This window comes from Xenopus laevis, chromosome 4S, assembly GCF_017654675.1.
Source record: "Xenopus laevis strain J_2021 chromosome 4S, Xenopus_laevis_v10.1, whole genome shotgun sequence".
Lineage (NCBI taxonomy): Eukaryota > Metazoa > Chordata > Amphibia > Anura > Pipidae > Xenopus > Xenopus laevis.
In genome coordinates this window covers 91,287,091-91,548,225 of record NC_054378.1, presented here as the reverse complement: position 1 = coordinate 91,548,225, position 261,135 = coordinate 91,287,091, and the positions used below count along the sequence as shown (strand labels likewise).

At 38.0% G+C, this 261,135-nt stretch overlaps 5 protein-coding genes and 1 long non-coding RNA gene across 7 annotated transcripts; 3 read left to right on the top strand and 3 right to left on the bottom strand.

Annotated features, from left to right (window-relative positions):
* Positions 1–32,961: 32,961 nt before the first annotated feature.
* MGC68456 (uncharacterized protein) lies at positions 32,962–124,926 on the top strand (the record flags this gene model as incomplete). The annotated part of the gene is given in 18 exon segments (NM_001089673.1): positions 32,962–33,078; positions 43,131–43,313; positions 43,396–43,501; positions 46,777–46,853; positions 50,693–50,877; positions 57,068–57,238; positions 58,188–58,198; positions 58,200–58,204; positions 58,206–58,213; positions 60,408–60,410; positions 60,412–60,610; positions 75,750–75,932; positions 78,302–78,466; positions 85,021–85,170; positions 87,565–87,612; positions 91,106–91,288; positions 92,530–92,706; positions 124,622–124,926. Coding segments are annotated over 18 exon segments (1,938 nt in total), but the record flags the coding sequence as incomplete, so codon positions are not given.
* A 7,690-nt stretch (positions 124,927–132,616) lies between these two features.
* Positions 132,617–144,583, top strand: prpf38b.S (pre-mRNA processing factor 38B S homeolog). Of its 2 annotated transcripts, none has more exons than XM_018261107.2 (6): positions 132,617–133,231; positions 134,761–134,829; positions 136,406–136,557; positions 137,227–137,287; positions 141,738–141,958; positions 142,689–144,583. In XM_018261107.2, exons 1-6 carry the CDS (start codon positions 132,992–132,994, stop codon positions 143,455–143,457), a joined length of 1,512 nt encoding a protein of 503 aa, XP_018116596.1. In that variant the 5' UTR covers positions 132,617–132,991; the 3' UTR covers positions 143,458–144,583. The 2 variants fall into 2 exon arrangements, with proteins under 2 accessions (XP_018116596.1, XP_018116597.1); XM_018261108.2 differs by having other exon boundaries at positions 133,062–133,241.
* A 3,176-nt stretch (positions 144,584–147,759) lies between these two features.
* Positions 147,760–194,765, bottom strand: LOC108715706. Its single transcript, XM_041561572.1, has 42 exons — positions 194,498–194,765; positions 193,040–193,300; positions 192,272–192,532; positions 191,395–191,655; positions 190,914–191,174; positions 190,192–190,452; positions 189,723–189,983; positions 188,548–188,808; positions 187,555–187,815; positions 186,606–186,866; positions 186,228–186,488; positions 185,727–185,987; positions 184,653–184,913; positions 184,280–184,540; positions 183,739–183,999; positions 181,538–181,798; positions 181,156–181,416; positions 180,687–180,947; positions 179,511–179,771; positions 178,519–178,779; positions 177,549–177,809; positions 177,171–177,431; positions 176,670–176,930; positions 175,617–175,877; positions 175,244–175,504; positions 174,682–174,942; positions 172,771–173,031; positions 172,389–172,649; positions 171,960–172,220; positions 169,828–170,088; positions 167,619–167,879; positions 166,670–166,930; positions 165,456–165,716; positions 163,781–164,041; positions 163,271–163,531; positions 162,617–162,874; positions 160,550–160,804; positions 159,783–160,043; positions 159,119–159,379; positions 156,823–157,110; positions 152,747–152,971; positions 147,760–147,960 (listed from the first exon to the last, which is right to left on the bottom strand). Exons 1-42 carry the CDS (start codon positions 194,583–194,585, stop codon positions 147,935–147,937), a joined length of 10,536 nt encoding a protein of 3,511 aa, XP_041417506.1. The 5' UTR covers positions 194,586–194,765; the 3' UTR covers positions 147,760–147,934.
* Positions 194,766–196,078: 1,313 nt separating this feature from the next.
* On the bottom strand, positions 196,079–229,393 carry LOC121403697 (tenascin-N-like). The gene is made up of 25 exons (XM_041591501.1): positions 229,340–229,393; positions 227,321–227,339; positions 226,979–227,242; positions 226,112–226,369; positions 222,113–222,382; positions 220,463–220,723; positions 219,150–219,410; positions 218,565–218,825; positions 216,909–217,172; positions 216,030–216,290; positions 213,777–214,040; positions 212,105–212,356; positions 210,173–210,433; positions 209,279–209,536; positions 206,741–207,001; positions 205,843–206,103; positions 204,780–205,040; positions 203,398–203,658; positions 201,369–201,629; positions 199,352–199,612; positions 198,016–198,276; positions 197,407–197,667; positions 197,061–197,312; positions 196,233–196,493; positions 196,079–196,116 (listed from the first exon to the last, which is right to left on the bottom strand). The coding sequence occupies exons 1-25, from the start codon at positions 229,391–229,393 to the stop codon at positions 196,079–196,081; spliced, it is 5,847 nt and encodes a 1,948-aa protein (XP_041447435.1).
* Positions 229,394–234,319: 4,926 nt separating this feature from the next.
* LOC121393336 lies at positions 234,320–246,052 on the top strand. The gene is made up of 2 exons (XR_005960992.1): positions 234,320–235,392; positions 244,948–246,052. It is a non-coding gene; the product is annotated as an uncharacterized LOC121393336 (long non-coding RNA).
* LOC108715705 (fibronectin type III domain-containing protein 7) lies at positions 240,254–258,137 on the bottom strand. Its single transcript, XM_018261104.2, has 14 exons — positions 257,950–258,137; positions 253,469–253,484; positions 250,971–251,228; positions 250,237–250,491; positions 249,600–249,860; positions 249,120–249,377; positions 247,606–247,860; positions 244,778–245,035; positions 243,489–243,743; positions 242,984–243,238; positions 242,189–242,452; positions 241,774–241,803; positions 241,566–241,616; positions 240,254–240,623 (listed from the first exon to the last, which is right to left on the bottom strand). The coding sequence occupies exons 1-13, from the start codon at positions 258,010–258,012 to the stop codon at positions 241,585–241,587; spliced, it is 2,460 nt and encodes an 819-aa protein (XP_018116593.2). The 5' UTR covers positions 258,013–258,137; the 3' UTR covers positions 240,254–240,623; positions 241,566–241,584.
* Between the last annotated feature and the right edge of the window lie 2,998 nt (positions 258,138–261,135).

Here is a 261,135-nt window from a genome sequence, read left to right as displayed (position 1 = left end):
AGCCAGATCAGAGTATCTGGATGAATGACAATTATGAGCTCATCTTCATGTGGCAGGTATTGCGATTTAATTGTTCCTAAGGCATGCTTATACCTCTCTAACATCTTGTAGTAAACAACATGTCTCAAACCTGATTCACAAACAAAAAAACATATCTTTACTAGAGAGTACAAAAAATGGCAAATTAACTTCCATAAGGGCCTTCATCAGTAGTTTAAATTCAGGAAGAAAAAGGAAGACAACATATCTTGATCTTAATTCCAGAAGACATACAAATAAATTATAATCCCAAAGATAATAATTTCTGGTAAACACAGATCAAATAATGCACAGGTAAAGCAGGCCCATCCTTTGCTGCAATTACATGGCTACTTCTTAACCAATAATATCCGAGAATCTGTTTACCTGTAAACAATCTATAGTAAGGGACCACCTAATAGAACTTCACACCAAGTTAGGTGATAATTAAAAATGTTGTTAATATAACACTGTAATCTAAATTATTACAAGAAAAAGAACTATATACTACTACTATGGGACCGGTTATCCAGAATGCTCGGGACCTGGGGTTTTCCAGATGAGGGGACTGGACCCAGCAGAGCAAATAAAAATAAATATTAAAAGAAAATAGACATAATAAACAATAAAAGCTAGATAGGACCCTGATCACTCTGGGCCTCTAGGCTGAAGCCTATGTATTAGTACAAGGCACTGTTTTAATATTACAGAGAAAAAGCAAATACTTTTTAATATTTTTAATTATTTGAATAAAAGGGTCTGTAGGAGATGGTCTTCTAGCTTTCTAGATAATGGGTTTCTAGATAACAGATTCCATACCTGTAGTTCATGTGGTTTTGCAGATTAGCAACACATAACGCACTCTCCTCAGGACTACTAAGTAGAGTCCATCCGCAATCATATCCCTACCTCTTCTAATGCAAACCAGTTACTAATGCAAACCAGCTACTAATGCAAACCAGCTCCTCCTTCCTTAACCCCCTTCTGCATGTCTTAATTCCTTCCCTCCGTTAACAATGTCTGAAGTCTCCAAGCTTCTCTTGTCCTCCCCACTCACAACTTTCCCCCTTGACCCTATGCCTTCTTCTCTGCTCAAACACTGTGTTGCAGAGTTTACACCACCACTTGCTCACATCTTCAACTCTTCTCCAGCTTCTGGAACCTTCCCTTCTCCTTTCAAACAGGCCTGTGTAAAGCCTATTCTTAAAAAGGCCAAGCTTGACCCATCCTGTCTGTCAAATTACCGTCCTGTCTCACTTCTACCACTTGCCTCTAAACTCCTAGAAGGGTCTTCTAGGTGTGTTCGTAAAAACTAAAGGCAAGAGAACTCCCCAAGTAGTTTAAGTTATTTGGAACTCAAGAAATATTTTTGAATATTCTCACTACACCCTGGGCACAGAATGAGGTTTAAGGAAACCAATGTATTAAAGTACATAGACACTGAGGCAAAATGCTGTCTGATTGGTAAGTAGAGCATTTCTGTTTATACAAAAATAAATATTATTTTATCTAATCTATTCTTAAAACTACCAAATCAGCTTGATTTGGGAGAGATCATTGTTCAGGTTGTTAAAAAATGTTATGTTGCATAGTCTGAAGTGATTTCCCATTTTTACAGCCAATCATCAATGGAAATGGCTTTCCATAGATGTAACCGATAAAGTAATTACTCCATAATTAGATTATCAGAGGTATACCATAAAATTACATTGGCATACACAAAGGCAGTACCTTTCTTCACAGTTGAGATGCTTGATATTGAAAAAAAAAATCAATATTCTTATGCAGGTCTACATTTTGCTGTTCATCAATGTTTTTCAAGTATTTACACTGACATTTTATTGGCAAAAAAATCACAAGCTGAAACCTGCCGAGGAACATTAAAACCAATTGAAACATTAATGTGGCAAGTAGATGGTCAACAGGCAGGAGGTGGGGCAGGCAGAACTGGATCATGGTTAAAAATCAGGCAGGAAGTCAGGTCAACTGACAAACAAACAAAACAGGCAGGAGTCAAAACCAGAAAAATCACCAATAAATAGCCAGGATGCAAGAAGGGAACCAACATGATAACCAAGCAAAGAATGGAAGACCTGGAAAATTTTCAACAGGCCAACCTCCATGTGTGTGTCACAATGCACCACTATGCATGTCATAATGTGTCACAACGCATATGTTGCATGTAACTTCAGTTTGTGGCAGAAGGTTTTGTAAACATGCAACCAATGCCATGGAATGTACTGAAAGTGATACAATCTTCTTTCTGAAGATGCTAGCTACAACTTGAACCCGATTTGCAAATACTTAAACACTCATATGGGTTTGTTTTGATGAATCGGGTGCATCTGTGATGGGTGCACCACCCAATGTGGCCAGAATTACAGTGAAACTCTTGAAAGACACACTGCATTGTGGGTGTAAGAAACATGGAGATTTGCATCAAAAATTTCACTTTACACACAGCACCGCATTTGTAAATTATCTTTACTGCCTTTTCTGATGGCCTGAGGAAGAGTAAAGGAGATAAACTGCAGAGTTTCAAGTCTTATATATACAGGAATGGAGATATATCAATACACTTTACTTTACTTCTCTACCATCGCATTTAACCCCCATTGACAAACATTCGTTCACCGCGAGATTATGTCAGAATACAGTATAAAAATATTTTTGGCTCAGAGAAAGTACTCCTAGATATAAACATGATATTTATGTTTCTTACAGTATGGGCCTGTAACGTTGTTGGGCTAAATTAGACCAATAAAGGTTAATGTCCAGCAAATCAAAACAAGGGTTACACTTTACTCTAACATGCAAGGCAGGGCTTTTGTTATGGGAAAGATAGGAAGGAAAGGTGTAGTGGATCTACAACTCACTTAGACTACTGTGCTTTAAAAAATAATTAAGTATGTCAGGAGGTTCATGCAGTAAACAAACAGAACATGTTTTATTGTCCAAGACAATAGATCCAAGGGGTTATATACACAGTCCACATAGGCAAGGTATTAGCAGATGGCAATATGCCAAGACAATGTGGCACCATGTGGAAGCAGTAAGGGTAGTTGAAGGAATGCCCAGGCATAGTTTGGATCCCATACACCTTGTCAAACGAGTTACCATGGAGCTGTGTTTGGAAGCAACTGGCATCATGGCAGATGTTTTTTCTACACAGAACACTTATAGCATAGTGGAAAGGCATTTTTCTAATAATGCTGGGCAGTGCATAAACTGTTGCAGAGCTACAAATGCCTGAACCACATAGTCATTTCGCCTTTCCATTGAGGACACTGTATTTTGTGAATTTTTCAGTAAACATGCTAGTACCGAACAAGCATGCTACCCTTCATCACATCTGCTAACTCCTATCACCTCTCTTGCAAACCGCCCCCTGCCTCAAATAAGAGGATTTAAATTTCAAACTGCAGAACTACAAAACAAAAGTAATTTAATAAATACATAATTGAGACTAGTTGTAAACGGTCTTAGAACATAACTGCCTACAGCACACTAAAAGTTCATTTTATAGTGTTTATCCTCTTTACTGCCTAGAGAGACAGGATCCTGCTAACAAATGGAAGAGCTGAGGATGGGAAACCAGCAAGTGGCCTCTGGGGACAATGAGAAATATGTTGCCACACTCTGTGAACACAAATGCCATGCACATAATCTGTTCATTGCCAGACAGTTCTGATTATCTATACACTGTGATTGTCAAGCACATTTTTAAAATTTTGTGCTCTTTGACTTTTGTGGCATATATTTACCTACAAGAACTAACTTTTTTGGGGGGTTTTCACAACAATTCAAGGTTTCTAAATTTACCTGAATTGGTATAGTTTAAGCATACATGTATTTTCTCCAACATTGTCTTGGGGTAGTAAGATTAATTCTTCCATGCAATACATCAAAATATTACACAAATGATGTGGCATATACAGAATCAAAAATATGGTGCTCATTTATCAACACAAGTTTTGCACCTGGGCAGTAACCAATGGAAACCAATCCCATTTTTTGTTTTCGCTTTTCTGCCTGCACCTGGCTGGAATAAGCTATTTACTCATTAGTTACCATGGGTTACTGCCCAGGTGCAACTAACATTGATAAAGACCCTTGGCTGACACTTCACCTCCAGCTAGCAAAACACACACCAACACAACACACAATTACCATACCTTAAAAGACATGTAACCTCCCCCCTCACAAAAAAATGTAATTAGCTAATAGTCTCTTTATATAATCTTTAAATACCTGCCACTCAGGGTTGTTCAAAGGTTAATAGCAAGGCTACAGCAGCCATTTAATCACTCCTCCAACCCACTCCCCCCCCCCAGTCCATTTTCAATAAAAAAACATAAAAAAATCCTTGGGAATTTGGCTATTGCACATTCTCAGTTCTTCTCAACCCATTACTAAATACATGCCTATATAGGGCTGCATGTCATTTAGAGCACCAACATGGATTACTTCTACCTTAGTTATCATCAAGTACAATGTAATATTGAATATTTAAAAGAAAATGAAATTATAAAGTATAACTACTGGAAATTGCATTCCACTTTTTTTGGGAATATAATGCATAACAATATTCATGGTTGACACTGTAGCCTGTGCAAACAAAGCACACCTGGCAGGCCTCACTTACAAATAAGGCACATGGTGCACATGCTGCAAATGGCAATTTTTGGATACAAATCTCAAGTTTTTTACCTAAAATGCAGCAGTACTCCCAGAATTCCTAATTGCTTACAAGTTGAAGTGGATTCAGTTACTCATCTGTTTGTGTTAGAATGGTATAACTTTCAGAGCACAGAATTGTGTATTTTGGCATTAGCATTAGAATCAGTAGGTCAGTAATGGCTATTGAAGCAACTGGCTAGTGGCGCTCTAAAACGACTGTCTTGGCAAAGCTGTTTCGTTGCATTCTTGTGCTATAATTCAGCATATCTTTTATTATTGCCCGCAAACAAGCTTTTAAAGAAACGGCATTGAAATAGCTAAATAATAGCTATGTTAAAATGATGGTAGTTTCTGTAATAATTAGCGGAACTGCAAACCATTGGTATTATACCCAACCCCTTTTCTTTCTCTTTGTTTGAACATCTTCACCACCTGATGATTTCCCAATTCCACTGAGAGACGTTTAAATTATATTACAATTTCATAATTCACCTAGGTGAGCTAGGAAAGGCCATAATTACTATACCAACCCAATTACTGTTGCACTTGTAATGAAAGAAGGGGAATTGTGATGCCAAGTGACTACAAAACTGAATTGCAAAATGTAGCACTGAAGTAAGTGGGCCATTTCCAGGTAACATAAAATTACCCAAATAGCCTATTGTGTGCGCTATAAAAATATTATGTTAGTTTCTATTTTGGATACTGATAACACTTTGTGATCTTCCTCAACCTCTGCTTCTGTTTAAATTGAGCCTAATAGAAGATTCATTAGTGTATGACAGATCAATCACAAGTGTCATTTTCTTTTGGGGCCAATAAATTTCTTTTTCTGATAGTGACTGCAACTACATCACAGTCTGGCAAATTGTTCTGATCCTTGTTTCAGGTAGTATGATTATCTTGAAATTTGGAAATAGGCTATCATGGCTCTTGGCTTGTTTCAAGTACAATGGTAAATTGATGGAATCTAAAGGCCTTTCTCTGTGGTCTAATGGACATGCATTCATGTTCTTTTCTCTTTGCAGTTATTTCATTCATCTCTTAATAAGATCAGTTGTGTTTTCTGCACTAGCAATGTCCCCCCAGCCTTGACCCTCTCCAAAGCCAGTTTTCAATGTAGGAGCTACAATGCTAAATGTGTACCTTATTAACTTGTGCAAAAAACTTCTTTTGTTAGGTTTGTAAGGCTTGAGTGCTTGGACTGTGCAACAGAAATCATGGGAACTAATCAACTCAATGACCTAATACTTGTTCTTTATTCTGGATATTCTTATATTTAATCTTATGTTTCTGAAGCCCTTATCAGACTCTTTTTTTTATTACAGCTAGGGGCACAAAATGCTATTCACCTACCAGTTAGCTAAATAGGATCTTTGCTTCGGATGTGCTTATTGGGAGTCTGGCCAGCTTCTGATGAGCGCCATGGGAAGCAAGATCTGTTATTAATCAAATCATTATGAGTTATTGACTAAGCCTCTAAATGAGCTTAGTGTTTTAGAGCATATATAAACTGGGGGTCACTATTTGGCAAGTTGAGATGTCGCTTGTGGGGTTAACGCATGCCTCCACAGGAGCTTCTGTGCACCGTTTGAGGGACTCTATCTGTGGGCTGTTCCGGATCTCCCAGCCTTGGTTGCTTGATGTGACATGAGCACTAAAATTGTACACACCATTGATTGGTTTATGTTCCACCTGATGCAAGCCCCCCGTACCCTCCAATCAAACCCTGTTCCATGTGCATGTCCCTATGCCAAAAGTATTATGTATGATAAAAAGTAACATATCCCCTAATGATATATATATATATATATATATATATATATATATATATATATATATATATATATATATATATATATATACATATAAGAAGTAACCTTGTTGTGTTCCATGAATGACACACAGTTTTAGGTTCAAAGAACCATTCAGTAATTATATTAGGAAATAGGTGTATATTATTCCAACTTCCCCAAATAGAACCCAGAAATTAAATGTGAATTTAAATAAATAAGTAGAAAATATAATTCTAAGATACTTTTACATATAATTTTAATCTTATATTCAAAATCAGTACAGGTATTCTGTTTCTAAAATTAGCAGAAACTAAGTCTCCTCCATTCATATTTCTTACCAGGTTTGTCTGCTTGTTTCTACTACATTGCTTTAAGAATTGTTTTAGAATAACGTGTCTACTGTCAATTATCATTTTCTACTGTAACAGGAAATTTATTTAATCTTTTTTTATTTATTAAAGGGGCAGCATTTGGTTCCTGTTTTGGGCCCTTACCCATAAATAAAGAATTGTAGTAATCCTGGCAGAAAGTCTTTGGTCATCAAACATTGCACAATATATACAGTAAGCTCTACCTCTTTTGTTTTTATATTTGTCTTAAAGTGATAAAATGTATTCACAAATTGTATAAACTAGAATAAATTATTATTATTTCATTCCCAGAAAATGGCCCCTAAAACTTTATTTGCTCCCAATTACAAGAAAATGATCAGAGGCCAACTGTACAGTTGTCAGAACTGTTGTGTGAAATGTCTTCTATTTGAGAAATCAAAGAACTTTCTATTATATTGTAAAATCTATTATAAAAACATGCTCTTTTATAATAGTATAAAAGACAGATGAAGCATTGAAAATAATTTTGCTCTGAACTTTGCAAAAGTGTTTTCAAAGTTTGCCAGGGTTAGCCACTCAGTTATTCTCTTCCATGATAATGGAATGGAATGAACAAATGTAGGCACCCTTTGGGAATCAGTGTGCATAAATGAGGTTAGCAAAGCATCATGCCTCATATAGCAGAAGAATTGCCCTTTGCTTGTTTAAAATCACTTGTTAGTAGTAATAAATAATACAGATAAAAATAATTAATGGCTATAACTGGGGCAATAAACCTTATTACCTTACTTTTCATTATTATTTACCTAATATAAAATCTGATCATCCTCCTGTCAAGTATTGAAGATGTGGCCAAACAGCCGAAGACTTAAGATAAATCTGGCCATACTCTTAAAGATCTAAACGAAAGGTGGGCGTATCTGGGAAGTAGCTGTTCACTTTGCGACCTTGACAAATGATTTGCTCTTTCCCAGAAATGCATACTAGTGATGGGCGAATTTATTCGCCAGGCGCAAATTCGCAGCGAATTCCCACAATTCGCCGCCAGCATCCGCTTCACAAATTTTTCGCCGTTTCGCAAATTTTTCAGAGAAGCGAAATGCCCCAAATTCGCCCATCACTAATGCATTCCTTTAGGTGGGTGCTATCAGGCTGTTAACTTTTATTGACATTCATTGCGTATGGCCACCTTATTTAAGCTGAAAGAGTAAGCCATGCAGCAAAAGGAGCCACATCTGCATCTATACAGAGAATTAATTTAAGGGCACCTATAACATCTACATTTTTTCACCCACCTAAGTCTATATGGTTTCACCCACCTAAATTGTAGGCCCACACTCTGGTTTGGGGAAACAATAATATTTCTTCAGCACAAGAGTGCTATGCTCCTACATTGGTGGGTGCATGGGAGCTAGACGAGTCCCCCATTTCGCTCATTATGTGCATGCATTTGATGTAGAGACACATCGACTGATCATAAGCCACACGTATGCACTTAATGAGCAAACTAGGCCACTTACTTATTATGTAAGTACATGTGCTTCAACATGGCCACCTGCCCTGGAAGCAAACATTGTTGCTTCAATTACATACTTTTTTGACAAGACAGTCAAAGGACCATACTATTCTATATATATATATATACACACACACACACACACACACACACACATATATATGGGAAACTATTATCTATAATATATGTGACAGCACCAGGCATGAAGAGAACACTTTATTGGAGTGCACCACAGCTGGAACTATATTATATAATTACCATTTGTTTTAAAAAAAAAAAGAACAAAAGTACATTTAATAGGAAACTGCCCAATCAGTGGTCTTTGCTGCCTCATCTGAAATATCATGTTATATTTTATCAATGCGCATTGATAGCCTCACAGTGATTCCCAGAAGTTGGCAAGTTAACATCTTCCATCTTTAATTTCCCCCTTCTGACTTTGCTGAATGCATACTCACTTCTTTAATACTGACTATACCCAATGCATAATGAGCTCAGAAGGTGAAGGGAAATGACTTTACTCCGGTAATCTAATTATGTACCTCCTCTGCAAAATAGAAGCAAAACTTTCAGTATCCTATACGTGAGGCTTTGTAAAGGAGAACTAACCAGAAAATTGGCCTGCAGATTGAGCTATCAAAGAATCTTAGCAAATTGGCATTTAGTTATCAGTAAATATTATCCTTTTATACGTTTGATTTTGAGCCACCATTTTGTGCTGTTGTCTGTCACTCACTGATCACCTGACAGTAAACAAAGCAGGCTCTTACTGTAACAGGATGAAAAGTGATAGTAAAAGACAGCTCTGCCAATTGGCTGGCCAATGTAACCTAGCATGCCTGCACTTGGTTTGTGTGTGAGTACAGTGCCTGACATGAGTCAGAGGAATGGACTCTTATATTTCAAAAGACATTGTTTAAATATGGGATTATCCAGTGGTCCGTACTATTAGTATATTTGTCAATGAAAATTATTTATTTATATGTGTTTTACATACAGTATGGGAAGTTTATATGATGGATATTAAGATAAACCTGCAGAAACAATTGGATAGCTTCCAGAGCAATGGACTGCACACAACAAAATGTTTTTTTAGGATACTAAGGCCCTTTCTTGTGCAAAATACCAAAATAAATTCTTGTGGAGAATTCAGCAGACCCGTCTCTTGCAGTGCTCTCAGCAGGCTTTATGAATTTATAAGCCAAATTGTGGCTCAGCAGTAGGGTTACAACACATTTAGGGGCAGATTTATCAAGGGTCGAATTTTGATAGTTAAAAATACTTTGAAATTCGACCATCAAATTGAAATACTTCGACTTCGAATATCGAAGTCGAAGTTTTTTTCCATCGAATTTGGCATTCCTGGGGTCGACTAAAAATCATTCGAACAATTTTAGCGATCAAAAGAATTTTTATTCGATGTGTAAAGAAAAATGTTGTAGAAGGTCCCTATAGGCTAACATAGCACTTCGGCAGGTTTAATTAGGCGAAGTTTTGAAATCAAAGTTTTTTTTGGTCGAATATTCAAACGATTTTTACTTAGAATCGAAGTCGAAGTAAATTCAAAGTCGTAGTATCCTATTCGATGGTCGAAGTATGCAAAAAATTACTTTGAATTTGGAATTTTTTTTACTTCGAAAATTCCCTCGAATTCACTTCGACCCTTTGTAAATCTGCCCCTTAGATTTCTTAAATGCCAGTAATAGCCACAAGATGAATATGAATAAAGTTTCTTTAAGTTCTTTTCTTTTTTATTTTTGCATATAAATTGCAGCACTTGCTAATATTTTCCATCAATACTTTGTTTTCATCATATTTAAGGCATTTGTTTATTTTGTGACTAAGTCTTCATGTACAGTCCTACAGGCTGTCTGCTGTGATCTTCCTCATTTTTAATCTTAGATTTTTTTATTTTCAGTTTTGCCATCTGCGTTTCTTCGACTACTTCTAGCTCTAAGCTTTTTTTTAGTTTACAGTTTATTTAAACAAATTCTACAGTCTTTATGTAAAGAAAAAAGAAACCCCCTTTTAACTGGTATACCCTTGAATCACCTTGTAACTCCATGATGTGTAACTTCAGTATAAAGTAGTCCACGTCATAATTCATTGATGAGATAATTCATTAAAAGTTATCATTTCATCAGTTGTATTAAACACATCAAAAGTCACATTAGTTAAACAGTACCACCAAAACATTTTTATTTGCACTTAAAAATAATTTCCTGTCGTCCTGCACTGGAAAACTTGTGTGAAAACTTGTGTGTTTGCTTAAAAAACACTACTACGGTTCATATAAACAAGTTGCTGTGTGTGTCATGGGGGCAAGCCATTCAATTTGAATAGGGGAAAAAACTACAGATTTACACCAGATAACAGACCTTATTCACATTAAATAGGGCACTTGTTGCTAAGAAATGGTCTGAAGTTATAGATGGCTAGATAAACCATTAAATGTATATAAAAATATTACTTTATGATGTTACTGGTCTTTAAAAAAACACCATGGAAATTTGGTGGAAATCACAGATATTATGGGGCTTCGTGATTATATACAACCTGTTTTTAAATGCCAAGATTCCTGTGGAATGCCTAGTGGTACAGCACCTATATCTACTACTGTACCTCTTGGTCCCCCGGAACCAAAAAGCAGCCACGCCTGGAGACAACAGCCAAATGAGAGCTACTAACTTGCCAAAGAATGTACTAATAGACACATATTAACGAGTCCATATGAAAGATTTAGCCCAACTCATTTATTCACAAGCGAGTCCCATTTCTTAAATTTGGCACAGAATACAACTGTAGAAAGCATCCAAAAAAACCAAGTGTGCAAACCACGATAGATGTAAAAACCTCTATGTAATAAAGGCACTAAGCTTGTCCAGTAGTAGTAACCAATAAGATGTTTGCTTTTAAACAGGTGACCAGTAAATCCTGCTCGCTGATTTGTTGCTATTGGTTACTGCTCCTCGGCAAACTTAGCACCTTTTATTAAATAACCCCTTGTGTAAATTAAGCCTAAGGGTCAAGAAGTTATAATACATTGGCTTACTTGCGGAGGGACGGTTGTTTGGTATTTTGTTTTGTATTTTGTTGCTCTTGTTTTTGATATAACCCATGAGGGCCCATTTACTAAGGGTCAAAGTGAATTTTCAAATTTAAAAACTTCGAATTTCAAAGTAATTTTGGGTACTTCGACCATTGAATAGGCCAAAATTCGATTTGAAAAAACTTCACAAATTCAACCATTCGAAAATCGAAGTACTGTCTCTTTAAAAACCTTCGACTTCGACACTTTGCCACCTTAAACCTGCTGAATTGCTGTTTAGCCTATGGGGGATCTCTAGAACCTCTCTGAGTCTTTGGCTAAGTTTTTAGAAGTCTAAGTTTTTTTTGTACAATCCTTCAAATCGATTTTTACTTTGCTCGAAAACAGCCTATTTCGATCGAAAAAAAACTTTGACTATCGAAGTATCAAATTCGATGGTCGAATTTCGAAGTTTAACTTCAAAATTCGACCCTTAGTAAATGTGCCCCTAAGTGTCAATCACAAACAGTTTACTAACAGTTCATTTGTTTCACAATTTATAGTCCCACCCCTAGATTCATGTTTCATTTTGTATGCTTACAATTACTTCCTTTCTTTCTTTTGAAATTCTTTTTATTGAGTGTTAGAAACTGTTGTCTTTTTAAATAATTTGTATAAGTTCTATGGTCAACAAACACCACTCACCAAGGTGATATTTAAATATATTTAATGTGTAAAAAATGTGTTACAGAAAATACATACAAATTAACAGATACCTAGCCAGTCAAATGCTCTATTGACAGCCTACCAAAATAATATGTATGTATCAATATGTTGTATAAAAGTTTTGTGTATGTCTGTATTATGTGAGAGTCAGTGTGTGTCTGTGTGTGTGTCTGTGTCCAGTGTGAGAGCGAACTTCTCTTTGTTCAGGAATTTATTCAAAATCTGTGAGATACACCTCCCCCAGCCTACCCATAAGACATTCCATACGTTTCCTGTAACCTAATCCATTTGACTTAGGGAATAAATAGAGTATGGGAACCAGTGTGTGAAAGATGTGTGAATGACAAGTCATGAGTGCACAAATGAAACATATTCAAACTTAATCAATACTGGAATATAACCATTTTTCCAATACCCAATATTTAACAAATCCCCCTTTGCACATTTGACTTGCCAAGAACATATTATCCCATAGTCCTTGAAACTACATCCCAAAAGACATCCAGAAATGTTTTCATATTTCCAAAGTCTGATGCAAATAACATAACATAATTGATTTAATATCATGTAATGAGATGGTAAGTAGTGATAGTTCACCAGAATTAAAAATATCCTATCTATATTCTAAATTTGGTTCCATCTTCTAGTTATTCAATCATGTCCTCCTGATGTGGATTTAAAAATCTTTCATTACAGCCTTTACTCATAGCACTGTGTTTAGTTGCAGTTGACATTGAATTCTTTATCACACCTTTCACGATCTTGCAATAAAATGTATCCATAAACATCAAAAATGGAAAATTAAGAGCCAAGTACTCTGTTCTGGGAGTCACTTTCACAAAGTTACAGTCATTTCATTTCTTTTGCAACACAATATACGGCAAACATTCCTCCTGTGATTGATGCCAGATGTGTCTATGCAGAGGCTTCCTACGACCCTTTGGTCCAGTTGGGTCTGGCAGATGTAAGCCTTGACTTCCATAGTTGATCAATCATGAATCATCTGTATAGAATCAGGGAATTGCACCAGTACATGGATTATCAATGCCATTTTTTAAGGCCCCTGGTCACTTTGCAGTTACCCTGATACAGAACAATCATATTTTAGTCCATACAGTGTGAAACGAAGGTGTGACTTGAATAAGCAATAAACACCACAGTCGTTGGCAGGCTCTTGGAAAACTGCAGACTTTCAGTAATGGAACCAGACAAAAGCAAATTTAAAAAGATTGAGACACTTTGTAAAAAGTTCTTACAGTTCAGAATGAAAATAATTTTTCATGAAATTATTGATATCCTTCAGTTAAGTCATCCTGAACCACAGTTCGTATTACAAACAACTTTACTTCTGGAACTTGCATTTCTCCTTGAACGATGGTGCTCCTCTTCCATTGTCAATTGTCTCTTCCATAGTCTCACAGAATTTCATCCATCTCGATCTATAGCTAGTGCAAAAGCTGCACTTATTTATTTAATCTAAACTACTATCACTGTCTTACCATGCCATTCTCATGAATATGATATTATACTGTATATTAAATACATCTCACATTCAAACAATGTCCTCCACAGTGAAATCACTTAAACCTTTTGTGAATACCAAAAAAACAAAATATTAACAAACATAAACTATGTATTCACATTCCCAATGGATAAAATAAAACATTCATATGAGTCCATATAAAAAGTAGTTGTCCATTTTAACCTTTCCTTAAAAATGTTGTAAACAATATCTAAATCCTGGTTTCAGTATAATTACATGTGAAGGGAAACTTTATTAATATGTGTATTTAATTAATTCCTAGCTTTAATTTTACTTTGCACAGCAGATATATTAGACATGGAAACAAACAGTTCTCCTATTTTTGCAAATAGTGGTGAGAATATACATTGTCCTATAAATATCATGTTTGTAAGAAGCAAAGTTAATTGTTTTCTCTGATGAAAGAAAGCACTTTACGGTTATCTTGAGGTCTTCTTGTTTTCCTTAATGTTTATAAGAATGGAGTCAAAACTAATTCGGAACACGTATCATAAAAAAAAACATATGTCCCACAGTTCTCATGAGCTTTAATTACCAAAGGTCAACTATGTGACCTCATGTCATTTGATCCCAAAACCCATCTGTTCAAGACATTCTTAAAACCAAAGGTATCCAACCAATAAATCAGATATCGGTTATTAAAGCAAATAACTGTACATAGTCAAAATAAGTGTATTCCATTTTGTAGACCACCTTAAACATCAGTCACAGTTAAATGTACCCTCAAGAACACTAAAATGAAATCCATGTATGATATAGGAGTTGTATGTTCAAATAAAATGCTATTCCCAGCATTTGCCCCATGCTTTAATAAATTCTGTCTGCATAAAAGTTGACCGTTGTTCAAATAACACATCTTAGAAATATACCTCAAGGATGACATTTCTATAAAACTATCTTTCTAGATACATTTCGTACTTAAATGATCTAATCCCTTGCTGAACTACTCATCTCTGTAGGAAACCAGTTCAAGGTTTTGACTACAATGATATTGATACTATAGTAGTATGGTACTATAGGTTAGATTTATGACAATTTCAGAACAAAGGCTCATGGACATTACTTTTTCCCTGTTATGAATAAAAAACAATTCTGAGCTTGAATTCATATTGTATATCACAACAATAGGATTAACCAAACCTAAACTTATATATTTACAGTTGATAATCTTTCAAAGAAAAAGTTATTATTAATAATATAATGGATCCATATTCATCATTTCCATGGTTATTAAACATATACATCTTACAATATATCTTTGACAGTTTCAAATATTTTATCACATGACTGGCCAGGTCATATAATAATCCAAACTATCAAAGGTTTATAAGATGTATATAGAGTACTCTTTAAATTTCTTTTCCTTAACCTGATCATATCAATACGTACGTTATTATGTATGTTCAAAAAGGAAAAAAAAAATTGCCAATTCATTGACCTGCGCAGGATTTCCATATGTGCACCTAAAAAAATAAAAGTTATGCATAGTATAGTCAACTAAGAAAAATTAGTTGATATTAGAGTTTATTACATTACTACCATGCAAACATGCTCATGTTAGTCTTTACATTTTCCAATGTAAAAATAATTTTCACACAAATCTACATATCATGCATGCTTTCCCCCATTATGTACTACAAGAAAGCTTCTCCTTTATATCCTCTTTATCCATGATGCTTTAATGTGGAAAAGGAATCCATATCCTACAATAATCATAACAAGTTAGAGCACATTTCATTTAACAAACAAAAAGTTACTGGTCTCAAAATTCTTTAGTCCTTCATGAAATGTATCTTTCCAACATTTACATATCCTGTTACAAATCACTCAGGGTCTAAGCTTTAGCCTTTACTTTCTTGTGAATCCCACTATCAAATGCTTTTGTTCCAATGCTTCCTGTCTCACACTTAAATTTATCTTTTTCTGTTAAAACATGTGAACCCAAAAATTTGGGTTTTACTAATCTCATTATATACTAGGATGTATTTTATCTTTTAGCTCTGTACTTATTCAGCAAAGGTAAGTGAAATAATTGCATCATTGGCAAATATACCAAAAATTCACTGTAATTAGTGTCCCTAAATTTATTACCAATTTACATGGAAATATAACGCAGTATTTAGGAAATAAGATTTGTCTATCTGCCCCCCTTTTATACTGTAGACATATGTTCATTACATAAACACCATGTTCTGGTTGAACAGTTATGTAAATTACTCAGTGGTGTAACCTGAGTATTACTAGTATGCTCTTTAGAGCCAATTCTTACGAGTTAGGATATTCAATGTATAGATTTATAATTTGGGAAAAACCAAGTCAACATCTAAACATTTGTGAACCTGATTTGATTATGAAACATCAACATCAGTCCCACTTGAAGTTCTATGGATATTACTATTTAAGATATTTAGATCAGTGAAAGCAAAATATCCTCTTTGTTCTGGTTAAAAAAAAACCATTACATGACACCCAAGGATGGGGGTGGGTAGATTGGAATCCAGACATGAAAACAGTGCTGGTGTCAAGATGCACCAAATTGTTTTGAAACTTACAAAAAATCATTCTCAACTTACTCACTGGATTTCCTTTAAATCTTCCCAGTCTTTCTTATAACCAATACAACATTTGGTTATAAATTATAAAAAGTTACCTTCTAATGTTTAGGCTATATACAAAATATAGCTCTACAGAACCCATACTGCATATAGATACAGTTTAAGCTAGACAATAAATCATGATACAATATTGATATTTATAATTCCACTGACAAAATAGCTATTTAATAATCTTAAACTGGCATTTGTCTAAAGAGCGAGTAGAAGATATTCTACAGTATAAAACAGTTAATACATATTAAACTTCACTTTTCCTGCTATACAGTAAAAAACATTACGATCATTACTGCATATTTCCATGTAAATATTACTTTCTTAAAAATTGTATCCAATCATATTTATTTATCACACTTTTTCAAACCTTTAAAGAATAAGTACTAACATTTCTCTAGCCCTATTCAGTAATTATTCCTTGTTTTCATTAACAAGGAGTAACTCCTTTTGTCTTCAGCCCTAGGTCTTTTGCAAGGACAAACTGGTCTGTCTATGGGACATTGGGAGTGGCCATTCTGTGCATCTAGTTGCTTTGCCTGAACTTCCTCATTTATCAGCTTGGAATTTTTATCAGTATGATATATTTTCCGTTTTAAACGTTTCATTCTATAACATCGTTTTTCATAATGCCCAAGACGATGACAGAAATTACAAGTAGAATATTTATAATTCTGTGTTTTGGCTTTATGTAACTGGCATATTTCCCTGATCACATGCTTGTTTGAGGGGTCTGAGCTCTGCAGTACAAGATGTCTCCTATACTTATCAATGTAAGTGGCTGCCTCTGTAAGAGTGTTAAACATTGAAGCACGGACAACAGCTCCTGTATCTAAGTATTGAAACTTCTTTACAAAAACTCTCACCATTTCTTCAGGAACTTGATCTTCTTTAATACCCATAACCAGCCTGTACGCTTGCTCAAATATACCCATAAACACAAAGGGGTCATCGTCTATGGAGGTTTTCAGATCATTAAGCAGTGCAGTGTTAAAAAACTCTTTTCCATTAATTATATAATTGAGCTGCAAAAGCCTCTCCCTTCTAGAGCCATATATTAGATTCCCATCTATATCAATCTCCGGCTCAGTCACTGGTATTGATAACCTATTGGAAATCTGTATTGGCACCCAAAGTTTAAACACTTTGTTCTTTTGTTCCTCACTTAAATCATATTTCTCTATATGAGATTCAAATAGATCAGAAATCATGAGGACATTTAACTTGGGGTTGAAATGTGGAATCTCTTTCACAATTTTAAATAACTGTTTATTAATTTTTAATTGCAGTTTTGCCCTGTCATAGTCTAATTCTGGATTATTGAGATCCGGAACCAACATGGATCTCTGTTCCTTTGTAATAACCGAAACCTGGTTATTCCTTTGCAAAACTGACTCTATTTCTGACAGTCTAAGTTCATGCTTAGAAATTTCCTTAGCCAGACAGTCATTGCTAACTCTGTCACATTCTACTTCTCTCTTATCTGGAGCAGTAATGTTTTCTACATAATTTTCCTTCCTCTCTGAGCACATTAAAGTATTAAACGTTTTCACTAATAGCATTACATTCTGGATTTTATGTTTCAATCTGGAAAATGAAATATCTTTTCTCTCTACCAATACATTAGCATTCATACATTGAGTATACAGATCTGACCATATCTCTGCATCAGACATAACACTATGAGGGATATCAAACTTGAATTTGCTCTTATTAGCCAAATTATCAAGAAAATCCATACTCACCGGAAAGCAGAATCTTTCTCACTGCGTCCGCAATTATGTCAATGCCTGTAATACTTACACAAAATACTTCTAGGTTCTTTTACTCATATAGACATCTGGAAGCTTTAGTTCAGCTACACCCTCCTGTCCCCCTTTTGAAGCTGACAGAATGTGTATATGTCTAATGTCGAGGTCTATAATCTGACAAGGCTCGCCATCTGTTAGAAACTATTGTCTTTTTAAATAATTTGTATAAGTTCTATGGTCAACAAACACCACTCACCAAGGTGATATTTAAATATATTTAATGTGTAAAAAATGTGTTACAGAAAATACATACAAATTAACAGATACCTAGCCAGTCAAATGCTCTATTGACAGCCTACCAAAATAATATGTATGTATCAATATGTTGTATAAAAGTTTTGTGTATGTCTGTAATATGTGAGAGTCAGTGTGTGTCTGTGTGTGTGTCTGTGTCCAGTGTGAGAGCGAACTTCTCTTTGTTCAGGAATTTATTCAAAATCTGTGAGATACACCTCCCCCAGCCTACCCATAAGACATTCCATACGTTTCCTGTAACCTAATCCATTTGACTTAGGGAATAAATAGAGTATGGGAACCAGTGTGTGAAAGATGTGTGAATGACAAGTCATGAGTGCACAAATGAAACATATTCAAACTTAATCAATACTGGAATATAACCATTTTTCCAATACCCAATATTTAACATTGAGATTTTCAATAAAATACAAGTATATGACAATATGATAAACATACAGTGTTTCAATAAGGAGCAAAAGAAGTATTCATGAGCATTACAGTAAACATTTGACATGAAAGACAACAAAATAAATAAACAAACAAAGAAAAAGGGGAAATACAAATAACATAAAATAATGAAATATCAGAATAATAATAATAAAGTAAAATAAAATTAATTTAGATAATTTAGAAAAATAGACCTGGTATTCTCTCCTACCAATTAAAGTCTGACAATGCCAAAAAATATATGAAGAACCATTTTTGTGAATGAAGGCATTAAATATCTCTTTTAGCATTTTATTAGCATAGATCTTGTCCCATAAAACCAAGGATAAATGACCTCTTATCAGCCTCTAAAGATGAGATATAAAGAGACCATCTATTCCTTATTCTATTTCTCTGAAGAAGATCATCCATTCTAAATCTAATTACCTCTTGAATACATAAGTTAAATAGATAAGACAGCACGTCCTTCAAAGAAGGGGGGTTCTCTTTTATCCAGTACAAGAATATAGATTTCCGAGTAGCTGCCATAACTAACCAACAAAAAGATAATATTTCATCTGAGACATTAATAGAAGAGCCATTGCAAGATACCTGAAAAAAGTCCTTCACATCTACTAGAGCATATTGAGGATTTAAAGAGACATCTAAATTAGTCAATTTTTTAATAAAACCTTTTATTTTTTCCCATAGGTTTCTAATAATCGGACAATCCCAGATATAATGAAAGAAGTCAACATTCTTCTCTGTACATTTTGGACAAAAAGAAACCTTCTGAGAGCTATCACAGTTTTGGAACAATAAGCCATAACCTAAATGAATGAGCCGGAAATGTTGGTCTCTCCAGGACTCAGAACATATATTCTTTCTAAAATTTTGGAAAGAATGTAGAAGTTCCCTGGAAGAAACATCAGTTCCCAAAAATGAAGACCATTTTTTGCTTGAATTCTCTAGTGGATCTAAATCCTTGGAGACTGACTTTAAAAGATGTAATGAGATCCATGAAATATTATTTAGTTTAATATCATCAACCAACTGTAATAAATCTTTATAAAACTGATGATGACTTAATTGTGTTTTTGTTCTATTATCGATTAATTGAAAGCCTTGTCTAATCTGCAAATAGCTGAGCCTTTCCTTCTCAGAAAGACTATACTTTTCCTTAAACATTTTCCAAGGGAGTGGGTCTCCCAAAATTGGATCTAAAATGTGAGTAATTTGAGAAATACCGAATTTTCTCCATTTGTAAGAAAATTGAATTCTTTGCTTTATGGGAAACCCCTTCAGAAAGAAAGGAGATAAAAAAGGTGAGACATTGAAGTTTAGATTATTCTGTTTACATAGAATTTTCCAAGTACTGGTTGTATCCCTAAAAATTGGATTTCTCTTAATATCTATATGTTGCTCAGACCAGTTTTTATGTAAAGAAGATATAATATGTTCTTTTGAGTCCAAAAATAATTCCAGATTCAGATTAGTAAATTTCTCAGTACCCGACAGCCATTCCACGATATATCTAGTATTAGCAGCAATATTAAACTTTCTGAAATCTGGGACATTAAGTCCTCCTAAACCTTTAGGTTTTCTAAGTTTAGATAAAGAAATTTTAGGTTTTTTGTTATGCCAAATAAAATTTCTGAGTATTCGGTCTAACTTCTGCACATCAAGATGTTTTACCAATAGCGGAAGGTTCAGAATAGGAAACGCAATTTTTGGAAAAATTAGCATTTTGAATAATGCTATCCTTCCCATTAGGTTCAATGGACTATCCATCCATTTTTTGCAATGGGTTTGCATTATGTGACTTAATGGAGAAAAATTTAAAGGGTATAATTTAGAGAGATCAGAAGGGATCAAAATTCCCAAGTATTTCATTTTACCAGAAGGAGATTTAATTTGAAGATCAGCTAGCAATTGCCTCGGAATGTTAGAACAAATGTTCAGAATATCTGTTTTACTGGAATTAATGAAATATCCTGAAAAAGTCTTATAATAGTCAAAAAAATTAAAAATATTTTTAAGTGATAACTTTGGATTACTAACAATCAAGAGAAGGTCATCAGCATATGCTAATGATTTGTAATGTTTACCATCGATCATCAGACCTTGGAATATATTTGAAGAGTCCAGAAATCTAATTAAAGGCTCCATAGAGATATTAAACAAAAGTGGGGACAAAGGACACCCTTGACGAGTTCCTCTGAAGAGATCAAAAGTCTCTGATAATTCCCCAACTGCTGCGATTCTTGCTTTGGGATTAGAATAAATAGAGCTAAGTAATAACATAAACTGACCTTTAAGACCAAATCTGTCACAGCATTCTGAGAGATATTTCCAAGAGACATTGTCAAAGGCTTTCTCAGCATCTAAGCTCAATATTGAACATGGAATCATAGCCTTCTTGGCTTTGTAAATAATATTTATTAAAGTACGTATATTCTTAACCCCTGTTCTATTTTTTACAAAACCATTTTGCTGAGGAGAGATAATACTAGGAAGCAATAAAGAAAGCCTATCAGCTATTATTTTTGTTAAAATTTTAATGTCGAGATTTATTAAAGAAATTGGTCTAAAGGAAGCCGGTTGAGAAAGATCTTTGCCTTCCTTTGGAATTAATTTGATATGAGAAACCATACTAGAATTTAAGACTTTCCCATGACAATAAATTTCATTATATAGATTGGTCAAAAAAGGGGCTAGTTCCAATTTTAGTGTTTTATAAAAAGGAGAAATTAATCCATCCGGCCCACCAGCTTTGAAATCCTTTAAAGAATTTATGGTAGACAATACTTCCTGAATATTAATTGGTTGATTAAGCACCTCTAGTTGCTCTTCAGATAGTTTTGGGAAATTAACCTTCGAAAGAAAATTCAGACTTTCAGTTTCATCCAGCTGTGAAGGAGAATAAATAGATTCGAAATAACATTTAAAGATATTTACTATGTCTTTTGGGAGGTTAGTCATCTTACCCAAATGATTTCTAATCATCATTGGTTTATGAGACCATTTACTATGTTTAAACATATTGGCGAGAAATCTATTTGATTTATTATGTAAATTACCAAACCCAGCTTTACAGTAGGCGAAAGAAGATTGGTCCCTCAAATTAACCCAATGTTTAAGTTTATCTAATGCTTCTTTATATTTTTCACTGTGTTGTTTAGTAGGATGCATAACGAAATTCAAATATGCCTTTTTTTGAGCTTTAGAATGCAAAATAAATTCTTTATTAATTTTTCTCATATAATGTATTCTATATGAAGTAATTTCCCCACGGATTACCGCTTTCCACGCATCCCATAACAATGGCAAGTTGGGTTCATCCTCCTGAGTTGACATATTTTCTTTAAGAAACAATTTCCATCTCTCTCTCAGCTTTTTATTAAATTCCGGCTTATCTTTGAGGAAAATTGGGTAAGACCAAGGAATGTAAGATTTTGGTGAAGGACCTAGATCTACCTCAATTAAGACCGGGGCGTGATCTGATAAGTTGATACTACCAATATTTGCTGATCTAGTTTTATTAAGTACATCGATTGATGAAAATAAGAAATCAATACGAGTTCCTATTCCATGAGGATGAGAGAAGAAGGTAAAATCTCTATCTGTCGGATTCAACATTCTCCAAAGGTCCACCATCTTAGTTTGACTTTCAAAATTCGATAACAATTTTGATTTTTTAATAGACTGTTTTTGGACTGGGCCACTTTTATCTAAAGGCCATAAATAAGATTCATTAAAATCTCCGCCAATAACAAATTTATTTTGTGGATAAATCCCTATCTTCTGGATTATCTGAGAGTAGAACTGTTCTTTACCTGAATTAGGAGCATATAAGGAACTCATGAACCAAACCTTATTTTGTAAAAGCACCTCAGCTATCACGAATCTTCCATCATTGTCTCTTTCTGAGTTCAATAATTGGATATTTAAAGACTTATGAAATAAGATCGCTACTCCTCCTTTTTTTTTCACTGCAGGGGAATAGACTACATTTCCAACCCATCCCTTTTTTAATTTTTCAGATTCTACGTCAGAAAGATGAGTTTCCTGTAGCATAACTACTTCTGATTTCAATTTTTTTAACTCAGCTAACACTCTTTTTCTCTTTATAAATGAATTAAGCCCATTCACGTTCCAAGTAACAATATTAAGCATTAAAACCTATCATAAGATATAAAACATTGTTACAAGAATACCAAAAGTTTCTAAAAATACCAGGTCTAGTAAAATAAGAGGAGAATGTAATGTAAGCCAGGTCACTTAAGTGAATGAAAAAATAAAATAGAATCATCATAAAAAAAAATTGGACAAAACTCCAATAAAATACATAAAAAGACATCAGGGATGTAAACCATCTATTGATGAAATGAACATCTTTAAGTATATCAACCCAAAAAAACCAAAAGCTTCTTAACTTTAGTGCTTTGGTATCAAAAAATCTCAACCAACCAAAAAAGAAAAAAAAACAAAGCACCAGAAGAATAAACATTAGGTTCAGTGACTTCACTTTTTTCCTAAAGAGAGAGAAAGCTTAAACTCTCTTACAAAGATAAGTGGCAGGGAAAATTCCACATCATCTACCACTTACAAACTAAAAACCTTCAAATTTTAATTTTAATTGAAATATCAAGTTAAATTAGGTCATCATATTATCCAAATTAGATTGTTCCTGTGTAATAGGGGATCTGGATCTAGATCTTGGATTTGCTGTTGTATTCTTATCTTGAATCTTCTGTGTGGGACGAGAAAAAACGTTTGTTTCTTGCCTCCTTTCCTTAGCCGAAGCAGGAAAACCAAATCTTGCATCTTTAGGGTGATCCTTTATAGAGGATGAGGATTGTTTCTCAAGCCGGAATATGAAGTTTGAAGCATCTTTTGGGTTTTCAAAAATGTGGGTTTCAGTTGCCAGAAAAATCTTCAATTTAGCTGGGTACGTGAGTGCAAATTTAATGTTCATCTTAAATAAAGATTGGCAAATTGTAGTGAACTCCTTCCTTTTTTGAGAGAGCAAAATTGAATAGTCTTGGAATATGAGGATTCGGAAGCCATCAATATCCAATGTATGGTTTTTCTTATAGGCTTGAAGAAATAGAGCTTTTTCAGAATAGTCTAAGAACTTAGCAATAACTGCTCTTGGTTTGAGGGGAGCTTGTTCTCTCAAAGGTCCAATGCGATGGACTCTTTCCAGCTTAATGTTTGTCAAGTCTTGTGAAATCCCTAGTTTTTTAGGAATCGTTGAAGTAATCATAGTGATAATGTCACTCATCTTATAAGATTCCGGAATTCCTATAAATCCTATTTTCGAGATCATCAATTTTAGATTGCATATCCTTTGTCTTCTTTTCCAGATCATCCAATCTCGTAGAAGTGAAAATTGTGTCATCTTGAATATCAGAAACCAGAGATTGTAATTCCTGCATCTGGCGATTCTGTGAGGTAAGGTTTTCAGACAAACTTTTAATAGTGCCTTGTAGAAGTTCAAGTGCTTTTTCAATAGCTGATTGAATAGCCTTTTCAATCGTTGGGTTAAGTAGTTTTGCAACTTCGGCTGCTAGAAGAGAATTTTCAGTAGATTTTTGTTGTGAGCTTTTAATAGAGCCATTGTCATTTTCAGAATTTTTGGAATTCTTCAATTTACTTCTTTCATAGGTTTTCCCATTGCTTTTAGTAGAGAAAACTGAGGGGGCAGGAGAAGTATCCATATTTCAGCAGTAGATTTTCGTCAAAAAAAAAAAAAAATATATATATATATATATGTAATATATATATATCGAAATCCACTATAGTTGCAAGCAGTATCTCAAGAAACACTTAATCTACTTGAATGTAGACTGGTGTGTGTTTCAGACTTGGGTGGAATAAAATGTCCCAAATATATATTTTCTTCACAGTTTGCAATACTCTTTGCAGTCTGGAATGAAGATGCAGTAAATAGGTTCAGATAATTCACTTGTTTTTACCTCAGCTTCTGTTTATTTGCAATACAGGAGTCTTTATGCACAAATATTACTATTTGTGAAGAGAGTGTAACATGAGGCTATAGTTTAACCACCTTTTTTCCTCACACAGATGAGTCTCTCATTAGTCAAAGTTAGATATGACTGAAGATCTTATCATCTCCTTAGTAAAAACAATGAGACTCACTTTGTCTTTCCCTTCACACCGGTTAACTTTTCCTCCAGCTCAATACTTTTTGTGTAGAAGCATTAAGGCATAATATAAGGGTGCATCCTGAGGTAAAGAAAGAACCCCTTGTCGGCCATCTTGCTTCATAAACAAATGCGTCACACAGTAATAACTTTTGTTATACTTGGGGTTATTACTGCTCCTTTACAAAAACTTAGTCACTGACTTTTTCCTCAATAAATATTTCCCTTTCCCTCAGTTTGGTTTTCTGTATTTTGAAAACTGTTAGGCTTGGTAAAAGGAGTTATCATGAGGTGATACTTCTGTCAGCCATTTTGTCTCAAAAGTATATGACTCCCAAATCTTTTAGTTTTGCCAGGAACTATTTAAATCATTAATATATAAGTTATAGTTACTGAAATCCTCGAAATAATTCTCTTTCCTTTCCGGTTCACAGGTTAACAAGTCTCCGTTTCAGAGCCAAGGCCATGGGCACCCGCCAGCATCGAGTCAAAACTCTCCTCTGCTCTCCCCAGCCGCAACCGGATCACTTCGGAAGACTCGCAAAAGAGACCAGGAACTCAGAGGATCTTAAAGGTAAGTAAATGAAGTATCTTGCCGAATTTAAATAGCTGTTGTAAGTGGAAATGCGCGGAGCTTCACTCCTGCCCTCCCGCTCTCTCAGGCGCCATAACCGGAAGTCACAATTACTTCCTTAAATGCTTCCTATTACTAAGACCATCTCTCTTCCCTTTCTAGCAGAAAACCAAAGTCATTTTATGGCAATGATTCTACATATAAATGCAGGATATGAACATTTGTATCACAAAACACAATGCAGGATCAATCCACTTTTAAATGAAAGGTTGTTACAATTACAACACTGCTACCAGGCAAATAAAGATAGGGCAGATCGACCATGTGACTGCAAAGGAATAGGACAAGTTGTGAATAATTTCAATATAAATTATAGGGGCCCCTTGCTGCAAGTGCTGGAGTGCAAAAGGGGTGCAGGGGTGCAAAATCCTGTCACTTAGGGGCCGATTCACAAAGGGTCGAATATTGAGGGTTAATTAACCCTCGAACTAGGGGGTCGAAGTTTTTTCTTAAAGAGACAGTACTTCGACTATCGAATGGTCGAACGATTTTTAGTTTGAATAGTTCGATTCGAAGTCGTAGTCGAAGGTCATAGTAACCCATTCGATGGTCGAAGTAGCCCAAAAAACACTTTGAAATTCGAAGTTTTTTTACTTCGAATCCATCACTCGAAGTTAGTGAATCGGCCCCTTGGTGTTTACAGAGCACTTGTGATCATGGATTTGAGTGCAGACTGCTCCTTGTACCTCACACTGAATCCAGCAAAGTGCCCAGAGCTATGGACACAACAGAGCCTTGTACTTTTCCCCTGCCATGGACAGATAGTAAGGACATGGTTATGTGGCACTACTATGGCCCACTGGTACTCCCTAACTAAATGACATGCATCATCCTGCATACCCCTCATACAGGCTGAATACAAGAACAATCAATGAGAATTAATGAGATAGTGGTAGCTCTCCCTGGAGACATTTTGCCTAGAGTGTATAAAGTACAAATGAACATAACAGAATTTAAAAGGGGGTAACTGTATGATCACACCATCCCTTTAAATGTTTAAAGCTGAATTAATTTCAAATAATATAGTAATAATATTAACAAATGAAAAGGATACTTATACAACAACAGGCTAATATAGCTTGGAGGAAACAATAGTATTTTGTGAAGAATACCCCTCTTGGCAGCTCCTCTTTTATGTCTGCAGCAAGGTATACAATTGCAATTTGAGAATTTGACTGATTCCTGGTCTGGAAAGACATTATCCAGAAAGCTCTGAAATGTAGGAATGTTAACTTTCATACAGTCTTATTTAGGCAAATACTGTATTAATTTCTTCAGTTATTGTTTCCTTCTTTTCTGTAATAATAAAACAATACCACGTACAGGTACAGTATGGGAAATGTTATCCAGAATGCTAAGGACCTGGGGCTTTTCAGATAACGGATCTTTCTGTAATTTGGATCTTCATAACTTAAATCTACTAGAAAATTATGTAAACACTTAGGGGCACATTTACAAAGCTCGAGTGAAGGATTCGAATTAAAAAAACTTCGAATTTCGAAGTGTTTTTTGGGCTACTTCGACCATCGAATGGGCTGCTTCGACCTTCGACTACTACTTCGACTTCGAATCAAACGATTCGAACTAAAAATCGTTCGACTATTCGACCATTCGATAGTCGAAGTACTGTCTCTTTAAGAAAAACTCCGACCCCCTACTTCGGCAGCTAAAAGCTACCGAAGTCAATGTTAGCCTATGTGGAAGGTCCCCATAGGCTTGCCTGTGATTTTTTGATCGAAGGATATTCCTTCGATCGTTGTATTAAAATCCTTCGAATCGTTCGATTCGAAGGATTTAATCGTTCGATCGAACGAATAATCCTTCGATCGCAGGATTTGCGCTAAATCGTTCAACTTCGATATTCGAAGTCGAACGATTTTAGTTCCTAGTCGAATATCGAGGGTTAATTAACCCTCGATATTCGACCCTTAGTAAATCTGCCCCTTAGGGAGTTATTTATCACAATCTGAAAACTACTCTGACCAAATCCACACTGACTTTTTCCACCTATTTATCAATACTTTTTCACAAATTTTTCTTGTTTTGGAAAAAGTGACAATAAAATCGTAAAAAAAAAAAAAATCCAAATCGTGCAATTTTTTGGATGTAGCACTCGAAACCTACAATTTTTCCGGAAACCCAACACAACTCAGAAAATCTTCCAATTGTTAAATGACATCTAGCATTTACTTTTACATGTTCTAGGCAGGTCTGTGTTGGAGTACTTTTTTCATCTAACGTTTAACACGACTGGACTTAAATAAATCCTGAAAAAATAAATTTTTAAAAGTTTGACTAGAAAAAATCAGAGCTTAAAAAATAACCCCTTGAATAAACCCAATAGGCTGGTTTTGCTTAAGGATTAGGTTTAGAATAAGGATTAATTATATCTTAGTATGGATCATGTGCAAGGTACTGTTTTAGTCTTATAGAGGTATGGGATATAATTTTTTTTGAAATTTGGATTATTTCAGTAAAATGGAGTCTATGGGACATGGCCATAATTCGTATCTTATTGGATAACGGGTTTCTGGATAAGGTATTCCATACCTGAAGTTGTTTGTGACTAAGCTAGAATAAATAATCATCCAAGGGGCCTTTAGTTCACAACAGGTCCACTTAGTCATTAGTCTCTTAGCTGACCAGTGGCCACAACCAAAAATCTTTCTGTAGACAGATCTTTTTTTAATGTTTCTATAGTACTGTGGAGAACAAGTGCTGCTGTTCAAATAACATATGGTCTGTGAGCCCTATAATTCAGTCAGGGTGCATTGCTTCCCTGTTCCCCTAGTATCATGTAGTAGCTCAATGGCTCCTTTGTTCTGCTCTAAGATTTATTGGAGAATAAAAAAGAAGACTCCCTCAAGTGTGCTCTACAGCATCAACCCATACAATCAAAACTGATTCTAGTAAATGAGTGTAGATTCTCCTAAACAATTGGTTTAGCCCTTAATATTTCTTAATGCCTTTTCCCATAATGTCTACTGCCCATACAGGATAGGATAATTGCCAAAAACTCTCTGTTTCTCTTTTGCAAAATGTTTAATTTTAGCAATGAACACAAAAGCTTTCTCACAACACATCTTGCTGATCCTACCATAGTTCAAAGTTTGCTTTCTTATGGCAATAAACTTAAAGAAACAGTAACAACAAAAAAAGAAAGTATTTTAAAGTAATGAAAATATCATGTCCTGTTGCCTTGCACTGGTAAACTGCTGTGTAGCCATGGGGGCAGCCATTCAAAGCTGAAAAAAGAGGAAAAGCACAGGATACACAGCAGATAACAGATAAGCCCTGAAGTATATAACAGGATTCTTCAGCACTTATCTGCTATCTGCTATACTGTGTATCATGTGCTTAAATGGATGCCCCATGGCTACACAGCAGTTTGTTATGTAAGCTAAAGTTGTGTTTCTGAAGCAAACATACCAGTTTTATAAATGCAGGGCAACACTAAATTATATTGTCATATAAAACACTTTCATTGTTTGGAGTTACTGTTCCTTTCAAGGGTAGTTCTCCTGAAGTTAACTTTAAGTATATATAAAATGCAACTTTGAAACTGGTCTTCTTTATTTATTTCCAGCTTTCAGTTGGGGGTCAGCTTTCAGTTGGGGGTCACTGATCCAGCAGCAAAAAAAAATGATTACTTTTTATTCTTTATCTCCCATTCATATTTTAGTCTCTCATTCAAACCACTGCTTGGTTGCTAAGGTAAACAACTTAAACAAGAAATTAGCAAAGAAGTGGGAAGGAGCATTCTAAATGCAGGCTCTGCTGCAACAAACTTTTAGTCTCACAACACATGTTTTGGATCACATGGATCCTTTTTCAAGCGAGGAACAAGAAATTGGATAGCTGCTGAAATGCCAAACTGCAGAGCTGCTGAAAAAAAAAAAAATACAGAATATCAATGTCTATGCCAAACTAAAAGTTAATTTAAAGGAGGACAACCCCTTTCATAGTCACCCATCTTTTTTCCCATTACAAGGCTAAAAGTACACCAAGGATTAGTTCAGCCACTCTACGTCTTGAAGCAGAGAAGAGCCTGTCACTTCTGGGGTATTTTTATGTTTTTAACCAAAACCAACACACACGCATTATTCACTTTAATGGTAGGCAGCTTGAGCCATGACAGACTTTTCTCTGCTAGCTAAGCCATGGGCTTTAATTTGTTAATTTAATTTGTTAATTGTTACCATGCTCCCTTTATGTGCAGTGATGCAGAGTGTTTGTACTGTTTAAATGTAACATTCTTATTAGTTTTTATAACTATTATTAGTTTATTGCTAATAATAAACATGGTATTATACACATGGGCCTGCAAAGTGCAATATCATACTGACAATCCCACTAAGCCCTGACTATGACCACCCACCAAACATTTGTAATATTTAAGCACTTCAGTTTTAGGCATAGGAAAGGGCAAAGTTTTATTGCTTAAGTATTATTATTATTATAGTATAGACTTTAGGTATATATGTAGACTTGGTAAACTTTGGAGAAGCCGCACACCACACACTCCCAAAGGTTCTTATCCTGGTGCCCAGTGATAGAGGAATCGGCCGCCTCACAACAAGGGTAAGAAGAATTTCACAGGTGAAATTCTTCTTATATATGTAGACTTGGCATAACCCATTTAATTACATTTATGCAGCAAATTATTTCTTTCATAAAGCAGTGTACAATACTACTACAAAAAAGCATTGTCAAAATATGACTGAATTTGGATGTAAAGTACAGATATGACCTTGTTATGCAGAATGCTCAGGACCTGGGGTTTTCCGTATAAGTGGTCTTTCTGTAATTTAGATCCCCATACTTTAAGTAGCATACATAGTAACATAGTAAGTTAGGTTGAAAAAAGACACACATCCATAAAGTTCAACCTTTTAAATCCATATATGTCTAACTGCTAGTTGATTCAGAAGAAGGCAAAAACCCCATTTGAAGCCTCTACAATTTAGCTCAGTGGAAAAATTTCCTTCCTGACTCCAAGATGAGATGAGACTAGTCCCTGGATCAACTTGTACTGTGAGCTATTTTTCATAACCCTGTATTCCCTCACTTGCTAAAAAGCCATCCAACTCCTTCTTAAAGCTATCTAATGTATCAGCCTGTACAACTGATTCAGGGAGAGAATCATCTTTTATAAAAAAAAACCCTTCCGGATATTTAGACGGAGCCTCCTTTCTTCTAATCGGAGTGGGTGATCTTGGGTCAGCTGGAAAGACCTACTGGTAAATAAAGCATTAGAGAGAATATTATATGATCCCCTTATACAGTATATTTATACATAGTTATCATATCACCCCTTAAGCGCCTCTTCTCCAGCATGAACAACCCCGACTTGGCTAATCTTTCTTTATAGCTAATATGTTTCATAACTTTTTCCATCTTAGTTGCCCTTCTCTATACATTTTCAAATTCAATAATGTCCTATTTGATAGCTGTAGACCAAAACTGTATGGCATTTTCTAGATGGGGCATTACTAGTGAAAAATTACCCCCTGCTCCTGCAAATCTATGCCCCTTTTAATACAGCTTTTTATTTGCCCTTGATGAATTTACATTTATCAACATTGAATCTCATTTGCCACTTAGCTGCCCAGATTGCCAGAAAATATCCTGTTTCAAGGATACGTAATCCTGAAAGGAATTAATTGGGCAGCATAGTTTTGTGTCATCTGCAAACACTGATACATTACTTACAATACCCTCCCCTAAGTCATTAGTGAACAAGTTAAATAAAAGTGGACCCAATACTGAGCCCTGAGGGACCCCACTAAGAACTTTAATCCAAGTACAGAATGGATCATTAACAACCTCCCTCTGTACTCGATTCTGTAGCCAGTTTCCGAACCATGTGCAAATGACTTAAATAAGCCCAAAATACCTTAATTTAGAAAGCAGTTATTTATGGGGTATCATATCAAAATCCAAATAGATCACATCTACTGCTCCCCTACTGTCCAGCACCTTACTTACCCCATCATAAAAAACAATAACATTTGTCTAACATGACCTATCCTTCAAAAAGCCATGTTGATTGCTGTTTATATTGCCATTTTGAATGTGATCCCTTAACAATTTTCCTTTTGAATGTGATCCCTTAACAAGCCTTCAAATAATTTGCCAACCACAAACTTGCTGGCCTATAATTGCCAGGCTGTGATTGTAATCCCTTTTTAAATATTGGAATTTCCTCCAATCCATAGGTACCATACCAGATGAAAGTGAATCTGAGAAAATCAGAAACAGAAGCTGGACTAAAACTGAACTAAGCTCTTTTAGAACATGAGGGTGTATGCCATCTGGCCCTGACACCTTGTTTACATTAATTTTTATTAAAGCTTTATGAATCATATCAGTCACTGAATAGTTTGAGGTGAGCCAACAGTGCAGCAATGAAGTAAGCCTGAGAACTCTGACTCCTCTATTGCTTACTCTGAAGAAAAGAACTGATTTAGCACATTTGCCTTTTCTGTATCTGTACCATACTGGTACTATTATTTAAAGGAGCAACACCTGCATCTTTTTACTATTAATATACTAAAAAAAAAAAACTCTACTGAGAAAACCATTAAAACATTAAGCAAAACCCACAGGATTGTTTTGCCTACAACAAGGATTAATTAACAATCAAGCATTAATCCGTAATAATGTACAGATAAAAAAAGGAAAAATGTTTTAAAGTTTTGATTTATTTGAATTTAATTGAGTCTACGGAAGATGGTCTTCCCATAATTCGGAGCTTTCTAAATAATGGGTTATATTTATTAAAAACAAGTTAACCTGATGAATGTAATATAAGATGGAACTGCCGTTGGTTTAAATTGCAATTGTATTTTATAAAAGTTTTAAAAAATATTTGAGACTTAATGTATGTATTGCAAGGTTGTGATATTATGTTATTTTGGAGAAAAAGCAAATTTGGGAAGAAATAAAAAAATAATTTCTTATTTGATTAGGATTAATGACATGTGCCCATACCTGTAATATCTATTACAATACAATACAAAACTAATGTATGAATCAGGGATGTAGACAAGATCTAATGTGAGTCACAGACAGTTTGTGGAAGTTTTATAAGGAAAAGCTTGCATAACTATCATGCCGTTACTGCAGGGACAAACACAATGGGCAGCCAGAGCCAGGAGTTTATCAAAAGCAAAGTGTAATTTAAGCAACAGTCTATTTATTTTGTTGTCCAAACAAGAGAGATCGTATCACTCTCAGTGGGAGGTGTTTTGAATTTACCCACATTTCTGCGTTTCCATTTGGAATGGGGGAGAAAAGGCTCATTAAATTGAAAAAAAAAAAAAAAAAAAAAAGCCCTCTCTGGTTCCCTGCATTCCTTATCAGAGGTTATGAAATCTGGTGATTAAATAGTAAGGTCTGCCAGTGAGCTAACACATATTGCTCAGGGATAGACAGACTAAGCAACAACTGAGCACAGAAACTACATTTACCTTCATGTAAACCAAAATGCATTTAATTGGATATCTCCAAGTATATATCATTGCCCTATGCTGTATTGCCGTGGGAGCACAAGGTAAGACTTCATAAATACATATGTGCTTTGTGTAAAAGATTTCATAGCTCTACGTCAAAAGTTAATTTTCATCACAAATGTATGATTTTCAGTTAGTCCTTTGTTAGTCTTCAGAATGTTGCTTTGTATAATGTAATTTAATGTGTGTATGTATCAAGTCGTTAAGACTTAACAAGGAAATTTGTTTGGAAGAAGCTAGTAAGTTTAAAGTGTTAACTCATTTAACAGAATCTTAAAATTTCGGCAGTGCAATTCCTGATATCCTGCATATGACATATTTTTTTCAATTTCGGGGGGAAGCAGCCCCTAGAACTTCTAGGCCTTAGTGGCTCTGTTGTTAATATTTAGCAAAGGATGTTAGGTTGTTTTTCTCTTTGAATGCAATCAGGGTCAGGCATGCTAGGATTTCAGGGGGCTGCATCCCCTGAATATGGTGATTAGATAAATAACATTTGAGATCCCTTATACTAAACCCCTTTTTTCCCAGAAAGCTTCAAATTATGGGTCACCCAATGCAAATAATACAAATTTTTAAAAATGATTTTCTCTGTAGTAATAATAATAAATTATGGAAAGATCCCTTATACGGCAAACCCCAGTGTATATTATCTGGTGGTGCAGTTAAGCTGGGATTCTGTGAAGGACTGTCGTATTGTGGTTAAAAAAGCGCACTCATTGTTTGTTCTTCTTTAGTAAATAATCTTTAATTACTAGCTACTAACTAATTTAGACAGTGTCCATATAGAGTTAATCTATTTGTGTTGGGGGGGGAATAAACAGACCTACACTTTAGGTAGAACTCCACGGGCGATTTTGGCGAGATCCGACACGCTGCGCAAAAACGCAGGCGTGTGGGGAATGCACAGAAGGTGGGGAATGCATTCGGACGATTTCAGTGCGATCCGATCGGCAGTTGTCAAGTCGATGCGACGAAAATAAGGTAAGAGATAGATATGTGACAGTGTGCAGCGTCTGCATCCGACAGTCACGTCGTGTCAGACGAACATTGCAACACCATGCGACGTTCCTGTTGCTTACCTTATTTTCGTCACATCCGACTTGATGACTGCCGATCGGATCACGTCAAAATCAACCGAATGCATTCTGTGTTCATTCTAAAATACATTCAGGAGCCTGCATCTATATGTTGGTTGTGTAAGCGTGATTCTCCTAGATAAAATACATTTAGTTTCAGTACAGAGCTAATACACCCAGTTCTATATAGGTACTTTGAAGATTCATGTATGGAGACCCATTAAAGTTTAAGGGCTCTTACAGACGAGCGTTTTTACCTGCGCTCCCCTGCGTTCTGTTTTTCTGCGTTCAGCCGCAGGGGAGCGCAGGAATAGACGCATTACATTTTTTCCAATGGGGCTGTACTCACACAGGCGCGTGTGGTGCAGGTGCAGATCTGCTTAATCATTTCCTGCCATTTAAGCATCATTGAGGTTTCACTTTTGTGGTTTAAGACTATTAGTAGAGATCATGTTCCCTGTAAGTTGTGCACATAATACCACACCCGTGCACAAATTATGAAGAGCACAGAAGCACCGAAAGTTTTGCCTTAATCATTTGGAGTAAAACTAAAGTTCCATTGCTGTTTGTATATGACAGTCCTAATAGATACAAACTATATGATCATTTTGTTAGGCACCCTAAATGTGCTGGCAGATTCTGTTTGTTCTTTTTCAATGCTTTGGGAAACTTGCAAAATGGTCATTATATAAGCTTTAGTACCACTTTACATTTTAAATGGTTTCTAAGAATACATGAATCCCGACAAATGTACACGTTGCTTTACAAATTGCAAATGCAATGAGGTATACAGGTATTATAAGCTAAACAGTGAGGAAACATACTTTCTATATTCACTATACAATTAATGTAATTAGAAACAATATTAAAATAAAATCCTTCTCATGCATCAAGAACAAGCGGTTTCCAGCTAGCCTGTGAAAGCAGTGAAAATGTATAAGTTGGTGTCAGTCCCCCTCTAGTGGTCAATCAAGAAAACTAAAGTAAAAGGTGTTTTAAAGAAATGCAGGTCTCGGTCGTATAAAATGTTGCAGAACATAACATAATCTCTACTTAAAAAGATTGTTTACATAAAATCAATAAACATTTGATAAAATAATCTCTTAAGCGAACAAACTAAAATACCAATTTTTGTAGAATATTACATGAAAAAGGAAAGCCATGGAATTAGAAATGCAGGGGCTTACATGACAAGGGATCCGAATGGCCGGCAGCCAGATTACACTGGTTTATGTTTAAAGATTGGCAGAATCAGATGCAGCTGTGATTGGTTGAGAAAGAATGAGTTAAGGCAGGGGGAAGCTGGGCTGTGGATGGAGAAATAGAGGGATGTGGTGTCAGGGGAAGAAGCATTTCACTTACATCTTTTAAGCAGGTACAAACATCCCATCCACCTTTTGCATATTTTGTGAAATTAATTTTTATGCAGGAGAAAAGAAAGAAAGAATCCCCTTCTTTTTGATCAGGAAAAACACACAAAAAAGAAAAAAAATATTTTTAAAAAACTTTTTTTGTTATCATATAAGGGTGGTAAAGTGCCAACAGATTGTGCTCATTCACTTATAAATCAATTAAAGTGCAATTCTTAATATCTCTGATTCCAAGAAAAGGTAGGAAAAAGAAATTGGTAGAAGGGTGGAGAAGTCCCGTATTTTCTAGCTGATTATTTGAGTAACTGCGGGACCCCACAAAGAGAGAGAAGTCAGTGCTTCTGGAACTGTGGTCTCAATTCTATTTTAACTAACTGAATTGAAGAGCTGTCTTTTCTAAAAAACCACAAATTCCAGAGCACTTATAGTGAAAACAGTTAACAAGAATACAGATAGGAATCTCCTTAATCTGGGCTCATAGAAGCGCCCAGATCACTATAAAAAGTTTTAGTTTCTTAAAAGGAACCCTCCCAAAGGTTTTATCTAAAATGGTATAAACTGTTGAGAACTAGCAAGCTGACGTGCGTTTCGCAAATTGCTTTTTCAAGGCTGACAGCCTTTTTTTATGCTTCCTAACAGCTACTGCAGTTTTACCCTATACTTATGCAAAGGGTCCACTTACTGACATAGCAAGACACCCAAGGGGAGTCAGCACTGGACTTTATTTAACCTTCTTACCTGTAAAAATCCATGGTCAGAGTGTTATACTGATATATAAAGGTTTGTGCAGCAAGGGAGGACTGGTCCATGGGGATATTTTCACAAACAATGTTACACCATGCATCCAATACGAGGAATCTATAAGTTTTTCTATAAGCTCTATCTGTTCAGTTCATCACACATTTCCCGTGTTTTCAGTTAGCTCGCCGTTCTAATGTAGTGGTTCGGGTGCAATATGCCCCGAACCCTGCTCTTATTGGTGCCCCAAACAAAAGGGGAGAAAAAGACCTTATGTCCACAATATTTCTTGCATGTAAAGTTATACAGATAGGCTTACCCTTTTGGTAATGTGACCCGGGTGCTGCCGCCCCGAGTCCGTCGCTAAGGAAACAATCAGCCGTGTAGAATCCCAAAGTATGGGAGCGCACTTCCAGGGTCACAGATTGGTCGCTTCAATTTTTCAGTAAAAAATTACTTTTATTTAAACATTGGTTAAAAAAGAATTACATCAGTTTATGGTCTGTCGCGTTTCGTATAGACATACTTCATCGGAGACCTAAACAAACTTCCATCACTTCAACTATTTATACCCTCACACGTGACTTTCCCCCCGCAATGCAACACTTCAGCTACAGTGGTGTGAAAAACTATTTGCCCCTTCCTGATTTCTTATTCTTTTGCATGTTTGTCACACTTAAATGTTTCTGCTCATCAAAAACCGATAACATAATTGAACACAAAATGCAGTTTTTAAATGAAGGTTTACGTTATTCAGGGAGAAAAAAAACTCCAAATCTACATGGGCCTGTGTGAAAAAGTGATTGCCCCCCTTGTTAAAAAATAACTTAACTGTGGTTTATCACACCTGAGTTCAATTTCAAAGGTTATAAAGCCATTTCTAAAGCTTTGGGACTCCAGCGAACCACAGTGAGAGCCATTATCCACAAATGGCAAAAACATGGAACAGTGGTGAACCTTCCCAGGAGTGGCCGGCCGACCAAATTACCCCAAGAGCGCAGAGACAACTCATCCGAGAGGCCACAAAAGACCCCAGGACAACATCTAAAGAACTGCAGGCCTCACTTGCCTCAATTAAGGTCAGTGTTCACGACTCCACCATAAGAAAGAGACTGGGCAAAAACGGCCTGCATGGCAGATTTCCAAGGCGCAAACCACTTTTTAGCAAAAAGAACATTAAGGCTCGTCTTAATTTTGCTAAAAAACAACTCAATGATTGCCAAGACTTTTGGGAAAATACCTTGTGGACCGACGAGACAAAAGTTGAACTTTTTGGAAGGTGCGCGTCCCGTTACATCTGCCGTAAAAGTAACACAGCATTTCAGAAAAAGAACATCATACCAACAGTAAAATATGGTGGTGGTAGTGTGATGGTCTGGGGTTGTTTTGCTGCTTCAGGACCTGGAAGACTTGCTGTGATAGATGGAACCATGAATTCTACTGTCTACCAAAAAATCCTGAAGGAGAATGTCCGGCCATCTGTTCGTCAACTCAAGCTGAAGCGATCTTGGGTGCTGCAGCAGGACAATGACCCAAAACACACCAGCAAATCCACCTCTGAATGGCTGAAGAAAAACAAAATGAAGACTTTGGAGTGGCCTAGTCAAAGTCCTGACCTGAATCCTATTGAGATGTTGTGGCATGACCTTAAAAAGGCGGTTCATACTAGAAAACCCTCAAATAAAGCTGAATTACAACAATTCTGCAAAGATGAGTGGGCCAAAAATTCCTCCCAGAGCGCTGTAAAAGACTCGTTGCAAGTGATCGCAAACGCTTGATTGGCAGTTATTGCTGCTAAGGGTGGCCCCAACCAGTTATTAGGTTCAGGGGGCAATTACTTTTCACACAGGTTTGGATTTCTTTTCTCCCTAAATAATAAAAACCCTCATTTAAAAACTGCATTTTGTGTTTACTTGTGTTATCTTTGACTAATAGTTAAATGTGTTTGATGATCAGAAACATTTTGTGTGACAAACATGCAAAAGAATAAGAAATCAGGAATGGGGCAAATAGTTTTTCACACCACTGTAATTCATTGATTAGTATCACCTATACAAAAAGTACTTTGAATATTTAACAGATTAAACATATTAAACATGTTAAAAACATTGCTTCGCCCACTCTTGAGCTCAACTCTATTACTGATGTTTCATTCCTCATATAATTCTCTGTCTTTCACTATGAAATGTTACAATTTTCATTTAATGTTTCCACAAAACGTTCAAAATCTGCAATAAATCTGTATCTAAAAAATTGTTTATACCAGTTCATTTTTTGTTGCAATAACTATACTCATTCTTTGTTTCAAATTTATGCGATCAACATTGTTACAAAATAAATGATTATGGGAAAAATTCATTCTACTTTCCTTTATTAGCAACACTGCTGTTAAAAGATACAATTTCCACATTTTTTTATATTTTCAATCACGGTAGGTACAAAATCCATTTATGTTTGCCAAATTCTATTTACAAATTTAGTTACGTGTTTCATTAGTTTGTTCTAATTTCTGCGACCTAAAAGTATTTTCCCAAACTTTCCTATATATAACAGCTAACATCGAAAACCGAGTTTAATCCCTGCGGCTGTCTGGTATTCAATTTGTGTATCCATTTCACTTCTGCTCGCAGCAATTTAGCCCGCAGGTCACCACCTCTCACATCCAAGGTTACACGTTCTATTCCCTGTACTTTCAGCATTGCCACATTGCTATTACTACATATTTTAAAGTGTCTTGATACTACTGTGGCTTCACTGCCTGATCTTATAGTATTAATGTGTTCCCTTATTCTCTCTTTCATTGGTCTAACAGTACATCCTACATATTGTTTGTAACAGACTTTACACGTTAGTAGATATACTACTGACTTAGTATTACAATTTATAAACTCATTAATTTTATATTTTTCTTGTGTTAAGCTGCATTCAAAGTTATCCGCTACATGAACCACTGAACATGTCACACATCTAGTTGCATTACATTTAAACATGCCTACACTATGTAACCATGTTCTAGATTTAGAATCACGTGAATATAGACTAGGTGCCAAAATGGAACCAATTGTAGGAGCCCTCCTTGCTACAACTCTATACCCTGTACGTAAGATTTCCTTGAAGTCCTTATCAGCATGTAATATTGGTAAGTATTTACCCACTATACCTTTAATTCTATTGAACTGTCTACTGTACTTCGTACTCAAAGTCACTGGTTGAGTATACTGGGGCCTCCTTCCCGATTGTCTTATTCTCTTGTCCTTTCATAAACCACTCCTATTAACCAGCAAGGCTGACTTAAATGCTTCTTGCAATATGGCTAAGGTATAACCCTTAGCCAAGAACTTATCCCGCAATTTGCATGATTCCTTCAAAAAGTTGTCATCAGAACTACAATTTCTCCGCAATCTGAGAAATTGCCCCCTCGGTATCCCCTTGTTAAAGTGACTTGGATGACACGAGTCTGCTCGTAAAAGAGAGTTCCCTGCACTTGGTTTTGTGTGTACTGTTGTAGCTATTCCGTCTTTCTCAACATAGATGTGTAAATCCAAATACACTATTTTACTTCTATTGAAGCAACCCGTGAACGCAAGGTTAAGCTCAACGTTCCCCAGATCTTGTAAGAACATGTTAAAGTCTCCTTCACTTCCATTCCACACAAACAGCAGATCATCGATAAAACGACGATACAAAACTACATACTCCAAAAGTGGGGCATCAGCTCCATATATGTTGGTCTCCTCCCACCAGCCTAAATATAAATTCGGATACGTGGGCGCAAAACGCGCCCCCATGGCCGTTCCCCACTTTTGGAGATAAAATACCCCATTAAAGGAGAAGTAGTTGTGATTTAGCAAAAACCAAATTGCTTCTAAAACAAAATCCTTTACCTGTTCCGAATATTGGCTATAATTGTCCAGATGGTTTTTCACTGCTATCATGCCTTTGCCATGCGGTATGCTGGAATATAGGGATACTACATCTGCTGTCCCCCAACCGTAAGTTGTTTTCCATTCCAAACCATCCAGCACCCGTAAAACATCTCGTGTGTCCTTAGTATATGAGCCTAACCTTTTAACCAATGGTTGTAGCATAACATCAATCAATTCTGATAGACCTTCATTCAATGAACCTATTCCTGAGACGATCGGCCTACCCTTGGGTGGCCTCTCTCCTTTATGTACTTTAGGCAAATGATAGAATATGGGGGTTCGTGGGTGCTCTGGTACAATTGCCCCCCACATGCTATCAATGATAATGCCTGTTTGTTTACCAAATCGTGCTATGCTTTCCAGATCTTTTTTATATTTTTTCAATGGATCTCCCTGTAAAACTTTATAAGTTGCTGGATCCCCAGCTGTCTCAAAGCTTCCTGTTCATAATCTCTTGCATTCTGTACAACTAGGAGACCTCCCTTATCTGCTTGCTTAAACACTAGGGATTTATTTAGTTTTAATTGTACCAGAGCACCCACGAACCACCTGTTGTGGAAACATTAAGGGACCGATTCATCAAGGGTCGAATATCGAGGGTTAATTAACCCTCGATATTCGACTAGGAACTAAAATCGTTCGACTTCGAATATCGAAGTCGAACGATTTAGCGCAAATCCTGCGATCGAATGATCGAAGGATTATTCGTTCGATCGAACGATTAAATCCTTCGAATCGAACGATTCGAAGGATTTTAATACAACGATCGAAGGAATATCCTTCGATCAAAAAATCTCAGGCAAGCCTATGGGGACCTTCCCCATAGGCTAACATTGACTTCGGTAGCTTTTAGCTGCCGAAGTAGGGGGTCGAAGTTTTTCTTAAAGAGACAGTACTTCGACTATCGAATGGTCGAATAGTCGAATGATTTTTAGTTCGAATCGTTCGATTCGTAGTCGTAGTCGAAGGTCGAAGTAGCCCATTCAATGGTCGAAGTAGCCCAAAAAACACTTCGAAATTCGAAGTTTTTTTAATTCGAATCCTTCACTCGAGCTTTGTAAATGTGCCCCTAAATGAAAATTGTAACATTTCATAGTGAAAGACAGACAATTATATGAGGAATGAGACATCAGTAATAGAGTTGAGCTCAAGAGTGGGCGAAGCAATGTTTTTAACATGTTTAATATGTTTAATCTGTTAAATATTCAAAGTACTTTTTGTATAGGTGATACTAATCAATGAATTAGCTGAAGTGTTGCATTGTGGGGGGAAGGTCACGTGTGAGGGTATAAATAGTTGAAGTGATGGAAGTTTGTTTAGGTCTCTGATGAAGTATGTCTATACGAAATGCGTCAGACCATAAACTGATGTAATTCTTTTTTAACCAATGTTTAAATAAAAGTAATTTTTTACTGAAAAATTGAAGCGACAATCTGTGACCCTGGAAGTGCGCTCCCATACTTTGGGATTCTACATGGGGATATTTTGACAAGGGATGTGTAGGACAGAGGTTTCTGGTTTAAGAAAAAGATGAGGTTTTATAATAGAAGCATAGAGTTCTCTGATGGGAAAGGTAAATGCTTTCTGATGTAGCAGTACGATTACTAACATATGCACCACCTTGCTTGCATACCTCCCAACTGTCCCGTTTTTAGAGGGACAGTACCTCTCTTGACAGCTCAACCCGCAGTCCCTCGTTTGTACTGGAAAGTCCCGTTTTCTCTGCACTGAACATCCAGAAAAAGAAACAAAGTTTCAAAATTAATTGGCTTTTGGCAGAGAGCCCAGAACAGCAAGAACAGCAAGAACAGCTGATATGACAATTTTTGTAACAATTTCAAGATAAGCAAATAATAGGTCCCTTGGGAAAGTTAGACTCACAGCTTAAAGGGCAATTCACCGTCATTAGCAAAACTGTAATAACTAAAAAAAAACACAGAAATATGTCCAAACTTTTATAACCTGCCAAATTTTGTAAAATAAACATGGTACTCAGGGGGTGTGGTCACAAAAATGGGTGTGGTCAAAAAATGTCACTGCTCTATGTCCCTCTTTTTATTTCCAAAATATTGGGAGGTATGCGCTGGACCCGCAGCTCTCCGCAGCAGGGGGAGAGAAGCAGATCTGCTCTCATCCATAGCTCCATGTATCTGCACTGGCACTTCTGTATGATTGCAGGTGCATGGAGTGGAGATCGGCCCTAGAATGCATGCTTTCGTGTGTTTCAGCAAAAGCACTTCTTCACTCCATGTACCTGCACTCAGGGAGCGGATTCACTTCTCTGCACCTGCCTACAAACCACAGGAGGATAGCAGCAGAGCCAATTCTGTGTGTTCCCATAACTGCAGCTGTTCTTCCCCTGTACATTGTTTATAGCTACCTACATCTTTCATTTGACATTTTATATGCCAATAAATATGTCACATTTTACCCACGCTCCCTTTAAATGACCTTTACTTTTGGGATCATTCTTATTTAAGGTGTATTTACTTCTTTTTTTTTTTTTTACTTTTTAATATTACTTATAACCAGTGCTAGTCCCAGTTTATGCTTGTGTTTGTAGGGAACTGAAAAATAGTTTCCCCATTTATATTGCAACCCCCTGATGTTTGGCCACTGCAGGGTCCTTTAGGCTCCTCTTTCTGGGTCATATGACCACTAGAGTTCTATAGTTTGTACTATAGTGTATAGTATGGCGTCTACCACTGCTAAAGTATGCAGCAGTCTGATGTTGGAGAGGCTGTACTATGGCAAAAAAGATTATATTTCGTAGCTCTTCGGATGTTTGGTGGGGAGCGCATTGGCACATTATTAAAAACAAGTTAGTATTGTTTTAAATACATAAATGCTAATTCTACCCATAGCAGCCAGAGCAATTCTGACATTTTGTTTATTTTTTTTGTTAAAATTATTGATTGAGAAAATGAAGTGACTCTTATAATTTGAGATCATACTTGGGATCAATAATGTTATTTATTTCTAGATGCCTGTGGCAGACCAGACCGAACAGTTGAAGAGGAACTCCAAGGCACCTGGGACAAGGACTCATATGATCATGGAACAATAGCGTCATATATTTGCCGCCCGGGATACAGTAAATTTGGCGCTATTAAAAAACAATGCAGCAATGGAAACTGGATATATTTGGCAAGAGGGCAATGCAAAAGTACATCCAACTAAATATTTTTCCAATCTAAGATAAATATCATTCTGTTAACTTCAATTCAATACATATTTTTATTTTCTAGAAAAATCATGTGGTCATCCAGGAGATATCCCTAATGGTTCCTTTGAGCTTAACGGGGAGAACGAGTTTGTGTTTGGAGCTATTGCTGAATATTTCTGTGACAGCGGGTAAGTATTACCAAGTAGACTTTTGTTTTTAACGTGGAGCAATAGATACGCCACTGCTTCTATCCAGATTTTGTTTAAATAAAGGAAGTGATCAGATCAAGTCAATTTAAATCAAATGGCAAATTCACTGAATAGCTTGAAATGAGAATTGGGGACTGTAATGATACTATACAGGTTTTCAGTTTTTCTTGCTATTCATTTAAACTGATTATAGACCGCCCCCCCCAAAAAAACACTGGTGTAAATAGCGACTAAAAAAACCAAAAAATGTCCATAATGGTGAAATCCAGATTTATATAACTCATATCAACAATTCTCTCATTTGTATACTCATCAATACAGTCCATGGTTTTAAGTGCACTTTTAATTACTTTAGATTACCAGCGTGGTGATGGCTTTGCTTCTGGCATACTAATATTAGCAGCATTAATAATGACATTAGCTTGTAAATCAGATGGTGCAAATCAGGATCTTCCCTGTAATTTATACAGTCGTGTAACTATAGAGGAAGCAGACTGCTTCCTCTATAGCTAAAAAGGAACCATCCCCCCATTCCCCAGCCACTATCTTACCTGTGGCAGGGAAGCAGGGTGGAGAGTGGGTGGAGTTGGGCAGGGAGTGGGTGGAGTCTGGCTGGAGAGTGGGTTGAGTGTGGGCAGGAAGTGGGCGGGAGGATGAGGATCGGAGTGTGCTGGGCCCCTCTGAAGATTTTTTTTGCTGCAGGGGGGGGCAGGGCAACTGAATTCCTAGGTTCTCTTGTGCCAAAATGTTTACTTATACATAATTTAACAGAACAGGAAGAGTGGTTGCATTAGCTCTGTAGTAACCTGCTCGTATGGACATTTTGGTATGGGAGAAATCACAACATGGAGAAAGCCTTACAGACTATATTCTGGATTTAAAATGCCCCGTGTATTTGGTACAATCCTGGATCAGTCCTTGAGAGATAAGTTTGTATGTAGTCTGCATGATGAGTTCAAGTCTGCTTGTTACTTCGCAGTGGCTATAGAGATAACCAGATGTGACTCTCAGCAATTAAAAGAGCAAAATAATTGTTCATTTACAGATATTCCTAAAATAACTGCAATGTTTAAATCCATTGTGCCAAATGCCCCACAGCCACCTACAATGTCATTCACAGGTGAGCAAGCATTTAGACACAAAGGGTTAAAGCCTGCTACCGCTATGGGGGCCTGCATCAGCAACAAAACTACAGATATGAATCAGAATTCTGTAGAAATTGTGAAATGTTAGGTCACATTGCTCTTGTCTGCAGAAGCAAATCACACAAGTCCAGGGTGAAATTTGTGACTAGCTGTAACAGCCAGCTGAGTATCAGCTGAGTATGAAAAAGTATTTCAGGATGTAAAGCCAAGCCTAACCAACAGCTAGTGGCTAGTGATCCTAGTAAGCCATTAAGAATAGCATGTGGTGCCTCACCCTATAGAGTTGGAGCAGTTATATCGCATATACTACCTAATGGAAGTACAACAAGAACATATGGGTACAAGCAGCTTTTAAAGGGATCCTGTCATCAGAAAACATGTTTTTTTCAAAACGCATCAGTTAATAGTGCTACTCCAGCAGAATTCTGAGCTGAAATCCATTTCCCAGCATCTGGGAAATTGTCAAAATGTCTAGCCCCATGTCAAATTTCAAAATTGAATATAAAAAAATCTGTTTGCTCTTTTGAGAAAGCACTATTAACTGATTCATTTTGAAAAATGACAGTATCCCTTTAATGACATTCACATGACATGAATGATGTACATTCAGTTTTTTTGTCTAATTTACTGCTGTTCTTTATACCTTTAAATGTGAATCAGCCACTGGGTTCATTTAATTATATAGGGGTTATCTTCATCTGCATTTTATACATTTATTTGCATTTTATGTAGAGAGTATAGACAGACAACGGGGATGCTTACCACTGTAGATTTTAATTCACACCCAAATAATAAATAATCAGACATGCTTACAAATGCTGCGCATGCCATGAAATAATTAACAGTAGAACCCCCAATTTACATATCCTGATTTTAAGTTTGCCCTCATTTTACATTGTTTTGTGATCCCACATATTATATATTTGATATATATATATATATAAATATATATATATATATATATATATATATATATATATATATATATATAATACATTTCCCTGATTTTACATAATTTTTTTCTGGTCCCCTGAAAATGGGGGTTCTACTGTATGTACATTATTAATCATATTCATTCAAGGGGCAACTGTGACAAAGATACAAAGGAACAATATATGTTTTAAAGCAAACAGAGGCACACAATACCACCACCTTTTCATTTTGGAAACTGATACTCTTTGAGGGTTCAAGGGCAAAGAATGTTGCTTAAAGTTGCAGCCATAGAATGCTGATGTTTAGGGCACACTTGACAAGATGATAATAATGGATACATAATTTAAATAGTAAGAACTAGTGAATAAATGAGTGACAGACAAAATCAGGACAACAACAGACTTAGAGTCAGATACATAAATTGAGTTGAAAGTAAAACAGGCAAGAAAAAAAACAACGTTTTCAAAAACCGCCAACACATCCAGAAACTGATACGTGACAAAGGGAAAATGTTATTTTCTATTTGTAGCTAGATAGAAATAGAATACATTAGGGCTCAGTAAACTCAGAACAATGTGTAAAGTACAAAAGTATATTACTAACTGCCATGTTTCTTATCCACAATGCATAGGCTTTTCCTAGAATTCCAGAACAATAGCATTTACTACCAAAGTAGTGCTTGCTGACTTTGTATATCCTTCATTGTTAACAGTAGATCATACAGTAGAACCCCAATTTTATGTTCCTGGATATTACGTTCTCCCAGAATTTATGTTGTTTTTTCCTGGCTCCATGCAGGCAAGCAATGTACTTTTTTCACATCTTCTACACTTTCCCTGAACTTATGCTGCCCATTGGGAAATGTTATTTTCGGGGGTTCTACTGTATATTATTCCCTATAGTTCTGGTAGGCTGCCATGCTCTCTTTTGGACACATCACTGATATTTATTTACATTGTGTTGCCCTGTGCCAGGTTAGATTTTGATGTTGTATCCACTGAAATAAAAAACAAAAACAAAGTGTGATATTTTTGAGTCTTATATTTTTAACCAATAAGCTCTATAACCAAATTTACTGTATAATTATTGCAACTCAACTCAAGTTTTTTTTAACAAATAACTAATTCATCTAGGCATTTAAGGCTGTTCGCTAACTTTTTTTTATTTTTTTGATAGATATCAAATGGTTAGCAAACTAACTACCCGAACGTGTACTGCAAATGGATGGAGCAACTTTCTTCCTAACTGTGAAGGTAAATAAATTATATTTTCAAGTCAAACAAAGGCAAATATTTTGATGTACTCATTGCCCTTGCTTCAAATTTGCCTTTGTTGCTGCAAAAAAAATGTTTCTGCATTAGTAATATGTACAAGGCTGCTGCTGGTTGAAGTTGCTCCTGATTGAAAGAATATTAATCTGGTAACACCACATTTTGCCTCTTGCTACTATGTTGAGAGTATGGATTTCACATGGACAAGCCAATCTATGATCACCTTGTGCGATAGCATGAAACATGTATAAACTACAAGAAACTATTGTCTCACTGGTGAGGTTAAACCTCTCAGTAGACTTAAGACTTAGTTTAAAATCAGGGGGACACCCTCATTCCACACTGCAACTCAAAACTACATGGGTAAGTGCATTATGTTTGTAATAGCAGAGACCAACCACAGAATTAGCCATTCCAGATGGGCCCAATAAGTTTATCTCTGAAACAAAGCAGTGTTTATAGAATCACTCCCCATCAGTCTGTTACAGCAGTGGCATCTCATTATACTATAAGGTCTATTCTGCCAATATGTTTCTGTAACGTTCACAGCAGGAAGCTAATGTAACTGGAGTTAGTCTCACACTTTGAAGTGGTGGGAATAGAAATAAACAATTTGAGATGATATAGTAAATTGCAGGTTTAATGGCAGCAAAAGAAATCAGGAACAGGCCAAAAATCAAATACAAGGTCAAGACAAAGTCATTACCAGGAAATCAGGAGGGCAAGAAATGCTGGAACAAGAACACTGGGACAAGGATTTCAGGCATACAGGAACAAGGAACACAGGTCATCCAGCAACAAACAAAATACATTCAATGACTCAGCCCTTAGCAAGGCTCAAGGCTGGGTTTATAAAGGGAAGGTGATTGGGAATAGGAAACTCATGAGGGTAATGAGAAGGGAGGAGACCAGGGAGGAGACAAACTGGGAACAGGCAAATTCAGGAACATCAATGAAGAGTTCAGGATCAGCCCCAAGAGCCCCCAGTGGCTCACGAGGTAAATGCAGCAAGTGTCCAGAACAGTGTAAACCAGAGTTTGAGTCCCAGCTGATTCTGACAGTTTCTTAAACAGCCTACCCAGGAAACTGAATTCCTGAACTAATAACATGACTCAGCAGCACACTGGAGTATTGCTGAACAACAGGAGAGTGTATTTCACTAATATCTCAAACCTTAACTTATCATGTACAATCTACTTATATTTTCAACATAAGTCAGCACAGAAAAAAGAATCTGGTAACAGCAAATTTTCTACCAGCAGGCACTGAATCGCCTTACCCCAGGGGTGTCCTTACCCGCTTACTAAAGTACCCAGCGTTTACAGACCCCAATATGAAGTTACATCATCTACTGAATAATCAACACATTTACTGCATTTTTTCTGGGTAAAAACACATTGACAACTCCCCCCCCCCAAACCATATACTTTTGGAAAGAATATGCATCCAAGCGCATCCAAAATGGGTAACCATGTCTTTCTATTGCAAAATACCAAACTGCAAAGCTGTGCTGAACTTATATATATTATATTATATATATATTAATTTCTTATAATTGTCACAAAGCTTGCATTTTACCTCATTATATGCCCCACATTTTGTAACATACCAACAAAAAACATCCTAAATATGAATGCCAGTGGTCTACTGAATAGTTCAATGCCCAATATGCATAGATTTACCAAACTATGTGGAGTAAAGAGGTACCCAAATGGATATATAGAGTAGAAAATTTCTATGGGCAAAACAATTAACAAAGGACTGTACGGAATGCAATAAAAGCTTTTATTTTTAGGTACTATAGAGATAGTAGAGAACACTGCTTTTATCATTAACTATAAATACTTGCTTGCCACACAGGAAACACTGTGCACTGATTATTCAATATGTAGTGGATAAAATCTGTGTTGATCAAGTGCAAACTTAAATAAATCCTGCCTTACATCCAATTGTGGAAGTAATCAATCCCTGTTATTTTTCTAGGCACAGTGATTTTGCAGGCAATCATCTCATTTGCTAACATAATTTTCACCCCAGCAGATAAACACTTTGCTAAACTTGTACAGTACAAAGTATACTATGAGTAAGAAAAGTAACTTTTACTGTAACCACGTCCTAGTTTTCCTATAGAATACATTTGTCCTTCTAAATTATATTTATAAATCCTATAAAGTCAAGAAATTTGGCTAAAGTAGGAAAATTGCATGCATGTATACGAAAATGTAAAATTCAAATGACATATCTGAATTTGCTGAAGGTCATGGCTGGGGTAACCAAGTGAACCTCTTTAATGAATAAGCTTCTAGTTTCCAGCTTACTCTGTACTAATTGGCAAATATGTTCCATTTTGACTTGCAAGAAAATTTGCAAATGTCAAAAAGTTGCAAAACACGGGGGGGTGCTCATGAACAGCCAACCAAGATGGCCAAACATTGATGTAGCTGCCTACCTCTGAGCTACTGATCCCTGCACAGCACCTATCAGCAGCACACAACCATTTACATTTTTAGGGGGGGGGGTAACCACTGAGATCCCAAACATGCACTTCATAAAGCCGGAAGAGAGAAAAAAAAGAACCGCTAGCAGACTCGCAACGTACCACAGGCCAATGGCACTCAAGAAGATTCCTGGGTGGGCCCGGACTCACAACCAAACCCAACTGATACTCCAGAACACACACAAAGACACTGCTCTTCTGGACAAATACAAAATGCTGCTCCAACAAGAATTGGCAAGTACCGCAGCTTCCATAACCTCGGATATATCCAAACAAATACAGGAACTCAGCCAAAGAACAGATGTGCTGGAGCAAAAAGTGGACGATATAACCACAGAACACACGCAAGACATTGTAGACAATTACACGAAGTGCTGTATAAAATTGAAGACTCCGATAACCGTTCCATACGTAGGGACTTGCAAATAGGTGGAATACCAGAATCAGTAACGGACATACAGGCCAGGGTACAAGCAATTTTCGCAAACCTAGCACCTAACCTTTCAGCTGAAATACTTGAATGCGACCGCATACATCACACCCTTAGACCGGTAAGAGAAGGAGATCCACCATGTGACCTCTGACATCCACAAATCCTCTATGGAAGTGGAAATTACTGAAGTCGAAGTTAAATCTGCTATACAGCACCTCCAACGCTCAAAATCACCTGGATGAGATGGGTTTTCAACCCTATATATCAGAGCATGGGACAAAGAGATGGGAAGTACCATACCTGAGGAAGACTGGCTTAAAGTATAGGCCAACCTGTAACAGTTCAGTTAACACAGTGATTTGAGAGGTTGGATATTAAGTACTCCTCCGCTGGTACCTATTCCCAATTAGATTAGTACTATTTTCTTCCTCTCCTCACTCAACCTCTATTCTCCTAGCCTTTTTTCTTTACATACTATTCTCTATTTTCCATCTATTTAGCCTCTTTGTTCTCATAAAAATAGGAATGGCCATGAAATAGGCCAAATGTTTAGCAGCATGAGGGCCCACTGACACCTGGGCCCACCGGGACTTTTCCTGGTATCCCGATGGGCCAGTCCGACACTGCTTAGCAATGTTCAATTAAGATTGTAAAAAATTTTTGTGACAACTTTTTCAGCACACAGTGCATTGGCGTCTAAGGGCATTTTTTGCAGGAAAAACCTGGTGATAAATTTCACTCATCACTAGCATGAAAAGAGACAGAAAATATTGGTGTACCATATCTGCTTTTCTTGTATTTTTATATTTCACACTTCAGCTGTTCCAATTTTTTGTTTTGTCCATCCAATTTCATTTATATGTGAATTATATATCTCTGAATTTCTTCTAGAAAAAAATTGCCCTCCTGTGGAACCTAAAGAGGGTGTGGAAATAATGTCTTCTTATGATAACGAACACACTGTTGGAAAAGTAATACGTTTTCAGTGTAAGAATCAAAAATTCAAGCTAAATGGGAATTCTGAGATTTTCTGCACATCAGAGGGAGACTGGAATGCACCTCTTCCAGAATGTGAAGGTAAGAGATTGCGACATGTCGATTAGTTACCTAAAGGGCTTTCGTTTTTTTTTTTAATTTTTGCAAAGTGCCTTTTAATAATTAGATGTGCAGCCACCATGTTTATTCTGAGTGGTGGCACTGAACTACATACCTCCCAACATTTGAAAAATGGAAAGAGGGACAAAAAGATCTTCCGTTCTCACCAAGGTAAGCACGCCCATTATGTGGCCATATCCCCTAATTACATGGGCATTTTATAAAATGTGGTGGATTCTCAAGGTTTGAACAAATTTCTGGGAGTTTTAGTGCAATATTTTATGCGTTATAACAGTTTTACAATGAAGGTGAAATTGCCCTTAAAGTTGTAAGTTTCCCCAAGAGATTTGCTTATCTTAAATGGTTACAATTGTAAATAAGTGCAGCTGTTGAGTGTTCTGGGCTCTCTGCCAAAAATCCTTATTTTAATTATGTTTCAGAATTTTTGAATCTTTTTCTGCCATCTGTGCAGAAGATTAAAGAGAATCTCAGGACTTTTTTAATAAAAAGCCAGGACTGCAGGCTGAACTGTCGAAATCTGGACTGCCACACAGAAAAGGGACAGTTGGGAGGTCTCTTTATAAATGCAATTTCTATTCGAAACATGCAAGAGTAGAGGCAAATCATGACATTATATATATCCCCACTGCAAGCATTCTCCTGCTATATATTATACACCACAAGTATGATTCCCCAATGCAGACACACTTGTTGGCACACACAGATTTATTAGTAGGAATGCAATGACTTCTAGAGTGTTGATGTAGGTGGCATTAATAACTGCATTAACATATGATTAACTGGACAATTAGGTGTTTAGGTGCAACCAGCAAAGGTAACTCCAGAAGTAACACTTTCCAAAGTATTAATACCAGTGTTTCAATGCAAATGTGCATACTGTACTTTGTACCATGCATGAACCAGTGCCTTGACACTTGCAGCAATGTGCTAAGAAGAATGGTAAGAAAAAAGTACCTTTGTTAATAGAATTTACAAGTGAACATCTTTGTATTAATTTAAACAACAAATTTAATCGATAAAATCATCCTACTAAGTTTAGTAACTAGCACACAAAAGAAAAAGAATTGTGGATCAGTGCATACTGTGCCCTCTTGACTAGTGATGAGCAAAACTGTCTGGTTTCACTTTGTTTAAAATCTTTCACGGAATGGACATATTTTGTTGAGATGCTCTGCAATAGCATACACCAAGGTATGCTTGTTAGAGAAGTGTCTTTCCATTATGCTACAACTGTTATTCACCAGAAAAATTGGCTTCCATGTTGTCAATCTCTTTTCAACACAATGTCCAGACAGGAAGGAGGCTAGCTCTGATCCATTTGGTTGATGGGGAAGTTAAAGAGCACATAATAATGATGGCTGTTTTTTCTACACTGTTTTCAGTTTCAAAATACCCATTTTTAGTGAAACAGAACATACTAAAATTCTAGCAGGGATTTACAGAAGTCTTTGCAGTTGGTGAAGCTGCAAATTTTGCTGTCAAACTTTTCTGGGCAAAAAAAATGCTCATCCCTATGCTTGATCAGTAGGACTCTTATATAGTTACATAGTTACATAGTAAGTAAGGTTGAAAAGAGACACACGTTCATCAACCTTTTTTTTTTTTTTTTTTTATTATATCTGCCTAACTGGCAGTTGATCCAGAGGAAGGCAAAAAACCCATCTGAAGCCTCACCAATTTGCCTCAGAGGGGGAAAAAATTCCTTCCTGACTCCAAAATTGCAATCGGACTAGTCCCTGGATCAACTTGTACTATGAGCTATCTTCCATAACCCTGTATTCCCTCACTTGCTAAACACCATCCAACCCCTTCTTAAAGCTATCTAATGTATCAGCCTGTACAACTGATGCAGGGAGAGAATTCCACATCTTCAAGGCTCTGACTGTAAAAAAACCCTTCCGAATATTTAGGCGGAACCTCTTTTCTTTTAATCAGAATGGGTGACCTCGTGTCAGCTGGAAAGACCTACCGGTAAATAAAGCATTAGAGAGATTATTATATGATCCCCTTATATATTTATACATAGTTATCACATCACCCCTTAAGCACCTCTTCTCCAGTGTGAACATCTTGGCCAGTCTTTCCTCATAGCTAAGATTTTCCATACCTTTTACCAGCTTAGTTGCCCTTCTCTGTACCCTCTCTAATACAATAATGTCCTGTTTGAGTGATGGAGACCAAAACTGTACGGAATATTCTAGATGGGGCCTTACAAGTACTCTATACAGTGGAAGAATTACCCCCTCCTCCCGTGACTCTATGCCCCTTTTAATACAGCTCAAGACCTTATTTGCCCTTGATGCTGCCGACTGGCATTGCTTGCTACAGTCAAGTTTATCATCTCCAAGGTCCTTTTCCATATTGGATTTGCCTAGTGCAGTACCATTAAGGGTATAAGTGGCTTGGATGTTTTTACATCCCAGGTGCATGACTTTACATTTATCAACATTGAATCTCATTTGCCACTTAGCTGCCCAGATTGCCAGTTTGTCAAGATCGTGTTGCAAGGATGTCACATCCTGGATGGAATTAATTGGGCTGGATAGTTTTGTGTCATCTGCAAACACTGATACATTACTTACAACACCCTCCCCTAAGTCATTAATGAAGTTAAATAAAAGTGGACCTAATACCGAGCCCTGGGGGACCCCACTAAGATCCTTACTCCAAGTAGAGAATGTACCATTAACAACCACCCTCTGTACCCGATCCTGTAGCCAGTTTCCTATCCGTGTGCAAACGACTTCATTAAGCTCAACAGACCTTAGTTTAGAAAGCAGTCATTTGTGGGGCACAGTATCAAACACTTTGGCAAAATCCAAATAGATCACATCTGCTGCCCCCCCCACTGTCCAGCATCTTACTTACCTCATCATAAAAAGCAATCAAATTTGTCTGACATGACCTATCATTCATAAAGCCATGCTGATTGCTGCTCATATTGGCATTCACTAGGACCAAATTTTGAATGTGATCCCTTAACAAGCCTTCAAATAATTTGCCCACCACAGATGTCAAGCTTACTGGCCTATAATTGCCAGGCTGAGATCGTAATCCCTTTTTAAATATTGGAAAAACATCCGCTTTTCTCCAATCCTGTATATAGTGTTCTGTAGAACAGGAAAAGTTAATTTATTAAAAACCTGCAGGAAAAGTCATGATTAGACGCAACTAGTTCTGATTTCAATAAATATAAATCTTAGTTCAGTAGGATGGATGCTGTCGCACAATGACTACTCAAGATTTCTCCTCAGTTCTTTATAGAGCTTTAGGTAAGTCTAGGTCTGGCAACAATTTTTGTATGCGCAGTGCACAAATATAGCAATGAAACTCCCCTGCTGACACCAATTATTGTTCTATGTATTAAATATATGTTGTGTAAAATGCATGTAATGGTAGAGAATTAATTAAATAATTAATGACTGGATTGTAACCTTGATAATTGTTCTCCTTAATGAACCTTTATCTTTCCTGCCACCATGTTACAGACTTTTAGAACCTATTTACACCTGTAATTTATACTGTTTTCTCACAGAAATAAAATGCAGAGCACCTGACCTTGCTAATGGAAGAATAAATGCACAGAAAGAAACCTACTATTTCGATGATAAAATACTTTACGTTTGTAATGACAAATACAAGAAAGAAAGGAGCATAGATCCAGTATGTACTAAAAATGGATGGTTCCCGGAGCCAACTTGTAATGGTTAGTAATGGTTGGAAATTGCAATGTCCATTCTGGGTACACAATGCCAGATTTCGTGGGCGGGCGCCCCTAATCCATGCGGTCCTAGCGTCCGGCCACCAGTACTCCCCAGAGAGCGGCTAGGCAGCATGTCGCCTCTAATTTTTCCGCCTGTGGGTACATGCTGAAGAACATGGATGCCTTGTTTCAGTGAAGCATGCTGTAATTTACTTGTTCCCAGAATGCCCTTGTTATGCTGAACTTTACTCCTAGCACTGCCATCTAGTAACTGTATTATACAACATATTAACACAAGTATGGTTATGTTTTGGTAGCCGAGGATGAGTAGAGTAATACAGTGCTTTATTAGCTGGTTCATGCAGCCATTACACAACAGTAACCTCCAACTTTCCCAAACTCACAGGTAACAACCAGCTCTCTCAAAGCTGCTACAAATTGTTCTATGGATTCACCATTACGTTGTCCTCATTGGCGGAATTTATATCTTTCAGCAACCACATTTACTCTTGGCATGAATAATGCACAGTCACAGGCACAATACAATGCTAAGGAAAGGGATTCACTGCAAAACCATACAGCAAATACAAATAAAAATACTGCTTTCGCTGTGGTTCAACACAACACACTGCAAATTATGTTACATGTCCTGCAAAAGCTGTACAGTGCCGCAAATGCAAAAAAGGAGGACATTTTGCCAAGATCTGCTGTAGTTCTGCTAAAGATGTTCATGAAGACACTATTACAAATGTATTAAGTGTGGATAATGCTGATACATTTATTCCAGACAAGTTTATATGCACAGTATCAATACTTCTTCTGCTGACAAGGGGCCCTCCATTAACCTGATGCTTTATACAGGTTCAGCTGTTTCTCTACTACCAAAGGATGTTTTCTTGAAATACTTTGCAAAAGATCCCCTTGTTGCACCTGCCCTGAGACTGGACAGTTACTTAAAGGATCCAATCCCTGTGCTTGGTTGCTTGCCAGTGACTGTACAATTTGAATCAAATACTGCAAAATGTGACTTTTACATTGTAAATAAGGGTACTGCTATACTTGGGAGGATTCTCTTTGCTGCATTAAACCTACAATTAGTTAATTAGTTAAAATGGAGGCCGATGTGGTAACTGCGATTCATTCTTGTGTTACTTGTCAGAATTGTGACAAAACAGCTATCACACATATACCACCACTTCAGCCAGTACAATTTTCTGATTCAGCATGGGAAAAACTTGCTATTGATATTGTGGGTCCTTTTACAGATGCTCCTATAGACTGCAGAGTTGCTATAACCTTGATAGACTATTACAGTAAATGGACAGAAATTGCATTTCTTTCTTATATAACATCAGCGACAGCAATAACATTTCTGTCTACAGTCTTCAGGAGAAAAGGTAATCCAAAGGAGTAAATATCAGACAATGGCCCACAGTTTGTCTTATCTGAGTTTTAATCCTTTCTGAGAAAGAGGAATATTATGCATAAAAAATCGTCAGTCTATTACCCACAAGCAAATTATGAAATTGAGTGATTCAACAGAAGTCTGAAAGAAGCACTACAGACAGCAAATCTTACTGGGAAAGTATTTACAACAGAGTTCCTACATAACTACAGAGCAACACGCCATGCAACAACTCATCTCCAGCTGAATTATTACATGGCAGACAGATGCGCACTGTTATATGTAGCAGACATAAAACTTCCACAAAATACTGTGCCTACAAAATTGTCTACTGCTGACATTGTCAAATGTCAACAAGCCAAATGCAAGGCTTATACTGACAAAAAACATGGTTCAAGAGAAGTGCACTTTCAGCCTGGACTTTTAGTCAGAATTAAGAAACCAGGACTACTGAAACAAGGACAATCTAAATTTACTACACCACTTGAAGTGCGATGCCAGCGAGGATATGGAATGCAAGTCGTCTTGCTCCTGCTAGATATGACTTTGGAGAAGCTCCATTTGATTTTACTACTCCTGATGCCAACTGCAATAGGCCTGAAGAAAGTGAACCTATAAGGCGTACTGAGAGAACCAGAAAACTACCTGCATGAACCAAAGACTATGTGATGTGAAGAATGTATATTATTGCTTTAAGATACATTGTTGTTCTTTATTACATTTGCCCAAATGCGTTCCTACTATATGGGGAATATGTGGTGTTTATACAAATGGCCTGTTGGTGTTACTGTGCACATGAGTTGTGCTGTGCATGCACAGTATTTTCTGTAAAGCTTAAGAGTGATAGAGTTGGAAGTTACTGTTGTGTAATGGCTGCATGAACCTGCTAATAAAGCACTGTTATACTCTACTCATCCTCAGCTACCAAAACATAACAGTTTCCTGTTTTCAGTCATTATTAGAACAAATGAATATATTAAAATTGCGTTTAACGTAATTCTTATGGAATCTAATACGTCATGTTTTTTTTTCTGGCCAAGAAATAACTTGTGAGGCTGACAATGTGCCAAATGGTGTTATTAAGAATAAAAAGAATGCATACAGACTTGGAGAAACTATTGAATTGGAATGTAATTATGCGTACACGCTCTACAAACCAGAAGAACCTAGGAGATGTACTGTGAATGGCTGGTCTCTTCCACTGACATGTAACGGTAAGTATAGAAATGTGATATCATTTTTAGTAGTTTTAGTATTATTAAAGGAACAGTTCAGTATAAAAATAAAACCTGGGTAAATAGATAGGCTGTGCAAAATAAAAAAAATTGTTTCTAATATAGTTAGTTAGCCAAAAATGTAATGTATAAAGGCTGGAGTGACTGGATGTCTAACATAACAGAACAGAACACTACTGCTTTTCAGCTCTCTTGGTTTCCACTGACTGATTAATCTGGTTACCCTGGTGACCAAGCAGTAACCAATCAGTGACTTGAGGGGGGAATGGGTCATAACTGTTGCTTTTGAATCTGAGCTGCATGCTAAGGATCAATTGCAAACTCACTGAACAGGCCCCCTTCAAATCTCTGACTAACTCAAGAGCTAGAGAGCTGAAAAGCAGGATGTTGGATTCTGGCTATTATATTAGACATCTAGTCAGTCCATACTTTATAGATACATTTTTGGCTAACTAACTATATTAGAAACATTTTTTTATATTGCACAGCCTATCTATTTACCCAGTTTTTATTTTTACACTGAACTATTCCTTTTAGAAAACAATTGATCATGAATGATATGCATTGTGTGTGCATAAAATGAACCTACACTGTATATGACTATTAGATGCAGTGGAAAACCTGCACTATATGCCAAACAACGGAGCAATCTGAAGAACCCCTCTAAAATGGCATGCCCTCACTAGAAAAACACACAAGTATGAGTCCTTTAAGTACCAATACTTTATGTCTGAAAGACAGTGTTTGGAGCAAGAATTGTTTTCCACCTGGAGTTTATTGTATGGTAGTGCAGAGTCATTCTTTTTCTTTGATGTTCAAATATGTTTATTGAGTTTAGTAATAAAACAAGCAGGACTTTGTAATAGGTACCAAAAGCAAGATTAATGAACAAATCTTAAAGCTTAAAGGAACAGTTAAGGTGGCCATAGACGCATAGATAATATCGTACGAAACAAATTTTGGTGCGTGTATGGTGAGAAAAGAGCCGACCGATATCGGCAGAAAACTTGGATATCGGTCGGCTGGTCGATCGGACTGGACGGAAAATTTTGATTGGGTGCTGTTTTAATTGTGGTTCTATGAGTCTCTCGGAAGTAATTCAGACACCGGCTACATATAAGCAGAGGTTTTATTACATACATATTACATACAATAGATGAAGAAGATATACATTACCAAATGAGTATAAGACTCTCAACAAGCACATCCGAAGCAGAGATCTTATCTTAGCTAACTGGTAGCTGAATAGCATATTGTGCCCCTATCTATAATAAAGAAGAGTCTGATAAGGGCTTCAAAAATTATAAGCATATTAGATAATACATATGAAAGAACAAGTATTATGTCATCGAGTTGATTAGTTCCCATGATTTCTCTTGCACAAAGCTTCATTATGCAGAATTATAGATTATAAGGCCACCTTGTATACTATGATACAAAGCTTTGTTAAACACAATTATAAGTTATAAAGCTGTCTTTTTACAATATATTGGGTTTAATCAGAGTATTACCATGAGCCATTATTGAAAAAACTCCTTTTATTACAGGTGCCTTTTAAGGCACCCAAACATCACCCATTGTTAGTGCTGAATCGTCAGATACAGGTAGAATTCTATTGTTTCTACCAGTATCTACATGTATATCTGACGATTCAGCTCTACACATGTGTGCTGTAATGAACAATCTTTCTTGGAAAGATCTTATCCAAGAAAGATCGCAATTGTTACTTCTATGGTCACCTAAACACCAATAAAGGAAAGGGTTTTAAAGGAAAGACAATATAATGTACTGTTGCCTTGAACTGGTAAAATGGGTGTATTTGCTTCAGAAAGACTAGTTTATGTAAAACAACCTGTTATGTAGTCATGGGGGCAGCCATTCATTTATCATGGAATCAAAAGTTATTTGTAAGAAACAAGCAGATTTCAGATTTCATAAAGCATCTGGGAATAAGCGTTATATCCCTGGGTGCTGTTAACTTGAGATTGGGGTCCTCTAATTTCAGCAGTGTGTCTGGAGAAGCAGAACATTTATAGTATGAAGAGTTTGGGTCTTTAGCTGCTACATTAGTGCGTTGTACAGGGATTTGCTACATTGCTGCAGCACAAGTAAAATATGTAAAAGCTAACATCCAGACATGAGAACCTATTGGAAATAAATACTTCAACAGGGGACTACTTTAACAGAGAGGGTATTTTAAAGGTATAATTTCCTTTTAAAAGTAAAGGCACTATTTAATGAGGTTACTGGATCATTCGAAAAATGGACACTTGTAGAAAATATTTCTAGGAGGGATGCAATGACTGCATTTAATATTCTGTAAATGCAACTTGTGCAGTTCAGCAACATTGTTTTTTTTTGGTTTAAAATATTTTTTTTATTTGAGTCCAGCAACATATTTATTAGAACTGACCCTGTTGTTTTGTTTTTTTTAAATTATCTAATTACCTTATGGTACTAAAAAAAACGGATGCCTTATTCACCAGATGACTCAAGAAAGGCATACCTTGGAATTAGAAAGGAGGACATTTGACCATACAAGATGCATGCTGTTCTAGCAAAGAAAATAAGACCATTATTATAAGACAAGGTTACTGGTAATACAGAAGGGATTTTACCCCTAAAAGGTACCAAGTGATCCACTGAGGTTGATCAAAGACAATGACCATCACTCTGTATTGCAACATTCAATCCATAACCAATCAGAACAAAGAAATAGGAATTATCTCATTTGTAATGATTGTCTTCTGAGGCGGTACAATCTCCATGTAATCTTTGATAATGGAAGGATTTATTCTTCCTTGGAGGATAATAGAAGACAGCTTCAGAGGGTGTTTCTTGCCTTCCTCTTGATTAAATAGAAGTAAGGTGGGAATTACTTGAAAAAAATGTTATGGATGTGTATTATCTTCAACGTCAGCTATGTAAATAGCGTTTATTAAATAAAACTTCACTAAAAGCAATACATGTTTATTAAGACAGTGTTTTATTTTGCCCAGCTCCATAAACTTGAGGATAAAGCAGGGTCTGTGTCATTGTAACATGCCTTTTAAAAGGTGTATACATGTAATATACTTTATTAGCAAGATGTAAAAATGGCACATAACTTATATAATTCTGCTCTGTGATCTATATTTCTTTTGTCTTTGTAGATAAAACCTGTGACAGACGTCCTCTACATAATGGAAAGTATTATCGTGATTCACGTTTCCCTGGACGAAAGAATAGTATTCTTTGGTATACTTGCAATGATAATTTTGATCCAGTGCAAGGAGAATATTCCTATAGCACATACTATGGCAAATCTAAATGCACAGAAAATGGTTGGCATCCTTTGCCAGAATGTATAGGTGAGTGATATTTACTGGTTTGTATTTGATCATTTATGAACACCAGCTGTTTTGTGTGCTCTGTCACATAAAGCAGAGGTACCAAAACAGAGCTGATGTGTGTTCCTTCATAATCTCTTTATAAACTAAGTTTATGTAACAATATTTAATCAGTGGCAAATTGAGAACCAACAAAACAAAAATTTTAAAACCGGTGCCGAATTTACTTTCCCTTTCATTATTTATTCAAGGATTGTCCCTTCAGCATTCTCCTTTTATCTTCCTTCTCATTGCTCTGGGCAAAATTATTGTTATGTTATGAGACCTGATTGGTGTGATGGGCTCTCACAATATGATTTCCATTCTCATGTAGAAATGGCATCCAGAAATTAAAAAATAGATGTTGTGGCTATTAATGAAATTCAACAAGAATCAAAGTTGAGATTGAGTATGCAATGTGAAAGGGACTGCCATGGCACTGGACCTAAAAACAGCCTGCCTCTAGTAGTATGTTTTTTGGTGGTAAATGGATGGCATATTGAAACTCAACAACTTTGAAAAGTCCCATGTCTGTGCATTGGTTTGCACCCCCATGGAATGGTAAAATCAGATTAATTGATATGTGGAAAAACAAAACAGACAGGGCTCCAAAATATGCAGGGCCATTTGAGACACAGGCTAGAGTCCTGCAGCAGGTCGGGTACCCGTGGGTTACCTTCGGTACCTTGCGGGTTGAGGGGAGAAGTTCTGGGTGCGGGTGAAGACGCGGGTCGACAGTTCTGAGCAGGGCCGGACTGGGAGCAAAAAGCAGCCCGGGCAAAAAAACTCAAAGCAGCCCACTTGTAAACACTCTTGTACTCATCCACTTATATATTAGGGTAAAACTGCAAAAAAGTATGTGCATAAAGAGCTGCCTTTCTCATTTAAAGTGATACTGACATTAAAAAAAAATATTAATCTACAATAAAAATTACATATAGGTCAAGTTGATCGTTTTTTGCTGATAGTTCTTCTTTTGTAATTAATTATTACTTGAAGTTCCTAAACCTGACTGTTTTGCCAATCTGACTGTCCCATCTCCCAGCCTGTCAGTTAGACTCTCTAATGCTAACAGACTCCTGCTGCACAAATATAGCAGCCCCCTCATAGAGGAACATGGGGCAAGAAAAGTAATACTAATTTGGCATAGTAGTACTTTTATGCCAAATTATAAATACCATTCAAAAATAATGTTATGATGGATATTAAACAAGGTTATGTAATGTAAAATAAGTTAAAGATTCTGCAGCCTTGTGCCTTTATATGGCCACGGAACCCCTCAGTGACTTCAAATATCCTTATCATTTACAGTAGGGGTACATTAACCCTTATAATACATGAGTGATACTCAGAGTTCCCTGTATAACTCAGCCTGCAGCCTTGTGCCTTTATATGGTCACAGAACAACCCCTCAGTGACTTCTAATATCCTTATCATTTACAGTAGGGGGTACATTATCCCTTATAATACATGAGTGATACTCAGAGTTCCCTGTATAACTCATCCTGCAGCCTTGTGCCTTTATATGGTCACAGAACCCCCTCAGTGACTTCTAATATCCTTATCATTTACAGTAGGGGGGTACATTATCCCTTATAATACATGAGTGATACTCAGAGTTCCCTGTATAACTCAGCCTGCAGCCTTGTGCCTTTATATGGTCACAGAACAACCCCTCAGTGACTTCTAATATCCTTATCATTTACAGTAGGGGTACATTATCCCTTATAATACATGAGTGATACTCAGAGTTCCCTGTATAACTCAGCCTGCAGCCTGCAGCCTGCAGCCTTGTGCCTTTATATGGTCACAGAACAACCCCTCACTGACTCCTAATATCCTTATCATTTATTAAAGTAGGGGGTACATTATCCCTTATAATACATGAGTGTACTGGCCTTCATATATTTTTATGCATTTTCCCTATTATTTACATTGACATGTAACAGACTGAAAAGTAAATGGAGGAGGTTAGATGATCTACTCATCAGCTAAATACTTTGCATGGTCAGTAAAAACAGTCTGACAGGCTTCAGTGCAGCCAGCTCCAACACTGGCTGCACTGGGGGGGTTTAGGGCCCACCAGGGCTGCCACATTAGGCCCCCAAGGGCCCCCTCTGTAATCCCCCCTCCATTGCAGGGCCCCCTCTGTAATCCTCCCCCACCTCTCCTCAGTCGCAGGGCCCCCTCTGTAATCCTCCCCCACCCCTGCTGCTCGCACATACTGTACTTACTTCGCACAATCTTCTTCATGCGATCGTGCAGGGGAGGGGAGGTGAGGAGCGTCTGTTCTGTGCAGTGGGTCTGAGCCGGCACGGCCCACCCATGCTCCTGCACATCCTCTAGATGTCGCTACCAACACCGCTTTCCAGCCGTTACTATGGCTCCCTGTTCATTTCCTCGGCAGCTGGGAATATTGATGTTGCTGCTGAAAGGCAAGCAGAAGGGGCGTGTCGCATGGCTCCGGAAACAGCCGGAGACGCTGCAGCACAGTTTCTTATTAGGATTAGGAGTGAGAGAGCGGGCGGCCCATCGGGCAATTGCCCGAATCCACAGATTGTCAGTCCGGGCCTGGTTCTGAGGGTTTGCAGGTCAGGCCGCGGGTCTTCTCAATTGTGATATTTATTCCTTTTTTCTGGTCACGGCTACTTCCAATGATGTCACTTCTGGTTGACACAGCGGTTCCAAGCGGGTAAGAATGCGGGTTGTGGTCCGGGTTGCGGATTGCGGGTACGGGTCCAAAAAAATGTACCCGTGCAGGACTCTAACAAAGGCCCATAGAAACAACAGCTTATCACTGTGCCATTGTGAAGTGCTGTATTTTTCTGAAAGCACAGCATCAGGCACAATGATGGCTGCCTACACACCAATATTACAGTTAAAAAAAAAAGGGGGTCAGGAACACAGAAGTCGGATTAGTCAGGCAGGCAGGGGTCAAAATAGGAATCAGATACAAGATACAAACAGGAATAGCACCCAGGAACTCTCAGAGATGAACCTAACAACGGGCAATGAACACAGTAAAAAAGTCCCTTTAAATACATTTGAATTTGGCGCCAGTGGGGGCTGATGTAATCATGCCAGTGCGCCTATAAATAAAGAAGATGCGCGTGCACCTTAATGAACCGGCATTACACAATGGAGGAGCAACATGGCGGGAGTCCTCGCCAATGAGACCACCAGGGTGAGTTGTTATTACAGTGGGGTTTTCCCTCTGCATCGGCAGCTTTTATTGCCTCTGCAGAGGGTTACAAGTGTTTGTAATGTTTAGAAGTGTTTACAGCCCCCTAGGCAACAATCCATATTTTTCACATTTGACGCCTGAAAATTATTGCCCAAAAACCACAAAATATTCGTTTTATTGTGCAGAACCCAGCACAGATCATGATATCTTCAAATTGTAAATGGGACATCTGCCATTGATTTCTACATGACCTCGGCAGGTTTGAGATGGAGTACTTTTTCATTCGGACTTTTAGCAGCCTCTGGGTTTAATAAATCACAACAAATGTGGATTTTGTTTTCCTATGAAAACAATTGTATTTTCCCCTTAAAAACTCAGACCAGAAAAATAACCCCCTTAGATTATGCACTTCTGATAGCAGATGAGGTATTTTTCACTTTAAAACGTTGAGCGCAAAAATAAGCCCCTTAGAGTCTGCACGTCTGATAGCAGATGAGGAATCATCTGTGACTGGTTATGTAGTCCAGCTTTTAAAGCGGATGATACACTAAGTACAGATTGGGGACCATAAGCCCTGTTACACTAGGGTAATATCCTCAGAAACTGTAAGCACCTTGTTCACCTGCATGCTATACTGGCTGAAAATTGAGGTTTTTACCATTACTGCCATGCAATGTACTGCCCGCTGTAAAGCAAGAACCACCTGCATCTGAGACTGGTGAAGCTAAGGATGCCAGTATTCCAGAGCATTCCTTGAATGACGCAATAATCAAATGACAGAGGCATTAGCTCAAGGTCTGCAGCTGCCATAAAAAGCTAATGGCATTTTCAGGCATAGGGATGGGCGAATTTGACCCGTTTCGTTTCGCCAAAAATTCGCCGCCTGTGAAATGTCGCCGACGCCCATTAAAGTCTATGGGCGTCAAAAAAATTTGGACACGCGGCAAAAAATTTTTTATTTTGATGCGCAATGACATACAAGTCTATGGGCGTCATTTTTTTTGGCAAAACAAGGCGAAAAAATTCACCCATCCCTACATAGAACCAATTCCTACAAGGGAAGAGGGATTTGAGACCTGGAAGGAGACCAATTTACAAGCGTTAGACGAGTGGACTTGTTCATAAGAAACAGCAGATTATGGAGCATGTACATCCACCTGAAGCTAATATTGTGTTAATTTGTAAAGCCAGCCACAAAGAGTATACTGCTATCGACATAATTGATATCCTCACTTACTGTATATGGAAAGCATGAGGACCCAGATCAGTTTCAGATTGGCTGACTTTAAACAGATGAAGCAGAAGTCTACAGTGGATGTGTCTCTATTTACATTCTGGCTAGAGAGTATGCTGCAGAAACTCTTGTCTAAGAAAGTCATTGCAGCAGATGTAAACAAATTACGCATTAAACAAGTCTTATAGGGGATATCACCCTTCTTCCCAATGTATTTTACTTTGCAAATACTCATGAGGGTTAACACAATTACAGGCTTTATTGACCTTATGAAAATAATTAAGCAAGAGGAAGTAACTCTATGCTTTGTCGATACCCCACCTGTACCAAAGCAGAGCTCTGGTTAACCTATTAAGAAGAATAGAAATGTCAATAGAGGTGAAGTACCACATATAAACAAGACCCAAAAAATCATCCCAGTCAGAGAGGCACAATGGGAACCTACCACCAACCCTACCAGTTGTTTTGGTTTTATGGTAAGGATGGACATTTTGTTAAATACTATCCTGAGATATATTCCCCCAAAGCATTGCAGACAATGTCATGTGCCCAAGGCAGTTTATAAAATCATTTGCGAAAAGGCATTGAGGTGTGTTGGGCCCTAAGTCCTTGGTGGAAATTCTGTTTGATGGGCATCCAGTACTAGCCCTGTCTTATACTGCATCACAGGCCATAGTCATCAACTATAGTTACTACCTGCAACATCTAGCCCACTAGAGGTTTATAATTGTGGGGCTGAACCAACAGGTCTACCCCGTACATGGGTTGCTACAGGTGACTATATCTACATAGAGACCCCCTGGAAAGCATTCTCAGTCTCAAGAAGTTGAAGCTGTTCCCATAATTCTGGGAACAAATGTTAGTGAAGACCGGGCTACCCTAAACCATTCAGTGATTGGGACATGAGCCATTATGTTTGCTGATAACAATTTAAAGGTTGTAGGCAACACCTTTACAGCTGTTACACAATGTTGCTGGCCAAACCGTTGAGCTTCCTCTGGGGTTCATTAGAACTGTGAGAGTGCTAACAGATGTAAAAAAAGAGATGATGTAAGACTACAGATGCATGCAGGTTGAACACCCCTTGTTCTGGAGAGAAAAGTAAGGGGAAAGAAAATACCCCTAGTTGTCCAAGTGACTGACCAAATCTTCATATTCTGACTAAACAGGAGATGGGGAATTCCCTGTTCCTAAAGGAGTGGAAGCATAGACTACCTAAAGGTCTACAGGCATATAGAAAAGTCAACTGACAAAGTGGATATAGGGTGTGCTAAGAGTACACACCATCTGCTTATCTAACCCCACTCCATTTAGGGAATAGCTGAGGAGAGTTCCTCCTAAGGACCAAGAGGATCTCCGGCGCACTTTGCAAGAGATGAAATGGCAAGGAGTTATGTTAACAGTCAGAGCACATATGTCTCCCCCTATAGTCATTGTGAGGAAGGAGGATGGCTCCATCCACATAGTTAGTTAGTTACATAGTTAAATTGGGTTGAAAATAGACAAAGTCCATCAAGTTCAACTCCTCCAAATGAAAACCCTGCATCCATACACACACCCCTCCCTACTTTCACATAAAATATATATACCCATACCTATACTAACTATAGAGTTTAGTATCACAATAGCCTTTGATATTATGTCTGTACAAAAATTCATCCAAGCCATTCTTAAGCATTAACTGAATCAGCCATCACAACATCACCTGGCAGTGCATTCCACAACCTCAATGTACTGACTGTGAAGAACCCCCTTCGTTGCTTCAAATGAAAGTTCTTTTCTTCTAGTCTAAAGGGATGGCCTCTGGTACGGTGATCCACTTTATGGGTAAAAAGGTCCCCTGCTAATTGTCTATAATGTCCTCTAATGTACTTGTAAAGTGTAATCATGACCCCTCGCAAGCGCCTTTTTTCCAGAGAAAACAACCCCAACCTTGACAGTCTACCCTCATTATTTAAGTCTTCCATCCCTCTAACCAATTTAGTTGCACATCTCTGCACTCTCTCCAGCTCATTTATATCCCTCTTAAGGACTGGAGTCCAAAACTGCACTGCATACTCCAGATGAGGCCTTAGCAGGGACCTATAAAGAGGCATAATTATGTTTTCATTCCTTTGAGTTAATGTCCTTTTTTATGCAAGACAGAACTTTATTTGCTTCAGAATGACACTGCCCAGAATTAGACAACTTGTTATCTACAAAAACCCCTAGATCCTTTTCATTTAAGGAAACTCTCAACACACTGCCATTTAGTGTATTTACATTATTTTTGCCAAAGTGCATAACCTTGCATTTATCAACATTGAACCTCATTTTCCAGTTTGCTGCCCAGTTTCCCAACTTAGACAGATCACTCTGCAAAGTGGCAACATCCTGCATGGAACCTATAGTTCTGCACAATTTAGTATCATCTGCAAAAATAGAAAAAGGAATTTCAATGCCCACCTCCAGGTCATTAATAAACAAGTTGAAAAGCAAGGGACCTAGTTCAAAGCCCTGCGGTACTCCACTAACAACACTGGTCCAATTAGAAAATGTTCCATTTACCACCACTCTTTGTAGTCTATCTTTTAGCCAGTTCGCTATCCAGGTACAAATACTATGTTCCAGGCCAACATTCCTTAATTTAACCAGTATCCTTTTGTGTGGCACTGTATTAAATGCTTTAGCAAAGTCTAAGTAAATCACATCCACTGCCATCCCAGAATTGAGGTCCCTGCTTACCTTCTCATAAAAAGAATTAAAGTTAGTCTGGCAAAATCTATTACGCATAAAACCATGCTGGCACAAACTCATAGTATTATGATTTGCTCTAAAGTCCAGTATCTTATCCTTTATTAACCCTTCGAAAAGCTTTCCTATAACGCATATCAGACAGTAACTAATAGACCATATTTTTTAATTAATTTATTAGCACGTGTCACTTTAATAAGCAATGAACTGTTTTATAATGAATTGAAAGGGGAATTGAAGCAATACAGCTGATCGTCAAAGCACTTGCACTATATAAACAGTCACCTAAATTTTTTTTAATTTTATTCTATTGCTTCATTGTACAACTACGACATACAGAGTTAATAACGTGCTAATTTATTTGATATATATATATATATAATTAATTGAATCAGTATATACAATTAAATTAATTGATTTAAAGCACTTGCACTTTCACTAATTTATTGGAATCACAGAAATTAATTTATATATACAGAATTAATGGTGTGTTCTCTGATCAGATATAGAAAATCATTGAAATAAATAAGAAGTAGCAAATTAATATTAGAAAATGAAACAATTGGTCGCAAAGAGATTTTCCTTCTCCAAGTAATATTGACAGTTGCTATTGAATGGGTGGTGGCAAATAAGTCTAACTAAACATTGTAAACAAGGTTTCTTTCTCTTTCTCTCCTTTTTATAAACTTGTATAAATAATTCTTGTATGATTTAAGAATCTGGGAATTCTATTTTAAGAGGAAACTGTGCTATCCATATCAATTGAATTTAAAGAAAAGGCTGGCAGAGGCACCTGTATTGGCTTCTGTTGATTCCTACAGGCATTATATCCTCCATGTTGATGCCAGTTATGAAGTACTGGGAGATGTTCTTCACCAAAAATACCCAGAAGGCTTGCAGCACTAATCTTAATACTTGCACCAGTAGTTAAGTAGTAAACTTAAAGGAATGAAGATGCATATCTAATCTAAACCTTTAGTGGGAAATGTAATAAAATCTGGAAAGAGTAAAAATTTGATCTTAAATGAGAATAAAAAATTGCATGTCGAAATGTAATATTCTTCATTAGGCTTTTATTGCATTACGAGTCTAAATTGCACATTGCAAACCTTTAAACCCTGCTTGAAGGTATTTTGGAGCAAACGCAACTTTTTCATTATGAAGTTTTATTACATATACTCCTGTGGCAAATTGTAAAATTCACAATCTCTATCCTACTGTAGTGTAAGGGGCAGAGGGTTTGCAAAACAAAATTGTTCACTTTGCGAACATTTATTCACATAGCAAATTTTTGCATATTACATTCCCCAATTTGAATTTTTTTGCAAAACGTTTTGTGAATGTACAGTACCTTTAACTCTTGAAATGATACTGAACATAGAATCTACGTTGTGTGGGAAAGTATTTTGAAATGCCACAGAACATAGATTCTACATTCTGCAGCATTAAAGGGTTTGGGAACGAAGGAGTCGCTTTTAAAGCTGCCCACTCTGTTCTACCTCATTCCCTGGCCCCTAGGCAACGAGCGGAGTGGGGCCCCAAGGCAGCAGCATGTTCTACATGTTCTGCTGCTGCCTGCTCTTCCTGGACCTCACACAACACACAATTTGCCAATTGTACACACACATATACACTTACGCTTTTGTGTCTTTTTTTTTTTTTTTCTTATTGCATTGTCTGTTTTATTGCCATTGCGAATAGCGTTTTTGCTAATTGCACTGGGCTATACATTTTGTATGTTATTTGGGTGATTATATTGCAACTTTGGTGCATTTTTAGCCATGTTATTGCATTTGCGTAGGTGTTGTTTGCTTATTTCTGTCCGTTAAACCTTTATGGCCATGAAATATTCAAACTGTGATTCTGACTGTTTGCAGTAGGTGAGAAAAAAAAGCATTGATTTTTGTGGTTTTGTTGGATTTTAGTGATTTTATTGTATTTCGCTCTGTTCTTTGCCCATGGAAATTTTGTCTGCTATATATATCCATCTGCTATATATATCCATTTGTTGTTGTCTTTGTGCGTGACATAGTTTGCTTTATCTATGCATATCCGGCATCAAGCTGTACAGTAGACCCCTGGCATTCATATTTAGGATGCCTTTTGCTGGTACGTTACAAATGTGGGGTATAAAATGGGGTAAAATGCAAGTTTTGTGACGATTTTCAGAAATTTCATAAAAAGCATTATGTTTTGCATAGCTTTGCAGAATTTATGATTTTCTAGGATCTCCATACTGTTAGGGGGTCTCATGGCACATAATACACATACAGGGTGCTTACATTGTAGAAGCCAAAGGGGCAAATTCACTAAAGCGCGAAGGGCCGAACGCTAGCGTTAATTCGCTAGCATTGGCCATTTTCGCTACTGCGCAAATTCACTAACGAATGCTGGCGTAGTTTCGCCAGTGTTACTTCGCAACCTTACGCCAGGCAAATCTTCACTAGCGACGAAACTACGCAAATTCACTAACTTGCGCAGTGTAGCGAACGCTACCTTTTACGCTAGACTTCCTTCGCCACCTCAGACCTGGCGAAGCGCAGTAGAGTAGATAGGGATTGTTTCAAAAAAAGTCAAAATTTTTTCTAAGTCCCAAAAAACGCTGGCGTGTTTTCTACATGACGGGTGATAGGCTGAAAAAGATCGAAAATTTTTTGGGGCTCCCCTTCCTCCCCCCTACATTTCCTGACTCATGGCAACTTACCTAGACAGTGGGCACATGTGTAGGGCAAAATAAAATTTTTATTGGCTGATTTGAAGGTTTTCTAGGCATTTGTAGTGCAGATACGTGTTCCTCCATTGAAATTTGAATTTCGCGCCGCATGCAAATTAGCCTTCGCTAGCGCAACTTCGCTTTATATAGCGAAACAACGCTAGCGCAACTCCGCAACCTTTCGCTACCCCTGTGCGCAACTTTGCATTTTAGTGAATTTGCGTAGCGCTGGCGAAAATTCGCCTGGCAAAGTGCGGCGAAGAGCGGCGAAGAGCGGCGAAGTTGCGCCTGGCGCAACTTCGATTCTTAGTGAATTTGCCCCAAAGTGTCATACGTGAGAATTCATATGCACTATTTGGATTTGGGGTCTCTTTATGCCACATAGTTTTGTAAATCTATGCATATTGTGCATCAAACTGTTAAGTAGACCCCTAACATTCATATTTAGGATGCCATTTGCTAGTACGTTACGAAATGTGGGGTATATCATGGGGTAAAATGCAAGCTTTGTGAAAATTTTCAGAAAGTTCATAAAAAGTGTTATGTTTAGCATAACTTTGCAGTTTGGTAGTTTGGAGTTGAAAGACATATTTACTCATTTTAGATTCGTCGGAAAGTGTACTTTCAGAAAATATATGGTTTTCTAGGGTCTCCATACTGTTAGGGGGTCTTGTGGCACATAAAACACATACCAGTTCAGAATCAGACTTTTGGAGCTACAAATCTGCCCTGCGCTCCTTTAACACCAGCCTCTTCCAAGCCAAACAAACATACTTTACTTCACTCATTAACTCCCTTTCTAAAAAACCAGCACAACTTTTCTCCACCTTTAACACTCTCCTTTCCCCTTCTCCACCCCCTCCATGCACATCTGTCTCTGTTTAAGATATTGCTGAGCACTTCAAAAACAAAATTGACACTATCAGAAGGGACATTACACTACTTAACCCCCCTAGACTACCACTACCCTCCCTCCACACTCCCCAGTCTCTCCTGTGCTCCTTCACCCCTGTCACCGATGAGGAAGTCTCAAAGCTTTTGGCCTCTTCTCACCTTACCACCTGCCCGCTTGATCCAATTCCCTCAAAACTTCTCCGCAATACCAATCCTTGTCTAATCAAAGCCTTAACTCACTTATTTAATCTTTCACTCTCAACTGGACTGTTTCCTTCTCAACTAAAACATTCTCTTGTCACCCCCATTCTGAAAAAACCCTCTCTTGATCCCTCCAATCTTGACAACCTCCGACCTATCTCTCTGCTACCTTTCATCTCTAAACTACTTGAGCGCCTAGTCTACAACCGACTGACCTCATTCCTCTCTGACAATAACCTGCTGGACCCCCTACAATCTGGTTTTAAGCCACAACACTCCACGGAAACTGCCCTGACTCGACTAACTAATGACCTTTTAACTGCTAAAGCCAACAATCATTTCTCACTACTAATACTGCTTGATCTCTCAGCCGCATTTGACACTGTAGATCACCCTCTCCTCCTCCAGTCCCTCCAGTCGCTTGGCCTTTGTGGCACAGCCCTGTCCTGGTTCTCTTCTTACATCACCAATCGTTCCTTCAGTGTCTCCTACAATGGAGTATCATCTTCTCCCCTACCTCTTTCTGTTGGAGTTCCTCAAGGCTCTGTCCTGAGACCATTACTATTCTCCCTCTATACTTCCTCCCTCGGCAAATTAATAAATTCGTATGGTTTCCACTACCACCTCTATGCTGACGATACTCAGATCTATCTCTCATCTCATGATCTCAACCTAGAACTCCTAACTCGCGTCTCCTCCTGCCTGTCTGCTATCTCTACCTGGATGTCGCAACGCTACCTTAAATTAAACCTCTCTAAAACTGAAATGGTTCTCTTTCCTCCAAATAACACCAGTAACATCCCGGAAGTATCCATCATAGTTAACAATTCCACTATCACCCCCTCTCCCCAGGCCCGGTGCCTTGGGGTTATCCTAGATTCTGCCCTGTCATTCACTCCTCATATCCAGTCACTTATTAAATCATGTCACTTTCACCTAAGGAACATATCCAAAATACCATCATTTATCACCCAAGACGCTGCCAAAATTCTTATTCACTCTCTCATCATATCGCGTCTAGACTACTGTAACTCTCTTTTAATCGGCCTCCCCCTCCAGAGACTGTCACCTCTCCAGTCCATAATGAACACTGCTGCGAGGCTCATACACCTCAGCAACCGCTCCTCCTCTGCCTCGCCATTCTGTCAATCCCTGCACTGGCTTCCGTTACCTTTCAGAATCAAATTCAAATTAATGACACTGACTTTCAAAGCACTTCATAACTCTGCCCCACCCTACATCTCTGAACTCATCTCTATATACTCACCCAATCGCTTACTACGCTCCTCTACTGACCTGCTTCTCAACTCTTCTCTCATTACCTCCTCACATGCTCGCATTCAAGACTTTGCAAGGGCTGCACCCCTCCTCTGGAACTCTCTCCCACGGTCTGTCCGACTTTCTCCCAACCTTTCTGCTTTCAAAAAATCTCTGAAAACGCACTTCTTTCGAGAAGCCTACCCTCATTTTGCTTAACTACCAAACGCAACACCACATACAATACCACATTTCTCACCCACTTAATTTGATCTTGCCCACTCCCACACCTTGTGTACTACTCCCTTCCTTTTAGGCTGTATGCCTATGCATAGGGCCTTCCTCACCTTTTTGTACCTGTATTAACTGTGATGTTTGTTACTCCATATGTTCTATGTATGTAATTCATTGATGTAGTTGTATAATCACATTTACTTTACAGTGCTACGCAATATGTTGGCGCTATATAAATACATGTTAATAATAATAATAAAATACCAGGTGATTAAATTTTAATAGCTAGAGTGTCATACATGAGAATTCATATGCACTATTAGGATTTGATGGCCTCTGTATGCCACATAGTTAGGTAAATCGATGCATATTGGGCATCAAACTTTTTAGTAGATCCCTGGCGTTCATATTTAGGATGCTTTATGTTGGTAATGATACATGGATGATACGATGCTGGAAAGTTGAAGCTTTGAGGCAATTTTCAGGTATTTCACCAAAATCACCAAAAAATGCAATAAATGTGTTGATTTTTCAGTAGCTGAGGTAAAGTCCTGTACAATGTGGATGTGCTAACTTCATTCTGGGGTCTTTAAATGGCAGATACTTTGGAAAATCTATGCACAATGGGCATCAAACTGTTTAGTGGACCCCTAGCAATCATATTCAGGGTGCTTTTTTGGTACCTAATACAGTGTGGGATATGCAGAGCAGCAAAATAAAAACATTGAAGTGATTTTTCAGAATTTTAATACATTTTTATAAAAAAACACTACGGTCATACAAGCTTTGATGTTTTGTAGTTAGGAGTAGAGAGACATAGTTATCCATTTTGGCATCAACAGAATGTGTACTTTTAAAAAATATGTGGTTTTCTGGGGGTAAACCTACTGTTTTAGGATTTTTTGGCCTTGGAATCTAAAGTATGCCATTTTCTGCCTTAGTGTTTTCAAAATTTGGTAATACACTGCTGGGAGTTGTTGCTGTACAGAAGTCCTAAATCTCCCTAAAACTATACATATCTGGTATTGGCACGTTCAAGAAACATAAGGATTTCCAAATTAGTTGGATTGTCATGCGTAAAATGAAATATTTTTCTGGTATAAATTCATATATCATGAAAAATAGGATTTTTTCCTTTTTTTGGTATTTAGCATTATAAATCTTTTTGCAGAGTTGAAAATACATGAAAACTCATGGAATTTTAGTTTTCCTACGTAAACTAAAAGTTTCCCCTCAGAAAATGCCCCTAAAGTGAGAGAGCACAAAATGTTTCAAAAACGTCTGGCATTTCTTGTAAACGAATTGTGAAATTCTGCTGGCACTTAAAGGGTTAATAAGGAAATATACTTCAGTTCTGTTTGTATTTTCAAAATCACTCTAGTTTGTATGAAGTGAAAACATAATGTGCAGACTTATGTACCCTTGCATTTAAATACTGAACTTGATGTTTCTTGTTATTTTCAACCCTTTTGAAATAAAAAATAACAAAAGTGGTATAAAGTTGATACCTTTATTGGCTAACTAATATAATCATAGCAAGCTTTCAGAACATTTTAGTTCCTTTTTTAATTGTAATCAGCTTGAAAAGGGAACTAAAATGTTCTGAAAGCTTGCTATGATTATGTTAGTTAGCCAATAAAGGTATCAACTTTATACCACTTTTGTTATTTTTTATTTCAAAAGGGTTGCCCGATAACATTTTTACTGGCTAATATGGTACAGCAACTTTACTTGTTATTTTCAGTAATGTTTGTGCCAAATAAGATGTTGTTTTAAAATCCAGGATCCGGTTTATCTTCTATATGTTTGTCTTAACAAAAAATGTTACAAATAAAAAGCCCAACACCTTTTCTTCTTCCTTAATTTAGTACCACCTTTGAAATGTACCACCCAATTATACAGGGGTTATTTATCAAATTCGATTATTTCTGATTTTTTTAAATCAAAAGGTCTGACCAAACAAGAATCCACAATGTGACCTTATTTATTATTTAAAAAGCATGATTTAATTGGATCCAGGGAAAGCGAAAACCTGAATTGCATGATATTTTCAGAGTTTTTTTCCAGAATCGTGATTTTTCCGATTTTTCCCCAAAAAAGATGGATTTTCAGGGTAATTCCACATATTTTGATCGAGTATGTGTTTCCATTACATGCTCTGCATTTTTGTCATTTCTTCATTTTAGGGAACACCACACTTGTTATTTATTTTAGAGACATCTTTATCAAAGGCAGAAAGTGAGAGTTCACACTTTGATAAATATCCCTAACGCCACAATGTATTTGCCCTGATGTTCTATTTTTTTAATTTAGAATTCCACTCATATATTTTATTCAAATTTTATTTATCCTACTACTCTCCTACAAAAAATACCCCTGAGAAATAAAAAGCCAAAGAGACCGGATAACAAAGCTAACTAGATTAAAGGGGCCCAAGGAAGGAGAAAAGAAGGAACATAAGTACATGAGAGCCTCTTATGTATCTACAAATTGAACCAGTACAGGTATGGGACCCGTTATCTGAATTACAGAAAGCTCCCACAGATTCCATTTTATCGAAATAATCCAAATTTAAAATTTTTATTCTGTAATAATAAAACATTACTTTGTATTCAGTGCATCCCTAGTAGAATCGAAACAAAGTAAACATTTCATTTAATTTTTCTCACAGTATTATGTCCGAGGTCTGCTGCACAAGTGGAATCTGCTGAAATTTATCTTAGACAACAAAAGTATAGGGCAGGAGACAAAGTTCAATTCCGATGTTATGGAGAAAGCCGAACTGAAGATGGGAACATTTATGGGGAAATTGAATGTCTACCCAACCACAAATTTTCAGAAGCCAGATGCCTTAGTAAGTATTTTACTACATTTTTTCACAGAAACGTCAACCTGTGCAAAAGGTAATAAATAACAATGCTTCTAAAACGATGTTTGACATTTAATTTAGTATTAGATGCATACCCATTTCCTTATTTTATTTTTACTTTGTCTAATGGAAATATTTTAAATAAATGCTTCTGGACAATTTCTAATTCCCCTAAAAGAGTTTTGTTTTGTTAATTTGTATGTATATTTCTCAGAATCAGTCAAAACCCTCCATTAAGGTAAAAAAAAATACTGGATTTATAAAAAATCGAATTTGTGAGTTCCCATTAATAGGAACATATTGCAAACAGAACCCCATTAATACCCCATTTATACATATTTACAGTAAATATAGAAAGGGATCAGGAAATAAACCCTTGTTTGCATTATTCAGCAGCTGATCCTTCTAACAGAAACCAGGGTATCTGCTAGAATTATTAGAAACGAGGTTCCATCTTAAGAAGTAAAAATGCTTTTCTACAGTGACAGCAAAGGAGAATAGAAAGGTCCAATTTCCCTCTCTATGAGACAGGAAGAATCAACCCCCCCCCCCAAGTAAGTTGGAGAGGCTTCCGATGGCATATTTTTTTACCTCTCTGGATCAACTAGCAGATAATCAAATTTATGTTAGACACAAAAACAGAACTTATTGGATGTCTTTTTTTTCACCAAAATGATTACATTAATGTATTTCATCATCTCTTTTTACCATATATATTATTTATTGGTTTGAAATTCCATGAAATATAACAATGACAGGATATTAATGCGCAGATAGCATTAGGTAATCACTAAGGTTGTATGTTCAATTAATAGTAAATGCTGTCTGGCTAAATACATTAAGGGGCCGATTCATCAAGCTCGAGTGAAGGATTCGAAGTAAAAAAAATTCGAATTTCAAAGTGTTTTTTGGGCTACTTCGACCATCGAATGGGCTACTTCGACCTTCAACTACGACTACGAATCGAACGATTCGAACTAAAAATCGTTCGACTATTCGACCATTCGATAGTCGAAGTACTGCCTCTTTAAAAAAAACTTCGACCCCCTACTTCGGCAGCTAAAAGCTACCGAAGTCAATGTTAACCTATGGGGAAGGTCCCCATAGGCTTGCCTAAGTTTTTTTGATCGAAGGATATTCCTTCGATCTTTGGATTAAAATCCTTCGAATTGTTCGATTCAAAGGATTTAATCCAACGATCGAAGGAATAATCCTTCGATCGTTCGATCGCAGCATTTGCGCTAAATCCGTCGACTTCGATATTCGAAGTCGAAGGATTTTAGTTCCTAGTCGAATATCGAGGGTTAATTAACCCTCGATATTCGACCCTTAATACATCTGCCCCTCAGTAATAATTGTATTGATTGGTCAAAGATGTATCCCATTATTCACTTCTTTGTAGAAATAGGTAGATACTAGAACAACACATTTCTGAACATTGTTCTCGATAGTTATTATAAATACTAGGTTTCCCAATTAGTTCACATTTTGTTAAACACTTCCAGTTTCCACTTTGATTTGTAATAAATTAGCTCTTTGCTGGTAAAACCTGTCCTTTACTTCATAGAAGGTGAGGTGGTGTTTCCAGTTTTTAGCTAAGATTATTCTTCTAGATACCAGAAAATGTGATACCATTACTTCTTATGGTGTTGCGGGAGGATCATCAGCACATTTTGATTAATTTACCTTATACTGTCAAATTTCTGAAGAAATGTTCAGAACCTGTTTAATTTTGGGGTATGCACTTTGGTAGAAATAATATAAACGCAAGCTCTACACTAAATTGGGAATTTTTGTAGATAAATATAAGTTAATGGAGGGCACTCCCAGTATTAGAAAGGAGGAAAAAATTGCTCTTTTTTAAGAAATATGAGGTGCAAATAACCCCAGGATAACGCCACAGTCAGTTACCCAAAACCATATACAGAAATAGAGAGGGGATGCACACTAATGAAGAAAATAATACTTGGTAAACAAAGGTGGTATTTAAAAATTTTCTTTTATATAACATATAGCAGAAAAATATACATCAGACAAACTGGTATATTATACACAACAGTATTAGCACAAATATATTCATACCACCAAGTTACAAGATCAAGGCAAAAAGGGACAAACCACAGGGAACAGATACACTTGCCAATGATGAGAACACCCCAATGTTTCGGCACTATAGCCTTTGTCAAGGGGAATTCTGATGTGTCACCAAGCTATCTATAATGGGGTATAAATACCCCATTCAATTAGACTCGAAAATCACTTGGGTGACCAGACCCCTTAAAAAATGTTTAAAAATAATCATGCTTGGTATTTGCACATAGAGATTAAATGCATTTGTATTTGTTTCCCACCAGGATCTTGCATTATTGAATCAATAAGTCATGGAAACTATATTCCAAAGAAAAGTAATTTTGAGTATGGAGAATCCTTAGTCTTTGAATGTGATGAAGGATATAAAAATCTAAAAAATACAAGGTTTGATTCTGCTACTTGTCCTTGGACTCTTCCCCGGTGTGTCGGTATGTTTATTTCATATTTTATACATTTGGATCCATGGCTATTCTGCCTGTGCTAAGCTGATATGATTTAAGGGGACATATACCATAAACTTATTAATACAATTAATAATTAATAAAAACATGTAAACTAATGTTAAATTGAAGGATCAGTTTGTATTTCATTACAAAGTTGCATTCCACCCAACCTTTCTGTATACTTTCGACTCCAGAATCTGATAAACATCCCCCAGCACTTTCAAACTAAAAAAAGTATGGCTTTTAGAAAAGGAAGACTGGGTGGGCGACCATGGGAGGGGCTTGAGGAGAAGCTGATGATGTCATTATTAGGCCTTTTCTGCGGCTCACTGCTCCACCCTGCCAACTGCAAGATTCCCTCCAATATGCCTGCCATGCCAACCTTCCAACCTGCCCACACTGATTGTCTCATATATTGTAGCCCTACCTTTTAATTTAAGTAATTTTACAAAATAGTATAAAATAAATATATTAATAGTAATCTGTAAGTGGATGGCTTCCATTTTCATATTCTGCACAAAGCAATTATATTGTTTACAAATAGCAATCAACATTTTGGATGTTTTTGTTAACAGAGTACTGGTCTGAATAGCATGTTCAGTATGGACAGTACTTGGGTTGCTTTATAGAACTCAGCATAAAAACTTCAACATGTCTACAATAGAAACTGTTATAAAGAGAACACAAAGGAAGAGGAGGAAGAGAAGCCACAGGGTTACAGAGCAATCATGATATTACATTGTTGTATTTTAATGCCCCTTCTCAACAGCATGGAGATTATACCACAAGATTCATTCTTTCTATCAGTTCCTCAAAATGATCCTTTGGTAATAGTTTGGTTAATGCGTCTGCAACCATAGTCCCCATAGGACCATACTGCAATTCAATGATTCCCTGACCCTGATAGTCCCTCAAACGATGATATTTCACATCAATTTATTGAGTGCACTGGTTAACTGTTTCTGTCTGTGACAACATAATACATCCTTGGTGTCTTCAAAGAGTATGGTTGGTTTTTCTATGTTTATCCCCATATCCATCAAATGGTCATAACCAGATTACTTCTTGACAAGCTTGTGCTGCAAATATATATTTAGTTTCTGCTGTTGAAAGGGCTGCTGTTGCCTGCTAGTCCAGCATACGGTGTCTTTTCCAAGATGAAACAAAAATCCTGTAGTTGACTTGCACATCACCTGCCCAGTCTGTGTCTACATAACCAGTTTGTGTTCTGCTGGCAATTACATTTTTGTTAATAGATTCTTTCAGGTATTTTGTGATGTGCTTTACTACATTCCAGTTTCAATGTGATGGAGCTGCAACCTTTCTGCAAAATATTCCTACTGCTGCTGCAATTTCTGGTCTTGTCACTGTGGCTATGAACTTTTCAATATTGGTGGTTGTGGTTGTCAACAATCTCTCACCATTCTTGCCTTTCAGGTATTCAACCAGAATAGGTTATCTGTTCTTGAATTCTGTTTCTCTTATTAAATAGAAAGCTTCCATCATAATCTCTCTCAATTTGTATTCCAACATAATAAGTGATAATTCCCGAATCCTTCATTTCAAAGTTTGCATTTAGTCTTTGCACAATGTCATTGCTATCCCCTTCTAATAGACTAGCACATCATCTTTGTAGATAAATACAGATAATAATAGATAAATAAATATCCATCTGTTATTTCCTTGCTTACTATACAGACATGGATCTGCCTTGCTCCTGGAAAATCCTCCATGTAAAAGAACTAGATTTTCTCATTCTAGGCTCTGGCTGCTTAAGCTAATATACCCCCTTTTGATACCAAATATTTGCCTTCTGGATTCACAAAACCAGGTGGTTGTTCCATGTATAGGTATTCGTCAATTTCACCATAAAGAAATTCAGTTTTCAGTTCTAGATTTCTTACTTGTATACCTCTGCTGGCTGCCATACATAAGAGTGTTCTCAGCATTGTATGTTTCACTACTGGAGTAAATGTTTCATCATAGCCCTGACCAAATTTTTGGGAGTACCCTTTGGCAACCAAACTAACCTTGTAATGCTCAATTTTTTATTTGCATTGTATTTCACTTTAATGGGGTAATGTAATAAAGGCACTAAGTTTGCCCAAGGGCAGTAATCCATAGCATCCAATCAGCAGATAGAATTTACTAGTCCCTGTTTAAATGCAAGCATCTTATTGGTTGTGATGGATTATTGCTCCTGAGCAAACTTAGTGCCTTAAATTACATATAGGGGATAATATCTACTTGCAACCAATTGCTTTGCAACCTTGAGGTAAAGTCCAATTTACATTTTTTTCAAGAAATCAATTTCCTCTTGTGCTAAAATTTGCCATTTTTTGGCTTCACTCTTTGGTAGCTGATTGATCTGTTCCCAGGAGTTTGGTTCCAATATTTACTGTGTGGAAGCATTGTAAGCTAGTAACACTTTTGTGGTCCAGTTTGACCTTCGCAGTTCAATTTCCTCTCTGATTTCTGGTTGTTAATGGGGTGTTCTGTGAATTTTCCATTGTATTCTTGATAGATTCTCCTGCTTTATCAAGAGTTTCTACTCCTTCTGCCATAGACACCGTTGTTATCTTTTAAGAGGCTATGGGTATCACTTTTAAGATGAGCCGTTTGAGGCTGAATGCATAGTTTTAAATGGCTCTCTGTAGGGCTCGTAGGATTAGACTAAGGCCCCAATGTGGTACTGGAGGGTGCAATCTGGATCATAAGTGTTGTGTTGCCTGTATGAAGGTTCTAGCATCAGGAAGGTTTGTGAGATGCTTTTGAGAACTGATAGGGCCTTTACAAGGGAGCCCAGTCCCTTGTAAAGGCTGGCATGGAGAAAGTCCAGTATGATTGTAGTTGAGGCTGTTTGGGGGGGGGTGCCTGCCTCTGAGTTCACCAGTTATAAAAAGTTTTCCAGATCCTGTGGTAGGAACAGTTAGTCTGTTTTTTCTTTGCATGCAGGAGAGCATGGGTTTTGTTGTCAGAGAATCCTTTTGTTGTCCAGAGTGCCGCCTCAAGAGCCACGCCGTCAGGGAGAACATCTATAGGTTGTGATGTAGGTAGGATTTCTGGGTAGATAGGACATAGAGATGCCAAGGGTCTGTCACTGACATTGCTTGAAAATCAAAAAACCAAACTCTCTGAGGCTAAAATGTGGGGATCAAAATTGCTGTTGCTGTGTGTGATTTCAGTTTTCAAAGGATCTTGTCAGCAGAGTTTCAGTGGCTGCTGCCGACTGAGGCAGCAGAGTTGATGCCGCCCCCCCTCCCTCTCCACACTTTCAACTTTTGGCATTGCAGCAGATCCAGGAGGGGGCGCATCACTAGTGCAGTGGGCGATATTGCTCTCGCTGCCCTAGCAGAGCCTGAATTTCCATCTTAAAAAATGGAAATCCGGCTCTTAAAGTTACCAGAGGCGGTCAAACATGATATCACATTGCTAAACAACAATAGTCCCTCCCTGCTATGGGGTGCTGTTTGTCCCACATACATTGTACTGTATACAAAAATATACCTAGGACACAGAATCAATGTCTCTCATACATACACACAGATTAAAAATATACAAAATACCTATTTCTGTTAGAGAATGAAAACAAAATCTGGTTTGTGCACAAGAGGATATCATTATATTACAAACTAGGGACATTTTTGTATACAGAATGTATTTGAGACAAACGGCACCCTATGCCCTGAAGATATTGTGCAATAAGCATTTATTTTACTGTGTTATATTGCAACAGTATGTACAACCTATAGGTGAAGCTGGTTATTGGAAGTTACAGTCATGGGAAAGCTTTCAGCATGGAATGAGCACATCACAGATCCTGGTTCAATGTTAATGTGACCCTGTTCTGGCACACTCCTTTAGAACACGATGACCCATTAGCATACACAGGGCTCCTACCTGCTTCAGATCGGGCAAACCTATTAACCCTCTGCTGTATTTGTAGGAGAAATTGAGAAACCTTGAATTTAACAGCATGGTGCCTCCTTGTAGGGAGCACTAAGACATACCTCAGGACATTCTAGTAGGAAATAAAATGCTTTAACATATAGTTAATATAATAGTTATAGATAAAGGTCCCAAGAGGGACCGAAACGTCGGTTGTACATACTAATGTGACAATACAAGTTTTTTTTCACTGCAAAGACCCCTGGTGCTGGTTTTTTGTTCGTTTTGTATCAATATTCTACTCCGGGCACAGGGGCAGCTACGAGGTAGCTTTAACTGAAGGTGGGAGCTGTCCTGTTCTACATATATATATATATATATATATATATATATATATATATATATATATATATATATATATATATATATATATATATATATATATATATATATATAGAAAATGTAAAAAATTCAACAGCATTTACTCTAGTAAAACCCACCTGCAATAAGTTCAGCTAGTGGTAGGCCAAATGCTGTGGAGTTCACTGTATATGGGGAGAAATAGCACCACCATAGCCGACCCAAGGGTTACTGGTACCTAGAGTTGCTACCATTCTGAATAATTTATACCAGCATGATGGAGGAGGTCCTATTTGGTGACATCACAGGGGGGAATGTCGGCTGGTGATGTCACTGGTGTGGGAAAGTAGGAGTACTGGGGAAATGTAAGTAGTGGGAGAGGAGAGTGAGGGTTTAAAAGGGTTTTTTTTTTATCAGCGCACCATTTTAGGAAGGGTAGGAGAAAAAGGGCATCTACAAATTTACCTATATTGCTGGTAAATTAGTAATACTGGCCCCAGCTCTGGCTGGTGTTTTTCCTGCTAGGCTGGTGGCAACCTTACTGGTACATACTGTAGCTTCTACTTGATCCCCACTCACTCATCCAGCAACCCACCTCCCCTGACACATGGTCACAACTTTCTTCTTAGTGAAACAATACACGTGCCATGTGTTGCAAATGCAGTGCATCACGGGCAATCATTTTCTTACATGTCAGCAGATCTTTTTCCAGTTTTATAGCTCAATACCTGCTTTTATACATTGTTCATTTGAAGCAAGGGAGGTCTTAACTTACCTGAGACCTATGTGGGATGTCCTTCTGGGAACAGAAAGACAATCAACTGCACCTGATGATAGAGCTTTATGAATCATAGCCAAGTTAATCTAGGAGCAAACTGATCAGTTCCCATTCAAATCTAGCACAAACAGGTCTTGAGAACAAATCATGCTTGGGACAGGGATTAGAATTCCATATTTTTTTCAACAGTAGCACTCTGTACAACAGAGAAAGAGAGAGAGAAGACTATAAGTGGAATATTTACGAATATAAGTTTTCGGAACGTCAATTTGAAAAAAATCGCACAATTCGAATTGACACTCAATTTTGCAGCGACTTTTTGTCGCACTGATTTTATGGAGAATAATTTTTGGTAAATGAAGGACATTCAGGTTTGGGAGTTTGGTCATTTTTTTTTAAAATAAAATGAGAAAAAGTTGTTTTTTAGTAAATAACTCCCTTGAAGTTTCCAGGTTAATTTGGGTCAAATTATTACATGACTGCAGATGTTAAACACAGTGGCGTAACTACCGGGGGAGCAGGGGGTGCGATTGGGCCAGGGCCCGCCCCCCTCTAGTTACGTCACTGGTTAAACACAAAACTATTTCTATATTTTCAGGTAATTTACATTGATCATTTTCATATTTCTGATTAGCCCCTCTGAAGTGATAGAGAACAGTATAAAAGAGGGCACAGAACACTGACCCACAAAGATAGATTTTCTTTAGTTTAGTTGGGCCACTGGGTTTGGCATAAGAGATAAGATTAGAGATCACATTAGCTAAACTAGTTTATGTATAAATGATGTTGCAGAATGAATGATGATAATAATTATGAAAGCTTTTATTCCAGTAAGAGGTTAAAGGAGTAGTTCACCTTTGCATTACATTGTAATATGATGCAGACATATATATTGAGACAAGTTGCAATTGGTCTTCATTTTTTATGATTTTTCAGTTATTTAGCTTTTTGTTCAGCAGCTGTCTTTTTGGTATATTAACAGCTCTCTTGTTGCTAGGGTCTTATTTACACTAGCAACCAGTCAGTGGTTTAAATGAGAGATGGCAATATACATAGTACAGGATCTGCATTGAACGATAAGTAATAAAAAGTAAAAACAACAGTAAACCGGTAGCCTCATAGAGCTATAGTTTTTGGCTGCTGGGGTCAGTGACCACCCATTTAAAAGCTGGAAGGGGGCAGAAGAGAAAGGCAAATTATTCAAAAGCTATAAAAAATAAATAATGAAAACCATTTACAAGATTGCTAGGAAAAAGGCATTCTATAATATTCTAAGTTAAATTAATGGTGAACCACCCCTTTAAGGTTAAAAAACAAAGCTGATTATAATTTTTGATCTTCCATTTCTGCTCTGAAAACACTGCATGTGCATGTATTGTTACAGAAATAAATTCACTGTAGAACATCGTTTGTTTATAGCAATTTTTATGGCATTTAAGAATTTTTTTAAAAAAATTGTGACAGTGCTGACCCAGAGAATTAACTTTTACTTTGTTTGTTTTTCTGTTCTCAGAAACCTCTTGTCGCATAGCAGAATTGAATGTGAATTATAACGTTGGAGACGTGGTTCAGTTTTCTTGTTCACGTGGCTACAAATTAGCAGGAAAAGACACCAGCCAGTGCTATTATTATGGCTGGGACCCAGAACTGCCTACCTGTACAGGTAATTGTCATATACATGTAACAAATATTTTCAGGGGGTGGGCTACCCTAAATCACAGCTATCCCCAAATAGGTTATCTCACATTTTCAGATGAATAGCCAGAAATTTGGCTCTTAAAGGAGAAGGAAAGGTTCAAACTTAATAAGCTTTATCAGAAAGGTCCACCTAAATATACCAGTAATCCCTCAAAGTAATGCTGCTCTGAGTCCTCTGTCAAAAGAAACACAGCATTTCTTTCCTTCTATTGTGTACACATGGGCTTCTGTATCAGACTTCCTGTTTTCAGCTTAAACCTCCTTGCCCTGGGCGTGAGCATGCTCAGTTTGCTCCTCTCCCCCTCCCTTCTCTGCAGTAAACTGAGCCCAGAGCTATAAGTGAGCAGGGAGAGACTCAGACAGGTGATGTCACATCAAGCTTATATGGCAGCTGGTATCCTAAACAAACAGAGAGCTTCTACAGCTGTTTACTCTGGTATGGTAAAGCATTCTACAGAATAAATATAGCATTCTAGCTTGCACTATTGCAGCTAATCTATTGGCAATAAAATGCCTCCGTAGCTTTCATTCTCCTTTTATGTTACCAGGAGCAGCTTTTTACTGCCTGGTAAGCCCCCCCCCCCACCCCCAGCAGCCTTTCACTTAGTCCCCATAACTTAATCCCCAGAGTAACCCCTATTCTGTACCTAGTATTACCCCCCTGATCCCTCTTTGTATTTTTTTGCCACATTAGCCCCTCTCCCTGCTCTTTGATTTAATCCCTATGTCAATGGAGCTATAAATAAATTCCACTTCAAATTTCCACTTCCCTTGTCTTCCAAAACTGATAACTCATAGCTCCCCCTTTCTATCAGCAGCCATGAATTCATTATCAATGTATCTTTGTCACATGAATTAAACCCAAGTCACAGTACTTATTCAAGTTTTACCCCATCTGCACTGAACTCATACGTACAATAAATCAGTGTGTTCTAAATAAACTGCAACTCTACCCTGTGATACTAACTAAGTTCAATAGAATATATATATATGTACAAACTCAAACAACTTTGCGTGGCGTGATATTGAACTACTATACAGCAGGGAACAGAGAAGTGGAGCTCACTCATTTTAAATTTTAACTTATATACTCTGGCTGGAAGCAAGATCTTTATATAGGGAAATAGTTTTATCTATAGGGGGTTTCTTAGTGCTATATTAAACTGCAAAGTAGAGGATTTAGAAGGGGAACTCAGAGTAAGTGACTCTATATAGATATAAAAAGTGTTTATGCCACCAGGGCTGGAACTAGGGGTAGGCAGAAGAGGCACCTGCCTAGGGCGCAGCAACAAGGGGAGCCATTGGCAGGTACCTGTAAAAGTGTCTTCTGCCTACTTCTAGTTCCTGTTTGCTGCCCTGTGTCACTCTCCCTTAGAGAACAAAAGAAAGGGTCCGCTACTGCTCACCGCATGTTCCTAAAGCCAGGTGCTCTGTCAAGCAGTGTCCCCACTGCAAACATCCAATAGACTCAAAACAGGCAGACGGCACTTCTGGAATAGGTTTATTGGGGTTGCTGCTGTAAAACCTAACGCATTTCGGGAGTAAATCCCTTAATCAGAGGACCTATGATTAAGGGATTTACTCCCGAAACGAGTTAGGTTTTACAGTAGCAACCCCAATAAACCTATTCCAGAAGTGCCGTCTGCCTGTTTTGAGTCTATTGGATCACTCTCCCTTACCTCCCCTTCTCTCCTCTCTGTCAGTCTTACCTCCCTCCCCTCCCATCTGCTGCTCTCCCCTCTCTCTCATGCCCTTCCCTCTGCTACTGCACATGCACATGTGCTTTCATACGCGGTCGTGTTTGTGCACGTGCATGGGGGGAGCAGGCTAGCCAGCAGGGTTGCCTAAGGCACCCAGTCGGCTTGGCTCGTCCCTCCTGTATGCCACAAGCTCTATGTGCAGGAAAGCCACATTGCAACAGCTATGATTGTTTTTATTCTTTCATGATAATTTTAATAGAAATACTATCGGTTTGTATAGTGGATATCATAGTAATATCTGATTAGTACTGTTAACTGCTCCCCATGAAACTATCTTCTGAATATTTAATTCAAATTGGGAATTTACTTTTATTATCAATGTGTGGTGTTCTGATATAAAGGAGCGCTAACCTGGTAAATTGCACAATACTTATTCAATCCCATTACCTATTCCCTAGTCTCAGTTTTCCCCACACTAGATAAAATAAATAATTATTTAAATGAATACTCTTAAATGGAGTGGCAGTGGAACTATCTGTGCCAAATGTATAGATGTGTGCTCCATCTTTTTGAATGGCTTCTTTTAAAGAAACTTCTTTACTAACTAAAAATGTTCTATACATAACATACTATGTTATACATATGCTTTATTTGAACAGATGAACGTGGATGGAAAGATCGTTACAAACTAATTACAAATAAACAAGGTATGATTTTACAATCGTTTTTCATAAAATGATTAGCATGAAAGGTTGAATAAATTATTGGAGCAAGATATTGCTTATCAATACTGCTTATCAATAACATTCCAGCAGTAGTTTTATGTCAGACGTAGTAGCACAAAGGTACAGGCTAAGCAAAATACAAACACTTAGGGGCACATTTACTAAGCTCGAGTGAAGGATTTGAAGTAAAAAAAACGTAGAATTTCAAAGTATTTTTTGGGTACTTCGACCATCGAATAGGCTACTACGACCTTCGACTACGACTTCGATTTGAACGATTCGAAGTAAAAGTCATTCCACTATTCGACCATTCGTTAGTCGAAGTACTGTCTCTTTAAAAAAAACTTCAACTACATACTTCGGCAGTTTAAACCTCCTGAGGTACAATGTTATCCTATGGGGACCTTCCCCATCAGTTTTCTAAGGTTTTTATGATCGAAGGAAAATCCTTCGATCGATTAAAACTTAATTTTTCCTTCGATCGTTCGATCGTAAGATTTGTGGTAAATCCTTCGAATTCGTAAAAAATCTGCAGTGAAAAATTTTGCCGCAACAAAAAAGTCACCAAGACAAAATTGTCAGCAAGACTTTAATGCATTTGGACACAAGTCACTGAGACAAAAAAAGTCATCATGAGAAAAACGCCCATTGACTGTAATGAATTTGGAGGGAGAAAAAAAATTGTGGTGCAAATTTTTTCACCGTTTCGCCAATTCGAGACAGATTCGCTCATCACTAATTGTCACAAACATTTATTTAACCTTGTAAAATTGTTCATATCTATAAAATTTGTTTAGGTGCTTTTTATTTGCATTTATAAAGAAGTAAAAATTAAGCTTCTCTATCTCCACCAAAGTTTTTATTGATACCCAATTGTTGTGGCAAAAATGTACCATGTAATTACAGCAACGTATGGTTCTCAATGACTTATGTGCAATATTAGCATGGGGATATTATGCATGTAATTTTGGCGAGTTAGTCAAACTTTACATTTTGTGATTTAGAAATAATCCCCATGTGCGAAGTATAGAATTGCAAATTACAGGAGGCCAAATTACATCACATCACAGCCCTTCCTCTTGATTTTCTTATACTTCATATACACATCACCATAATCAGCAAAAGATGTATTCAGACAAAAATAAGCCATTATTCTATTCGTATTATTATTAATAATAATAATAATAATAATAATAAAAAGAATATACTGTATGTATGTTTAAAACACCAACATATTTCACAGCATTACACAATAAACACACAAAAGCCATCAACAATACAAGATGTAAAGAGGGCCTTGCCCAAAACAGCTTACAATCTTTGCTTAAAAAGTAGCTCAGTCCAAAAACAGGTTTTTTTTGCAAAAAGAAAGAAAATATCATCCCAAGCAACTTTTCAATATACAGTAATTAAATATTTTCATTTGTGCTAAAGTTATATGTAAATGTAATAGCTGAGTAACAGATTGATACAACTGAATTACTACATTGTGGCATCAGAACTAGATATTACTACAGTCTAAAGATAAATTCCATCCCTCCATTCACTTGTGTAGGATTTTTAGGGACATGTTTGTCAATGGGTGAACTCTCACTTCCATCCTTCAATAAACATGTACTTACAAAATACTTTAGTGGTGGAATTTCACTCTGAGGGACTGTGGAGCTCTTTACTTTCTCTTTGATAAATATTTCCCATTGTTTATAGATTCAGAACCAGACATAGAAAGGCATAAACTAATTTGTTTTAATTGTAGTTTACATGGCCAAATAATTTAAAACCTGTTGAAAATCTTAAATGAATGTACAGTATATTCTAGGGGCAGATTTATCAAAGGTCGAAGTGAAGGTTCGAAGTTAAAAACTTCGAATTTCGAAGTAATTTTTGCGTACTTCGACCATCGAATAGTCCAACTTCGATTCAAAGTTGAAAAAAACTTTGAAGGTCGAATTTTTTTGAAGTACTGTCTCTTTAAAATTTCGATTTCGACCATTCGCCACCTAAAAGCTGCCGAAGTGCCGTTTTAGCCTATGGTGGACCTCCTAGAACCTGTATGGAGGCAATTGGGGGAGTCTGGGAGATCGAACGTCGAAGTTAAAAAAAACTTTGAATCGAAGTAGATCAAAGTAGCGATACTTCGAATCGTACGATTCAAAGTAGGCCCACTTTGACCCCAAAAAACTTCGAGCACCATTCAGTTGGTTTTTTTGAATTAGACCTTTGATAAATCTGCCCCTAAATGTTACAATTGAAATGTTCAGTATATTGACGTTACAATGGCTTTCATTTTGAAATAAGCAGGTTTTGGGTGGAAATGCATTTAGAATCAGCTGTTAAATGCCAGCATTTAGTTTACAGGAAAGTACAATCTGCCAGTTTAATAAGTCTGAACAAATACTGAATACAAATACAAAGACTGAACAAATTTTGACTGCACATTGTAATTTCTAATACAAAAAGCAATTCAAAGTGCTGTCACAACTAGTGAACCCATAAGTCGTCAAACCTCTTTAATATTCTAGCCATGCTCTTTGCCAATATAGTTACTTAGACTTTGCTCTAAGATTATACTCTTAAAGGGATAGGTCACTGTCAAATTAACATTTTAGAATGATGTGAACAGTGAAATTCTGAGACAAATTATATAAATATATTTTTTTTTGTTTATGATGATGAATTAGCTTTTTGTTCAGCAGCTATCTTGATGCCAGCGTTTAATGTTCCCTAACAGCCAGTTAGTGGTTTAAAGGAGAGAATGGAAGATGAATAGGAGAGGTTTGAATAGAAGATAGGAAAAAAAAGTTACAATTACAATAAAATGATAGCTTTTTTGGCTGCAAGGGTCAGTGATCCCCCATTTGAAAGCTGGAAAGAAGCAGAAGAAGAAGCACATGACTATAACCAAAAATAAAGACTAATTGAAAAGTTGTTTAGAATAGGCCATTCTATATTATACTAAAAGTTAATATAAAGTTAAATAACACATTTAACTTTCTTTAGCAACAATACTGATGAGTACCAACACCTCTTTGACATTTCCACCTTACTACAAGCAGAAACCATTTCCTGCTATTTTGATTTCCTAGTCAAGGAAAGCTTTCCCCTCCCCCCATTAGAAACATTTCAGTTTTATCACTTGTATTAATGTAAAGCTGTTTAAGTTGAAAATAAATGGGGCCTTTTAGAAAACACATGCAAAAAGACAATAATTGGGGTAAGTGTTAATGTGGAGTAAAATGCACTCAAAAAGACTAAAAAATTATAAGACTATATATGTTTACAGCTCAAGACAGAAAAAGAAGGTTTAGGAAAACATGAAAATTAAGGGTAGATTCTGAAGTAGTATTGATTTCCCTGATGCAGAAGGTTTTCCCATGGCAGATAGCAACATAGAAATGCCGTCTATGTTATAGCACAATGGAATTTAGGGATATTCATCTCAGTATTCATCAGAGTTTTTTTTTCCCTTTGGCAGTGGATCATAGTGTGTGTGCCCCTGCTCCCAAACCACAAAACTCACAGGATTCGGAATCAGGAAATATCATTTATCATAATGGCATCACTGTTGAGATAAAGTGTACTCCAAGATTTCGACCCTTTGGCTTAAAATCCATCGAATGCCAGAATGGCAAATGGCAAACTCCTCCTCAGTGTATTGGTGCGTATACATTGATCCTTCTTAAAAATGCTTTTTTAAAATAAAAAATCTATTGTGCAGACTTTGTTTCAACCCAAACATTCATGGTAATGCAATAGTATTTATGATATGTAATAATATCAATACCAATAATAATGTAATAGTCATTTTTCACTATACTTTCAGTAGTGTATTTTTTTTACTGTTCTATCTTTCTGTTAACATGTTCTTGTTGCTTGTGATCTGGGGCACTGGGAGTTGGAGTTAGTTTCAATCAAAGTTGTTCATGTTAGTATAGTAATGGTAGTATCCCTACAATCCAGCATTTTTGGTGAATTTAAACAACCTCTTCTTCCTTACTCAGAGCTAGTGTGTATGCTTTTATTATTGTATGCAAAATGCCTTCTCATATTAATATTTTATTATTATTATTAACGTGTGTTTATATAGCACCAACATATGCATACAGAAGTTCATTCACAATCTCAGATAAAGCAGACATGGGGGTATAAAAAAAAATCACGTGCCCTGGCTAATCTGTATCTATAGGGGAAACAATAAAAATGTAGGGAAATTTTTTTTTTTGTCTGTAACATATTAACCCAGGTATGGGGGGTGTCACAGGTGCCATGGACATCATTAAAAGCTTTTAAAAAGTCTCTAACAGAGGCATCAGGATGGGCATTACCAAACACGCGTTTAGAGGAGCACATACATTTTCTGTTAAACATTTTATTTTTTCTGAATCAGAATAAGGGGATTCTTCCAGCATCTGCTCTCTAGCCTTCTGCCCTTGGTGCAGGAGAAACCCTCGAAAAGAGTTAATATTGGATATTTAGTCCCTTTAACAATAAGGGTCAGAAGAAGCTTAAATGGAACTAGTGAAGAGTAGAGAAACGGCAGATAATTATTAATCCATTATATTTAGAAAGTTTCCTATTTCAGTGTGTTGAAGCTGATATTAAATTTTCATTTTCACAATAGTTCCCTTTTAAGATCAGCTTCCTGATCCTGAAGTACAGTGCATGTTAAATCATTCCATTGGGGAGTGACTAGACAAACTTGACTATAAAAATGAAATACAATTAAACTATGCCAGAATAGGATTTGTAGAGTTCATCTAAATTTTAGGAAGTATAGGATAAATATACCCTTGGGTAACCTTTTTTAAAAGATTTTCATACTATACCATGCTATTGTACAAATTGTGTATTTTTTATTATTTTAGTGAAAATAATATACCTATGTGTGTTTCTTTAAAGAACTGCCTCATTGTAGCCTTCCACCCAAAATAGAAAAAGGAAAAGCTGTACCTTCTAAACACTGGTATGACAGTGGTGAAATGGTGAATTACCAATGTGACCCAGGTTACGACATTAGTGGTTCAAGCGAAAGTTGGTGTTTCGCGGAACGGTGGACGGCACCTCCGGTTTGTAAAGGTAAAAGGCTGTAACACTCATTTGCAACAAAGCTTTCAAGGGGCACAGCTAAATGTGTGAGATAACCAATCAACTATCTCCACTGTTTTCAAGATCCATTTGGAATCCCCATCCTCGCCTGACAGGTGAACACAAGCAGGACACAGTTCCCACAGCCCTCTCATAGCAGGAATCTCAAAAATGACTTCATTTTTCATAATGCAGTATTAGAACAACAGGCAGGTTCAAAATGTTTGATTGCCAACTGGACAACTTCTGTTTGTTTGTTTAACACAGAATAACTTAACACATTTAACACACATCCTATTTAACACAGAAAATGATGTTGCACATCCCATCTTATTAAAGGCGGCCATACACTAAAAGATCTGCTTGTGGATCTATCCCTGATCATTTTGATCCTATAGTTTGGCCTTTGGGTGAAACAATCAGATCAAAATTAAGGGTTTTTTTTCTCTTAGACCTTTAAAGGAAAAGTAAACCCCCCTACAATTTTAAGCCCCCCCCACTGGCCCCCCCTCCCTGCCTCCCCCTGCATAGTCTTACCCGAGAATTCTGCCCCCTCTTGAAATAGTCACCGCACATGCAGAATGAGCGCAGCGGAGCTCACAGACGACATCTTCTTCTCTTCGGTAAGATTACATTTGGTTTCTATGAGTTATGTAACAGATGTTACCAAGCAACCATTATAACTGATGACATCACTAAGCACTTCTCATAAGGATATAATTTACAGGATATTCATTTCTCTTGTGTATTATAAGGATATAACTTGTATTTTAGTGTATTGTACAAGAGATGGGATAGCTGCCTTGGTTAATGTGAGGCACTAACAGAATGGACACCACTGCTAAACCAATTTAAGCTGTTTTCACCCCAAAGCTGTATTAAGGGGCAAATTTATCAAAATTTTAAGTGTATAGCCTATACATGTGTATCATATCCGCTTTCCTGGTGTGTGTGTGTGTGTGTGTGTGTGTGTGTGTGTGTGTGTGTATATATATATATATATATATATATGAATAAGGGATTAGTACACTCCTTTTTTTCAATACCGAATGAATGCTTTTATTTTTGCATTTTATCCAACGTTTTTCACGGACCTTTCCCCAAGTGGGACCGAAACGTCGGATAACATGCAAAAATAAAAGCATTCATTTACTATTGAAAAAAAAAAGTGTGCTGATCCCTTATTCCTATATGATTTACCAACTGATCGAGCACCTCCAGCTATTGGATGTCAGAAGTGCAGGCACTCCAAGCAATGCTATATATATATATATGTGTGATCACGGCATGATGCAAAGCTTGCCCAGTTTCCAGCACCTGTTTGTATGCTCTGGAATTGTGGATTCCAAAAGCATGAAGGAAACAATAAAATGGTATTTTGAATTACTTCTTAGGGTGAAAGGTCCTCTTTGAAGGAGTTAATGTTGCTTATGTTTATGTTCAATGTGAGCTAAATGAATAGCCCATATATAATATAAAGGGGGTTATTTACTAAAATCTGAAAATTTCTCACAATTTTTTAAATACCACTGAGACCAAACTGTTGTCCACATTTTTACCATACTTATTAATAAATGTACTCTAATAAATCCATTTGTAAACATGGCATCTTCAATTGACTTCTACATGACCTCGGCAGATGGAGTGTTTTTATTATTTGGACTTTTAGCAGCCTCTGGGTTTAATAAATCACAAAAAAAACACAAAAAATCACAAAACCTGCCATTCAAGAGTTAATAAAAATTCACATAACTTCAAAATTCAACCTTTGATAAATCTGCCCCAAAGCTGCCATTAATTGTGGGTTTCCCAGGAGTCCCCTGTGCCAAGTCTAGTAGGGCACACACATTTTGTAATGTGCATATGATCACCCTAGCCTGGTGGGAATGCCTAAAAGACTAGGGGAAAAATGTAGGAGCAGAACTCAGTTAACTTGTTATCGGGAATGGTAGGAGGTAAGTGACTAGAATCATAGGAAGTGTCTAACAGCTCGGCATCCCCTTTCACAATACGGAAATGGAGGTTAATTTAATTGATTCTCTGTGGCTAGTGAATGAAACTGGGCTATCTAAAAAAAGAAAAATATGTGATACAGAGTTAAATAACCTTTTGCAAAACCTATTGGAAGAGTTCCTCCAGTATACTTTTTTGGGCTTTTTTGTGAAATATAACTGTATATTTTACAGGTAAATCTTGTGACCAACCTCCATATGTTGAGAATACTGTTATTGCGGAAGTAAAGCCCCAGTACAAACATGGAGATATTGTGAAATATTTCTGTCAGGCTGGATATACAATATCTGAAAATGATCAAGTAAAATGCATTGAAGGGAAATGGACAAATTTACCCAAATGCACTTGTAAGTGTTTGAGAGATACATTATATAATATTTGCATATATATTGTGTGCATATAGTTTGTCACTGTTCAAAAACATAAGCCTAAATATAATGCACCAGCAGACGTGTATTTAACAATTACATTTATTCACAGTCTATAAATACCTTTTTTTAAAGGGCTTTTACGTAGGAATCATTATCATATCTGAAATATCATATTAAATAGTCCATATTTTTATAACATGTTTGAGGCTTAATACTAAAATATGTTTTAAAGGGGGTTAAAAAGGGTACTTGGTTATTCAGTATTCCCACCATTTCTCCTTTAGAACTTATAAAAATCAGGGGGATTAATCAATGCTCATCCCCTTGTCCCCTTGTCTCATAAGTGTTAGTCAAAAACTTCACTGGTCTGGCGTGCTTCTGAGGGAGCACTATGGAGCAATTCTCTTCTTTGCATTGTCCTTCAATGTCCCTGGACCAACGAATGCATAGTAGAGTAAAAAGGCAACTCTTTGCTTAAAGTTCAGCTTTTCATATCATTGTGTATGTGCACTCGACACAAAGAAGCAGGAGGATTGCTCTGTGTTGCTTACTCGGATGTACCCCGGGGTGGTATGGTTTTCTACATGAGCACTTGCCACTATCCAGTGTTTTTGCATTTTTCACACTATATTAAGCAAATGTGTGCAAATTGTTGCAGGTCTTTTATTATTATTTATTATAAACATGTATTTATATAGCGCCAACATTGTAACAGCGCTTACTGTATTAGAGCAATGGCACACAGGACTTTTTTTGCCCAGATACATTTTTTTCGAAATATTGTGAGTGGCAAAACATAACTTGTTTCCTTCTCCCCAGCTAAAATACAAGTCTGTCCTGCTACTTTCCAAACAAAATAGCTTGCACCTGGAAACAGGTGGTCTCTCCAGATGCTGCTCCTCTTACTTCTTTAGCCATCACTTTATTCTTCTTTTTCTTTCTAGTGTTCCTTCTCATTATCTTCAGTTTATGGTAATTAATTAAAAACACATTATAATAATAAAATAAAGATCTATCAATTCACATGTGTATTTTGTTTCCTTTCTTCAAGCTACATCTTGTGAGTCAGCTCCAGATATAACCAATGCTCTGCTACTGAATAAGAAAGATAATTACAACTCAGGAGAACGAGCCATTTATAGATGTAACTCGGGATATGTTTTTGACATGAATCGGGATCGGGCAGTTTGTACAAATTCTCAGTGGAAAGAATTGCCAGAATGTAGAAGTAAGTTTTCTGCACTGCTCACTGTTAATCTTGTGGGAATCCTGGTGTCTCTATTCTTAATTTCCTCAAACATACAGGAGTGTATATAATTTGGAGTACAGTAGTTCATATTAAAATTACTTTTTTATAAGGATATATTCATGTTTTTAAGTATTCTAAAACAATTTGAGATTAGTTGTATCCTCTTTCTTTTTTTAAAATATTTATATTTTTTTTCTGCGATTCTCAAGGCAGCTGACCCTAAAGAGGGGAAGGAGACAGGGGGGGGACCCTGACTTCAGGGTCTGCTATATGGTCCACTTCCCTCTTCATCCCCTCTCCTACTTTTTAACTTTGCCTCTGCTGAAAATTAGTGGCAGATAGGTAGTGAGCATACCAGAGGAAGTGTTGGCTGTGAGGAGGGGCAAGTGCTATTAAGTTACCCCACTGCAAACAGTCACCTAGTATAGCAGCACTTGGTGAATACAATCACTATTTTTCTTCCCTAGACTGGTGCTCCTATTAGAAAAGTAAATGACTGGTAAAAGAGTAAACCATTTTTCAGGCTTCACTCTAATGTGCATGGGGAACCAGCCCAGGGAAAAATTCAGAGATTAGATCACTGGGGTCTTTCTTGTTCTTTATAAAAATTGTCAGCATTTAAAGAAGCAAAATGCTCATTTGCAACGTAAGGCAAGTGTCAATGCTATCGATCAGGGCTCCCAGAGTTATCACCAGAAGTAGCTTTCAAACATAAATTAAGTGAAATTGTTTGCCGAAATCTATGCATTATTTACTATAATGGACACTGGTTGAAACAACTGAATATTTCCCCAGTTTTTGTTTCTAAATTTTGCACATTAACCAGTGGCATAACTAGACACTTAGGGCCCCAGTACAGAAATTTACAACTGGGCCCCCCTAAAGGGGTTTTTCACCTAGGAGTTGACTTTTAGTATGATGTAGAGAGGGATATTCTCAGACAATTTGCAGTTTGTTTTCATTTTTTATTATTTGTGTTTTTTGAGTTATTTAACTTTTTATTCAGCAGCTCTCCAGTTTGCAATGTCAGCCATTGGTTGCTAGGGTCCAAATTACCCTGGCAACCTTGCACTGATTTGAAAAAGAGAAACATGAATAGAAGAGGGTTTAAATACACAAATGAGTCATGTCATTTAAAACTAGGAACAATAAATTTGTAGCCTTAAAGAGCATTTGCTCTACAATGTGACCTTGCTATATATACACACACAATCCCAATGTGATCACCGGGGAGAGGTAATTAATTCAACCCCCTCCAACAATACAATTAGTAGAGCTGGGTAATCCCCTCCCCGTGCCAGCCCTATTGCCATGTTAATGGTAGGAGATCAGCTGAGCAGGAGGTGTGCGCGCCATAGAGATGATACAGCAGTGACACCAGCACAGGGGTAAATCCCCACTAGCAGCAGCCAGGGAGGGGGCAGATGAGAGGAGCAGCCAACTTGTCCCTGTACTTGTGCCAGTGTTGTGCTTGTTCGCTGCTCCCAGATCTGCAGCATGGCCGGAGCAGCACCACGTGGATCTGTTTGCAACTGACAAATCTCTCCCCACCCCGTGCCCTTTAAAACACAAGATTTTTCCCCCCTAGTTCGCACTTCCAGCTGCCCCTCCTGTGCTGCTGATGCTGGGGTGCACAATAGCCAGGGGATTCCCGCGTGTGAGTGTGTGGGAACAAGCTGGCGGCTGGCTTCCACCCTCCCCCCACCTCCTGCTTGTGCAATGCAAGGTGATCCTGGGGAGATCAGCAGCCCGTGCAGCCGCTCTCCTACCTGCACACCCTCCGCTCCCGGAGATCACAAGCAGTAACTGAAGATATGATCTCGGAGTCTGAGCCACTGTCTGAGCCACTTTATCTCCTGCAGCTGTGCAGGTGTGAGGGGACATTAGTGGAGGAAGAACCAAAAAGCTTTTCCTGGTTCCTTCCATTGCGCTGTGCCCGATTGGACGTAATTTGTACAATGGGTCTAAGGACTGCACTGCATGTAGCGCTCTGCCAGTGACATCACACGCAGATCGCCACCGATTTCAAAGTATTTTTTTTTAATTTCTTTCCTGGGACTCGACGGTCCCCATAAAGGGTGCAGCTGCAACCGTTGCACCCCTGGTAGTTCCGCCACTGACATTAACATTGATCTGCATTCATAAATGAGCCCTAGCTTTTGAAGTGAATTATACAGTATATGCATGTATATTTTTATTTCAATAGCACTGGATGTGTATACAGTGCACTATAAAACAATACGTTAAAGAGGTTGTTTACCTTTAAATTAACTTTTAGTGTGATGTAGAGAGTGCTATTCTGAGATCATTTGCAATTGGGTTTCTGTTTTTGTGGTTTTTGAGTTATTTGGCTTTTTATTCAGTTTAGAATTTCAGCAATCTGATTGCTAGGGTCTACATTATACCAGCAACCAAGCACTGATTTGAGAATAGGAATGTGAATAGGAGATGCCTGAATAAATTTGTATTTTTTTGATGTAGTCACTGACCCCTATTTGAAAGCTGGAAAGAGTCAGAAGAAAAAGACAAATAATTAGAAAAAATAAGTAAATAAAAATAAATAAATAATGGAGACCATTTTAAAAGTTGCTTAGGATTGACCATTCTATAACATACTAAAAGTTAATGTAGCAAATTCTAACAGTTCAGATGCTCCTGGGTCACTGAGCTGCCAGACTGAAACACTAGAGACAGGAAAATTAAACTTTAAACTTACATTTGGGAAAAGATTAAAAATAAAAGATGGACAGCAATTGAAAAAAAGGCTTTGTTTATGGTGAACAATGTGAAAACTGTGTTTGGAAGGTGAACAACCCCTTTAAAGATGGACTTCCTCAATAATATCAATATATGAATATGCACAATGCAGTCCCAGATATAGTAATGTGCTAAAATACTGATTAAAGAGGTGCATTGGACCCAAGGTTGATAAGTCTGCAGTCTGTATAAGTCCGTGTACATTATGGTCTAAGACCTTTCTGAAAGTTTTACTATCACTCTGCATATTAAAGGAAAACTATACCCCCAAAATGAATACTTGAGCAACAGATAATTTATATCAAATTGAATGACATCTTACCAAATTGGAATATATATTTACATAAATCTTGCCCTTTTACATCTCTTGCCTTGAACCACCATTTTGTGACTCTATCTGTGCTGCCTCAGAGATCACCTGACCAGAAATACTACAACACTAACTGTAACAGGAAGAAGTGAGGAAGCAAAAGGCAGAACTCTGTCTGTTAATTGGCTCATGTGACCTTACATGTGGTTTGTATGTGTGCACAGTGAATCTTACGATCTCAGGGGGCGGCCCTTATTTTTTTAAATGGCAATTTTCTATTTATGATTACCCAATGGCACATACTACTAAAAAAGTTTATTATTATGATAATGGTTCATTTACATGAAGCAGGGTTTTACACGTGAGCTGTTTTACTCAGTATCTTTTAATAGAGACCTACATTGTTTGGGGGGTATAGTTTTCCTTTAATGATATCAGCGTTTCTTATAGGTCACATTACCATTTATATCACTCCACTTTTACATTTTTCTCTTACACTGCAATCAGTTTTGACATATTTTACAACTCTTTCTACATTTGCTATTACTTCTCATGCCACTGTATCGTCTATCCATTAGGCTACTATCTATACCAAAATATTCAGTATCAGTGTTAACTCAGTCTTCTTTATTTTTAGAGCAAGGACAGACCTGTGGGTTTCCCCCAATGGTACAGTTTGGGGACACGCTGGAATCCAGAGAAGCTACCAATAAACATGGCACAACACTGAATTATAAGTGTCCAGAATATTACATACTTGAAGGAAACACACAGGTTGTGTGTAGGAATGGAAAATGGGATGATCCACCAATCTGTATAGGTATGTGGCCTGTTGATTCCACAAAGGCCTTACATATTAATCTTTCTAATTTATTATTCTACTTAATATTTAATAATCATTTTATAATACATTTTAATTTGTATTATTGTCAGTGTAGCAGTATTGTGAGAATGAATCAGCAGAAGGGGAGTAACGCTTTTATGCCAGGCTAAAATAGAGCAATGGCCACAACTGCATCTCAAGCTCAGGTCAGGCTGTTTATAGTGAGAGGATCACCAAAAATATTATGGTGTTTAAAACATAAGGAAATTTATAGGCACCAGGAATTCTGCAGAATGTATATTTATGCAGCAATAGAAAGGCTATGCTGTTTGAGTAATACAGTATTAGAAAAATAAGCATTTGGGTAAAATGATCATAAAACAGTGGGAAATAATTCCGTTTGACTTTATTATAATATAACCAAATCTGCAGATATGTGTCACAAAAATCATATTTATTTTAAAAATTCCTGTTGAAGAAGCAGCCCCTACATGGTAGACAGATAGTAGTATAATATAGTATGAGGATGCAAAGAGTAGAGTGCAAAGTCAAAATTTGCTGTTTTTCACACTTTGCACCTTGCTTCACACTTACATTTAACACCTACATAGTGTCTTTAAAATGCAGAATAAATTCATGTGCTTCTCCAATGAAATAAGCATGGTATTCATTTGGCAACCCTGTATTCATTATGAGCAAGCTATGGAAAGGCATGGAGACATCCTGTATTTCTCTTCCCAACACCTAAATTGTGCACCATCACAAGAGACCCCAGTTGAGATCCCAAAATGAAATTATTGCATACAAACTGTAATGGCTGTATTATAAATAATTTATAGAAATGATTGCACAGCGAGATAATTGCTCAAAGTCCAAGTTTCACTTGTATCACTTTCAATGAATTTTGTACAGGCCAAACTGACATCAATAAGCAGAAATTTGGACCTGAAAATAAGCAATACAATTGCTAAAAACAAAATTCTTACAAGTGTAATAAAATCACAGAAATAAAATAAAGTAATTTTATAGTGCAGCTGGTCTTAATGCTAGTCATGATGTCAAAACTGGAAAAAATTGTTTATATGTGCGAGTATACTTACCAATTTGTGTTCTGTGAGCAAAAGTCCCCCACCCCCAAAAATTCTGTCTGTAAGTATACAAGTACAGTAAGCAGCACTGCTTCTGGGGCTTCTGTCGCCAAAGGCAGCAGCCCCAATGCCCCCCACCTTCAGCTCCGCAATTAAAACATCACTGGAGCAGGTCAAAGGGGGGCTACATCACTAATGCAGAGAGGACCATTGTGCTCGCTGCATTAGCAAAGCCAAATTTTAGGTTTAAAAATTGTAAATTTGGCTCCAAAAGTTACCAGAGGGGGCTTTTTACTGCTCCTAGTATGTAGCTGTTTGCTGCCATAATATGAAAGGTTCTGATCCTTGCATCATGGCAGGAATGTCATTGACAGTAGGCGGCACATTTATCAAGGGTTGAATTTCGAATTCATGTGAGTTTTTTAAAACTACCATAAACTCTCATGATCTCTAAATTCATCAAAAAAATTGAATTTTTAAAAGTAGGGTGCATAGAATTGACCCCTGAAAACTCGAATCGAATTCAAATCAAATTCGATTCAAATTTAAATACCTTGATTCCAGTTTTTTTCAGAGAAAAAATGTCAGGAAGGCTGCAAACAACTCCAAATTGATCCCTGGACCTCTCCCATTGACATAAACAGCAATTTGGCAGGTTTTAGGTGGCAAATAGTCAAATTTGAGTTCTTGAAGGGCCAGAGTATGATAAATCTCGAAAATCAAATTAGAATTCTATGAAAAACTCAAATCGAATTTGAATAACTCTCTAGTCGAATTTGACTAGCCCTAAAGGAGTTATTGTCCCAAAAATAGTCTGGCCATATCAGATTAGGTGCTGTCTTTAAATGTTGAGGAAGTGCAAACCTCCTTCACTTCCTAATGCAGGCTCCTACAGGGGAATTCCCCTACAGGCCAAAATTAGGGGCTGGCGTCACCTGATAGCTAAACTGTTATATTTACATTATGAAAAATAAGTTATTTTTCACCTCTTTACACATGGCAATGATTACAGTATTTAATTATATATACTACAGATGATAACTATAAAGGGGCAGCGTATAATGAATACATATATTTCCCTTGATGAACTCCATGCCACTACTCTTTGGGTTAGCCCCATCCACCTGCTTCCATTAGAAGGATGCTTACAAATTGTTAAAAAAAACAACCCCACCCCCCTAACAGCCTTCTACTTTTGCTCCTATTGGAAGGAAAGTTTTTTTCAACCTTGGGAAAGCACTAGGCCTGTCTATAAGGCATCCTAGGAAAAAGGTTTTTTAGTCCATCTGATTTTTTTGTTCCCCAGCACCGTACCTCGTAACTTGGATTCTTCTTTGTTTGATCTCCTAGATCATGTAAGGCACTGGTGTGGAATTTTTGATATCTCATGTCTATTTGTGTTGCCTGCCTGTATTTGCATTAGGTAGAGAATGCTTGCCCCCCTCCCCATCAGTTTATATTAATATTAGTTAGGGGCCTGTGTAGGGTTGCCACCTGCATAAAAATCCGAACAAAGGGGGCCAGTCTGGAAGATTTTAGCAGGACAGTAGGGTTGGACTGGGCTGGCGGGAAACCGGGAAAAAACCTGGTGGGCCTCAGTCCTTGAGAACCCCGCCAACCCAGGCCTGCTACCTATGCCAGAAACTTTGAGCGCTCCTCCCGCAAGTAAGAGAACCTTGGCACACGTGGGTGGGAGGTGAGGTATAGGCTGGCGTCGAGTTTCATAAACATAATGTGTTTAAGACTAGGGCAGGCAGGGCCAGAAAGAGTGGATGACTGGGGGGTGTAGTTTTGCAAATGAGTAATGTGGTAAGTCTTTTACCTTTTGTTTGCCTTCTTTTCCAAACAAACCCATTCAGTGCAATCATTTTGGTTGGAAACCCTCTACTGAATTCTGGCCGCAGTCGGACACTGTTGGAGTCCCGGAGCAGATCGGTACGGAGTTGCTGCTGACGCGCAGTGACTGATCAATGTCAGGGCCAGAGTTCAGCTAGAAGCAACCTATTCATGTAGCTCTGTGATTAAAAGAATTTGGCTGGGGCCTGAGTTTATCTCTTTTGTACAGTGTGCTCCTCCAGGTTTGTTGTACTACATAGGTCACACCGTGACTGCAAATTACAAGCATCAAGTCTGAAGAAGAAGGGCACAGTGGAAAAAGTACTAGACTCTAGACACAAACTATTTGTGGATGGTGGGGGGGGCAAAGGTACAGGCAAAGCAGATATATATGGCATCTTAGGCATAAAAGGATATAGAAGCAGGGGGTAACATTAAAATAAAAAAGTGGGTGAAGGTGGAAGAATTGTACATTTGAGTTAATGAGGGAGAACTGTACATGTAGTGTGTAGAAGAGAATGACACATGGAAAGACAAAGAGGAGCAAATTGCATAGAAAATGAAGGCAGAGAAATAAAGTTAAAAATAATTAGACTTGTCTAGTCAGCTAGAACACCTGGTTCTTACATTAGGGGTGGGGGGGCCCAGAAGTAAAAAGCCAGGTGGGGCCCCAGACACCCCAGTCCGACACTGCTTCAAAAAACAGTGCTAGTAAAACTGGGGTGTGTTTGCTTCAGTAACAATATTATAGTTTATATAAACAAGCTGCTATGTAGCCATGGGGGCAGCAATTCTAGCACAGGACACATAGTAGATAATAAATAAGAACTTCAGAATCCCATTGTATACTACAGAGCTTATCTGTTATCTGCTATGTATCCTATTTCTTTTGTTATTTTTAAGATGTGAATGGCTATTCCCATGGCTACATACCAGCTTGTTTATGCAAATTAAGTATGTGTTCTGAAGCAAACTCAGTATTTTTACCAGCGTAAGACAAAATGACATTATATTTTAATACATTTTTGTTGTTTGTTACTGTTCCTTTAATTATTTAAAATATGGCATTTCTAGCTATTTTCCATTCTAGGGTTTATTTCTCCTTTAAGCATGAGCAATAGTAAATATATATGCCATAAGGCCATTAACGGCTTTCTCCTCCATAGGTATCCAAAGGTATGTTGAACAAGGGAGTACAATATTCCTTCAAATATTTGCTCAACAGAAATAATTTGATTCTGGTATTATTGTGATACTGTATGAGTACTAAACCAAGCAACTGTTATAATATTAAATGATTATTTAAACAAAATGATATTAAAGGGGATGTAAAGGCAAAAAATAAAACCTCTTTATAGCGTTCCCTAGTTGAAAAGAAAGATATCTCTGATATACAGTCATTCAAAAAATTGTACTGTTGTTATAAAAAAGCTGAATACATGCAGTCCCCTTCGCTGTATTCCTTCTGCAGACACAGTTCTCTAGACCAGGGATCCCCAACCTTTTGAGCCCGTGAGCAACATTTAGAAATAAAAGGAGTTGGGGAGCAACGCTAGAATGAAAAATGTTCTTGTGATGCCAAATAAGTGCTGTGATTGACCATTTAGTAGCCCTTATGTGGATTGTCAACCTAAATTAAGGCTCTGTTTGGCAGTGCACCTGGTTTTTATGAAACCAAAACTTGCCTCCAAGCCTGGAATTCAAAAATAAGCCCCTGCTTTGAGACCACTGGGAGCAACATCCAATGGGTTGGAGAGCAACATGTTGCTCACGAGCTACTGGTTGGGGACCACTGCTCTAGACGGTCGCTGGCTGCTGAGCAGGGAAAGAAGCAGTGCAGCTTTTACACGGCTGGGAAGGAAGGTGGGGGGTGGTTGTTGTACATGGAGATAAGCAGACAATGGCAAAGGTTAGCCAGGTAAGGCTGGGGACCTTCAAGGGAACTGTGTCTGCAGAAGTCAGTACAGCGAAGGGGAATAGGACTCCATACATTCAGCTTTTTTATAAAAACACTACACATTTTTTAATGATTGTATATTAGAGATATCTTTCTTTGCCACTAGGGAACACTATAAAGAGATTTTATTTTTTGCCTTTACAAAAAAAAAAATATGCAGTTAAAATCTATGAATCTACATCATGGTTACCACAAAAGAAATATAATGGAAGGAAATATGGAGGTCATCTGTCCTTCTGAGTCAGCTGTTGCTCTTCACATAATTCGGTCTTTAGTTCATTCTGCCCAGCACGTTTCAGCGTTTTCTTGAGTTCAATTGCTTTTGACTTAATTCTAATAGATACTAATATATCTTTCTTCATTTCTTACAGGTGGCCTTGTCTATTTCCCATTTAAGCCTTAATTAAACCATATGATAACATTCCCCTAAAGAGTCTCTGTGCTGCCACTACAATGTACTTTAGTTAAGCATGCTTTGGTTTTCTCTACATCTATAACAATCAAAATTCATGCATGCAACCATTCTGTGGTTATATATGTTTATGTTTCTGACTACATATATTAGGCCTTCACATGTTATCTCGGTTTCCCATTTATAATTTTATTTTTTCTTGGTGTACCTTAGAGCCCTGTACTGCTTCAGAAAGAGACATGGCAGCTAATAATATTCAATTAAAATGGATAAAAAATGCAAAACTGTACAGCCGCCATAACGAGGATATTGGATTTGCATGTTTAGATGGCTATGAAATTTCTAATGAGAATTTGTTAAGAATAAAGTGTGATAGAAGTGTCCTTCCCTATCCTAGGTGTACTAAAAAAGGTGAGTAACCAATTTTATTGTCATGTGAAGAAAAGCCAGCAACTGTTTACCATAAATATTATTATTATGGCCTCCACTTGCATATGAAAGTGTTTTTGGGTAATTACGTATTGAGTGCAGCAATCCTAATGGCTTGCATGCCATAGCCCTTGGGAAAGTACACCTTTATGTTAACCTGTTAGTATTTTTGCACTGCGAGACCAACATTTTATTATTGTTGCTTTTTTATTTTTTATATATCTTTTCAGACCTCTTCTGTTCATATTTCATATTGCATTGTATTTTTCAGGTTCTTGTTTATTGATACATACTACTATGGATGAAAATAATATATTTGTAAATGGAAGTACTGAAATTGAAGATGGCAAAATAGTTACCTTTCTGTGTAAGGAAGGATGGATTCCAAAAGATACACTGACTCGAAAATGCATTAAAAAAAATATAGCTTATCCGATGTGCATTAGAGCTGGTAAGTCTTTAAGGGTGCGTAGAAAGCTAGTTCACTATAAACTCAGGTTATCATCACCTGAAAGCAAAGCAGTAATACTGTTGTTTTATATTTCTTCTTTTTCAAATGTGATTAAAAAAAAATTTCCAACAAAAAGCTAGCATAAAGCTAGAATCGACGTTTCGGTCCTGGACCAGATATATACACACACATAAGTGGTTCAAATAGTGAAGTTATTCATTCGGTAAAAAGAACAGTTGTCAATAATGAGGATTACGAAGAAGGCAGCAAATGTTGTGCATGCTGGTTATAGTGCATTTTTCTCTACAAATCTGGATAAAATGTTTTGTTGCAGACAGAACAGTATACTTTGAAAGGTTGATTGGAGAGGGGAAAATGTTTAAAGAAGTGCAGAAAATGATAAGCTGCTCAGCTAAAATTATCACAAATGCTTTAAGACGGCAACCAAAACCTGAAAGATGCGGAAGAAAAAGGAAAACTGCCATTTGAATGGATAGAAGAATAGCCAAAATGGCAAAGACTTAGCCAATGACCAGCTCCAGGAAGATCAAAGAAGGTCTAAAGTTACCTGAGTACTGTTACAATTAGAAGACGCATATGTGAAGCCATTGTTGAAAAAAAGACTTGCTGAAGCGGTTATAATTTGCCAGAGAACACACACATACATCAAAATACTTGGTCATGTTGCCTTTTGCCTAAAAGGCCCTTGAAATAGGTGCTTTAACAAGACAATGATCCCAAAACACAACACTAAATAAGCAACATCTTGGTTCCAGACCAACAAGATCCAATCCCTGAATCCAATAGAAAACTTGTGGGTGACATCAAAATGTTGTTTCTAAGGCAAGACCAAGAAATGCAGAAGAACTGTGGAATGTAACATGTGCAAGAAGTTGGTAGACTCCATGTAACACAGATGTGAAGCAGATCTCAGAAACACTGATTATACAACTAAATATTAGTTCAGTTATTCAAAGGAAAGCAAAATCTTGAAACATTATTCAGTTTATACAGTGAGTTTGTAAAGAAGAAGCTGACACTGCATTTTTTTGAAACAGCCTAATATTCCCTTTTCTTCACTTTCTGTAAAGGAATAATACAAATTTGATACATTTTCTTCATATAAACATGAAATTTCAGGCTAGGGCTTAACTTTCCTTGGCAGAATGCTTTCATCTACCATGATAACATGGTAGATGAGCCAAAGTTAACTGAAGTCTCTTGCTGCGCTCCCTGTCGGACTGATGAGCAATTAGGTCTTCCAATAATTCAGGACGATCCCTGGAGACCAAGTCATCTTTGAGTCTGGATGACAAGCCTTGATAGAACACTGCTGTGTAAGCCTCATTGTTCCAGCTCGTTCTCAGCCATCAAGGTTCTGAAACCTTGCCGAATCTGTAGAAGTCGGGAAGAAGTGTTGGTGACACGACCAGGGGTGTCAAAGACAGTACGGAAGGCCTGAAGGAAAGCCTTGGCATCGAAGGTCAGTGGAGATTCTTCTCCCAAAGTGGTGTTGCCCATTTTAGCGGTTTCTCCTCCAAAGGTGACATCACATACCCCACCTTGGCACTTTCACTGGAGTACTGTGAGGGTTGAAACTCAAATTGGATCAGACATTGAGTAGCAAAACCTCTGCAGGCTTGAGGATCCCCACTATAGCGGGGAGGTGGAGGAATGCGGGGCTCAGCAGCCGATAAGGCCACAGAAGGAGAAGCAGCTACAGAAGGATTTACCGCAACTGAAGAGACGGATGCCACCCGGGAAAGGAGAGTGTCCAGTTCTTGCCCAACGCGGACCTGCTGAGCTTCATACGCTTCCATGCAGGATGCCAATCCATGGAAAGCTCTTCCGACATCAGGTGAAGCTTACTCAGTGGGGTCCATGGCCCGATTGTAGTCAGGGGGGCGATTGGCTCCCAGCGGGAGTAGTCAGGACCCAGAAGGAAGCATTAAGGGTTTAAGTCAAAGTTTGCAATAGGATCAGGTGTAATCGTGGTCAATATCCAGGCAAAAGTCCAAAAGGCAGGCAGATAAGAAGCAAGGTTGAGGTACAAGCAGGGTCAAAAGTGCAGGAATCAATATAGCAGGAAATATCAAGCACCCAAGAATGTTCAAAACAAAACCTACAATCCGGCATTGAACCTGTGAACTGGAAGGGTTTTTTCCAATTTTTGCGCCAGGCGCGTGACGTTATCTCGCCAGGGTCAGGACGCCGGTATCAGTGTGCCGGCGCCGCTGCTACCACGTGGTGGCTATGGGCGCCGCCATTTTGGATGCACCGTCAAGGAGGAACGCCGTCACGCTTCCAGAGCCTTCCATCCTGGTATGCTAAATGTAAAGTTCAAAACAGAATATATGGAAGTCTTGGCCACATGACTAAATCTCAGCTTTATTATTTAATGTATTACACATGGGCTCCACTCTGGGCTGGTACACAATCACTTATTACAATTAGGTACAATTGGGGAGATTATTAGCCAGTGGTTAAATCTTCACTACTGCAGGTGATAAAGTTTCAGACTTTGGGTGATTTCAGAAAATGAATTGTTGCATACATTTTCCCATCAGTGATTTGCATATTTGTAATGTAATATATTCATTACTGGTTTTACAAAGAATATGCTTTACAGCTTTGTGCTGGTCATTTGAGATTTAATGAAACCAAGATAATAGGTTTGTCTCCTTCACTCTACTGTTGCCCACAGGCCCGGATTTGTGGCGAGGCCACAAAGGCCTGGGCCTAGGGCGGCAAAATTTTCGGGGCAACATGCAGCCGAGCCGCATCTTAAGGACCACTGGAGACTCAAAGCTCCCCAATGCTCCGGTGCTTGAGAGTACGCTCTTGCGTGGGAAGTGGGTTTATTATTAAGGATTCATTTGGTGTGTTCATATATTAATTAATCAGGCTAATTTAATATTTTGGTATTATATCGGAAGGAACTTGGTGCGTTGTTACAGGATTTTTAATACAAAACACATATCACCCATCGACCACAGAAAGGCAGTAAGCAAAGTGCAAAAAAATTGATTTCTTCCATTTTTTTTAAATTTTTTATACTGCCTTCCCAGTTGTAAACCTTTCTATATCTATTTTTGAGCATGACGAGCTTCTGTTTAGTGATGAGCAAATTTCTTTTTTGATTCATAAAGATGTGTAAAAAAATTTAAATTTTGTGAATTTTCTGCAAAAAAAGCTTTGCAGTCAACGGATAAGCTATCTTAATATTTTAAAAGTCATAAAAAAAAAAGTTCTCTCGTCACTACTTCTATTAACAGAAAATGTATTATCTGCCTAAAATTCATAAATTATAAAAGCAATTATTTTGAGATATTGTTCTGTCATTCTAGTTTCAAGTGCATGCTTGACCTACATATATTTAGTGCTACTGGCTATTAAATAGTAGAATTATTTAAGGATAATATAGACGAAAAGGGATACTCCTTGTACACAGAAGTATTACATCACACAGTGGGTATTACTCATGCAACATGTTTCTGCTCCAGAGCACAAGGATTCTCACAGTGTGTTTCAAGCATTTTTAGTTTCTGTACTTGAGACCTGCTGGAGAGCCTTTTGTCTGTCAGGGGATTTTGTAGGATTTACCCCACACTGTTATCTTCGCAGTGGTGCACAAATCTCACACTGTCTGTCTCATAGCTTCTATGGTATTGTATAACATGAGCTACCTGTCACCATTTTACCTCATTCACGAAGTACCTTAGCAAGGACATTTTATTACATAAGTCACAAATGTGGTCAAACAAGTATAATATCCATTAATATTAATTGGGTTTACCTTGCGTGGACGATGGACATGCGGGCCTTTCAAACAGTTGGTGCAACAATTACAATTAAGGCATGGAAACCTCCATTGCCTTCTTGGGATTAGTACCTGTTGTGTGTCCTTTTTACCACCTACAGTATGTCCGATTGCACTAGCATGGACCCTATGGTTTGGCTCTTTTTGTAAGACATCAGCGGGGGTGATTTGACACTAGGGATATTCAGGATCCCATCTCTTAGCACACTCTAATGTTTGCGCAAAATATTCGCAACCTGTGGACTAATATTGCTGTATGTGGAAACAAATGGTATATGATCTAGTTTCCTTTTAGGCAGTTCAAATAATTTATTCTCCCGGTTACATTGTTCAACTTCCAATCTCTGTTGAGCTAATACGGGGGATGGATAATCTCTCCTACTGAATTTATGCTGCATCTCATCTAATCGTTGGTGTAATACCACCTGCTCACTAACAATCCACTTGACCTATATGAATTGGGATTTGGGTAATTCACAATTCACACGGGTCAAGCGGATTGTGTGAAAATATTGTGTTGTCCTGCACTGGTAAAACTGATCTGTTTGCTTTAGAAACACTACTGTAGTTCATATAAACAAGCTGCTTGTGTAGCAATGGAGGAAATTGAAAAAAGGATATATGGCACAGGTTCAATAGTGGATAACAGATAATACCATTATGTTCATATCTTATCTTCTATCTATTGTGTAACCTGGGCCTCATGCCACAACTTTGAAATTCCCTTCCTTTTGTGCCCAGACATATTGAGTATCTGCAGGAATTCAGTGAAGATTCATATCTTCCAAGAGCTAAAAACCTAAATCCACAACAAATTCTTCCTCTTACCTTTCCATCATCCTCTCACCTTTCATTTGTTTTACATTAAAGAAAGCATTGTTCTAGGTGCATGTCATTTTACATTACTCTGGCCAGCAAATATCTATATCAATGAAATAGCATATGAAATACTCAGCAATGTAAAATCCCTGATCAACCTTTATTTTTTTGTTTTAAGATCCGTGTGAAATATCCAGTGAAAAGCTCAGGCAACATAATCTTGAGTTAGATGATCCTGATAATCCTACAAAAACATTTTATGCACACAACGAGCAAATAACTGTAAAGTGCAAAACTGGATATTATACTTCAGAAGGAAAAGATTTAAAACCTGAATGTTTGAATGGAAAAGTTAGATTTCCCGAATGTACGCCAGGGGGTATGTATAAAACAGTTTGGTGGTGCAAACCGTTTGTTATAAAGTTGCAATGCTTTGTTTTAAGGATTTATTTAGTAGAATAATCAAAAATAAAGGGTCACTATACAATAAGATACTTATGCAGTTTTTTAGCAAAATGTAAACCCACCACCCACCTTTTATACTTAGTTAGTTCTCTTCTCTGATGCCACTCTTTGTCACATGCCACAGTAACAGACACTGGGGGTCATTTATAAAGTTTGTGCAGCGCATATTTATTTACAAATGGTTGTATTGCCCTTTTTTTTTCCTGAATGCTAAATAAATTGCAGTGATGTGTCCATCTTTCCGGTTTTTGCATAGAGAATACCTTTTCGCAAATGGCTCGCAAATGAGATGGGTGTTTGCATGAGTGCGCCCGCTGTGCGAGATTGCGTCAACAGTAATTTATATTCGCAATTTGCGAAACTGGTTTGCAAATATTTTCTCCGCCACCAAAGTTGTGCCATAATTCAGTCGCAGAGTGTGCACATAAATATTTGCAATTTGCTCTTATAGACAAAAAATCGCAATTCTGTTTGCACCACGCTTAATCAGCTTTATAAATATAACCATATATTCACTTTGTGAACCAATCTGCCTTGCACGAAGTTTATAAATGAGCCCCACTAAGTCAGAAAAGAATATGGAGGATGCTAGCACTTTATATGTAAACTATATACTGAACATTGCAGGTCACTATATAAAAATATATTGCAAAAAACAACCTCTATATCGGCTTAAATAATTCCTTCCCAGACTAGTACCAGTAGAACAAGGGTCACACTGGACTCTTACTCAGAATGAGCCTTCACTAAGAGGAAGGTGAGGGTGTTCGGCAACTACACTTTTCATGCTGCTATATAGAAACACTAAGGGGCAGATGTATCAAGGGTCGAATATCGAGGGTTAATTAACCGTCGATATTCGACTGTCGAATTAAAATCCTTTGACTTCGGATAACGAAGTCGAAGGATTTTGCGCAATAATCGTTCGATTGAACTATTAAATCCTTCGAATCGTTCGATTAGAAGGATTTTAATCCATTGATCGAAGGATTATCCTTCGATCAGAAAATTGTTAGCAAGCCTATGGGGACCTTCCCCATAGGCTAACATTGGCCTCGGTAGGTTTTAGGTGGCGAACTAGGGGGTCGAAGAAATTTTTAAAGAGACAGTACTTCGATTATCGAATGGTCGAATATTCAAACGATTTTTGTTCGATTCGAAGGTCGTAGTCGAAGGTTGAAGTAGCCAATTCAATGGTCGAATTAGCCAAAAAAAACATTCGAAATTCGAACTATTTTTCCTCTATTCCTTCACTCGAACTTAGTGAATGGGCCCCTAAAGTTAGAGGGTGCCAGAGGTTCTTGTAAAACACCTTTATATAATCCATTAGATTCAATGAAGGTGTGTGGTTATATATCCACACACACACAAACAAAATACATGTTAATTTTAAACATTTTGTGTGCTAGGTAACTGCACTTCTCCACCTACAATAGGAAATGGCAATGTTATGATTGAAGCAAAAGATACCAAAAGCTTTTCTTCAGGCACCTCTTTGAAAGTTGAATGCAATGAGGGATTTGCACCCTTTGGACCCCCTATCATTACATGTGATAACTTTGCTTGGACAGACGTACCAAGATGCAATAGTAAGTACCTTTTCAAATATTCAGCCCATGCAAAGCTTTATAAAGTGTAAGATAAAACAAATTTTCTTTTTTTTTCTCCTACTTTTTCACTTTGACAGAACAATGCCAATTTTCCCAACAAGAGCTTGAAATGAATAATTTACAACTGGAATCATCTAATGATCTTAATGGAATTTTTGCACATGGTAACTTATTAAATGTTCAGTGCAAACCTGGGCATATCTTTAAATCAAAGGTTGCTTTGAAAGGAGTCTGCAGAAATGGGAACTTCGTTTATCCGCAGTGTTCTCCAGGAAGTAAGTGTGAAAAGGTCTTGGTATTAATGTTTAATAGACAGCTTCATAAAAACACAATATTTTAAACAGTGTAGCATAGCGTTAATGTGGGATGTGTGGTGTATTTTAGACCCACTTAATACACAGTTATACAATTATGCCCCATGGTCTCCATGGAGAAGAGTTAATCCCTTTCTGTTTCAAAAGAAAGTTGGATGTCTTCTTTTACTGTTGGTACATTGACTGATCTGACTGCAGTTTTGGAAGGATGTAAACAATAAACATTCTCCCCTTCCAAGGCAAATTAGGGAAAGTTTCAGATGTTTTTTTCAGATTTTTGAGGAGCAACTAGGCCTTATTGCTCTGTTAGACAGTATATATTAAGACAAATAAATCATAAAAGAAACACCTAAGAAGCAGTGTAGAGAACAGACAAATACTGGTTTTAGTAGTTATTACATGTAAAACCATTAAACGTGTATAGTTGTAAAAGTTGGCTGGAATTGCATTTTCTTTTACTAAACAAAATTAAAAAAACATTTTGGGTGGCAATCAAAAATGACTTTTACTTGTTCTCTGTAACCAAGACTTATATATATATATATATATATATATATATATATATATATATATATATATATATATATATATATATATATATATATATATATATATATATATATATATATATATATTAGTCACAGACGTTAGATTCTACATTCTGTGGCACTTAAAGGGTGAGTGCCACAAAACAAAGATTCTGTATTCTGCTGCACTGTAAAGCAGTGGGTTGGTTTTAAAATTGCTACTTCATTCCTCAGCCCCTAGGCAACGAGCAGAAGCAGGGGAGTAAGTGGCCCCAGGGATGTGATCACAATGACAGAAACATGTAAATCATTTGACTGCTGTTGTCTTTAATTCCTGCACCCCTCAGAGCCACTCACCTGCAGTGAAGATAAAGATGGTGGCCCTCCTCCAGATCCTGGGCCATTCCAATTTGCCCCAGGTGTATCACACAAATTATAAGCTCACGAGTGGCTGTCACTAGAAAACTTATTTTATAATTATAACTTATTTCCACCATAACCACACTCTTCCCATTAACTATAACTTGGAACATACACGGGGGCAAATTTACTAAAGGGCGAAGTGACGAACTTGGGTGAAAATTCGCTAGCGAAGGAGATAGACTCTTTTGGTACTTTGCTCCCTAACGCATGGCGAATTTGCGCTCTGGCGAATGGACGTAGCTACGCAAATTCACTAAGATGCAGATTTTTTCTGAACGTTACCTCTTGCGCTAGACTTGTCTTCGCCACTTCAGACCAGACGAAGTGCAATAGAGTAGATAAGACTTCCTAAAAAAATAGTTGAAAATTTTTCTAAGTCCCAAAAAATGCTAGCGTCCATTCCTTTTTCAGGGTGATAGGCTGAAAAAGATGGTAATTTTTTTGGGGGGCTAACTGGCTTCCCCCCTACATTTCCTAACATATGGCACATATACTATACACTGGGCACATGTGTAGGGCAATATAACAACTTTTATTTTATTAAGGTTTCCCAGGCTTGTGTAGTGTAATGTATTTGCTGCAACATATACGTCCATTGAACTTTAACTTCCCACCGTATGCAAATTAGGCAACAATAGCGCATCGTTGCTTCTTTTGGCACAGTAACGCTAGCACAACTTCGCCAGTGTTCGGCGTCCTGGACACAACTTCGGAATTTAGTGAATTAGCATTGTCCTGGCGAATCTACGCGTGGCTGTGAGCGTAGCCGTCGCTAGGCAAATTTTCGGTTAGGTTAGTAAATTTGCCCCTATGTATTTAAAAAAACACAGTTAATAAGATTGTGGCTTATGAGGGGATATATAAAGTATAAAGTGAGGCTGCAACTTTTCTTAGTGCCCTAATACTGGACTGTTTACCAATCAGGTCTTCTTGACAAATGACATTCCTTATTTCAATGGTCACAAAAAAATACTGTTATTGCAAATTAGCATTTTACTATCACAATATAGCCCAGATGTGTCATTTAAATTGGATCTAAACCCCAAAAATGAATGGAATGAACTTAGAGTGGTCCTCTGATCACTTTTGTCATTTACATTTCTTTTCTTTCTAAGGGGTTTCTGAGATACACGAGTACCAGCAACACTGTCTATGAAATTTCTATGCACTGAGCCATCCAGTGCCCACCAGAACTGTGACCAAAGGGCTATCTTCAAGGTGCCCAGTGTCAAACCTAGTCCCAGACACCTGCTTAACTCCTTCTTTACAGCTAGAGGCGAAAGGATATGTTCTGGATTGGAGAGCAGGCTGGGTCGCTGGGGCCCAAAAAGGCCAGGTTCCCATTGGGTTTTTAACCTTTGGTTTGCTAACTTTCAGTTGTGCTAAGAACCTGGTATTAGTTTAAATATGCAAATATCTTAGACCACGGCATACCTAGATTGAGCAGTGCCCCCACAAAAAAATCTTCTGAGGGGCACGGCGCACACTTCAATCTTCACCGGCTGCCTGCCCTCTCACGTCCACAGCTCCCCACAGCTACCAGTGCAATCAGAGAAAGAGGGATATATTCAAAGCTATAGAGGAAACAAACCCCATCGTCCAGGCCCCCCTACGACTGCGGGGTCTGCTTCCACTATAGCTAAGCCTCTGAGTTATCTGCTTGCATAGACACATAAACTAAAAAGTTTCTGCTTAAAGCAGCAATCTTTTCTTGTTTTATGGCTGAACTGTCTTTATTACAAAGCATTTTATAACAATCGCCCAAGCTATTATGTGAAGCCCAATATGCTTCATATCAGTGTCTGATTTTAAACTCTAAGTAATTGAGATAATAAAGCTTAGCAATGCAGAGCATAATTTACAACATTCACATTGGGTAGTACTGTTGCCTTGCAGCTCTGGGGTCTTGAGTTCAGTTCCAGACAGAGCACTGCAAGAAATGTGTGTATGTTCTCCCCATGTCTGGGTGGGTTTCCTCCCACACTTACAACATACAGGCAGGTTAACTGACTTCTGATAAAATGGACCATATTGTGTGTGTGAGTGTGACAGGGACACTAGATTGTGAGCTCCACAGAGGCAGTGACTGATGTATGAAAACTGTAACAGCACTGCCTAAAGGTGTATGAGCTATATAAATAGCCGTAAATAAATAAATGATAATATGCATTATGGAAGAGAAACTGTTGCCTAAATACATTTGTATAAAAAGTCAAGTGAAAATAAGATTTTTATAAGAAGAAAATTATAGAGTAATATTTCAAACTATAAATTGGTAACTACAGTCTGAAACAAATATCCCATCAAGGATTGTCTCTTTCTGCATTTTAAAATTAGCTGTACAAACAATATCAATGGTTAAACCCTTGTTTCTGTTTTTTTACAGGTTCATGTACTATTTCCATAAATGATCTTGGCAAAAACAAAATAGAATTACTCAAGCCTTTTGATACAAATAAGGAATACCCACATGAAACACAATTCCAATTTAAATGCCAAAATAACTATGTTTTATCTCCAAAAAAACAGCTTAATGCCATATGTAATAATGGAGATGTTAACTATCCAAGGTGTTATTCTAGAAGTAAGTATATTATTCAAACCTCTTATTTTCTTCAGCGGAATGGAAAACATACAGGTACAAAGATACATACATAGATTTTTGCAAAATTGACTATGGTTTTTAAAAACAGCATCTATTATCATACATATTCCATTGTATTCTTTGCACACACAATATTGATATATTTAGAGACAGATATATGCAGAGATGGATGAATCAAAATAGACAGCAAATCTTTTATAGATGGTTTTATTGCTGCTTTAAGTTGTTGCACATTAAGGGCAATGGCACACATGGAGGTTAGTTGCCCGCAATAAATCTGCTTTACTGTGGAAACTTACCTTTTTCTCCGCCTTTTGGGCATTGCGTGATGTGGCTCCACATCCTTCTACATCACTGCCCACCATTTTTGTGTCACAGCTCGCCCCTTTTGTTCCCGCCCCCACCAGGGGTCGTAAGAAATTTTCTGAAAAGGTGGCAACCCTAACTGTCGTGGCATAACTATTGCACCCCCACACCTCCCTGAAGCCTCAATAAAGTTTATGGGTGACAAGGCAGGGGGAATTTTTGGCATGCACACCAAGGGAATGCGCTGGTGAACAATTCTGGGGGCTGGTGGAAGAGCACAGGTACACATCCTGCACTTGGGCCTGCCCGTGGATAGTTATAGGACTCCCACAGTAAAGAGATGGGTAATGAAAGATTAGCGGAGCTCACCCTTGCTGTAGCGTGTAGGCCACAGCTCCCACGATAGTCTGGCAACTCCAGGCCAGAATCTGCAAACAGTCTCTGTGTATCGCCGATCAGCGCTGGCCCATTCTCCACAACAGGAATCGCTACACAATATCTTTGAAAAGCGGCTTCTATTTTGGCTCCATAAGTGATAACAGGCAGTGAGTAAGTGGTACAAACTAACGCGTTTCGTGCCCTTTCCGGTTGGTACTTCATCAGAGTTATAGGACTGTCCACTGTTTATTTTAACAAGCCTATTCACTCCAAAATGAAGGCACATAGGGGTTCAAGTGGGAAATCTGATACCTTCCACCCAGTATATTGCAGATAAGAAAAACAACGTAGCTCCACTTATATTGTAAAAAAAAAAATCCAGAATTTATTTGATGAAGCTTAACATGACACCTTTTCACACCACACAAAATTTTAGGGAGATGTGTAACCCTATCCCATCCTCAGGTGCACATAGGCATGTCACATACCTGTCCCCCAATGGGCATACCTCCCAACACATAGGAAACAGAAAGAGGGACTAAAACATTATAGCATGCAGATCTTTTTGGCCACACCCCCCTAATTACCATTTTCATTTTACATAATTTGGCAGGTTATGAAAGTTTGAACACATTTCTGTGGTTTTTATATGTTATTACATTTTTGCAAATTAAGGTGAATTGCCCTTTAAGCTTAAGTCTTAAGTTCTTATCTTATCAGACTGTCACAAAAGTATGTTGAGTATCTATTCTGTCTGCCAAGATGCAATTAAGTTAGAAATGTTGTATCTGTTTCTGGATGTTCAGTGCAGCAGATCAAAGAGAAACCCGGGACTTATCAGTACAAATCCGTGACAGGGGGTTCAGCTGTCAATAGTGGGACTGTCCCACTCAAAACGGGACAGTGGGGAGGTATGCAATGGGAGTATTTGCAGGCATAGGCTTTAATGGTGCCTAGTACTGACTGCCTGCTCTATGCCAGGCATTAGGGCCAAGGCTGTCTTATGCTTGCCAGTGTGGCGCTAAGTACAGCCAGACCCATTTTTGCACCCCTTAGTGCTCTAGCACTTGAGCCTGGGATAACATTTTGTTATTTTGTGTGCACACACAATACATTTGCGTTGCATATAGGGCAATTATGTTGCGATATTGACATCTTTCTTGGGGGCATGGCTACAGTGAGCAAGTATTGCGATAGGCAATTTGAAAAGCCGTGCTCAAATGTGTGCCTACACAGCAGCTTTGATATTTTTATGACTGGTAGTTGTAGCATACTTCTAACCCAGTTGTGGCCAGAAGTGCCAGTATATGCGCATTATTTATTACAAGTCTTGCCACAGAAAATGCGCAGTTTCCTGAAATGCAAATGGAAACCTACAAAAGTAACCTAAATGGAGGGAAATAAAAAGAATACTGGGGATTTTCAAAGATTATGAATGATGAGATACAGTCGATATTAAATGGTAGAATAGATGGAACAATGCTTTGGTTTTTTTTTGTTTTTTTAATCAAGCACAGATTTATGGATAGTTTTTCAAGGGTGCAAAAACCCTAACTGTCTCAGACTTATAAGTGCTCATATGGCATGGATAGATAGAATGGCACTTCTTTGGGAATAAATAAAATAAATAAATATTTATGTGAGATCACAAATCTCTTTATACATTTTTGAGAACATAACTAACCATTTGAATTTCTACAGTATCTCAAAGCTGGCGAAGCCTCTTGGTTTCAATAGCTTAAAGGCAATGAATACTAAAGATGGCAGTGATTACCTAAACAAAGCCATACAATTTAATCATTGGTCCCTCTACTAATGCAGAGCAATAGAGGTATTTCTAAAAATATATATCTAAATTGCAGCTTGCAGGGGGCACTCATAAAACAGACTTCAAGCCAGTAAAGAACAGTACCATTTATTGCAAGAACATTCTGGATACACCAGAATATTTTCTGCCACAAACGCCGATCAAATCCGTTTGGGTTTTTTACTCTTAGTTATTATTACATTTTCCGAAAATTTTCTTTGCAGGAAAAAAACAGATTTTCACGTTTTTTCATTCAATTTTCAGGATTTTTTCAGATTTTTTACCCGAAAACTCAGATTTTTGCCTGAAAACCTCCAAAAACTTTGGGGTATTACACGAAACCGAGCGCACATCAAAAAATCATTGAAACTTCTCCCACTGACTTATATGCAACCTCGACAGGTCTGAGATGCCGGATTTTCAGATTCGGACTTTTCCATCCTCAGGGGTTTAATAAATTCCGAAAAAATTTGTGATTTTTTTAAAGTTCCATTTTATGAAAAAAAAAATCACGTATTTTTTGTAATTTTTGCATTTGTCGTTTAGTAAATAACCCCTCTACTGTAAGTCTTAAGAAAGCAACTCCCTGTACAAGTTACAGCTAAGCATGAAGTATTATTTCTAGCAAATTTTAGGGGAGAAAGCAAAGCATCTCTAGTACTATGAAAAAGCTTATGAGCTTTAGTATTTGACTCATAAAGTCATACACTATTAATATAATAACTCATGTAGACCCTGTAGGCAGTGCCGGTCTTAGGCCGATTGGACCTATTGCGACGCAATCGGTCCCGCGCCCATGGGGTCCCCGCACAGCTGCACCAAAGCAAAAGCAAGGATATGCTTTCTTTCTCCCCTCGTGTATGTGTGCAGTAACAGTGATCAGACAAATTGATCTGAAGTCCACCCCCAGAGCAGTATCTGTTTTCTTTTTTTTTTGTTTGCTGGCTTTGTAAATAGAAGCAGATTAAGGAGGGTGGGGGTTTGAGAGCCCCTAAATTTGCTCATAGCCTGTACCGAGAGATCCCATAAAACTTCGGCAGCATAGGTATTCCCCTGTACTAAGCATAATTCAGCAGGAGCAGCCCCCTAAGTTTGCTCATAGTCTGTACAGAGAGATCCCATAAAACTATAGCAACATAGGTATTCCCCTGTACTAACCCCAATTCAGCAGGAACAGCCTCTAAGTTTGCTCAGATTCTGTACAGAGAGATCCCATAAAACTATGGCAGCATAGGTATTTCCCCTGTATTAAGCACAATTCAGCAGGAGCAGACCTCTAAGTTTGCTCATATTCTGTACAGAGATTCCATAAAACTATGGCTGCATATGTATTCCCCCGTACTAACCACAATTCAGCAGGAACAGCCCCTAAGTTTGCTCAGTCTGTACAGAGAGATTCAATTATACTATGTCACCATAGGTATTCCCCTGTACTAAGCACAATTCAGAAGGAGCAGACCTCTAAGTTTGCTCATAGTCTGTACAGAGAGATCCCATAAAACTATGGCAGCATAGGTATTCCCCTGTACTAACCACAATTCAGCAGGAACAGCCTCTAAGTTTGCTCAGTCTGTACAGAGAGAGACCATAATACTATGACAGCATAGATATTCCCCTGTACTAAGCACATTTCAGCAGGAGCAGCCCTCTAAGTTTGCTCAGATCCTGTACAGAGAGATCCCATAAAACTATGGCAGCATAGGTATTTTCCATGTACTAAGCACAATTCAGCAGGAGCAGACCTCTAAGTTTGTTCATAGCCTGTACAGAGAGAATCCATAAAACTATGGCAGCATAGGTATTCCCCCGTACTAACCACAATTCAGCAGGAATAGCCCCTAAGTTTGCTCATAGTCTGTACAGAGAGATCCCATAAAACTATAGCAACATAGGTATTCCCCTCTACTAACCCCAATTCAGCAGGAACAGCCCCCTAAGTTTGCTCATAGCCTGTACAGAGAGATCCCATACAACTACGGCAGCATAGGTATTCCCCTGTAATATTTACCATACAACAGGAGGGTAGTTCTTTAAAAATGCACTCTTTGGTTACATATACTGTGGAAATGAATTCCTGTGCTGTGTATGCAGTTGAACTCAATAAAAATAAATAAATGAAATGTAGTGAGTAATTATCATGGGACAGAAGGAAAAGCAGTCACTATTTGTCACCCAGCCCTGGAACCCTGTGCCAGATAGCAAAACTCCATTTAGGGGGCCCCACCAAAATAGTTTCAGTTGGGCCCCACAGTTGGTAAGACCAGCCCTGCCTGTAAGACATTTATTACACAGTATATACTAAAGGGATATGTATCTCAGTGCAGTGTTCTATTTACTGAAGGTTTCTTTCTATTTATTTGGTCAAATTTTCACTTTTGCAATTATAGACCGTTGCCAAATATATCAAGAACAAATGGATGAAAATGGGTTGGAACTTGATTCAAAGGATGAAGATTCAGTCTATTTTGAAGATGGTGAACAAATCAATTTCAAATGTAAAGCTGGTCTCACTATCAGTTCTGGCACTGTGGGAATCTGTGCAAAGACACAAATTACTTATCCAAGATGCAATGAAACATGTAAGTAAAATCCAATTAACCCCTGTTGTACATTTGAATAGTTTCCCTTCCATTTCTATAAAACTGCACAAGGAAGGCTGCTCACTATGAGACCTTTATCCATGTTCTAGCCATTCTACACTGTAAGCTCTATGGGGCAGGGACTTCCTTCCTTTTGCGTGTAGAAATTAGCACTTAAAGAGGACCTGTTACCCTAAGACATAATTCCAAATCCTATTTTATGATGTTAGTCAAGCTTAATAAATTTCGCGTACACTATAAAAATTATTTAAATCTTATTTTTTTTAGTCTTGGAATTCATAATCACAGGAAACAGGAAGGGGTCATTGTGTAGACCCTGGTACAGGTATGGGCAGGGTCAGACTGGTCCGGCGGGACACCAGGAAAAAACCCTGTGCTCCAGTCTGACCCTGGGTATGGGACCTGTTATCCGGTTTCCGGATAACAGATCTTTCCGTAATTTGGATCTTCATGCCTTAAGTATACTAGAAAATCACATAAACATTAAATAAACCCAATAGGCTGGTGTTGCTTCCAATAAGGACTAACTATATCTTAGTTTGGATCAAGTACAAGGCGCTGTTTTTAATATTACAGAGAATAATAATGGATAAAATGGAGTCTATGGGAGACAGGCATTCCGTATTTTGGAGCTTTCTGGATAACGGGTTTCCGGATAACAGATCCCATACCTGTATTAGGGCAAGCTTTTCATCATGCCCATATCTTGTTTATTTGCAAGAATGGGGCACCTAATGCCCATGCCCATGCACTAGCTATGCAATTAGATGGTGAGGAGGGAGAGGGAATGTGAGGACGGTAGTAACATCTAGGAAGTGCAGAATAGAAAGTGAAAGTTATTACCAAGACATAGAGATGGGTCAGGCAATATATAATTGACGGCTTTTAACTTTAAGCTTTTTAACAAGGTTATAAGTTTCATGTTTATGTTCATGTCCTGTGTGAGACAATAGCCAACCTCACGAATAGCCATTTAGCAAATGTAGTGGATACTAATAAAGGAAATGCAGTCATACATAGCATTTATACATAGGGTTGCCATCTTTTAGCCCGGTGGAGACTGGGCAGGGGCGGGGCTATGATGCGGAGGTGACGGACTGTGACACAGAGAGGGGCGGATCTTGACATTGGGGGCAGGGCTATGACACAGCGGTCAGCGATTGGAGGATTGGCGTGTAAATCATAGGGAATCCTGATTCCTAATTCGGAAACCGAGCAGACAGTTTTGACCCGGACATCCCTTAAAATTACCGGGCTGTCTGGGTCAAAACCAGTGCAATTTAACCAGCATTTATAGGAGTGCAAAGATTTACCATCTGGTTATTATTTGCTGTAAAATGGTTTCCTGTTTTGTTACTGACTGGACTTAAGTAAATTTTAAGGGGCATATTTCTTATGCTGTGTAAAACGAAATCTGCTGAAAAAGACGGTGTAAAAAGCTGTGTAAAATAAATGTTGATATGATCAAGGTGTGTACTTTCACGCCATGCGAGTGCCAGATTTCACACTGTTGTTTTTAATTACTTCCGGCAGAAATCACTCCAAGTAAAAAGCTTGATAATTTTACTTTGTTTTTTTACACGGCGCAGCCTGGTGATTTCTGGTGTTTTATCCTTCTGTTTTTACACAGCATAATAAATATGCCCCTTAACATAAGCATGGGGCCCCTGGCTACAGATTCTCTGGTGGTCCTTCCTGACACTGAGTGGGTTATTTACTAAAATCCCAAAATTTCACACTATGTCCTTAAAAATACTTTGACCAAGCTCCAATGCACATTTTTGCAGTATTTAGCAATACATTTTCTCGAAAAGAAAATCGTAAATAAAATCCGAATTGTAAAAGGGACATCTCTTTTAAAGTTATGACTCTTTTGAGATGGAGTACTTTTTAATTATGACTTTTATCAGTTTTGAGGTCTAATACATCTCAAAAAAAATAATTTTTTTTTAATGAAAAAATAGCTTTTCTCCTTTAAAAGTCCGACCAGAAAAAAATCAGATTTTAATAAATAAGCCCCTGAGTGTGCTAACCTCAGCCTGTATCCTTTCTGAAATAAACTGAGGAGAAAAGCAAGTTATACAGGTTTATTTAATGTGTATATACTGTAATTCTTCTCAGTTCTAACAGAAAGCAATTAGACCAGCAAGAAACACAGCACATTCATGATAACACCTGATTTGTATATTTTTTCCTTAGAATATTGCTTTCATGCATAGCCTGTAGCAACATATGGAAATTCATCTGCAAACTGACAAAGGTGGAAGGGAATGTTTACCCTGTGATTTGATTGCAGTGTACTTTGCAACTTGTAGGAACTTCTGTTAAGGCATATTTTAGTCTATTACAATTCCACCCTAGTGTGCAGCTCCAATAAGATCTGAACCTCAGCACTTTTCTCTATGAACTCCCAGCCAATTGTACTGTAACCTATGCAGCACCTTAGCACCATGTACCATTAGCCCAAAACAAGTTCAGAACTAGAGTTAGAATGCAAAGTATTACCGATATTTTTTTTTTGTTTAATTCTTTCTAGAGGAATTGTCGGGATGAAGAAAAGAACACTCACCTGAGATGTCATTCAGCCTTCCAGGAGCCTATTGCAAACACAGCACTTATAGGCAGTGGTAACTGGACAAGAATTGAATTCTGCTTTACAGGCTGAACCACAATCCTTACTGCAACTCTTCAAATTATGGATATGTTGTATTTCCTTATTTGCTGTTTTACTGATGTTCTTTGTAAAATTGTACAAGTTGCCTTTAGGTTTACTGAGGATTAAATATTGTTCTGAACTTTTTAATGACGAAAGCAGTAAAATCCACCAATACTTGTCTTTAATCAGTGTACTTTTCTTTTAGAGTGGCATAACTGCATGGGAGCTAGCATTGCTTACTTTAGCACCAGGGTCCTGGGTTGGGTATTCCTCAAATGGCAAAAATCAATTTAATTGGCTGCCTTTACTTTGCTTGTATGGCATGGGGAAATAAGATGATGGGCTAATTGAAGGGCATAGGTGCTGGATTACCAACATCAAACAACAATTAGCAATTACTAGTCTACTGCAAGCTTGAAAATAATAGCAAAGATCTGATTGGTGATTGGTTGCTACCGGCAATCACACATGTGCAATTTAGCATCTATGCTCTTAAATTGTTTGCAAATAAGCCCTTGCGTGTAGCAGTATGTGAGCTATGAGACTGCATGTCATAGGTAATGGAATATACAGGACAAAAATGAAGCTATGGAAATCATGGAAGACAAGAAAATAGAGGAGAGTGTGGAGGCATGTATCATATATTCAGGCTTGGGCCTGCACAACACCAAGAGAAAACCCAGTGAACCCCACTGGCCCCGGTTCACTCCCCCAACTGTCTGCCTCCTCAAAGTTTATAGAAGGAAGGAGGTAAGCTGTGCATGGGGGTGGACATTAGGAGGTCCCTGGCGGTTGCGAGCAGGGCCCTTAGTGTCACAGATCTGCGGAGCGCAGATTAAGGATTACTCAGGAGTCTGACACTGATAACATCAATTTTTGGCTTTATTCAGACGCATACGAAGATTACATCGGTGATACCCACTGATGCAATCTTCATATGCGTCTGAAAAAAGTCGAAAATTAGATCAGCGCTCCGCAGCGGTTTGGAAGATTGGTGCATTAACCGGTAAGGAGTGACCGGTGTATCTGCGATCAAGCAGGAGGATACACAACTCCGGGTGAGCTCCGCCATTACCGCATCGGCAGTTGATGTTTTTTTCCCTTAGTGTAACAGGCTTGGTGGGCCCCCAATGCCCCAGTCTGATGCTGTATATGTACATGTTTTATGTTCCAAGCTGTGTAGACCTATGTCCTGGGTGCCCTGGTAATCCAGCGATGCCCCACAAAGTGCAAGTGCTTTGATGCTATCATCTTCCATTTTATAAAAAATCCAGTTGGTGATTTTTCGTTTAAGAAAATATGTGGGGAAAGAAAATGCGAACATACCTGTGTGTATTGTCTGAAATCTTAATTAGTTAGGTTTATTAAAGGAAAAGATTCAAAAAGTTTCTAGAAAAACTTGGCAAGAAAAAAGCTATTGGGTTTCTTTAGAAGTCAGTGGGAATTGTCTCATACAACTTTATTTAACTTTATAGAACATTCAAGATGTTACGTTTATTGAAACTGAATGGAACCATATTATTCTCACTGGCTTGCAACTTTTCTTCCACAAAATTTTTTTCTCCTTATTTTCTTTAAAGGGATCATGGAAAAAACATGTTAATAGTGCTGCTCCAGCAGAATTCTGCGCTGAAATCCATTTCTCAAAAGAGCAAACAGATTTTGTTATATTCAATTTTGAAATCTGACATGGGGCTAGACATATTGTAAGTTTCCCAGCTGCCCCAGTCATGTGACTTGTGCCTGCACTTTAGGATGGAACTACTTTCTGGCAGGCTGTTATTTCTCCTACTTAATGTAACTGAATCAGTCTCAGTGGGACTTGGCTTTTACTATTGAGTGCTGTTCTTAGATCTACCAGGGAGCTGTTATCTTGTGTTAGGGAGCTGCTATCTGGTTACCTTCCCATTGTTCTGTTGTTAGGCTGCTGGGGGGGGGAGGAAGGGGGTGATATCACTCCAACTTGCAGTAAAGAGTGATTGAAGTTTATCAGAGCACAAGTCACATGGCTGGGGGCAGCTGGGAAATTGACAATATGTCTAGCCCCATGTCAGATATCAAAATTGAATATAAAAAAAATCTGTTTGCTCTAGTGAAAAATGGATTTCAGTGCACTATTAACTGATGCGTTTTGAAAAAAACATGTTTTCCCATGACAGTATCCCTTTAAATGTTGTATGCATTTTGTAACATTTTTGTGCCTGAGGGCACGCCAGCGAAAATTCGGCAGCGTGATGTCATTTTGCCACTTCACAGATTTACTAACGGGTGCTGGCGTAAATTCGCTACTCTAGCACTACTTCGAAGGGAGATAACTATGCTTATTCACTAAGTTGCGGATTTTCGTTAATTTTTCATTCCATTTTTTCTAAATCCCAAAAAAAAGCTGGCGTCTTTTACTTTTTATAAGGTGATAGGCTGAATTTTTTTTAGGGTACCCTCCTTCCCCCCTACATTTGATAACATATGGCACCTAAACTATAATGTGGGCACATGTGTAGGGCATTAGAAAACAGGGCATAATTTGCCTTCACTAGCGTAACTTCGAACCGCTGATCGTAACATCGCTAGCGTAACTTCGCAAACGATCGGTAACTTGTGCGCAACTTCAGATCTTCGTGAATTTGCACAGCCCTGGCAAATCTACGCGTGGCGAAGTGCGGCTAGCCAACGCTGGCGCAACTTTGAAGGTAAGTAAAGTTGCCCCCAAGGGGGGCAGGTTTGTTACAGTTACGTGGGAAGTAGGGGACAGAAGGGTAGGGGGGCTGGACCACATTCACCATTTTGGCTGAAGATGCTGTGTAGAAATGCTCTGAACTGGCGTGTATGGAGCAGCCTGACTCTCAGAGAAGCCTGGCAGGCAGTGGCTCTAATAAGTGTTCTGGGGGGAGAGCAAGGAAGTAAAGGCAGGTTTTAGTTATAGGGGATTCAACCTCAAAATGTAATAAATCGGTGTCCAGATAAAGTATATAACAGTGTTTTCTTGCTATTATATTTCTTTGTAGCAATGTCTTGATGTATCTCCCCAGAGTTGGTTACTAACAGCTTCCCTTTAAAAAATACCAAACTGATACTGCCATGATTCTTTGAGTTGTATGTCCTGTGTTGTAGTGTTGTTGCATTTTCCTCATTACAAAACATCTACCCACCAGAGTTGCTAATACTATAGGAACATTGGGCCACTATGAACATATACCAGCCCCACATTTGCTTGTGATATAGCAGATATGGTCATGCACAATGTCATATAGAAACAGCATAGGACAATCATGGGCATCCACAAATAGGGGCAAGTGAGGGCACTTTTCTTTCTGTGTGGGAAACTTAATTATATACATTAACACTTACCTTTCTGACCATTAGACCCTGTTAAACTGCAACTCCCCACTCTGCTACCAGGTTTAGAATAAGGTTGGTGCAAGCAGGGGTAACCCCTTACACGCCCTGGGGAGTCCTGCTGTTACTGTGGTATTGGAGAGTATAAAGAATACTCTGATAGCAATAAGAAAATTGTTAAAAGCAAGAGAACATCAGGATACCAAAAGCAAAAAAGTAAATGTGTAATTTGGTATCATTGCAGTGGGGTTTTTTGTAGACGTGTGTCCCTGAATTTTTCATAAGGCCCCAAGAACAATGGCAGCACCCATATACACATAAAATAAATACAAACATGCAATTGAGATTTTTTTTATTAGTATTAAAGGAGACATATAGGATAAATCATCATCATTTATTTATATAGCGCCAACAAGACACGCAGTGCTTTATAAATGAAAAAACCCTAATTTTGTAGGCAATTATACATAATTTATGGTATTGCTTTTACATGGGGCTAAAAAAGAATACTATCAGTTAGCTGCTGATTGGTTCCTGTCCTACAGTGCAATGAGCTGAGAGCCGCCGGCTCCCCTGCACAGCCTGAGAAATCAGGAAGTGGAAGCGAAAGAAAGGGATCATTATAAATGAGTATAATGCACCGGTACGTTCTTTTTTTTTTTTTTTACACAAAACGTCTCCTTTAAAACACTTACCCCCATATGCAATAAAAAGTTTTCCCAGGATCAGTAACCCAAGAAGCGGTCTGCTTTTTAACACATGACCAGTAAATTCTACCTGCTGATTGGTTGCTATGGGTTACTGCTCCTGGACACACTTAGCACCTTTGATTAAATTACCCCCAAAGATCCCTTTTAAAAACAGCAGGGGGATCAGTTCTGTCCTACTCAGCATTACATACAGTTTGATGGCCAAGTGTGGCCTGAGAGAAATGACAGGAATGTTAGCACACGAGAGTCTCCTAAAGATTGCTAGACTATAAAGCCAACGTATTTCTATTGTTCCATGTCTCTCCTAATGATTTCCCGTCCTACACAATGGCACCTCTCTTATCCCTGCGACAGGAAGAAGAAAACAAGGCAAATAAATAGAATCTGCTATGCGAGTGGCGCTTTCATGTGAAGGAAATAACTATGCTACAAGTGGACTCAACTTGTTCATGGTTGCCAGGTCTAATTTTTAAAACCAGCCAAAGTCAGCTACAAAACTATCCGAGAGGCACTTCAAAAGTAGCCCAAAAATAGCACAATGTGCAATGAAAAAAAGTCTTAAAAGAAATATATATGTGAAAATTCACCATTTTCAAATTTACCCTGTACATTTTCCCATGAAGCAAAATGGGACAGATTTGCCCGTCACCAGAGGTGTAAATACAGAGGGGGTCCCAGGAGGTATTTGGGACCCATAAGGCCATAATACATATACAATTTTGATAAATATTGGTTAAACAGGTCAACCTCTAGACATTTTGGTGGCCACCAGATTTTTGTTCCAAAATTGTCTGAAATTGAGGAAAGTCACTAGAAAACGTGAAAGAGTGACAAGAGACTGGGGTACAGAGCCCAAAATCTGGTAACTCCCGACTTCTACACAAGTCAGTCCCATTGCATGCTGGGTATTGTAGTCTTACATTAAATTTGGCAGTTGGCAAATTGTTAAAGGACCAGTAACATCAAAAAATCAAAAAAAAAAATCGTTAGTACACATCAAAAAAAAATAACACCAACACAAATTATAATTTAAAATCACAAAGCCTTTATTAAGAAATAACTTACAGAAACTGCACTTCCTGTCCTGTACAGAAAAGGCCTCTTCTCCCTGGCTACTCTACTGACACGTGTGAAGGAGCAAGATGAATGCCTCATGCCTGCGATGTGATGCAGTGACTGCTCGGGCCCCCTCCTCCTCCTGCACTATAGATGAGAAGCGCCCACCTGGACACTGGAGGAAGCAGTGGTAGTGGAGGGAGCTGTAAATCAATGTTGTCAGCGGCGGCCGCTTCTCAACATCAGCGACTGGCCAGACCCCCTCCTCCTCCACCGCTCCCTGCCCCGGTCGCTCCTGCTCCGTTCCCTGCACTGGGCTGGCAGCGAGCCAGAGAATTGCACGAGTAATTGTTTCTATAGCGTTTGTATCTGCCTACATTCCATTTAGCTAACAATCACTCGTGCAATTCTCTGGCTCGCTGCCAGCCCAGTGCAGGGAATGGAGCAGGAGCAACCAGGGCAGGGAGCGGTGGAGGATGAGGGGGCCAGGCCAGTCGCTGATGATGAGAAGCGGCCGCCGCTGCCAACATTGATTTACAGCTCCCTCCACCGCCTCCACTACCACCGCTTCCTCCAGTGTCCAGGTGGGCAGAGCCCAGCAGCATCGATGGTCGCCCTTTCTGTACAGGACAGAAAGTGCAGTTTCTGTAAGTTATTTCTTAATAAAGGCTTTGTGATTTTAAATTATAATTTGTGTTGGTGTTTTTATTTTGATGTGTACTAACATAGTTACATAGTTAGTTACATAGTTAAATTGGGTTGAAAAAAGACAAAGTCCATCAAGTTCAACCCCTCCAAATGAAAACCCAGCATCCATACACACACCCCTAACTACTTTTAATTAAAATTCTATATACCCATACCTATACTAACTATAGAGTTTAGTATCACAATAGCCTTTGATATTATGTCTGTCCAAAAAATCATCCAAGCCATTCTTAAAGGCATTAACTGAATCAGCCATCACAACATCACCCGGCAGTGCATTCCACAACCTCACTGTCCTGACTGTGAAGAACCCTCTACGTTGCTTCAAATGAAAGTTCTTTTCTTCTAGTCTAAAGGGGTGGCCTCTGGTACGGTGATCCACTTTATGGGTAAAAAGGTCCCCTGCCATTTGTCTATAATGTCCTCTAATGTACTTGTAAAGTGTAATCATGTCCCCTCGCAAGTGCCTTTTTTCCAGAGAAAACAACCCCAACCTTGACAGTCTACCCTCATAATTTAAGTCTTCCGTCCCTCTAACCAATTTAGTTGCACGTCTCTGCACTCTCTCCAGCTCATTTATATCCCTCTTAAGGACTGGAGTCCAAAACTGAACTGCATACTCCAGATGAGGCCTTACCAGGGACCTATAAAGAGGCATAATTATGTTTTCATCCCTTGAGTTAATGCCCTTTTTTATGCAAGACAGAACTTTATTTTCTCAAGTAGCCACAGAATGACACTGCCCAGAATTAGACAACGTGTTATCTACAAAGACCCCTAGATCCTTTTCATTTAAGGAAACTCCCAACACATTGCCATTTAGTGTATAACTTGCATTTATATTATTTTGCCAAAGTGCATAACCTTGCATTTATCAACGTTGAACCTCATTTTCCAGTTTGCTGCCCAGTTTTCCAGTTTAGACAGATCACTTTGCAAAGTGGCAGCATCCTGCATGGAACCTATTGTTCTGCACAATTTAGTATCATCTGCAAAAATAGAAACAGTACTTTCAATGCCCACCTCCAGGTCATTAATAAACAAGTTGAAAAGCAAGGGACCTAGTACAGAGCCCTGCGGTACTCCACTAACAACACTGGTCCAATTAGAAAATGTTCCATTTACCACCACTCTTTGTAGTCTATCTTTTAGCCAGTTCTCTATCCAGGTACAAATACTATGTTCCAGTCCAACATTCCTTAATTTAACCAGTAACCTTTTGTGTGGCACTGTATCAAATGCTTTAGCAAAGTCTAAGTAAATCACATCCACTGCCCTCCCAGAATCGAGGTCTCTACTTACATTCTCGTAAAAAGAAATTAAGTTAGTCTGGCAAGATCAATTACGCATAAAACCATGCTGGCACAAACTCATAGTATTATGATTTGCTATGAAGTCCAGTATCTTATCCTTTATTAACCCTTCGAAAAGCTTTCCTAATACTGACGTCAGACTAACTGACCTATAGTTTTGAGACTGAGAACGGGATCCTTTTTTGAATAGAGGCACCACATTAGCAATTCGCCAGTCTCTCGGCACTATGCCAGATCTCAATGAATCCTGAAAAATTAAGTAAAGAGGTTTGGCAATCACAGAGCTAAGCTCGCTAATTACCCTGGGATGAATACCATCTGGCCCTGGACCTTTGTTAATCTTAACATGTTCAAGTCTCTTTTGAATTTCTTCATGTGTGAACCATGCATCATTAGTTGTATTACTAGAATTGGTAGTGTTAAGAAGGAAACCTTCACTTACTGGTTCTTCATTTGTGTAGACAGATGAAAAATACGAGTTCAGAATCTGCGCTTTTATTTTGTTTTCATCAACCAGCTGACCCCCCTCTGATAGTAAGGGTCCCACCCCTTCCTGCTTCATTTTTTTACTATTGACATATTTAAAAAACATGTTTTTTTAAAAAAAAATTGATGTTACTGGTCCTTAAAACGACATGACCCAACATACATTGGGAGACACAGGCTTGGCACATTAGGGCAAGAAAAGACTGTGGCTGGTTTTCAAATTACAAACCAGCCAAAGGCCCAAAAAGTAGCCCAAATCCGTACCTTGGATTGGTCGTACTTTCAAAACCAGCTTGGGCTTTAAATGAGTAGCCCAATTTGGCTACAGTTCTATTTTTATCAGTGCGAAAACGAGTTAGTAGAACACAACTAGAGCGCCTCAACGTGCGTAGTACAATGACAGTTTCAAACAATGCTGCGTCACCTCCTATTGGCCTTAGACGAAACGGGATTATCCAGTAAAAATTCTGCCTTTCTTCAGTTTGTGAGCAACAAGCATTCTGATTGGCTAGAGGAGTCGGCTCTTCTAATAGGCTACTTCAGCTACCCGGCGTGTTCCATCCGACGTCACATCCTACACGCGCGGGTGTTCACTTCCTGTTCTTCCGGTGATTTGGTTGCCATCTTTCCTCCGGTGTGTAATGGCGAACAACAGCGCGGCGGCCCTGGCTGGGGCGCCGCAACCAGCCCAGACAGGCGGCGGTGTGAATAAACCGGCGGCCTCAGGGAAGTCCGGAAACGTGTTGCCGCTCTGGGGCAACGAGAAGACTATGAATCTGAACCCCATGATCCTGACAAACATTTTGTCCTCCCCTTACTTCAAGGTGCAGCTGTACGAACTGAAGACGTACCATGAGGTGGTGGACGAAATCTACTTCAAGGTGCGGAATGGTAATCTGCATGATTGCTATACGTTTTACTTCAAATCCAAGAGTCTATGAGCTACACTAGGTTTATACACTAGTTTATATAGAAATCTGTCTGAGTGTTCCCAAGTGTTTCCCTTGTACTGACAGCCAATCCCTAGCGAGGTGGGCGGGGCTTGTATACAATTGGCAAGATTCTCTGCTAGATTCCTTTTCATATGTGAGGCAGATACTCTTGAATCACTTCAGTTTGGTGGATGAAATGTGACTGATGGCTACAATAAATCATGAGGCAGTGATATTAAATAACACCAGTGAGTTGCTCCATACTGTACAAACCTGCTGCTCCATGTTGACTAGAAGAGCTGACAGATTTCTTTTTCCACAGACCTCATGTAGTTGTACTACTACTACTTGATAAACTGGCCCTTTAGTGGGCAGTGAGTTTCCTACTCATAAATGTTGGTTTGGACCAAAGTACAATAGTGTATTTTGAGGTTACGATCTTTTTTTAAAAGGCAGATGATGGAGGTTACGTTTTTTTGCGTTGTCAGCCGTGTAAACATCTTATGTAACAGAGACACGCGGCTTTCTCGTAGGAGGGACAAAATCTGGCCTAGGAAATGAAAAAAAATTGCAGCAATCTGCCAAAGAGGTCATGTAGCTGGGTGGCAAAAAAATGACTCGAATGTACTAAAAAAAAAAAAAAATGTGGCAGTGTCAGGATTATTATATTTTGCAAGACCATTTAAAGGGATGGCTCACCTTTGAGATAATATTTATGATGTAGAGAGGGATATTCTGAGATCATTTGCAATTGGTTTTCATTTTTTTATTATTTGTGGTTTTGCTTCCACCAGTCTTATTTATAGTTGAGCCTCCCTATGAGCCCATATTTGGATTTACAATGAAGAATAACCCACATGTAATAAAAGGCGCTACGTTTCTCTACGAGTAGTAACTAATAGCAACCAATAAGATTGCTTTAAAACAGGTTACCAGTAAATGCTACCTGCTGATTGGCTGGTATTAGTTACTGCTCCTGGGCAAACTTAGTGCCTTTTATCCCTATAAATGTTTACTTGACCATTTTAAAATTGGCCTGACTGGGTGCTAATGGTCTCATCCAGTTGTAAAGCTGTTGGCGTCTAGTGCCCACTAGACCAAAACGCTTTATTATTATTATTATTAACATGTATTTATTTAGCGCCAAATTTTTCCGCAGAGCTGTAAAGTAAATCACATGAATTACATACATAGATCATATGGAGTTACATACATCACAACCAATACAAAAGGTGACAAAGGCCCTGTGCAAAAGAGCTTACAATCTAAAGGGAAGGGAATAAGACACAAGGTGTGGAAGTGGGCAAGATCAGAATGAAGTGGGGGAGAGATGTATCACTGCAGGTAGGCTCCTCTAAATAAGTGCCTTTTAAGAGATCTTTTGAAAGCAGAAAGGTTTAAGGCTTTAAGTTGTTTTCCGTCGTGCCACCATCCATGCTGTATTTCTTGCATTATAAAAGTTTATTGCCATTTTGTAGGTTACTCATGCTGAACCCTGGGAGAAAGGCAGCCGGAAAACTGCTGGACAGACAGGGATGTGCGGAGGGGTAAGTACAAGTACGTGCCTCCTTATTTTTTAAGGACTGACCATCCCCACAAAGTACAGGTTCAGTAATATTTTTATATGTGTTTGTTTTGCAATTGAAGTAGTTATGCAATCCCTTTTATGCAAACCCCTTATCCAGAAATCTCCAAATTCTTAAAATGGGTTATAAGAAGTTCATCTTGGATCTATTTTAAGCAAATAATTTAAATTTTTATATTACAGTATCTTGTACTTGATGGTAACTAAGCTGTATGAATAATTGGGAGTTATGAACAAATGCTGACAAGCTTTTTCTGCTTTTTAACCTGTACATTACTCGTACAAGTCCTTAAGTCACCTATTTTTATCTTGGAGATTATAATATAAAAGTATTTGACTAAATCAAATCATACCGGGAGGCATGACTGAGTAGCCAATGACATTGTATAATGTTTTGTTACTTATGGGACATCATCTGTTTAAGGACCCATCATTGATCACCTATTTGCTTGCACTCACCACTTGTTTTCGCCACTATCTGTATTTAAATTAAGCTCTGTGTGCACAGGAGAGAGTACAGTGACAATTATGAGCACTGAGAAATCCCTCCGTACTAAGTACTATGATGATTTTGAATTGATTGGGTGTCTATGAAAGGGGTTGACTGCTTTTAACTTTTGGTATGATGCAGGGGTAATTTTCTGAGACAATTTGCAATTGGTTTGTATTTTATATTTATGGCTTTTGAGTTATTTAGCTTTTTATTCATCAGCTCTCTAGTTTGCACTTTTATTAAATTAAATGCAACCATGCATTGCTTTGAATAAGAGGCTGGAATATGAATACAAGAGTCCTGAATAGAAATGAGTAATAAAAAAAATAACAATAAATGTGTAGCCTTACAGAGCATTTATTTTGTAGATGAAGTCTGTGACACCTCATTTAAAAGATGGAAAGAGAAGAAGAAAGAGGCAAAAAATTAAAAACTATATAAAAAAAAATGAGGACCAATTGTTTATCTGAAAGTAAGGCTTGGTTAAGTCTATAGATATTTTTCTTATTTTTTAGGCCTCTGTTCCTTCTGTGTAGTGTTGATTTTGTATGATTTCCCCTATAGAAGAAGGAAAGGTCCAAATGTTGGTGCACCCGCAAGGATTGTAATTACTTAGTTGGTACCCCAGGCCAGCGATCCTGTTAGCAGAAAGCTGTGTGTGAGCGGAGATCCTCTTCATCCTTCTATCTTTGCGGTACGTCAGCAATGGGGTTTTGAAGAGAGAAGGTAAGAAAAGGATTACTTGTTCACAAATAACCCAGTTGCAGTTATCTGTTAAAAGTAGCACCAGCCTGGAGTATCCGGTAAGTGATTACAATCTTTAGGGGGGGTACCAGAACATTTGGTGCCCCTCATCATTTGGACCTTTCTTTCTACTTGAAAGTTACTGCCTCCCTCAAAGCAAGCTATACTGCAGTTACAGAATCCATATACTGTATAAACGCATATATGCTAAGCATGTTCTTTTCATAGGAAAAAATGGATGTTACTCTTTATGTGCAGTAAAGCAAAAATCACTTTACAACTTTGTATGTTTTGAATTCAGGTTCGTGGTGTGGGTACTGGCGGTATTGTTTCTACTGCTTTCTGCCTCTTGTATAAACTGTTCACCCTCAAGTTGACAAGGAAACAAGTGATGGGTCTAATTACACACACTGACTCCCCATACATCAGGGCTCTTGGTTTTATGTACATAAGGTTAGTATTTCTTGTTCCCTCCCTCATTTTTTTATTTCTTTGTGCTCTGTTTCAACAGATTTCAAATAACTTTTTTGCCAGCCCAAGGAACTTTATAAGGAATTGCTCTGTATTTACAAGTTTAACACTTTGTAAAGGTCATCAGGAATTGGGGTGAGATGGGGGTACCCATTTTGGCACCCTCCAGTAAAAGGTGCCTGAATCAACATTTACATTTGAGTTTTTTAATGCTCTTGTAGGGGTCCAGCACAGACCACCTACTTCCAGGTCTCCCACCAGCAGAGCAGCTGTAGAGGGGTATTTCTTTACAACCTTCCAGCCCATTGTCCCCAGGATCTGCAGGTTCTGCTTCCTCTATAGTTTGCAGATTGCCATGATCTAGGTGTTGTGTGCTGATTAATACTTATACTCTATTTTAAAGAAGGAAAGGCTTTGTGCATTTGGGGGTGCCAAATGTTAGGCACCCCAAGTGATTGTATTTACTAACCTGAAACCCCAAGTGCACAAAGCCTTTCCTTCTCCTTTAAAGTGGCTTGCAATTGGGTAGGATCCCTCCCTGGGAAATTGAGCTTGTGTCTTCAAAATAAAAAAGTACTGTGCTTTATATTTCTTTATGGCTCCCATACAGCTGTGATTACTTCAATCTCTGTATTTGTTATTCTTTTACAGATATACACAACCTCCTGCAGATCTGTGGGATTGGTATGAAGATTTTCTTGATGACGAAGAGGTATGTCACCAAGGGTAATAATTCACTTTTCATTTGCACAGTTTGCCGTGTTTTTGAGTTTTTAACAAATTTTGAAATACTTAGATTGAAAAACCAGTACAGGTATCGGACCTGTTATCCAGAATTCTCGCGACCTGGGGCTTTCTGGATAATGGATCTTTATGTAATTTTGATCTTCATACCTTAAGTCTACTAGAAAATCATGTAAACATTAAAAAAAAAACACCAATAGGCTGGGTTTGCCTTCAATAAAGATTAATTAGATCTTTGTTTGGATAAAGTATCAGGTACTGTTTTATTATTATTATAGAGAAAAAGGAAATCTTTTTAAAATTTGAGTTATTTGGATAAAATGGAGTCTTTGGCAGATGACCTTTCCATAATTCAGAGCTTTCTGGATAATGGGTTTCCGGATAACTGGTCCTATACCTGTACTTGTAACAAGAAAGAAAATAATGATGTGTGACAGTAGCAGTTGTCTGTTATAATCATAAATTAATCTAGTAGCCCAAACAGGTAAGAGCAGATGCTTCAAAGTTCTTGTGGAAACATTCACATCCTTCTAGAAATAGCCTGTGCAACTGTTGACAAAATGCCTTAACTGTGTTTATTGATGTACATATTGCTGTCACTTAGAATATTTAACTGCATTATCCTAACCCTGACATAAGTTTTGTATATGTTTTGTGTTTCTGGCTGTTCAGCTTGGTTAATAGGACTTTATATCAAAGGCTTCAAAGCCTCAACATCATAACATGTCAATGCGTGTTTACTTTAGCTAACCTGCTGTTTTCTCCTCTAGATCTTTGCGCTGCAGCAATTGTATTGGGCGAAATTAATCTGAACACATACATGTGTGTGAGTGCCAGCAGTTTTAAATTAAGATTCGCCTTTTTGTTTGTTTCATGACTAGGTGAAATTCACCTTTTTTTATTTATTTAATTTTTTTGTGCGGAGTGAAATTTTGGGGTATCTGTAAACATGGTTAAGGCAATTCAATTTTTTCTCTTTTCCCCCCAAGCTGTCGTTGTCCTCAATGTTTTCAAGAGAAAACTGTAACTGATAAATGTTTCTTATCTCTGACATTGAGTCACATTTTTACATTGTTTTCTTAAGTAATTGGCTGTTAACTGTTAGTAATATTCACACTGACCTGGACACTTTTTTTTTTAAATTGAGACTTAATATATTTATTTTCTGTCATTATTAAATGTACAAGAAGAAATTTTTCTTCTGTCCTCTTAGCCAGATGGTAAAGTATGGGAGCGAGGCCATTCTTTCTTTGAAGTTGTACAATTATGATTGGCAGGTTGCTCCTGCAGATTTGTTCTTGATAATCCTCTGTGGAACATTTTTCTAGCATTAAAGGAATCTCTGATCTGTGGAGCTTTCCTTTGCAAAACAGCTTGATAATTCCCTCATGATTAAACAGATGCGTAGTAAAAGAATATTCTGTGCCGTCTCACTTATGGTCTATTGAAATCATTGTATATACAAACCTCCAAATCATGTGCAGTTTTTTGTTTAAACCCTGCATGGCTCATTTAACAACACAGCTGCAATTGTGCCAGCTAAAAAAGAATGCAAGATTAAAAGGACCAGTAACATCAAAAAAAATTCGTTAGTTTAGAACGTAATGACAAATGACACTTTAAAATAGAAAAGCCTTTATTAAGAAATAACTTACAGAAACTCCGCTTCCTGTCCTCTACAGAAAAGGTGATAAGGCGACGACGATCCATCTTGCGGTGCTCTATTTCTTCTCCCATATTCTACTGACAGCGTGTGTTCATGTACCGTAATGACTGCCACAGAGGAAGGCAATATCAGTGGGGCTCCCCATTAGCTCCCACTCTGGGACAGCAGTTGGTGGCAATGAAGAGGCAGGAGGGTTCCTGCAGGTACTGCCGGTTGAGTTTCATGCAACTGAAATGCTCATCGAATCCGACCACCCAAGCCGAGTCCTTGGGGGTGTCGGTTACGAGGTCCGCTCCGCAGCCAAAGTGAGGGATCCCCGCGGGCCCGAACTCCTCGCTCAGCGCCAGAACCCCATTTATATAGACTTTGCCCTGGAGTCGGGCGATGTCCCACAGATAGATCGCCATACAGTACGCTGTGCCAAACACTTCCCCCGGCTCAGCCTTAAAGCCCAGCTTCTCCACATACATACAGCCAGTCTTCGTGCGGGGATCCCTAACTTTGGCTGCGGAGCTGACCTAGTGACCAACACCCCCAAGGACGGCTTCGGTGGAGACGGACACCGAGGTGAAGGCTGTGGTGGTCAGATTCGATGAGCATTTCAGCTGCATGAAACTAAACCTGGCACTTCAGTGCGCTCCTGCCTCTTCACTGCCACCAACTGCTGTCCCAGTGTGGGAGCTAATGGGGAGCCCGTTGACATCGCCTTCCTCTGTGGCAGTCGTTATGGTACATGAACACACGCTGTCCGTAGAATATGGGAGAAGAAATCGAGTGCTGCACGATGGATCGTCGTCACCTTTTCTGTATAGGACAGGAAGCGGAGTTTCTGTAAGTTATTTCTTAATAAAGGCTTTTCTATTTTAAAGTTTCATTTGTCTTTGTGTTTTTATTTCGTTCTATACTAACGAATTTTTTTTAAAAAAATTTTGATGTTACTGGTCTTTTAACCTTGATTCTATTCACGAATGAAGTTCTTTAATATTGTGCAATCAAGTTATCCCCAAAATTTGCAAGTAATTTATTTATTGCTGATTTGGTAATTACTGCACCATCATGGCACAGTGGCACCAAACAATGTTTTGCTAGGCTGCAATGATAGCAGAATTTAGTACAGTATGTTCAGAAAGTGTGCTTTACACTGTGGACTTTATTCATAAAGAGCCTTTGCGTCCCCTTGGTAAATCTTATAAAGGTATCCCTTCTCATCTGTTTATTGTATACACAACACATACATTGACTTTTCTTTCCTGACGTTTTTGCACCCCTACACATGAAATGTGCTTGGATTTTCTTTGTAAAAGTTCACCATAGTTTACTTGATATAGTGTTGTCTGTTGCAGAAGAAATTAAAGGATCCCTATATTTTCATTTTCTGTTGAATTACGCTTCAGAGGAATTCAAGTTCTGATTTGTTTTATCATGGGTAATGTAAAGCCATGTTTTGTCCAGAATTAAAGGGGAACTATTGCAAAAATAAAGAATTAATATAAGCTTGCTCATACTGTAGTAAAAAAACTTTCTAAATACAATCAATTAAAAAAGTCTGCATTGTTTATGTTTACGGTTTCTCTCTCGGCATCTGTTTCTCTTCATTCTGTCTTCATGCAGCAATTGGCTGTCAGATATTCGACAGTTTTCTGATGATTTTAATAGAGTGAGCTTGAATACATGTTCTAGGCAATAGTAGCCCCCTTATAAGATATATTGAATCTAACTATCAATGATTATCTGACACCCAAATCCTGCATGAAGAGCGAATGAAGAGAAACAGATATGCCCAGAGAGGAACATGATTATTTCAGAAACGGTACAGAATATTTAATTGGTTGTATTTCGTTTCTTATTTCGGTATGCTGAAGCTTATAAATTTTCATTTTCGCAATAGTTCCCCTTTAAGCTGTTAGGAGGCAAGTCTGTGGTCACACATGATTGAATAATGGAGGGTTGAAACTGCATTTTGTTTGTAAAAAGGATGAGTGTTAGGTTTGCTTGCTGCTAATTGTATGAACCAGTGTCTGATTGGAATCAGTCCGGTTTATGTTACTGATCTGTTTGGGTGGCTTTACCACTGCAATGTAACAACTTGGCGAGCAGGTAATCTCTTTGACCATGTAACTGGCAAGCCCGTAGATGCACATCTTACCAGCTGTGCCCTGTGTGTAAAGTATGATTCATGATGCTGAACAAAATACTCTCTTATGCAGCTTGTTACATTAGGATTGGACCCATCTAAATCCCTCACCTCTAATGTAGAAAGGTTTCCCTGTGCAACTTTCTGTTTTATCCACTCCGCTATTGATCCTACTTTCCTGCCACAAATATAAATGGATCCTTCCAACATGCATCGCCCAATATTTTTATTTAATTGACTGATAACACTGTAAATATACTGTTGGTTATTATACTCTACATACACGTTTTAATAGAATTCTGGGGTGGGGGGTTTCTGTTGCTGTGCTGTTTTCAGCCATGTTGTATTTCTTTGTGTAACTAAGCTCCACTTGGTCTATTTGCCTCCAAAAGCCCTACCAGTAAGAGGGTGTGTCAGTCTTGTAAATAAAAGGTATAACTTTTTTTTTTTTTTTTTACGGCTTAATTTAATGACTGCTTTAATGCTGTTGTCAATGAAACATCAAGTGTGAGTAGGAATGGATCATAATTAAAATTAAGCAGTTTACTATTGTTTTTATTAAAATACACTCCACATTTAACGTTATGGCACCTCTTCTCATTCAATTATATTTTTTAGGAACTGGATGTAAAGGCTGGGGGAGGCTGTGTAATGACTATTGGGGAGATGCTGAGATCATACCTCACCAAGCTAGAGTGGTTCTCCACGTTGTTCCCTAGGATTCCAGTACCGGTCCAGAAGCATATAGACCAGCAGATAAAAACAAAGCCACGGAAGGTTAAGGAAGAAGCAGAAGAGGTGCCGGAAGTGGAGCGGCACACTGAGAGGAGGCGGTCCAGGTTATACCATTTTTTATAATCTTTACCTAAAGTTCTGGCACTGAGTGTAATCAAATAGTTTTGCAATACCGTTGCAATATGAAGAGGCAGATTTTAATGGATTTTTTCCTGTTAGCATTCTTATCACATGGGTATTTTTTGGCGTTTATGGAAATTTCCATGACTTTTCGTTTTTTTTTTTTAATTATGCTATTTTTAGCTAAATTACTAATCAAAGGATTGTTTGTTTATATATGTGTGTATATGTATTTTTCAAAATGCTTAATTCCGTAAGTTACACAGTTTCAGCTCCTGCTGAAAGGTTAAGTGAAACATATTATTTATATCATGTGACAATTGTTAACAACCAGTCTCCACACATGACTATTAACTATACATCCGCTAACTATTTATACTTAATGAGCTTCCCGTGAATCTGTATAATTATTTCAAACAATGCCTTTACCAAATCTGTTGAAAACAATCTGACAAACACGCGCGCACACACACACACACACTCCAGTTACACAACTTGTACACCACTTGTGGAAACTTGTACACCTTTGTGGAAAGTAGCCTGCTCAGGGACAAGCTTACACCCAAGAAGCTCTGCTGTAGCCACTCCAGAGAATTGTGTTCATGAGAATGAGCCACTCAATCGCATTTATGGATACAAAAAAACTGTAGTTTGCATGCCACGCATGAAGCATGCTAAAAAGTAGCTTTTTTCAATATTGTTTTTTTATTTTAGATCGCCAAAAAGATCATTAAGTCCTCGGAGGTCTCCCAGGAGATCCAGAAGCAGAAGTCATCACCGAGAGCACCGTGGCACGTCAAGTTTTGACAGAGAGCTAGAAAGGGAGAAGGAACGTCAAAGACTGGAAAAAGAATCCAAAGAGAAGAGAAGATCAAGAAGCAATGACAGAGGGCTGGAACGCAAGAGGAGCAAAAGCAGAGAAAGACACAGGACACGAAGCAGGAGCAGAGACCGCAAAGCTGATAGAAGAGAGAGGGATAGAGAGAAAGAAAATGAGAAAAGTAGAAAACGGGACTATGACAAAAAAGGTAATGGTAGAGATAAAGAGACTGACCGGACCAGAGATCGGTCAAAAGAACGTAAGAGGAGTCAGGAGAAAAAAGATAGAGAGGATAAGAGGCACAGAGATGACCGAGATTCTCGTAAGGAGAGGCGGCACAGCAGGAGCAGAAGTAAAGATAGAAAACAGAGAAAGAGTAAGAGTCCTTGTAAGAATGCAAGTAGTCGAGCTCGCAGCCGAAGCAAAGAAAGGTCAAACCGACATAAAGAGAAGGCAAACAAACGTAGCAGAAGCACAAGTCGAAACCGAACAGACAGTGCAGAGAAGTCAAGAAAACGGGAACGCAGCTCTAGCCGGGAGAAACCACGTAAAAGAAGCAGAAGCAAAGAACGGGGGCATAAGCGTGATGGTGTAAACAAGGACCATGATTACCACAGCGGTGACCTTGATGAAAAGCAAAGAGACAAAGATGAGACTCTGTAACATTTAAATTGAACGGATCACATTGAATCCTGTTTTTCCCTTTTTATTTCCTGCTTCCCTTTCGAGGTCGTGTTGTTCTGTAGCACTCTTGTTTATATTATTTTGACATTGTCTAAGCCATGAGACTCCTTTCCCTGTTTTTCATTTATGGATGTCTTTTGGGAATCCCCTGTGCATCGGACATTTTACTCCTGCATTAGCTCATTGCCTCGGTGCGGCTATTGTTTCGTTTTAATTATTCAGTGTTCTGAAAATTGACAATGTCCCTCTGCTATTTTAACTCCTCCTGTGACACAATAGCCCTGCAAGATTCTGTATGTAAGGGCCATTATGTTTGCCACGTCGTTCAGAAGCTAATGAGGTTGTCATCCAGATGCTGAGTGCATGGCTTAGCTGACAGTTTGTTAACTTGGTTATTTTTGTCATTTTCTAAAATGAATACAGACTTAAAATTTCAAATTTGTCAATCTGTCAAATTCTAGTGTTTTTTTTTAAGAAATATAAAATTTTTGAAATAAGCTTTCCTTTCTAAAATGGGTCCATATAAACGTTACTGAATGGATAGAGCTTCTAGGAATGGAACAAGCTGCTGTTATTCGTGTCCAAAGAAACAATCGCCTTGTTAAGGATTTTAATTGTTCAAAGCTAAAATGCCATCCGTGTTTTATTTTGCAGTATCTAAATGTGGATTTTCTTTAAACGGCAGTAGGGGTTTCCTTTTGCAAGCCACAATAAGAGACTTGGTATTAATCAAGCCAATCCTTAGGCTTCCTTCGCATGGGCATTTTTACTTGTGTTTAAGCTGTATGGTAAAAAAAAAAGTTGGCCTCTCATTAGTTCACTTATACAGTTATTTGATCTGCATCTGCCTCAGGTCTGTACCCATGAGACTGGCTATTAATGTGAATGCATTCAAAATAGAAATGATTCTTTTTTTTTTGTTTCTACAATGCGTGCTTGTTCCCCTGGGTACAGACACTTAGGGCACACTGAGATTAGGTAACATTTGTCTGTTATCTTTAAAATCTACTGCACATCAAACTCTTTCAAAAATGCCTCTGTTTATGTGACCTAGGGATAAGCATGATTGACTTCTCCTACAATAAATGGAACTATGGAAACAGTGGTTAAAGTTGATACCTGTCTTTGAAAACAAGGTTATGCTCTTGCTGCCTTATTTCTTGGTAGAACAGAGAAAGATCAAAATGCTTTTGTAACTTCTATCTTCCACAAGGCATCATTTGCGGTGCCCTGGCGTTGCATAAGTCTGGGTGCCGCAATAAACTGGCAATTTTTTTTTCCTCCTTCCGGGATAAAAGTTTAATTATACAAGCAAAATATGGTAAGATGTCTGAAATTTCCCGTTTGTGCTTGCATCTTTAAAGATTTCTATAAAAAAAAAAATCTTTTATTTCTGAAATACAGGCTTCTATGTCAAATGGCATTTTGTAATATTTATAAATTTTTACTTTGTTTCACAAAGTGTCGGCGTCTAATGTATTTGAAATTGCCTCACGTTAGCTTCCCCCCCCCCCCCCCGTAAAGGGGGGCTATTCATCAGAAGACCAATAGATAGTGGTTCAAATGATGTATCTGTCACATATATATTGGTCTGTGTTCGGTGTATATTTCCAGGTGAATAAGCGACTGTTGGTTGCAGCAATTTTGGATTTGAGGCAAAAGCCATTTTTTTTAAATACAGTACTGGTATTAGTGATGTGCAGGTAGGCCTGATACCCGCGGGAATCGCAGGTTTCCGACTTACGGCTTAATTTTTTAAAGACACATGCCTCCTGCCCCGCCTCTTTTGTGACGCCATCGGCGGGCCTTAAAATTGAAGCCGGAAATCGGGCGAGGTTGGGTGCGGGTTTTTACCTGACCCAAACATCACTTACTGGTATATACTTAATAATGTTATTCAGAAAGCCCCACATTGCAGGAAGGCCATCTCCCATAGAATCCAATTTAAGCAAATCATTTTTAAAAATGATTTCCTTTTACTCTAATTATAAAACAGAACTTTTTTCTTGATGGTAACTTAAGCTGCATGAATCCATATTGCTGGCAAAACAATCGTATTGGGTTTATTTAATGTTTAAATCATTTTTAGAAGACTTGTGTATGGAAGTCCAAGTTATGGAAAACCCCAGGTCCCAGGCATTCTGTTTAATAGATCTGATACTTGTATTTTCAAGAGGCTGCTGGTTTTTACACTGGGCTTTTCTATATAAAATATACAGCTTGACAAATATTTTATGCAGCTGTACTTGGTTGTGTATTTGATTCCTTGGGGGTTTTTTTCTCATTGCTTGCGGTACAGTGCTTATTCAGCTGCTTTGGAATAGCAAAAATCAGAAATGTTTATGTGCCAAAAATCATCTAAATATTTCCTGGTATCTTGGCAAAACTTATCACTTTTCAGTTTCAGATCTATTCAAAAATGTCAAGGCATTGAAAGTCTGTTTCTTTAAGACAGTGTTGTCCAAATTCTGTGGTACGTTGGGCCGGAAATGTTTTGGCCTATGTGGTGAAGGGCTTTTAAGACCATGTCCAGATTATAGGGGATGTAAAGTCAAAAAATGAAATTCCTTCAATGTCTAAAAACCAACCTATGTTCAGTATACTTCCATAAAAAAATCTGTACCTTTTTCATAAAAATCAAGATTTTCTGTGCTCCAGCTTCCCCTTGTCTCTATGCGCACGGACTTCAGCCTGCATTAATTCCTCAACATGGCGGGCCGGCCCGCGACTGCTTTATTTCAAGATAAGAGATACTTCGGGTTAATCTTTTCGTTCTTAAAGCTGACCTCCATGACAACTCCACACGCTTTCCCTGACACTACAGAACTCGGATGAGGGGAGATTGTTTTGAAGTAAAGCAGTCGCGGGCCGGCCCGCCATGTTGAGGAATTCATACAGACTGAAGTCGTGCGCATAGAGAGAAGTATGTTATAGAATGGCCAATTCTAAGCAAATTTTCAGTTGGCCTTCATTTTTTCTTTATCTTTCTGAATTATTTGCCTTCTTCATCTGACTTTCCAGCTTTCGAAAGGGGGTCATTTATAAAGTTCGCACAGCGCATATTTTTCGCAAATGGTTGTATTGTGCAGGTTTTTTCCTGAACGCCAAAATATATATATATATATATATATATATATATATATATATATATATATATATATATATACTGATCTGCCCATCTTTACGTTTTTTGCGAATTCGCACCCAATGCGTGAGGTTGTTGTGCCCGAAAATAACGCTGACAGTAACTTAAATTCGCAGTTTGCGAACTTGTTATGCAAATATTTTATCCGCCACCAAAGTTGTGGCGTAATTGAGTCGCAGAGTGTGCGCATAAATATTCGCAGTTGCGAATTGTGACATATTTAAAAAGCTCTTATAGACATTCGCAGCATTGTGGAAAAAAAAATTCGCAATTCTGTTTGCACCCTCTTCTCCAGCTTTATAAATGTAACCATGCGAAGGGCATTCACTTTGTGAACCAATCTGCCCTGCGCGAAGTTTATAAATGACCCATCTAAAAAAAAAAAAAGCTGTGTAAGGCTACAAATGTTTTTTTATTGCTACTTTTTATTATCTTTCTATTCAGGCCCTTTCCTATTCATATTCCAGTCTCTTATTCAAATCAATGCATGGTTGCTAGGGTAATTTAGACCCTAGCAACCAGACTGCTGAAATTGCAAACTGGAGAGCTGCTGAATAAAAAGCTAATAAAAAATGAAAACCAATTGCAAGTTGTCTCAGAATACCTCTCTTCGTCATTTTAAAGGTTAATTTAAAATGAACAACCCCTTTGTATGTTACAGAATGAACGGTGCTAAGTCATTTTTCAATTGGTCTTCATCTTTTCTTTCTTATAGTTTGATTTATTTGCCTTTCTACGGACTCTTTCCAAATGACCCCATCTAAAAACAAATGCTCTGTAAGGCTACAAAAGGCTACTTTTTATAACTCCGCTTTCTATTCAGGCTCTCTCCTATTCATATTCCAGTCCTTTATTTGAATATGGTTGCTAGGGTAATTTGGACCCTAGGAACCAGATTGCTGAAATTGCAAACTGAACAGCTACTGACTAAAAAGCTAAATAACTCAAAAACCACATAAAATAAAAAATTAAAAGCAATGGCAAATAGTCTCAGAATATCACTCTCTACTTCATACTAAAGGTTAACTCAAAGGTGAACAACCCCTTTAATAGTTTTATCGCTTTCCTTGAACCCTGAATTGCACAGTTGTAATACGTATTTACATTCTTACACAGGAAAACAACTTTTTGTAGCATAAAGATTTATTAAATGACAGTAGTTTGAGGTATTGGAAAGAAATCAGTATATGAAAGTGCACAGTTGACTTAATCTGTAATGAAAGACAAAAACTGCAGTAGCCTTTGTTGTTGCCAGATGATAGATGACTAGTAGCTGCAGAATGTACATGCCTCAGTACAGTATAGAGCCAGTTATGGAGTACTTGTTCTATTATAGCCTGTAGGGAGAAAGCAGAATAAAATTAATATCTTCTTGGTCAAATATTTCCCACCTGTAATATGGTATGGCTCTGTGGCTTTATTCTGCTAAACGTACAAGGATGCTAAATAGTATTTTCATTCAGCTTTGTTTTTTTAATTTTATTTTAATCTTGTCCTTGAGCTTTGAACCTTACTCATTAGGTTTGCTCCATACAGGCTGAATCATTCATCTCCAAAATGGCTACAGATAAGAGGGGTTTTAATTCTCCTTTAAATGGGTAAAAGAGGACAGTGGGAGGAATGATACATGTCCAATAAATAACAATATTAAGCTGTAGGGTATAACAATAATAGTTGAATGTGCTAGATGCATTAATTACTAGCACACAAAGAGCGTGACTATATTGAGCCCTCTAATTTTATCAGGGCATTAGAATTTATTTCTGATGTGTTGTTCCTAAAAGACTTCACTTCAAGCTCTATTCTGCCATTTCAGCTTGCTTCCTGCCCTAAATTAATGCACCATGATGTCCCTTCTCTAAGGGGCAGATTTCCCAAAGGGTGAAGTGACTAACGTTGGCGAAAATTTGCTAGCGTTACGTTATTCAGGCACTTCGCTGATTTATTAATGGGTGCAGGCGTCACATCGCTAGCGAAGGAGATAGACGCTAGCGTTGCTTCGCACTCTAACTCCAGACGAATTTTCATCGGGCGAATGGACGTAACTCTGCAAAATCACTAAAATGCGGATTTTACTCTTTCGCCAGACTTGCCTTCGCCACCTCAGACCAGGCGAAGTGCAATGGAGTGCATAGGACTTCCTCAATTATTAGTGTAAAAATGTTCTAAGTCCCAAAAAACGCTGGCCTCAAAAGGTCCGCCAATTTTTTTTTGGGTAACCAGGTTCCCCCCTCCATTATCTAACATATGGCACATAAACTATACTTTGGCTCATGTGTAGGGCAATATAACAACTCTATTTTCTTTATTAAGGTTCCCTGGGCTTGTATAATGTATTTGCGGCAACATATACGTCCATTCAACTTTATCACTTCGCACTTTAGTGAATTAGCGTTGTCCTAGCGAATTTACGCCTGGCGAAGTGTTGCAATGGCTGAGAAGCCGTCGCTGCCGAATTTTTACCAGTTAGGGAAGTTGCCCCTGTTTGTGTGTGTGTGTGTGCAAAGCCAAGCATGGCGATTTCTACTGTGCGGCAGCTGAGAATTTAGGGCTATTCCACACGGGGAGATAGCGACGCGTTTGCGGTCGCGGCGACAAAGCGCCGCGACCGGCGCAGGCGACAGTTTTGTATGGGCGCCTATGTAAAAACGCCTGTGCTAACCACACGAGGCGATGCGCTTTTCAACAGTCGCCTGAAAAAGCCTGGCGAGGCATTTTCAGGCGACTGTTGAAAAGCTTTGTCGCTTTGTCGCCGCGACCGCAAACGCGTCGCTATCTCCCCGTGTGGACTAGCCCTTAGTGAGCATTTAACTTCAGTGATTATAGAAGAGGCACTTTAGCAGGATGCCTTCTTTTATCTGAATGAAAAAAGCACTATGTTTGCTCTGTGGAATGGTGCTTTATGCTATTGCAAGTGCCACCTCTGTGCTGCTCAGCCTGGAAGCTGACGCAATAGCTTTTATTTCTATACACGCAAATGCTTTGGGAACACTGCACATTCTATTCCAAATCAAAACATCTGTATTCTTCTTTACAAACTCAGACATTCACTGTATAAACTGAAAAATGTTTCAAGATTTTGCTTTCCTGAATCACTAAACTAATATTTAGTTGTATAATCAGTGTTTTCTGCTGCACATCTGTGTTACATGGAGTCCACCAGCTTCTGGCACCTGTTACATTCCACAATTCTTCTGCATTTCTTGCTTTTGCCTCAAACAGCATTTTTGATGTCACCCCATAAGATTAAGGGGATTGTGCTGGCCACTCCATAACGTCAATCTTGTTGGTCTGGAACCTAGATGTTGCGCCTTTTGCTGGTGTGTTTGGGGTCATTGTCTTTTTGGAACACCCATTTCTTGGCCATTTCCTCTTCAGCATAAAACAACATGACCTCTTCAAGTATTTTGATGTATTGAAACTGATCCATGATCCCTGGTATGTGATAAATAGGCCCAACACCATAGTATGAGAAACATCCCCATATCATGTTGCTTGTGCCCAGGGCCGCCATCAGGCGGGGACAGGGGGGACAAGCGGACAAGCGGTACGCCCGGACATGAAGGGGGGCCCGGCAGCGCTGCATTTTTTTGAAGATCCGGGCCCCCCTTACGAGCGCCCGAGCCGTACGTCTTGCCTCTTCAGTGCCGAATGCGGAAGTGCCGAAAAGCCGAAGCCGATGCGACGAAAAGACCCGAAGTCACGGAAAAAGCCGAAGTCCCGAAGTCACGAAGCGCCGAAAAGACCTGAAGTCACGAAAACAGCCGAAGCCGAAGTCCTGAAGCGGTGAAAAGTCCCGAAAACAGCCGAAGTCCTGAAGCAGCGCAAAGACCCGAAGTCACGAAAACAGCCGAAGCCGAAGTCCTGAAGCGGTGAAAAGTCCCGAAGTCACGAAAGGAGGCGAAGTTGAAGTACTGAAGCCATGAGTTCAATTCTACTGAACACCAGTTTGTGTGTTTTTTTTTTTTTTAATCCCCTGGCCACCAATGTATTATTTTAATATTCTATAGGCCCCTGCCACCAATCTTTTTTTTAAAACTTTTGTTTTTGGGGCCCCAATTTTTTTTTAACTCGTAAGGGGCCCCTTGCCACCATTGTTTTTTTTTGGGGTTTTTTTTAAAAAAAAAATTAATTTTCTTTTGGTGGCCCCAAATTTTTTTAACTTGTAAGGGGGCCCCTGCCACCAGTTTTTTTTTTTTTCAAAAAAAAATTTTTTTTTTTTAAATTTTTTTTGGGGCCCCAATTTGTTTTTAACTTGTAAGGGGGCCCCTGCCACCATTTTTTTTTTTTTCAAAAAAATTTTTTTTTTGGGGCCCCAATTTGTTTTTAACTTATAAGGGGGCCCCTGCCGCCAATGTTTTTTTTTTTTCAAAAAAAATTAATTTTTTTTCAAATTTTTTTTTGGGGCCCCAATTTGTTTTTAACTTAGAAGGGGGCCCCTGCCACCAATGTTTGTTTATTTTTTAGTTTTTTTTACATTTTTTTTTGTTGGGGCCCCAAGTTTTTTTTAACAGGGGGCCCCTGCCACCAATGTTTTTTAAAAAAAAAAAAAATTTTTTTTTTTTTGGGGCCCCAATTTTTTTTATAAGGGGGCCCTGACCATCAATAGCTTTTACAACTTGTGTGGGGGGGGGGGTTACTTTTTTAGCGCTGATGTCTGTGTGGTCTTTTAACTGCGATGTGGGCGGGATATGGGGCGGAGCTTGGTCGTCAGTGTGGGCGGGGCCCGGGGGGCCCCAAAAATTTTGTTGTACGGGGCCCCGTGATTTCTAATGGCGGCCCTGCTTGTGCCACCATGTTTCATTGTCTTCACACTGTACTGTGACTTGAATTCAGAATGTGCAGCATGTCTCAAGCACTGCTTATACAACAAAATATCAGTTTGTGGTGTTTCTGTTTATACAGTGAATGTTTGAGTTTGTCAAGAAGAATGCAGACACTGCTATTTTTTGAAACAGTCTAATATTCCCTTTTCTATTCCTCTAAAGCCGTGATCCCCAACCAGTGGCTCATGAGCAAAATGTGTCCAATCCCTTTGGATGTTGCTCTCCGTGTCCTCAAAGCAGGTGCTTATTTTTGAATTCCAGGCTTGGAAGGAAGGTTTTGTTGTATAAAAACTAAGTATAGTGCCAAGTAGAGGCTGTCAGTCCACATAGGGGCTACCAGATATCCAATCACAGCCCTTATTTGGCACCCAAGGGACTTTTTCATGCTGGTGTTGCTCCCCAACTCTTTTTACATTTGAATGTGTCTCACTGGTAAAAAAAAAAGGTTGGGGACCCCTGCTCTACAGGAATAACACAAATTTGATTGATTCTGTTATTTAGAATGCTCGGGACCTGGGCTTTCTGGTTAATTGATCTTTCTGTAATTTGGATCTTCATACCTTGTCTACAAGAAAATTATGTACACATGAAATAAACCCAATAGGCTGGTTTTGCTTCCAATAAGGATTAATTATATCTTAGTTTGGATCACATACAAGTAGGGATGCACCGAATCCAGGATCCGGCCAAGATTCAGCCTTTTTCAAGCAGGATTCGGCTTCAGCCAAATCTGCAAATTAGAGGCGGGGAGGGAAATCACGTGACTTTTTGTCACAAAACAAGGAGGTAAAAACGGTTTTCCCCTTCCCATCCCTAATTTGCATATGCAATTTCGGATTCGGTTTGGTATCCGGCCGAATCTTTCGTGAAGGATTCGGAGGTTCGGCCGTATCCAAAATAGTGGATTCAGTGCATCCCTACATACAAGGTACTGTTTTAATATTACAAAGAAAAAAGATTATTTGGATAAAATGGAGTCTATGAAGACAGCCTTTCCATAATTCTGAGCTTTCCGGATAACAGATTCCATACCTGACACTGTGGAGAAAGCTATGACTAAAGGTGGGTATGTATAGCACTGTGGACAGAGTTTTTAACCAGCCAGTCTGTAATCTCATTAGCGGTTGCTTTTTAAAACTGAAGATGGAATGTGGAGATGCTCCTGTGTCTGACTTTCGTAGCCAGTTTTCCATTTCACTTGCTGCTTGGTAATATCAGCAGTACATTGGTGTATTATAATTCGGTGACTTTTTTATCACTGCCCATTAATAATATTTTATTCCCAATGTGCACTTACCAGAAAGGATGGTTGGGTTGCTCTCTCCAGAGAGATTCACAGCAATAACCAGAATGTCAGTTTCTGTGAAGGGAATGTCACAAGCCAAAATGGCTGTTTCGCAGAGTGTGGCATTAGTAGCTGCATTCAATACTCTGTACTCCTCTGCATTTACTGACTCCAACCAGGAAATCCGCATTGTAGCACCGGATACCTCTGGCACGTTCACTTGGGGAGGACATGGTGCTAAATGAAACAAGGGGATAGTTTGAGAATTCAAGCACTGTCATGATCTTGACAAACTGGCAATCTGGGCAGCTAAGTGGCAAATGAGATTCAATGTTGATAAATGTAAAGTCATGCACCTGGGATGTAAAAATATCCAAGCCACTTATACCCTTAATGGGACTGCACTAGGCAAATACATTATGGAAAAGGACCTTGGAGTCCTTGTAGATAATAAACTTGGCTGTAGCAAGCAATGCCAGTCAGCAGCATCAAGGGCAAATAAGGTCTTGAGCTGTATTAAAAGGGGCATTGATTCACGGCAGGAAGGGGTTATTCTTCCACTGTATAGAGCACTTGTAAGGCCCCATCTAGAATATGCCGTACAGTTTTGGTCTCCATCACTCAAACAGGACATTATTGTATTAGAGAGGGTACAGAGAAGGGCAACTAAGCTGGTAAAAGGTATTGAAAATCTTAGCTATGAGGAAAGACTGGCCAAATTGGGGATGTTCACGCTGGAGAAGAGGCGCTTAAGGGGTGATATGATGACTATGTATAAATATATAAGAGGATCATATAATAATCTATCTAATGCTTTATTTACCAGTAGGTCTTTCCAGCTGACACGAGGTCACCCATTCCGATTAGAAGAAAAGAGGTTCCGCCTAAATATTCGGAAGGGGTTTTTTACAGTGAGAGCTGTGAAGATGTGGAATTCTCTCCCTGAATCAGTTGTACAGGCTGATACATTAGATAGCTTTAAGAAGGGGTTGGATGGCTTTTTAGCAAGTGAGGGAATACAGGGTTATGGGAGATAGCTCATAGTCCAAGTTGGTCCAGGGACTAGTCCGATTGCCATTTTGGAGTCAGGAAGGAATTTTTCCCCTTCTAAGGCAAATTGGAGAGGCTTCAGATGGGTTTTTTTTTTGCCTTCCTCTGGATCAACTGGCAGATAGGTAGTTAATAAAAAAAAAAAAGGTTGAACTCGATGGACATGTGTCTTTTTTTCAACCTTACTTACTATGTTACTATGTCATGTTAAAGCAACTTGTCTGGGAGCAGATGCAAACAGAAACTGAATTTGCCTGGTATTTGTTTTAATAAATTATCTCTGTCGCTAACCTGAATTGAATTATGGTGCTGCATTTGTTTATCCATATACTAAGTGCACTACATTTAGCAGCAATAATTGAGACAATATACAACCACAAATTTGATATGTCTCACAATGCTGAGGAAAATTGAGCTCATTGTACTTTGCAGAACTGCTTTAATTCAGACTCACTGTTAGACCAATCTACAGTGACGCCTCTGTCCAACTTCCTACATACGACCTCATAAAAAGCAAGTACATTTGTCGATTTTCCCTGCACAAAAGCATTCTAGTGACTACTTCCATTTCCATTCCCCACTATATAATCTTGAATGAGATCCCTGTGCAGAACATGCCGAAAGATGCACAATAACAGGTCTTTGGTAAAGCTCTTTGTTTTCCCATGCTGGTATATCTACTGTGGTACTTTTCTAGACTATCATGGTTACAATCACTGTTCTATGTATAGAAAAAGAAAAGATAACCAAGAAATGGTAATTGTAAACAGGGAAGGTATTTGGGGGGAGAAGACCTACAAATGCAATTACACTGGAAAAATAAATAAAAGTGAGAGTGGTTTATCTCCCCATGGGTGTTGATTGAAAGTAATATGGAATTAAGGCCATCTATGAAGAATGTTTGAGCTTAAAGGGATACTGTCATGCTTTTTTCAAAATCAGTCAATAGTGCTGCTCCAGCAGACATCTGCTCTGAAATCCAGAGCAATATTTTTTTTACAATATTTAATTTTAAAACTGACATGGGGCTAGACATGTTGTCAGTTTCTCTGGTGTCCCAGTCATGTTACTTGTGCTCTGATATACTTCAGTCACTCTTTACTGCTGTACTGCAAGTTGGAGTGATGCGCCCCCCTCCAGCAGCCCATCAGGAAAACAATGGGAAGGTAACCAGATAACAGCTCCCTGGTAGATATAAAAACAGCACTCTAGTAAAAATCCCACTGGGACTGCTTCATTTACATGGAGTAGGAGAAACAATAGACTGCCTGAAAGCACAATGACCTGAGATGGCTGCCTACACACCAATATTACAACCAAAAAAATAGACTTGAAAGTCAGTTAGGGTGAAGTATAGGTTAAAATATCTTCTTTGAACTATATTTAAATGAGTGATGAACCAATCTTTTCTTCTGTCACTAACCCTGTTATTAGGAGGAACTCTGTCCCAAGGCTGGGCCTCCAAGAGGCACTACTATTGATAGGATATATCTAACACCGTAATTGGGATTGAAAAGAATGTCAGTCAGGATTGACAAGGAAATAATATATAATGATCAGCAAACTTTACTCCTCTTTCAAGCTGGTGGCCATAAAAGGTAGTACCTTCTACAATACACATTAATACTAGTAATGGCATAGTAAAAGACTTGTTGAATACATATTTTTTGTTTGCCAGTACAATCATTTAATGTAGAGATCCCTGCAACTTCACTCTGTCATTGGGCCACAAAGATCACCTCCTTTCTGCTAATCCCCCTCTCAAATTATGACTGTCCTTCCAAAACAGGGCAAGAAATAATGTAGTGCCTGCAAGTACTGTTTAAAAAACAAGTCAGAGAGAAGTTTTTTTGTGAATGGTACAAATTAGGCAGCCCACGTTTCTCTTTCTGGTCCTTTAAAGAGGACCTGTTAACCTAAGAAATGATTCCAAATCCCTTTGAGCAAAATAAACTCTACTTACACTGTATAAATTGTGTTCCCTTCAGTCTTGGAATTCACAATCACAGCTTCCAGAGTTGGTGGGGAGAGGTGGTGGTGGTGGGGGGGGGGTTGGGTTTGTGGTCTCTGTTACTACAAATAATTCACTCTACAATATAAAATTTCATTCCTGAACCAGCAAGTGTATTTTTTAGTTGTAATATCGGTGTGTAGGCAGCCATCTCAGGTCATTTTGCCTGGTCATGTGCTTTCAGAAAGAGCCAGCACTTTAGGATGGAACTGCTTTCTGGTAGGCTGTTGTTTCTCGTACTCAATGTAACTGAATGAGTCTCAGTGGGACCTGGATTTTACTATTGAGTGCTGTTCTTAGATCTACCAGGCAGCTGTTTTCTCGTGTTAGGGAGCTGCTATCTGGTTACCTTTCCATCGTTCTGTTGTTAGGCTGCTGGGGGGAAAGGGAGGGGGTGATATATCACTCCAACTTGCAGTAAAGAGTGACTAAAGTTTATCAGAGCACATGACTCTTGACAAGTCACATAACTGGGGGCAGCCGGGAAACTGACAATATGTCTAGCCCATGTCAGATTTTAAAATTACATATAAAAAATCAGTTTGATCTTTTGAGAAACGGATTTCAGTGCAGAATTCTGCTTTAGCAGCACTATTAACTGATGCGTTTTGAAAAAAAAAATTCCCATGACAGTATCCCTTTAAGGCAAGTTTTGTATGACCCCAAAATATTGTTTATGTGCCAGAATGGAGGCTGTTTAATTAAAGACCATCTGGAGGACAGTGACATGTAGAAAGTACAGAGTGGAAAGTGAAAGTAGTTGACTGCCACCTGAGGCATAGATGTGGGACAGTCGAAATGTGATTGACAGCTCAGATTTTTAAATACTTTTATAACATTGATGTTTTTCTTGTTTACTTTGCAAAGGGCTTTTAGTATGCAGCTTTTCATGTCTGGGTGACAGAACACTTTTAAATACAGCATTTTACATTCAAGAATCTCTTGATTTACCCACATGTTGTTGATCATTTAATTAGAAGAATAAGAAGCATAGAACTCTATTGAATGTATCTACACTTGAACATACCTGTATAACCTTGTACAGGAACACTGGGGTAGCTCTCTCCAGCTCCATTCCTAGTCACAACAGTAGCATTAAAAGATGAACTGCAGGGCACCGGAATATAAAATTCCATGTAGGATGTCCAGTAGGATTCAAGTGTAAACAAGGTGTCTGGGTCATTTTTAATTCCACCCTGAACAATGGCCATATATTCAATGCCACAGTGGCTACTGGACCACGATACCTTGACTTCCTGCGGCTTTACAATTGCATGGTAGATTGAAGTGGTAATGTTATCAGGTGGGCAGGGAACTGCGGGAATAAAACATAGAAAGACCTGTGACACATATAAACCTTTTGCATTATGTACATGTTTTTGTGTATATGTGTGTGTGTATATATATGTGTGTGTGTGTATATGTGTGTGTGTATATATGTGTGTGTGTGTATATGTGTGTGTGTATATGTGTGTGTGTCTATGCTTTGAACTAAAACCAACAATACAACCATGGGTTTCTAAGCAAATGGTTGGCTTCATTCTAACTAGTCACATTTTTCTCTAGAGATGAAAAGGATTTTTTTTACTACCTCTGAGACCCCCCCCCCCATATTTTTCCTGTCCACGTGTCCATCAGTTCTGGACTAATACAAATACTGTATCGACAGACAGTACTAGGAAGACACTTTCCAATGTGATATAATGTGATTGGCAAGTGCAGTCTGAAATAAATCTAATACTATCAGCGTATTGTATTTTACCCTGTATAGAGTTGAAGCCTTAGGGCAGAGACACATGCGAAGATTTGGTGAGATTTAGCCACCAGGCGACAAATCACCTCTTCTTCTGTCAACTAACCTCTCTGAAAAGCCTTCCCACGGGAAGGCACTCAGAGAGTTTCTTTTTCCGAAGTCGCCTGAAGGCAACTTCTGGCGACTTCGGGAAACGAATCGCTCCGAGTGCCATCCCGCTGGCGATTTAGATTCTACCTGGCAGTTCGGGGAGATTAGTCACCCGAAGAAGAGACAATGTGTCTCTGGGCAACTACATCTCTCCGAATCTTGGCGTGTATCTCTGCCCTTAGGCTTCCTAACCCACCAGCCTCTGATTTCCATCTTGATCACTTTGAGGCATATTTACTAAAGTGTGAATTTTTGCCTCATTTCACCAAGTGTATTTTCACAACACATCTCCATATTTACTATAAATCATACGTTCCCTTTTTTCAAGAGAAATGTGGTGCATTTTCTCCTGGCAAAAATTCTCTTTGAAAATTTGCCAGTATATTTCGCCATACAAAAGTAGTGGGAAAATTCTCTAGAGAATTTTCACCATGGAGAAAAATAGCACGGAAAGGGCGATGTTGATTGAGAGTTAAAAGTGACTGCTATATCTTTATAATTGGAGTTCACCAGCCTGAATCTGGTGAATTACACTTTGGTGAAAAGGGTAAGGTTCACCGAAATTTTGGCTGGGAAAAATTTTACTTGGCGAAATGGTGCGAAAGTTCTTTTTCTCTAGCAGCGAATTGTCTTACTTGCCTTTTAGTAAATTGGCAAATTCTCTGGGAATTGTCATTTTAGCGAATCTTCCCAAAAAAACACAATGTGCTCTTTAGTAAATGTGCCACTTTGTTTCTAATATAAGGATCTAACAAACAACTTTCATTTTTTTTATAATTGTTTATTGAGATAAAATTCCTAATTACCCCTTATACAGCACAGGGAGTTCATTTTATAAACTGCTCCAGTACAGTTACCAATAGCAACCAATCAGCAAATAGTGTCGATCAGCCTACTACAAGTTAGAAAGCAAAGATTGACGGCTGTGGGTAACTGCACTGGTGCCAGAATCCCAAGCTACAGCCCTAACATCCAGACTCTGTACACAAACCCTCTACTTCTAAGCAGACACTGTTCTTGTTACAAAACTTAAAATGATAAGAAGTAACCTATTATAATATAAAGCATTATATAGAGAATTACATCCTATTTGCAATAATGTATTATGGGTAGTGATGGGCGAATCTGCCGAAAAATTCAGAATAATTTTGATCCGCGACAATATTTATTAGCGCAGCAATTTTTAAACGCGCAACTCTTTTTCCCAAATGCCATAAAGGCAATGGGCAGCTGAATAATTTTGCGTTCGACAAGATTGACGTGCGACAATCTTTTTGTTTCAGCAATTTTTTCCAAGGCGAACTTTCACGGCAGTTTTGCAAAAACTTTAAAATTTACCGCAAATCCATGCCTGGCGAATAAATTTGCCAATTACTAATTATTGGAGCTGATTAATCTAATTTAATAGCTATGAACGTACCTGCATGCACCATGACTGTGGGGCTTGGTCCACTTGTGCATTGGTCATTTAATGCTATCACAGTGGCGTTATAATTTTCCCCGCATGTTAGATCTTTGATATCACAATTTTTATCCGTAGTGTTGCAGGTCAGTACCCTTCCTATGCTGTCAGTTAAGGTTGCTTCATAGCTGTTTGTCCCGGGGGTGACACCCCAGGAAAGTGTAGCGATATCTGAAGCACATTTAAAATTCACATCCAGAATCTGTGGAACACATGGACCTGCAGCAGGCAAATTAAATATTACAAAGTGTGAAGCAATAAATTCAGACTGGGGAGATAAACATTAAAATATCGGATATCATGGACAGTTTATAAATTTGATATTCAATATAGCAATCCCAATTGTAAGTCATTTTGTATATAGTTTGGGCCACAACTCTTTGACTATTCTTTGGGAATTGATGATGGTCTGACCCATGAGTTCACTGTGTAGAATAGATCCATCCAAAAATCATATAAGTGAATGGAGGGACAGTTTTAGTGTTTTTCAGTTTCCTAGCTGGTAATTATCCCATGTACCAGTGCCCTAAAGCATTTATTGAGTCTACTAGGCTTGTGCCAGAGGTGGTGGGGGCTTAAACCATAGGGAAATCTCACTTGTGGCTTGAATTGAGGATCTTACCAGTCTTCAGCTGAGCAGGGACACTGGACTCATTAGAACACTGTTCATTAACTGCTGTGACAGTGACATTGTAAATATGGCCACATCGCATGCCGCTGACATCACAGGTGCTTTGTGTGGTGGTACATGAATGCGCCTCTCCATTTGGACCACTAATGTTTGAGATGTATCTTTGTGCTCCAGCAGCTGAGTCCCAGGTCACTGATGCAGTGTTGTTGTCACAGTTTATTATGGCTGCCACATTTTCTGGTCTGCAGGGAGCTGTTCATATAGAATATGTGATTATTTGCATCCATGAAAAACAATAATAGCGTAATACAAAGTGTGAGGGTAGCAACAAATAAGCAGTGCTATGCCTTTGTCTCCACAAGAGCTGATAAGAGTCAGCTACAGTCAGGCCCGGACTGGCAATCTGTGGGTTCTGGCAAATGCCATAGGGGCTGCTGTATGGTTCCATAGAACGTTACTATACAGTGGGCTGGTAGGGGGCTTTTTGGACCTCTGTGTACTTGAAATGGCAGGGCCTATTTTGACTCCCAGTCCAGGCCTGGCTACAGTAGATTGCCCAGCTTCTCGGCCCTTGTATCATATGGACTTAATGTGTTTAATCGGTATTGCAAGAGATCTCCCTCCTTATTACGGTAGGGAAAGCGGAAATGAAAAGGAAGAAGTATTTGACCAGCCTGCACTAGTCGTATTAACACTGGCTTGGCTTTTATGAGAAAAATAAATGTCAACAAAGTTATTTGTATTAGATATTAACTCACCACTGTGGAACTCCAGGGCTAAGCTGTCAGTGCTGCACAGGTCGTGTAGAGCGGTGACTGTTACAGTGTATGTTTGGCCACATTCTGGCAGTTCAGCATTGCAGGTTAATTCCTTTGCACTGCAGGAATATTCTTCACTAGGCCCAACAACTGTCGCAGTGTAATTCAAAGCTCCCTTCGTTGGACTCCATGAGATATCGACTGTGTTCATTCCACAAACTACCGCGGCACTTACATTTGATGGAACACAAGGAGCTACAAATGAAAAGTACTTTTTGAATGAATAGTTGGACTTGTGCTGTTTCTGGTACCAACAACAGTTCAGTCATCTCAAAGAAACTATTCTATATACATTAATCATCATCCATGGGTGTCCGCAGAAGGGGGCAAGAGGGGGCATTGACATTGTTTGTTATTTCACTTCCAACAACACAAAATGTTTTTGAAACGTCCCACCCCAAGGAAAGCCTTAATCATCTTTTACTTGCACAGTAATATCAGAAGGGACTAAGAAGGATTTGAAGGGAAGCCTGCAGTAATAAAGTTAATTGGTAGGCAGCAGATTACCTGTAACTATGGTTGCCATCTAGCCGGTAAAATACAAGCCAAGGCCGGAGCCAGTATTACAAATTTATGTATACAAAATGTACAAAATTATACAAATGTATTAGCTGGTAAATTTGTAATCCCTATTGTTCCGCCCCTGGCCCACCTCAGATGCACGCCTACTCACCTAATCCAAGGGCTGCAGTCCCTTCCTGGCAAAACTTGGTGACTCCGCCCCCAAAATGACATAACCCCACCCCTGAAACATCATAACCACACCCCCAAAATGGCACAACCCCACCCCTCTCTGGCCCGCCCCCACCCTCTACGTCATCAGCCGGTAGGGCCAGATCTAAAAGGTGGCAACCCTACCTGTAGCATTTGCCCCTGCAATTGGCTGAGCTAAAAACATGCACTCAGTAGGGAGTGTTCATTGGCTGTTACTATGTTAGTGGGAGGTCTTAGAAAGGAGGAATTGTGATCCTATTAATTTAATTTTTTGAAAAGCATGTTTTAATTAAAACTGAGTCTACCACCTATGCTGAGCAGAGTAGCATTAAATAATAGGAGTTGTAAAAGTTTTCATAAATGAAGATGAATTTATCTAGGAATGTATTAATTTATTATGCATAATTGGATTATCTGCATTGTCATGAATAGGTTAATTTTTAGTGGAATGCTACACTATGATATTAGCTTATTTGCCCCCCCCCACAAGAAAATTTTCTGCGGACACCCATGTCATCGTCATTCATTCATCAAAAGTAGTAGTTCTTTTTAATTGTTTCTGTATAAAATATGAGAGGCCTACAATACACTAAGGGGGTTATTTATTAAAATTCGAATGCCAAAAACTTGAAAAATAAAGGTTTTTTTACTATGAAAATCCAAAATTGTAGTGAAAATTTTTGGGGATTTATTATACCCCGAGGATGGAAAAAGTCTGAAACCAGAAATCCGCCATCTCAGACCTCCGAGGTTGCATATAAGTCAATGGGAGAAGTCCCGAAGATATCCTGATCTGTGCTGGGTTTCGTGCAATAATCCGAAGATTTTGTGGTTTTCGGGCAAAGATCTAAAAAATTCATACGATCTGAATTTTCCACGTTTTGTTCTGTTTTTTTCCCGAACTGGAATTTTTCGGGAATGTATTGATAAATAAGAGGAAATAACCCATGCTGATTTGGTCTGATTATATTTAAAAAAATAATTAGATAAATTTGGATTTTGATAAATAACCCCTTAAAAGAAAAGCAATCTAAAGGCTTGACCATAAACTGATATTTTTGGCATGTGTATGGCCTCGCAATCCTGATTAAAATCCATGCACAAGTACTATGGATATCCGGCATCAATCAGTTCATCAATCAGGCAGCTGATTCACAGTATCTGGCAGAATATAGGCATTATCTCCAGATGAGGAAGTGGGTGGACCAATAGAAAGGCAGGAATATATTGTGCGTGGCTCCTGATACTTTCCAAGGTTATCTGTTATTTAAAAACGACATCCATATAATTTACCTGTGTAAAATGTGACAGGTCTGGCTGTACTGTTGCACCTGGAATTGGATGCTGTGAGAGTTATGCTGTAGGGCTGACCGCACTCCAAGCCATTGATGTCACAGGTTCTGTTTTGAGTGACACACTCACTTGTCCACTCGTTCACGCCTGTCATCTCTGCATAATACATATCAGCCCCGGCAACTGCGTCCCACCATAATGACTCCATTGTGGTCCCACACAAGGGATCTATCCTTATGGCAGTAGGAGTGCATGGAGCTAGAATATCAATTGAATATTATAATAACTGAAAATATAAACATCCTTCCATCCTTTGGTTCTCTATGAGACAATTATGATTAATGTCAGAAACTTTATGATTACTACACAAGCAAACCTGTTCCATTTCATTTGTTGCATGTTCTTCATGAAAGAGTACCCTATATACTGTGCAATACCGTCTTTTATTTATTATTCACACGATGAACCCTTAACTCTTCCCCTGTGATTTCCATAATGAATTAATCGTTTACCCCAACTATGTAAAAAACACAGATTAACCTACTAAAAATAAGGATCCTGCTATTACATGGTCATGGAACTCCACTGTGACTTGTAATATCCTTGATTTCTAGATTAGGGGGTTACTCTAGTACACCTGTATCCATTACCTACCAGTTTCTATGTTGATAGCCTTGCTTATGGGCCCAGTACATTGGCTGTTAGAAGCAGATACGGTTGCTGAGTAAATCTGTCCACATGGCAAGTTTAAGAAAACACATTTCTTCTCTGTTGAATTGCAAGTCTGAGTAAGGCCGCCATGTCCGGTCAGATAGGACTGGAAAGAATGTGCGTCAGCCATCTGCTCCCAGGACAGAGTTAAAGAGCTTGAGACACAGCTGACCTCTGCTTGGAGACCATCAGGAACACAGGGAGCTGGAAAGGAAACACAACATTCAGATGATATTAGAAACATAACAGCATTCAGTAGGAATTATACTTTACTATGACAAAATAAGGTCATAATACTTGAGTTGACACAGAAATTGAATACCAGAGATAGTTTCCCTAGTCTGTGTTTATTTGTAATACCCATCATGTATAAACTAGGGAATACATATTTATTTATTTGCATTGAAAGGTAATCTCTACCAACTACATCCAGGGTTTACTTCAGAAGCATACCTGTAATAAGCTGTACGATAGTGCTGCTCTCCCCAACACATTGTTCATTAAACGCTCTTACACTGACATTGTATGTGAAACCACAATGCAGAGCAGGGATTCTACACGTGGTTGACTCTGTGTCACAAGTGAAGTCTTTTCCATCGGGTCCTCTTGCCAGAGCTGTGTAATTAAGAGCCCCCGGTGTTCTGCTCCAAGATAGAATTGCACTGTTGTCCGCACAGTCAGTTACAGCAGTGAAATTCTGAGGCACACAAGGTCCTATAAAATACAAGTGAACCAGAAAAGCAATATATAATATTCAGTTAGAATTGTGATACATATGTCTAAAAAGTTTTTTTTACACCCTTACAAAGCACCTTCCTAAGGCTGGCCTTTGGGGGAATTCCCCATACTAGCCTATATAAGGCAGTTCCTTGCTGAGGCACGTCCTCTTTTGCCTGACACCATCCATAGGAGAAACAGACAAGACTGAGTCAGACCAGGTTGGTTCCAGACCCTTGCTAGGAATAGACAGTTAGGTAGTGATTGTAAGGAGCTTTCTCTAGGAGCTAAATAGGAGTTAAATAGGGTCTAGCCAGCCTGTGTCCTGAGGAATTTAGATTTGGGGTACTGCCCGGGCGATTGTGTGACAGGTAGGGAAGAGAACATATAGGGACTAGTGGCAGTCTACTGGGATTGTTGTGGCTGTGGTATGGTGGAAGCTTGGGCACAGTATAGAGACATTGCAGAGAGGAAGGGGGAGAGTTATTGGGAGAGGAGGCCCCTTCAAATGGCTAACAGCACTCTGCGCACTTATGTAGGACATGGGTCCAGGAGGCTTCAGGCAGACACACTGTGTGAGAGTGTGTGACTAAAGAATAGTGAGAGGATTTCCTGAGAGTGTATGTGAATAACTTGTTATTTTAGGAGTAAGTTCCTGGTCAGTTGTGATTCCGGTCGGCCCATGTGAACTTATGGAGCTGCTAAATAAACATTTGCCTTGGTTTATCTCAACTACATACATGCTATATTCTCAACCTAAAGGTCCTGTGGGCACATGATTGGGAGAATACCAGTTAGGGGTATACTGTATGTATATATATATATATATATATATATATATATATATATATATATATATATATATATTCATTTTGTATCTCAGTTTAATTTACAGGGCACATCAATGTGTTCCAGTATTGCCCCCCCATGCATTAATGCAATTCATCTTCACCCATGCATCTTATATTATGTCTAGTGTCACATGAGATAAATTGTGTTCCAAGTGTGAAGTGGCAACATCGGAAAACTTGGAAAATGTGTGCCTGATCTAAAATCGGCCAATCCACGGATTTAGTTCTGTAAGAGTTATAATAAGGAGAAAATGACATATTTGTGTATTTAAGTAAACGAGAACCCTTTTGAATTAAGTACTCGTTTTATATAACAAGTACTGATAAGTCCCTACACTTTTAGAACTATCATCTGTACCATGAAAATGTTTTTACTATTTAGCCAGTTAGTAAATAAGACAGCCCATATACAGTATACAGGGCTATGGAATAACTTAGTGCCTTTTTTGAAAGGTGAGATACATTTAGGGAAACCTGATGCGATACAGTTTCAGCATGGACATCTGACCCTTCTTTCCTATCTCCCCAATTGAAGTAATTCTGTGAAGTTCATTGTGTACCTGTTGTGAAGCTCCCTGCAACAGAGGCTTTACTTCTGCAAGTTTTACCAAAGGTCTCCACAGCCATATTGTATTTCTTGCCACACTGTATATTGCTCACTACACAGCTTGTTGTTGTTGAGTTACAGTACAAAGTCTCCCCATCTTGTGAAGTGACAGAGGCAATGTACATCAGTGCTCCAAGAGTTGCTCCCCAAGAGAGTTCGGCATGGTTGTCTCCACACTTGTATTGCGTATGTAAGTTATTTGCAACACAGGGAGCTAAAACGGTAAAAGAGAAATGGCATGAATAATGGAATCCAGGTCTTATCTAGAAACAGTTTTATCATTGTATATACTTTTCTGTGATCACTACCTGTATCCTACACAGAATTTTATAGTAGCACAGACTTTCATAAAATATAAAAATCAGTTCACCAGTTCTGCTCTTTTGGATCACCATGTGAAACTTACATTGTGCAGCACCCCAATGCTCAACCCAACTTTTAAAAACATTCCAGAAGTGACAATTATTTTGTGTGTATGCAAGGGGTTAGCTGCATTTCCAGGGGCTCAAGAAAAAAATTCTGAATTTGGTCCAGGGATTCGGCCCAAGCACATGGCTCTGCAGCCCCAGAATCACCAATAGATCTGACCCTATGTGCACAGGCAGTTATAATTCAATTATATTGGCTGAAAAGCTAAGGCATTACTAAGTCTAGTGTTACTAATAAGCTTAAAGTTATTCCCCACTCAAAAATTGTTGTTTGTTAAGTTGTAAAAAAAACAAGCAACGTTACAATATACATTAACTGAACATTTGTTATGGTATTAAAGTCATGTAAAGATATATAATTGCCATTAAAAGCAGCGTTTTTCTGTCTGTTTATATTTTCTGCACTCCCTGCTCTGACGACTAAGCCTATGTTACACAGAGACACCAGCTACTAACAGACCTGGAATACAGGGTTAGAGAACGAGATTTATGTTTGGGGAAGCTTCCAATAAAAATCTTCCAATTGGAGAACTTATATACAGGTAATTGAATATAGAGCAGTTGGTTTCAGCTTTGGGGAGGTTAAGCCATAGTAAATCGTTATTATTGTCTACCTATGCTGAAAAACAGACTCCTATTACATGTTAAACAGATAAACACTGCATTCAACTGAAAATAAGATAAAGGTAAAAACAGTAAATATGAGTTGTTGATAAAACTCAGTATGCACTGCACTTACCTGTATATACGGCAACGGCTTCACTGTAACTACTGCTACACGAATGTCCGACTGCAAAAACAGTAGCATTATATTCCAAGCCGCAGGAAAGCTGGGTAAAATTACACGATGTGCCGACTTCTTGACATTCATACTCATCTCCATGTGGGCCACTTAATAAGCCAATGTAATTAACAGCTCCCTCAGCTGCTGCCCAAGACAAGATGGTCGCGTTCGCCTCGCAGCTGACTGTCGCCTGGACATGGCTGGGCACACAGGGCACTGCACCAAACAACATAAAATGTCATATCAGCCAGGTGGCCAATGTTCTTGTATAATATCTTCTTTTACCCGTAGTTTTTTTTTAACCTAATTGCATTGTCACCTTTTGTTTATTCCACTATTAATAGAACCTAAACCAGTAGTTGAATAGAATCCCATATGCTTCATTGAAGAGTCCTCTCCGTGTCACTGCTACAGTGTGTCATTCTTCATTCCACACCAGTTAGTCAACCATTTTAAATAGGAAACATGCCTGACTGCATCTTGCCCACTCAGCCATCTAGATCACTTTCATGGCTACTCACTCCCTTCCACAACTTAGTTAAAGTCTTTGTGCAAAAAGGGCAAAACATTGTGCACCTGTTATATAGCTATAAAGCTAATTTCTCTCTCTTTTGGGCATAGTCCCTTCCTATATAGCAGAAAATCTACATTTCAAATCAACCTTGTCCTGAACTAGTCTGAATTCTCAGTTTCCTTCCATACTTCAAGTATATACAGGCAGGTCAATTGGCTCCTGATAAAAAAAAAATCACCATAGTGTGTGTGAATGTGATAGAGATTAGATTGTAAGCTTCACAGGGACTGATGTGAATCCCTTTGCTGTGGAATGTATCGACACTATATAAATAAAGGATAATAATAATACTATAAGTAGCTCAAGTGTATATACATATGTTTCTCTCACCTGAGAGTAATTCTGCTGGAAGACTAGGAGTGCCCTCACACTCATTATTAATAGCGCTCACTATCACTGTGTATGCTTCTCCACATTGAAGGCTGCTGACTTCACATCCCAGCTCGGTGCTGTTGCATGTGAACTCCACTCCTCTAGATGATGTTAACGTGGACGAATACCTTAAGGCTCCAGCAGTTTCATGCCAGGTAACACTAGCCACAGAGCGGCTGCAAATCATTTGTGCACTTACATTCCTAGGTTGGCATGGCACTGAAATACAAGCAAGTGTTGCAGTTAAATATAGCACGGCAAAAAACGGTTTCTCTTTAAAGGAGAACTAAATCCTAAAAATGCCACATTTTTAGGGATGCACCGAATCCTCTATTTTGGATTCAGCCGAACCCCCGAATCCTTTGCGAAAGATTCAGCCGAATACCGAAGTGAATCCGAATCCTAATTTGCATATGCAAATTAAGGGTGTGAAGGGGGAAACATTTTTACTTCCTTGATTTGTGACAAAAAGTCATGCGATTTCCCTCTCTGCCCCTAATTTGCATATGCTAATTAGGTTTCGGATTCGGTTTGGCCACACAGAATCCTGATGAAAAAGGTTGAATCGTGGCCGAATCCTGGATTCAGAGCATCCCTACATATTTTATATGCTAAACGTATTGCACCAGCCTAAAGTTTCAGTTTCTCAATAGCAGCAATGATCCAGGACTTCAGACTTGTCACAGGGGGTCACCATCTTGGAAAGTTTCTGTGACACTCACATGCTCAGTGGGCTCTGATCAGCTGTTGCTGCCCTAAACTTAGGGGTCGTTGCAAATTATCCAGCAGAAAATGAGGTTTGTCTGTAATTTAAGATGATGCTACAGGGCTGATTATTGCATTCTGATGCTAATTGCACTGGTTTCTGTGCTGCCAGGTAATAATTATCTGAATGAATTACTAATCATCTTTATACTGTGACATGTATATTCTATGCATCCTGTATATTTTGAGTCAGTCAAGATGGGGAGCTACTGGGCATCTTTTTGGGCACAGATCTTCCCTGCTGTAGGGCTGTGGTTGTCTTGGGCTGGTACAGAAGCCCAAAATATAATGTACAGCATTTCTGCACTACCTCTTTAGTTAAGCTTCAGTTCTCCTTTATGGGTATCTTGCTGCACCCCCTTGCTATTAAAAAGTTCCTGGTCTAGCTTAATATTGATCTTTCCTTTCATTTCTTATTACTCTGTGGCACTTAGGGGATTTTTTTTATTAAATTCAGTTTTTATCTAGTCTGAATTTTAAAGGGGAAAAACACCATTTTTATTAGAAACAAATTGAATTTCTCAAAATGTATTAAATCTCGATGCTGCTAAAAGTCAGAATAAAAAAAGTATTACGAAGGTCATCTAGAAGTCAATGGCAGATGCCCCCTGTTTACAGTTGGAAAATATCATGATCTGCAGTGGGGTTCATACAATAATACGAACCACATTTGTGGTTTTTGGGCGATAATCTGAAAAATCAGGCAATTTGGATGTCTTTTCCTGCACCAGATTTTATTGAGTACGTTTATTGATAAATACAGTAAAAATATGCACTGGAGTTTGGTTAAAGTGGTTTTAGAAAAGAGTGAGACATTTTTCGGATTTTAGTAAATAACCCACTTAGTCTCATATGTGTTTGTGCAGCACCATGGCTTTGGCTAAGAAGTAAATTTACTTTAGTGCAAGCTTGGAAGTTTGCCTTATAGCATGATGTAGCTAATCTCTTATGTCTTATGGTTCTCATTTTTTATAGCTGTAGATTTCAGATAGAGTTCAGAGTTTAATTTTGTTATACATCAGTTTGTTCTTCAAACAACTTGGTGGCATGTATTTTTTCTAGTGGTAGAATGAATGACCAAGCAATAAAAAGAAGAAGGACAAATAAGAGCAAACAGAATAGAACACTTGTGTGTTCAAAATATGAAAAATTTTACTGGAAGGTGAACTTCTTGTTCATCATATTTATCAATGTGAACTATTGTCATATTAGAATCATAGTTACAGGTGTAATGAGGATATTCAGATCCTTGGCTTTAGATGGGAAGCCAAGGTTTGGTAACTGTAGTCAGGGATGGTCTACACAAACAGGTGACGTTACAATGACACTGGTTGAATTCACTAACTTTCATGATGGGTCTATGTTAATAATTCATGTAATGTTATGTAAAGTAGGCACTTACCTGTTTGTACACTAATGGGCTGGCTGGAGGCACTGCTGCATGTGTTTCCCAGTGCAACAATTGTGGCATTGTACTCAGTACCGCAGGAGAGCCGTGGGAAAGTACACGCTCTGTTCAGTGCATGGAGGATGAACTGTTGCCCTTGGGGCCCAGATATTGTTGCAGTAAAGTTCATGGCTCCTGGGGTTGCGGCCCAAGACACATTAACTACATTAGATTCACAGCTTATGTCAGCCAGCACTTGGGTGGGTACACAGGGCACTGCATGGATCAATGCAAATAGTAAATATTATCTTTAGCCTTTCAGTCCCATAATAAATTATAGTATGGATTTATAAAAGCAATCAATCAGTATAAACAAAATGGAAAAGAAGAACAATAAAATCTAAAAGGAGGGGAGGAAAAAAGGTTTAAAAAAGCCCTTGAAATATGACAACCGTCCAGATGGTCTTAGAATTTCCTGGGACATCAGCTGGCCAGAAAAATAAACTGAACTGAGCAAATAATAGCTCTGCCATCCAAAATGACTAAACACAAGAACAGGGCCAGAACACAATGGAGTGCTTGGGACATTTTCGTGAAACAATATGATTTAATAATGTAATCTGGCAGCATTGCTACTGAGCGTACTATAGAGAATTGCACTCTAAAATTAGAGAAGTCAAGGGTCCTTTGTCTGAAAGCTAATTCCGAGATGGGATTATAAATAGTGGAACATTTTACTATGATAACAGTGGTCTCTTTCAGAGAGAAGACTATTGAGAGTTGATAGTGTATAATACACATACTCTAGATTTTTACTCATTACAGATAAGAAGAATGTTGGTTTTTGATGAATGCAAGGGGGCGAAGCCAAGGAATAAAGTCCTAAGCAAGAACAAAAATACTATAATTTGAATTATAACGAAAGTAAATTATAATTTTCCCAACACTTAAAGGAGAAGGAAAGGCTTTGTGCACTTGGGGTGCCAAATGTTAGGCACCCCCAAGTGATTGTATTTACTTATCTGAAACACCGAACCTTGGTTATACCAATGAGCACCACGGAGAGATTCACTTTCCCGGGCCGACGCATGCGCAGTTGAACAAAATAGCTGACTTTTTAGTTAATGTTCGGCTTCTCGTTCTACTGCGCATGTGCAGCTGCGTCAAGAAAGAGGAAGACAGAAGTGGATCGCTCCGTAGGGCTCACTGGAATAACCCTGGGCCGGTGCAGTTCTCTGCTGATAGGAGCACCGGACCGGGCTTTGAAGTAAGTCAATACAATTTGGGGCGGCCTAACATTTGGCACCTCCAAGTGCACAAAGCCTTTCCTTCTCCTTTAAAGAGATACTGACCACAGAAAATAATTTTTTTAATATCTATCATAACATTATCTTTCAATGCTGTTTATTATTTTGGCATAAAAGTATCTGCCGGATGCTTTTACATTACCTAGCGTACCCCCTTTTTTCCCTATGAGGGGGCTGCCATATCTGTGCAGCAGTAGTCTGTTAGCATTAGAAACTCATTAGAAGTTGAGAAGTGACAGTCAGGTTGACAAAACAGTCAGGTTTAGGAACTTCAAGTGACAATTACTTACAAAAGCAGAATTATCAGCGAAAAACGATCAACATGACCTATAGGTAACTTTTCGTGTCGATTAATATTTTGAAATAACATTTTTTGTGTCAGTATCACTTTAAGAGATATAAACCATACAATATACGAAAATGCTGCATGTGACATTAGTCTTTAATCTCTTCCTGTTTATCATATTAATCTCTTGTTGGGGCAACAAACTACCAGTCATGATATACAGTAAGTCTTAGCCTGCTGGTATAGTTCCCAGACAATAAAATACAATGGGAATGTGGCCCAAACATAAAGAGCCATTTATCATAGAGAGGATTCATAACAATAATAATACAGTCAGGGCTTGGCTCCCAAACCAAATATAATTCTTAGAGAAATTCATTTCTGCAGTCTAATGCCCTTGGCCCCAAACACCACCATTTTTCATATCCAAAATTGTTTTCCCCAATACATGGAAGGCATGTGGTATAGTAGTTAGGACTGTTGCCTTGCAGTGTCAGATGAAAGATAACATCACCCAGGCACCTAAATGTGACTTAAAAGTAACTGTTGCTCACCTGATTCAAGCTCTATTGGAGAGCTGGATGCACTCTGACACCATTCATTAAAAGCAGTTACAGTTACAACATAAATCTGTCCACACTGCAGGTTCTTCACCTGACAGCCAAGTTCAGTGCTGTTACACATCAGTTTCTCTCCTCCAGATGCCTTTAATGTTGCTGAGTATCTCAGAGCTCCTGGGGCAACATCCCAACTCACAGAGGCAACAGAAGAAGTGCAGTCTATTTTAGCAGTCACATTCTGCGGCTGGCATGGAACTATAATGATAAACACACACACACAGTTTAGTATCCAAGCAGTCACTGGGTATGGAAATGTAAGGGAGAATTTCAAAACTACACTAGTAACCCATAGTTCCCACCACTGAATGTGGCAATAAAACTGTATGGAAAAGGCAAATAGCCAAAAGGAAGATGTTATCTTACCAGTTGTGATTGTAGTAGGGAGACTTTCTAGACTTCTGCACTGAGGGTTGATGCCTGAGACAATTGCGGTGTATACCTGCCCACAATGGAAATCTGTAATATTACAAGTCATGTCGCTGGTCTCGCAGGTGAGTGTCTCCACATTTGGAGCAGTGACATTGGAGATATATCTTGCTGCTCCTAGTGTTCTACCCCAAGACAATGATGCTGTGTTGGTATCACAACTGAACTGTGAGGGTTGCTGCTCAGGGACACAGGGAGCTGAAATATAAATCCATTAGCATTGATTATTGAACAGAGAATTATTTATTATAGAATGTTTTCCTGAGAAGAACTTCAGGAAAACACCTGTGTGTGGGGAAACATCTCTCAGATACTGTACCTGTTGGAAAGGTCACTGTTGAGGTGACATTGTTGTTGCAATTTATACCAAAGCTTTCCACAGTCATAGTGTATATCTGCCCACATTTTATCCCATAGACAATACAGTTGATTTCTCTTGTGCTGCAGTTCACATTTTCCATGTCTTGAGTGCTGACAGTGGCTGTGTATCCCAACGCTCCAAGAGATGCTTTCCAGGAGAGCTCTGCATTGTTATCATTGCAGTTATATTGCATTTTGAGGTCCGTTGCACTGCATGGATCTGGGAAAGGAAGATAGACATAATAGGGAGGTTGTTACCAGCTTTTTACTCCAGAAGACAGTATCATTATTATAATAGTTTCTTTAAATGATTAATACAGGTATGGGACCTGTTATCCAGACTGCGTGGGACCTGGGGGTTTCCAGATAATGGATCTTTCCATAATTTGTATCTTCATACCTTAAGTGCACTAGATAATCATGTATACATAAAATAACCCAATAGGTTGGATTTGCTTCCAATTAGGATTATTTATATCTTAATTTGGATCAAGTACAAGGTATTGTTTTATTATTACAGAGAAAAAGGAAATCATTTTTAAAAAATTGTTTTATTTGGATTGAATGGAGTCTATGGGAGATGGGGTTTTTTTTTTGTAATTCGCAGCTTTCTGGATAATGGGTTTCCGGGTAACGGATCCCACATACCTGGGTAAACCTGGGTATGTTAAACAAATACAAAAACTAAAAAATGAAGAGTTGAAAGACATAAATTGTCTCTGCTATTAAGGGTGCACACAGGAAAAGCACAATAAGGATATGAGGTGAAATGTCTTGTCCAGTGATCCCCAACCAGTAGCTCGTGAGCAACATGTTGCTCTCCAATCCCTTGGGTGTTGCTCTCAGGGGCCTCAAAGCAGGTGCTTATTTTTGAATTCCAGGCTTGGAGGCAATTTTTCGTTGTATAAAAACCAGGTAAACTGCCAAACAGAGCCTCAATGTAGGTTGACAATTTACATAGGGGCTACCAAATGGCCAATCACAGCACTTATATGGCAACCCAAAAACATTTTTCATGCTTGTGTTGCTCCCCAACTCCTTTTACTTCTAAATGTTGCTCACAGGTTCAGAATTTGGGGATCCCTGGTCTAGTCCAATAAAAGGCAAGGTTGGTGTAAGGAGATTTGGGCTGAATAGAAGCAAAATGCCTGTTTAAATGGCATTTTTGGAGATGTTGGAAGGCCTACCTAAAGAAAAGCTTTTATAGAGTTGTAAATTGAAAAAGTTGGGTACTAAGTGAGAGTGACAATACCAGGGGATTGCTATAGCAGGGAAGAAGACTATTTTATTGCAAAAATATTTGACATTTAGGCATGCGGCAAAACCATAATTTTTGGATTTAGACAAATTCTGATTCCTCCACAAATGATTCAGCTGAATTGGAATTCTAATTTTAGGAAAATCTTGTCCATTGTGCTCCACAACCCCTGCGTAAGCAGTGAACTCATTTGATTACAGGCGCGTAGTTGAATGTAGACGTCGTATTCACATGAGAGACTTAGGGATATGTGGAAGTCTATGAATTATTATTGGTTGTTTTTTTTTTAAACTATCAGCATATTACACAGTGCTGAAAAAAAGACAACAAACCAACACAAATGGTTTGACATGGGGCAGTGCCATGCCAATTTTATAATCATGACCTTGTAACTAAAAACCCCTGTTTTTGAAAATACACAGACTCAATTGCATCATAAGCTTTATGTGTCACAAGCAAGATAGCACCTGTACAACAAAACTCTAAAGTTAGCTATGTTCACTGGAATAGATCACAAAAATGTGCCTAGATATTTTAAGCATACTTTAATATATTCCTAGATGTGTATTGCTATGGTTTATATATTATAAATGCAAAGCGCAAGTTCCTCACCTGATACAAGCTCTATTGGAGAGCTGGATGCACTCTGGCACCATTCATTAAAAGCAGTTACAGTTACAGCATAAATCTGGCCACACTGCAGGTTTTTCACCTGACAGCCAAGTTCAGTGCTGTTACACATCAGTTTCTCTCCTCCCGATGCCTTTAATATTGCTGAGTATCTCAGAGCTCCTGGGGCAATATCCCAACTCACAGAGACAACAGAAGAAGTGCAGTCTATTTTAGCAGTCACGTTCTGTGGCTGGCATGGAACTGTAATGAAAAACACACATGCACAGTTTAGTATCCATGCAATTACAGGGCATGCAAATGAATGGATAAATTATAAATATAAGAGTAACCCACTGCAACTAGTCATTAAAAAACTTTGATCATTCTAAAGAATTCCAGCTTATGAAAATCAAAATGCATGGAAATGGCAAATTGGAAATGAAAATTGCTAGTGAACATTACTCTGGTTGAGGGTTCAACCCAAGGTTGTGAATTCTTCAACAGAATTTAACAATAAAATGTATATAAACTACAAATAGCCTAAAGGCAGATGATATCTTACCAGTTGTGATTGTAGTAGGGAGACTTTTTAGACTTCTGCACTGAGTGTTGATGCCTGAGACAATTGCGGTGTATACCTGCCCACAATGGAAATCTGTAATATTACAAGTCATGTCGCTGGTCTCGCAGGTGAGTGTCTCCACATTTGGAGCAGTGACATTGGAGATATATCTTGCTGCTCCTAGTGTTCTACCCCAAGACAATGATGCTGTGTTGGTATCACAAGTGAACTGTGGGGGCTGCTGCTCAGGGACACAGGGAGCTGAAATATAAATTCATTAGCATTGATTAGTAAACAGAGAATTATTTATTATAGAATGTTTTTTTCATGAGAAGACACCTGTGTGTGGGGAAACATCTCTCAGATACTGTACCTGTTGGAAAGGTCACTGTTGAGGTGACATTGTTGTTGCAATTTACACCAAAGCTTTCCACAGTCATAGTGTATATCTGCCCACATTTTATCCCATAGACAATACAACTTGTTTCTCTTGTGCTGCAGTTCACATTTTCCATGTCTTGAGTGCTGACAGTAGCTGTGTATCCCAACGCTCCAAGAGATGCTTTCCAGGAGAGCTCTGCATTGTTATCATTGCAGTTATATTGCATATTGAGGTCCGTTGCACTGCATGGAACTGAGACAGGAAGTAAAATATGGCAGTTAGCTATTTACAGATGGTAGTTAGCTATTTATATATGGTAGTTAGCTATTTATCACAGGCAATAGTTTTAGTATTAATATATTTTCTTAAAAGCACTTATATATTAAGTTCTGCAAAATAAGGATGAATGAAAACATAGCCTGTTTAATGAAAAGCTTGAAAAAAATTAACTATGGATGGAGGTTAAAAAGGAGTTTGAAAGATGAAGGGTTTGGGAGCACTAAAGTTAATTGACATTGACAAGTGTATGTGGATGTGATAGAGACCTTACATTATAAGGTCCATTGGAACTGGGAGAGATATGAAAGGTAACAATTTCTATAAAGCACTGTTTACCAAGTCAGTGCTGTATAGATAAAGAATAAGAATACAAATTCTTCAATAACTTTATGGAATATTGTGAATCGACCCCTTTGGATTGAAGTTTTTTTAATTATGTGTTGATTATAGATTATAGGCTTCATCTATAGTGCCCAGGCAGTGGGAAAATTGCAAAACAAAGGCTATAATTTCCCATTTATTTTGCACTTTGCCCACTGTGTGAGACATTGTGCAAATAGTAGCAGACCTGTGTGCTCCATTTCATGCAGAGTGCAGTGTCCAAAGTTTTTAGGAAATGAGCACTAAGGGATGCGCTCTTGTCCCATAGTACAGACACTACAGTTACTTCTGTTCACTGGAAAATAGCACAACAATGTGTCCATATGGCTTCAAACTCTTTCTAATATATCTCTAAAGACAGAATCTCAAGTACATAATTATTACCTGATTCAAGTTCTATTGGAGAGCTGGATGCACTCTGACACCATTCATTAAAAGCAGTTACAGTTACAGCATAAATCTGTCCACACTGCAGGTTTTTCACCTGACAGCCAAGTTCAGTGCTGTTACACATCAGTTTCTCTCCTCCCAATGCCTTTAATGTTGCTGAGTATCTCAGGGCTCCTGGGGCAACATCCCAACTCACAGAGGCAACAGAAGAAGTGCAGTCTATTTTAGCAGTCACATTCTGCGGCTGGCATGGAACTGTAATGATAAACACACACACACTGTTTAGTATCCATGTTGCCATTGGGTATGACATATATGTATGTTTTATGAGAATTCATAAACAAGAGTTACCAATAGCAACTACTCAGATTGGAAATTCAATGATTGAAAACTAAATTCTTATTGGTTGCCACTGGGTACTTTACTCATATATTTCCTTTATACACAAAAACAGTATACAAATTACAAATAGCCCAAATGCAGATGTTATCTTACCAGTTGTGATTGTAGTAGGGAGACTTTCTAGACTTCTGCACTGAGGGTTGATGCCTGAGACAATTGCGGTGTATACCTGCCCACAATGGAAATCTGTAATATTACAAGTCATGTCGCTGGTCTCGCAGGTGAGTGTCTCCACATTTGGAGCAGTGACATTGGAGATATATCTTGCTGCTCCTAGTGTTCTGCCCCAAGACAATGATGCTGTGTTGGTATCACAACTGAACTGTGAGGGTTGCTGCTCAGGGACACAGGGAGCTAGAAATCAATTCATTAGCATTGATTAGTAAAAGTATATATTTATTACCAAATGGTTTCTTCCTAAAAAAGTTTGGTTGAACTTTTGTATCGGGAAGCATCTCTCACATACTGTACCTGTTGGAAATGTCACTGTTGAGGTGACAATGTTGTTGCAATTTAAACCAAAGGTTTCCACAGTCATAGTGTATATCTGCCCACATTTTATCCCATAGACAATACAGCTTGTCTCTCTTGTGCTGCAGTTCACATTTTCCATGTCTTGAGTGCTGACAGTAGCTGTGTATCCCAACGCTTCAACAGCTGCTTTCCAGGAGAGCTTCGCATTGTTATCATTGCAGTTATATTGCATATTGAGGTCCTCTGGTCTGCATGGAACTAGATAGAAGGTGGCAGTACATTCAAAGGTTGTTATTAGGAAATTAGTACCGTATATACTCGAGTATAAGCCGTCCCGAGTATAAGCCGAGGTACCTAATTTTACCTCCAAAAACTGGGAAAGCTTATTGACTCGACTATAAGCCTAGGGTGAGAAATGCAGCAGCTTCTGGTAAGTTTCAATCAAAAAATTGAGGTTTTCTGCTCCCATTGGAGATGCCGGCGACCATTCTTGGACGCCGGCGAATATTCTTGAAGACTATTCTTAGGCACTGGCGACTATTCTTAGGCGCCGACTACTATTCTCAGGCGCGGGCGACTATTCTTAGGCGCGGGCGACTGTTCTTAGATGCGGGTGACTATTCTTAGGCGCCGGTGACTATTCTTAGGCGCCGGCGACCGTTTTTGCTCTTGACCCAAATATAAGCCAAGGTAGAGTTTTTCAGCATATTTTGGGGGCTGAAAAACTCGACTTATACTCGAGTATATAAGGTATGTCCTTTGTTTGTAATCATGATGGCAGCAATTTAACAATTTAACAGGAACAGAAAGTTTTCTAGTGGTTTTGCTGTTTTAAAATAACTACGGATGATTCTTCAGTTACAACCGCACCCTAGTTATCTTAAATTTGAATCTAAGATGTTATGCTATTATAATTGTTTGTTAGGATTATCCATTTATATATTAAATGCATTTTGTGAATACTGACCGGTGTGAATTGTTGCAATGGCACTGGGATGGCTGCTACATGTATATCCATTTGCAGAGACAGTGGTGTTGTACTCCAAACCACAGGAGAGGTTGGAAAAGCTACACATTGTGTTCACCTCTTGGCAGACATGTGCATCTCCAGCAGGACCCGTTATTACTGTAGAGTAATTCAGGGCTCCAAGGGATGAATTCCAAGTCACGGTTATTAAATTAGAATCACAGTTGACACCTGCCTGTACAGCACTGGGGACACAGGGCACTGTATAGAAAAGGGATTGTACATAGTAAATCCTCTATATTGCACATTGATTCAAGCAAGTTCATAGGTACTGCATTTGCAACAAATATCTGACAAACACCTAAATATCATTAGAGCAGTTTGATATTTCCTAAAGCAAGAGACGTTCTACTATTAAATGCATGTTCTAGGCTTTATTTTAGCTTTATTTTTCTTTAAAGATTTAGTAAAAAAAAAACAACTCAGCCATGATCAATTCAGTAGAGAGGGCAAGAAAAACACACCCATTATTTATTGCCTTCAAAATCCATGATCTTGATTTAATTATACATTTCTTTATAAATCTTGCCCAGCTTAATGCTTCATACAGTTCTGATAACTGCAAGCTCTTGTGGATTCTGGGCATGTATGGTTCCACAGGTTTAACATCCCGCTTTTTCACAATTTTTTTTTTATTGTATGATCATTTTGAATAATTTAATATGTGGCTTATATCATAGTACTGTGTTGAGCAGAACTCGACATTCTAAAGCATTTTTAAAGGGGTTGTTCACCTTCCAACACTTTTTTCAGTTCAATTGTTTTCAGGTCGTTCACCAGAAATAAAGACTTTTTAAATGTACTTTCTATTTTCTATCTGTGACCATTTTCCCAATATTGATGTTTAAAGTTTCATATTTCACCATTTTATGTCTTTCTAAAGCAGTTTGGGGGGGGTGGGAGTTAATTGAATAATACGGATATACACTTACCAGTATGAAATAAAGCCCCGGCACTTTTGTCACTGCTACATGTGTGTCCCACAGCAACAACTGATGCGTTGTATTCCAAACCACATGAAAGCTGGGAGAAACTGCATGAGGTGTTGGCTGTTTGACATTGATATCTCTCTGTAAGTGGCCCAGTAACCGTTACAGTGTAATTCACAGCTCCTTTGGCTACAGCCCATTGCACAGTGGCTATGTTAGATTCACAGCTGACCTCAGGATGGACTTCAGTGGGCACACAAGGTACTGTGTGTGGAAAAATAAATGTTTTAGTTATAAAAGTAGGCAGTAATAATATAGAGAATTTGGAAACAATTTGGGGTTATTTATTAATTTTATTTTTAATTTTATTATTTATTTTTTTCTGGTCGGATTTTTAAAGGGGAAAACACAATCTTTACGTAGAAAAAGAAAATCACATTTTTCACGATTTATTAAATCACGATGCTGTTAAAAGGCCAAATAAAAAAGGTACTCCATCTCGAACCTGCCAAGGTCATGTAGAAGTCAGTGGCAGATGTCCTGTTTACCATTGGGAGATATCATGATCTGCTCTGGGTTTCATACAATAATCCGATTAATAAGTGGTTTTTGGGAGATAATGTGAAAACATTTAAATTTTCCGGTGTGAAATCCGAAAAATCGCACGATCTGGATTTTTTCACAATTTTACCGAGTGTTTTCCCACACTAGATTTTTTCATGATGTGCATGGGATTTTGGTTGAAGTGGTTTTAAGAAAATAGTAAGAAATTTCCGGATTTTAAAAAATAACCCTCTTAGTTTGTCAACATATGGAGAACTGAAACTGCAAACATGAAAAAGAAATGGGGGTCTGGTTATTGCAAATTTGGAAAAGAGTACAAGGTACAAAATATGGATTTCTGTGTATCTTTTGTAGGGGAAAATTATTCATTGATTCATTGATTAAGAATTCACAAAACAACAAGAGTCCCACAAAAGATTTTTTCTCTTTAAATATATTATTATGAGTCAGTAAACTAATTAACTACACTATATTGGGTTTTTTTCCTCCCTTTTTTTGAAAAGAAAACAGAAATCTGTCCAGATGACTTCAAAATCTCTCACTCTCCCCTTTTCTCTTGCTCTCTCTCTTCTTCTTACTTAACTGTAAATCCTGTTCACGGTACTTGTTGCTCACCTGATAAAAGTTCTATTGGAGAGCTGGATGCACTCTGACACCATTCATTAAAAGCAGTTACAGTTACAGCATAAATCTGTCCACACTGCAGGTTTTTCACCTGACAGCCAAGTTCAGTGCTGTTACACATCAGTTTCTCTCCTCCAGATGCCTTTAATGTTGCTGAGTATCTCAGGGCTCCTGGGGCAACATCCCAACTCACAGAGGCAACAGAAGAAGTGCAGTCTATTTTAGCAGTCACATTCTGCGGCTGGCATGGAACTGTAATGATAAACACACACACACTGTTTAGTATCCAAGCAATCAGTGAACATATGGGTACGGAAACATAAGGAATAAAAGAAACTCTATTATAGGTATAAGTAAATTGGATCAATGAAAATAAAATTGTTATTGTTTCCTACTGGATACTTTAAATGTGGCAATAAAACTGTATATACAAATAGCCAAAAGGCAGATGTTATCTTACCAGTTGTGATTGTAGTGGGGAGACTTTCTAGACTTCTGCACTGAGTGTTGATGCCTGAGACAATTGCGGTGTATACCTGCCCACAATGGAAATCTGTAATATTACAAGTCATGTCGCTGGTCTCGCAGGTGAGTGTCTCCACATTTGGAGCAGTGACATTGGAGATATATCTTGCTGCTCCTAGTGTTCTACCCCAAGACAATGATGCTGTGTTGGTATCACAACTGAACTGTGAGGGCTGCTGCTCAGGGACACAGGGAGCTGAAATATAAATCCATTAGCATTGATTATTGAACAGAGAATTATTTATTATAGAATGTTTTCCTGAGAAGAACTTCAGGAAAACACCTGTGTGTAGGGAAACATCTCTCAGATACTGTACCTGTTGGAAAGGTCACTGTTGAGGTGACATTGTTGTTGCAATTTATACCAAAGGTTTCCACAGTCATAGTGTATATCTGCCCACATTTTATCCCATCGACAATACAGTAGATTTCTCTTGTGCTGCAGTTCACATTTTCCATGTCTTGAGTGCTGACAGTGGCTGTGTATCCCAACGCTCCAAGAGATGCTTTCCAGGAGAGCTCTGCATTGTTATCATTGCAGCTATATTGCATTTTGAGGTCCGTTGCACTGCATGGATCTGGGAAAGGAAGATAGACATAATAGGGAGGTTGTTACCAGCTTTTTACTCCAGAAGACAGTATCATTATTATAATAGTTTCTTTAAATGATTAATACAGGTATGGGACCTGTTATACAGACTGCGTGGGACCTGGGGGTTTCCAGATAATGGATCTTTCCATAATTTGTATCTTCATACCTTAAGTGCACTAGATAATCATGTAAACATAAACTAACCCCAATAGGTTGGATTTGCTTCCAATAAGGATTATTTATATCTTAATTTGGATCAAGTACAAGGTACTGTTTTATTATTACAGAGAAAAAGGAAATCATTTTTAAAAAATTGTATTATTTGGATTGAGATGGTTTTATATATTTGTAATTCGCAGCTTTCTGGATAATGGGTTTCCGGGTAACGGATCCCACATACCTGGGTAAACCTGGGTATGTTAAAGAAATACAAAAACTAAAAAATGAAGAGTTGAAAGACATAAATTGTCTCTGCTATTAAGGGTGCACACAGGAAAACCACAATAAGGATATGAGGTGAAATGTCTTGTCCAGTGATTCCCAACCAGTAGCTCGTGAGCAACATGTTGCTCTCCAGATCCCTTGGATGTTGCTCCCAGGGACCTCAAAGCAGGTGCTTATTTTTGAATTCCAGGCTTGGAGGCACGTTTTGGTTGTATAAAAACCAGGTGTACTGCCAAACAAAACCTAAATGTAGGCTGACAATTTACATAGGGGCTACCAAATGGCCAATCACAGCACTTATATGGCACCCCAAAAACATTCTTCATGCTTGTGTTGATCCCCAACTCCTTTTACTTCTAAATGTTGCTCACAGGTTCAGAATTTGGGGATCCCTGGTCTAGTCCAATAAAAGGTAAGGTTGGTGTAAGGGGATTTGGGCTGAATAGAAGTAAAATGCCTGTTTAAATGGCATTTTTGGAGATGTTGGAAGGCCTACATAAAGAAAAGCTTTTATAGAGTTGTAAATTGAAAAAGTTGGGTACTAAGTGAGAGTGACAATACCAGGGGATTGCTATAGCAGGGAAGAAGACTATTTTATTGCAAAAAATATTTAACATTTAGGCATGTGGCAAAACCATAATTTTTGGATTTAGACAAATTCTGATTCCTCCACAAATGATTCAGCTGAATTAAAATTGTAATTTTAGGAAAATCGTGTCCATTGTGCTCCAGTTTCGCAGTAAAACCTGGTGAAAAATTTCGCTCATCACTAGTAAAGACTAGATTAAGGGAGCTGCTATGAATTAATAATAAATACATCCGGCTGTAGATGTGAGCTCTTGTTGACTCTACAGAGTGGTGGAATGTCCAATACTGTGTGATACTGAGTGTCATGGGGACTGAAGGCTACTGGAAGAATGCATTCAGGAAGTAAGAGTGCTTAAAAAATAAAAGGGATGGGAGGCAATAACAAAAGCCATAGCTGGAATTGTGCCTTCTGTGTATGGTATGCTATAGTGGTCTTCGATTATAAGATCCACTCTGCAATATGACTGTGCTTTATAAATAAAATATCATAATTTTATATAAATATCCTTCATCCCCTATGAGGAGAATTGTAAGGTGGTGGTGTCTTCACACCATGCAGGAAGGTATCAGCCTGTGAAAAATGTGACTGGAAGTAGTAAATAGTGTGGGCTATAAAATGAAGCTTACCTTGACATGGGGTGGTGCTATGCCAATTATAATAATATGACTTGTAACTAAAAACCCCTGTTTTTGAAAATACACAGACTCAATTGCATCATAAGCTTTATGTGTCACAAGCAAGATAGCACCTGTACAATAAAACTCTAAAGTTAGCGATGTTCACTGAAATAGAGAATAGAAATGTGCCTAGATGTTTTAAGCATACTTTAATATATTCCTAGATGTGTATTGCTATGCTTTATATATTATAAATGCAAAGCACATGTTCCTCACCTGATACAAGCTCTATTGGAGAGCTGGATGCACTCTGACACCATTCATTAAAAGCAGTTACAGTTACAGCATACATCTGGCCACACTGCAGGTTTTTCACCTGACAGCCAAGTTCAGTGCTGTTACACATCAGTTTCTCTCCTCCCGATGCCTTTAATGTTGCTGAGTATCTCAGAGCTCCTGGGGCAATATCCCAACTCACAGAGACAACAGAAGAAGTGCAGTCTATTTTAGCAGTCACATTCTGCGGCTGGCATGGAACTGTAATGAAAAATACACATGCACAGTTTAGTATCCATGCAATTACAGGGCATGCAAATGAATGGATAAATTATAAATATAAGAGTAACCCACTGCAACTAGTCATTAAAAAACTTTGATCAGTCTAAAGAATTCCAGCTTATGAAAATCAAAATGCATGGAAATGGCAAATTGGAAATGAAAATTGCTAGTGAACATTACTCTGGTTGAATTCTTCAACAGAATTTAACAATAAAATGTATATAAACTACAAATAGCCTAAAGGCAGATGATATCTTACCAGTTGTGATTGTAGTAGGGAGACTTTCTAGACTTCTGCACTGAGTGTTGATGCCTGAGACAATTGCGGTGTATACCTGCCCACAATGGAAATCTGTAATATTACAAGTCATGTCGCTGGTGTCGCAGGTGAGTGTCTCCACATTTGGAGCAGTGACATTGGAGATATATCTTGCTGCTCCTAGTGTTCTACCCCAAGACAATGATGCTGTGTTGGTATCACAAGTGAACTGTGGGGGCTGCTGCTCAGGGACACAGGGAGCTGAAATATAAATTCATTAGCATTGATTATTAAACAGAGAATTATTTATTATAGAATGTTTTTTTCATGAGAAGACACCTGTGTGTGGGGAAACATCTCTCAGATACTTTACCTGTTGGAAAGGTCACTGTTGAGGTGACATTGTTGTTGCAATTTACACCAAAGCTTTCCACAGTCATAGTGTATATCTGCCCACATTTTATCCCATAGACAATACAACTTGTTTCTCTTGTGCTGCAGTTCACGTTTTCCATGTCTTGAGTGCTGACAGTAGCTGTGTATCCCAACGCTCCAAGAGATGCTTTCCAGGAGAGCTCTGCATTGTTATCATTGCAGTTATATTGCATATTGAGGTCCGTTGCACTGCATGGAACTGAGACAGGAAGTAAAATATGGCAGTTAGCTATTTACATATGGTAGTTAGCTATTTATATATGGTAGTTAGCTATTTATATATGGTAGTTAGCTATTTATCACAGGCAATAGTTTTAGTATTAATATATTTTCTTAAAAGCACTTATATATTAAGTTCTGCAAAATAAGGATGAATGAAAACATAGCCTGTTTAATGAAAAGCTTGAAAAAAATGAACTATGGATGGAGGTTAAAAAGGAGTTTGAAAGATGAAGGGTTTGGGAGCACTAAAGTTAATTGACATTGACAAGTGTATGTGGATGTGATAGAGACCTTACATTATAAGGTCCATTGAAACTGGGAGAGATATGAAAGGTAACAATTTCTATAAAGCACTGTTTACCAAGTCAGTGCTGTATAGATAAAGAATAAGAATACAAATTCTTCAATAACTTTATGGAATATTGTGAATCGACCCCTTTGGATTGAAGTTTTTTTAATTATGTGTTGATTATAGATTATAGGCTTCATCTATAGTGCCCAGGCAGTGGGAAAATTGCAAAACAAAGGCTATAATTTCCCATTTATTTTGCACTTTGCCCACTGTGTGAGGCATTGTGCAAATAGTAGCAGACCTGTGTGCTCCATTTCATGCAGAGTGCAGTGTCCAAAGCTTTTAGGAAATGAGCACTAAGGGATGCGCTCTTGTCCCATAGTACAGACACTACAGTTACTTCTGTTCACTGGAAAATAGCACAACAATGTGTCCATATGGCTTCAAACTCTTTCTAATATATCTCTAAAGACAGAATCTCAAGTACATAATTATTACCTGATTCAAGCTCTATTGGAGAGCTGGATGCACTCTGACACCATTCATTAAAAGCAGTTACAGTTACAGCATAAATCTGTCCACACTGCAGGTTTTTCACCTGACAGCCAAGTTCAGTGCTGTTACACATCAGTTTCTCTCCTCCCAATGCCTTTAATGTTGCTGAGTATCTCAGGGCTCCTGGGGCAATATCCCAACTCACAGAGGCAACAGAAGAAGTGAAGTCTATTTTAGCAGTCACATTCTGCGGCTGGCATGGAACTGTAATGATAAACACACAGGTACAGTTTAGTATCCATGTTGCCATTGGGTATGACATATATGTATGTTTTATGAGAATTCATAAACAAGAGTTACCAATAGCAACTACTCAGATTGGAAATTCAATGATTGAAAACTAAATTCTTATTGGTTGCCACTGGGTACTTTACTCATATATTTCCTTTATACACAAAAACAGTATACAAATTACAAATAGCCCAAATGCAGATGTTATCTTACCAGTTGTGATTGTAGTAGGGAGACTTTCTAGACTTCTGCACTGAGGGTTGATGCCTGAGATAATTGCGGTGTATACCTGCCCACAATGGAAATCTGTAATATTACAAGTCATGTCGCTGGTCTCGCAGGTGAGTGTCTCCACATTTGGAGCAGTGACATTGGAGATATATCTTGCTGCTCCTAGTGTTCTGCCCCAAGACAATGATGCTGTGTTGGTATCACAACTGAACTGTGAGGGTTGCTGCTCAGGGACACAGGGAGCTAGAAATCAATTCATTAGCATTGATTAGTAAAAGTATATATTTATTACCAAATGGTTTCTTCCTAAAAAAGTTTGGTTGAACTTTTGTATCGGGAAGCATCTCTCACATACTGTACCTGTTGGAAAGGTCACTGTTGAGGTGACAATGTTGTTGCAATTTAAACCAAAGGTTTCCACAGTCATAGTGTATATCTGCCCACATTTTATCCCATAGACAATACAGCTTGTCTCTCTTGTGCTGCAGTTCACATTTTCCATGTCTTGAGTGCTGACAGTAGCTGTGTATCCCAACGCTTCAACAGCTGCTTTCCAGGAGAGCTCTGCATTGTTATCATTGCAGTTATATTGCATATTGAGGTCCTCTGGTCTGCATGGAACTAGATAGAAGGTGGCAGTACATTCAAAGGTTGTTATTAGGAAATTAGTACCGTATATACTCGAGTATAAGCCGTCCCGAGTATAAGCCGAGGTACCTAATTTTACCTCCAAAAACTGGGAAAGCTTATTGACTCGACTATAAGCCTAGGGTGAGAAATGCAGCAGCTTCTGGTAAGTTTCAATCAAAAAATTGAGGTTTTCTGCTCCCATTGGAGATGCCGGCGACCATTCTTGGACGCCGGCGAATATTCTTGAAGACTATTCTTAGGCACTGGCGACTATTCTTAGGCGCCGACTACTATTCTCAGGCGCGGGCGACTATTCTTAGGCGCGGGCGACTGTTCTTAGATGCGGGTGACTATTCTTAGGCGCCGGCGACCGTTTTTGCGCTTGACCCAAATATAAGCCAAGGTAGAGTTTTTCAGCATATTTTGGGGGCTGAAAAACTCGACTTATACTCGAGTATATAAGGTATGTCCTTTGTTTGTAATCATGATGGCAGCAATTTAACAATTTAACAGGAACAGAAAGTTTTCTAGTGTTTTGCTGTTTTAAAATAACTACGGATGATTCTTCAGTTACAACCGCACCCTAGTTATCTTAAATTTGAATCTAAGATGTTATGCTATTACAATTGTTTGTTAGGATTATCCATTTATATATTAAATGCATTTTGTGAATACTGACCGGTGTGAATTGTTGCAATGACACTGGGATGGCTGCTACATGTATATCCATTTGCAGAGACAGTGGTGTTGTACTCCAAACCACAGGAGAGGTTGGAAAAGCTACACATTGTGTTCACCTCTTGGCAGACATGTGCATCTCCAGCAGGACCCGTTATTACTGTAGAGTAATTCAGGGCTCCAAGGGATGAATTCCAAGTCACGGTTATTAAATTAGAATCACAGTTGACACCTGCCTGTACAGCACTGGGGACACAGGGCACTGTATAGAAAAGGGATTGTACATAGTAAATCCTCTATATTGCACATTGATTCAAGCAAGTTCATAGGTACTGCATTTGCAACAAATATCTGACAAACACCTAAATATCATTAGAGCAGTTTGATATTTCCTAAAGCAAGAGACGTTCTACTATTAAATGCATGTTCTAGGCTTTATTTTAGCTTTATTTTTCTTTAAAGATTTAGTAAAAAAAAAAAAACAACTCAGCCATGATCAATTCAGTAGAGAGGGCAAGAAAAACACACCCATTATTTATTGCCTTCAAAATCCATGATCTTGATTTAATTATACATTTCTTTATAAATCTTGCCCAGCTTAATGCTTCATACAGTTCTGATAACTGCAAGCTCTTGTGGATTCTGGGCATGTATGGTTCCACAGGTTTAACATCCCGCTTTTTCACAATTTTTTTTTATTGTATGATCATTTTGAATAATTTAATATGAGGCTTATATCATAGTACTGTGTTGAGCAGAACTCGACATTCTAAAGCATTTTTAAAGGGGTTGTTCACCTTCCAACACTTTTTTCAGTTCAATTGTTTTCAGATCGTTCACCAGAAATAAAGACTTTTTAAATGTACTTTCTATTTTCTATCTGTGACCATTTTCCCAATATTGATGTTTAAAGTTTCATATTTCACCATTTTATGTCTTTCTAAAGCAGTTTGGGGGGGTGGGAGTTAATTGAATAATACGGATATACACTTACCAGTATGAAATAAAGCCCCGGCACTTTTGTCACTGCTACATGTGTGTCCCACAGCAACAACTGATGCGTTGTATTCCAAACCACATGAAAGCTGGGAGAAACTGCATGAGGTGTTGGCTGTTTGACATTGATATCTCTCTGTAAGTGGCCCAGTAACCGTTACAGTGCAATTCACAGCTCCTTTGGCTACAGCCCATTGCACAGTGGCTATGTTAGATTCACAGCTGACCTCAGGATGGACTTCAGTGGGCACACAAGGAACTGCGTGTGGAAAAATAAATGTTTTAGTTATAAAATGAGGCAGTAATAATATAGAGGATTTGGAAACAATTTGGGGTTATTTATTAATTTTATTTTTAATTTTATTATTTATTTTTTTCTGGTCGGATTTTTAAAGGGGAAAACACAATCTTTACGTAGAAAAAGAAAATCAGATTTTTCACGATTTATTAAATCACGATGCTGTTAAAAGGCCAAATAAAAAGGTACTCCATCTCGAACCTGCCAAGGTCATGTAGAAGTCAGTGGCAGATGTCCCGTTTACCATTGGGAGATATCATGATCTGCTCTGGGTTTCATACAATAATCCGATTAATAAGTGGTTTTTGGGAGATAATGTGAAAACATTTAAATTTTCCGGTGTGAAACCCGAAAAATCGCACGATCTGGATTTTTTCACAATTTTACCGAGTGTTTTCCCACACTAGATTTTTTCATGATGTGCATGGGATTTTGGTTGAAGTGGTTTTAAGAAAATAGTAAGAAATTTCCGGATTTTAAAAAATAACCCTCTTAGTTTGTCAACATATGGAGAACTGAAACTACAAACATGAAAAAGAAATGGGGGTCTGGTTATTGCAAATTTGGAAAGGAGTACAAGGTACAAAATATGGATTTCTGTGTATCTTATGTAGGGGAAAATTATTCATTGATTCATTGATTAAGAATTCACAAAACAACAAGAGTCCCACAAAAGATTTTTTCTCTTTAAATATATTATTATGAGTCAGTAAACTAATTAACTACACTATATTGTTTTTTTTTCCTCCCTTTTTTTGAAAAGAAAACAGAAATCTGTCCAGATGACTTAAAAATCTCTCACTCTCCCCTTTTCTCTTGCTCTCTCTCTTCTTCTTACTTAACTGTAAATCCTGTTCACGGTACTTGTTGCTCACCTGATAAAAGTTCTATTGGAGAGCTGGATGCACTCTGACACCATTCATTAAAAGCAGTTACAGTTACAACATAAATCTGTCCACACTGCAGGTTTTTCACCTGACAGCCAAGTTCAGTGCTGTTACACATCAGTTTCTCTCCTCCAGATGCCTTTAATGTTGCTGAGTATCTCAGGGCTCCTGGGGCAACATCCCAACTCACAGAGGCAACAGAAGAAGTGCAGTCTATTTTAGCAGTCACATTCTGCGGCTGGCATGGAACTGTAATGATAAACACACACACACTGTTTAGTATCCAAGCAATCAGTGAACATATGGGTACGGAAACATAAGGAATAAAAGAAACTCTATTATAGGTATAAGTAAATTGGATCAATGAAAATAAAATTGTTATTGTTTCCTACTGGATACTTTAAATGTGGCAATAAAACTGTATATACAAATAGCCAAAAGGCAGATGTTATCTTACCAGTTGTGATTGTAGTGGGGAGACTTTCTAGACTTCTGCACTGAGGGTTGATGCCTGAGACAATTGCGGTGTATACCTGCCCACAATGGAAATCTGTAATATTACAAGTCATGTCGCTGGTCTCGCAGGTGAGTGTCTCCACATTTGGAGCAGTGACATTGGAGATATATCTTGCTGCTCCTAGTGTTCTACCCCAAGACAATGATGCTGTGTTGGTATCACAAGTGAACTGTGAGGGCTGCTGCTCAGGGACACAGGGAGCTGAAATATAAATTCATTAGCATTGATTAGTAAAAGTATAAGGGGGGGGAATGTAATTAAAAATCTCAAGCGTTATTTAAAATGGTGTTTTTGCAAATGTTTAGATAGCTTGCAATGTAGAATTATTTGCTGGTGAATAATACACTTTGCATTATCGCTAAGCAAAGGTTAGCACTAACACCTACTCTTGAATTTTGTTAAATATTTTGTCGCATAAAACGCTATGTGATTGTGAAATTTGTGAGATTGTGAGAGTTTGTGAAATTTGTTCTTAAACATCGTGAGGAGGTCGTTGAGGTCTGTAATTAGTCAAAAGGGATGCAAACATGGTCACTAACATTCGCAAAAGTGTTGGTGAACGTTTTTGAGCTGACGAAACATATTCCACCCCCCCATTTATTTTTTATAGAATCATTTCTTCATGAACAAAAAAGTTTGGTTGCATCTCACACATACTGTACCTGTTGGAAAGGTCATTATTGATGTGACGTTATTATTGCAATTTACACCAAAGCTTTCCACAGTCATAGTGTATATCTGCCCACATTTTATCCCATAGACAATACAACTTGTCTCTCTTGTGCTGCAGTTCACATTTTCCATGTCTTGAGTGCTGACAGTAGTTGTGTATCCCAACGCTCCAACAGCTGCTTTCCAGGAGAGCTCTGCATTGTCATCATTGCAGTTATATTGCATATTTAAGCTTGTTGTTCTACATGGAACTAGAATAGAAAGAGAGAGAGTACATACAGAGATTGTTATGAGCTATTTCACACAGAGGACAGTAATTAATGTTCTTTGTATGTAATCATTAGCTACAGATTCTTCTTAGGTTAAAACCCCATGCTGGTTATCTAAAATTTGAATCTAAGATGTTATGCTATTAGAATTGTTTGTTAGGATTATCCATTTATATATTAAATGCATTTTGTGAATACTGACCAGTGTGAATTGTTGCAATGGCACTGGGATGGCTGCTACATGTATATCCATTTGCAGAGACTGTGGTGTTGTACTCCAAACCACAGGAGAGGTTGGAAAAGCTACACATTGTGTTCACCTCTTGGCAGACATGTGCATCTCCAGCAGGACCCGTTATTACTGTAGAGTAATTCAGGGCTCCAAGGGATGAATTCCAAGTCACGGTTATTAAATTAGAATCACAGTTGACACCTGCCTGTACAGCACTGGGGACACAGGGCACTGTATAGAAAAGGAATTGTACATATTAAATCATCTGCACCACACATTGACTGAAGTAAATTCATAGGTAATGTATTTGCATCAAAAACTGCAGTTTGATGATATTTGGGCAGTTTGACATTTCCTAAAGCAAGGTATGTTCTACTATTAAAATGCATGCCCTAAACTTAATTTTCTTTGGTTATTCAGTAAAACACAAAGCTATGAATAATTCAGTTGGGTGACAAAAAAAAACACACCCATTATTTAATGACTTCAAAATCCACTATTTTGATTTAATGACCCAAGTGCACATTTCTTGGTGAATCTTCGTCTCGACCAATGCGCAACCTAATCACCCCCAATTAATGCTCCACACCATTTTGACAACATTTTGAAATCTGGGTTTTGTAGTTCCACAGTACCAGGTTCAGCATCTTTCCTTTTGACGAATTTCATAGATTATTTTATTATTGCATGATTCATTTGTTTTAGGTTAAAGAAAGTAAATATGTGGCTTTTGGTGTTTTAAGAAAAGCCACAATAGTTCTAATGTGCAGTGACTCACTATGTGGGTAATAAATGCTGTTGGTTTGTGCCTCGCCTAAACACTTTTATAAAATAGATCTACACTTACCGGTATGAAATAAAGCCACAGCACTTTTATCACTGCTACATGTGTGTCCCACAGCAACAAGTGAGGCGTTGTATTCCAAACCACAGGAAAGCTGGGGGAAACTACATGAGGTGTTAGCTGTTTGACACTGATACTTCTCCGTAAGTGGTCCAGTAACCGTTACAGTGTAATTCACAGCTCCTTTGCCTACAGCCCATTGCACAGTGGCTATGTTAGATTCACAGCTGACCTCAGGATGGACTTCAGTGGGCACACAAGGTACTGTGTATGGAAAAGGAAATGTTAGAAAACAATGCAGTTTTATCATAGGGAATCATTGTGTCAAGATATTGGTTGAACAAAATTATGCAATTTTGAAAATTGGATATTAAGAGGAGTATGAGGTATAAAATGTAACTTTCTCTATATTAACATCATAACATAAGGCTCATTTATCATCACAAAGTACAGTGTGCAAAATGCAATTAGGGGGCAAGTCACCATATTTTTACCCACAATTACTTTTTCCCATAATTCCCGCATATCTGCAGCCACTCGAAGAGTTGTACTTGGCACAGTTGCGTCCATTGTTTTAAATGCAACTGAATTTATGTTGTCAGGATGAAACCCTGGACTTGAGGTGGGGTCAAGCTGCTTAGTTTAAGGGCCTTCAGGACCACTGCAGTACTTTTGTACCATATGACTTTTACCTATGCAGAGACCTAGGCCTTTAATTTCAATAGCATTTAGAAAAAAATAGAACTTTATATGGAATTGTTTTCAACTCACCAGAATGCAAATCTACTGGAAAACTGGGTGTGCTTGCACAATAATCATTAAATGCCATCACTGTCACAGTGTACACCTGCCCACACTGCAAGCTGCTGATCTCACAGGTCAGATCACTGCTATTACACATGAGCTCTGTCCCGTCTGATGTCCTTAATGTGGATGTATAGTGTAGAGCTCCAGGGGCTGAATCCCAGCTGATATGGGCCACAGACCTTGAACAATCTATTTGTGCTGTAACATTTTGAGGCTGACAGGGCACTGAAATCATAAAACAAACAAATAAATATGCATATTGTTCCATAAAGGAACATCCTAATAGTATGCAAATTCTCTTGAAAAGGCTAAAAAAAATATAAAACAATGCATAAACTGTATGGCTAGTCTCATTATCAGAAGGCAAAAATGTGAAAGGGATGAACTAGTTCAGAAACTATTCTTTTTGGAAGTTGTTCCAACCCTGGACCCCAGAAGGTAAAATCTACTTGTGCAGTATGTGCTAATCACAATAAATCTGACAAAAATTTTTTCCTTTTCACCTCTAGGCTGAGAGCAGGTAGTCATTTCTTTTAAGTCTAGGCTGAAGGTAAAACATCTGAAATCAATTAACAGTTAATAGGGTTATAAAAAAAACCACAGGGAAAACACAAAAACTCTATATACATATAGTATTATCTGGTATTAATATAAAAAGCTGCTCATTTTCTACCAACTCCAGAGAAAGTCTGTTCACAAAATCACATTTCTTTATATGTTATTGTATAAAATCCTTACATAGGGGCAAATTCACTAACCTGCGGAGTTGCGCCAGCGATGGCTTCGCCACACTCCGCCGCACTTCGTCTGGCTAATTTTCGGCATTGCTCAGTGAAAGGTATCGAAGTTGCGCTATCGAAGGGGAATTTGCATACGGCGGGAAATAAAATTTTGAATGGACGCATAGGTTACAGCAAATACATAAAACTACAGAAGCCCAGGGAACCTTAATAAATGCAAATAGAGATGTTTTATTGCCCTACACATGTGTATAGTTTATGTGCCATTTGTTATGAAAAGTAGGGGGGAAGCAGGGTACCCCAAAAAATATTTTTCGTCCTTTTACAGCCTATCACCCATGAAAATGGAAAAGACGCCAGCGTTTTTTGGGACTTTTTTGAAGTCCTATCTACTCTATTTTTGAAGTACCTATCTACTATTGCACTTCGCCAGGTCTGAACTGGTGAAGGCAAGTCTGGCGTAAGAAGTAACGTTCAGTAAAATCAACTTTTTAATGAATTTGCGTAGTAACGCAAATCTTCAGCCGTTTCGAAAATTCGCCTGGCATTAGAGTGCGAAGTTGTGCTAGAGTCTATCTTCTTCGTTAGTGTATTTTCGTCAGCGCTCATTAGTAAATAGGCATATTTTCGCCAGCATTCACCACTTCGCACCTTAGTGAATTTGCCCCATAGAGCAGCATACCTGTTGTCAGATTAGAAGGGACACTCAGTGGGCTGCTACAGTTAGCATTGATGGCTGAAACAGTTACACTATATATCCGACCACACATAAGTCCATTAATATTGCACTCTTGGTTTTCTGTAGAACAGAAATGTGTATTTTCCTCGAGAGCAGTAACACTGGAATTGTAGCTGTCTGCACCCAAGGATTTTGTCCAAGACAATGTTGCTACGTTTGTTCTGCATGTTATTTGTGGTGGATTTTGCACAGGGACACATGGGGCTGGAAAAAAATGAAATATATTGTTATTTTTTCTGTATTGACCCATAACAATCATACAAAAAATAAGCAAAACATAAACGTTATTGAAACCACAATTTCCCCTTGTTTTTTTTAGTTTTTTTACCCTCAACTTTATTCACAGTTATTTAGTTCTTTATTTATTGGTTGACTGTGTTGGTAAATGTTGACAAAAGAAAAATGTAACTGACTACAATGCTACAAAATTATAAGAACTATGCTATGCACCAAGCTTATTATGGTAATATCGATAGCCTTTCCCAATTCCTACTGGTGTACTGCTGGTTGGAATATGATTGAAACATTCAGGAAGGGGATAAATATGCCATAATTATCAATAACCTCTTTTAAAATATATGTTTTATGACACATTCTGTGGCAATTTCTGAAAAACTCCTTTGTGCCTGCATTTGGTATCTCTGTAAAGGTGGCCATGCACATCAAGATATGATTATGTGGCAAGGGTCTTTGACCAATAAAGCCACCTATGTGCTGGGCCTTGATAGGCTGATCCAATCATTTGGCCCTCTGACAGCATTCGGATCATAATGGAGGCCTGACGCCCAATAAATATCAATAAATTGGAAGCTTAAATATGACCATGTATGACCAGCTTTAGTTTGCTAAAATAATGTATATTTAGTTGTAAATTAAATTATAATTAAATTCGGCTTGCATGGCTTTAAATCTTAAGTTTCGTTTTTAAATCAGATTCATCCGCTAAATACGGTAGATATTTTTCCTTATATGCCCATGTAGGGCAAACAATGAATATTTTCTAATAATTCAATTACCTTTATGGTATTCAACAGTGGAACAAATGTGTATTTCCAAATCTAATTTGGCAGTGAAACCTAGTGTACAGTGGCAAAAGTGGCCTGATTTAATTCAGACAAAGTATTGGGACACTGAATTTAAAGAAACAGTAACCCCAACAAAAATGAAAGTGTTTTAAAGTAATGAAAACATAAAGTACTGTTGTCCTGCACGTGTACAACTGAACAAATGGTGTGTTTGCTTAAGAAACTCTACTATAGTTTATATAAACAAGCCGCAGTGTAGCCATGGGGGCAGCCATTCAAAGTTGAAAAAGGAAAAAAGGATACATAGTTGATTACAGTTGAGCTCTGTAGCATACAATGGGATTCTTCAGACCTTATCTGTTATCTACTGTGTATCCTGTGCTCGAATGGCTGCCCCCATGGCTACATAGCAGCTTGTTTATATAAACTATAGTAGAGTTTCTAAAGCAAGCACATCAGTTTTACCAGTGCAGCACTGTATTATATTGTTACACCACTTTTACACAACTTTTTTACACAACAAATTCAGGTGAAATTCTACAGAAAAATGAAGCATTATTGAGCAATGATTTACCAAAATAAATGACATCATCATTTACATTTAAATGATTATAAAAAAATATGTATTTTTTATAAATGAAAACAGCACTTGCCTGTCTTCAATTCCACTGGGGAACTTGGCTTGCTGTTGGATTTTTCATTGGCTGCTATTACAACAACAGAATAAGTAGTTCCGCATTTTAAGCCAAAGAAGTCACAAGATGTGCTGGTTGAATTGCAAGTGTGAATGTCTTCAGCTGTGCCATTTGCTACTGCTTTGTAATTCTCAGCCCCTGGGCTACTGTCCCACGAAATGAGTCCAGTGTTAGATACACAGTCTATTTCAGCAATCACATTTAGGGGGGTACAAGGGCCTGAAGAATGAGAAATGCAGAAAATGAGGTTGGACTTTAATATAATCTGATGCTACAGGGCTGATTATTATATACTCATGCTAATTGCACTGGTTTCTGAGCCGACATGAAGTAATTATATGTATTTAGTACTAATCAGCCTTATACTGTGATATTTCTATTTTGTATATACAATATATTTTGAGTTAGTCCCTAAGCTCAGTAAGTGAGAGCAGCACAGAGCATTTGCAGTGAATCAGCAGAAAAGAAGATGGGGAGCTACTGGGGCATCTTTGGAGACACAGATCTTTACTGCTAAAAGGCTGTGGTTGCCTTGGACTGGTACAGAAGCCCAAAACATAATGAACAACATTTCTATCCTACTTCTTTAGCTAAGCTTTAGTTCTACTTTAAGATATGTAATAACAGAAACACATCATTGTCAGTTTGATTTAATGCTATGCAGAGTGCGCACACTAGCACATAGACTTGTAAAGATAAACCAACCCATACAGACTACAAAGTTTAAATGTACAACAGACATATGTCACTGAATATGTAAAATATGTCACTGAATTTGTATCATACCAGTCTGGAACTCGTGAAGATCACTGATGTTGCTGCACAGAGGTCCAATGGCTGTTACAGACATGTTGTAGTGTTGACCACACAGGAGCCCTTGCAATGAACAGTTTGTGTTTGATGTGCTGCATACATGCTTTTCTCCATTAACTCCTGCTACTTGGGTAGTATAATTCAGAGCTCCAGGAGTGGGCCCCCATGATAAAACCACCAAATTAATAAAGACCTGGTCTACTAAGTTAATTGGAGTGCATGGTGCTAGAACAAGCAAAAAAAGTATCATTTAGTAACTGACCATCTCACAATCTGTTTGAGGAATTCTTTTTATAAGTGATTGTGGTTGTTCACTTACATGATGGGAACTCGATTGCATGACTTGGTTGACTGCTGCAAATGTCATTTTCGGCAAAGACTATAACAGAATACACTTCACCACAATGAAGCTTTGGCACTCGGCAAGACAAATCCTCAGTGCTGCAGTGATATTGCTGGCCCCCGGCTCCTAACACTGAAGATGTGTAATTTAGAGATCCATTTGAGCGATCCCAGAATATATCAACTGAGTTATCGGTGCATTCAACAGTGGTGTAAACATTGACTGGCATGCACGGCGCTGTGGATTAAAAAGACACATTAAACTTAGTTGTATAATGCCGAATACATAGGGCATATTTACAAAATGGCCAAAGATGAATTTTGGTGTATTTTCGCCAAGAATGATAGGAGAAATACAACCACTTTTGGTGAATTAACTTTACACTGGCAAACATTCTCTTTGCATTGGTAACATTTCACATCTTTTTGCCAGGCAAAATATCTCCAGTGAATCTTCGCCAAATTACGAAGAGCACAAGAATTGATTTTAGCCAAGAGAAATTTCTCCAGGTATGGACAGGCAAACTTCCGTTATATAGATAGAGCACCCACTTTTGCATCTCATTTCGAATTTTAATGTACTCACCACTTATAACCTCGACAGGATTACTCAAGGGCCCAACGCAATGGCTATTAGCAGCAGACACTGTTGCTGAGAATTGTAGTCCACAAGGTAGACCAGTAATGTTACAGGTTGGCAGTGTGTTAGAGCAAGTTTTAATCCAGTTATCTGGTCCATTTAAATAAGATGTAAAACTCTGACCACTGACCACTTCCTCCCATGAAAGAGTTACCGTGCTTAAAGTGCAGTCTATCACTGCAATGACATTTTCTGGGGCACATGGAGCTGAAAAGAAACAGAGCATTCAGATTTAATTATACACACACAATTTTAGGACTTTGCAAAGTAAGACATTTAACTGTCATAGAGTAAGACACAGTATTCTATAATTAACATGAATACTGCATTGAATATTTTATAGGGCAAAAAGTGTTCTATATCTGATCCATAGTTATAAAAGGTGTGCCAGTAATAATACAGAAAATGAAAGTCTGGTGTCTAGGAATGACATAATAAAGATTTCTTACAATTTATATTCCTGTCCAAAGATCATTGAGAAACTACTTGTTGAAAGCAGCCATGTACTTTTTTTGATGTGGTCATACAAGGTAAAATCAAGTTTCCATCGGTGTATAGTTCAAGAATTGACAAGAGAGGGTGGCAACACTTTCAGCCTTCTATCCATAACTCAGCAATCTCAGCAGCTGTAGTGCTAGGCTCTAAACTACCATAGTTGTTATACATAGATTCTGTATCATTAGGAACCATTAGCAAGAGAGTAGATTATTCCTTGGTATGTATCTCCAGGCTAATGCATTTCATTATGGATATGGGAACCAGTAAGGAACTGTTTAATATTTGTACCAGTTTGAGAATTTTAAAGATCTTGAAGGAGGAAAACAAATCAGCTGTTTTAGGGAACATAGATGGCCCAAACTTTACATGCCATTTAGCTTCCAGGTATTTTGGCGTGATGTTTGCTTATGGGTTATTTGTGTAAAAAAAGAAACTTTAAAATACTGACATACTGGGGGGTGGAGCATCAGTTACTACTGACATTTTCCATATTATATGAAATATTACAATAATACAGAATAATTCCTATCTTGAACTTTTAGCCATAATGCAGTAATATGTATTTGACAAGTTTGAATACAATCCATTGTTCTCCATCTTAAACACTGGCTAATGAATAGCCAACAAAATATGTAATGTAAAACAATTTATTTGTGCCAAATCAATTATCAGATAAAAAGCATCATTTATTTTTTTAAAAGTAAAATAAATGATGCAACCCAACACTTCCTATTCAAAAAGTGATTCTAACAACCATGCCTAAAATATTATATAACAAAAGTACCTGTGACAATGTGAACAACTTCACTGTTTTCTCCTTTACACTGGGAATTGAAAGCTGTTACAGTAGCATTATATGTAAAACCACAGGTTAGAGCAGAAATGTTACAAGTGGTGGAGTCGGTTTGGCAAGTTTGATGTTCTCCGTTTGGCCCTGTTACCAATGAAGAATAATTCAGAGCTCCAGGTGCTCTGCTCCAAGACAGAAGTGCGCTGTTGTCCTGGCAGTTAATAGTTGAGGTGATATTCTTTGGAATGCAGGGAGCTGTAATATGAAGGGACAGGCATTACTATGAAACAGCAATTTCTACTTCACAGGATGCATAGTATTGGTCTGGAACAGTTAAATAACATTAAATAATATAGAAAAATTACACTATAGGTGCAGTTTTATCATTACAGTTCACCAAAGAAAAAACTCACTCATTTTGTAGAAGCGTAGAAGTTTGCGTTCACCATTTGATAAATATTCTTCTAAAAGTCCCATAAGAATTAATGTAAAGTGGGTATTTTCACTTCTAATTAAAGGGGTTCACCTTTAAGTTAACTTTTACGATTTGCTTTTATAGTTTTCAAATTATTTGTCTTCTTTTTCTGCCTCTTTCCAGCTTTCAAATGGGGGTCACTGAACCCAGCAACCAAAAACTATTGCTCTGTATGCTACAATTTTATTATCATTATTTTTTCCTTAACTTCCTGCCTGGTTGCAAGGGTAAACTGGACCCGAGTAACCAGACCGCTGCTGAAATACCAAACTGGTGAGCTGCGTAACAGAAAGCTAAATAACTACAAAAACCACAAAAAAATTAAAAATGAAGACCAACTGTAAATTGTCTCCGAATAATATAATAAATCATAAACATAATAATAAAATGTAAAAATGTAATGATAATAAAAGTTAATAAAAGTGGACAACCCCTTTAAGACTGGTAAAATAAATAAGAGGTACAGGTATGGGACCTGTTATCCAGAATTCTCTGGGTTTTCTTGATAATGCATCTTTCCATAATTTGGATCTTTGTTCCTTAACTCTACTGTAAAATCATGTAAACATTGAATAAACCCAATACGCTGGTTTTGCTAAAGTGTTCTTTTTTTTTTTTTGTCTGGTTATCCTTTATTTGGCATTTCACTTGAACAAAACATATTTTAAATAATCAAATGTTTGGCCTATAATATATTAAAAGCTCAACACTCATTGTCAACATTGTTATATGAAAGATCTTGCAAATGGTACAAAAGTGATAACTTTATTGGATAACTCAACAGGAATCAAGTGTCACAGGTTCTGTGCAAAGGCTAATGTGTTCTGATATGAAACCAAAGTACTACTGATACAGTACTGTATATGGACTTGTTTTTTTGGCAAGACAGAGATAGAGGTAGTGATAGTAATATTCATTAACTTCTGTTACTATTCATCATAGAGAGCAAAAGACCAGACATGCAGAGACAGAAATATTAAATGAGCACCATACTTTTACATAAGCCCATTTACTTATCTTTATACCAAATGCAGTTTTGGGGGGTTATTTACTAAACTCTGAATGCAAAAATCACGAAAAATTTGCCATTTTTTTTATATAAAATCATAATTTATTAAACCCCAAGGATGGAAAAGTCCGAATCAGAAAATCCGGCATCTCAGAACTGTTGAGGTTGCATATAAGTCAATGGGAGAAGTCCCAATGATTTTTTGATGTCCGTTGGGTTTGGTCCAATACCCCGAAGATTTCTGAGTTTTTGGGCAAAAAGCATAAGAAATCTGAGTTTTTGAATGAAAAATCGTGAAAACCAGATGAAAAATCCGAAAAAAAACATGAAAATCCGTTTTTTTTTTCCTGCAAAGCAAATTTTCGGGAAAATTTTATAAATAAGCGTAAAATACCCGAGCAGATTTGATCGGAGTTTGGAGCAGTAAATATTGAGATGAATTCAGACTTTGGTAAATAACCCCCTTAGAGTTACAGTAAGTATATCTCCTTAAAATACTTTAGTTATCCATTTTCAATATAGTATACCTGTTAGGAATTGGTTGGGTGAGATGGCCTTGCTGCTGCATGTAGTGTCGAAGGTTTCCACAGCCATTGTGTATCTCTGTCCACACTTTATACCAGTAACTACACAGCTTGTGCCAGTTGTGTTGCATTGCAGAGTTGTCCCATCCTGTGTATTGATAGATGCTGTATACATTATAGCTCCAAGAGTCGATGCCCAGCTAAGTTCTGCTGTGTCCTTATTGCACTCATACTGCATATTTAATTCAGTAGCTGCACAGGGTACTGCAAAATAGTAATGTGTGAATTTATAGAATAATGAATATAAGATCATTGTTAAATACTCAATGTTAATAGGCAGTTTACTTTACTGCTATTGTATTCAGCATAACTGACTGCTATTTTAATAACTGAAACTATAAGGGTTTCCAGATAAGGGATTTTTGCGTAATTTAGATCTCTGTACCTTAAATCTACTAAAAAATAATTTAAAGATTAAATAAACCCAATAGGCTTGTTTTGCCTCCAATAATGATTAATTATTAGTTGGGATCAAGTACAAGATACTATTGTATTATTACAGAGAAAAAGGGAATCGCTTTTAAAAATCGGAATTATTTGATTATAATGGAGTCTATAGGAGACGGCCATCCCATAATTCTGAACTTTCTGGATAAGGGGTTTTTGGATAGCGGATCCCATACCTGTATATAATATTTAATTATATGATGAGCATGAAGCATAAATATGACACCAATTTTCACCCATCTTAGGGGCAAATTCACTAACAATCGTAGTTTCGCCAGGCGCAACTTCGCCGCGCTTCGCCGTACTTCACCACACTTCGCCAAGCGTAGTTTCGCCAGCGCTTCGCAAATTCACTAAAATCCGAAGTTGTGCACAGGGGTAGCCGTAAGGTTGCGAAGTTGCGCTAGCGTTGATTCACTAAGTAAAGCAAAGTTACGCTAGCGAAGGCTAATTTGCATAGGGCGCCAAATTCAAATTTCAATGGAGGAATACGTATCAGCACTACAAATGCCTAGAAAACCTTCAATTCATCAAATAAAATTTTTATTTTGCCCTACACATGTGCCCACTGTCTAGGTAAGTTGCCATGAGTTAGGATATGTAGGGGGGAAGGAGGGGAGCCCCCAAAAAATTTTCGATCTTTTTCAGCCTATCACCCATAATGTAGAAAACACGCCAGCGTTTTTTGGGACTTAGAAAAAATTTGGACTTTTTTTGAAACAATCCCTATCTACTCTATTGCACTTCGCCAGGTCTGAGGTGGCGAAGGAAGTCTAGCGTAAAAGGTAGCGTTCAGTACACTGCGCGCGTTAGTGAATTTGCGTAGTTACGTCGCTAGCGAAACTTCGCCAGGCGTAAGGGTGCGAAGTAACACTAGCGAAACTACGCCAGCGTTCGTTAGTGAATTTGTGCAGTAACGAAAATGCCAAACGCTAGCGAACTAACGCTAGCATTTGGCGCTTTGCGTCTTAGTGAATTTGCCCCACAGTGCAATGAATGGCAGGTTCCATACAAGTTCCTTCCATCCCCTTAGAGCTGACCGGGTTCATACTTTTATATTAAAAACATACAAACATTGTTTGGACCTAGTAACCCATCAGCAACGGTTGGCTGATAGACTTGGGCAAACTTTTTTATATATATTATCTTTTTAGATGTTAAAACAGAAGTCTATGAAAGTCACAAAAGTGATTCTATAGGGCTCATTCACTAGCTGAAGGGCAGTGGATAATGTGAATTTTTAAATGCAAGTGCCATGTTTTTATTTACCTCAATGCCCATCTTACCAGAATTCTGACATCATTGCGAAAGCAGGGTTCCCTTGCATCAATAGGTAAAGCAACGCTTAATTTAGAAAGGAGGGCTGGAAGGACTTAGAAGTACTAAGACCCACTACAGGGGAGTGCATTTGGATGCAAGTACCCTTTAGTGAAATTGGATTTGCACACAACTCACGGTGGCGAAAAACAGAAGTTGCCTACTGCATTTGTAGACGTAAATGAACCCTCATATCTCCAGCACTAACCAGACTGAAATGGCAAGGGTGCACTGGCATCACTGTTACATGTGTCTCCCACAGCCAAAATGGTAGCATTGTATTCCAAGCCACAGGATAGTGTTGGGAAACGACATAATAGATTTGCTGTTTGGCAGAAATACTCTTCATTCTGAGGACCCATCACTGTTGCTGAGTAACTGAGAGCACCGTTAGTTGCGTCCCAAGTCAGAGTTGCTGAATCCAACTCGCAGTTGATCTGTGTCTGCACATTACTAGGGACACACGGTACTGTAAAAATAGAAATGACTGATTATTGCCATCAGTGATAAAATAATGTTTGACACAATAATTATTACATTTCCTTGCATTTATTTGAGTGTGGTGCAAACAGTAGCTACCCTACATGAGTTACATGCAAAGTGGTGTCTAGTTAGATAGATGAACATACTTTATGAAAGAAGTACATGAGCACTCTTCTTTTATACACTCTCTGCATTTGGCAGTAAAACCTGGGCTTTTCCCCCATATTTTTTTGTTTTTCTCATCAGATGAACAGGTTTTTGTACTAACCCCATATCCTTAGAATAGCACTAACAAAAAGCTGCGTTAAAGACCCTAATGCTACATTGTGAGAGGAGATTTGGGTGAAGTCTACGGAAAATCTTCTGTGATATTTCAGATAATATTGGGGGTCTCATACCCATTGTACCCATAGCAATGTTGTTTTGTTACTTATATTCTAATAGTTACATAGTTACATAGTTACATAGTTAAATTGGGTTGAAAAAAGACAAAGTCAAGTTCAACCCCTCCAAATGAAAACCCAGCATCCATACACACACCCCTCTCTACTTTTACATAAATTCTATATACCCATACCTATACTAACTATAGAGCTTAGTATCACAATAGCCTTTGATATGATGTCTGCCCAAGAAATCATCCAAGCCATTCTTAAAGGCATTAACTGAATCAGCCATCACAACATCACCCGGCAGTGCATTCCACAACCTCACTGTCCTGACTGTGAAGAACCCCCTACGTTGCTTCAAATGAAAGTTCTTTTCTTCTAGTCTAAAGGGGTGGCCTCTGGTACGGTGATCCACTTTATGGGTAAAAAGGTCCCATTCCATTTGTCTATAATGTCCTCTAATGTACTTGTAAAGTGTAATCATGTCCCCTCGCAAGTGCCTTTTTTCCAGAGAAAACAACCCCAACCTTGACAGTCTACCCTCATAATTTAAGTCTTCCATCCCTCTAACCAATTTAGTTGCACATCTCTGCACTCTCTCCAGCTCATTTATATCCCTCTAAAGGACTGGAGTCCAAAACTGCACTGCATACTCCAGGCATTGATTCTACTAGTGTACAATAATACTAATCAGCCTCATTTAGCCTGACTATCTCACCTGAGTGTAGCTGAGCCGATGCACTAGGTGTGCTATCACACTGCACATTGTGCGCTTTCACAAATACTGTGTAAAGCTGTCCACACTGCAGGTTTCTCACTTCACAATGACCGGTGGTGCTGTTGCAAAAGCGTTGTTCTCCTCCAGGTGCACTCAGTATTGATGTATAGCCTAAAGCTCCAGCACTTTCATCCCAGTCGAGCAGGGTGATTGAGCTGGTGCAATTCATTGCAGCAATGAGGTTTTGAGGCTGGCAGGGAACTGGAATGACAATTATGTAGATGCCATTATTATAAAACAGACTGCAAATAGTATAAAAGGCCAGGGTTGGACAAGACAAATTTGTCCAGTTTCAGTAATTCATGGCAATCATGACATTTGCTTATTGAGCAGTAACTGCTGGCAGCCAATTGGTTACTATAGGTAACTATATCTTTTAATACATAATTCCACTGGGGTTAAAGTAAATGCCCTACAACATTACTTGGTTAGTCTATGATAAAATATAGACACAGGTCTTTCTAAAGCACCCAAAAGAGTTTTAATCTAATACTGTTAGGGGGTTATACTGTATAATAATAGGCATAAAGTTTGCACAGGAGCAGTAACCCACAGCAACCAATCAGCAGGTAGCATTTACTGATCACCTGTTTAAAAGTAATCATCTTATTGGTTGCTATGGGTCACTGCCACTGGGCAAACTTAGTGCCATTTATTACATATGGGGGTAAGTCTTTCTTTGAACTGATTATCATAATCTAGCCTCTTTGGAAGGGGTCCATTGATTAAAATAATGTTTTTCGTTTAAAACTATTAGATAAATCTTCTGATTTAATGAACCATGTTTTCAACTGAAACCTTCAACAAATATCTTTAAAAATATTAAATATGTGGTACCAATTTATATTGGAAAGTTGCTTAGAATTTTTAACACAAATTATTAATCATGTACTCATGGCTGCTATAAATTACTTATTTAATATTCCAGGATTAATGAAACAACACCTTCCAGTAATAGTCTTTAGATTATGAACAATAAAAAGGACATGGATACATAGCTTACCAGTTATAATTGTTGTTGTGGTACTTTCTGGGCCTCTGCACTGATTGTTGATTGCAGTCACTGTCGCATTGTATATCAGACCACATTTCAGCTCACTGATTGTGCAGCTGTTGTTTTCTGTTGCACAAGAGAGAGGTTGTTCTCCTGGTGCAGTGACATTGGAGACATATTGAGCTGCACCTAACGTTTGGCCCCAGGATAAGGTTGCTGTGTTGGTTTCACAGTTCAGTTGCGGAGGCTGTTGCTCAGGAGCACAGGGAGCTGCACAAAATAATATATCACATTTAAATCAAAGTGTTAACATCACTATGTTTTTACAGGAAAAATATTTGAGCCAGAGAAAGATACCAGCAGGTCTCAGCATGAAACAGATTTAGTCATTGTCTATGTTTTCCCAAATGTTATGTATTCATAGTCATTTAAATTAACATCAGAATGATGTAAAGATGTAAAGAGCACTAATCTGAGAAAATTTGCAGTTAGTATTCATTTTATTTTTATTATTTGCATTTAATGAATTATTTAGCTTTTTTTCAGCAGCTCTTCAGTTTGGATCAGCTATCTGGTTGCTAGGGTCCAATTTAACCTAGCATCCAGGCAGTGGTTTGAAAGAGAGGCAGGAGTATCAATAGAGGAGGGCTTAAAAAGAAAGATAAAAAGTAACAATAAAAAAGTTGTAGCTTCACAGAACAATCGTTTTATGGCTGCTGAGGTCAGTGACCCCTGTTTGAAAGCTGGAAGAAGTAATTAAAAAACAATAAAAAAATAAATACTGAAGACCGATTGAAAAATAGCTAACGATAGGCCATTCTATTCCACTAAAAGTTAACCTGAAGGTGAACCATCCTTTTAATTCATATTAAATAGCAGAGCTTGCTAAATGGAACTGGAGACTTACCGGTCTGTATTTGTGCTTCTGAGCTTGGCTTACTCTTGCATATTTCATTTGCTGCTGTGACAGTTGCTGTATACATTTGCCCACAGGTTAGCCCCATGATATCACAAGACAAACTGGTGGTATTGCAGCTGTGAAGGTTCTCATTGCCCCCAACAACATTAGCGGTGTAGAGCTCTGCACCTGCACTGCTGTCCCATGACACTGTTGCCACATTCGTTATACAATCCAGCTTAGTCACAACATTTTGTGGAGTACATGGAGCTGTGTTGAAAGAAAATAAGTTTAACAGTTGATTATTTGCCATTTGTATGCATTGTATTTTTGTGTGTGTGGGGGCTGAATAAAACATTGGCTGTTTCTCAACAGTGAAAACCTAGAAGTAGATTTTTTTTAATTGTGTGAAGCAATTTTGTTTCATTTGTTAGTAGGGATGTAGCGAACCGCCGCCGATGTGTTCGCGAACGCCGTTCGCGAACACCGGCAAAATTTGCGAACTGTTCGCGAACTGTTCGCGAACTTCGATCATCCGAAAATCGTTCGATTCGAACGATCGAAGGATTTTAATCGTTCGATCGAACGATTTTCGTTCGAATCGAACGAAAATCGTTCGATTTTAGCGATCGAATGGTCGAATGGGCGACCGATTTTGACGCGAACGCCTATTGGCGAACGTCGCGCGACGTTCGCGAACTTGCGGCGGACGCGAACAGTCGAAGTTCGCGCGAACTAGTTCGCCGGCGAACAGTTCGCTACATCCCTATTTGTTAGTAATGTTCCCTGGTCCTGTAGCCCAAAGCAACAAGTCAGCAGTTAGCTGTTAGTAATCTAGTGCAGTTAAAATAATTAAGATGATGCAATATGTTACTCTGGGGCACTGAATTGGGCAAGTTTTCCTGTATTTCTACATAACCCCTAATCCCCTTACCTGCAAATTTGTTTGACATTTTTATTAATTTTAATATCTGGATGACTTATGCTTATAGGCTCCACATTAACATTAAAAAAGATCTAGGGAAACTGCAGGCTATTAAGCTGGCCATAGACGCAAAGATCCAATCCAATCGAGGATTCGTACGATTTTCGGGCCATGTGTGTAGAGTCCCGACATTTTTGTCCCACGGAGATCGGTCGTTTTGGTCGATGGGACAGGTTAGAACATTTCTGTCGGCTGCTGATAATATCTCTGCATGTATTGCCGATCGTACGATTTTCAGTGGGAGACTGTCACCAGCTTTGTCAGACATAACTATCGTACTATTGCTGTCAGGGGCAGAACATCGGCTGATCTGTTCTTTTACTACTTTATTTGATCGGAATGGTTAGTGGCAGGTCAGGAGATGGGGAAATCGAGGATTCGAACGATCAATCTTTGCATCTGTGGCCAGCTTTACATTGGTTGGGACACTTAGGGCCACATTAATAAATGTGTAAAAAGCCCAGTGTCGGACTGGCCTGGAAAAAACCCGGTGGGCCCAGACCCTCATGGGCCCCTGCCAGGCCAGAACCCCTCTCACAATTCTCATTTTTAAAAAAGAAAAAAAAATTTTGACGAAGCGCATGCATGCCGAGGGTGGCGCTGTGTGCGGATGCGTGCAGAGGATGGCACCATGGCATCATAGTAGGGGGACGGGGGGCTGCAGTCCCGGTGGGCCCCAGGCCCCCCAGTCCGACCCTGAAAAAGCCTCACAGATACCAGCTTCTCATATAAACCCAATAATATTCTGTAATCTTTAAGCAGTTTACAGACTATACTGACAACAGCAAAGTGTATTAAAAGTATAGTAAATTTGCATATAAATCAGCATATCTAATAAAGCAAGAGTAAGATCTAAATTCTAAGGCAATGTTATTAACTATGGTAGCTTCTTCTTTGCCTACACTACAATACACTACACATTTGGAGGCCCATTACAGAGTATGATTCTGGCAGAAAGTGTATTGCACTTTATATATGGAGCCTATAGAGCCTTGAATTATGGAATTCACACCAAATGTGAAGCTTAGTGGTAGGAGAAATTACCAAAGCATTATAAATAAGTATTTTTTTTAATTATATACCACATATTACACTTTTTGATGTATGGAATCTGTTATCCAGAATCCTCGGAAACTGGGGGTTTTCAGATAATGGATCTTTTTGTAACTTGGATCTTCAAATCTTAAGTCTATTAGAAAATCATGTAAACATTAAATAAACCCAATAAGCCAGTATTGCTTCTAATAAGGATTAATTATATCTTATCATTTGGATGAAGTACAAGCTACTAATTTATTATTATAGAGAAAAGGAAATCCTTTTTAAAAATGTGGATTATTTGATTATAATGGAGTCTATGGGAGGCGGCCTTTCTGTAATTCTGAGCTTTCTGGTTAATGGATCCCATACCTGTATTTAATAGGGTATATTTATCCAAATACACGTGTATATAAAAAAAAATGTTATTTGTTACAGAGAGTGGTCTAAGTTGATAAAAACAATATTTGATCATTACATGGAGGAAATAAAGTTATAGAAAGAGAGAGACATATAGTCTGTACCTGTTGTAAAGGAGGATGGAGGACTTGCAGGGCTGCTGCACTTTGCATTCAACGCTGTTACCGTCACATTATATACTTGTCCACACTGCAGACTGCTGATAATACAACCTGTATCTGATGTAGCACAGGAAAGTGGTTGTCCCTGAGGTGCAGTAACATTGGAGACATAATTATTTGCACCTAGTGTTGTGGCCCAAGCTAAAGAGACTGTATTATTACAGTGGAGTTGTGGTGAATCTGCCACAGGAACACAGGGAGCTGAAAAACAAGAGACCCTGTTTTAGTTTTCCTCCCCATATTGGCAAAAAATTGTCACACAAAGCAGATTACTTTATAAACTATATTAACTATGTTTATCCCCATCACAGCACATAATAGAACCCAAGAGTCAGTTAATTAAAATATGAAACAGAATGATTATAATTGTAGCTATATCACTCGGATACTGTGCAAATGTACATTTCTTTACATAAACATAAGAGAGTTGCACAGATTTTTTGTTTGTTAGGCATACAGAGTGGCCAGATCCCATACCCAGAGTTACTGGCAGCAATGTGGCCTAAAGCAATCAACATAGCAAACGTAAGTGCTAAAATATTTTTCCTTGCTTGAAAACCCAATTAGGCAGGTAACTGGCTCAACATTGGACTATTGCATGTACTGGGATCTATAACATGCCATTTTCCTAAAAGGCTTCCTAAAACCTATGTGAAAGTCCTGCTCTGCAACTTACTCCCTTTAGCATGTTAGAAAGCAGTTTTGGTTTTAATTATTATTATTCAAAGTAATTGTAAATAATATACATATAGATGAAGATCTGCGACCACATGGTACTGAAAATAAGTAAAACTCAACAATGCTGAAGTTGATACAGAATAGAAACTGCAAACTTACCAGTTTCAATTGGAACTGGAATGCTGGGCCCACTCTTTGACTTTTCATTGGCTGCTTCTACAGTTACCTGATATGAGTGGCCACATTTTAAGCCAGCAATGTCACAGAAAGTGCTTGTGGAGTTGCAAAAATATGTTTGTCCATCTGTTCCCTCTGCTTTTGTGGTGTAATTATTAGCGCCAAGGCTACTGTTCCATGATACGGTTACAACATTACTTGTACAATCCAGACTTGCAAGAACATTTTGAGGGACACATGGAGCTGTAAAAAGTATACAGTAATTTAAAAATAATCTAGAAACATACTAGGCTCTAGATTAATGCTTTATGTAGAACCAGGTAAAATACCACAAATCAATGTGGACCACTTATTTGCAAAGCACTCCCAGGGTCTACGAAAATCTAGCTACATATTTAGGGCAAGATTGCAAACGAGAAGTGATCCACAGATGGTACTGTGAAGCTTCAGACCTGAGACTATTTCAGGTCGGCTACTCATGGCATAACCCATTCTTAAAAAAATAAAGTAAATGTGAGGTGCCCCTCTTCATTTTGTGGAAAAGTATTTAATTCTGATAAAAATGCTAGGAGGGTTAAGGTGGCCATACATGGATAGATCCGCTCGTTTGGCGATGTCGCCAAACGAGCGGATCTCCCTCCGATATGCCCACCTTGAGGTGGGCAATATCGGGCAGATCCGATCGTGGGCCCTAGGGCCCAACGATCGGATCCTAGCATTCGGTAAACGGGCGGTCGGATCGCGGGACTGCATCAACGAACAGATGCAGCCGCGATCCGACGGGATTTTCTGTCCCATCCGATCGAGATCTGGCCGACTTTTGGCCAGATCTCGATCGGGGAAGCCCGTCGGGGGCCCCCATACACGGGCCAATAAGCTGCCGACACAGTCTGTCGGCAGCTTTTATCGGCCCGTGTATGGCCACCTTTACTCAAACACAATCAGTGACTCGTGAGCATCATGTTGCTCACCAACCCCGTTAATATTTCTGTTGTTTGATGTTGAATTAGTGGTTTGGAGGCAAGTTTTGGTTGCATAAAAAGCAGGTTTAATGGCAACTAGAGCCTTTTGCAGCCTGCTAGTCCACATAGGGGCTGCCAATTAGCCAATCACAGACCTTATTTGGCACCCCAGGGACTTTTTCATGCTTCTGTAGCTCCCCAAGTATTTTTACATTAGAATGTGGCTCACTGGTGAAAAAGGTTGGAGACCCCTGTTCGAAAGGCTGTATTTAATTCTGATGAGAATGTCATGAATATATCTCTACTACTATAAGGAGCAGAGGGAGAGATCGACTAAGCTCCGGGACTAAGAAAAACCAGTGGGCATGCTGCTAACTGCCAATATCTACAATGTAAAGTCGGCCCTGGTAAAAACAGCTGGTGTGTTTCATATAAAAGCTAATGCACAACCATTGGTGAGCTGCTAAATAAAAAATGGCTTGTCATGCACCTCAACTAAATACAGATGACTGGGATGATGGTATTCATATTAAGCCAATATAATCCAAAGCAATAATACTGTTCCCTAGAGACGTTTTCTCTGGTTGGAGAACATATTGTAACTCCTGGCAGACGCTGGGTCTACTTTTTATGTCAGAAAACGGATTAAACCACAACCCCAGCTCAAGAAACTAAAACCGAGGCAGATATAATCAATAAAAAAAAACGTATCTCATGGTTTATGATGTTTCATAACTGAAGTGTATGGGGACATTTGAGGTTGAATAAGAACTTTCTTGTTTTGATAAAAGCAATAAATAAAAGCCTATAAAAATGCATTTTTATATTCATTTTGAAGTTTACATTTATTTATATTTGTTTACTACTATTGATACCTAAGTCAAATACCATATCTAGAAAGAACCACATAACGTATACAACTTGTAGAATAGTCTAGCACGGTGAGACTTACCTGTTTGAAACTGATGAGTATCGCTCACATTATTGCACTGCTTACCAGCAGCTGTTACTATCATACTGTACTGGTGGCCACAAAGAAGATCAGTCATTGAACATGATGTATTTATAGTGGTGCAAATATGCCTCTCTATACCACCACCTGCTATCTCTGTGGTGTAGTTCAAAGCTCCAGGCACACTATTCCAGGTCAGAACCACAAAATCAGGAGCAACGGTATCAGTTAGTTGTTTAGGAGAACATGGTACTGGAAAAAGACAAGATATATCAATTCAACATTTATAATTATAAAGCATCCTGTTTGTTGACCAGGACTATTAAGTATGACCATATAATAAGCAGAACCTACCTTTGCTGTACCCGAGAAACCCAAATATGCCCATATTTATTTGTTTTACCAATGATGTATCATTGCTGTGCATTAAGCCAATGTGGAGGTAGCAAGCTCCTGCTGATACTCTTTTTTTAGAGAGAATGGAGCAGCATTAACAGTTTTTATTAATTTTTAGAAGTTTGGATTTAGTTGCTGCTACAAGAAATACAAATAAATAGCAACTAATAACTAGAAATAATATACATGGTTATAGGTTATTATATTGATGGGTTAATGTACCATTACTGACATATCCCAGTAGGGATCTATTACTCCAAAAATGTTATCTAGAGAGCTCTGAAATCTTAGTATGCATAAACCTATTTTTATGGCAAAATAATCCTACTGGTTTTCTTCAATGTATAAATATTCTTTGCTATTAAAGGGGACCAGTCACCAAAAAAAAACATTCCAAATCCTATTTTATCACATTAGTCAAGCACAATGAACTTTAATTACACTATATAAATTATTTGAATCTTCTTTACTTCAGTCTGGGAATTCATAATTATAACAAGCAGGAAGCAGCCATTTTGTGGACAGTTTTATTAAGGCAAGTCTTGCATCATCTCAGAATCTTGTTTGTGCACCAGAATGGGGGACCTGATGTCCATCCCCATGTCCTGGCTACACAATTAAATGGTGAAGAGAACAGGGGAATGTGGGGAGAGCAGTGACTTGTAGGAAGTGCTGAATGGAAAGTGAAAATAATTGTCTGCCCGCCTCTATGCCACTGGCATAGAGGAGGGCAGACAATATTTGATTGACAGTTGGGATTTTTAAATGATCTTACAACAGCTATGAATTCTTTAATAAAAAATAGAAATTGGATTTCATGTTTAATTTGAAAAGGACTTTTATTATACAGATTTTTGTGTCTGGATGTCAGGTCCACTTTAAGAAATGGGGCTCCACACTATAAAAAGACTCTTTATTCAGGTCCCAAGCGTTTTGGGAGAGACACAATAACTGCAATAACTGTATTCGAATAAATGGAAGGTCTGTGACCACATAAGGGCATGAAGCAGAAGAGATATGGTCTTCAAAATGTCTTTTAATAATTGTATTTCACAGTATATATTTCATAATAAGTAAGGTTTCTGGAGTTAGAGAATCATCAGTGAAAAGTATACTTATATTATTTTTAGTATCAGAGCATGATAACTACATGAAACATTCACTGTACAAAAAGCAAAGTAAAAAAATGTATATTTTTATAATAGATATGATAAGTGAGTAAAATAATTTCACAGCCTTCTGCACAATTGACCACATCAAGTTATACAGGGCATACCTGGAACCGTATATATTGTGCTTGATTTGCTTTCACAGTTGACGCTCACAGCTGTGACTGTGGCTTCATATATTGTTCCACACTCAATGGCTTCAGTAATACAGGCTTCTGATGTTGACTGGCAGGCACGCTGTTGTCCATCAGGACTATGCATCTGGACTAAATACATATCTATACCAAAAGCTTGGTTTTTAGACCAGGTCATCTGCATGCTGTTGTTATAGCAGATACTATTGGCTTTTATTTCTGTAGGCTTGCAAGGGGCTGAAAATAGATCACAAATTATATTTTATAAACCATTACTTAAGATATTTGTACATACAATATGGATCATTTTGTCAAAGATAATCAATTATATTAATAGCAGAGACTAAAATAAAGACTATAAAAGTGACTACATTTGAGCCATTAATTATTAACAAGTCTGGCTTTAGAAAATCTGGATTTCTTCCCCATAACCCTATCCCTGAATATATATGAATTTAATTAAATGTATGTTTCACTATGGAGCAAATTTATCAAGGATCGCATTGAAAAAATTTTATGGTCAAAACTCTGAAATTCAACTACGGAATTATCCAAATTCGATTTGAGGTTTTTAAAAAATTCTAACTCAATTTTCGAGATTTTTCATACTCTGGCCCTTTTTTTGAACTCCCATAACTTCAAAATTCGAATAAAAAATATCAACCGAATTTTTTAAAAAATCTAAGGCTTTTTTTTTCAGGTGAATAGGCTGTTTTCGTTCAAATTTGAATCATATGAAGTTACATCGTATTCGATGGAATTCGATTCAGTTTTTAAAAAAAAAAAAATGAAATTTTTCAAAGTCCACCAAATGACTCCAAATAGGTTCTAGGAGGACCCCCATAGGCTAAAACAGCAATTTGGCAAGTTTTAGATGGTGAATAGTCGAAGTCACATTTTTAAAGAGACAGTACATGATAAATTTTGATATTTGAATTTTCTAATTTTTTTCAAATTTGACGATCACAGCTGTGACTGTGGCTTCATATATTGTTCCACACTCAATGGCTTCAGTAATACAGGCTTCTGATGTTGACTGGCAGGCACGCTGTTGTCCAGCAGGACTATGCATCTGGACTAAAAATACATATCTATACCAAAAGCTTGGTTTTTAGACCAGGTCATCTGCATGCTGTTGTTATAGCAGATACTATTGGCTTTTATTTCAGTAGGCTTGCAAGGGGCTGAAAACAGCAATTTGGTGAATAGTCGAAGTCACATTTTTAAAGAGACAGTACATGATAAATTTTGATATTTGAGTTTTCTAATTTTTTTCAAATTTGAATCAAATTTGGACTATTCCCTAGTCAAGTACACAAAAATAGCTCGAAATTCTAATTTTTTTCACTTGACCCTTGATAAATCTGCCCCATAATGTAACCACAATTACAGGGTAAAAATAAATAACTTCTTTATTAATATCTCAGTCTAAGCCCCCAACTGAAAACTCCAACTGGCAAGTCCTTGCATATTCTCTGTCACAGACTTCATTTTATAAGCCCCTCTGATTAGCCAGTGAATAGAGTTTGCCTACTGGCTGTTGAACTTCACAGATCCTCTTCACTGTCAGACAATGCTGCAACCACATAACTAATAAGTACTATATATTTATATACTAAGTACATATATACTAAGTACAAACTATTAACATAAATAATCACTGGCTACTGGCATAGGGTACATGTCACAATAACATATTTAAATATTTTTGATACTGCCATATTTGGTAAAATGCAGGCATAATATATATATATATATATATTGTTAAAAAAAAACCCTTATGGGGGAATGTAATGTGTTTCGTTAGCGACCATGTTTGTGTCCTTTTTGACAGATTACAGACCTCTACAACTTCCTCAGAATGTTTGTGAACAAATGGCTTTTGCTTAAATGCCCAGAGTATGTAATAAAACCTCTCAATCGCAAAGCGTTTTTTGCGACAAAATATTTAACAAAACTCCAGAGCAGTTTTCCATATAATCAATATAGTGTACAAAACAATTTATTACTTTTTGACAATCCATTTAATATTCTACTTGGATATTTTTTTTACAGTAGGTTAGACTTTGTTTTGTTTTTTAAACTGGTCATTCAGTCACATCTTTGTTAAACCATGTAGCTCAGTAAATATTGCATAGCATAAAAGCAATTATAAACTGAAAAAAAGAATGTACCAAATTGCTCTGTGCTGTGGGGAGGAGCAAGGCAGCGCTGCAGAAAACATACCTGTTAAAGATGGAGCTGTCCATTCAGAAGTAGATGTACACTGACCATTGTCTGCCTTCACAGATACAGAATAATTCTGTCCACAACTGAGATCACGGACTACACAATAACTTTCCTGGGTGGCGCAGCTGTGAAAACCAATACCCTTTTCTTCTATTGTTGCAGTGTATGTTGTATTTACAGAGTCAGGGGACCATTGAACCAGGACTGTGTTCAGAGTGCAGTCAAGTTCAGAGGAAACACTGTTTGGAATGCATGGGACTAAAGGGCACAGATAATAAATGTTTGTCGTCAGTATTACTGAACTCCATTTATACCACCCAACAATGTACATGTTAATAGTATAGTCACCCTCTAAATATGACTGTTCATTAACCCTTCTAGTATTTCTCGTGTTCTCCATACACTTTTATAATCCAGCAGTACAGGCAGTACAGAGTCCATCATGATCCAAGAGATGTAAAAGGGCAATATTTACTTAAATATATATATTCCAGTTTGATAAGATTCTTTAATATGCCACTTAATTTGATATATCTGTTGCTCAAGTATGTATTTTGGGGTTATAGTTTTCCTTTAACTTAAAGGTGAACCACCCCTTTAAAGGTTTACATTCTTCCAAGGCATCATGATATACAATATGTAGTAGAAGTTAAAGCTGCTTGGATGAGATACCAGTAACTTCATTGTTTCCAGCTAATTCTACATTTACTTCCATATAGGTCTATGACAATATGGTTACTATTCATACATGTTAGCTGTTCAGAGTTATTATCTCTACTTTCAGTACTTCCTTTATCTTCAATTATCTTCAGCACAAACTGAATGGTTTACTGAAAGTTATTTATCCAGGACTGTTATGAGAAGCAAACATTTTACCTGAGTAGATCTCCACTTCTTGGCTAGAAGCACTATCACACTGGAAGTTGTTCGCTTTCACAGATACCGTGAACATCTGGCCACAAGGTAAATCCGTCAGGGTGCAGCGCAGATCGGAGGTTTGACAGAAATATTCAGAGTTGTCAATAGCACTGACAGCACGAGCCATATACAGAATGGCCCCTTGACTGTACATCCACTGAACTGAGCTGGATTGGCTATTACAGTCAGTTTCAGTTGTAATAATTGTTGGTGTACATGGGGCTGAAATGGGAAGTATAAAATCTCAATTGAGGTTACATTTCCCAGATCCCACAGTTTGTATTTACTTTTAATGGGTTCCTCCCAAAAGGTAATAGTTATACACACAATTAAACACTTTCATCTGCTCTCATTGTCTTAATCTGTATTTATATTATCTACACTGAATGCACATAGTGTCACTGGACTTTTATTTTATTGTGGAGCTTTCATTGTAATGTTCAGTTTCGTGCCCGAATCCCTCTTTGACCTTGTGACTACATTCTGTGAGTTGCCCAAGAAACAAACAGGGATCCATTCTAGCTGCAGAAGCCACTGTTTGGTTCCAAAATCTTTCTTATTCCCTCCCAGACATGTCCACCAGTCTGGGACAATTAAGACTACACCCTACAGTATGTCCACCATATCCATTTTTGGGCTACAACGGAGCAATCCTCTTCTGGCTTCTTCTTTCTTCAAATTTCCAGGGTCAGATGCATGCGCAGTAGAATGAAATAGCCGGCTTTTTAGTTCAGCTTTTCACTCTTATGCGCATGCGCAGCCACGTAAAGCAGGAAGAAGCCAGAAGAAGATTGCTCTGTGGTGCTCACTGGTATAACCTCAGGCCATTGAAATTTTCTGCTGATAGGAGCACCTGGCCGGGGTTTGAGGTAAGTAAATACATTCACTTGGGGGTGCCTAACATTTGGCACCCCCAAGTGTGAAACGACTTTCCTTCTCCTTTAAATGGTATGTAAAGTTGAACTATACTTTAACAAGCCAACCACTTTCCAGGCCACTTGGGGGTGCCTAACATTTGGCACCCCCAAGTGTGAAACGACTTTCCTTCTCCTTTAAATGGTATGTAAAGTTGAACTATACTTTAACAAGCCAACCACTTTCCAGGCCATTAGTACAGTTCTGGATAATTAAATGTAAATGTCTATAAAAAGGCCCACAGCGATCTGATGTTGCCATCTTTAAAGGACAAGGAAAAGGTTACCCATGGATGGGGAAGTTGGCAATTTGTTAGACCCCCCCCCCCACAGTGATAACAATCACTATGGTCATGAATTAGGATCATGTTAAATGATACACTGGGCCACTGCTATGTCACCTTTTTTTCTTGTCTGAGGGATTACTTATGGTTGCATTGTGCACAGTAGAGTAAAAGCTCAGATTTGACCAAGTTTCGATTTTACTCTGCAGTAAATGCACACCGAAATGAACACTGGCAGGTGTTTTTAAGAGAAGCATTGTCCTCTCTAGTTTCATAGTCATGGAGCCCCCAGGGACTGCTGACTCTCTTCCAGCTCTGCCATTTTCCCTCAGTAAGTAACTGTAAGAAATCCTTTCTCTACAATAACAATCCACTGAAATGATCTTTAGGAAGCCAGTGTAGGGAAGGATACTGACCTGTCACAATCTCATCAGTGGAGCTGCTCCAGCTGGAGCAGTAATTATCATAGGCAATAACAGTCACTGACAGACTGTCTCCACATTGTACCCCTGTAATTTGGCAGCCGGTGCTTACAGATGAGCAGTTGTAGGTATGTCCACTGCTTCCCTGAGCAAGTGCTATGTAGGTGTTAGCTCCATTTGACAGGCCCCATGACACATCTAGGACACTGCTGTTGCAGTTGGGAACAGCAGCCACATTACCAGGGTCACAGGGAGCTGCAATATAAAAAACAGCAAAATAAATCTGGTGCTTACTGCACAAAATTGTCTGTTTATTGATGATAACTAGAGAAAGCATTGGGATATATACATAATTATTATCCACAATGGAATGTAAGCCCTTAATTATGCTCCATATGTCTAAACGTAACCAATGCCAACCATGTGCACCTTACTTTATTATCTTTCATAATGCAGAGTTCCAGATGTATGTCACTAAATGCATAAAAATACCCATATGGAAGTACATTATACATGATATAAAAAACAGAACTCCACATTGCTCATCAAGGATGTCCATAATATCACTACTGTACTCACCTGTTCTTGCTTTGATCCCATGACTCCTGGAGCTATTTATTTTGGCACTGGTTGCCATCACACTCATTTCGTACTCTGTCCCACACAGAAGGTTTATAAAGAAGCAGTTTGGTACAACATTTCTGCACTCAAGCATTTGGTGATCTGAAGTTAAGGCATAGGCAGTGTACTGAATGGCATCAATAGCTGGACTCCATTGCAACATAATGGTGTTTACCTGGCAGTCACCCGTCACTGTGATATTTTCTGGAGCACAAGGGGCTGTAAAACAGGGGAATAGTCAACATATTTCAATTGAACAAGAGATTTATAAAAATAAACTATACCCCTCTTTTTGACTTCAGCTCATTCAGTTGGACGTAAGTAACCATCTGAACTTCCAAAAATAAATATTGATGTATTTTTATTTTACAAAGCCATACCTTATTGCACAGACTGAAAGAAAACCATGATACCTATATGTACAATTTCACAATCCCCTTAGGCTCACAGTGTCATTATTCCATTGTGAAGTGATACAGTCTAGGACCTCAACATCCTATAGTGGGTGGTGCACAGATTCTCTGGAAAGCAGAAGGACTAAGTGCCAGAATCCATCTCTTTACAATGGGAAATTGTGAATGAGGGGTTTAAATAATCACTGAGCCTTAAGCTGGCCATAGATGCAAAGATCCGATCGTACGAATCATCATACGATCGGACTTTCCCATCTCCCAACCTGCCACTAACCATTCAGATCAAATAAAGTAGTAAAAGAACAGATGAGCCGATGTTCTGCCCCTGACAGCAATCGTACGATAGTTATGTCTGACAAAGCTAGTGACAGACTCCCTCTGAAAACCGTACAATCGGCAATACATGCAGAGATATTACCCACAGCCGACAGAAATCTTTTAACCTGTCCGATCGACCAAACGACCGATCTCCAGACGAAAAATGTCGGGACTGTCTACACACGGTCCGAAAATCGTACGAATCCTCGATTCGTAGGACCAGATCTTTGCGTCTATGGCCAGCTTAAGGGGGTGGGGGAATTTGACCCTACAAGCACAGACAAAATATCATGGTTTCCTTTCAATTCATGGCATTGTGTATGTTTGTGTAAAACTATATATATATATATATAATATCAGTACAGACCCCTGCGTATCATTTGAAAAAAGCCAACCAGTGGCACCATATTTAACCATTTAATTTAAGAGCTGAAAAGGCCATTAGGGGTTGTTGTTATTACACAGGGTCAGAGCTAGGGGTAGACAAAAGATGAATGTGCCTACGGAGAATTGGCACCAGCTGTGTAACACAATACATACCTGTTTCTACTGTGCTTTCCTTGCTGCTGTTGCTGTAGCAGGTCCCTGTTTGTGCCACAACACTCACCACATATTTTTGTTCACAGTGGAGATCCTGAATTTCACAACTGGTAGTAGAAGTATTACAGATGGCCACATGGCCCCTGTCTGATGTGGCTGTGGCCACATATATTGAAGCTGCAGTACTGGGCACCCAGGATATCAGGGCAGATTGCATGTAACTGGAATATTGTATGGTGATGCCTTGTGGGGGATCCAGATCTGATAAACGGCAAGGACAGGAGACTGAGCTAGATGGTAAATGATTATTATTCATAACACCAAAAAAGTCTGCAGTGCTGTTTCATTCACATACGTTCTTCCTCTAGTGGAACTTAAAATCAAACCTCCCTATTATAAATACTCGAAAGCACATGTCTATGCTAAAATAAAACCCCAGGTCCCAGCACTGTGAAACATCAGTGCCAGCCACTCTACTACACACGCTGCCCCAGTGGAGAATCATATATACCAATATTGTGACTTTGAATTTCTCCCCAAAGTATAGTCCTCCAGAATACTGTATGTTAGCTCTTTATAAATGAACTGCAGTTTCATATTAATTCTAGCATATTAAGTTGCCAGTTGCCAACGACCCACTCTGTTTCCATATAAAACACTCCCTTAGTTTATTCAGATGAAAGGATGAGTCATGATTGCCCCCATTTTCCTTGTTAACCCTAGTTTTAACGTAATAGTTGCTGCTGCCAGAGCCACTAGGCTGCCTAGTAGTAGGGTCACATAGGTTTAATTCTTTTTTTTATAGTTACTGAAATGTAATTGTTTGTGCTTACTTAGCCTAACATTTTTTCTGCTGCAAGTCTTTTTTTAAAGAAATAGAGAAATATAAAATATTTTCTCCCTGTAAACAAGGCAACCATTGAAGGTTGCTCCGTAATGGGACAGGACACCAGGAGACTAAATGACTTCTGCAGTGTCAAGGAGTTATCAATGAAATTCTGACTAGGATCTCTCATTAAAAATCCATTAAAACCAGCTATACATTTCCATATTAATAAATTGGAATTATTTGGCCACTACCCATTCACTATTTAAAGGGGTTGTTCACCTTTGAGTTAACTTTTAGTATGGTGTAGAGGGCGATGTTCTGAAACAATTTGCAATTGGTTTTCATTTTTTATTATTTGTGGTTTTGGAGTTATTTAGCTTTTTATTCAGCAGCTCTTCAGTTTGTGATTTCAACATATCTGGTTCCTAGGGTTCAAATTACCCTTGCAACCATGCATTGATTTGAATTAGAGACTGAAATATAAATAGGAAAGGCCTCTACAGAAAGATGAGTATAAAAAGTAGCAATAACAATATATTTGTATATATTACAAAGCATTTGTTTTTAGATGGGGTCAGTGACCTCCATTTGAAAGCTGGAATGAGTCAGAAGAAGAAATCAAATAATTTAAAAACTATAAAAATAAATAATGATGACCAATTTAAAGGTTACTGAACATTCAATACATAACCTTAACTCAAAGGTGAACTACCCTTTAATTCTTCTCTATTAAAACAGATCTGGAACTGAGGAAAGAGACAATGTCCTATTGGTTGAATTGTTCCTTCAATCTCTTACAATAAAAGCCTAAACTTACTTACTTCCATACTTGTATGGCACTTCAGCTTTCCCTCCAATGACATAAAACCAATTGTATGAGGCAACATTAAGTATATATTTTGTACAGGGCTGCAGATTATTCAGTGTGATAGTTGAAGTTGTTGTTTTCATGATGTATAGAAGATTGTTGATAGGGCCTTCCTCATAAACAAAAATTCCATACATTAATGCATTATCAACACGTGTCCATGTTAGTGTGACAGAGGAGCTTGAAACCGGTGTCACAGAGACGATTCCAGGAGCTTGTGTTACTTAAGGATAAAAAAAACAACAAAATATAATCTTTACACGTTTCTTGAACTTGTGCAATAACTATTAATATGCAAATATTTAAAAATCCTTTTATAATCAAAATTATATAATCACTTATTTTAAAGGTTTACTTATCCTTTAAAGGATAAGTAAACCTTTAAAATAAGTGATTATAAAAATAACGAGGACGTTATTCTAAGCACTTTTGTAATTTAGAGTCATTATTTATTTTGTTTTTATTCCAAGATATTAAGGGATACATGTGCTGTTAATATGAATGGATTTTGTTACAACAGCGCCACCTGCTGGTCAGTTTCCCACCAGTCTGACCACCAAGTGGTCAAGGAAGTTGTCAGGAGAAAGAAAGAGGCTGCTCTGATGTTCTTCTGCTTAGGAAAGATGTGAGAGGTTTTTAATTTAATTCGTAAGCAGAAGAACATCATAGCAGCCTCTTTCTTTTTCCTGGCAACTTCCTTGACTACTTGGTGGTCAGACTGGTGGGAAACTGACCAGCAGGTGGCGCTATTGTAACAATTCATTTATAGTAACAGTACATGTATCCCTTAATATCTTGGAATAAAAACAAAATAAATAATGAATGTAAATTACAAAAAGGATTAGAATACTCCCCTCATCAGTTTTACATTCACTTATTTCAAAGGTTTACTTATCCTTTAAAAAATATAGCCTATGGTTGCTATCTCTTATATACTCAACATATAAAGAACATAATTCTGCTCCATTTTCACAATTTAACTATTTAATTTATCCATAATAGCAGAGTTGAAAAGGAAATTAGGGGTTGAGGAAGGGTTGGACTGGGCCCACGGGAAAAAATCAGGTAGGGCATGGCTCTTGTGGGACCCGCTGGCCCAGACCCAACCTCCTTTCTCCAGGCCAGTCACGGTAATAACATTATATGAGCACGGGTGCATGTGTGGCGGGGTAAATGAGGGTTGCGGCAGGTGGCCCGAAGGGGTGCCCGGAGACACAGCCCCACTGAACCCCAGGCCCCCCAGTCCAAACCTGGGTTTATGTTATGCAGGATCAGAACTAGGGGTAGGCACATGTCTAGGGTGCATTGTGGGGGCACTAGGCATTTACCTCTTCTGCCTGCTTACCCCTACTTCTGGTCCTTTCAAGCAAAGACTAGCTTATTGTTTACCATAGGTTACTAGATCTGTAGTAAACTTTGTACCTGCGGACTAAATCCCCATGCATTTTTATACATGATCCACAATAATTTCTAGCTTTTTTCTTTCATTTAGCTCTAATAATAATTCCTATCATCATTTACTTTTTAGCACTACACATGTAAGTGATAGTGACATACACAAATCTGTATAAATAACTGGTTCCAACTGTAGCCTTTTACGTATCTTCTGCCCTGCCTTTGTCCATAAAAGGCAAATATATTGGTATAAGTGAAGTAGAGTCAGGCACTTGCAGATTTACTACAAAAAGTTTTATTTCACAACATGTTTCAGGCAAAGCCCTTTATCAAGTGATATCCACAATGCAAACAAGCATACAATAAAAAGAGTCAACCACACCCTCTAGTGTAATTACGTGGGAAGGGCCACTGCTGTGGGGAGTAACATGATGAGCCTAGCTCTTAATTAATAGCAATATATCTGGTTTTGTAAAAAGTCCTAAAGGGGCAATTGACCCTTTGGGTAGGCCAGAATGGCAGTACCCGGGAGTTGTTCATTTAAAGACTTTGAAAATATGGACTTTAAACTATGAACTTTAATCTATGGACTTGATTTATCCCCCCCCCCCCCAGCTTCTTGGTGGTCACTTTTTCTAAAAATTGTTTTTCTATAATTGTATGATTGTAACTAATTTGAGCCCAAAATGACTTTTTACAAAACCAGACATATTACTATTAATTAAGGGCTAGGCTTATCATGTTACTCTCCACAGCAGTGGCCCTTCCCACGTAATTACACTAGAGGGTGTGGTTGACTCTTTTTATTGTATGCTTGTTTGCTTGTATGCTTGTTTGCATTGAACTTTTTGCAGTAAATCTGCAAGTGCTTGGCTCTACTTCAATTATACCAGCCCTACACAAATCACAGCATTAGATTAGTAATATAAATAATGTGGCTTCTTATTTATCACTTTAAAGGAGAAGGAAAGCTACCAATACAGTTTACTGCCAATAGATTAAGAAGGCTATATTTATTCTGTAGAATGCTTTACCGTAGCTGAATAAACTGCTCTAGAAGCTCTCTCTGTTTGTTTAGGATAGCAGCTTCCATATTAGCTTGCTGTGACATCACTTCCTGCCTGAGTCTCTCCCAGCTCACTCATAGCTCTGGGCTCAGATTAAAGTAGGGAGAGGAGGAGGGAGATGGGAAAAGGAAGTGGGAGAGGGAGAAAGGAGCAAACTGGGCATGCTCAAGCCCTAGCCCTGGAGGTTTAAGCTGAAAACAGGAAGTCTGATACAGAAGCCCATGTTTACACAATAGAAGGAAAAGAAATGTGGTGTTTCTTTTGACAGAGGACTCAGAGCAGCATTACTTTGAGGGTTTACTGGTATATTTATAAAGACCTTCCTGATAAAGCTTACTTAATTTTAACCTTTCCTTCTCCTTTAAAGGAATAGTTCAGTGTGAATCTAAAAACTGTGTAAATAGATAGGCTGTGCAAAATAAAAAATGTTTCTAATATAGTTAGTTAGCCAAAAATGTAATATATAAAGGCTGGAGTGAACAGATGTCTAATAAAACAGCCAGAATCCAACTTCCTGCTTTTCAGCTCTATAACTTTGAGTTAGTCAGCGACTTGAAGGGGGGCCACATGCTACATTTCTGTTCAGTGAGTTTGTAATTGATCCTCAGCATTCAGCTCAGATTCAAAAGCAACAGATATGACCCCTGTGGCCCCCCTCTCAAGTCTCTGATTGGTTACTGCCTGGTAACCAGGGTAACCAGTCAGTGTAAACCAAGAGAGCTGAAAAGCAGGAAGTTGGGTTCTGACTGACATGTTATACATCAAATCACTCCAGCCTTTATACATTACATTTTTGGCTAACTAACTATATTAGAAACATTTTTTATTTTGCACAGCCTATCTATTTACCCAGTTTTTATTTTTACACTGAACAATTCCTTTAAGCCCTCTGCAGTCCCTTCTACATGCATACTGTACTTTCTGCTCTGTAATGTGCAGTGCTGTCGTACCAGCTCTTATCAGTGCTTAGTGCTGGTAAGTACTGTGCACCCTCCTCCATAAACTAACTACACCACCTAGACAAATCCAATGCTACAATTATTTTAGAAGTGAAAGCATAACATTGGGGGCAGAATTGAGTTGCCTCAAGAAAAGAGGCTTCACTTCCATGAGTATCCATAGTATTATATTTGGGGTGACAAAAAGCTACCCTGTGGCAGAAGAAGCAGCAATCTGCTCAAAGTGAAATTATCCTATGCACACATGGAGTACATATAAGAGTTCTAGTTTTTTAAAAGTTCCTCTTTTTTAGTATTTTCACTAGGCTTGGGGCTATGGACAAAGAATCATAAGAACCATTTATAAACAATAGGCATGCCTGCCTTTTTCTAACAGAAGGATACCTATAACAAGAACTGCAAAGTGCACACTAAATATAATAGCCTTTAAATAACAAATTTCCAGTGAATGCAAAATTGAAAGGTTCAAAGAGAAAGAGTTTTATCATTTTATAACAAGTGAGTTCCTTAACGTGTGTTGAATTAACATACATGTATAAACACTGACACGCCTGCTGGCTGCACTGGGGCCTGCAGAATTCACAGCATACAGTGTGAGGTTGTAAACTGTGGAAGGCTGGAGCCCATCCACAGTGCCATTTAGTGTTCCTGCAAAAGTCTTATTATTGCTATCTGATCCCATTGACACCATCACAAAGTAGTAGTCTACCCCCACCTGGGGGTTCCAGGTTAGGCTGATTTCAGAGCTGGAGATCCCATTTGTGCTGGTAATCACCGGTGTTGCTGGCACTGCACCAGAAACAAAAAAAAAAAAAGTCATTAATTACATTAATTACAATTGGTTAATCTATTCAAGCTGCAATTAATTGATAAATAATATATACAGATATATGGGACCTGTTATCCAGAATGCTTGGGACCTGGAGTTTTCCTGATAACAGATAACAGATCTTTCCATTATTTGGATCTTTATACCTGAAGTCTACTAAAAAATCATTGAAACATTAAATTAACCAATAGGCTGGTTTAGCTTCCAGAAATGATTAGTTATATCTTAGTTTGGAACTTTGGATCAGGTACAAGGAACTGTTTTATTTTTACAGATAAAAGAGGAAATAATTTTAAATCATCCTGTAATCCTGAGCTTTCTGTATAACGGGTTTCTAGATAACAGATCCCATACCTGTATATATTACAAATAAAATTAGGCTTTATTTTCTTTCACCATAAACACATAAATTCACAATAATTCTGCAAACATGTTTCATGTACTAAACTGGTTTTCTGATCAGGTGTTTTCAATTTGCTTCAGTAGGGCATAAAAAATGTCCTTACTGGGAATGGGATAAAGAGATGGATAATCATGTGCTGATGTATTTAATAAGGCAACATACTTACCTGTCTCTGCTTGCACAGAAGTTGAACGTACAGCCCCAGTATTAGTGTATGACTTCAGAGTTACATTGTAAAGCGTTCCTGCCCGAAGACCTTGAACTAGCTTTGACCGCGATTGAGCACTGGCAATGCTGCTGACAAGGGCAATGGCTGTATTGTTTACAACACGGAGTTCCAGCAGGAAGTAGGAGATGGAGCTGGAGGTTGAGGTCCATGTTACCACAAGCTGAGCTGAGGTTGGACTTGTCACATTTGTGATTTGAAGATCTGGTAATAAAATAATAAGTCAGCAGTATGCTAGCAAATAAAACAATAAATACACTGAAACTGTAAAAATAAACTTACCAGAGGCACCAGATGAAAACTGAAAGAGAAAAGCATAAGTTAGTTTGTATAATTTTATGTAAAAATTTATTTTCTTATAACTTACTGTAAATTCTGAAAGCAGAAAGTAATGTTTTCTGAGGCTCCCACACTGTGGCGCTGGACTTCTTAGGGAGTTTAAAAACAAGTTGTTGAAGTCAGAAACAGCTTTACGGGCATTATGGCAAAATGTGGGGAAAATACTTCCCATCTATACTACAGGAAGTCTAGCCTGAAGGTTAACATCTATATACAGTTTACAACAAACATTTTCATATATCTGTAACATCATAAGTGAGTAAATGGTGACCCTGACCTTGGCCAATGACATTTACAAACATGTCCAACCATCTGAGACCCTATAGGATTGTCACTGGTAAATTGAATACCAGTATCGGTCAGTAAAATACCAAATATATGGTAAATCAAATAGTTTCCTAAGCCAGGAGACTTTTTGTAGCATCATAAATGTTGATGAGAAACAAATAACCCTTTCCTTGTTAAATATGCCAGGAGTGCAGCCTGAAAAGGGGGTTTCCATTGCCTTATGCTTTTTCTAATATAGTGGTTTTATTGGGATGGATTGTATACTAGATATGTAGTAAATATTAGAATAGAAAGAGACAGACAGACAGAAGGCTTGATACATACAGCTTGTAAAACAGATAAAGAGAACTTGGGATTTCAGCATGGAAAATTATCTGAATTGTTAACCCCTGTATAAAATTGGCATCAGGAATTCATAATCTAGATGGATATTAGTGTTACTCTTGGTAACAGCATGATGCATTTTATCAACTAAGTTAAAAAAAATGTTAGATGATAGATAGATAGATAGATAGAGATAATACATATAGAAAGAGTGATACATTGGTAGATGATTAGTATCTTAGGGGCAAATTCACTAAATGACGAATCGCCTAAAGCTAGCGTGAATGCGCCAGCGTAGCGCATTTTCGTTAATTTGCCGATTCACTAACGGGCGCTGGCGTAAATTCGCTAGTGTTACTTCGCACCCTTACACCTGGCGAATTTGCGCAGCGGACGTAACTACGCAAATTCACTGACGCGCAAATTATTCTGAACGCTACCTTTTACGCCAGACTTCCTTCGCCACCTCAGACCAGGCGAAGTGCAATAGAGTAGATAGGGATTGCTTCAAAAAAAGTTAAAACATTTTCTAAGTCCCTATTGCTGAAAAAGATCGACAAAATTTTTTGGGGCTCCCTTCCTTTCCCCCTACATTTCCTAACTCATGGCACCTTAACTATACAGTGGGCACATGTGTAGGGCAAAATAAAAATTTTATTTGCTGTTTTGAAGGTTTCCCAAGCTTGTGTAGTGCTGCTTTATATACCTCCATTGTAATTTGAATTTGGCGCCGTATGCAAATTAACCATTGCTAGCGTAACTTTGCTTTGCTTAGCGAATTAACGCTAGCGCAACTTCGCAACCTTACGCTTCCCCTGAGCGCAACTTCGGATTTTAGTGAATTTGCGTAGCGCTGGCGAAAATACGCCTGACGAAGTGCAGCGAAGCAAGGCGAAGTGGACGCTGGCGCAGCAACGAATCTTAGTGAATGTCCCACACAGTATATAGTGATTAATATTATTGATAGGTAGATGATAGATGATGGATAGATAGATAGATAGATAGATAGATAGATGATAGATAGATAAACAAATATAAATCAAACAAATATCAGTCCATCTTTCATACAATATGCACTGACCCTTGACACAATCTTTGCAACTTTGTATTATATACCAATACATGTTGTGTATGTTTATAAGCTACCACTAGCTAGCAAGTACACTTTCTTTTTGCGCTCCCCCTTTCTTCAAACAGTCAAAATGAGGGTCTATCACAGCTTTATTGAAATGCAATCCCTAAAAAACTGGGGAGCTGAAAAATTTATTAGAGATTTACATAAATTCTAGGAGTTGTAGTTCAAAAACTGTTGGAGGTTGGACAACCATTATATCAGACTTTTTCTCATACTGGAGCAAAAGACTTTTCTGTGGTGCCCAGGAGCCCAATGATCTCTAAAGACATCCAGGATACAACTTGGCTGGATCCTAGCACTTTTTGTAGTATTCAAATTCCTCCCAATCCAGTATGAGGCCAAACTGAATCCCAATTCCTAAAAGTCAGTCAAACAAAAGAATGTGCCAATTGTATGTTTCTAATCAATGCAATTTCTTTACTTTTCTGAAATTTGAAAATGCAGATTTGGGAGCTTTAGTGGCAAATTCAGTATTAAAGCTAAATACAAAAATTATAGATTTGGTGCATCCCTAAATATGCAGAAAACCTTTAATTTTGAGCAGTTTGAAGAAGAAGGTCAGCAAAGCACAATAAACATTACAAAAGAACAATGAATAGCAATCCTTATGGTCAATCTGTGGTCACAAGCTAATAACTTGTGGCCACAAATCCATTAACTTGTAAATACCTGAACGAGGGTTGAAAAAAGGAAGGCACTTGTCAAAATCTGTACACTGAGCATGTTTTGGATCCTTGCATGAATTTCTTTTCGCCGAGATCTGTCCAAAAGCACAACGATGCTGGTAGTTATTGGTTAGATCATACCACTAGGTTATGAAGAGGAATAATTCATGATGGTGAGAATGGACTAATCCTAGTAATCTGGACACTGAATAGATATTTAGAGGAAAGTGTCACACCTTCTATTGAGAAGAAAACCTTGTCGTCAATAGGAAGAACATGTTCCTGAGTAACGAAAGCAGGATATCGTTATCATATTAAGTTTCATATGCAGAGAAAACAATTGGCAGAAGAGTTAGAAAAGCTATACGGCAAATGTATAAGAGGAGAATGTCAATCTCCCAAGGGGCAATCACAGAATTTTTGCTAGCTGGATTTTACCACAGCATTTCCTCAGATATTTCTGTTCTTTATATTTATGCAACTTGCACACCTTCCAGGCACGGAACTCAGTACAGGTATCTCATGTCCCAATCAGTTTTTATAGGTTTGATGTCTACACTTTTCTACTGTACAGCAATGGTGCATTATCTGTTAATAATAATATACAGTTTCAAATTGCTATAGCTTTATTTATCTACTTCAAAATTCCATTCTCGTAGGCTTTAACAATTCATGTTTTAGATCCTTTTCCATTCAGGACTCTCCCTTATGTAAAACAAAGTTAAAGACGTAAAACTACTGCCAATGTGCTGTAGTTACAAAAGTATCAAGAAAAGTAAGAATTCACCCAAATATAATGCAAAATAGCCTGCGGCAAAGCTTGGGGGCCCTTTATATCAGGTAATCCTTGGCCCGGCTTGCTAGTGTGCATGCCTGTAATTTCATTGAAATGCCTACACAATCTCAAATAATCAACAATCACTATATATAAGTAAATGGTAAAATGATCACTCTCTAAAATAGTAAAAATCTTTTGAGATTTAAAAAAAAAATTCTGCCCTGGAAAAATGTAGGCGTTAGTGCTCAGTGCTGATGACGAGCTGGATGAGCAGCAATACCAAACTGAAATGAATGTGTTTGGTTACTTAAAATAGAAAAACACATTCTGATAAATTGACGCAAGTATCAGTTTTGATTAATGTGTCAAATCATTAATACAGTTTCCAGACTGCCAGGAAAAGTATTTGGTAAGTCTGTCCCTATGTGCAAAAATAACATACTTCTGCAAAACATTTAGGGGCAGATTTATCAAGGGTTGAATTTCGAAGTAAAAAATACTTCGACATTCGACCATCGAATTAAAATACTTCGAATTCGAATATTGATGTCAAACTTTTTCAACAAATTTGTGTATTCTGTGGTCGAAGTAAAATCGTTTGATTGAACGAACGATTAAATACTTTGAATCGAACGATTTTAGCGTACGATTGAACGATTTTACTTCAACTTCAAAAAACTTCGAAAAATGCTGTAGAAGGTCCCCATAGGCTAACTTAGCACTTCGGCAGGTTTAAAAGTATTGAAGTCGAAGTTTTTTGAAAGAGACAGTACTTCGATTATCGAATGATCAAATATTCAAACTATTTTACTTCGAATCGAATTTGAAGTAAATTGGAAGTCGTAGTATCCTATTCGATGGTCGAGGTATCCAAAAAATTACTTTGATTTTAGAATTTTTTTACTTCGAAAATCCCCTCCAATTCACTTCGACCCTTAATAAATCTGCCCCTAAGTTAAAAGTTGGGAAACCGCCTATTAAATATTGTAATAATCAACTGGGATCTTGGAACGTTATAATCATTTTACTTTAAATCACATATATTTTAATCAATTAATTCAATATAAAATGACCCTGTATTATACAGCGTAAAACACAAATTCAGGATTCATTTGCAAAACAGGAATAAATTGCAGGGTGCCTTTTTTGGATATGTTCATTCTATGTTCATGCTTATTGCTATGCAGCACTGCTGACATTAGAGGGCACACTCTAATAGGAGTTTCAGTTCTGGTGAGACAGCCATGTGGAGTTGAGCTATTCATCTTACAATCAAATCTTTCTGGGTGTGACTGGGTGAATGAAACTTTATATTACCGCACACCTCCTTCCACTTATTCTGCGTAGTGGTGCTGGTCTCCCGTTGACCTTGCCAGGTCACCTTACTGCTTTGTAATTTCGAAAAACGGTCCGCACACACCAATATTGCAGTCGGGGATTGTGCCCCTTTTATTAATGCCACCAACAACAATTATTGATTGTTGGTGGCATTAATAAAAGGGGCACAATCCCCGACTGCAATATTGGTGTGTGCGGACCGTTTTTCGAAATTACAAAGCAGTAATGTGACTGGGTGAAGACTTTACATCTACTTTATTAATTATCCATACTGGAGGGTTAATTCCCAAAATTCCAGTGTACATGCACAATTCCACAAAGTAGCATGTACCAATACTTTAATGCAATTTGAAGCTGTTGCTCCAAAAATCTTCAGCAGATTTGTAGGCCTATATAGCAAGCAGTCATTTTGCTAATGGTGCACCAAATTCAGTGCAATTTATTTTGCAGGATTCTGATTTGGAAAATCCAAACCCTAAAAGTGTGAAGTGACTTTAGATATGAGGGTGATTATTATTATTATTATTTTTTTTGTATGCAGAGTTTTTCCCTGTAATTTTGCTACTTTGTTTATGCAATTTACAGTCTTCGGTTTGGGATTGGCCGAATCTTTGAGGTGGATTTCTCATTTCTGAAAAAGATATGCATGCAACCTCAAAGCTCTGAGAAAAAGGAGACATTTTGTTGTAAAAAAAAATAACACAAAGGGTTTCTTGAAGGTGAGTTTTTGACCTTACATGTACAAGAGTCCAGCATTTTGATCGCAGCCAGTGACCTTTGTCAGGAAGTCTGCCTGAAACGTTGGGCTACAAGTAAAGGACATCTTATCCAGAAAACCATCTTCCATAGATTCCCTTTTATTTAAAACTACGGAAATATCCGGAAAATCCCACGTTCCAAGTATCATGGATAAGAGGTCCCATACCTGTACTAGGTAAATAAAACCTTTTTACCTTTATCAAGACCTTCTGAGTGCATTGGACTAATGCTGTACTTTGGACTAATATTATTCCTCCCTCACTTTAGACTTTCAGGGGCAAATTCACTAAGCGCCAAAGCGCCTAACGCTAGCGTCAATTCGCTAGCGTTGGTCATTTTCATTACTTCGCAAATTCACTAACGAACGCTAGCGTACATTTGCTAGTGTTACTTCACACCCTTACGCCTGGCGAATTTGCGCAATGGACGTAACTACGCAAATTCACTAACGCGCACATTGTACTGAACGCTACCTTTTACGCTAGACTTCCTTCGCCACCTCAGACCAGGCGAAGTGCAATAGAGTAGATAGGGATTGCTTCAAAAAAAGTTCAAATTTTTTCTAAGTCCGAAAAAAAGGTGGCGTTTTTTCTATATTATGGGTGGTAGGCTGAAAAAGATCGAAAAAATTTTTGGGGCTCCCCTCCTTCCCCCCTACATTTCCTAACTCATGGCAACTTAACTACACAGTGGGCACATGTGTAGGGCAAAATAAAAATTTTATTTGATGTTTTGAAGGTTTCCCAGGCATTTGTAGTGATTCTACGTATTCCTCCATTGAAATTTGAATTTGGCGCCGTATGCAAATTAACCATCGCTAGCGTAACTTCACTTCGCTTAGCGAATCAATGCTAGCGCAACTTTGCAACCTTACGCTAGCCCTGAGCGCAACTTCGCATTTTAGTGAATTTGCGGAGCGCTAGCGAAACTACGCCTGGCGAAGTGCGGCGAAGTTACACCTGGCGCAACTACGAATCTTAGTGAAGTTGCCCTTCAGTCTCTTGGTCATGGATCTCTCTGCTCCTTGCAATGGCAGACAGCACCTCCAGCCCCTCTGGGAGTTCCTAACACAGACAGGTAAACTTTCTTTTCTGTGTCCTGCTCAGAGAGACCTTCCTTACACTCTCACTACCATTAAATACCGTACCACAGAGAAATTGTGCTCCAACATGTGAACTGGACCACTGAAATGGATTATCTGGCTAACCTGTTCCTCCCAGAACACTTTGGTGCAAATTTACTTACCTCCAAAATTGCGCAAGCGTTGTCTTTGCAGCACTTCGCTAGGCGTGTAAATTCATGGATCCAAAATTGTATACAAGTTGCAAAGTTGCGCTATCGATGTTATGATCAGCGGTTTGAAGTTGCGCTAGCGAAGGCTAATTTGCATACAGCGCGAAATAGAAGTTTGAATAGACGTATACGCTGCAGAAAATAAATAACACTACACAAGCCCAGGGAAACTTAATAAAATTATATAGAGGTGTTCTAATGCCCTACACATGTGCCCACAGTATAGTTTAGGTGCCATATGTTAACAAAAGTGGGGGGGGAAGGAGGGTACCCTAAAAAAATTTCGATCTTTTTCAGCCTATCACCCTATAAAAAGTAAAAAATGCCAGCTTTTTTTTTTTACAAACTCCTATCTACTCTATTGCACTCCGCCTGGTATGACCTGGCGAAGTAAACTCTGGCAAAAAAGGTAACGTTTAGAAAAAAAACGTAGTAAATTTGCGTAGTTTAGCCCCTTCACCTGGCATCAGGCTGTGAAGTTGCGCTAGTCTATCTACTTCACTAGAGAATTTTCGCCAGGGACACTTTTGTAAATTGGCGAAGTGGCAAAATGACTAACGCTGGCAAATATTTGCTAGCGTTAGCCACTTCGCCGGTTAGTGAATTTGCCTCTGTAGCTTTAGGCCAGTCACCTTTTTACACATTTCCTTGGGCATTCTACCTCAATATGTATATTATGGTAGGAATAAATGATTTTTCGCAGCAATATTAACAGTTACTCTTTGGGATAATCATTGAGGTCCTAAAATACCAAAAACAATCAGCCATGTAATTATATTCATAAAGCTGACTAATAAATGCTACCTGCCGGTTGGTTGCTATGGGTTGCTGGGTAAGTAGCACTGTTTATTACATTAGCCCCAAAGGAAATAACCTAGACCCTTGTTTTTAAAAAAAAGTGTGCAATTTATTAGCCTTTGACATTTTTTTTATAGTTTAGATTAGATGCCTGTGACATTGTATTCATAACTGAGTTTGCACTAATAACTTTTTAACAGGCCTGATGCTGTTTTGAGAAGATTTACAGCTTTGTGCAATTAGAAAGCAATTTGGGGATACTTTCCCAGAACACATGTCTCATTATTAAGAACATTAGACGGCAATTCCATACAATAAAGTAACTCTTTGTAAGCACGTGTCATTTACATTGTGGGAAAACCTTTGAGCCAAGCACTTGAGCCAAAGTTTACTTTAATTTTGTTAAGCATTTATACACCATGATATGCCTTTTACAGCAAGGAATCTAATCATCCTGTGTACGTTCCAACGGTGATGGGTTTCAGGATACAAATGGGGAACTCTGACATTTCTTTATTCTGTGAGAAAACACCCGAGGTACATCCTGCCTGCAGGACAATACAGTTATTAAGTATCAGTTTGATGGCATTGTCTCCTTTCAAAGAGCTTCTAAATGAACCTACTACACCCAAACAAGGTATCCCGTAATCGATAATATTTTGTTTTTGTATAACTAAAATGTGATCTCTCTGAATTGCATCAATTATGATGACCCATTAGCAGTTTCATTTCCTGATCTTTGTGCTGGGGATTTATGTTTTTAAAACATTTCTTTGACAACAAAAAAAAGACATTAACCCATTTCTGCTGTTTCTCTTTGATCTTGGCGTGCATAGTGTTGCACAATCTGCTATGTTTTTGCACGGTGCCTGTAGGCTAAATGGATTGCTATTCAGGACAGTGTTGCCAGTTTTATTGTCCATGCAAAACAGCATTAATAACACCAATAAACATTCATGTGGCACTGTATCAAAAACTTTTGCTAGATCCAAGCAGATAATATTTACTGCAACCTCAATTATGAATTTCCCATATAAAACATCATTAATTGTTGGACATGATCGTTCCTTCATCATTATTATTATTATTATTAACATGTATTTTTAGAGTGCCAACATAGTTCAATTTAATGCCAGGTTGCGACTTTAACCCCTTTTAAATAATAGTATTAAGGGAACAGTTTACTGAACTTCTTAAAAAATGTCTATAATTCATCACCCATTATCGCTGAGAATATTCTTGCATGTTTACTAAAGTGCGATGAGACAAATTTGTCTTGCGATAAGTGCCATTAATTATACAAGCGTAACTGTTGAATTCATCGTTATATTTGTTGAATTGCAACAAACAAGGGAAAGTTGTACTCACTAATAATTTTTAAAACCACTAAGCTGGGGTGCAGTGATGCTGTGATTATAAAATGCATTCAAACAAATACAAGGTCCTCTGCACTCAACCCATTTTGAGACATTTTGTGCATACAGCTACTAAAAAATGCCTTACCCTTTAAACAAAACAGGGATTGTTTGTCCATATATTGCAATATATTTAAGCTTGCCAACTTCGTCATCCCATATCTGGCCAGTCCTACACTCAAATTACATCTGATTCATTAAGGGGGCTATTTACTAAACTCCGAATGCAAAAATCACGGAAAATTCGTGTTTTTTTTTCTTTTTTTATGAAATCTGACTTTTAAAAAATCACGAATTTTTCGGAATTTATTAAACCCCAAGGATGGAAAAGTCGGAATCTGAAAAACCTGCATCTCAGACCTTTTGAGGTTGCATATAAGTCAATAGGAGAAGTCCCAATGATGTTTTGATGTGCGCTGGGTTTTGGGCAATACCCCAAAGTTTTTGGAGTTTTCGGGTGAATTACAAAAAAATCGGATGAAAAAGTCCGAAAAATTTGTGGAAATCTGATTTTTTCCCACAAAGCAAACTTTCGGGAAAATGTAATAATAAATAAGCGATCGGAGTTTGTAGCAGAAAGTATTGAGATAAATTCGGCCTTCGGTAAATAACCCCCTAAGAATTCTATTGCTTCATTATACATTTTACACAGGGACTAAGTTTTACCTGCAACTTACTTGCTGCTTTCAAGGTTAAAACTCCCAAACGTGGTTGCCTTTTTATTGGCCACCAGTGGGATCACCTGACTATAGCTGGGAAGCTGGAAACCCTTTCTACAGGATGAGAGATCAGAAACACATACCGTATATACTTGAGTATAAGCCGACCCGAGTATAAGCCGAGGTACCTAATTTTACCTACGAAAACTGGGAAAACTTATTGACTCTAGTATAAGCCTAGACACAACTACAGCCCTGTCTCCCAGCAGCGCACATTCTGCCAAAGCGACCCCCCCCAGCGATCAACCGGACTTCTTTGCAAAGTTGATGGTGACAGAGAATTGCCAAACGGATTACTGTGTGCATTGTCCCACTGTCCCACTACCATGTGCAGAGGGTGCTGTTTGATATTGTCATCACTGTTAATCTTTCGTATAACCAACAGAGGGCGCTGTGTGATATTGCAGTCACTGTTATTATTTCATATAACCAACAGAGGGCGCACTGTTATTCTTTCATACAACCAACAGATGGCGCTGTGTGATATTGCAGTCACTGTTATTCTTTCATATAACCAACAGAGGGCGCACTGTTATTCTTTCATATAACCAACAAAGGGCATTGTGGGATATTGCAGTCTCTCCCCAAGTGTACTGTTGGTATAGGAATGATTAAAAGTGACTGCAATCTCAGCTACTCGGCTCGGGTACCGCTGACCCGAGTATAAGCCGAGGTAGACTTTTTCAGCACATTTTGGATGCTGAAAAACGCGGCTTATACTCGGGTATATACGGTAACTGCAACTTGCAAACATGCTACAGCACTTACACCCTGATATAGTAGTGAAGTTATCATAATCTTTATCTTTATACTTAATGTATCTTGATTACATGATCATTATTTTAAATTACTTTATATAAAAGTTAAGTTTTACTAGGTATCAGCTTTTCCTAAATATTGAATTCCCACATAGAGGGTGATGTGGTTAGATTCACAGTCTTTCTTTAATTAAAGAGTGGGTATGCAGGGTACTTAATTGATATTGTTTGTTGTTCTGATATTTTCTGTGTAGCAAGTACACCCTTTTTTTGCCATAAAATACTTATTCCTTCATCCGTTGGCAGGGCTGCCATCAGGGGGGGACAGGGGGGAGAGTTGTAGGGGGCCCTGAGGGTAGGGGGGCCCAGCCATACTGCACTTTATTGATTAGCCGGACCCCCCTGCTTTCTGAGAGCTGCCGACTTCTGGAAGGCAGGAGCACAGGGGGAGGCAGCTTCTGTCCATTACTTTCCCTTATTGGTCACTAAGTTTAAGTCCCGGTTGAGCTGCTATGGGATTGGATAGCTGAGGTTTGAACTTCCCCTCCAGCTCATCCAATCACCATGCAGCTTTACCGGGACTTGAAATTCTGTGACCAATAAGGGAAGAAAATGCTGTCACTGGAAGAAGAGGCAGCCACCTGTGCTCCTCCCTTCTGTAGTTGGCAGCTCACTTACAGCAGGTGGGTCAAACTAATGTAGTAAGTACAACATGGCAGGGCCCCCCTAAATGGCACCAAATTTTTTTTTAAACTTCTGGGGGGGTAAGTGGGAACCCTAGCCACCAATGTTTTTTTTTTTACTGTGTGGTGGGGGGTGGACCTGTGGGGTGGGCGGACTTGTAGGTGGGGCTTGCGGTGGGCACAGCCCAGGGGGCCCAGGAAATTTTGTCGTATGGGGCCCTAAGATTTCTGATGGCGGCCCTGTCCGTTGGTCCCCTTCTCCTTCTGTCCGGTACTTGTGCATTATTTCAATTCCAGTGTAAATTAAAAGGTTGTAGTGGTAATAAGAGTAATACGGCTGAAACCAAGATTGTAAAGCAACAATATTATGTAATATTATGTACCAAATCCCACTCATTTAATGAAAAGGCTCAAGAAAAAACACTGCAAGTTTGAACGGGGTTATGTTTAATGTGATCTGGGAAGACTAATGTCAATTCTTTTTACGCCATGTGTCTGGGAAATCTGCTTGCCATTGCCTGAAGTAGAAAGTCTAAAATTGAATTTAGAGACACATTTTTCTCATGCAAAGGAATGATCTGTGATGATGTAGGCCACGTTAAAGAAGGTGTTGTTATTGGAGTTTAAAGGGTAAATGCAGTAGCAATGTTAGTGCTTCATTAACTGAGTTTGCATGTGAAAATTTACATTTACATTTCCTATAGCAGCAACATCCCACCACAGTCAAATAAGCAATATGGTTGGATGGATTAAAGGTAAATGTTTTTTTGCAATATTTTTTAACTGAAGAGAGTAGCATACCCAAGTATGTTTACCATGGTTTAATTTTCAATACTTGACAGTTTCAAAAAGAATCATAATCTGTTATGCCCAGGCATGATTGTGACGTGCATAAATGGGGTTGTCGTAGAAGTGAGCAATCTACATGTGGACACCAGCTATTCTTGTCTGCAGAGAGATGTATTTTCTTACAGTGTGTGGTTTCTTGGTAGCTAAGAAGGTATGCTGAAGGATGCAGTTTAGTTGTATCTAGATTGTGACATTTTAAATATCCTTGAATTAGTGAACTAGATGAAAATATGTATGCTTTATTTATTCAGCATTTTGGACATATTACATATCAAGAAGCAGAATTAGTAGCAAAGTAACATTGTACAATAGCCAACATATTTTTGTGTAAAATAAAGGGCTAAAATTTATACGTTCACATCCATGTTAGCATTATAACAGATGCTGCACTGAAGTGTTTCAAATCGGTAAGCCCGTAAGCTCTTTTTTTTTAAAAGTTTCCATGAGTCTACGGAATTGATTCTATAACTAAATCATGGGATTATGGTGTGGAAAATCCCGGTCTTCCCCAGAAAATGAGGCAGCACAAGAAAGGACAATTACACGAGTGGCATGCAAATGTGTTTATTTCATTTATTAATGTCAACCATCTGTCAATACAGCAACAGAAAATGTTAGGTGTTGGTTTGGCTTGTAGGAAAAATTACATTTTCATTACTTTGAGAGAAAGAGAGAGAGAGAGAGAGAGAGAGAGAGAGAGAGAGAGGATTTTTATTGGACTTTAGACATGTAGGGGCTGATTTATTAAAGGTCGAATTGAACATTCAAATTTTTAAATTCGAATTTCTAGGGAATAGTCCAAATTAGATTCGAGCTTAAAAAAAATTCGAATTTCAAGATTTATCATGTACTGTCCCTTTAAGAATTCAAATTCGACTATTCGCCATCTAAAACCTGCCAAATTGGTGTTTTTACCTATGGGGGACCTCCTACAATCAATTTGGAGTCGTTAAAAATGTTTTTAAAAAAAAAAAGAAAACAATTTTAAAAAAAAAAATCGAATTCGCGGGTCGATCCTATTCACCCAAATTTAAACATTTTAACATTTTAAATTTTAAATTTAAACAATTTAAACATTTTTTACAAAACTCCCATGAACTCTAAATTTGACCCTTGATAAATATGCCCCGAACACTGAGCTCATAAAACAAAGATACCTTTATTTAAACAACTTGAGGAGTGCTACGTTTTTCAGTTAATATTATCTAATGGGCTTGTATATACAGTATGCCATATCAGAAGCCTGCTAGCCCCAGAGAGACATAAATGTATTATTTAATTAAAGTATTGAACATGTGATCTTTGCACCATGACTGACTAATGGGAATGTATTAAATGGTGTTTCCTATAAACCAAAATCAATTTTAAATTTCACACTTTTTTTTTCTCCAGAGATTAAAATGCTTGTTTGTTTCAGATCCATCTTCATTTCACATAACAAGTTCTGTAAATGAGATATTAAATGAGATAAAAGGAACTAGATTTCTTTTCTCGTATGGCAATTGCAATAACACAGTTAGAACACTGATAGGTTCTTATCTTTACTTTTCTTAACTGGAGCTGATCACACCTACAAAGTAGTTCTCACAAAGAGCCCTTCTTTAAAATCAAATGTGTTGCACATCAGTCAGATAAGGAATACATAATTATTGACGGCAACAAGAAATTGTGTGTCTAATTACAGAATGTAATAGATACTGTACGAAAAGGTATGACAGTCAGGGTATGACAGTCAGGGCCGGATTTCCCCCATATGGCTCCCCTAGGTCTGGGGGTGGCTGTAGGTCCCCAGTGCTAATAGGGGTGATGCCTATATTTTGTCCCCCTAGGCCCAGGCCTTTGTAGTCTCCCCACAAATCTGGGCCAGATGTCAGTGCCCATGAAATAGAGCCAAGAGACAATACAGTTATTGATAGTTATTAAGAATACAACTGAAGTCCTGCTATGTCAAAAATTATCAACTACTGATACTCAATAATGCTGTGCATGATTCAGTGTAATACTCCACATAATGCATACACTTGGAGCAAACCTTACTACATGTTCCAGCGTGAGTTTTTCACCACTTAGGCAATGAAAGGAAAATAATGAACTGATCAGACACCTTCCAACTCCACAGGTTCATAGTCCATACACGGTAGGAAAATAAATGAATGTCTAGCACATGCAATACCCTTTAGGAAGAAGGGTTACGTTGTAATGAAAAGCTATTTTACGTTTAAGTCCCAAATATTTATTTTGCTCCTTAATTACATTCTAGAACTTTGGCAATGATGAGTTTTGGCTGTACTCTTTAGTTACCCTTATAATGAAGAACACTTAATGCAAAGCAAAGTTTGTAAAAGTTCTTGTAGATAATTTCAGATTTGGCCTTAACGTAATTTACCTGTTGTCTGAAGGTAACCCTAGCTGACACTTCTCTTGCCTCGGTAGATTACTGAAAAGAAAAAGAAAGTTAAAAAATCATGCTAAGCAAGGAATATCGGGGGGGGGGTTCTATAGTACTTTTTTGCCCTCTATTTTATTGTTTACATGGCAGCATTGAGTATCAATATTAATAACTATTTGTGAGGATATAAAACAAATAGTCTTACCTGTTCCAATGGAACTTCCTGAGCATGCAACTGTGATAAAATGAAAAGAGCACTGCATTAGCTCTGTGTATTTAATTGGTAATCTATTATGCACAATGGTTCACATTTTAAATGCTGTTATTTCATGTGCAAAATATATTTTTTAAAATGACTTCATAATATCAATTACTGTGTACAGTATATGTGTAGTTGTAATATAGGACATGGACCGATATGAATTATGAACAATATCTGTAAAGCACTGTGTAATTTGTATGTAAATAAGTCACATTATTTAGTTTGTCCCACTGGTACACACAATACACATTACAGCTATTATATTTGGTTTAGCACTACAGTTTATCTGCCTACTTATTTAAAGAAGATGTGTGTGTGTGTATAGAAGGCAAACTTGCTTACATAAAACAGTTCTTACCAGAATACATTTTTTTAGGACAGAATAAGGTCTGGAGTTCTCCTGTTGTGATTGGAGAAACAACTACGGTGTACACATCTCCGCATGGAATCTCAGTTATATCACAGTAACTAAGACTGGAGCTAGGAGTGCATGTGAAATTCCCTTTAGATCCATGCAAGCTGGCACTATAGTTGCCTGGTCCAGCTGATGCTCTCCAAGATACACGAATTCCATTGTTGGATGAGCTGTATAATAATTTAACACCAAATGGGCAACATGCGCCTATGGAATAAAAATAACATTGGATTTCACAAGCAATTGGAGGAGTTAAACAGACATTCACTGTACAGTTTTTGGCCCAACACGGAAAACATATAATAGCATTTTTTTGAAGGCTAGGCTGCAATTCTCATCATAAGCTATATGTCATTTATGTTATAAAAGTTGTAAAATTGCGTGCCATTTTGTTTATAGCTCAAGGTAGTTGGGATAACTATTCTAATTGTGACGGTACTAATTTGTAGCGAGCTTAGATGCTCTTGTTCCAAAACATGTTTTGGTATAAGCAGCACTAAAACGCCAGAATAATTAGAGGTTTAAAAGATACATGAATGGACTAAAAGAACTGCTGGCCCCAAATGTGGGTATTGAATCATGACTGCTCAGTTATACATTGCCATATGTAGCCAGCAAGAAGAGACCATCCCAATACAGGAGGAAGAACAGAAGGACCAACTGAAGCTGCTGACATGTGTAATTTTAAAAAAAGTTGTTTACCATAAGTGTTAACGTGCAGTTCAGACTGAAACTTACTTGATGAATAGCCATGATAGTTGCATACAGATGTGAGGCCAGTTTCACTGATAGCCTCTATTGACACAGAGTAGCTTGTTCCGCATGTGATACATCCAAGCAGACAGTGGTTTTGAAGAGTGTGACACTTTGCCTCTCCTTTAGGGGACACTAGAACTGCATTATATGTCTGTGCTCCTTTTGCAAGAGACCAGCTGATGTTTGTCACAGACTGTGTGACCTGGAGTACACTGAGATTAGCTGGGCAGCATGGAGCTAGGAAGAAGCAAGAGTTTTTCTGTTTATTTGTGGACTCTATAGCTGAACTATAAAGCAAAAATATCGGCATGTTAGTAAAAAAGCATATTTCAGTACACAAATTTCTTAGGCAAGGCACTCAATTACGGTAGCTTAACTGATTCTGTCTCCTGTGATTTTAGAAAATAAATGCCCCTAACCACCTACAGGGGTAATTTCATTTTTGTGCAAAAGTACTTGCTTTCTGAGTTACTGTTAGACTACACACCTGTTTCCAAAGGCATGCTGTAGCTTGGCAAGCTTGTTCCTTCAATGGACTCGGCCACCACACTGACCATGTAGAGTGAGCCACAGGGAAGGTCCCCCAGAGAGCAGTAGTTGTTGGCACTTGTGCAGTCCCATAATCCAGCCTCTCCTTTGGCAGTCACCGTGTATAAGGCATCATTATTGTTTGCGGTCCAGTACACAGTGAAAGCCGTTTCATTGATCTTGGTGATGTTTGTAATTTCTGGGCTACATGGACCTAAATAAAGAAACTGTATTAGATAAATGGACAATTAAGCTGAAATACAATTTGTTCTTAAGCAAGGTTTTCGTTCTCTGTGCCTGCAGCTGTTACAGCCTTATAACATTAGTGTATCCTGGATAATATAAATCCAGTATCTAGCTGCTAGAGTATTTATATTAAATGCAGGCAAATTATCAACATGAGTCAGTGCTACATAACGTATATAAATAAAGTATTATAATAATAATACAATCATATTATATACTTGTGAGACTCAATACATTTTTATTGTAAATTATTGGGTAATATTGAGTTGGCATTCAATGTTTAAAAGAACAGAGACAATGAAAGTCAAATCTAGGGTTACCCCTATGTATAATGTTTTGCACACAAGTTGCAGGCAGGGGAATTTCAGTACATATCTATTAAACAATGGTTCAGTTTTAAAGAATGCACAAAGGATGGGTTCAGTTCTTTAGTTGTACATTTAAATTGTGATTTCATCTAGCTGGCAATGGAAATCAATATCACATTCTTACTTACATACTTACTTACATGTAAATGCTATTTAAATAAAGGATAATAATAATAATATAGTATGAAGCCATACTGTATACTTGTGAGATTCAATAAGTTTGTATTGTTAATTACTTTTAAATATATTGTTGCCATCTTAGCTTTAAAAGAAACAATGAAAGTCAGAGTTAGGGTTACCACTATTGTATAATTTTTTGAACACAAGGAACTTCAACAGATATTAACTTTCATTTCAAGAATGCAGAAAAAAATAGGTTGAGTTCTCTTTTAAGTATTACATTTAAATTGTACTCTTATTGCTTAGCTATTGCTCCCCCTACAGAGACCCCCTACAGAGACCTGCACATTGCTCTACAAAAACACAGAGTCGACAGTAGCTACATACTACTATGTGTTGTGGGATGGTTCTCTTGCTATATACTCCCTCTTCCCCTGTATCCCATAGGTAGATCTATATAGGTACTTTTAGAGTAGCAGTCACAAATGCTGTGAAACACACAATGAGTACATACCTGTTTTCATATACTTTGAGGCACATGATGTGTTGCTGCCCCTGTATTCACTGAGTGAATAAACAGTGACATTAAACACTGTGTTGCACTGCAGCCCAGAAAGTGTACAAAGAGTAGCTGTGTCATTACAGAGTATCACATTATTCCCGTCTTCTGCTTTTGTCTCGTAGACTTCAGCACCACGGACAGGGGACCACACAATCTCTAATGTATCACTGGATTTAAATTCAGCACTGAAATCGCTTGGGCAACATGGAGCTGTGAAAAGAAAAGACAAATTGTCCCATTCAACTGTCAGAATGTTTTGAAAAACATCACAATGTGTACTACAACAACAAACAATATATCAGGAGTTTTAAAATGCATGAAACCATCTCAACAACTTGTAATCTTTGTTCACTTATATTCATTTATCTGCATTTCTTGTTGTACATATGAGCTGCGTTTCTGAAATGACATGGAAATATCTGTTTTGTGTTAAAAAATATAAGCAACATTTAAACATGAATCTGAATCAGAGTTAACCAGAGGAGCAAATATAAAATGCTATGCACAATTATTTAGCACCTTGAATTTTCCACAAGGTTTCATCTACATACTCTTCCAGAGATGCATGGAATAAAAGACACTGGGGTCATTTACTAAGTACTAAAAGTCAAACTATCTTCAATATTTTTTGCAATTTGCACCATGATCTGTTAATTTATGCAGGGTTCTGCACTCCAAAATGGAACACAGACACCTGCACTCCACCGCCCATGAGTATAGTGCAGCTTGTGTTCAGCAGCACTGTATTCACGAGTGGTGGCTGGGAATATAGGCATGCCCCTTTACTTATGCATCATTCATATGTGCAAGTTAGGGAACGTAGAGCTGTCATGCACACTCCAATGTTGCTCTCTGCACCTAGTGTTGGATTTCCAATTCAGCATTAGGTGCAGAACCGAGCGAGACCCAGTACACAACTGCTTTTTGTTTGTGGTGTGAGTAAATAATGTGCATCTGTTTATAGAAATATGTAGCTATGTGATTCATTTTATTTTTTGTCTTAAATTACACGAAGGTCAGAAATTAATATTTAGTGAATAGTTAGCAAAAGAGAAAGCTTTTAATGCTAGAAAACTGTGCCATAAAGAGTGAACTATGTTACTATGTTCTTTGTAAATAAATCTACGCAATAAGATACTTGGGCTGCTTGTTTTTGTATTCAGAAAATTTTCTGGAAACATTCTTGTAGATGTGAAATAGATATCATCATAAAAAGACTGATCTTTAGCCCTTGTGTAATGGCATAACTTAATTGTTTAGATGCTGGAGAAGCTTGTGGCCATAAGGGATTCCAAAATGGCATCTAGTTCATTCCACAAGTAGAAAAACAAAAACGAGAACAATAAAATGAAATCAAGAGAAAATGATGCAGCTAACATTTGCAGTCCCAGCTACTGTAGGTCCACCTTTAATTTAACTTTTACAGGGATATTCATTAACATGTCTTTGAGCAGGTAAGATAAGAGTTTTAGCTTTTCCCATTATAGCATTAACAAACTAATGTCTCACTCATATCTCACTGGGTCTGATTTACTTGCAAATTTACCACAGTTTAGTAACCTACAGCAGACAATCAAGAATTCCTTTCGATCAGATATGTGGAGGTAGAATCCTAGAAGATATTCTCTGACTGGCTGCTCATGATAACGTAACTGGTGAAGAATTGCAAACTGCTTTTTTTAACAATTCCCATCCTAAAAAAGAGAGACATCTAAAAAGGGAAAGGGAAAATATGTCCTATCTTTGGAAGTCTGACTAATGATTTACTAAAACTCCTGGTTTTCCCAAATAATCACTTTGAGCAGAAAATGACCTCCTGACTGTGAAAATAATTTGCCCTTTGAGCTTACATAACACATATCTCCCAAGCTTAGTGCAATCAGAGTCAGTTATATTTATTAACCTCCATTTATTCTAGGACAGCAAGTCTTTATTTTATAACGCAAGCTCACGTGATACTATTGAATCTTAATCTCAGCCAAGGGTTCAACTATGTGTTTTGTACCCTTGAATAAAAATGTATGCCTTTAATTCTTTAAGGTTATCCCTGGACTGTAGATAAATGTTTGTTCGTATAAGTACGTATTGATCTGTAGGCCAATGGATGGGGAGAGAAACATACTTCTTGGCTGTACCACGACCAGAGTTGTCATCCTATTTGTCCATCCATTCCTTTAATATTAGCTCTGCAGGTTTTTCTTACAAAAATGGAGGGGACACTAATGTAATAATCAATAAAGCATATGCATTAAGATAAGGTGCAAAAAGCCCAGAAGCACCCCCATAAAAGGTAGCTGAAAACATGCAATTTTTTAATTTTTAAAACCCCAAAATCATCAGATATCGGTATGGACATCAGCACAGACACTGGGACCTTCATTGACCTATACAGGACCTCGATAGCTTTTAGATGACTTTAATAAAATCTCGAAAAAATTTTAGTTTTTTTTTTCTCTGAAATATAAAAATTATTCGAGATTCGGACCTTGATAAATAACCCCCTCAAAGAATACATACTCAGGGTATATCTTAACGGCAGTACCGACTTCTCTAAAACTGTTAACCTGAAATGTTTCTCTAATTTGCACTTAGTAAAATGTAACACCAGATTATCCCCATAGGACAGCTTCTCCATAAAACAATCATAAAACACAGCTTGGGTGTATCCAATTCTTTGTAGAACTGTTATTTATTTACACATGCATTCAGAGGCATATATTTGGAATACAAGTAAAATTCAAGGGATATTAAAGCATGACAAACAGTTATTCTGCACTTACCTGTAGTGTAGGTGAAAATCTCTCCAGGGGGACTTTGCCCTGCCTTGTTGTATGCAAAAACACTCATGGAATAGATGAAGCCACAGTCAGCTGGAAAGTAGCAGTGAGTCTGGGATGTGTTACAGTGAACCTCCAATCCATCATCACTTTTCACGAACACCACATAATATTCAGAAAGGTTCTCACTAATCCACGAAACTGACAAGTTCCCAGCCTCCTCCGTTACAACTGTTATACCACTGGGGGCGCATGGAACTGAAAATGTTGAAGAAATAAAATGACCCAGCTGGTAGATAAACAATATGTGCACCGTCATGATATACTTCCAATTTGTGCAACTAAATTTAATTTCACCATACATATATCTGTTATTTTTCTGTCTCTTACTCTTTCTGTTCTCCTTGTGTATGATTTTTAGATTGAGCTCATGAAATACATTTCTTCAGAAATACTTGCCAAATACTAAACACAGACCTACAGAAATTCCTCTAACATTTAGGGGATTATGTAATAAAAGGCACTAAGTTTGCCCAGAAGCAGTAACCCATAGTAACCAATCAGAAAGTAGTATTTATTGGATATCAGGTTAAAAAAAACATCTTATTGGTTGCTTTGAGCTACTGCTATTCCACAAACTTGGTGCCTTTTATTATATGGGGGTTAGCATTCCACTGGTGCGTAACCTTAGCAAACTGATAACAGTAGACTAGTAGTATATTTCTGGATAATACAGGAAAATTGATTAATGCAGCACTGAAAATTCTAAATGCCTGTGTATGGCCTGACACGTGGGGCAAATTCACTAAGATGCGAAGTTGCGCCAGGCGCAACTTCGCCGCACTTCGCCGCACTTTGCCAGGCATAGTTTCGCCAGGGCTCCGCAAATTCACTAAAATCGGAAGTTGCGCACTGGGGTAGCGTATGGTTGCGGAGTTGCGCTAGCATTGATTTGCTATATAAAGCGAAGTTACGCTAGTGAAGGCTAATTTGCATACGGCGCGAAATTCAAATTTCAATGGAGGAACACGTATCTGCACTACAAATGCCTAGAAAACCTTCAAATCAGCAAATAAAAATTTTATTTTGCCCTACACATGTGCCCACTGTCTAGGTAAGTTGCCATGAGTCAGGAAATGTAGGGGGGAGAAAGGGGAGCCCCAAAAAATTTTCGATCTTTTTCAGCCTATCAGCCATCATGTAGAAAACACGCCAGCGTTTTTTGGGACTTAGAAAAAAAATTGACTTTTTTTTAAACAATCCCTATCTACTCTATTGCGCTTCGCCAGGTCTGAGGTGGCGAAGGAAGTCTAGCGTAAAAGGTAGCGTTCAGTACACTGCGCAAGTTAGTGAATTTGCGTAGTTTCGTCGCTAGCGAAAATTCGCCTGGCGTAAGGTTAGTGAATTTGCGCAGTAGCGAAAATGCCAAACGCTAGCGAATTAACGCTAGCATTCGGCGCTTCGCGGCTTAGTGAATTTGCCCCAGTAGTTCTTCTTGTTATGCACATATCTCATACCCGATTTCAGGTTCCAGGATTTAGAAGATAGTGTGGATCCTGCTTCAGTTATTGCTTCTACATACACTGCATATTCTAATCCACACTTCAATGAGTAAACTGTGCAGGAGGCCGAAACTGTTGAGCAATTCCTGCTGATATTTCCAGTAAAAATATGAACTGTGTAGTTGGTTGAGGCATCCGCTCCAATTACAGAAAATAAAGCATCTGACCCTCCATTGCTAAATGTGATCTGCATATCAGAAGGTGCTGAAGGGCCTAGAGAGGGAAACAAGGTGTACTTTCACTATTCATGTAAATATTACAGTACAATAGAATAATGTGTAATGTATATTACATATACAATTATAGATATGCTGATAGTTGACTTCTAAATGTTATTAATATTTTGACAGGACGGAAAACAGATCAGCTGTCTGTTGACAAATATGCTTTTTCTTGGCTTAAATCACAGCGATTACAAGTCAAACAGTTACATACGTGTAAGATGGATAAATGTGATGTCATCTCCAGGAATCCCGTGGTCATCCCAGGCATTGAGTTTAATAGTATAGACTGTGCCTGGATCTAGAGAGGTGAAGTTAATAGATGTGCCAGTTGTGTTTTCATTCCACCTGTTGCCCAAACCATCAGATCTCATAAGGGATACCGAGTATAATACAGCAGCAGAAACTGGCTGCCAGCTCACAATAATCGAATCACTAGCTGGAGAGTCCACAGTGGCAGAAACAGAGCCAAGTACTGTCAAAAACAATAAATAAATTCAATATAATGATAGTACAGTATATGATCGTCTCTTGTAGTTCAAAGATTTGGCAAATGCATGTGTATTTTGTTGTTACAGTATATTTGTTTTTGCCATTCCAGGTCCTGGAATCGATTATTTAAGTTACTGTTTTTGAAATTCTGTAACTAGAATCAAGATTTATTCAAAAAGGATTGTTTTCACAAATAAAATGTGACCTACTGCAAGTCTACAAATGTGTATGGTAATGAAATGGGTAAAACATGTCTTCATGTTAGAAGAATTTATTGTATCTTCTTTAAAATTAGTTTGAAATAGCTATTACCTGAAATCAGAAATCGGGGCAATATATGCAAGAGGGAAATATAATACCTGTTTTTGCTATCATGGGAAGAGATGGTTGACTCTTGCCAGCAGAATTTATGGAACGTACAAGTATTGTGTAGGTTGTGGCAGCCTGCAAGCCAGAAACGGTTCCTGGTGAACTTGAGACAAATGTCTGAAAAAAGGATTCTCCATCCTGGGCTGTTACTTGATAGCTTGTAGCCCCAGGCACATCAATCCACTCCACTGTAATGCTGCCACTTAGCTTAGAATAAGCCTGGTCAATGCTGGGAACCTCTGGAGCTGAACATGAAATAGTAGAAAGTAAATGTCCTATTGCCCACACTGAAATCAACTGCTAATAAAGATATTTGCATGAATAAATACACAGTTAATATGGCCCTTATGAAACAAGGGGCTTAGGCTAGATGGAAATACCAATCTTTTCTGCAAAGTATTGATGAGCAAACTTTTTCGGCAGGCGTAGGGAAATTCCGTATTTTGCCATCTGCAAAAAAATTCACTGCAACAAAAAAGTTGACAAGACAAAAATGTTGCAGAGTCTAAAAAGTCTCCACTTTAATGGAGTGATAAAAAAAAAAGTTTCACATGTAAAAATTGTTGCATGTAAAAAGATGATGTTGCATATTGACTTCAATGTGTTTCGCTAATTTTTCGCAAAGTGAAACGGGACAGATTCGCTTGTCACTACTGCCAAGGTACATCATAACCAACAGAAATATAACAGATTTTGATCCTGTTTATGTGAATATGCTTCTTACCTGTCAGCTGAAATGTTTGAGCCTGAGCAAGAACAGTGCCATTTTCATCCGTAGCTTCTACAGTAACCTGATAATTGGTATTAGGGAGAAGTGTATTTACACTTCCAATTATGGTGGTGGCATCATACACTGAAAATGCAGGCTCGCCAGTTAGTAAGACTGGAGATGCTGAGATTTCGTAAGACATGGCACCATTAATCTTGGACCACTGAACATAGACACTTCTTGATGTGACTTCAAATATAGTTATAGAAAGATCTGGTGGGAAAAAGCAAAAGTGTTGAAAGACATTATCAAAACAGATTGGACACCACATTATATTCATTTTACTAGTATGTGTTCTATATCTATAACATGGATATAGTGGAAACCCAGACAGGATAAAAAAAAAATACAGACACATAAAAAGAGAGAAACATGTTTGAGGGAAGTGGCATTATGATAAAAAGTTTAGAAGACTTAAAGGGATACTGTCATCAGAAAACATGTTTTTTTCAAAACACATCAGTTAATAGTGCTACTCCAGCAGAATTCTGCACTGAAATCCATTTCTCAAAAGAGCAAACAGATTTTTTTATATTCAATTTTGAAATCTGACATGGGGCTAGACATTTTGTCAATTTCCCAGCTGCCCCTGGTCATGTGACTTGTGCATGCACTTTAGGAGAGAAATGCTTTCTGGCAGGCTGATGTTTTTCCTTCTCAATGTAACTGAATGTGTCTCAGTGGGACATGGGTTTTTACTATTGAGTGCTGTTCTTAGATCTACCAGGCAGCTGTTATCTTGTGTTAGGGAGCTGTTATCTGGTTACCTTCCCATTGTTCTTTTGTTTGGCTGCTGGGGGGGGGGAAGGGAGGGGGGTAATATCACTCCAACTTGCAGTACAGCAGTAAAGAGTGATTGAAGTTTATCAGAGCACAAGTCACATGACCAGGGGCAGCTGAGAAATTGACAATATGTCTAGCCCCATGTCAGATTTCAAAATTGAATATAAAAAAATCTGTTTGCTATTTTGAGAAATGGATTTCAGTGCAGAATTCTGCTGGAGCAGCACTATTAACTGATTCATTTTGAAAAAATGTTTTTTTCCCATGACAGTATCCCTTTAATAAGTATTAGGTAACTTGTAAGCAGGAAATGTGTGGGTTTATGAGGATGGCTAAGGGGGAAAAAAGGCCTATGGGACACTGGTGCCATAATAAGAATGATTCTGGAGAAATGTTGTGTGCTATCTTGGAAGTCAATGATACAATAAAAGGCCAATATAACCTTACCTTTTCCTACAGAGCTGTGCTACAACAGTTTCATTGTATTTTGGTGTTGGCTATGACAAAACCTACAATATATACATTCTAATTAACTGTCTAACTAACTGTCTGGCTGGCCTACTCACTAATTACTGTAATTACAAATAATACAAATAAAAAATAATATTAAAGGCACAACTTGGTACATCATTCATAAAACAATGGATTCAGTCTCCCCAACATAAGTTCTAAGTTCATGAAAATTCATTCTGATGCTATAGCACCTCGTGTGAGTATAATGGAGAACCGTTATATAGCACCGCAACAGAGCATTGTGATTAAGAAAATTCCCACATGCTAGAAATGAAAAAATATGAAGTTAATGAGCATCATCCAGTACAGCATTGTGTAAACTTGCAGAAGATGCTAGTGCTAGTGCTAGTGACATTATAACTTCAGCATATATTTATTTTCCTTATTTTATTATTTTTTCAACCATAGCTTCCACTGTCTATCATAAGAACTGGTATAAGCTTCCTAGTGGATTCTTATGACAACTTATTTATTGTGTTACAGTGTTCTAACAAGAAGTGATATGGAGTCACCGGATCAGTAGAACAGGGACATATATTGAGATAGCAGGCACCACTCTTCATTTTAAAGGGGAACTCCGGCTTCCAAACCAAAATTTGATAAAGAGGCCCACATAACACAGAAACCCCTAATATAACCATCACAGTTACTTATTTCTTCAAAAAGTATGAATAAATGCAATTTTCTATGCTGAAATCAAGCTGTTTAACACTTCTCTTTCTACATCATTTGAAATCCTGGCAGGGAAGGAGGGACTAAACACTGATGTTACAAATTGTAACAACTTCTCCACAGCTTACAGACAGCATGCAGGAACTACATGACCCACAATGCATTGCACTGTGATGTTCCTTTCCTTATTGAAATCATGTGTGCAGGTAATTGTGGGGTTTGAAGGATGCAGTCTAAGGACAGCTGGCTGTTGATACAAAGTAACAGTAGTCAGCCAGCACAGCAAAGTAGTCAGACAGATCAGCAGGAGAGCAGGGGGCTAGGCTTAGGGAACTGTCAGGAACCGTTAAAAATCATCAAAACTCTGCATATTTTTTAATTGATGTTGCTTGAAATTACATTAACTTTTCAAAAAGCTTAAGTTATGTTTTTGTGGAGTTCCCCTTTAAATAACCATTATACTGGGAGTAAGAAAAAACATTTACCTGAGCACGATGCCATCTGAAAAGAAAAAAACATAAGCAGCACATTATTTTTCAAATGTTAAAATTGGGAAAAGGCACCTTGTAGAAAATAGGGCAATATAGCAGTGCTGTCAAAACCGTAGAGTTGGAAGCAATTTTGGGTACATGGAGTCAAAGTCACCAAAAATGTACTGACTCTAACTCTGACTCCCAATAACTTTAAATACAATCACTGGAATAATTAAACCAGATTTAACAGCATTTATGAAGGACGATATGGCAGAAGCAATTCACTCTCTATTCTGTCTAGTATCTAAGTAAGAATAAAACTTAAGTTAATTCTGGAATGTATTTAACAGCTATAGACCAGGTTCAATGAATATATAAGTAGTTTAAAGTTTTCCAATTGTTTTTGGTTTATGTAGTTTAGCTTTTGGTTTAGAATTACCAAAGGATATGGTTTATATTTTTGAGCTTTGGCAGTGATAAAATGCCTTGTGCAGTATGTTGTGTACTTAACTTCTTTCAACATCAACATGGAAATATATATTACAGGTATGGGATCTGTTATAAAAAAAACCATTATTCTGAAAGCTCTGAATTACAGAAAGGCCATCTCCCATAGACTCCATTTTATTCAAATCCAATTTCTTAAAGGAGAATGAAAAAAAAAGGTTATACCCGGGGTTATTCCAGCGAGCACCCCCAAGTGATTGTATCTACTCAGGGTCGGAATGGAACCTCGGGGTCCCCGGCACATGCACAAACAGAGGGCGCACCTCATCGCACATATTTTTGTTTTAGTTTGGGGCAATCAGGAAGCGGTTCTGGGTTACCGGCGGCCCAGTCCAACCCTGCATCTACTTAACTTAAACCCCAGGACAGCACTCCTATCAGCAGAAAACTGCACCGATCCAGGGTTATTCCAGCGAGCACAACGGATCTATTGGCTTCCTTCTTGTAACTTTTGGCACCCCCAAGTAAAAATGCCTTTCCATCTCCTTTAAAAAATATTTCCTTTTCTCTGTAATAATAAAACAGTACCTTGTACTCAAACTAAGATATAATCAATCCTTATTGAAAGCAGAAGGTTTATTTAATGTTTATATCATTTTCTAATATGAAGATATGAAGATCCAAATTATGGAAAAATCCATTACCCGGAAAACCCCAGGTCCCGTGCATTCTGGATAACAGTTCCCATATCTGTAGTATATTAAATGAAGAGTAACACCAAAAAATGAAAGCGTTTAAAGTAATTAACATTTAAGGGCAGATTTATCAAAGGTCGAGGTGAATTTTCGAATGAAAAAAATTCGAATTTCAAGCTATCTTTTGTGTACTTCGACTAGGGAATAATCCAAAATCGATTAGAATATGAAAAAATTAAAAATTTGAATATTGACATTTATCATGTACTGTCTCTTTAAAAATTTATTTCGACCATTTGCCATCTAAAACCTACCGAATTGCAGTTTTATGGGGGACCTCCTAGAACCTATTTGGAGTCAATTGGTGGACTTTGAAAAATCAAAGTTTTTTTGGGGAAAAACTTTGAATCAAATTCGATCGAATGTGCTATTCCTCCAATTCATATAATTAATCCTTATTGGAAGTAAAACCAGCCTTTTGGGGTTATTTAATGTTTACGTGATTTTCTAGTAGATTTATGGTATGAAGACACAAATTACGAAAAGATCCGTTATCTGGAATAAGCCAGGTCCCGAGCATTCCAGATATAGATAACACAACTGTACCTACAAGTAAAAGCTGGCGAGTTTCTATAAATGTCAGAGGAATCTAACAACTTAATTTAATTATTAATTTAATTATTTCCCCTTTTTTTCAAAACATTTGAGATTTTAGCCAGAAAATGAATGGAACAGTGTCTAGCTTGTGTGCATTTTTTACACAAATATTCTGTGGGGTTTTGTTCCTAAATAAGGTAGTGCTTTGGAAAATAAAATTGTGTAAAAAAGTTGCATGCAGTTTGAAGCATTTTTTGAGTAAACACCCCTCTAAAACGAAATGGCTGTACCGCTAAGACCCTGACTTGCTAGCAGGTGGATCTTTTCTATAGCTGTAGTAGCCTCAACCACTAAAAAAGCACTACAGTGCATTGCAGGAGAAATGTTAAACTCCTGACTATTTATCTCATTATTGTCCAGCTGAATGAAAAAAAGAAAAAAAAAAATCGAATTTTGAAGTAATTTTTTGGGTACTTCAACCATCGAATAGGCTACTACGACCTTTGACTTCGATTCGAACGATTCGAAGTGAAAATCATTCGAATATTCGACCATTGGATAGTCGAACTACTGTCTCTTAAAAAAAATACTTTGACTACATACTTCGCCAGTTTAAACCTACCGAGGTTCAATGTTAGCCTATGGGGAACTTCCCCAGCACTTTTCTAAGTTTTTTATGATCGAATAAACCTTTGATCGATCAATTAAAATCGTTTCAATCGTTAGATTCGAAGGATTTTATCGAACGATCGAACGATTTTTATTCGATCATTCGATGGAAGTATTTGTGCTAAAATCCTTCGAATTCGATATTTGAATTCAAAGGATTTTACTTCGAGGGTCGAATTTGAAATTTGACCCTTGATAAATCTGCCCCTAAGAGTTTCACTCAAGCCATCTTGCTGTGTGCTTATTAAAAGAACAAAATGCTGTTCCTTAGGGACAGATTTACTATGGTTTGAAAGGTAAATTCGAATTTCATTTTTTTTTTTTTTTAGTCATAACTCACACATTCAAATTTAAAATCACCAACTCAAATTTGAATGCTAATGTGAGATTTATCACACCTCGACCCTGGAAACAGTTCTAATTCAAATATTTGCCACCTAAAACCTGATAAGTTCATGTAGAAGTCAATGGCAGAGGTCCATTGAATTATTTGAAGATGTTAATTGTAGCGATAAACCAAATTTTTGCCAAGTTTCGCTGCAAAAATGACACCCCATAGACTCCAATCTGAGAAAAAAAATGTTGCATACCAAAAAAAAAAAACGATACAATTCAGAAAAAATTTTGACACGCAAGTTTTTTATTGGAGGAAAACTCGATTTGAATTTGAGTTTTCAGGTCTAGACTATTCAATCGAATTTTAGACTCATCTTTTCATAAATAACATTCCATTCAAACAGTGAATAAAATCAAAATTATAAAAAATTCACATTACTCTAAAATTCAACCATTGATAAATAACCCCCTTAAAGTAGATGTTGTGATTTCTGCATTCATGAAAGTTATTCAGCCACAAAAAGTTGCCTGAGAACCTTATGTTATATAGGGTTAGAGAACATTTATATATAAATCTGAGAAATATCCTTTCATATGACAGAAAAGCTAAGTACTCTTCTAATATTTCAGGTGCATAGATTGCTCCTGAATCTTTTCATTCATACAAGAGGGATTCTTTTCATCTGGAAACAGACCAGAGAAGACAGATTTGGCTCATGCTTGATTAATGACCTTTCCACCTTCAGACTCTAAATTCCAATGCAGAGAGAACTGATCCGATGACTGTTTGCCTTATGCTTTCAAATACAATTTGGGGATTAAATTGTGCAATTGTGGTACAATTCAACGTTGAATTTGTCATGTAAAATGATATTTGTTTTTAGATTGACAAAACAAGCATCTGCAAAAAGAAATTAAAGATTCCAACTTTGCAAAGAAAATAATCATGCAAGATGATGGTTGTTTGCAAAGTGCCATATCCTCACAAATTTTTCTTGTATAGGTATGGCACCTGTTATCCAGAATGCTCGGGAACTGGGGTTTTCTGGATAAAAGATCTTTCTATAATTTAGATCTTCATACCTTAAGTCTACTAGGAAATCATGTAAACATTAAATAAAACCTGTAGTCTGGTTTTGCTTTCAATAACTATAATTTCGTTGGGATCAAGTACAAGGTACAGATTTATTATTACACAGAAAAAGGAAATCATTTTTAAAAATGTGGATTATTTGGATAAAATGGAGTATATGGGAGACAGCCTTTCTTTAATTCAGAGCTTTCTGGATAAAGGCTTTCCGGATAAAAGATCCTATACTTGTTATTGTAGATCTTTGTATTATCTCCTGGTTGTTTAATCATATTGGTGGATTTTGTGGTGGATCAGTATGTGAGACAGGTGACCAGTGATACATGCTGACTATTTATCTTTACGTTTCTAGGCAAGGTGCATTGTTTGCAACTTTATTATATTAGCCTATATGTATACACACAAACGTATATAATCTTGCCTTAGCCATAACTACCCTGATAAACTATCGCTTGATATACAGTAACCATATAAGAAACATTTTTTGGTAGGGTAAAATGTATTCTATAATATATACACTGAAATTAATGATTGTTGAGCTGGGATATTATAAGCGTGACTATGCATTTTCAATACATGTGTTTTTCTACAGTGCCAATAAACAGGTGACTTTTAATTGCTTACTGTGTAGAGTGATAAGTAATGGAAAATCTACTTACAGGTAGTAGTGAAGAAAGAAGGAATAAGAAAATGATGGGAAAATTTGGTGGTTTTGCTCCCATTTTCTATGTAGAGCAATGCTGCACCTGGCTAGACGTCTGTTCTCAAGAAGGATTATGCAGAATGTCCCCAAGAATGATAGGGAAGAATGCAGGTCTGTGTAAAAACCCTCCCTGCAGTCTTTTCATTGAATGAAGGTGGAGGTTGCATTGGTATTTTCTGAGAAATAAAGTATGCAAAGGTATCACACTGGGACATATGAACCCCTTCACTTTGGAAAGATAATCAGTATAGCTCAATGTAGTTGAACTAACTAAATGTTATAATGTTATGGTTAATGTCTTTGTTTGGTAAATCTTTTCATGTGTCTCATATTACAAAGGTATACGTTGTGTGTGTATATGTTGACCTTCAGTGTAACACTTTGATGCAATAGGGGCAGATTTAGCAAAAATTCTGTAACATTTCTCAAACTTTTTTCACTTTTGCTTGCAATGGAAATATTGTTTTTTTTTCTTTTTAACCAGGTTTTATAATGTAATTAGCAACAACAGAACATTTGAGGAATTTGTTCTTGTCAAGCATGAATTTATCATGGCACAGGTAGTTTTTTTAAACGTTATTGCCTGGATGCACCGATATAAATTTTTCAAACTTGCAACAATTTAATTTCAAGTTAAAAGAAATGAGTTTCACCATCTGGGGTGATCCTGGGACTGCTGTGGCCTGTGATAGCAGCCTTAAAGGAAAACTATACCCTGTCAACAATGTAGGTCTCTTCTTCCTGTTACAGTTAGAGTTGTAGTATTTCTGGTCAGGTGATCTCTGAGGCAGCACACAGACCATCACGAAATGGTGCCTCAAGGCAAGAGATGTAAAAGGGCAATATTTACTTAAATATATATACCAGTTTGGTAAAATTCTTTAATATGCCACTTAATATGATATAAACTATCTGTTGCTTAAGTGTTCATTTGGGGGTATAGTTTTCCTTTAAGACATGTAATAACTCTTGTCCCAGTGGGGAAAGGGGGTGAGCATCTTTAGTGCAGAGAGCACAAATGTGCTCTGAACTACATGAGACAAATTTTGGTTAAAAAAAGTAAATTATCATATATACATAAAGGAAAACTATACCCCCAAAATGAACACTTAAGCAACAGATAGTTTATATCATATTAAGTGGCATATTAAAGAATCTTACCAAACTGGTCTATATATTTAAGTAAATATTGTCCTTTTACATTTCTTGCCTTGAGCCAACATTTCGTGATGGTCTGTGTGCTGTCTCAGAGATCACCTGACCAGAAATACTACAACTCTAACTGTAACAGGAAGAAGTGTTGAAGCAAAAGACAGAACTCTCTCTGTTAATTGGCTCATGTGACCTAACAAGTATAGTTTGTTTGGTATGTTTGTGTGCACAGTGAACGTTACGATCCCAGGGGGTGGCCCTTATTTTTTAAAATGCCAATTTTCTATTTATGATTACCCAATGGCACATACTACTAGAAAAGTATATTGTTATGAAAATGGTTTATTTACATGAAGAAGGGTTTTACATTTGAGCTGTTTTATGCAATATCTTTTTATAGAGACCTACATTGTTGGGGGGTATCGTTTTCCTTTAAATTATAATATATCTATATATATATCTATATATATATATATATATATATATATATATATATATATATATATATATATATATCTATATATATATATATATTTATATATATATATATTTATATATATATATCGGGAACCTTTCCCCAATTCTGTTCACCACCAAATTTCAACTTTTGACATGGGTTCATATATGTGAAAATTGTACAGGTGTGGGATCCGTTATCTGGAAACCCGTTATCCACAAAGCTCCGAATTACGGAAAGGCCGTCTCCCATAGACTCCATTTTATCCAAATAATCCAAATTTTTCAAAATTTCCTTTTTCTCTGTAATAATAAAAAAGTACCTTGTACTTGATCCCAACTAAGATATAATTCTTTCTTATTAGAAGCAATACCAGCTTATTGGGTTTATTTAATGTTAAAATAATTTTTTAGTAGTTTTAAGGTATAAAGATCCAAATTACAGAAATATCTGTTAATTAGAAACCCCCAGGTCCCAAGTATTTCGGAGAACAGGTCCCATACCTGTATATGTAAAAATCTAGCGAAAGGCTATAGTCTGTCCTCACTATAACACTGCATGATATAGTTATGCAGTGTTCACAGTGGCATATCATGAGTAGATTGCTAATAATATATGGTGCATGGAAGTTTTTTTAACAGCATTATTACCAATTGAGGGTTGGCTTTAATAGAAAGGGGAGAAAATGGATGCACAGCATCTCTAGATAGTAATACCGAGGAGCATGTGATTCTGCATCTTGATCATCACAGGCTTAGTGATAAAAAATAATGCATAAAAAATGTTTTACACATTATGGACAATTTGAAGCAAATATTTTTACTTTTGAAACTGTCCACGAACACACAGAGATTAGTTTACAGTGCCGTGGGGCTAAAACTGCTTGATAACATTGTGTACGGTGGACACAGGAACAGTTGAGATCTCTGGAGATGGACCTGTAGCCAGATTGTTCATGCTTTCTAAGAGTTGTCATGTATTGCTTTGTTTTTCTGAAGTCGATCGTAGTTTCCTTGTAAGGAAACTAAAAGAAGGAAAGGTCTTTTTACTTGGGGGCAGGGCCGGAAATAGGGTTAGGCAGAAGAGGCTCAGTCACTCCCCCCTGCCCTTTCATTACTCTTTCCTTCCTTCTCTTCGTATGGCGCATGAGCACTCGCGCCTAGGGCGCCCTGACGTCTTGGCCCGGCCCTGCTTGGGGGTACCAAAAGTACTTCTGCCTTCTTCTGTTTTTTTGTAGCTGCGCATGTGCAGTAGAGTGAAAAGCTGAACTTTAACAAAAAAGACGTCTATTTCATTCTACTGTGCATGCGTCTGCCCCAGGAAATTTGAAGAAAGATGAAGCTGATCTACAAGAAGACCATCGCTCCATGGAGAACGCTGAAGAAACTCGGGCCGGTGCAGTTTTCTCCAAATAGGTGAAAATATACAGGTGCACATTGCTTTAATGTTTCAAAGTTGCCCAAAGATTTCTCACTAGGAAACTTCAGCCGACTTTGGGAAAACAAGGCAATGTGTATATTTTCCCAGCTGTAA

Coding starts and splice junctions, on each gene's coding strand:
- prpf38b.S (XM_018261107.2), top strand. CDS start 132,992: ATGGCGAACAACAGCGCGGCGGCCCTGGCTGGGGCGCCGCAACCAGCC. Junction 133,232..134,760: donor TGGACGAAATCTACTTCAAG/GTGCGGAATGGT, acceptor GCCATTTTGTAG/GTTACTCATGCTGAACCCTG. Junction 137,288..141,737: donor ATTTTCTTGATGACGAAGAG/GTATGTCACCAA, acceptor TATATTTTTTAG/GAACTGGATGTAAAGGCTGG.
- LOC108715706 (XM_041561572.1), bottom strand. CDS start 194,585: ATGTGTGGTCGGATATATAGTGTAACTGTTTCAGCCATCAATGCTAAC. Junction 190,453..190,913: donor AATAATGACCTTTCCAACAG/GTACAGTATGTG, acceptor TTTATATTTCAG/CTCCCTGTGTCCCTGAGCAG. Junction 181,799..183,738: donor TCCAATAGAGCTTGTATCAG/GTGAGGAACATG, acceptor TTCCTTTCCCAG/ATCCATGCAGTGCAACGGAC.
- LOC121403697 (XM_041591501.1), bottom strand. CDS start 229,393: ATGTCTTTAGAGATCATTGGGCTCCTGGGCACCACAGAAAAGTCTTTT. Junction 210,434..212,104: donor TACTCATCAGTTTCAAACAG/GTAAGTCTCACC, acceptor TACTTTTTACAG/CTCCATGTGTCCCTCAAAAT. Junction 199,613..201,368: donor ACCCAACCAATTCCTAACAG/GTATACTATATT, acceptor TTCATATTACAG/CTCCCTGCATTCCAAAGAAT.
- LOC108715705 (XM_018261104.2), bottom strand. CDS start 258,012: ATGGGAGCAAAACCACCAAATTTTCCCATCATTTTCTTATTCCTTCTT. Junction 249,378..249,599: donor CACATTTATCCATCTTACAC/GTATGTAACTGT, acceptor TTCCCTCTCTAG/GCCCTTCAGCACCTTCTGAT. Junction 243,744..244,777: donor CTCAAAGTATATGAAAACAG/GTATGTACTCAT, acceptor TTCTTTATTTAG/GTCCATGTAGCCCAGAAATT.